This window comes from Podarcis cretensis (assembly GCF_951804945.1).
Source record: "Podarcis cretensis genome assembly, chromosome: 13".
Lineage (NCBI taxonomy): Eukaryota > Metazoa > Chordata > Lepidosauria > Squamata > Lacertidae > Podarcis > Podarcis cretensis.
The window spans coordinates 4,059,160-4,347,517 of record NC_137182.1 but is presented as its reverse complement, the minus strand read 5'-3'; the positions used below and the strand labels follow the sequence as shown (position 1 = coordinate 4,347,517).

At 43.5% G+C, this 288,358-nt stretch overlaps 5 protein-coding genes and 2 long non-coding RNA genes across 13 annotated transcripts in view; 3 read left to right on the top strand and 4 right to left on the bottom strand.

The window, feature by feature from the left end:
• The window catches only part of GLIPR2 (GLI pathogenesis related 2), a 23,662-nt gene extending 5,111 nt beyond the window's left edge, over positions 1-18,551 (bottom strand). The window contains exons 1-3 of the mRNA XM_079950161.1: positions 18,168-18,551; positions 6,997-7,105; positions 633-736 (exon numbers count right to left, since the gene is read on the bottom strand). Of these exons, the coding sequence (XP_079806287.1) occupies positions 633-736; positions 6,997-7,105; positions 18,168-18,180 (226 nt within the window). The 5' untranslated portion in view covers positions 18,181-18,551. The remainder of the gene's footprint in view (positions 1-632; positions 737-6,996; positions 7,106-18,167) is intronic.
• On the top strand, positions 18,062-43,763 carry LOC307200766 (zona pellucida-binding protein 2-like). Of its 6 annotated transcripts, none has more exons than XM_079949665.1 (10): positions 18,062-18,095; positions 21,311-21,487; positions 23,309-23,434; positions 25,615-25,758; positions 29,038-29,256; positions 31,399-31,475; positions 32,266-32,440; positions 33,484-33,645; positions 40,550-40,622; positions 42,809-43,763. In XM_079949665.1, the coding sequence occupies exons 1-10, from the start codon at positions 18,077-18,079 to the stop codon at positions 43,200-43,202; spliced, it is 1,566 nt and encodes a 521-aa protein (XP_079805791.1). In that variant the 5' UTR covers positions 18,062-18,076; the 3' UTR covers positions 43,203-43,763. The 6 variants fall into 6 exon arrangements, 4 of the variants coding, with proteins under 4 accessions (XP_079805791.1, XP_079805790.1, XP_079805792.1 ...); XM_079949664.1 differs by lacking the exon at positions 18,062-18,095 and adding an exon at positions 20,457-20,568; XR_013832421.1 differs by lacking the exons at positions 18,062-18,095; positions 31,399-31,475 and adding exons at positions 20,575-20,804; positions 31,710-31,786.
• Positions 43,764-44,954: 1,191 nt separating this feature from the next.
• On the bottom strand, positions 44,955-92,152 carry RECK (reversion inducing cysteine rich protein with kazal motifs). Its single transcript, XM_079949373.1, is given in 23 exon segments — positions 44,955-47,564; positions 48,922-49,077; positions 49,745-49,818; positions 51,755-51,965; positions 53,944-54,139; positions 54,720-54,891; positions 55,300-55,419; positions 55,887-56,075; positions 58,419-58,559; positions 60,758-60,894; positions 61,276-61,488; positions 63,491-63,670; positions 65,348-65,615; positions 66,719-66,916; positions 68,446-68,479; positions 75,592-75,599; positions 75,602-75,629; positions 77,974-78,021; positions 79,995-80,080; positions 81,075-81,111; positions 82,555-82,629; positions 84,453-84,511; positions 92,021-92,152. Coding segments are annotated over 23 exon segments (2,961 nt in total). The 5' UTR covers positions 92,136-92,152; the 3' UTR covers positions 44,955-47,348.
• LOC307201192 lies at positions 85,900-89,839 on the top strand. Its single transcript, XR_013832633.1, has 3 exons — positions 85,900-86,669; positions 88,063-89,227; positions 89,682-89,839. It is a non-coding gene; the product is annotated as an uncharacterized lncRNA (long non-coding RNA).
• Positions 92,153-96,614: 4,462 nt separating the features above from the next.
• TGFBR1 (transforming growth factor beta receptor 1) lies at positions 96,615-119,008 on the bottom strand. Its single transcript, XM_079949682.1, has 9 exons — positions 118,851-119,008; positions 110,870-111,121; positions 110,304-110,549; positions 107,393-107,623; positions 106,185-106,352; positions 104,045-104,201; positions 101,997-102,121; positions 101,781-101,911; positions 96,615-100,906 (listed from the first exon to the last, which is right to left on the bottom strand). The coding sequence occupies exons 1-9, from the start codon at positions 119,005-119,007 to the stop codon at positions 100,781-100,783; spliced, it is 1,593 nt and encodes a 530-aa protein (XP_079805808.1). The 5' UTR covers position 119,008; the 3' UTR covers positions 96,615-100,780.
• Positions 119,009-124,444: 5,436 nt separating this feature from the next.
• On the bottom strand, positions 124,445-268,635 carry COL15A1 (collagen type XV alpha 1 chain). 2 transcript variants are annotated; one of them, XM_079949277.1, is made up of 43 exons: positions 268,398-268,635; positions 268,211-268,293; positions 210,058-210,605; positions 205,164-205,238; positions 204,191-204,280; positions 200,972-201,116; positions 200,549-200,667; positions 199,901-200,038; positions 194,651-194,677; positions 185,755-185,817; positions 184,415-184,492; positions 182,080-182,142; positions 180,874-181,008; positions 177,926-177,988; positions 176,376-176,411; positions 174,613-174,747; positions 172,186-172,254; positions 169,326-169,370; positions 167,263-167,307; positions 162,930-162,992; positions 161,499-161,534; positions 159,973-160,056; positions 157,132-157,194; positions 154,625-154,660; positions 152,943-153,005; positions 152,268-152,345; positions 152,035-152,070; positions 150,231-150,284; positions 150,081-150,140; positions 148,631-148,699; positions 146,871-146,912; positions 144,401-144,440; positions 142,779-142,856; positions 140,372-140,418; positions 138,624-138,734; positions 136,657-136,801; positions 133,958-134,022; positions 129,109-129,237; positions 128,873-128,932; positions 128,444-128,503; positions 127,853-128,038; positions 127,238-127,353; positions 124,445-126,404 (listed from the first exon to the last, which is right to left on the bottom strand). In XM_079949277.1, the coding sequence occupies exons 1-43, from the start codon at positions 268,406-268,408 to the stop codon at positions 126,197-126,199; spliced, it is 3,897 nt and encodes a 1,298-aa protein (XP_079805403.1). In that variant the 5' UTR covers positions 268,409-268,635; the 3' UTR covers positions 124,445-126,196. The 2 variants fall into 2 exon arrangements, with proteins under 2 accessions (XP_079805403.1, XP_079805404.1); XM_079949278.1 differs by having other exon boundaries at positions 133,958-134,019; positions 268,398-268,633.
• LOC307201108 lies at positions 258,687-265,407 on the top strand. Its single transcript, XR_013832547.1, has 3 exons — positions 258,687-259,903; positions 262,287-262,722; positions 265,310-265,407. It is a non-coding gene; the product is annotated as an uncharacterized lncRNA (long non-coding RNA).
• Positions 268,636-288,358: the final 19,723 nt, after the last annotated feature.

Below are 288,358 nucleotides of genomic sequence, written 5' to 3'. Positions count from 1 at the left end.
TCTAGACACATGAAAGAAGAAGCGTTTCAGTTAAACGCATTGTAAACTTCGTATGAGAAATCAGGTTGGCAAAAACGGAACTCTACAGCGCCACCTGGTGTCACAGTATTATAATGCATATACAAAGCATATAAAGCACTTTTTCTCTGCCAATGTGGCTGAGTACCTGGATATGGAGATGCAAGCTTTTTAGAGGAAAGGTGGGATACAAATGTAATAAAAAACTGAAAAAAATATAAGCTGGCTCACATCCAACTTTATCGACACAATACCACACCAGCTCTCTGCCTACGTTCAATGAGCCTCGAACAAGAGTACCAAAGGTGGCACTGGGATACCTACACAAAGCATACAACCGATTCCAACCATTGAAAATTAATAATGTTTATCTTAAACTTCTTGCTGCAATCCTATGCTCATTTAGGAGCAAGTCCCACTGAATCAAGAGGGATATTTCCCACCTGAACATGCATAAGTATGGCACTGTGCCACTGTTAGACTGACAAATATAAAAATGCTTTCTATGGTATTTTATCACATATGTGTTGCGTAGATTGCAGTCCTTACAGTTTTGGGAGGAAAATGTTTGAGCACTGCAATGCTAACAAGTCTTTCCTATGTACTTATCTTACCTGACTGATCATACGAAGCCCATGCCAGGTTTTCCCCACATTTCCCACTACTGGATTCAGGACTGTGTTTGAGGATTCTGGTGCTAGCAAGTGCTTCTGAATACCTAGATATAAAAAAAAGGAAAGATCTTTACATAAGCATAAACAGACTGCATCATGCTGAAGCAAAATGGGTGCCAATGGCGAAGGTTGTTCTAAATCAGGGGTCTCCAAGCTTTCCTTGCCTCGGGCCGGGGTCTCCAGTGACAACTGCATGACGGGCCAGAGGGTGGGGGAGCGTGCACCCGTATGCACACACACACATGCTATTTACAGTGCACATCCGGATCAGAGGAGGCCCGTGCACATGTGCACAAGCTATTTCTGGTGCTCCTCTGCACGGGAAGTGGGTCCCTGTGCTGTGCCGCACAGCGCCGGTAAGAGTGGGCGGAGGCAGTGGCTGCCGCTGTGGACCAGATAAACAAGTTCCTTGGGCCTTATCCGGCCCCCGGGCTGTAGGTTGGTGACCCCTGTTCTAAATGAAGAGTATGCACAATGTTCCGTATAAGAGCAGCATAGTGCCCCAGAGCTACTCATGCAAGTGTGGAAAACTTTTCAGGAAGTTTTTTTTTATGTTTCATGCTTTGCTGTGCTTTTATTATGCTATAAGCCATGTCAATGTGCAAGTAGATAAATAGGTACCACTCAGGCGGGAAGGTAAACGGCGTTTCCATGCGCTGCTCTGGTTCGCCAGAAGTGGCTTAGTCATGCTGGCCACATGACCCGGAAGCTGTACGCCAGCTCCACTGGCCAATAAAGCGAGATGAGCGTCACAACCCCAGAGTTGGTCACGACTGGACCTAACAGTCAGGGGTGCCTTTACCTTTTTAAGCCACCTAGTCAGATGGGCAGGATGTAAGTAATTTTTTTATCTTTATCATCATCATCATCTGTGATGGCCTGGGAATCCGATTCAGAGGCTGAACCAGAGGAATCCCAGCCTGCACAGGAGTCCCCGCCTCCAGGGCCGGCTGAGCTGGGGCAGGGCCTTGATTCTGAAGCACCTGTGCCTGTGCCGGATCCTCAGGAGCAGGTACCAGGTGAATCCACTCTGGCTCCGGAGGTGGTTGAGGACTCAGTGCCTGCAGGTGAGTCTCCCCCTGGGCCCAGTAACCCTTCAGCCTCTCCTGAACTGCAGAGGCGAAGGGCAGAGAGGCGAAGGCAACTGGTTTCTCCCAGGCGGAGTGCTCGCCTTAAGGCCAAGAGAGGCGGGTCTCCTGGGGGCCGGGACCGCCCCTGGCCTCAGAGAAGATAAAGGCCAGTCAGCCCGGTCCCAGTTTGCGGGAGCAACGTCATTGAAGAGCTGTTTCGGCCAGCATCCAGTCCTGTTCCCCCAGAGTTCCTGTCCTTGCCCGGCTTCTCGCTGTGGACCCCGCTTCGCCCGTGGAGGACTGTCTGCCGACCCTCAACTCAGGTCCTGGACCTCACCCCACGGTAACCTCCCATCCCTGGACCAGCACATCATCATAAAAAGGTAAAGGTAAAGGTACGGGCCAGTCTTGACAGACTCTGGGGTTGTGCGCCCATCTCACTTAAGAGGCCAGGGGCCAGCGCTGTCCGGAGACACTTCCGGGTCACGTGGCCAGCGTGACATCGCTGCTCTGGCGAGCCAGAGCCGCACACGGAAACGCCGTTTACCTTCCCGCTGGTAAGCGGTCCCTATTTATCTACTTGCACCCGGAGGTGCTTTCGAACTGCTAGGTTGGCAGGCGCTGGGACCGAGCAGCGGGAGCGCACCCCGCCGCAGGGATTCGAACCGCCGACCCAAGGGAGGAGCTTGGGCAGAGGCCATATTTGATGATGGCTATGATGATGTCCCTTGCACATCATCATAAAGGTAAAGGTAAAGGTACCCCTGCCCGTACGGGCCAGTCTTGACAGACTCTGGGGTTGTGCGCCCATCTCACTTAAGAGGCCAGGGGCCAGCGCTGTCCGGAGACACTTCCGGGTCACGTGGCCAGCGTGACATCGCTGCTCTGGCGAGCCAGAGCCGCACACGGAAACGCCGTTTACCTTCCCGCTGGTAAGCGGTCCCTATTTATCTACTTGCACCCGGAGGTGCTTTCGAACTGCTAGGTTGGCAGGCGCTGGGACCAAGCAGCGGGAGCGCACCCCGCCGCAGGGATTCGAACCGCCGACCTTTCGATCGGCAAGCCCTAGGCGCTGAGGCTTTAACCCACAGCGCCACCTGCGTCCCCCGCACATCATCATAGCCATCATCAAATATGGCCTCTGCCCAAGCTCCTCCCTTGGGTCTTCCTAGACCAGGCTTCCTCAACCTCGGCCCTCCAGATGTTTTGAGACTACAATTCCCATCATCCCTGACCACTGGTCCTGCTAGCTAGGGATCATGGGAGTTGTAGGCCAAGAACATCTGGAGGGCCGAGGTTGAGGAAGCCTGTCCTAGATAATTCCTTCCTTTGGCCTTAGAAATGGGGTGGGGGGCTGGCAAGCTCCTATGTCCTCCTCCTGTCTCAGCGGTGGAGCCAAGGGACCCCCCCCCCAATGCTAATACTAATAATGCCAACAGCAACACCAATGCTAACCCTAACCCAATGGATGTGGAGGGTGAGCCAGCTGAATCGCATTCTGCCACTGTAATGAGAAATCGGGGGGTGAAGTAGGTTCCAGAGTTTATAGACAGAAAATGGTCCCACAGATTGACCTGAAACTGGGTTGTGCAAAAGAGGTAAATTTGAGGGTGGGCCATGCCATATTCGTAGTAGAAAGGGTAAGAGATTGTTATTCGAAATGAGTCAACATTTGATGAGGGACTCTGGTACGTTGACGGTGCTGTGTGCTTCTCTCCATGCTGAGGTGATTCTCCCATAAAAATTTCTATGCTTCCGTTGTTGCTGAGTAGGTTCTGGCCCACCACACTAAAGGCAGACATGGCTGCACAGTAAACTTCAAACGGGATCGTTCACTTAAGATCCACACACGTCAGAAACAAGCAAGCAGGAAGAGAAACGAGAACGGAAAGCTCAGGAAGGCCACTTAGCTTTTCGTTCCTATAGACATTAACTCTCTAGCGGCTTCTTCCTCTCAGGACAGTATTAATTAATTATGCACCATTGCCTTTTCGAACACTTCTTCTCAACAGACACATTAATTAACCCACAAAGCTGATTTTTCTTAATAGCTTGTGACAACGCTCCCCTGATAAAGGTTTTGCAGAACATCTGCTGTGGTATCTTCTGCAGGACAGTATAGTAGGTCTAGTTCCTCTGAATCTCTTTTTTAAAAGTTGTAGTTTGCATCAGTGTTTACCTCGCATCCCTTTTCTGGCTGCAACACTGAACAACATTCTGACAGTTGTGTGCCTGATTCCATGTAGTTCTCCCCATACTTTCGTGAACAGCCTTTCGCAATGAATCGGACCATATGCCATTAATTTTACCCTATTGCACTTTACTTTATTTTCAACTCCCACTTACATCCTATTGGGTTTTCTGTCTGAAGGCTGGCGTGAGTATCTACGTTTGCTTGTCATGCATGGATTTTATATCTTCCTTTGGCTACCCTTTTCTATCGATGGGCTTCTCTTTCTGGCATGTGTGCAGCATTCTCTCAGAATAGCCTAGTAGTGCTAACTTTGTAGGACAAATGACCAGAAGGATTGTCTTTTGTTTTCCCCATCTGATCTCAACATCTGCACGGGATTGCCTTTGATCCTCTTCTGATACTGCTTTTTGCAAAGTCATTTGCTGTATTCAACCAGTGAGTCTTGCTAGCTTGACTAAGCTTTCCCCCTCCCTCCAAGTCTCCTAAAGCAGCTCAGGGGATCGAGAGAATCCCCAGAAAAGCATTTAGGAGAGGAAAGGAGAGGTTGTTTGGTCCAGAAAGCACAAATACTTGTTCTGATATAATGATCACCTTATTATGATGCCAAATCCCACCCACCTTACTGACGGTCACTTTGTGTGTGAATTCAGGATTGTGGGTCCAGACACAGTGAGGCCGTGGGCAGCTGGGGACTAATCAAGGAAGATGAAATAATAACAAGATAATTGCTTTGGGATAAAAGAAGGGTTAGGGTAATCTCAGGTTAAGGATCACTCCGGGATATACATCAAAATGGGATGATCTCTAAGATCACCATTTTGGGGGGTATCCTGGCCCATCAGCCCCCATCTGAGTGTCAGGATGGAAGCACCTCCCCCAGACACCTTTAAGGGAGCACCCCAACCCCTTGGAGTGGGGGGTGAAAGTCCCAATTGCCTCCCCATCTGCACTGACTAGGAATTCAACCCAATGCCTTATCTGCCACCTCAGTTGACCCCACCCTCAGGCAGCTCACCCCCAAGCTACTTACATCTACAACCACTCTCAAAGGTCTTTGTAAACATCCAGCAGCCACATCTTGGTGCCCATTGGCAACAGATGTGCCCCATCAGGTCTGGACAGGCCTCTGTTATGAACTACAATGCCAGGGTGCTGAATCACCCACACCCAACCTGCCCTATCACTGCTGCAGCACCAACAGTTCAGACCAAAATATAGATATTAAGGAGGTGTTTCAAGAGCAGACTCTCCAGATTGGTAGGCTGGTGAGGCTGATGATGCCTTTTCTGTTTCTCAGATTATTCTTGCCTAGCTAATGACAAGGGCATCTGGCAGGGCCTTCACCACAATCAGCGATGTAAGCCAGGGCATAAGGTTGTCTCCCATCTCATCCTCCTCCGGCCCCTTTTCCACACTGGTCTGTCTTAGAAACCTGTACCTGAACCCTTAAGGAAGACTGGGACAGGCACATATCACCCAGCACACTGACCCACAGCTCCCCAAAGAAAGCTTTGTACTTTGACCAGTCCATGGGGCCCAACACAGTCTATATGTCCCTTAGGGCAGTGTATGCAATTGGTTTTTTAGTGTCCTGGGCTGGGGGGGGTAGCTTCTGCACCAGCCTTCCAGCAGCTTCCATACATGGAAGTAGTCACAGAGGTTCTGGAAGCTGCAGGATTTTGCTGAATGATGTGAACACAGCTACATGCAAAGCCGTGGTATTTTGCAGCTAATCCCCGTTCCTTAAGGGATATGATCGTCCGCCTGAGGAGGAGGAAAGTGTGAGGCAGCCCTGCCGTGAGACCTAAAGACTTCCAAAGATTACCAAACCCTATAATACGCTTGGAATGTTGATAGCGCAACAGAATGCAATGCTCCCGGCTTCACAGTGTGTCTCTAAGCACCCACAGGTCCCCATGAAGGAGTTCTGGCAGTGGCCAAGCTATGGGTGTCAACACCATGAAGTGATCCTCCTCAAACCAGCCAGTTAATATCTTTTCCTCAACAGGAACATGATAGCAACTGTTTAGTTTTTAGAGACAGGGTGAGCATCAGAATGCTTGAAAGATTATATAAATTTAATACATCCAGAAAACTAGCACATGAGGGATAAGCGAGGCAAGGCCCCTTCTCTCAGACATGCTAGGAGCTACTGTGTCTATTCTGGGTGGTCTTTTTGTAGAGAGAAGCATCCCATTCTATGAGACCTACCAACTGTGTGAACTGGTCCAAGAAATAGTGGTGTGAATCGCTGGCAATACCAAAGAACATTAGAGCTTAGCTACATGCACCATGAGTTTGACCAAACTGCGGGAGACAGTGGAAGACAGGAGTGCCTGGCATGCTCTGGTCCAGGGGGTCACAAAGAGTCGGACACGACTGAACAACAACAACATGCACCATGTAATTTTGCTTGTGTTCCTTAGCTCTAATATTCTTTGGTAGTGCCAGCCATTGGCATTAACAACATTTAAGTTTTCTTCTTCCTTTCGACCAATGCTTATAGAAATTACTAGAGATTTTGCTGTGTGCTAGCTTGCTCTTCCAAAATATGGCACCACTGGAGAAGACAATTATGCTGATCCTGGCAGTGGGAAAAAATGTCTTTTTTATTGTTCAAGGAAATAAATCCATGAGGATTTGAGTACCAACAAACCGCAAGACGAATGCCTCGCAAGACGGAAAACCCGCTAGACGAAAGGGTTTTCCGTTTTGGAAGTGCTTCGCAAAACGAATTTCCTATGGGCTTGCTTTGCAAGACGAAAATGTCTTGCGAGTTCCTGCGGGTTTTTTTCCCTTTCCCCCCCTTTTTCTAAGCCGCTAAGCCGCTTATCTGCTTATCCACTAAGCCGCACTAAGCCGCTAATAGCGCTAATCCGCTAAGCCGTCAATGGGCTTGCTTCGCAAGACGAAAAAACCGCTAGATGAAGAGAATCGTGGAACGGATTCTTTTCGTCTTGCGAGGCACCACTGTAAATCAAAAGTACTGCAATACCGATAAACTCTTCAATTAACAAAACAAAGAAGTAGTTGTACTCACTGCTGTGCTTCCCTGTTTAACTTCTTGCAGAGTTTTAGTGAGGGAACTCCATGCTTCTTCCTGTAGTCATTGTGGGCTTTTAAGACCTCTTCCGCAAATTGCTTGGAAGCTAAAAAGGCATAAAGCATTAGAAATTCAAAACAATTCCAGTCTCTGCTTCAGGCCCTAAGCAAGGGTCAAAATCTTACATTGCTCTTACATTTCAAAGCCTACGAAATAAGAAGAAAATCAGTTTAACCAACTCATCAGATGGCTTGTATTAAAACAGCTGCACCTGAGATCACTTAGTTGCACAAGCCCTGGCGAGAGGGGATGCATTATGATATATACGGCATTGCAGAGAAAGACAAGAAGAAAGGAACTATAATATGCATGTAATCTGTGGCATTCAAAGCTTTTGACCTGGTATCAGAGTTTCTGTCTTATAACCATAACCTCCTTAGCTCATCTTCAACAACCAACGCAAAAAAGTAACAAAGCCAATTTGTTAGCATAAAATATTATTTTTTTCATATCTAAGATTTAGATAATTTATTACGATCAAAGTCCAGCTTGCATAACACAATAAAAACAGCATTTATAAAGATAAAATATACAATCAGAGCAGATTGCAGCAATAGCTCATGAGCTAAAATTGAGATATATACATACACCCGTGCAACTGAGATTTGGGCTACCATAAAAATTGACCCTGAGGCACCCCAAAAGGCGTCTTCAGCATTTCCCTGGTAAACTATTTTATTCTAGAGGATGATCTGTGCCTACAGATCTAAAATTAACAATATACAGTAAGAACTTAGGGTGCACATCTATCTTTCTTCACACTCATCTTTTACTTTTGTATGCCACATTTCCAGCAAGCAAACTGAGCACAAAACAGCCCACAATAGCAAAGAATAAATACATAAAAGCGTCACCTCCCTGTCCCAGTGCTTCTTCCTTTGATATATTGGCTGTTCTGAGCAGTTTTGCATGAAACCTCAGCTAATCTCCAAGAAGCAGGAAAGTTTGGAACTATTCCACTTAGTAGTGCAACGACTTTCTTTGGAATGTGCATCACTCATTCATGTTGGGAAGATGCCAAGTGATGTCTCTGCCAAACGATTGTATTCCAATGTGTTCCACTTTGTACTCTCGTCTTTTTCAATAAAGTTTGTGGTGATTTTTCCTACTTTCAGTGCAACTGCAGCACCAGCCTGGTGGGTGTAGACTTGCAAAGCACTATTAATGCACCTAGCAATAGAAGTCTTCAGTAAGAAAGTTGGTAATGTTCTGCCTGCCTGTCCCTACAGCATGTGGCCCCTTCCCCCATTTGTTTCCACAGCAACTATTGCCCCCACTCTTTTTAATTTTCAATTTGTTTTGTACTAAAGTGCATGTGTACTAATAAAATTATCATTTTAAAAATGAAGAAGCAAATGCTGCAATTGCTAGAATCATAGGAGCCAACTCCGAGGGGCCGTAGGGGCTTCACCCCCCCCCCCAAATATTTGAGAGGCCTGGGTCCCCACAAAGTTGATGGGCACTCGCATTCAAACAGTGTGTGTGCACTGCACCATGTGATTGATTATGCAGGGTGGGCCTTATCTGGGCCCCCACAGTATTTTATTCAAGTTGGCACCCCTGGCTATGATTGTAAAAAGCAAATCAGTAAATGAAGTACCAACTTAAATAACGCCAGTGTCCGGAAGAAGCATGAATCACTTCACACCATGTGATCGGAGGTTGCATTCCTAAGTGTGCATTCTAGGGGGTAAATCAGAAGGTTAATTCTGACTTAAACATACCTAGGATTGCAGCCTTAGAGCAAGAGCGTAGGTCAGTAATGCACAAACCACTTTTGTTTCTGCTGTGGGAACAAGAACTGAGGGGTTCCCTATAGGGAATATAGTACTATATTACACGCTATGTAGAACCACAGTTTTAATGCCTCTTCTAGCAGATAACAGTGCTGAAGAATCCTTGTGTAGAAATGACCCATATTTATGTATAAAAAGAAAGAACAGTGCACAAGCTTGGGTCAAATTAGCACAGGCACTTCCAATATTTAACAGAAGAGGACGGATAGCATAATTTCCATCCCATTACCAATGTGTTCACTGTGCAACACCCTACACATCTGAGTACCAAATATGCAAAGGTGCAAATGAGGCCATTCGTCCCATTATTGTCGGATCCAAATCGAAGGTCCCAGACCTGGGACCTTCCACGTGTAAATTACTATTGAGCTATGACTCTCCCAATCGTTGCTGAGGTAACTATTAATTTGGTAATCTTAAAATGCCCTGCAATACAGAATGCCGGATTTAGATACCACATTTAGTACTGTATTAAGATTTAGGACATATTTTTTGCATAATGTAATGTACATTGTGCGCCTCTCATTAAACTTTCCATAACCGATAATTAATATGCAGATCTGCCAAACAGCTACATTTTATTAACTCAATGAAGATGTACAGGGACATAAAATTCTATGTTTACAGAGTTATAAAAATATGCAATTCTAATATCGCTTTCTCTCTCTCTTTCTCCCACACACACACAAAGACATGGAGCCTCCTAGCATACGGTAACAACTGAAATAAAGCCGAAATCATCCAGTCAGGAATGTTATTTCTTAAAGATGCATCTGTGCTAGTGCTGAGAAACAAGAACAATAAATGACCAATTTGCTTCCCATTTCTGTCCTCTGGAGCCTGAAAGATACAGAGCTTGCTTTGTCAGTTTGGTAATCTCAGCACGATGGGCTCATGGAAAAGAAGCGAGCAGCTGGACTTTCCAACAAACTTGGAAGCAGAAGCTGCTTTAAAAAAACAAGCTTTATAGAACAAGATTAAGTGAATTTGAGTTATATTCCCTGATCTAATCCATGATCTGTCAGTATAGACATGACTCCTAAGCATGTGATCCTAACACACGTTTAAATGGAGACAACGTACTCCTGAAGAACTTTCAAATAATTGCAAGCCCAAAGTATTCCCTTAATGTTTATAAAGTGTTCTGAGCACTTTGCAATGCTGTATAAATACAAGATGCATACTGTCTTGAAATCCTTTGGGAAGAAGGAAGAGATATAAAGTTAATACATAAATGCCCACAAATCTACCCCAATTAATTCTGGAAAGAAGTCTACTCTATTTACTAGCATAGCTCACGTGTCTTTTAGCAGTGCTTGGGCAAGTTCTCTCAGAACAGGGAGGGAGTTCCAGCTCTTTTGGGACAGGCAAGAGATACTAACAGGAATGTCCCAGTTCTGAAATATTGCTTAGACACAGAGGTTGATCAGGAAGGTTTATTCTAGGTGTGAGTTTGGGATTTAGAATCATAGAATCATAGTTGGAAGGTACCCTGAGGGCTATCAAGGTCAACCCCATGAAATGCAGGAATCTCAACTAAAGTATCCAAGGCAGATGTCCCTCCAATCTCTGCTTAAAAACCTCAAAGGAAGGAGAGACCACAGCCTCCCAGAGGAGACCATTCCACTGTCAAACAGCTCTTACTGTCAGAAATCTCTTCCTGATGTTTAGTCTGAATCTTGTAACTTGAAGCCATTGGTTTGGGTCCTACCATCCAGAGCAGGAGAAAACAAGTTGGCTCCCTCTTCCATTCCTTCAGATATTTGAAGATGGCTCTCATATCTCCTCTCAGTCTCCTCTTTGGAAGCCAATGTGGGTTTCTTGCGGGTGTGGGTGCTGCACTAATGGGGATTTCAGGATATGTAGAATGCTTGGAGGCAGACACAGGCATGCCTGGCACATCCTGATTCTTATAATCCATTATCTGCTGATAAACTGCTGCAGTTGAAAAGCCCAAGGCATTTGTTGTGTGATTCAGGCTTTGAAAGCTGCCTGGTTCATATAGTCCCACTGACTGCCTGCTTTGGTTTAGATCCTGCATATTTCAGGTGGGGCCCTGGACTTTAGCAATGCTAGTTTGATGGTTATGAGATGGCACTGCTGGTTAGTGGCTAGAAGACCACTGGTACAGCTGGGTTTAGTTAAGGCTGCCTCTCTCTAGGGGTGCCAAATTGAATAAAATATTGGAGGGGGGGGGCGAGACAGGCCCACATCACCAATCACAAGATGCAGCACCCAACTACCATTTGAATGGCAATGCCCATCAACTTGGGGGACCCGGCTCCCTCAAATATATTACTGTGGGGGTGAAGGTAGCTCCACTCCTAGAAGTTGGCTCCTATGTTCTCTCCTTTGGCAGGGTTTTGCTCATGCATAGTGTTAAGGAAAATTCTGGGTTGAGAGACTATTCAACAGCCCAGCTCATCAGAGTACAAGTCCCCTGTGGGTCCATGCAGTCAGTAAAAGAAGGAAATTCCAGCCAAGTAATTTGGAACAAAACAGAAGTCAGTAGACTTAGATCCTTTACTGTTGCGCAACAGGTTGAAACAGCAGTAAGTGAACCCAGAGCATGGGGCGACATTGACTTTTAAAACATTCCCACCATATCCCAGAATACAGTTTGCACAGCATCACTGCTACATCACTAACATGTCACAAAAAGGGGGGGGGTTACACAAGGTTAGCATAGGCAGATATGTCAGGGTATAAGATTAGCATAGTACCCACCACCCAAAAGTACAACAGAACTTCCTTTGCATGTCTGGAGCCTGAGACAGGTCTGGTGATGAGATTTGGCATCAATTGTCACCTCTGGGCATTTCCTGGGGTAGGAGGTGTGTATACATGTCTTCAAGCCTGGAGAGGTGGCAGGGGAAAGAGTCTTTTTTCCAAGGGCAAAATGGCGTTGGAATGGAGGAACTTGGCAAAGGGGTTGATTTGAGCTGTCAAGTCGAAAGGATACATTCAGGCATAATATTTGTAACATTTAACAACTTTAAAGATGTGTGCCCCACCCCGCTCCGTTGTAATTTCTGTAACAATCGTTTTTTTGGCAGCTGCTGTCTTGCACTGCATCATGACTGCTGATCTGCTCTTGTTAAATTCGTAAATGTGGCCCTAGTTCACCAACTTCTGTGTTTCCTATCATCTCCTGGTTTGGTTGCAATTTAATCTATCCATTTTCAAGCCCACTCTTAGCAGGCAGGAGAACATACAACTTCTGGAAAACAGTACAGCTTCCCTTCCTTTTAACTGTGATTCATATATACAGAAATCTATTACACAGCCTGCAATGAGTCATTATCTTGGGGGTTTTTCCACTCAAGTCTTCAAAAAATGCTAATGACTAAGGTTCCTGAAAGCAGCTTGTTTATATATCTGCAAAGCTAACAAATCTGTAAAAAGGATGTATAGAGTGGTGGGAAGACCTTCAGAAGTCATGGAGAGAGGGATCTTCCAACCCTGAGAGTGGGGAGGGTGTTGGGCTCCACAAGCTAATATTTTACTAGAAGCCAAACATTGCTTCAGTTACTAGCATGGACTAGAACTACTCCAGAGCAGACCCAATATTGCGTAAAGGTAAAGGTAAAGGCGACCCCTGACCATTAGGTCCAGTCGTGGATGACTCTGGGGTTGCACGCTCATCTCGCTTTATTGGCCGAGGGAGCCAGCGTACAGCTTCCGGGTCATGTGGCCAGCATGACTAAGCCGCTTCTGGCGAACCAGAGCAGCGCATGGAAACGCCGTTTACCTTCCCGCCAGAACGGTACCTATTTATCTACTTGCACTTTGACGTGCTTTTGAACTGCTAGGTTGGCAGGAGCTAGGACCGAAAAACAGGAGTTCACCCCATCGTGGAGAATCAAACCGCCGACCTTCCGATTGGCAAGCCCAAGAGGCTCTGTGGTTTAGACTGTTAACAAGGGGGGGGGGGTAGGTTCTCCTTGCAACAAGACCACAGCACCACCCGTGTCCCTTTAATATTGCATACCCTCCAACATTTTGTAAGAAAAATTCAGGGCACTCCTCAGCCACCCCATCTATGTCACTTGCCCCCTCCCTGCCGCTGACCCCTTCCTCGCCCGCCTGATCACCCCCTCCTTGCCTCCCCTCTCTTACCATTGCTGTCTTCAGCCTTCTGCTCAGCAACCTCAAGCCGCCTCAGGAAGGTTACCCTAGGCCCTGTGATGCTGGCAGACGCTGTGATGCCTAGAGTGGCCTCCGAGAAAATCAGGGCATCCCAGATTGGGATCAGAAGCCGGGGCAGCCTCCGTAAATTCAGAATGTCCCGATTAAATCGGGATACTTGAGGGGTCTGATATTCCCCTAATGGAGATGAGAAGATTGGGAGCATGATGCGGCAGTCACACAACCCCCCTCCCCATCATTATTTACCGTATTTTTCGCCCTATAGGATGCACTTTTTCCCCTCCAACAATGAAGGGGAAATCTGTGTGCATCCTATGGGGCGAATGCAGACTTTTGCTGAAGCTTGGAGAGCAAGAGGGGTCGGTGCGCACCGAACCCTCTCGCTCTCCAGGCTTCAGGAAGCTATCAGCAAGCCTGGGGAGCCTGCAGGAGTTCCCGCAGGCAGGGCTCCCTAGGCTGCGGATAGCAGCCTGCTGCCCGGAGCGTGGGGCGTGCTGAAGCCGCAGCTGGGGGGGGGGAAATAAAAGTTATTTTCTTTATTTCCCCCTAAAAAAACTAGGTGCGTCCTATGGGCCGGTGCGTCCTATAGGGCAAAAAATACAGTACTTTAACCATGGGATAGGATTGCTAAATGCACCAGCACAAGTCATGATCTGCAGCAGCTAGAATTCAAACCACCATTTGAAACAAATGAGTTTGCATATTCTGGTTAACAAGGAAACTTAATAGCATGCTTAGCACCAATGCAAGAACAGCTAAAAATCCCACAGATTAAATAAAATGTTTCATGTTTTGGATATATGGAGGACTCAGATTTTTGTTTTTGGAAGATTAAAAAGAAGATTCATTATAACAAATTATTTTGGTCAGTAGGATATAACAGCATGTCCTTTTCTATTAGACACACAGTGTCTCAATCCTTAGTTAGACATATCCCAGGATTTCAAGACTTGCCTCAAAGGATATCATAGCTCATTTAACACAAAGAATGTACATTAGTACATTCTCTTAGTACAGTCTCTTTGTAAACTGCTTTGGAGGTTTGAGCTGCATATACATTTTATAAAAGAAATACATGACAGAATTAGACTCCTAATCCTTTGGGTGAAGAAAGTGTTCTTGAAGTGCAGAACTGTAATAGCGAAAAACAATGTACCAGTCCCATAAAGGTTTTTACAGCAATAATGTAATACTGTATATGTAAGTAATATTGTGTCCTTGTTCACGAATGAGTGGAGTCCTGAGATTGCAGATTAGTGAGCACAGAAGTAAGATTGTAACAAAACCATTTGTGGCTCCATTAACATTTCACTTCCTGGAAGGTAAGAATACACCTGAGGATTTAAGGTTCATTGCTGTTGAACAGATTCACATATACAGGGCTAAATCCCCACCTCCTACTTCAAGCTATTAAATGTTCACCTTGCAAACAGTCATTCCTTATCAGCGGAATGAAAAAAATTGATATGCCAGCATATTTATAAGGATGTTTTCAATATTGTAGCAGCCTGTTTACCATTCTAAACAGGAAATGCTTTCAGGAAATGCTCTCTTGTTGCTCAAGGGTTGTTATAGCTCAGTGGTCTTAGGACACTGATATTTGTGTTTCTTATGGTTTTCTTCTATTGTATGCATGGTATATTGCTAAAATGATAACCTGACAGATGCATACTTAGATATTCTACATTCTAGTCCCTGAAATCTGGGTGGCCTAAACTGCATATGCAGATTGTTTCCTAATTATACAAATCAGGTGGTGGGTTAAAAAAGGTTGAAGCAACTCCCTCTCCTCCTGACCTCCCACTGCAAACCACCCCTTTCCAAGTTTCTTTTATAGCAGGAGTGGAGAACAACATGGATTTTCCAAATGTTCCTGGACTCCCCCAGCCATCAGGCCAAGCCAGCGTGGGCAACAGAAAGGGAGCTGGAGTTGATGAGAGTCCAGCAATATCTGGCTCCCAGAGAGGTTTCCTGCTCTGTTGTAGAGGAATGAGCACGATGGCTGGGTTTTCTTAGATATTTTTGCATGTATTGACTGTCTGAACCCTCAATGGGTACTTATCAGATATTAAGAGAATTTCGCATATTGGAAGAAGTCTAAAATTCTTTCCTGAGGGAGATGAGAGGGCAGGGAATACAGGATGTTCCTTTACTGTTATTATGCCTTATTGTTTTTAGCTTTCTAAAATTGTATAAAATTCAATAAAATAATAAAATCTCTTCCCGATAATAAACTCCATTGAACAAAACAGGACTTACTTGTGTGGAGAAATGTGCTGTTTGTCTAACAAGGTACTGTAACCCTCAATCATCAAAAGCCTGTTTGATTCTGTGTTTTGCTCATGACCCATTACCCCCTGGCTGCCACCTCAAAGGGGGATTGGTCCAGAGTGCATCAGTTTTTAATACTGTATACCAAAGGTCGGCGGTTCGAATCCCTGCGGCGGGGTGCGCTCCCGCTGCTCGGTCCCAGCGCCTGCCAACCTAGCAGTTCGAAAGCACCTCCGGGTGCAAGTAGATAAATAGGGATCGCTTACCAGCGGGAAGGTAAACGGCGTTTCCGTGTGTGGCTCTGGCTTGCCAGAGCAGCGATGTCACGCTGGCCACGTGACCCGGAAGTGTCTCCGGACAGCGCTGGCCCCTGGCCTCTTAAGTGAGATGGGCGCACAACCCCAGAGTCTGTCAAGACTGGCCCGTACGGGCAGGGGTACCTTTACCTTTTACCACAGGAAGCACCAGTTTGCCTTAATTAGCTCTTAACACATGCTAATTTCAGAGGCTTTAGAAACTGTCTAATACAAATGCACACATGGGTCTATCATCCAATTTTAACACACAAGCTCTGCTCTACATCCTATTTCAGGCAGGCTTCCAGATCCTCCACTCCAACGCTTAAGCACCAATTTCACGTTTGCCCATTTCAAATATTTAATACTTAAATCAATTTTTTAGTTCAAACTACTGTCAAAGGTGGCTTGCAAGTTATATTAAACCTCTTTTAATCAAGAGAAAAATAACAGATTTTTTTAACAGAAGCATCACACCATAACACAGACCAGAGGTGTCAATCAGCTGTGTTTTACTCAGAGGAGACCTATTGAAAATAATGGGCATACTGTAGGTCCATAATGATCATTTGTTTCAATACTACCCATAATTTCCAAATTAAAACTATTGAGGGGCTTGTGCCTGGCTCAGAAAAAACAAAAGACTCTCTGCACCTGATAAGCACCAGCCAGGGAAAAAGCATTCTATAACAGAGTACCCTTTTCTGATTAAATGTTTTGATTGCACCTTTAAAAAAAACAAATCCGCTTTTTCTCACTGCAAAACTGTTCCATGGAACAGCGACAATAAGATTGTGACATCAAAGCCACCCATGTATTCAACACTCTGCACATCAATTTCACAAAGAACATTGACACTTGGTTTTTAGGTACATCTGTGTGCACCCTGAAATTATCAGGCTTGGGGAAACTCATAGCATTAAACACAGAAATCTGTTGGCTGGATGCTGCAGTTAAAAGCAGGCTGCATGACTTCTAGCCTTGCCTACATCTGGGTAAAACCAGATGGACTTCTCCGATAGTGCAGTTTAAATACACCCACACCCAGGCCTTGTACACAATCAGAAGTTACAACATGCAGCTAGTGATTACCACCCCTGTTGCTATTTATGGCAGACCGAGAGAGAATGAAAACACACCCACCCTTTCTCCACGTCTTCCACCCACAAGTAAAAACAATGGGAGAAAGAGGTATTCTCAGGAGGACTCAGAGGAGCCTTGGTGATTTGGTCGCCTGAATGATGGCATTCAGGGATTCAGTCTGTTTGACTCCAAACTTCGTGGCAAATGGCTAAGGGCCCCTCCTTGCAACGGCTGAGAAAGTCAAGCTGTGTTCCTTCAGCCACTGTCCTGGACTCCAGTCCAAAGTGTTACTCCTAACAGGTAAACAGATGTCACCTCTGGCACGGAAGACCAAGGAAAGCTATCTGCTTAAAACAGACATGCGGAAGGCTCCTGAGGCAGTTCCACTGTAGCTCCAAATTGTTTGTGACTACTGACCCTTGCTGGCTGGGACTGATGGTAGTGGTGAGTCCAACATCTGGAGGGCCACAGGTTGCATACTCCTGGTGTGTGTGTGTGTGTGTGTGTGTGCGCGCACACACACACACACACACACAGTGTATATCCTTCTCCATTCTGGACTTTCCCACCGACTTGCAGAGCTGCAAGGCTGCTGTGTTGTGAACAAAGAGCTGCCTCCTAAGGGGGCCTAGTTCTTTGGTGCTGCCAGACATAACAGTTGCAGAGTTTTGCATTTAAAAGCTGCAAGGCTAGTAGACATGTAAAAGATACAGCTTTTGCCATCACAGCATCTGTTGGCCAAAGAAAAGCAGCAGCTGTTACATTCCTGCTTGTTTTACAGCTTTTGAAGTTGTCAGGAATGAGAAGGGGCCCCGTGGGACCTGCATCACCATCTCCTCCCTCCGCCTTGCACAGACCCCCTTGCTTCTGATGCCCAATGATGCTGCTGCTCCAGAAAATAATGTTCCTTGCTCCAGAGCAGCTTCTAGAACAGCAGTCGGATTCCAGAGCCTCCTTCCTTGCGGAAACTTGAGTATATGGGTTCCAAATGGGAACCCTAGAACACAGAAGCGCCACAGCTGGTTAGGATGCCAAAATCCTCTTGCATAAGCAGCAGGAAAGGAAAGTTGCTCCCTCTCACCTTAGGCAGTGCAGCTGTGCAGGCTAAGGGCCAACATATATGGGGAGCTATTTGGAATTCTTGCCAAATAGGTTTGCGCTGCTCGCGGCTTACTTCCTGCCCCCTCTTCATCACATCCTCCGAGGAAACGCAAAAAAGCTAACGGACTCTCCCCGTGGCTCTGTCTGCAAGCGACGGCTGCCTAACAGTTCCTAGCAAGCATATTAGACCGAAATTCACGCAACGGCAAACCCCGTGCATAAAAGTCGCGCATCCTCTGCAGCGAGTTCCGGGTTTCTTCTGCACAGAGAAAACCCTTCCGGGCTACTGGATGAAGCTCGGCTAAAGAGCCATTAAGATCTATGCACATCGAAGCAAGGGGTAAGGTTTTTTGGGGGGTGCAAGTTCACAGGCAAGGAAAGCTCCGAGCTTCGTCCAGACTCGTTCACCCACCTGACTTGCCCATAGTCCCGTCCTGGATGCTGAGCCGCAGAAGCTGCTGCTGCTCTCAAGGCTCCGGCTGCTCTCGGTTTTTCTGCCCGCCGCCTGCAGCTTCCTGGCGCTGCTCTGAGCCGCTGCGTGAAGCAAGAGGCTGCGAACAATCCGAGAGCAATTGCCCATTCACAGGGCTCAAGCTGCCGGGTGATGCCTTATAAGGAATAAGGCCATTTGTTCCTTTCTCGAGGAGATGCTTCTCTGTAGTCAGGGAGGGATTATTTATCATCTAGAATACTCAGCAACGCAGGAAAACACTACTGGATATGATTTTGCATACCAGTTTCGTCAAGTAACAGGAAAGTTAGGCTTCACTAATTTTGGGTGGGTGGGGAGTGTGAAAAGTAATTGAAAACATGCTACCTACTTTGAGAAGCAGCTGTTGAAGATTGCAGCAAGATGCACAGATTGTGGGGCCGCTATGTAATTTTAGATTTAATCCTTTTATGCCCCCTCCCCAACTTTGGGTAGTGGTGTGTGGTGCTTCAGATGCAAAGCACACAATAGTTGTTTGTCTTCTCCCCATCCATACTTTACAGCAGTTTCCAGATTTCCCATACGCTAGAGCAAAAGCAGACAAAAGGCAGTGTGACAATGCAAATTTAAAGAAGAAAATATTCTGAGCATGTGCAGCATCGCATTTTCAATTCACTTAAATCATTGCAACCATCGTGACTACGGGAATGAAACTGACGCAAAATAAAACAATTGTCCTGATGCTAAATGCATTTACTTGGGAATAAGCACTGTTTTATTGTAGAAAAGGGGAACACGTTTTAAAAGTGAAAGTAATAGAATAAGAATCCAGCCACCAACATTCAGTCTTGGTTAACCCTGGCATTCCCATGTACCAGCCTGGATTCTGACACAAGGCCTGATGCACCTGGAGTATGTCTGGAAACAAGTTCTGAGGGACAGTTAGAAGAACTGAGTATGTACCACCAGGGAAAGATTAAGGAAAGACATGATAGCAGCCTTCAAGTACCTGAAGGCAGTCATGCAGAAGATGGAGCAGACTTGCTTCCAGGTGGTTATCAATTGTAGAGTCACTACTCCTCACGAATGCATGGTTTTTGTAGTGGACAAATTGCATTATTAGCATCAAAAGTGCCTGCCCACCCACAGCCCCCTTACTTTTCTGGAGAAAATCCACTATTGGGGGAAAAAATGTTTTTCCTAGTTTAAGAGCTGAGACAGATATAGTTTTGGAGGCTAGGCTATACTTAAAAAATGTCAACTGCCAAGACAGAGGCTGAGCTATCCCAATCATTTTGACAAGTGGAGGTGACTGTCCACCTTTCCATCAGCTGGCGCCAATCACATGAGATCTGGTCAATCAACTTCAAAGGAAAGAATTGGGAGCACACTCCGGAGTCTTACTTTCAGGGGAGGAAGTGCCATAACTTGAATCCCATTATGAAGTATTTCCTGAAGAGGAGAGAAAGAAATGAAAATGCCCAAAACCAACCTCAAAACTGTGGGAGTTTTTGCAGCAAACCTAACAATGTATAGTTTAATGCATGAAGTCCATAGAGCTGAATTTGCTAGAAAAGGCTCAACTAAGTCATGCCTCGTGGGCCAAATTGGAGCTTGTGTCAGGCCTGAAGGCCAGAGATTCCCCAAGATCCCTGCTCTCGAGGCAGGACCTACACCAGTAGACGTGGTGAAAACATGGCTCTCTATGCTTTGCACCTGATAGGTGGAGACAGACAGAAACCCTTGGAAGCTTCATCCTGTTGTTGTTGTTTAGTCATTTAGTCGTGTCCGACACTTCGTGACCCCCTGGACCAGAGCACGCCAGGCATTCCTGTCTTCCACTGCCTCCCACAGTTTGGTCAAACTCATGCTGGTAGCTTCAAGAACACTGTCCCACCATCTCGTCCTCTGTCGTCCCCTTCTCCTTGTGCCCTCCATCTTTCCCAACATCAGGGTCTTTTCCAGGGAGTCTTCTCGATTCATGAGGTGGCCAAAGCACTGGAGCCTCAGCTTCAGGATCTGTCCTTCCAGTGAGCACTCAGGGCTGATTTCCTTCAGAATGGAGAGGTTTGATCTTCTTGCAGTCCATGGGTCTCTCAAGAGTCTCCCCCAGCACCATAATTCAAAAGCATCAATTCTTCGGCGATCAGCCTTCTTTATGGTCCAGCTCTCACTTCCATACATCACTACTGGGAAAACCAGAGCTTTAACTATATGGACCTTTGTTGGCAAGGTGATGTCTCTGCTTTTTAAGGGTCATCCTGTTTGTAATGCAGTTTGGAGGGCATGAAGAAAGGAAGACCTGTGGTCTCACTTCCACAGTGCCCAACTGCCGTTTCCCAACTGTCGCTGTGCCCAGCCTGGAATGTTCTGGCCCACACAGGTGACTCCGAGGACCGTGAACATCCTGCATGTCTGAGTCTCTCATCTCAGTGCTTCGCTTGCTTCACCTTGCCTGAGCTGCTTGTTTGGGTGGAGGGTTGCCTCCCATGTGTGAAAAGGAGAGAACGAAGGCCATGGCGGCAAAAAGAAGCCTTCCATGGCGTTGGCTTCACTTGCTGAAGCTTGCTTTCGTGTTTCTGTTGTTGTTGCTCCCCCTCCTTTTCTCAGGGGCTGCCTGTAAGTGACAGAAGACCGGAGGAAGAGTGAGAGGGTTGAATCTCTTGCCATCTGCTGGGGATCCTCACCTTGCTTCATGGGTAGATCTACATCAGGATCTGCTTCCCCTGTGGATCCTGCTGCCTGAGGAGGTTGCCTCACTGCAACTAGGATTTGAAACCATGGTTTGAAGCTGGATCCAAATACTGGTGAACCATGCTTATGGTTGGTGCAGGAAGGATTGTGAAAACTGCATTAAATAAGGAAGAGCTTGGCTGGGGAGCAAAAGTGATTCAACAGCCTTAAGGAGAATGGCAATGGTGTTATGCTGGGAATAGGCATTTATGGTTGTTGCAAACTGCACACTTGCAAAACTCCATGTAGCCAGATAAGCATAAAATTAAATAGATGCAAATCACTAATTAATTTAATATAAATTGTTGAATATTCTCTAGGTTTTGTTTTGATGGGCTTTTTTTCCCTTTCTTTTTTTCTTTTTCTTTTTTTTTTTGTCAATGTTGCTCTAGCTGGAAATCCATGTTTTGTGAATAAAATGTGTCTGTTAAGAAAAAGGACGGTGCACTTGAAGAGGGAAACCAGAGATACACCAGCAGAGTCAGAGACTGAGTATGATAACACTTCATATGTCCCAGAAGACCTCTCAGCTTCAGATAACCAGATAACTGGAGCAGAAGAAAGAACTGGTAACTGAAATCACTGCTTACACCTGTTGATTTCAGACAGTGGATTAAGCACTTTGAGCCTACTGCAATTTTGTTCTATTGCATGTCTCTCGTTACTTCCAACTCAATAGCTGTAACTGTAAAGATCACTGTTTAAAAACCCCAAGTTAGGAACTTTTTGGGTGTTCTAGAGTAGCTGTTTGTATCAGTGTATGTGGCACCAAGTACAAGGATTAGGACAGCAGTCAGGGAGTGAAACTTAGTGGCACAGTTACCAGGAAGTGACTCAGTACAAACAGATAGAGCAGGAAGGAGATAGAGAGTTTGGAGTTGGAGGCCAAAGCTTGTTTTGGTAAAGTTCTTTGTTTTAAGGTACTTCTGCTTGATCATTTGATTATATCTTATAGGTCATTGTTAAGTTTGAACTGCATCTTGCACTGTTTTTATTTTGGTTTTTGGCATTGCATTGGCTTTTATTTTCTTATGCACTGCTTCCAGATTTTTGGATGTTAAGTGGTTTACACATATTGTTAATAAATCATCTGCAGTCTAACAATAGGCACATCAGGATCTAAGGTAACTGAAATGACTGCACTTACTTTTCTGTGTAGGACTGCACTGCCAGTATTCTGCAGGAGGAATTCAGTGACATAGTAGAACTTCAGATTTGCACAGTTAAAGAGCACTAAATCCCTCTGTTGCACCTGCACAATAAACCCACTTCTTAAAAAATGGACTGTTTGCAATCTGGCAAGAGATGGGGAAAATGCATTGGAAAGTGAGGGATTAACAGGAAGACGTGTGAACATCTCACAGACAAATCGGGATGAATGCAAAACTAATCCTTGTTCTACCCAATAAATTGGAACAAAGACTGGACGTAGCCCAGACACTGTGTGAGCAAGGCAGGATGAATGCTGAATAAGCCCGTCATCTAGATGGCTCTGATGTATCCATGCTAATTGTGACTTTTACTTACTGGTTTTCAAACTGCAGGCCCAGTTGTTGTCACGTCATATAATTTTTGTGGTTTTAACACAACAGTTTAAAAAGCCTTTTTTTTAAAATGCTCAAGGGCTACAATTTGAGAAGGTCAGCAAAAAGACCATTAACTACATACAGTGGTACCTCGGGTTAAGTACTTAATTCGTTCCGGACGTCCGTTCTTAACCTGAAACTGTTCTTAACCTGAAGCACCACTTTAGCTAATGGGGCCTCAAGTTGCTGCCGCGCCGCCAGAGCACGATTTCTGTTCTCATCCTGAAGCAAAGTTCTTAACCCAAGGTACTATTTCTGGGTTAGCAGAGTCTGTAACCTGAAGCGTATGTAACCTGAGGTACCACTGTATTGATGCAAAACAGTAGCAAACCAGACTTTTTAGAACCTAGACAATGATTCAGGAGGGGGTGATTGAGACTGCAGAAGGGGGAGAGGGGGGCTTAACACTTTCCCAACACTTTCCCATTCTGAGCATATTTTCCTCAGTTGGGCTTCAGACGCAGGCCTGTAAATTTATGGGCAGAAAAATTGGTGCTGCAAAATGGAAGATAAGGAAAATGTTGTGCCTCTATTTCTGTTTCTCTGTTTACAGCTGCCCTCTCCCAAGTGAATGCTGCCATACATGTATTTGCATATAACATGTAATGTGTCCATTCACCAGTCATTCAGTATTTTTAAATTCAGTGTTCTCATTGACTTCTTAGGGAACAGTCAAGCACTTTTATTGCAGTAGGCTAAGTAGGTATTACGCATCAAGGCTGTGTGGAATGCAATGTATTTTTAATATTAAGTTTTATGTATTACTATATTTCATTCTAACTCGATTTTTCCCCCCTACTTCAGTTCCAGCGTACATTCTTATTTATTCAAACAGTTTAATTCTAAATTGTTTGACTGAAAAGCTGTTAGTTGAAGGAATCATTGATCCCAAATACGTATGGTCTGGTCCCCGAGGACAAATTACTAGAGGTAACTACAGTATAGTTTAATTGTGCATAAGTTAAGACTACAGCCCTTAGCACAGTTTCTAAAGAGTAAGCCCACTTCAATTCTGAGGCTCATTTCGGAGTAAACGTGCTTAGGATTATGCTGCATATTTTTTTTAAAAAAATATTTAACTCTGATATATGTATTTCTCTGCCGCTCTGATAAGCACAGACAGTCCTAAGAGCACTTCACTGGGGAAACGGTGGTGAGCTGTGACCCTGTATTGGCACCACAGCTGGAAGTCTGAGCGGCCACTGCGTGTTCCTTGAGGGGTCTCCCCTCATGCAGTTCCTTCCTTCGAAGAGAAAGCCTAGGCAGGGCTTTGGGACCCTTTGCCCTTCCATTCCATCTTGGGGCAGCCCGTCCTGTTTTGCCACCTGAGGCAGAAGAGGAGAGTGCCACCCTGTGCACCTGCCGCCCCTTGCAATCCCCGCCATAGCCTCATTAGGGGGCGTTGCGTGGCTTCTCCTCCCTTCTCTGGCAGCAGAGGGTGCACCCACGGAGGGCCCTCCTTGGATTACGCCACCTCAGGCGCCTGCCTCGATTTGCCTCATGGTCCTGCCCACCCAGTGGCGTTGCAATGGGGGGGCAGGGAACGGTGTGCCCCGGGTGCCGTGTCTGGGGGTGGTGGTTACAAGAAGGTACCTCACGGGGGCTTGCAGTGGCATGAACAGCCATTGCGCCACCACAGCCGCATGTGGAGGGTTCTCCGTTCATGGCTGCAGCCGCGGCAAACCACTATGTACAGCACATGTGCACATGCACTGTACGTAATAACACCGCACGTGTGCTTTACATAGCGGTTTGCCACCTGCGCTGCTCGAGTGCAGTGGGATCCCTCTGTCGCTGCTACAGACGCATGCAGAGGATCCTCTGTTCTCTGCTGTAGTGGCGATGGAGGGATCCCGGAACCATCCATACGGTGGATGCTGGAGCGATGGTGCCAGCAAAGCACTATGTACAGCGCATGTACAGCAGCGCTACATACGGCACATGCGTCGTACGTAGAGACACCACACATGCGCCCTACATAGCGACGCCCCTCCCCGGGTGTCACGACGCCTTCGTTCACCCCTGTGCCCGCCCCGGGTTAATATTCAGGAGCCCTTCCAGAAACAGCACTTTAGGATAGAGTTCAGGAGGCCCTAATCAGTTCCGCCAAGAAATGCAATTATGGCTTTGTCCATTTTTTGTCTTTTGTCTCTTCTGAGAGCAAAACATCCATGATGAGAGTGAGTAGCAAGAAGAAGCTTGCATTTATTTTTATATGGCCTGGCCATATAAGAGAGGGTGTTTGTCATGTGACTTGCTCCCAGATAGGTGGGTGGCCTTAGCTGGTTTTAACATGACTTTTATGTGTTTATGGGGTTGTTTATAGGATGGCTGCCTACATTCTAAAGAAAGATAGTTGTTGAGTTACATGTCCACTTAGCTGGTACTCATCTGGGGGGGGGGCAGCGGTGGAGCAAGCCAATCCGCCTGGGGTGGCACACATGCCCTGCGCCTAGGGGCAGTGCTAGCCGCCCTCATGGCGGGGTGAACTGGGGCAGGATTCTCCGTGGGGCCTCTGAGGAGTCTGCCTGCCTCCTCCCACTCAGCCACCCTACAGCTGGGGGGGGGGCAGTGGGCGGACCATTTGGGGCAGCATGGAGCCTGGGTGCCCAATCCACTGTGTCACTCCCAGGAGAGACGCGTGGCTCGGGTGTGCTGTAGACCCCACAGTGAGTGCCGCCCAGCATTTTGTCACCCTCCTCAGAGGTGACACCCAGGGTGACCCACCCTCACCACACACCCCTTCCTCTGCCCCGGGGGGGGGGGTCTCCTTTTGCTCTTTGTTTTGTTTTCTGCCTGGCTCTGGAGGCCTTTGGAGCTCCATTGGTCAGGTGCTCCTGCTAGGGGGGCTGGGGGCTCTGAGCGGCTTCCCTGGCTGTTGCACCAAGTGCCCCCTGGATCCCCCCAGTTGCGGCGGTGGTGGTTTTGGTGGCTCAGGGACCAGCCAGGCAGCACAGTTGGTGCTGGCAGTCTTCAAAAGCTCCACGCAGCCGTGGCGCCCACCATCTTGCCTTGACAGAAGTCCATCGTTATGATTTATGATTAGTTAATTGACATTGGCATTGAGCATCCCATTGCTGATATTTTGGGTGATGTGTTGTTATTTGTAGAATCACAGAGGTTTCTTTTAACGGATGATGGTAGCTTGCAGATTTATAATATTAAAGGCAGTGACTCTGGAGGTTACACTTGCAAAGTGAATTATATATACAATGCTGAGCCAATGACTACCGAAATCCATTTCATGGTTTATGGTAAGTAAGGTTTTAGTAATTTTAATTTTGTTGTTTTGCATCCATGGTATTAATTTGTAAAATACTCAGGAAAGCATGGAAATCTAGAACCTTTAAATACTATTGAAAAGAGTGATTTGAAAAGAGTGATTTGAAAATAGTATCTTGAAAACCACAAACTTGTATTGGGCCTTACTAATTTCTTGGTTAAGTGTCAGCTAGCACCATCAGCTTGAGAAATAGTCAGGAAATATTTGGACTCTGCCCAGGCATTCTGGAAGTTTCTTTAGTGTACACGCATGCAGTTCAGGTACCTGGGGCAGGGCAACGGGTGGGCAAACAATGAAGGAGGACAATAAAATTAAGCTAGGGTGCCACCTGGTGGAAATGCATTGTCTTACTCTGTGACTGCATTGTGTCTTATTGGTTGAGTGCAATGATGGTGCAAAACTACATACCAAAACAATTGCAAATGAGTACATTTGCACTGCCGTGCTTAGAAAACAAGATACAACATCTCCAAGGGCAGATGAGCTCCATCTTGGAGCCTCTATCTACATACAGTTTTAGAAATAATTGAGAACTAGTGACATATTGGGAACAGGAGATGGGCAAATTCTTCTTGTTGTTGTTATTAGAAATAATTTAATTTATAACCCGTCCTTCACCCTAAAGCCCCAGGATTTGTGTCTGTTCAGTGGCCAAGCAGACTTCCTTGAAAAGTAATGGACTTTTCTTTGTTAGAGGTTTGTAAGCTGCAGGTGACCGGTCACTTATCAGGGATGCTATAGCAGAGGCTGCCTTTACGGGTAGGGAGTTGGGTACGGTTGGGGGAAAACTTATTCTGAGGGGTCATTTCCTAAGAGTAGAACAGAAGTTCTAGATTAAAACTGAGTAGAGGGAGAATTATTATTTAATATACTAACTGTTCTGAAAAGCACAACAGCCTTAACATTTAGCAACTCCTACTCTGCAGCTGTGTGTAATTTCAGCAAATTAATTTTGACTAATAAACTTGGGAGGAACTAAAATCATTGACGCACAACAGGGGGGTCCCTGTCCTCAGTTTTCTAGAAGTGACTGAAACCTGGTGGAGTAATAGCCACGGCTGGAATACCTGTACTGATAGGGAAGCAGCAAGCAAGAAGGCTTTCACAGATCTCTGGCTATGTTATTCATTCATTTAGGACAGGTCATACCAGCAAGTTTATTACGTGTCTTCACTTGCAATAATATCAAGAGATGTTTCTAACATCAGCACTTTCCCCCATAAAGACCAAGAAATATATTTTAAAAATTAAAATAATTGTATTATTTGTATGCCGCCCATCTGGCTGGGTTGCCTTCGTTTGTGCAAAGTCTAAGCGCTGCAAAGAACTATGGTGCATTCTCAGTAGGGGCAGAGCCTTGAGAATGGATGCTAAACGGAATGGGGATGGGGGAAGATTCAAGGGCATTTTGGCTGCATGTGAAAATAATGTGCATGCACACACCCCCCCCCCCCTAGCATATTTTCAGCTCTTGGTATCTTCTGCTATCTTCAGAACCAGCGTTTCTTGTTTAGACACCTGTTGGACACGTGCCTCTTCTCTTTAGTACTATACTGCATACAGATGCTCTCTTTATGTGGTGGCTGCACCACCAAGTGCATAAGTGAAGAACAAAGGAATATTGGCTTGTCCATTCACTGTTCATTCTTTTCAGTGAATGGAGATTACCCAGTTCCACCCTTACAACAACAAGGATATTCGTAAGGATGAAGGACATCTGAAAAATATTTTAATAAATAGGCAATGCAACACAAAAATACATTTGGAAACAATTAGAAACAAGCAAGGAATGAAACAGTAAAAAGGAACATTCAGCCACATTATAGCCTCTTCTGCCAAGGTCATAATAGTGAGGCCAGAAGGAGCCTGGATTTCACTCTCTGTCTCTTTTCCTTCTTGTGTGGTGTTCTGTACATAGTATGCTTAGTGTTAGCATTTAGTCTTATTATAAGTTATTGTAAGTTTAAGTTGAGTCTGCTGCAGCTGGATTTCTTATGGGCAGTGCCAATCCTGAATCTTTTGGATTTGTGACCATTATGCTCATTTGCCTTCAGTAGCAGTAAAGCAGTAAAGCTCTGCTGGTCTTATTTTTGGGAGGAATCCTGCAACGTGTTTGAGTTTTTGCTCTGCTAACTATGCACTGGAGTTCTGCGCTGGATCAATATGAGTAGAATACATGACAGTTATTGCATAATTGTGCCTCTAAAGCAATGGAAAGGCATAATCCACTGTGAGATAATCTGAATCTATGGAAGAAACTGAACTTACACTATAAGCACTGGGGCAACAAGAACAAGAGAACCTTGTGGCACCATAAGAAATAATAGCTGTGTTTTATGGCTACAGTTTTTGTGGACTTGAGGTCACACTTCGTCAGATGCATGAAGTATCTTCAGTTGACAGAAGATGACTTGCTTCTTATACCCATAAGTGCTCCAACTAGGAATGTGTTAATGATTGAAATGGAGCCCATGCAGTCAATGGCAATTATAGGCAAAGTTTGGACAGGGGTTTCTAGAACTGGATCTGAATGGAGGAAGAAGCACAGGGCTCTTTTTCATGCCATTATAAAAAAAAATATGTCCATAGGCATTAGGTCATGAGGGTCATTAATATCCCAGAAAATAAATATTGCAACCAAATTGTCAGAAGCTAGACACAGTAAAATATACACCATGTCTGGGATTCATCTTGCACAGTCATAATACAGTCATACCTCGGGTTAAATATGCTTCAGGTTGAGCGTTTTCAAGTTATGCTCCGCAACAACCCAGAAGTAACGGAGCGCGTTACTTCCGGGTTTCGCCACTCATGCATGTGCAGACACTCAAAATGACATCACGTGCATGTGCAGAAGTGGCAAAATGCGACCTGCGCACACGCAGACACACAGACACGTGTTACATTTACTTCAGAATGCAAATGGGGCTCCAGAACGGATCCCATTCGTATCCAGAGGTACCACTGTATACTTCGCAATGATTGTTCAGGACACAACCTTTTTATATCTTTGGCTTTTCTCCTGTATTGCAGTTCAGTGCTAGTGTTTTAATTTTGCTTAGTTTTTGGTTTTATGATTTTTATGTGCATTGCACCTGTTTTAATTGCAATATTTTGTGTCCATTTGGTAAGGGCAGGCTGTAGGTATGTCTAAAAAGAAACAAATAAAATATTATGCTTAGGAATGCATTAGTCCTGGTGTTGGGTAATTCCTGTACCATGTTAAGAGAGAATATTTTCCTTTTCTTAGTGTATCATATGCCAGAGAAGAGTCTCCGCCTGTCCTCTGAATTCACGGTTCAAACCTGTGAAACCAATGCGGTTGCTTCATTTGAAAAGCATTTCTTAAAGAAATTGGAGAGCTTAGTCTACAACCTGGGGTGTGAGATCAAGCAGTGGAGTACACAGTGTCATGCTTCTACAGACACACTGGAGAAGATAACACACAAGCTTACCTTTCAGTTTGTAGGTAAGGTGAAATCTTACTACTTCTGCATTATTTTATTTTTGACCATTGTGTGCAAGAAAATACTGTAGGCAAGAGGCCTGGAGGGTGGCAACATGAGAACAGGGCCTTTTCTGTGGTGGCTCCCCACATGTGGAATGCTCTCCCCAGGGAGGCTCGCTTGGCGCCACCATTACATACAGTGTCTTTAGGCGCCAGGTGAAAATATTCCTCTTCTCACAGGCCTTTGGCTGATTAAACAGTATATGACCTTTTAAACTGGGGTGGCGGTATTGTTTTTGCTTGTTACTATGATAAGTATTTTTGTATTTTTATACGCTAAACCACCCTGCTATCCTCAGATGAAATGCAGTATTTAATAATGATAGAAACAGAAATAATAGAAATAGAATAAAAGGAAAGCCCTAAGAGCCATACATTATGTGACAATGAAGGTCAGGGCCAGCTATGGCACATTTTCCCTTTGTGAGACAACTGGCCACCAACCCAATTGGTTTGGGTACCAGGAGATCATCCATTTGGGTGCCCAACTGTGTGCTGCCACCTTCTTCACCTTCTTCTTCTTCTTCTTCTTCTTCTTCTTCTTCTTCTTCTTCTTCTCCTCCTCCTCCTCCTTCTCCTCCTCCTTCTCCTTCTCCTTCTCCTTCTCCTTCTCCTTCTCCTTCTCCTTCTCCTTCTCCTTCTCCTTCTCCTTCTCCTTCTCCTTCTCCTTCTCCTTCTATAAATGGTGTTGTGGTTAGAGTGCTGGACTAGGACTTTGGTGGGGTTCAAATTCCCACTTCGGCCACAAAAATCACATGGGTGACCTTGGGCCATGGTCTCTCAGCCTAACCTACCTAACCAGGTTTGTTGTGAGGATAAAATGGGGATGAGGAGAACATCAAGCCCCACCTTGAGCTCCTTGGAGGAAGGTGGGATATAAATGAAAGTATACACTGCTCCACTTTCCCTGATAAGGACACAGGGCAGCTTACAGATAAATATAAGAACAGCTAAAACTGGGGTGGGGGTGGGGTGTCATTAAAAAAATTAAAATTTAGAATATATATAACACATTAAAATCTATTAAAACCACACAAATCATTACTTTAAAAGCAACACGGCACAGTCCTTTCGTTAAAAGCAGTCAGCTCCCAAAAGCCCATTGGAATAGCAACAAGGAGGCAGCCAGTCTAGCTTCTCTAGGGAGGGAGTTTCAGAGTTGTCTGGAGCAACCACCACCAAGAAGGCCCTGTCCTGCGTCCCCACCAAGTGTGTCTGTGAGGGTGCTGGGACCGAGAGATGGGCCTTCCCTCAGAGACCTCAAAATCCAAGCAGGTTTGTGTGAGGGAATACAGTCTGATACAGGGCTGTAATTTGCTTGTTGTTTTAAGATTGCTGCTGGTTGTTTATTGTTTAAGGAGCATTATGTTATGCCATGTATTGTTTTAAATGAGTTATGTATCCTGCCCTGAGGCAAAGTGGTATAAGATGAGTTGTAAAATTTTGGAATAGATATATACAAGATCTATATACAGTGATACCTCGGGTTAAGTACTCGTTCCCAATCTATCTGAAATTTGGCAGTCTTGCTTTTCTTTGAAGTAGCTACCATGGCCTGCTTCACATTTAAAAAGTGACAACTACAGTGGTACCTCAGGTTAAGTACTTAATTCGTTCTGGAGGTCCATACTTAACCTGAAACTGTTCTTAACCTGAAGCACCACTTTAGCTAACGGGGCCTCCCGCTGCTGCCGCACCGCCGGAGCACGATTTCTGTTCTCATCCTGAAGCAAAGTTCTTAACCTGAAGCACTATTTCTGGGTTAGCGGAGTCTGTAACCTGAAGCGTATGTAACCTGAGGTACCACTGTACAATGAACCTAAAGCACTGGGGTCATATTATGCGATGATAGTTTTAAAATTTTAGTGTGCAAGAAGGGGGTTGGACTCGATGGCCCTTGTGGTCTCTTCCAACTCTATGATTCTATGAAGGTTGCTGCTATATAAAATATTGGCATTGCAGACAGATTCTTACATGTGGTGAAGTCACCGTGTTGTTAGACATGGGTTTTATCATATAGGGATACTATTGGAAGAACACTTGCATCACACAAAAGTTTTATTAAAGTAGAAAAATTGCTGCTTACCTTCTCTTAATTTGCAGTTTTTCCTTTAGCACTGACCACAGCAGACCTCTGTAGAAGTTCTCAATGTGGAAATTCCACCAGCAACATGAAGGAGGTGAAGTAAAATTATACCAAAGGTTCACAGTGCAATAACGGCCATGATATTTTGCAGAACTTATGGCAAAAATAATAACTTATAAGTGTGCAAAATCAGGGGTGCCAACAATATTTTGGGGACCTGGTATACTGTGAGTAGATTGAGCTCTGCTGCAGACGCCAAAGAAGGCACAAATTTGCATAATATTTGCGTAATATTATCTCACATGCAAACCTGCACCCTCTTTTGCAGGTGGTGGTGGAGCTTACAAAAATAAATCAGGGGTCACATACAAATAATAAGATGTCCAACAGACAGAATATTAACAGGTGAAGCTTTCCCCATAACTGTCATTCCATACTGTTTAATATCTGCCTGCCACATAGCTGTTAAAGTCACAAAAGTCCTCCAGTGCTAACCCCAAACCATGTAAAGAACTCATGTTTTGTGAGGTGTATATGAATTGTGTTATTGTGGGTCTTTCATCTGTTGATCATAGGCTGGCAGTACAGGTGGCAACCATTTTGCACACATCCAGTTGACGCCTGACTGCCGATGCGCAGGTCCTTTTGGACCCGGAAGAGGGCGGAATGGAGGGCAGGACAGGCTTACACGCACTCTGTCTGACAATGTGCCATCACGCGCATGGCGCACGGGTGTGACATCACACGCCGGGCCCCCTCAGTCTTGGGCACAAGATGGCACTTCTGGCTTGTGTTGTGTTTTATCCACAACCCACCGTGATTCTAGCTAGGTCACAGTTTGGTCTCTGTTAATGTGCAGCTCTTGTTAACTGTCACACTCCTAGGCCTATACCAAGATTAGTGAGTTCTTTGAAGTCGAAAACGCGAACTCCTCTCACAGTGATTATTCAAGTTACCTTCATGGTACACTGAATGCAGTTAAAGTAGACCACTGCAAGCCAGGATTTGGGAAGATCATAAATGCCCTCAGCAATAACACAGAGTGCCCAGGGTGTTGTGGTGAGTTTCCAGAGTCTGTATGTTAAAAAAAAAAAAAAAAAAAATACTGCTGACTAATTTTCATGAAATGTAGTTTCTTGCTGATTTTTTCCTTCACTGATTTTCCTTCTTTTAATTTTTAAAATTGGAAACAAATTTCTCGGGGTACAGAGATCATTATGACAAAAACACATTATTGCAATAAGGGGGAAAGAATGAACATTAGTGCCCGCCTGTCAATCACTAACCTAACAGTGACATCAGGTAATGGCCACCAGGACTTCAAGGCACCATGCAGGGCCTCTGAGAAGCAGGCTGGACGTCACTGCCTGTTGATGGGCAGTGAATTCAAGGCTGCTTTCTGCAGGGATCAGCTGTGTGACCAAGTTTCCTGATCCAGCCGTATCTCTACCTGCCTCACACCTGGCATGGTTTTGGGAAAACTGCTTCATGGGCAAAATTGGGAGCTATGCTCTCAGTGTTTTGCTTACTTATAACAAATGAGTGCTGATTTTGTTTATGTAACTCACCTACAATCGTATCTTGTTTTGCAACCAGGATCCGTTCCGGAGCCCTGGCCACTAGCCAAAAAGGATGCAGGGCAAAGCACTGCGTCTTGTGCACGCGTGCAGAGCAGTTTGCGCTTCTGAGCATGTGCGAAGCATGATTTGGTGCTTCTGCGCATGTGCGAGCGGCAAACCCAGAAGTAACCTGTTCCGGTACTTCTGGGTTTGCCATGGACGTTCACTGGAATGGATACTAGACGTTCGCAGAGGTATTAGCGTACTTGGTCTCTACAGGATTGTCTCTGTGGGCAGATACATGTGGCTAAATTCCCCAGTGAGGCTGTACATTTCCCTATGTAGAGGGAGATGCAAAGGACCCATTTCTGAAATTACTGTGACATGGAGCACCAGGCGGCATGTCTAGTCACATCAGTGTAACGTCCGAAGCCTGCCATGAATGGAAGTCAAAAGCAGGCTAATAATTTCTCATAAATTTAAGTGAATGAGAGCCGTAGTAATTTTGTGTGTGTTGCCCCCATGTCTTTTATTTTTGGATAGTCACCTGCCCGCCAGGTAGATTCAGTGCAGAATATGGTACCATCTGCACTCTGTGTCCTGCTGGATCCTACAATGAAAAGTATGGTCAAGCAGCATGTGAAAATTGTCCCAAAACACAAAGCAGTGATGGAGAGGGTGCAAAGACAGGAAGAAGTTGTCATAGTAAGTAGCTTATCTTCACGGGCATGAATTGATCTTTTGGTTTTCCGTATCTGGTGGGGTGTTTTCACATGAGGTTAAAGGAGTTCTTGCTCCAGTCAGTTTGTAATGCTGATACAACACCCATATTTAGAAGGCAGTTCTGCAGTACTCTATGATTTTGACTGACTTTAGTTCCCCACTTTCGCTGTGTATTCTCTGGGTATACTCTGCCAGGTTGAAATCAAATTGTTGTCTAGGTGTGAAATACATTTTTCATGTAATGAATGAATGACACTTTATTTGCGTCAGCCATAGGCCATAGCAACAAAAGAACATTGTGATGTACACAGAACAAAATAAAAAGTTGATTATATAAAACACGGTTTAGGGTTCTGAATCAGCAGTCAAATAGTGGACCTTATTCTGATTGCCCCAGCTAAAAACCTTGCAACCTTTGCTGTCATTGGCTCCTCTTGATCTTCCAGGAGAAAAGACACTGTGGCAGTGGTTGGGCGCCCCGGAATGGACAATAGAAGAGGGGTGATAATGTCATTCCTCTGGTCTTTGTAAAGAGTGCAAGCCAGGAGGACATGTGCCACTGATTTGGTGCTGCCATCTCCGCAGGGACATAAGTGTTTTTCATATGGAATCTGTTGGAATCGTCCCTCAAGTACAGCCGAGGGCCAGAAATTCAGTCTTGCAAGGGTAAAAGTGTGTCTGTATTTTGGAATTGCTAGGTTATACAGATAGGGTGCCAGAGAATCAAAATGGAAGGATGGGAAATGGTCATGCCATGGGCAAAATTTCCTTATTGTGGCCAAGTTGTTCTGACGCTCAGTATCATTTAAAGGTAAAGGGACTCCTGGCCATTAGGTCCAGTCACGGATGACTCTGGGGTTGCGGTGCTCATCTCGCTTTACTGGCCGAGGGAGCCAGCGTACAGCTTCCAGTTACCTTCCCGCTGGAGCGGTACCTACTTATCTACTTGCACTTTGAAGTGCTTTCGAACTGCTAAATTGGCAGGAATATCATTTAGGCATTGGCAAATTAGACTGTTTGCTTTACTATAACCCATGGTGAGTAGCTGTTGTGGGGATAAACCACAAGAGTGAAGTTTTTGATTGACAATTTTAGACCAGGTACTCTTGTGACAGTCTTGTTGCACTAGGAATATTAGACCGGGGAGATTTGAGTTTAGGCCAGAAGTTAAATGACCTGTGCCAGATCCATAATTCTACCAAGGGGAGATGGGCTTCTAGGCGCAATGATGCGTTTGGGACACAGGGTGGTACAGAAAAAAAATGCCTTAAGAACTTTGATTGGACAGCTTCTGTGGATCCATGGTAAGTGCCAGCCATGAATTACAAGAAAACCAAAGTCATGGTTTTCTCAAGAAACTATAGAGCCCATAAATGGCATATGGACAACCAGCCAATTGAACAGGTCAAAGTTTTCAAATATCTTGCCCTTATTTTCCAGTCCAAGGGGTCATGGGGAGCACACCAGAAATGTGCAAAAGAAAAAGTGTCTCAAAGCGCCAAAATTCTGACAAGCTTTTTCCACACAAAAGGCGGCAAATATATACCCTCAGTCCTGGAAGTGTTCCAAGCTAAACCCCTAGCACAGCTATTATATGGGGCTCAGATTTTTTCATGTAATTTCTCTTGGTGCACACAAAATCAGGCACTTCTTGTATGGAAATATGTGGACAGTTCACCCCTGGAGAGATATTGACTGGCTGTAGCAGACTGCCCCCACACAGGTGGGGGAACCTATTAGAATGTCTGGTCCCCAGAGGCCTATGGAATCTCAAGGATTTCTGAATGCTCTAGGGTATTCTACCCCAGTGATTCCTAGGTGTCAGCAAACTAGGTGTGTATATATATACACACACACATATATATAATATAAAATACAATAATAAAAGCAACAACAATTATAATGCTTCTCCCTTGCCCCCGCTGCCTCCTGCATCCAAAGTCACAGCAGCTCCCTGGCTCCACCCACGCAGTCCTTCACGGTTCCTGCAATGCTCTCCTCAGTTCCCTCCATCATTCTTGCCTCTGTCAGATCAGAGTGCCTGCTCCCTCTCTGCTTAGTTGCCGGGCAGAGACTCAGACCTGAGACATGGCTTCACTGGTGTTGGCCTGACTCTCAGTTGACTTCAGCTGGTGATGAGTCATGTGCTCTCAATCTTGCACGCCTTCATAGCCACTGCCCCAACTGTTCTGCCCTCCTGATCCTCCTCCTGGCTCGGGGGTGGGGGAGTCAGGTTCTTCCAGGGTCCTAGCCTCTTCTGTGTGATTTCTTCTTCCCTGGGCTCCTAGTATTCCATGCTGTCTTCCTGCTCTGATGTTGGCCAGCCCCTCTGGCGCCTCTTTGTGTTCCACAGGACTGCTGAGGTCTCCTGACCCAAGTCCCAAGGACTTTCTAGTCCTGCCAGCCTTGGTGCCCCCCCACCCCATGGCACTATGGAATGGTTGCCCCAGAAAATGCCCTGTGGCCAAGGGGAGCTCAGAAAGCCCCTTCTTTTCCCAAGAAGCTTGGAGCAATAGAGTGCACTAGAGTGCAAGTCTTGTAGCAAATAGGATCAAACACAGGATAGAGTGCATGGTTATGGCTACCATCTGACAGTAATGGTGGCAAAGGAAGCATATTTTGCTGCCACTGTTGTGCCCCATAGTGAGTGCTGCTTAAGGTTGATCCAGTGGGGTGGGAAGTGTAACTGATGAATTGGTAGCCTGCTGTGATAGATTTGCAATACACTTTGAGGACAAAGTTGCTTTGTGACAGCTCTGAACTTGGGGTCACAGTTATAGCAGCCCACAGAGGCTGTTGGAGCACCAGCTAGTCTGATTTGTGAGGATCAGCTTCACTTGTTGCATCCTGAGGAAGTGGAAGTGCAGGGATTTGGTCCAAGATGAGCTCTGCAGCCTTGCCCATTGTGTGAAAGATGATCTAGCACAAAGAAAGAGGAGTCTAGGAAGTGGTTGATGTGTCATTATAGTACAGAATCATAGAATCATAGAGTTGGAAGAGACCACAAGGGCCATCGAGTCCAACCCCCTGCCAAGCAGGAAACACCATCAGAGCACTCCTGACATATGGTTGTCAAGCCTCTGCTTAAAGACCTCCAAAGAAGGAGACTCCACCACACTCCTTGGCAGCAAATTCCACTGTCGAACAGCTCTTACTGTCAGGAAGTTCTTCCTAATGTTTAGGTGGAATCTTCTTTCTTGTAGTTTGGATCCATTGCTCCATGTCCGCTTCTCTGGAGCAGCAGAAAACAACCTTTCTCCCTCCTCTATGTGACATCCTTTTATATATTTGAACATGGCTATCATATCACCCCTTAACCTCCTCTTCTCCAGGCTAAACATGCCCAGCTCCCTTAGCCGTTCCTCATAAGGCATCGTTTCCAGGCCTTTGACCATTTTGGTTGCCCTCCTCTGGACAGAATGATACTAAAGAGGCACCCCCTGAACCCTGAGGTATTCAACAACTATCACCCAGTTGATGAGACCTTTTGGAGAGCAAAGTAGACTGAGTGAAGGAAACAAATTATTTAGACCCATTTCAATCTGGCTTCAGACTTCAGGTTTGATCATGGCATCAAGACAGCTACAGCTTTGGTTGCCCTGGTTGATGACTTCTTTCAGGAGAGAGAGAGAGAGAGAGAGAGAGACTCTGAGGGTATACTAACCTTGTTGATTTTCCTTGATCTCTCTGTGGCTTTTGGCACCATAACCATGGTCTCCTTCTGGAGCAACCAGGTGGGTTAAGGCTTCAAGGCAATGTGGTGCAGTGGTTCTGCTCCCACCTGCAGCGTTGCTATCACAGAGTGGAATTGGGTGTTTCCTGCTTGCCCTCATAGCTTTTGGGGTGTGGGGACCTGCATGATTTTATTCTGCTTCCCACACTATTCAACATCTGTATGGAGCCATTGGGAGCTGATGACATGCAGGTCTACTTTTCCTTCCCATCTGAATTGGGAGAGGTTGTGCAGGTGCTGGACTGGTGTTTGGAAGCAGTGGAGGAGAGGGAAGAGAGACTCTGTTTTCTATCAGGGGATGGATGTTTCCACATGCCTTGTCCCACCGTCCAGCCCTGGAAGCCTGCAAAATGGAGCCAGAAGAACTCTGAGGGGGAATTTCTGCCCTTTCGGATTGAGGTATAAAAGATTGGGGGAGGGGTTGCTAGATACCAATGTCATCAGCTTTGGGGCTGCTTTTGAATGGAGTTTGAATGAAGTTACTGGATAGAATGTTAACCTATTTGTGAGCTGGTTCAAGAGCAGCCCAGATCTGGCTTGTCCCAAAACATTCCCTAGTGCCTAACAAATTCAGCCCCCTTCTCCGGCCGTCACCCTCTCATTCACTCATTGAAACAGCACAGCCATACCTGTGTATGGAACTGACTCCATGTGTGGAACTGATAGCATTTCAGAGAAAGCCCAGCAGCCTCCAGAATCTCTCAGCTACATTCCCCCCACATATTGGTGCCAGGAGTGACCCCTGACCCACAACCCTCTTGCTGGGCAGGCAAGTCACCCTGTGGTCTGCATACCCACCACACACCCAGCTATCCAATGAGCAAATCGCCCACTACCAGGATCCTCCCACCAGAAGGGGTATTGTTGGCATGAGAGTTGACCTGCTTGATCTCTAAGGAAAGGGTTCCTTCGAAGGAATCCTTTCTGTCTTCCTCAGAGTGATGCCTTCCTTCCCCGACACCCTGTTTCTCCATGGCAGCAGAGGAGCTGCACTCTCGGAAGTGGGACACAGCTACTACCACCCCCAACGCCCTCATCCAACAGTCTCTCTGCCTCTCCGCTTCCCCAGGCCAGTCACCTGTGCCTCAAGGGAACTCATTCCTTGGGGACCAGGAGTTCATTTCAATAACAATTTCTACCCAGTTAGATCAATAGGTGGTGTACAGATGACATTACGCAGGACAGCCCCCTCACCCATACAGGGGTACTGGCTTCAATCTACATTTCTTTTTTCTTTACCGTTTGTTGAGTTAGTTGATTTAGGAGCTTGGGATTTGTTAGGATTACGAGTGGAGAAACTGAGTGGTTTGCCCTTGCTTCCTAGCCCTGCTGCTGAACTTGCTTAGCTGCCTAAATCACTTCCTGTCTTGATGCTTTGGCAGGTGAAGTTTAACGTCAGGGCTCTTCTTACTGACATCTAAAGTGCTGAGACAGACAAGCTGGCCCTCCTCTTCTAGGGTATGATTACCCTTTCCCAACGTTTTCTGAAAACTTTTTGAAAGGGGGCCATTGGCTTTTATAACAGCATGTTCATCAACCCTATTGGCCATTGCAGAAATGAAAGAAGAGTTTCTTGCCCAAATACTTCATTTAGCTTTAGTTGTCACATTAACCAAAAAGCATTTCTCTGTGTCTTAATGTGCATATTGAACTACACACACAGACTTCAACTTTGCACTTCTCTTGGCATAGGTTGCTAGTTTATCAAACATACTGAAATTTAAAGTGGTGTGCACTGGCTAGTTCTGGAGTCTTCATAATCATTATGGCATCGTCTAGTTACTAGAAGAATGCTTCACTGATTTTCATTGGATGCGTCTTCTGATTTCTGTCCAGAAACAGCCAAACACACAATCATTGATGCCACCAAAGCAGGCTTTCTTCCTTGGCGTCAGTGACTGTGCTTCTGGCTGGTTTTGGGGAAGTGTTCATATCTAGCAAAAGTCCAAGTCTTGTTTTTAGGGGGCAGCACAAAACTCTTCCTTTGGGGGGAAAAAGCATGGTTAGAGGATTGGTGGGTTAGGTTCTTGTACATGGCTTGCTCAGTGGCTGTATTGTGTGATTTTGTTTCTTGTTTTTGAAATTCTAAATAATCCAGAATGTTGACCCTGCTATAGCACAGGCATGCCCAACTCCCATGAGACTGCAATCTACTCCCAGTATAAAAGAACTGGCAGTGATCTACCCATTGTCCCATTATCAGTGGAGGAAGGAGGAGCGTGCGTCGGGTGGGGGGGGGTGGATTGCCCAGAGTTGTTGAGCTTTTTTAGGAGGGAAGTGTACAGAGTTGTTGCACTTTATCTTTTTGTACACAATAAGGATCCCACAATCTACCAGGATCAGCCGGGGATCTACCGTTAAATCACGATAATACTGGTTGGACATCCCTGCTATAGCCTATTTGCAGGATATGTAATGTATTGGTTATTACTAAGCAGACTTTCAGAATTCCATACCTGCTGCCTAATTCACGATGTTTCTGCTAGTCATATGGAGGAAGAAAGAACTATAAATTCCATTCAGGGGGAAAAGCAGGCTAGATAGCTAGATGGACAGCACTGAACAACAGGAATCCCTGCTCAACTCTCCCTCTAGCTTAGCCTGTTCCAGCATGGTGCTCTTCAGATGCTCCCATCATCTCTGAACCTTCCTGGAGATGATGGGGATTGTGGTCCCTAACATCTGGATGGGACTGTGTTGGGGAAGTCTGCTCTAGCTCCTCACCACACACACTTTCCTGCCTGCCTTCACAGCTGTGGTGTTATGTGCTGAGAGAATTTGCAATACAAATCCACTTAAATTGTACAGCGGCAAGGCCCTGCCAAGGCTGATAGCCATCCTATGTCCCCTGTAGTAAGAGAGAGCAGCACAACCCAACAGGGAGGAGGAAGGGTGAGGCTGCTGCCATGGGACCTGCTGTTGTATTCCAAAGAGGAGCGGTCTGAGGCATGAAGAAAAGAGGACAATGTGTGTGATGCTACCTCCCTGCCCTACCTTGTGCTCTGAGGATCGGAATGAAGGTTAGAAGAGCATCCTTGTTGAGGCCCACTAGCAGGGGGCAGAGGTGGGCTGGCAAGCCCTTTTCAAGGGCTTGTGTGTGTGGTGTTTGTGTATAGTTGCCATGCTAAATAGATCTCTGTTCATGTTTTTCAGAAATTCTACCAATGTGGATGGTTTTTTTAATATCTTCCGCAGGAACCAGTCTTATTCTTGTGACAATTTGGCTGTAAGTACCCTACCCTTTTACACTGAACTTATACTTTACATCTGTTTATCACCTCTAACCCCTGTGCCCTCCTGCAGTGCAGGAGCTGACGCCTCTTGCTGCTGGACACTTTAGGAAAATATGGCTTCCATAGCAAGTTCTATAGGTGTCATATATGTGATGCTACACATGTGTATGAAGGCAGCTAGCAGTTGCCCAGAATTTCTTACAAAAGATTTGAATTAACTTCTGCTTTTTCTTTAAAAGCCACTTACATTCCACGCAGTTGTACAAAACTGCAGGACAAGCCACAAAGCAGTTGCTGCATTGACTTTGAAGATGAGAAGTCCAAGTTTGAATCCTTATGCTAGAAGTGGGGAAGGGGGTTCCTTTTCAGCCACGGGGCCACACTGCCACTTGAGCAATCTTCTGGAGGGCCAGAGGCAAAAGGGAACAGAACAACGAATGGAAACATTGCCTTGCCACAGTAGGCTGCTTTCTGCAGACGCTCACACAGCCTTCCTCACCCTCAGTCCAAACAAGCAGGAGGCCTGGCCAGAGTTCAAGGATGTATTTGAGCCAGGCAAAAGCACTCAAGCACGGTCGTGTGGCCCAGGGAGAGTTGCAAAGGCTAGATAGAGACCTGGAGGGCCACATTTGGCCCCTGAGTCTGAAGACCCCCAGCCTGTGCTTAAGAGATCATATCAGTTCTCCCAACATTTTGATTTTAACTTTAAAGCAGCCAAAGCTTGAACTGAGCAGCAGTACTGATAATGGGCGTTAGTTCTTCCCCTGCCCTGTTCTGTTCAAGCAAAGAGGATTTGGAAAATGGAATGGGGCAGACTTCTCCAAGCCCCTCCAGCTGTTTTGAATTACCACTCCCATCAGCCTTGACCCTTGCCTAGGGTTGCCATATTCCAGTTAGGCAACTCCACTCTGGTTTCTGTCCTTCAAATCAGCAGCTCCCAGTGTTGCTTTGTAACAAGGAAATGAGCCATAGGGTTTTCCCTACACTTTTGTGTAGACCTTTCAGCTTATGTCCAGGGTCACATTTAAAGCAGATGGCCTCCCCTGAAGAAACCTGGGAACTGTAGTTTGATAAGGGTGCTGGGAGTTATAGATCTGTGAGGAGTAAACTAGTTTCCAGAATTCTTTGGGGGAGAAGCCATGGGCCTGAAATGTATGGTGTGTATATGACCCTAGTTCACTATGACGGCCAAGGGTGGGGTGGGGAAAGGGTGGTGAACTATCAAAAAGTAAATGAAGAAAATCAACTGCCCTGAATTTCCTTTTCCTTGGTAGAGATGTATGTGCTGGTGTCTGGCATGACTCCCATCTGTTTCAGGGGGAATAATGTCAATATCATGCTGATTCAGTTACAGATAGGTAGCCGTGTTGGTCTGCCATAGTCAAAACAAAATAAAAAAATTCCTTCCAGTAGCACCTTAAAGACCAACTAAGTTAGTTCTTGGTATGAGCTTTCGTGTGCATGCACACGTCTTCAGATACACTGAAACAGAAGTCACCAGACCCTTCTGAGTCAACAGGCTCATCACAGCTATCTGCCAATCACCCAATCCCACCACCCTTCTGAGTAATACCCCTCCCCATCTTCTCACTATATAGAAGGGTCTGGTGACTTCTGTTTCAGTGTATCTGAAGAAGTGTGCATGCACACGAAAGCTCATACCAAGAACTAACTTAGTTGGTCTTTTAAGGTGCTACTGGAAGGAATTTTTTTATTTTATGCTGATTCAGAATTCTTCATCATTCATGAAAGGGCTGTGCTATAATAGTGGAATTTGGATGCTGCACTTAACTTTCTGTGCTGTTGATGTGTCTATTTGTTTTTACATGATTACGCTTTATGTAATTCATTAAACTGTGTATGAACAATTTGTGAGCTTTCGCCGCAGCAGGGTAAGCTTATCTTACAGGAGAGGTGGGAAATCTGTGGTCTTACTGGATGTTACTGGACTCCCATTAGCCCCAGCCAGAATGGTCAGTGTTTGGAGATGTGGTCCAGTAACATTTGGAAGGCCACAAATCTCCCTCCCCATCATACAGCTTGACCCCAAACCCCTTTATACTTAAGTCCCTTTCATTCCAGTGCCGCCTAGACCCAAATGAATTACTTAGCAGTGGATAGGAAGTATGTTCACCTGTAATACCAGCCCTGACTAATTTTTTCCACATCTCTCACACAGCATCATAAGTAGGTGCTGCAAAAAAACAATAGCTGCTCAATACATCAGAGAAGCAGAATCTGGACTTAAGAGGCGGCTGCAGGCATTTGCGAATATTGCAAGTGATGCAGAAGTACAAGAGCAAAGAAGCAAATTAAGCCCCATCAAAATGCACAGAAACAAAGTTGATTTTCTAGAAGATGAATCGGTGGGATTGTTAAGCAACGATGAAGCGACAGAACCACCCACCACTGCTGGCACAAGTCCATCTCCTGTCCAAACAGGACTAAGCGATTTAGAAAGTAGCTTTGAAGACAAGTCAATACCCACACTAGACAATGACAATTTTATTCCAAAGGACCTGCCACCCAATCAGCAGAGATTAGTTGACATAATGAAGCACAATCTGCCCTAGCTGCTGTAAGGTTCTTCACAGATTTGCATAAACCTACAATTAGGAAACAGAGGAATAACTTCCTAAACAATATTCGCAAGAAAGCTGAAAAATGAGCTTGCTTAGTGCTTGCAATTGGGAAGCAATTTTCAGTCACTCTATTTCTGGAGAGCACTTCAACAGGATAATATAGCTTCAAGAGGGCAGTGCATTGAAGTACACTCATTTTTCCCCCTCAAACTGGCCAACTGTCCAGTTTAGCAGATAATGGAAATTGTTGAAGAAGCTTACTTTACAAAGAACTTGCTACAGAGCCAAAGAAGAATCTAGACCAAAAGCAATGCTGAGTTTAGAACTATTGTATTCTGTAAGCCAAGTGGAAAATGTAAGGATATACCATATACAATACTATAATCTCTGTGTATTCTATGTGATTTGCATTGTGTATTGCTAGTAGTAGTTAGAAGAATCTGTTCAAAATGGTTAATCTGAAGCAACGTGACTTGGGCCCATATCATAATACTGAAAAGTCTAAGAACCTGTTAGAGAAAAGAACCCCTTGAATAAATTGTCTAATATTGCTGTCTGCTTTGCTGCTTGTAATGCATACAAGTCTAAACCAAATAATACCAGTATTAGCAGCCACTAGCATAGTGGGACCATAGACTTGCTCAGCAAATGACAGAGCAACCCCCACTTCACCCTATACAAACTTGAAACCTTGTTTGCCTTTGACCCAGTGTTCTGCTAAAAGAAGGGCAAAACGTACAATGGAACCCACAATCCCTTCATGTCCTAGAGGGGGAAACGAGCTACTGCTAACAGGTGTTTTTTTGTCAGAATATTTCATAAATTATCTTGAAATCTCGTAACGTACTGAATTCCAAATCACATTTACACATGCAACCTAAGCCCTTAAACTCATACATGGAAACATTCCCACATTTCACTTCAGCTCCTCATGCTCTGGGGCTGCTCCCAAGAGCCGAATTTCAGAACCAGCATTTGGGCTGAAGTGCTACGTATTATGGGTGATAGGAAGATGCTAAAGGAGCAGAACAGCACCTAAAATCCATTCAGAGAATGTTTGAGCTCTCGGGCATCAGCTGACACAGAGCTTTTTAGCATTTTCTTCAGTTCCACCCTGGCCTGTGGAATGAACTGGTTTTTTTCTGCATACTGGGCAATGTGAGTTAATGCAGAAAAGGACAGGGCTCTTTACTGTTAATAACTGGGATTTTGTGGGAAAGAAAAAGGATTTTGAAGGGGCAACATGTAAGCATGAGAAAGTGTATCTGCTGAAATTTCTCTTAACACGTGTATTAGTTACAGGGTCCAAGTTTTCCTATGCTGCATGTCTAAGGTAGTAGCTCTTTTCTGATGCCAGATTTTCTACAATACTGTTTCCCCCTTCCATGTAAAACCATGTAAAAGGTAAAACCAGCCAACCCATAGCAGTAGGAATGCAGTTCAGATCACACCGTTTAAGGGCGCATGTGCATAATAGATTTTTCCTTTAGTATGGTGCTCACTTTTGCACTAGTCCCTATTTGGTGAAACAGCGCATCTCACATAGTGGACTGGGGTGCTGTTGCTTTGATGCAGAATAATACGTGATGGTCCTTTCCCCGCTTTGGGTCTCCTCCAGCAGCATAAGAGAAGATGCTGGTTATCCAACAGCTGCCTATTGTTTTATAGAAATGAAAGCGCCAATATTCAAGTATGCCATTTTATACCTTTTATGAAGTTGCCGTATTTTTAAAGGACACGTGAGAAAATAAAAAATATTTTTATTAAAATAAAGGTTTTCATATTGCATTGCAAAGACTTTTTTTTTTTTGTAAGAATACAAAACACTTCCCACGACATTTGACGACACAGAAACGTTGAAATTAATTTTCAGTTCCTCCTTTTAAAGTTCAACAATTTGGCAAAGACGATGCAACCTGTATACACTTCAAAAGTTGGCTATCATAATACTGATACAAAATACTTCATGTAGATAAAGTTCAGGTGCACAAGAACAGGGCACAACCCAGCAGATGGGTCTCCCGGGAATGTCCTGAAGTGAACAGGAGCTGTGCAAGAGCTCCGATTTACTTCAAATAGGCTTCTGCCAAAGATCTTCCCACTGGATTGAGCCCCAAGAATTAAAACATATGCTTTGTATAAAATATGAACACACTAAAGTTTAAATTTAGCTAGTATGCAAATACTGTAATATTTAGAATGGCATATAAATAGCTTGAATTCTTCATAACTTTGCTTCTATAAAAAAAAAGGTCAAGAGTAAACTGCATTTGCATCTGTATATTGCATACATTTTTATGTAAGAAAGATGCTAGCTTAAAACATGATTGACATTGCGGGAGGGACACTCTGCAAAACCCTTCTTTGCATGTAGAATTTTACACAAACATGCTACTCTTTGCAGAATTAGGCTCATGGCTATATTCTTCATAATAAAATATAGAATGTATTTACAGTTGAGTTATTCAGTTCATTTTTGGGTAAGTTAAGTAGCAGCAATCTGTTTCCACTTAGAAATTTTTGCTTTAAAATATTCTGAATGATATACCTCTAAGTCAGGGGTTGCTCATCTGTTTTGGCTTGAGGGTCCCATTCACTTCTGGCCAACCCACCCGGGGCTGCATGGCAATAGTGGGTGTGGCCACCCTACACTCACACATGCGCACACAAACATGCATAGACAGAGAGCCGCCCTTCTCCTTGGCTGATCTGTGTAGACCAGCTGACAGGGAAGGGCTATTCCCTGCTTATTGATCTGATGACTGGGGAGGGGTGATCTCCTTCCACATCAAGGCCAGATGGGGAAGTTTAAACCTCTGCCCACCTCAGCTCCACGTCTGCATTATCCCCACCCCCTGCTTCCTGGATTTTGCCGCCAGCATAATTGGCAGGGTGTTGGGGAGCACAGATAAATTTGCTTGGGGACTGCATCCGGCCCCCCCAGGGTTGGTCGTTAGCCACCCCTCCTCTTAGTAATAGACAAATATTGTATAAAATTATTGCAAAGTTTCGGTTGGGGGGGGGGGGCTTGCATAACGATTTCCTCTTACATGGAAATCAAAATAGCTTCCTTGATCCAACAGTTACTTTGCCTTCACAACAGGTGTTCTGTCCCTGGGAACTGGACAGAGCAAGAGACCAATCTAGCAGGCCCATAAGTAAGCTTAGGGTGCTGGTTTGTGTGTGTAGTTTATCTATGTGGCTGTGGAGGAACATTGGCAGAGACATGTGCTCCCAAACCACCCCTGCATAGATAAAAGTGCACACTGTCAACCAACTTTTGATATAGGGAGGAATGCATAGCCCTGTATGCTGCATGAGACCTATATTGTCTTGTTTTCCACCCCTCCAAAGATAGGGAGCCAGCTAGTGTAGGAAGGTTGCAGTTCCCCAAGGCTGAGCCTCCCAGTCACTAGCTGGCCTCCTCCACTCAAAAGGAACAGGAGGTCACAGGAAGTGAAAAACTTCTGTTTCCACTGCAGTGATAGTTCTGCTCACCATCTTCTTATACATGTTGTTGATTCCAACTTCCATCAACCCCAGCCAGCATGGTCAATGGCCAGGGGTGACAGGAAATGTAGTTTGACAAATTCTGGAGGGCCATAGGTTCCCTATCCCTGTTTTAGCAAATGCAAGGGTAAGGCAAGGCTCCTAAATGTGAAACCTGACTTGTACCGCATTGTAAGCACCATGCAACTTAGTGTGACTTACTTCCAAATAACCGTGCATAGTTAAGCTTCTTCAATCCCTACTGGCTTGAGTGCTGGATTGCAGCTTAAGGCTTGAGACAGAGGATGTTTTTTCCTCCATATAGTTGAAAGCGGTATGCTAACTGTCCACACAGTTCACTCAACACGTTTTCCTGATTTTTGAAGCATTGCAAAATTCTCCAAAACTGTTTGACCAAAAATGACAAGAGGATCAAAAGAAACGAATGTACACACTAGAGGCAGAGCCTTCAACTCAGGACAGGGGGAATCGGTCTCCCAGGTAAATTGTACATTATTGCTGGTGCTGGGTGGAGTAATCACTTTGGTCATATAGTTTCCTCTCGGAAACATTATTAATGTTACATTATTAATACACCGTTAAGTTCTGAATGTCTTTCGCAAATCAAATTACAAACCTCACTTGCCACTACGTATTAAATATTGTGGCTGTGAAAGTGAGCACAAGGCTCCAGAAGAAAGTACACTGTGCTTGCATAACCAGGCTGCAAGAAGAAGACATCTTGCGTGAAACTTCCGCCTGGGCCGCGATAAGTGCTGAAAGTGGCACATGGGATGCTAGAGCAGGACTGTCAGAGTTGATCAGCGATTCTATCTTCTCTGCTTCTTTATTGCAGGCTTCAATCTAGGGAAAAGCAAGGGTGAGCTTCCAAAGTATCTTTCTACTGCATAAAACATCTAGTAGCATTTTCCTCCTTTACTTATCCCCTCTCCCCCAATTTCAGATGGCATCCTTAAATGCTCTGGTCCAGGTGTAGAGAACATGTTGCCCTCCAGGCCTTGTTGGGCTACAACTCCCATCATCTCTGATGGTCATGCTGGCTGGGGATGATGGGAGTTGGAGTCCAACAATGCCTGCAGACTACCACATTAGGTATCCCAGGATAAATTACCTTATCCTGACAGAAGACTGGGTATAGAAGTCAGTTTCTTGTGTATATACTTTGGAGTTTGCAAAACATCCTCAGAACACATCTGCTGCAATCCCAATAAGCATCAGCTAGTCATAAACGTGGTTCAAAATTTGCTAGTTATGGAAACCATAAAACCAGTCTGTTTGTTTGTTTGACCAGAGGCACTCTGCGTTTTATTCATTTCTTACTTCCTAAAAAGAACTGGGATTCTGCACCTGCACCAAGCCTGATGAGGAATGGCTGAAGGAGTTGGGTATGTTTAGCCTGAAAAAGAGGAGACTGAGAGGAGATATGGTAGCCATCCTCAAATACCTCAAGGGCTGCCACATGGGAAAGGGAACAAACAGGCTTCTTTTCTCCTGCTTTGGAGGGGAGGACTCAAGCCAGTGGCTTCAAGTTACAAGAAAGAAGATTCCTTCTGACAGTACGAGCTGTTTGACAGGGGAATGGACTCCCTTGGGAGGTAATGGACTCTCCTTCCTTGGAGGTTTCTAAGCAGAGGTTGGATGGCCATCAGTCATGGATGCTTTAGTTGAGATTCCTGCCTTGCAGGGGGTTGGACTAGATGACCCTTGGGGTCCCCCCCAACTCTACTATTCTCTGGTTCTGTGATCCTCAGTACAGACATTGGATAAAGTGGATTTCTTTATCCTAGCCCAACTCTACAATTCTCTGATTCTCAATACAGACATTGGAAAAAAGTGGATTTCTTGATCCTAGCCCAGATTTTGATGGAATGGATATGATTTCATCTCTCTCTAGGACCCAGATTCTGTTCCAGTCAGTGATGGGCAGTCAGCATCACTTCCCGGTGGTGTTCTCCCAGTCTTTTGATTAGTAGTTAGCTCCACGGCATCTGCCAAGTTTCAGCTTCAGGAAGCAGGTGTGAGACAGAGTTGCTCTGGTGCATGATCTCCACAGGAGTCTAATTAACTCACTGGAGCAAATGGTTGGAGCTCTAAGCTGTTTTGTTCTTATTTATTTGCAGCGTTTCATTATTAACATTTATGCCTAACAAGATAGATAAAGCCCCATGCAATCCTCCGCCCCCCCCCAGGTGAATTATACCTGAAGAGGCTTAGGGTTTTGATCAACAGGTGTGATGAGGATCACGATTTCAGATTCTATGCTGAAGTATCCAAAAACATCACACTGTGGCACAGACACATGGAGGCGGATCTTCTGAAGTATTTCAAGTACAGTGATTGGCCTTTTGTTGGCTATCTGGAAGAAGAATGAAATTTCTGTACCATTAATGACATTTTACAAAATTGTGTTAATCTGCTAGAGATATAAGAAGCTGGAATCATTAGGAAAAAAGATGCATTTCCCATCAACAGAGATTTGCCAAGTGAGTACAAATATCTTTTCAGATGCAAAAGGCATCGTTTTTCCTAACTCTACTAACTTTTCTTCAATTATAGAAAGTACACGTTTCTGACAACTCCACACTCAATAATATATAAACAAATCTGGTGATCTGGGGACTGGGAAAAGCCCTCCTTTTCACTACAAGAATGTTGGGTGTCCGGCATACCAAGTGGTTATAAACACACTACGGGAGGCAATCACTTGGCAGGCAGCCTTCAATATCCACCCCCAATTCAGATATAGGCTGCACAGTGCACATGCAAGACTAACATCATAACATCCACTAGTAAAGCCTTGTTTGAACTCAATTGTAAATTCCATTGAATGCCTTTTCAGACAGAACTGGGTGCTGGACTACAGCCATAATACCAGTGCCATTTTTCAAGAAAAAGAGGTGCCAGAACTCACTGTGAAGGTTTCCTTCATTCTCTTAGCAGTGGTGCTCACCTGAGAGTTTCTGGCTGAAAAAAAGCCCTGTATAATACTATAAAGTTGTCATAAGAAAACTTGAGGTACTTACCTTGGCGAAGGTATCCAGCTTTTCTTTATCATACAAGACCCTGAGTATTGCAGCATACAAAGAACAGCAAGCTCCTGAATAACAAGCAGAACCCCAGAGAGAGAGAGAGAGAGAGTAGAGTGACTTGTAAAAGGAATGTACAGCTTATGGGTTCATCTTGAGTTCTCTAAAAATGCCAGAGGACTGTAAGGATCCTGGTGGGTGATACTGAAGGGCCATCTATCCAACATCCTGCTTCACACAGTGATCAACCAGATGCAAAACGTGAAGGCAACAGCCCTTTCATGGACACAGCTGCATACATGTCATCAAGCTGGAATGTGTGCAGGAAGAGGAGAGTGACCAAGGGGATAAAGTATCTGGAAACCAAGCCTTATGAGGAACAGTGGAGGAGAGAAGACTTGAGAGGTGGCATGATAGCGCCTTCAAATATCTGAAAGGCTGTCACATGGGAGACAGAGCCAGAGGGTAGGAAGAAGCTAAGGGATTCAAATTACGAGAAAGGAGATTCCAACTAAACATTAGAAAGAACATTTCGACCAAGTTTTGCTTTGTTTTCTCAGTTGTATTTATCATGTTGCTGTTAAAAAAAACAATAACATAATAATAATAAATATGCATTTTTTAAAAAAAGAAAAAGAAAGACCATTCTAACAGTAAGTGCTGTTTGATAGTGGAACGGACCCCCTCAGAAGGCGATGGACTCTCCTTCATTGGAATTTTTTAAACAGATGTTGGATGACCATCCGTCTCGGGTTCTTCAGCTGTGATTCCTGCATTGAAGGGGGTTGGACTGGATGGCCCTTGGGGCCCCAACTCTACAATTCTTTGATTTTATGGCTAACAAAAGAATTGGAGGCAGGGATGCTCTCATAGTTCCTTAAAGGTAAAGGGACCCCTGACCGTTAGGTCCAGCCGTGGACGACTCTGGGGTTGCGGCGTTCATCTTGCTTTACTGGCCAAGGGAGCCGGCATACAGCTTCCGGGTCATGTGGCCAGCATGACTAAGCCGCTTGTGGCGAAACCAGAGCAGCGCACAGAAATGCTGTTTACCTTCCCGCCGGAGTGGTACCTATTTATCTACTTGCACTTTGACATGCTTTCGAACTGCTAGAAGAAGAGTTTGGATTTGATATCCCGCCTTTCACTCCCCTTCAGGAGTCTCAAAGCGGCTAACATTCTCCTTTCCCTTCCTCCCCCACAACAAACACTCTGTGAGGTAAGTGGGACTGAGAGACTTCAAAGAAGTGTGACTAGCCCAAGGTCACCCAGCAGCTGCATGTGGAGGAGCGGAGACTCGAACCCGGTTCCCCAGATTACAAGACTATCGCTCTTAACCACTACACCACACGCGGGGATCTGAACCGCCGACCTTCTGATCTCAAGCCCAAGAGGCTTAGTGGTTTAGACCACAGCGCCACCCGTGTCCCATAGTTCCTTAGCAGGTCTAATTCTCTAAGCTTATACCATATAAGCTAATACCTATAAACATGTCTTATGGCAGCATATTCTAGTAAGTTAAAAATATGTTGAAAGAAGAATGAAAATGAACAGTTCATGGATTCTATGACTACTTCTGTTCTAAACATTTGTAACTCAAGCACAAGCCAGGGCTTGAGTGCACATCAGTTTTACACAGGGCAAATTTGTATGCTCTTGGTTTGCAGGATGGGCACCTTTCTGTACATGACTTGTGCGGAACTGCTCTTGAATCCTCAAATTTACACAGCAATGTGAGAACTATCTCCGGATTTGTCAGATTGCTTTTCTTCCACAGAAGAGGGGAGAAAGACTGCACTGGAGAGCAGGCCACTCTGTGCACATACCTCCCCAAGGTGAAAACAGAAAACGTATGATTATGGGTTCACCCAAGAGCTGCTCCCACTAGACTGTCTATCAGGAAATCTAATACAGGTAAGCAAGGCATCCAAAACTATGCTCCTTCTAATAGGTCCCACTCCACTACTTTTCTATGGCTGCCTTTCAGAATAGCAATATCCGTTTTCTGACCTGGTGGGGTAACTGACTTGTATCCAGTTGCTGCAAGACGAGGACATGTAACAGACGCACATTCTCCTTGATAACTGTAGTCAGAAAGGACTCCTACAGCTTGACAAGGTCCCTTGTAGTCTATAGCCACACGATCAGAATACGCAGCGCACACATTGTTGTAGGTTTCACCATTATGGCCACATACCAAATCAACTGATTTGCAAAATGACTGGAAAATGGAACAAAGTGGAAAATGGAAACAGTATAGATCTACAGTCCATAGCAAATTAAATGCATAATGTAATCTCTGAAACTACTCAGCAAACTATACAATTACCAGAAACCAGATAAAAATATATTGAAGTTCTGCTCCACCTTTCTCCCAAAATAACCTAAGCTAGCAAACACCAAAGTGATAAATCAATACTATTAAAAATAAAATGAACATGTATTTGAAACCTCTAAAAACATGAACATTTGAAAATGCCTAAAACAGTCACATGCCCTCACAGTTAACAATGTCAAGGTTGCCAGAAACAGTATCTTTCAGCCAGCAAATGCCCGGGGGACCAGGAATGTTTTAAAGTTCTTCCTAAAAGTTAGTAATTAGAGAAACAGCTGTATCTCAGGGAGGGCATTTCCCAAAGTGGGAACTGCCCTGTGTCAAGGCCAACCAGGCACCTCCCAGTGGCAGTGCCATCAATGGTTCCATGCCAATTGTGGGGCCTGAAACTGTTGATACTGGGGGAAGTGACTTGAATAAGCCACTTCAGGGTGGAAAAAAGCAGTTCTGTGAAAACTTCTCTAAGCCGACTGAGAAAGTGAAAAGCTATGGACTTCATTAGTAAGAACAAAATAAAAGAAAAAAAATTCCTTCCAGTAGCACCTTAAAGACCAACTAAGTTAGTTCTAGGTATGAGCTTTCGTGTGCATGCACACTTCTTCAGATACACTGAAACAGAAGTCACCAGACCCTTCTATATAGTGAGAAGGTGGGGAGGGGTATTACTCAGAAGGGTGGTGGGAATGGGTGATTGGCAGATAGCTGTGATGAGCCTGTTGACGACTCTTAACGACTGCAATAGGTCTTACAGGAAAAAGCAAGGGGTTCATTAGTAAAATCATTGTTTTACACTGTCATTGACCCTTCTTTAGGCTTTGTGAATGCCTGCAGGTCGCAGTAGTTCAAATTTAAAAGAATTGTGGAAAAAAGCTCTGACTGAATTTAAAATAGTGAATGATGCCAGAAACAAAGGAAAGCTGAAGAACCTTCCTCCAATACTGTGCTGAATTGCTTTCAACTGTAGACTGCAAACTATCTTTTTCCTAGCTAGTACGATCTCTTACAATCCCCAGGACACCATAAAAATACCTATGTTTTTGACAGGGAGCCCCAAAGGGCTGTTTGACATGGCTACACGATGGCTCAAGAGTAATAACTTTAAAAGCCACAGAGTGAAAGCAGACAAAATGCCCAAGATGATGCTCAGCTATACTATTTGAGTGCAGGTGGAGAATCAAATGAATGAACACTCCCCTAAATAGAACACTCCTTACATGTATAAAACTTGCAAGAAGGCTGGAAGTTAGACATGCACTTCTGCACGTCTGAGAAACATTTTTATGGAGGTGGATTCAAACACCTGACTCAGTCTGAAATTGTATAATCAACTAACAGATGGTATTAATTAGGTGGTATTAATACACCCAATACTTGGGTTTCTACCATCATAGTAGTACTATAAAGATCAAAATTAAGATGGAGTTTGAGGAGTAACAGAAGTTCCAAATCAGTAATTTGACACCGCAAAGCCCCAGAAGGACTGTGCCATTATCCATAGTGACTAGCAGTTTCAGCTCAGGTGGCACAGTGCAAATAAATGCCTTTTTAATAATATATTGTGCATTCAAATTCTCTCACCTGGTTAAATATAACACAGAGGAAGCACAAAGCAGGAAAAATGACCCAGAGACAGTGGCGTAGCGTGGGTTGTCAGTACCTAGGGAAAGGCAAGTAATTTGCGCCCCCTAACCCGTGGATTTGCGTCCCCTAACCCTAATCCCCAGATGTTGCGCCCGGTGCGGCCGGCCCCCCCTGCACCCCCCACGCTACGCCACTGCCCAGAGAGGAACAAGTTTGGTTGGGTCCACCTTAACAGTGGAACAATAAAAACCATATTTAAGTAATATGAAATATTATTCCATACCTGACATGGACCTTTGTATGATACACTTTTCCCTTTTTGGTGCAGAACACATGGACTGCTATATTCTATATTGTCTGTATCACAAACAGGATCTCGCAACTGGTCACCACAACTCAATTGTCTGGGCACACATTCGTACTGGTTACATCCAAACTTCTCAAAACTCGTTAAGCAAACCTGTGGCTTTGGTATACATCTGGATTAAATAATATTTTCATGTTATTTGTTATTTTTCCCAAAAAAACCAGCAACAACAGATTGAGATAATTTTGAAAAAAGCAGAGGTTAACACTGGCCCCAAAAGAGTGGCAGAAAAGTAATGTGCCAAAAATATTTAAGTACCCAGTTGCATTACAAACACAAAAAGAATTCCAGCCCTCTATAAACCTAAGAATTTATGTTGTTCTTGTAGACTGAAGGGCACTGCAAATGTAGTTGTATGCTTCACTTCCAGGGTGCAGGAAGACGGGGTGAAAGATCACATCCTCTGAGGCGGAACCTCTCACGACTCTCCCAATAGCAAATCTATGCCAACCAATTACTTACAAAAAATAACACAATAGGAAGGAAACTGCAAGAAAAAACAAATGGGCAAAATCGAAATCTCCTCTTGAAAATTATCCATGTACAAGTTAGGCAGAACACCTACTGACTGATATGGTGACTAGTTTGAATTCATCCTTGTCTGTACGTAAGCCAAATTATGTTATGGCACAACTGAATTTTTATAAGCAAGCTAACTTCCTAGAGTGCTACAGATTTTCTTAAATATTTACCTCTGATTTTTAAAGCAGGGATTAGGGTTGCAAGGATCCTTGGAGATGCAGGATCCAAATTCAAACTGATTGTCCTGAAGCCCAACACAACGTGCTATACATACGCTTGGATAGGTACGACCGTTCTGTCCACACACTGGGACAAACTGATCAGCACAGTTACATGGCAGACCTGAAAGAGTTAAAACTTTTGTTAGGAACTTGCAGATTCCCAAAGAGGCTGGAATTCTGAGGTCTGTACTCCTAATATCTATAGCAAAAGCGCAGACTAGCAAGCCTGATTTGAACGGCCATGATCCAACAGAGAGTTTAACCACACTTAAGCCCACTGAAATAAAAGAATTTAATCACACAGCTGTGTTGGGAGCATGGCTCTTCTTTTTTAAATCTGTTACAGGAAGATATGAACATTCGTTTATTATTAGAATTATGGGATTTGCTTTGCATTTAACTGCTGGATTCTGAATACTGGACAAGCTACTGAACTGTCTTCAATAGCAGCCTCAAAGAGTTGCTACAGGGAATATCTTGGCAAAGTACAGCCAGGAAATAAAACACACCACACACACACAAATCCTACCTGTAATGTCATGCTCATCATCTGAGTTGTATTCATTTAGACACTGGCGAGTGGAGCAGATCAGATTCCCAGCAAAACAAGAACAGACATTGCAACCTATTTTGAAAGGTTTTCCATGGCCTTAAAATAAAACAAATGCATTAATAAAGAGCCGCTTCAGGGAGAAGCAGAAACAACAGTCTGCACCCATACTGGGAGCAAAACTCTCCACCTGGATGGTCCCGGGCGGGGGGGGGGGGGGGGGAGAGAGGAATAGCCGGACAAAGATGAAAGGTGGTGGGCAAGAGAACTATTGCCACTGCTCTGTCCCCCTGCACCTCCTCAGATAAAGCAAGGTGGGGGAAAGGCCCCAAGGTGAGTTACTCTGGACCCCTTGCTCTCCCCCATGTATATAACTTCACCTACCTAGGGAAGCTGGCCAGGAACAAAACTTTTAACAACCACCAAGTCTAAGACGCTGAAGATCCCAACATAAACTTTGCTTCCTGAGGCTGAGCCAGTTTGGGAGTTGCACTCTCAAATGCCCTTCCTTATGCTACCATAGAACAGGAAATTTTCAGAGCTTAATAATCTGCAACAGTACATACCTTTTCTTTCCCCTCCAACAATGCATGATTTTTGGAGGTCAACACAGTGCAGTTCCATACAGTTTTCCAGCAGCCCACTCTGGCCACACGTGCAGATCTTATAGCAACCCACATCTCCTGCAGAGGACGGAACCTGGATGAGGGTTCCTTGGCGGACAATAAAATCGGAAGCTTCGCCCAACTTGCAGCCTGGGCAAAGATGGCAAAGTGTTACTGAACTACAGGCGAAATATTTAAAGGCTTTTACATAGCAAGAAAGACTACACATGTAAAAAATTATTTGGGGAAAAGGTGTAGCATACTACTTTACATTTGAAGGTACAGAAGACATTGGAAGATAGAACCGTTTCATCTCCAGAAATGTGTCTTCAAGAGCAAGAACCATCAATGTTTGTTTGTTTGTTTGTTTGTTTGTTTGTTTATTCATTAATTTCTATCCTGCTCTTACAATGTACATTAGAAAATAAAGATGTCTCACCTCAAGCCTACCATGCTTATGAAGACAATACATGTAAATCTCTCTGAATTCATTGGAATTTACTATAAAGTTCAAAATGTTAGCCTTTCAGTCTAACACCTCAGTCTTAAACACATTTACATGGGAAAGGCCTCACTGGAGGTTTATTTTATTTTATTTTATTATGTTACATTTCTAAACAAAAAATCTGTCACTTTGTATTTCTTAGTACAGAAAGTATTGATCTGATGTGTAGAGATCTTTCCTATTCTAATTAATTCAAGAGGGTTCTTTCTGGAAGCTTCTCTGTGTGAAAGAAACAGTGTGCATGCACACGAAAGCTGATACCCAGAACAAACTTAGTTGGTCTCTAAGGTGCTACTGGACAATTTTTTAATTTAAAGAATTCATGATGTTTGAGTTATTCCTTCAGAGACGCTGGCTTGAACTGGTCCTGTTATCTTTTCTGTCAAGGCCATGCTGATTGCAACAGTAAGGCCAGGAGGAGCCTGGGTTTCACTCTTTTCTGTCTCTCTTTCCTTCTCGTGTGTTGTTCTGTATAAGTGTTAAGTGTCGTATTATAAATTATTTGCTTAAACTTACAAGTTAAGTCTGCTGCAACTGGATTTCTTATGGACAGTGCCAATTGTGAATGTATTGGATTTGTGACCATTATTGTCAGGGGTTCAGGAGCAGAGACACAGGGGAGAGAGGAAACGGAGAGCGAAGGGGAAGAATCTGAGGGCAGCGTAGGGGAGTATGACAGTGGCCCGAGAGATTCCATGAGCTTCTCCAGCGATTCAGAAGATTCCCAGATGGGGGCGCCGAGGGCCAGGGCAAGGGGGGTCCCAGGAGGGACGCACCAGAAGCAAGGGGCCAGCGGGGACTCCCAAAGCAGCAGCTGGAAATCAGGACCAGTTCCCCCACCAGAGCGGAGTGGGGGGGAAGAGTCCCATGAATCAGGGCCAGCGTCTCCTCCAGCAGGGAGAGAAGATGAGTCAGAGCTGGCCACGCCTCCATCGCAGAGTGAGGGAACGGAGGGGAGGTCAGGTCCAGCTAGCCCCCCCGAGGGGGGAAGCAGTGACAGGAGCAGTGTAACGGTCAGGAGAAAGGTTGCTGGCTGGGCGCGCGCGCCAAGTTCAAATGTACAGGCGTGCGGGACAGCAGGAAGCACGGATTGGGAGCCAGGTCCTAAAGCACGCCGGAGGCAGGGGGAAGAATCCGGGGACTCAGCATCAGAAGAGTCCAGAAAGGGCAACACCCCAGCGGACAGGCGGACCCAGAGGAGGAAAGAGCAGAGGAGGAGGTGGAGCAAGGCTAGAGTCTTAAACTGGTGTCTGGGGGGTGGAGATTCAGACGGAGCTTCAGCGGTCTAGGGTTTAAGACGTAGGGCTGCACGCCGCGGCTTTGAAATCGAAACTGCCTTTCAATAAAGAGTTTTGTATATAACAGCGGACTGGCGTTGGTCCTTTGTGAGCTGGGACCTAGGGCAGCCCTGACAATTATGCTCATTTGCCTTCAGTAGCAATAAAGCTCTGCTGGGTGAACTACAATTGCCTTTGGTCTATTTTTTGGAATCCCGCAACATGTTTAAGTTTTTACTCTGCTAACTATGCGCTGGAGTTCTGCTCTGTATCAATATTGAGTAGAATACATGACTAAATCATCAAAGGCAGTTGACTTGTTAAAGTAAGAGTATGTTAACTGTAATCAAATAAAATAGCTCCCTCTCATAACTCCCAAAGAACAATTCAAACAACAAATTATATAAAATATTCATTAAAAAAAACAGCTGTAAAAGATCTCCACACGTGAATAACATTGCCTAGCTAAAAGCCACCTGAAAAAGAAACTATTGGTGGCGGATGCCAAAGGACACTACAGGAAAAGGCCTCCCTCTTCTGCCCCCCGTTCTCAGTTAATTAGGCACTGGGCAAACCAGAAGAGCCTTAATATCAATTCTGAAAATTCTAATGTTGTTCTTGGATTATCAGAATCCTACATACAGCTAACAGAGTTCTTTCTAAAAACAAACCTGCGAATATAGCTGGGAGTGCAACTATTGCATTACTTACCCTGTATACAAAAGTAAGGGAGACATGGTTCCCCAGTCTGACATCCTTTTCTATTGACTTCACATAACTGATTGGCAGCACAAGGATTTGGGTTACAGGGGTGCGTAACATCATCCACAATGTTCCCTAAAGTGCTTGGGCCTGAAAAGACAAGAGAGTTAAATAGAGGTCATCTACAGAGCGGAAAACAAAGTGGTGACATGGTAGCCTAGTTCACGTATACAGTGGTACCTTGGTTCAAGAACAGCTTGGTTTATGAACAACTTGGATTAAGAATACTGCAAACCTGGAAGTAGGTGTTTTGGTTTGTGAACTTTGCCATGAAAGTTTCCTGTTCAGTGTAAATTGAGTCCCCTGCTGCTATGGGAAAGCATGTCTTGGTTTAAGAACGCTTTGGTTTAAGAACGGACTTCTGCAACGGATTAAGTTCGTAAACCAAGGTACCAGTGTAATGCTAAACCGTAAGTGAGCACTATGTGCATATAAGCCTCTGCAAACCTGAGCAAAGCCTCAAGGCTCAAGCACTCCAGCACATATGCGCAGCACATGGAGCCTTACAAAAGGACAGTACAGTGGTGCCCCGCAAGACGGAAAACTCGCTAGACGAAAGAGTTTTCCGTTTTGGAGGTGCTTCGCAAAACCAATTTCCTATGGGCTTGCTTCGCAAGACGAAAATGTCTTGCGAGTTCCTGCGGTTTTTTTCCTCCCCCCCCCCCTTTTCTAAGCCGCTAAGCCGCTTATCCGCTAAGCTGATAAGCCGCTAAAAGCCGCTAATAGCGCTAATCTGCTAAGACGTCAATGGGCTTGCTTCACAAAACGAAAAAACTGCTAGACGAAGAAACTCGCGGAACGGATTCTTTTCGTCTTGCAAGGCACCACTGTATGTGTGGACTCTCCGCTCCCTTACCAGGGCAAAAAGACTGATACTGATGAATTGGAAAAATAAAAATGCGGCTCCCTTCTACGGTTGGATCGAAGACCTATACAAACTCACAACATACAAACAACTTGCAAATAAACACAGACTTGCCAAGGACAAATTCAATGATATTTGGAATCCCTTCTTACAAACAATGTAATGGGTTAAGATCTGGTGAATTACAGTAACAACTTTGTAAAGTATAGAGTTTTGGTTTTCTTCCCTTTCCCTCTTTACTTTGCCTTCTACACGGGTGCTGTCTCTCTTCTATTTATGTCTCACCATCTTGAGTGCACACATAATTATGTATTTTTCTAACTTTCAATAAAGAAGAAAAAAAGATTGCTGAGTGCATGTAAAGTGCCTGGCAGCTCCTTCCGAGATTTCCTCGGGCAGGTATCTTGGCATCAGGCTGCTCGGTGCTTCACTTTACAGGCTACCTGTGCATATGCATATTCCCTGTTCAGGGAAGTTTTTAATCTGTGATATTTTAGTGTATTTTTGGTTTTTATGGAAGCCGCTCAGAGTACAAATAATATATTATTATTGTTATTGTTATTGTTATTGTTATTGTTATTGTTATTGTTATTGTTATTGTTATTGTTATTGTTATTGTTATTGTTATTGTTAGGACGAGTTAAGCCAGTTAAGGGAGATCAAAATGTGAAGCTGCACATGCTCAGAGTATTTTCTTTTTCTTTATCAGCATCAATAAAATGCTTGTGTGTTGTTTTTTTAAAAAAGCTCAATTACTCCCCCTCATCTTCCTGTGTTGTTGGAGGGGGGGGGACATGTAGGGGGTTGGACTAGATGACTCTCTAGGATGCTTCCAACCTTACAATCCCCTCCAATTCTAGTTCTATGATTCTGCTTTTTAACAATTCTGTAGACGTGTTTGTGAATTCTAACTTCAACACATAAGGTTAGTTCTTCAGTACAGGCGTCCCCCCACTTACATGGGGGTTATGTTTTGGGGCCCCACGCACATAAGTGAAAATTGCATTAAGTGGGGAGCACCCTCTAAAAAGCCCATTTTTTCCTGCTCTCCTGTTCTCAGTCCCGCTCTCTCTCCACACAACTAGTTGAAGAGAGTTGAAGCCCTGGGGCTGCTGGGAGGCTGGAGGGCACTTGGGAACACAGCTGCTGCTGCTGTGCTACCACATGTATCAGCTGCTAGGCAGGGAGGCCAAGCAGCCTAAACAAAGCCCTGCTGTGCCTCTGGTCTCTTTAGGGCTTTGTCCACCCTCAGTGAAATCTGCTTCAGGCTCCAGGGAGGGTATCTTCATGAGCCAGAAGGACGCACCAGCTCTCCTACCATTTCCTGGTTTGAATCTATTCATCTACTAACTTCCCACCACCGCGCATATACGTGGTTGCGTGCAAGTTGATCACGCATAAGCGAGGGGATGCCTGTACTTACGAACATATGTATCTAAAGGTATGCAAGTCTCCAAGTCATCGGTTGGAGACAGAAGTTCACAGATGCTTTCGGCCATGTGTCCCTCAGGAAATTTGCTTAAATCTCCACATTTCTTGAGAATTTCCACGCAATCCGACCTTCAGAAACAACAAAGTATTTACACATTACGCACATGTACACTGCTCAGATTGCATAGGCCAAGTTAATCCAATAAACTCTCTCTACCCCTAATACACATCCTGGTCTAATTCTAATAACTTCTTCTAAATACCCCCAATACCTTGGCCTTAGTTTAAGATTATATTTCCATATTCTCAAAATTAAGTTGTTCTGCTTCAGTTTTTATTATTGTTAAACCAGATTTATGTCGCTTCTGCTCGACTGTAAATTCTGGATACTTTTTTATTATTATCATCAACTAGTGCCCATCTAATCCTGCTCTCACTGCGGCCATCTAGATTCAGGGTTCTCCTCTCCTGCAGTTCCCAGCAACTGGAAGAACCCTGCCACCCACTTACTTGCAGATTATGCTCCCTCTAGATTTACTGTGACACGGCTTTATCTGCAGTGAACAAGCAATCGCCTTCCACATTTCCGGCTGGCATTTTTTAATATCAAGAACAGGAATATTGATAAATGGCATCTTAATTGTTCCTTTCTCCCAAAGTTTCATGTCATTCATGGCTCCTTGGTCTGATTGGGCATTGCAGCTCCTGAAGAGTTCAGTTGGCCTTCAAGGAAAGATACAGTATGGAGTCATACAGAAAATGCTTTTGAACTCAATATGAATGTTTATCCAGGCCAGGGACTGAATGCCACCATCTCCTAACAAATCAATGGTCAGAGAGTTGTTGGTGCTAAGTCCCTCCCCGGAGGATACTTTAGACTTGTGTGCAGGGCCGTCCTATCCCGGGTGCCAGATTCTAAGGCTTCCCCCCTCAACCGCCACTGGAGAAGTGAAAAGTGGTTGCACCAGATTCTGGCAAGATCTCATGCAAGCCCGGTGAGATTGTGTGGAGGCTTCTGCATGTTCTCATGGGGCTGCCACAAGATCTCACAGGGCTTGCATGAGATCTCGCTGCAATCCAGTAGCCGCAGCCACACAACACTGGTAAATGAGGTTTCAGTGGCGGGTGGCAAAGGGGGTCAGATGGTACACACAGAGGGCAGGATCTTCCCACTTTGGCTTGGGCGGTGAAACGGGGTGGGGCCACATCTGCTTGTGTGCTGAGGGAAGGTGAACGTGAGGAAGCCCAAGCCAGGAAGCTTGTGACATCAGCTCCTGAAGAAATGGTCTTCAGTCAGCTTGAAAGGATTCTGTACTTCTCTATAGCTTATGCCATTTATTTATTTTAGTATTTTAAAATTGAAAAACCACCTTGGGTGCCTTGTCAGGAAGGTGCTGTACATAAACACAAGTGATCAATAATAGATTATTAATATTATGGAAGTCAGAGCCCAGCATTCTGAAGGCAAATAAGTTAAGAATCAATTCTTAATATGTCTCAAATCAAGGGGCACAAAGCAATACATTATTAAGCATGTTAAACCCATAATATGTATTATTATTAATTATTAAAATACACATAATCAAACACAACTTGACATAGAAATCATTCTATCTTTAAATCAAAATATAGTATTATAACAAGAACTTATAATCACAGTGATACAGCTGAGACATGTATCAATCAGAATAATATAAGAAGTTGAATAGTATATTGACATTTCATATCCTACCGATTATAAGTGAACTCTTTTCAGTAAAGTTGTCTGGAGAACCTCCTTCCTTAAAGTGCTTATAATATGAATGTTTTGCTAGAAATGCTACAGTTTAAACTCACTCATCCTAGGGCAGTGCTGAAGTTCTTGAGTTCGAAAATGCTGTTGTTACTTGCCTTGCAACAGTAGGTGACCTATTCACCATTGCTAAAGCTTCCTGAAAGGTATGTTCCTTTACATACCTGAGAAGCAATATTTTCATGTGACGAGAAAGAGAGAAATGCTCAGAATCAGCCTTTTTAAAAGACTGTTTCTCATTTGACAAAATGAAACGGAAAACCCTGGGCTAGTAACCAATACAGTCGTATCTTGGAAGTAAAACAGAATCCATTCCAGAAGTCCGTTTGACTTCCCAAACATTCCAACTTCTAAAGCGTGGCTTCAAATTAGCTGCAGGAAGTTCCTGCAGCCAATCAGAAGCTGTGGAAGCCGCAGCAGACGTTTGGCTTCCGAAAGAACGTTCAAAAACTGGAACACTCACTTCTGGTTTTTGATCGTTCAGGAGCCAAAATGTTTGACTCCCAAGGCGTTCGAGAGCCAAGGTACGACTATACATGTAAACCAGCTCCTATAAATCTAGAAGTAAATGCAAAATCAAAAACGATGAATTTGTAATCTATTGGCATAATATATAATTTGTAATCTATTGGCATAATATATAATTTGTAATCTATTGGCATAATATATAATCATGGTTATCTAAATTTTCAATCACAGTAAAATCACAGAGAGTTAGCAGGCTCAGCGGTTGGAGGAAAGATCGAACTCTCTTCTTCCAGCACCCAATAACATCTTTCAACAATCTTTATAAACCAACCATGTTCAAAATGGGGAGGGGGGGAATTCTCCAAATCCCACATTACCAAGTAAACTATACCAGCTCTACCTAATTATACATTTCATCCAAAAACAATATATTCTGAAGAAAATACTCAAGTGTACCTTTCCTACCTGTTATTAAAATTAGTGCAGTAAGTAAGATTTCTACAGCCCAGCTGACAAGGTTCACGTACATCTGCTAAACAGGTCAACATGGAAACTTCGACTGGGTTATACTCACAAAAGCGATCAAATTCTTGCCAGCTCTGTGTATTGCCCCAGCTGCTGCTATAAAGTTTAGTGCATAAATCTCTGTGGAAAAAGAAACACAAGGGAATAAAATGAAGACAAAAGCTTGGATTATAATGCTTATGATTTAACTCACAAGATGTATTGCTCAAAATATGGTGTTCCTATACCATGGAAAACATATGCAATTCTCTCTAGGTTACAGGATGTAGTTGATCTAGTAATTAAGGGTAAGAAATTGGGTCTGGCCAGATCGTTATTTCCTCCATTCCCTATGGGCCAAGTTTGGCTGGTGGCGCTGGCAGGGTGTGTGTGTGTGTGCTGCTGCTGCTACTGCAGTTTGCCTGCAGCATTTGAAATCAAACCACGTGGGCAAAAAGCACAGCCTGCAGCTCAGCTGCCACCATAGAATCATAGAATCATAGAGTTGGAAGAGACCACAAGGACCATCGAGTCCAACCCCCTGCCAAGCAGGAAACACCATCAGAGCACTCCTGACATATGGTTGTCAAGCCTCTGCTTAAAGACCTCCAAAGAAGGAGACTCCACCACACTCCTTGGCAGAAAATTCCACTGTCAAACAGCTCTTACTGTCAGGAAGTTCTTCCTAATGTTTAGGTGGAATCTTCTTTCTTGTAGTTTGGATCCATTGCTCCGTGTCCGCTTCTCTGGAGCAGCAGAAAACAACCTTTCTCCCTCCTCTATGTGACATCCTTTTATATATTTGAACATGGCTATCATATCACCCCTTAACCTCCTCTTCTCCAGGCTAAACATGCCCAGCTCCCTTAGCCATTCCTCATAAGGCATCGTTTCCAGGCCTTTGACCATTTTGGTTGCCCTCCTCTGGACACGTTCCAGTTTGTCAGTGTCCTTCTTGAACTGTGGTGCCCAGAACTGGACACAGTACTCCAGGTGAGGTCTGACCAGAGCAGAATACAGTGGCACTATTACTTCCCTTGATCTAGATGCTATACTCCTATTGATGCAGCCCAGAATTGCATTGGCTTTTTTAGCTGCCGCATCACACTGTTGGCTTATGTCAAGTTTGTGGTCAACCAAGACTCCTAGATCCTTTTCACATGTACTGCTCTCAAGCCAGGTGTCACCCATCTTGTATTTGTGCCTCTCATTTTTTTTGCCCAAGTGCAATACTTTAGATTTGTCCCTGTTAAAATTCATCTTGTTTGTTTTCGCCCAGTTCTCTAATCTGTCAAGGTCGTTTTGAAGTGTGATCCTGTCCTCTGGGGTGTTAGCCACCCCTCCCAGTTTGGTGTCATCTGCATATTTGATCAGGATGCCCTTGAGTCCATCATCCAAGTCGTTGATAAAGATGTTGAATAAGACTGGGCCCAAGACAGAACCCTGTGGCACCCCACTAGTCACTCTTCTCCAGGATGAAGAGGAACCATCAGCTGATTGCTGAGTTCTATAAAATGTTTGACATGGGGCTTTGCAAGCACTGGTAATTTGCAAGTCCTGTTGTATATAAGCGCTCTGCAAGCATGGACAATCAGACGATTGTTGGGTCTTATGGGGAACCATCCACAGGGCTTTGCAAGACAGAATGGTCAGATCATTTTCTAGGCTCCAACACAAGGAGAGGGCTCACAACATCCTTTGAAATCACAAGGTTCCCAGCCTTCCCAAGCCATAGGAGGAGCTGAATCCCATTTTGAAACATCAAGCACCCAAAGGAGAGCCTATAAAAGACGGAAAGAAAATGCAAAATGTACTCACCTACATATGGAAGTATTTGCTTTAGAACAGCAGTGTAATTTAGCACCATCCAGACCTGTTGAAGGTGGAGGGTGCAGAGTGACTCCAGGGTGAACAGATCTTGAGCTCTCAAGGAAACATTGCCATAGAGGATCCTGTGGCAGAGGCATCGTTTTACAGCTTTCAATAAGTCCATCCACAATTTCAAGCTCTGTTTTCATTGACTTCAGGATCTTTTTACAAGCTGTTTGGCAGGCATAATCTTCTGCTCTATCACAGCAGTATAAACCTAAATAGCAGAGAAGAAATAAATACTGCTACCTGTCACATAGTTGTGTTTACATCACAGTGTCAAAACATCAGCACGTTAAAATTTAATATAATGCAATTAAAAATTGCTTTATATATAAAAATGCTGCATTGTATCTATTCTTTAAAGAGCAGGCAGAAAGATTGTTTTTTCCCCTTCAGATTAGCGACTGCACCCTGCTTGTTCCACTTGCCGACCCTTCCCCCAACCTCCCACCAATCTCCCCCCCCCTCCCAACAGTAACTAGTTAGACCGGGCATCCCCAACCTTCGGCCCTCCAGATGTTTTGGACTACAATTCCCATCATCCCTGACCACTGGTCCTGTTAGCTAGGGATCATGGGAGTTGTAGGCCAAAACACCTGGAGGGCCGCAGGTTGGGGGTGCCTGAGTTAGATCTTCCCTGTTCCACCTCATGCCACTATTGCTGGTACAGATCCGAAGGCTGCATTGAGCGGGAGAGCCCCCAAAGCAGGTGCCTTTGAGCAGAATGCTCTTACACAGAAGGAGGGAAAAGGCTTGAAAGGCATGAGAGATGGATGCCTCCCTCCCCACTCAGACCACACCAAGCCTCCCTCCCCTTAGAACTTCTCCTGCCACAATTACTGCCTCAGTCTATAGGGACTGTTCCTCCACTGCTTGCCTGGGTCTGCAGATACTCTCTGATGCTGCTATAAGGGCCCAGCAGCTCCCTGAAGACTGTCATCTTGCTGTTGTTCTCAGTGCCACCTGTCTGTGGCCAAGCAAACTGCAGCATGATGGCCCTCTTACATGTTTATTATACAGAAATAAAACAGATCACTCTCTAAAGAGCAACCACAGATCAGGAGAAGAAGGTGTGGGTGCCTGAGGGACACTTCCCTCAGTTTGGCAGGTCCTGTGGGTTACCACCTCTACTCCAGGAGAATGTCTTCATTTCTTTTACTTTTGAAAGCAAATACAGAGAAAAATATAGATGAAAAAGAAATTTGCAGTCCAAAACATGAACAGAAAACCATGCTTACACTATAGATACCATTGCGTACTTCCATGCATCAAGGTGCTAAAATTTTGCATGCCAAACTTGTATTTTCTCATACTTACTATCTGTTGAATTTCTCATTGGATAGGACTGTGTGTAGTTGTTCACACAATGAATTAATTGTGGGCTAACGGAGGCGCAGTAACTTTCAACAGCTTTGAACTGAGAAGGACCTGGAGAAGAGTCGGTTCGAAAGATTGCCTGGCAATATTCCCGGCAGTTTGTGTGATGACCAGCATAACTGCAACAAACTGATCCCACTAGAGGAGGGAAACACAAGCAAAACAATGCATCACAAATAACTCTTTATTATTAGTGATGAAAATACAGAAATATGTTTATACTCTATCGTGGGGAAGGGGCATAATCTAGTCAGTGTTCTGGATAGGCCAAATTTGACAGGTGAGTGGGGCTACCCACCTGCCAATCACCCACTGTCACAAAGACACCGTGCTCACACATGCACAACGTCCTGCCAGATGGGAAAAGCAGCTGATTGCCAAGGCTTGTGAAGCCAGGTACAGAGCAATTTGCTGTGTTATTTCTGTGCAAGCCGCTGGCAGTGTTGTGCTAGATTTTTTTGCCTACTATGTGAGAACGTGGCATTCTGAAGGGTGATAAAATTAGAAAGTAGAGAACAACAGCCATGAAGCCAAACCAAAACTATTAAAATATTAAATGTTTTGGTAGTCCAGTGCTGCAGTGTGCTAACCAATAATAAAGCAAGGGATCAAGTTACTCTAACTGCTCCCACCCAGATAGATTACGATGTATGTTTTAGTGTGTCCACCCATAGGAATATATTAATGCAAATGATGGAAAACTCCATCCCCTCATCCACTTCCTAATTGTTATAAAATGTGTAAAGCAAACTTTTCTTTTCCCTTTTTGATTAGTTACTTCTTTTAGTTCAGGGGCAGGCACTGGGTTTTTTATTCTTCTTTCCTACTCCCTTCTACTTACTCTGCTCATACTTTTACCCACATGAAAGCCACAAGGCCTGGTCTACTGTCTTGGACTGGTAACTATGAATTTTACTATAACCTCTAATATGCTATGGATACTATAACAAGATGAGCTGGAGGAAGTCAGGAGGAGACTGTGTTAACAACTGACTGACTGGTTGCTTTGTCAGTGCTATTACAAGTACATGCAATTAGTTCATATTATTAATAAACCTTTACTTTATATGCAATTTATATTATACTACTTGAAGTTGCTTGAACAATCATACGTAACTTGTTTTATTTTCATAAATGTTGTATTATGCAATTTGCTTTATTCTCTGTAAGTACATTTTTTCCCTTACTTTTTATAATGCCATGAAGCTTTGTATACCAGTGAACCAACTGATTCGTTTCAGTCACAATCCTGACTCAGCAGGTATGACTTTAAAGGTATACTTTACTTGCTATCCCACTGAATCAATGCTGGGCAAATCCAAACCCTGACTGAAGGATCCAGTTAATATTGCTGCACAGGTCAGGCCTTGGTATGTTATGCACTAATCCAGACAGGATTCCAGAATTATCAGAATATGAATACAACTGGCTGCAAACTTGCAGTTGGTGGGAAAAGTTCCAAGCCTCAAACTAAGATGTTTACAGGAAACGCACTACATTTTCCCTTGGCAAACTGTCAACCAGCTCAAGCAGTTGTGAAATGCAACATATGTTATGCTATCATCTGATATTAAAAAATGAACATACATCTCAAAAAGCAGGCAATGAAACGGGAGAAAATGATAAACTAATATTTAGGAAGGATTTTTTTAAAAACGTATACTTACTTTCATTTCTGTTGATGCAGCTAAAAAGTGCATTCTAAAAACAAAAGCAAAAAGTATCACTTTTAAATAGCTACTGGTAAAAAAAATTAAATGGCAAATGCACTACATCTTTTGTTGGTGAGCAAAAGAATATAACTGAATCATATGCACACACATATATAATTATATGAAGAGTTAAAGTTCAGTACAATTAATAAACATGAAAATCTCCTATTTGCCTTGATTTGCACATCCTATGGCTAATTAAATACTGAAGACCCTTGAGAACTTCCAGGAATGACAGTAGCTATAGTGGGACAGATCAAAGGAATAGCAAACCATTTTCCAGAAGAATGTCACAAAGATTCTGTCAGAAAGGCTTCATTCATACACCACGACGGATAGCACACCAAGCAGAAGTAGGAAGAGGCTGCAGGGAACCTCAGGAGAAGGCACAGGCAAACTCAGCCCTCCAGATGTTTTTGGGACTACAACTCCCATCATCCTTGACCACTGGTCCTTTTACTAGGGATGATGGGAGTTGTAGTCCCAAAACTTCTGGAGGGCCAAGTTTGCCTATGCCTGTTCAGGAGTCTATGCAGACCGCTCTCCTGCGCAGCTGGGAGGATTAGAAGCTTTTGTGATTTGTTGTATCTCCTGTACCAATAACCTGTGGCTTGAAGATGGTCCTTGAAGTGCACCCCACAGATTGCATCTCAGACGGCATTTCAAAATGGTATCCTCTAAATGCAGGGATTTGATTCATGCATCTGACAATCTGTTCACTACAGAGAGACATATTTGCAGCAATTCCCAATTGTTTCACTGTTCAGGTTTATTAATCCAAAAAGGAAAAGTTAATAGAGAAACTGCTGCTGCTGCTGCTTTTTGCGTACCAGGTAGTAGCCCCCGGATGCCTCCCTGTTCAGCTGTGGGTTCCCTTCCACCAGGCAAATATGGCTTAAGTGTGCAGAATACTAGCCAGAAAGGTTGCCAAAAACATTGTGCTCTATTGTTTTTGTGATGACTAAGCTTTGGAAACTGAAATTTCCTCAATATCAGTGGAGGCTGGTCCATTAGAGGATATTGCATTTCAAGCTGTGGTAGAGGGCAATGGTTTGTTTTCTGGTCTTGACTGGGGTGTTGGTGGCACAGGGCTCCCAGTCTCCTCCTTCCATAATGCTTTTAAGACCAGAACAGGACCAGGGCATCTGTAATTTTTATCTGTAAACCGCCCTGAGTCCCTGTCAGGTAAAAAGGCCCGGTATACATGATCATCATCATCATCTATGCCTGCCTCACCAACCTCTATCTGCCCTCAGCCAGTCACCATCTGCTTTTCTTAATTACAACCAGTCAGCAGGTGGCTTGGGGCTCCCCCTACTGTTGGCCTCCTTGCCTCCACCCTACCAGCCCCACCTGCACAACATCCTCCTCTGATGGTTCCAGATGTGATCAAGACGAGAGGGAAGAACTGTGTGGCAGCTGCATCCCTGCCCTTGTGGTCCAGACACTGGCATCCACTCTGCTCTCACAAGTGACTGGGGAGGGTTGCTCCCCTGGGGAGGGTATGCTGTCTAAGACAGACAGAATTTGCACAGAATATTATATATCATCTATATTATATATAACAATAACTTTTAAGAACCAGCATCTGAGCTTTCTTTTTCCTCCCGGTGTGCCACATATTTTCAACTGTAAGCTGGAAAGCTGTAACCATCTTATTGCTGAGTTGCTGTGGAAACCTTTTAGACTAAAAGAGTGAGGCATAAATGCCATAAATAAGTATGTAAATAAAAGTTATAGCCTGGTAATCTGCAGGTTATGAATAAATAGTCTCAATTTCAACACTGTTTTTCTAAGTAGTTTTATTTCATTTTCTTTTCCATTCAAACAATTTCCTTCTGTCAGTGAAAAAACTTTCAGAGCTTAAAAGAAGATCTTTTAACATTCTTTTAAAATGTTAATCTGTCACATATCACAAAGTTTAGTGGTTTTGCCATGAAACAAAGCTATACATATTCTTGCATATGAAAATAATCATCCTAGGGTGTCTATAGTAAAGGTCTGAAGCTGCCATCAGAATAGTCTTGCTGAGGACAAACTATTGTCCCCAAGAGACAACTGCCCACCAAAACAACATTAGTTTTACCAATTATTCTTTTTAATGGTTATACAATGATCTGAAATGCACCCTTCAATAATAATAATAATAATAATAAGCATTCATATACCACCTTTCTCTTCCAAGGATCTCAAGGGGCTGTACATGCTTCTGCTCTGCCCCATTTAATGCCCACAACCACCCTGTGAGGAAGGTTAGGCTAAGAGATGGTGACGGGCCCAAGCTCACTCAAGGAGCTTCATGGCTGAGTGGGAATTCAAACTCTGCTCTCCTAAGCCCTAGTTCAATACTTACACCAATATATTTCATCTCTCTAGAATGCAGAATCTTTTAACACTCAAGATTTTACTGCTAGGATCTAAAGAGCCTGAGTATATCCTGCGGGATTTTTGGACGTTCAATAGCTGCCCTTGCAAAAAACTATTCTACAAACTGTATTTGAAAGTCTTCTCAGTTTAAAGAATGGTTTAGCGCACACAATGACATGGGGTAGAAAATTTTCTAATAGTGTGATACTCTGGATCCTGCCTGAAAAATCAATCCAGCCTGTTTTATGATACCTTTCCAAACATATGCCTTATTCTCTAAATAGCACTTATCACAAATTATGTTCTTTTATCTTCGATTTATTTTAAATTTTGTATTATACATGCTTTTGCAAGTGTGAACTGCTTTGATATATTTTTAGTGCCAAATAAATGCAATAAATAATAAAATAATAAACCAATTAATATAGCCATTCTAAAACACTTTCCACAATTCCCCTTGTTTTTTTATAAGGCTTTAAATTCTTAAGCCTTTAGCCTTTTCCAAATATACTGCCTGTTCCACAGTTGCTCAATTCAGTCTCTACCTGATACACCTTCACTACTCTCACAAATTACTTCATATCCCTGGAGAAAGATACTGACTACTCATAGTACTATTTGATATATGCTGTAAGGTGCCCAGAGTGGCTGGGGGAACCCAGCCAGATGGGCGGGGTATAAATAATAATATTATTATTATTCATAATTTTTTTTTGCACAAATGAAGTGTCATCAGAATGCTGGTGACACATAGCTCTTTCTCCCTTTCCCCCATGAATCAGGCAAGATGAGGTTCAGGTTCAGGAGCCAAAGCTGAAGCTGCATCCTGGCAAGATGCAGGCATTGTGGACGCAGCTCTACTCCACTGAAAGAACCTGGAGTGTCCTGAGATCCACAGCAGCTCCTAGTGGTGCATGGTCCTTGGTGCCCTTGTTGTTGTTGTTTAGTCGTGTCCGACTCTTTGTGACCCCATGGACCAGAGCACGCCAGGCACTCCTGTCTTCCACTGCCTCCCGCACTTTGGTCAAACTCATGCTGGTAGCTTCGAGAACATTGTCCAACCATTTCATCCTCTGTTGTCCCCTTCTCCTTGTGCCCTCCATCTTTCCCAGCATCAGGGACTTTTCCAGGGAGTCTTCTCTTCTCATGAGGTGGCCAAAGTCTTGGAGCCTCAGCTTCAGGATCTGTCCTTCCAGTGAGCACTCAGGGCTGATTTCCTTAAGAATGGATAGGTTTGATCTTCTTGCAGTCCATGGGACTCTCAAGCGTTTCCTCCAGCACCATAATTCAAAAGCATCAATTCTTCGGCAATCAGCCTTCTTTATGGTCCAGCTCTCACTTCCATACATCACTACTGGGAAAACCAGAGCTTTAACTATACGGACCTTTGTTGGCAAGGTGATGTCTCTGCTTTTTTTAAGAATGTGCTTCCTTTCCGCTCCACAGTGTCAGGACAAGCAGAGGCCATTAAACCAGCAATTGCCAGCCAAGGAAGAGTCCTTCCAGCAGGGCCAAGCAAGATTTAGCCACACAATCTTGGTCTCAGAGGATTTTGGTGGGTCAAGGGCCACCTGAAAAATCTACCTGAAAAACCCTAGTTACATATGGACATCACATTATTTCAGTATTTTCACAATCTTTTGGAAGCTGCTTTTGAGAGCCCCTCGCATAGGTGGCTTTAGGGCAGCATGAGCAGTGCAGGGGCACAGGGCATGCAGCCGAGGATGGGGCCTTCTCAAAACCTGATAAGCACATGCCCACCTTCAGGAAGGAGGTGTGAGGGCTCTGACAGGGTCCTATAGTCCTCCTATAGAGAGTCCTCCTAGAGAGCCAGTGTGGTGTAGTGGTTAAGAGCGGTAGTCTCGTAATCTGGGGAACCGGGTTCCCATCTCCGCTCCTCCACATGCAGCTGCTGGGTGACCTTGGGCCAGTCACACTTCTCTGAAGTCTCTCAGCCCCACTCACCTCACAGAGTGTTTGTTGTGGGGAGGAAGGGAAAGGAGAATGTTAGCCGCTTTGAGACTCCTTAAAGGGAGTGAAAGGTGGGATATCAAATCCAAACTCTTCTTCTTCCTCTTCTCCTGCCTACTTCACAAAGCCAGGCAAACAAACTTTGGGAAGGAGACGGGAGGGCTCTAGGACCCTGCCAGACCCACGTGCCTCCTTCCCAAAGCCCCAGCATCTTGTTTACCTAGCTTAAGCTAGCACTGCAAGGGTTGTGGGGAGAGCCAAATGTTGGCCTCACACAGGGCAGCATATTACCAAGGTTCATCGCTGCCTCTCGGGGCTATAAGGAGGATAGAAAATTCCAAATCAACAAATAGTACATTTCAGGTTGCAGGACAGCAGGATCGGGTGATCTAAAGCAGGGGTCAGCAAGGCTTACCGGGCATAGGCCAGATCACTTCCGCAGAGATCCTCTATGGGCCGGGCCATGCGTCTGCGCTTATCTGCGGTGCCGGAAATCACTTCTGCGCATGCCCAGATGCCAAAAATTGTGCCTGTGCAGAAGCAATTTCCGGAGCCACAGAAGAGAGTCCCTGCACTGTGCTGGTTTAGCGCAATGGGCGGGGACTCGCCAAGCGGGCGGCTCGGTTCAGGGGTGGCTCATGGGCCAGTTAAGTGATCCTCATGGGCCACTTCCAGCCCATGGGCCTTAGGTTGCCGACCTCTGATCCAAAGACTATATAGGATCTCAACAGGCCTTCCATAAGTGCTATCAATGGCTTGGTTCCTCAGTCGGGACAATTCATTACCCGTTGCAAGCTGAGCTGAGACAGATTGCCCGGAAGGCCAGCTTCAAACAGCAGAATCTTCAACCTGTCTACCAACTGCTCTGCCTCACAGTAAACCCAGCTTTGTCAGCCATTTAAACTTCATATAATTTGTTTCCTTTTGTGAATTTACCATATTTTTCACTCCATAAGACACACTTTTTTCTTCCTAAAAAGTAAGGGAAAATGTCTGTGCGTCTTATGGAGCGAATGCATGGTCCCTGGAGCCAAACTGCCCAGGGGCAAAAAGCAGATCGTGCTTTTTTTTATTTTTGAAAGAGGGAAGGGGGCGTTGAAACAAACCCACTGAGCAGCTGATCAGCAAACGATCAGGGAGGGAGATAAAGGACTCTAGCGATAAAGAAGGCTGCCTGGGAGGGGGAGGTAAACGCCCATGGATCCTCAGGATTTTTACATTGGGTCACCCCAAATTCACCATCAGATCACATAGCATGTCCATGGCTACAGCCGGCACCAAAAAAATCACGCACCCACTGTTTCCTGGAGCCACAATGGCACAAAAACGTGGTTACAAAGCACGGATCCACATGGATTCTCAGGATTTTTGCATTGGACTACCCCAAACTCACTGTCAAATCACATGTCTGTGGCTACAGCATGAACCAAAAAAATCATACATCCACTGTTTCATTCAGAGTATTTTTTTCTTGTTTTCCTCCTCTAAAAACTAGGTGCGTCTTATGGTCAGGTGTGTCTTATGGAGCGAAAAATACATATTTTCAATAAATATCTCTGAGACATGGCTCAAGAGCTGTGTCTGGTACATGAAACAACAGCAAAACAAATAAGTGCAACCATGTTTACTTAGAAGTAAGCTTCACTGAATTTAAAGATGCTTATTTCCAATAAGTAGGGTTAGGACTGCAGCCCAAGGCTGTGTTTGGACATGCACGTGTAGTTGGGGGAGGTGCTTGCCAAATTAGTAGCCTTCAGGCTGATCCCTAAATGGCATGTTAAGTTTTCACTTGTTAGTGGAAATCACCAGAAGTAAACCTGTCAAGAGACAGGAAGACAGACAATCAAGCACACAAACAAAAATGGTAATTACATGTCTGAATCTGTAAGTGTGGAAGGATATAACCCACTTTTAAAAAAATACTATTACCACCTATTATTTTATTCAACAGAGTTCAGCAAATATCTTTATTGACACATTTTCTAGAACTGAAATGTATTCATTCCAAAACAACTTCTAAGAAAAGTATTGCCTCTTGCAAGTATCTGGTGACTTATTCATCGATGCAGATCAAGAAGATATTGTGGGCTACTTTAGTAACCTGACTCCAGAGGATATATTTCACTCCTGTTCTTTGAAAACTAATGAGTTGGACCCAGTCTTGCCCTCCTACAAAATGGAGCATTCCTTTCATTAACAGAAGGGACCAAGAACCTTAGGAGGCTTGTGCTGGAAGAAAGGGGGAACGGTTTAAACTGATCCCCTTTTCAGCCACAGCACCATCTCTCCTAATCCCATGGGACAGTTTTTTGGGATGCAGGAGGAAGGGAAATAACTGAAATAGCAGAGTGTCCCATTGGGACAGATGGTCTGGATCCAATCCTGCTATCTGGAGAGATGCTGAAAATATATTCTGGGAGATTCATCACCTCATCCTCAAACCCCAATCTACAAATGAGTGTTATGTTTCCCATGACTTTTATCATAGACAGTATCAAAGCTGCGAAGTATGGTTCACCCATATATGAGGAAGAAAAGTATGGAAGTACAAGAACGTATTTCTCTTATAAATGTTTGAAAAACACTAGACAGTAGTTTTATGTAATCATTTGTAATCATTCTTGAAATAAGTCCACTTATTTATATAAAATAAATATTACAAAATGATTCCAACAAGAAAGAGAAAAGAAGAATTAGGAAGAGAAACTACTCTGTCATGATCAGTGATCACTTTTTCATTCCCATTTTTAAAAACTCTCTTACCTGTCCTTTCCGTTCTCCAACAAACATTGGTCAACCTCCTACAGCAATGCAGAAATCCAGAAAAGAGAAGGAAACTAGCATAACAGAGGAAAGGTTACAGATACGGGCAGTGAAGTATAATACAGAAGAGATAAAGCTATTTAATGTAGGGGATATCAGTTTAGAAGAACACAAGCTTTGAAAATCTCAGCAGCTAAAGAGATTAGGAAAAAGAAAAAAAAAGCTTTCTAAGGCATATTTGCAATAAGATAAAAAGCTAAGTAGTATTTAATCTAAATCCCTTGCTGGGGAGTGAGCAGGCCACTGCATTTATTTCTTAATCTAAAGAATAAAGACATAAAGAAGAATCAATATGGAGATTTTTAATTTACCAAGTAGTCTAATCAATTATGGGACTTGGTCTCCTTTACTTTTGAACCTAAGGACAACAGCCACTGTGGCTTTGGGTTGGAGATATCTACTTTCAATTGCAAGGTCTTCCCTTCTTTTTTCCAATGTCTTATTGATTGCCTACTCTGATCTGAGTGAATCTAAAAACACAATCCTAAAGTGAATGCTCTTCTTTCAGGCAGAAGTAGATAAGAAAAAACAGCATGTGAAGAGATTTATATTCTGAAGAGAAGGTGTGCTGGAGAAAGTTTCCTGAAAATACCATTGCTTTTTATACATTATTGAATGCAATCACATACTTGGAGATAACTGATTTAAAAGATTATTCAAAACATTTTCAGTTGCACACAAACAGAAAATTAATTATTATTGATTACCTACAAAAATTGTATGCTAAGAAGGCTACTATTTTTTATATAAAACTTATTCTTTTCAATGATTGCTTTTACCAATTAAGCATGTTCCCACTTAAGAGAATAAAATTACTCCAGCTAAGTTAGCTTGTATTCAAATAAAAAACAGGACATTTCAGAACACAGACATATAGACAGGATCCGTAGTTCAGAAACATGTTTTCTGCGCACTGTTTATAGTGTAAGATTTGAACTAACCACATCCCAAGCACCTGACTAATTGGCCTACAGCTGATGTAATTCTGGATCCCAGCAAACCATAATTTGCAGACATGAAGCCAGCTCTCCAAATGCAGTACCCCCTCCCTATCCCCCAGACTCTTGGAAGAAGAGTACTGGATTGGGCAGACCTTTACTGTGATCTGTCAGGACTTTTGTTATAAGCCTCTCTCTCCAGAGCAATTCTTGCCCTCGTTTCTGTGGGGGTGCACCAACAGAAACCATGGCTTTCACAAAAAAGACCCATTTTAATCATGGACTGTACCAAACTTGTGAATACAAACTCTGATCTACAAAGTTAACCGTTTGCTTTAACCATGGTTTGTGGGTCTACATGCAATCTTCCAGAAAATTTGGCAAATTAGAATAATTTGAATGGCATCAGAATTTTTCTGATATCTCTTTTGTATCCTGTCTGTGGGAGCTGTATACAGTGGTGTCCCGCAAGACGAACGCCTCGCAAGACGGAAAACCCGCTAGACGAAAGGGTTTTCCGTTTTGGAGGCGCTTCGCAAAACGAATTTCCCTATGGGCTTGTTTCGCAAGACGAAAATGTCTTGCGAGTTCCTGCGGGTTTTTTCCCCCTTTCCCTAAGCAGCTAAGCCGCTTACCAGCTGATCTGCTAAGCTGATAAGCCGCTAAAAGCCACTAAAAGCCGCTAAACCGCTAATAGCGCTAATCCGCTAATCCGTCAATGGGCTTGCTTCGCAAGACGAAAAAACCGCTAGACGAAGAGACTCGCGGAACGGATTCTTTTCGTCTTGCGAGGCACCACTGTATAAGCATGTTTACTTCACTTGAATTTAGTAAGAGCCGTTTGACAGTGGAACAATCTCCCTCAGGAGGTTCTGGACTCTCCTTCCTTGGAGGCTTTTAAGCAGAGGTGGGATGGCTTTAATGGATGCTTTAATCTGAGATGCCTCATGGGTCCCTTCCAACTCTATGTGAAATTAAACATTTTGAAACTGCCAATCTTGTCCAATTTTGTATTTGCAATTGACATCTATTCATTGTTACTAATGACCTTATGAAAAATATCAATGGGAAAATAAAGCACTTGGAAAGAATAAAAAAAATTTTGCCCCACATCAATGATGAATTAGGAATGGGAAATTCCAAGGAAGGGAGGATCAGGAGGGAGTGACTGTTTACTTTGCTGGCTTTCAGTTTGCAAAGCCCAGTTTGCCATGAACCAGTATCTTATCTGCAGTGGAGGAAAGAGGTCAACTTGGTCTGTTTCACCTCCAGAAAAGTTTATGACTTGGAAACTGTTATGAGCCTTCAAAGTGCGCCAGCATCAGGAAAGCTTAAGCATATTGATTGACAGGGAGGGGTAGCCCACTGTCTGTAATGCACTTACCTCATATTCTTTCCTGCAAACTTTCATAATATCATTTTTTGAAGATGCCTGAAAGACATTAGTTTCATTACCAGCACATATTTCATATTATTCAAGAGCAAAATTATACAACAATAAATTATATAGAAGATATTTATATTGTGATAATTTTGAGATGCCACACCAATATATCTAATTTCTTCTATAGAAGCAGTTTCGAATCACTTAGATGTTCTCAATTCTGGCATATGAACATATTCAAAAGCAACCCTTTTTAAAGTATCAATCTGCTACTGGGGTCAAATGGACCTCTAAAGTCTAAATGACTGGGATTTAACATAAAGAACAACAAAGTATTTCAATATTTCTTCCTGTCATCTGGGTCATGTGAGGCTGTGCAGACACAGCACCACTGACTAGAGTCTGTAATACGGGCTAATAAATTGAATCAGAATCCTGGTAAGATGGAGGCTCTGTGGGTTGATGCTTTCCAGGTACAGGAATAAGGTAAGCAACCAGGTTTGCAGTCTGGGAGCAGTACTCCTAGGTTCAACCACAACGGCTAGATTCAAGGAGCCTCCACGGCTCAGACAGTTTTTTCCAACTTCAGTTGGTTTGCCAGTTATGACTATTCTTGGCCATAGTTGTTGATGCCTGCTGAGATTTCCTCAATTCACTCTGCACAGGGCTTACACAAATGCAGCAGTTAGATTATTCGTGTGATCACTGTATACAGCGGTGGCGCATCTCACTTCACTGCTTGAGATGAAAGAGGAACATACCACCCCACCCCAGCTTGTGCTGGACTGCCCCACTCCCCTGCCATCACTGATGCCTCCCTTATGTGTTGCACAGGGGCACCCACAAAGTCCAGACCATAGTGCCACTTCCATCAAGATCTCACAAGATTTTGGTGAGATCTTGCCGGAATCTGCCACTGGCAGTGGAGGGGTGCCCATGGGGGTGCTGCCGTGTGGGTTTCTGCTGCTTGAGGAAGGTGCCTCACCATAGCTCTTGGGTGGGCTGGCCCTGGTTCTATAGGAACCATGTAAAGGAGCTGAACTGGCTACCAATACATTTCCAGCCCAATTCAGTGTGTCAGTGAGGATGTTTAATTTCTGTACATGGCTTGGGACCTCAATATTTGAGGGAGCACCTCCCCTGGAATTTAAAATCTTGTGGAAGGAAAACTCTCCTCTGTATCTCACCCGTGTGAGATGAATATTATATGGAGATGCCAAGAGAAAGCCTCTTCCACTATAGGCATTCCAACTATAGAAGACCCTTCCCTTGGAGTCTCAGTTGACACTGTCATTGGTTGGTCTCGCCATGGGGCGCACTTAATATAAAGATGTTTACTCAAACATTTGGGAAGCATTAGCTGCAGTTGTGTCTGAGTTGCTTGTTGATTTTGCTGCTAATTATTAGCTTTTATGTGGCGTACTATCAGAGTGTTAACTTCGGAGTCAAGTGAGACCATCTTGGCTGCGAGACCTGGAAGAGCTGCTCCCTGCCTTGTAGGCCTTTTCATTCCCAGGGGCCAAAGGACCCCAGCTGTGTTTCATAGAGGGTTTTAATTTGGGGGTTTTTTAAAGTGGGGTATACACACAGGATTGTATGGGGGGGATACATAAAAAGCAGCTCTACTCCACTGCTCCCTAGCAGACAGCAAACATAGGAGACTAATACAAGTATTATAGGAAAAGAAAGGGGGGAACATATATTTTAGTTATCTGAGACTTCATATTTCATCATCAATTAAAATAACACAATCTCATTATAAAATAAAAATTTAAAATTGAGATAGCTTCAGCAAATAAAAACAAAGTTCACCACAGAAAACATTATCCGCTCAGCAAGACAAAGGCTTGCTGCGAAGTCTTCAGCTAACAGCAGAAGACAGCAATCAACATCCTGTGGAAAAATATTGCACATTCTGGATGTGGCCACTGTGAAGACCTTTCTCTTCCAGCCAATCATACTTTCAACCATAAAAACGTATGTCTTACTTTATTCATGCTGCATCAAAAATTAATTCTTACCTGTTTACATGCTTGGCGACATTCTACAACAATGGCTAACTCACAGCAACCTAAGCCAACCCAGCCATCAGATTTCTTCAAAACACCTTTAAAGAAAAATAAAATTACTGAACACATTACAGTATCACTGCACGGTGTATTGGAGGGCTATATCCTATGCTTAGAAGACAACACAAAGGGAAGTGCTGCTCAACGGCAGAAGTTTGTTCACATTTCCTGCTGGGGGGGCTGTGTGCGAAGGTCTGAATGATCAGTTAAGAAACATCTTATTCAACCTGAAGCTCCGTATTTGTGCAAACAGATATGTAAAAGTATAAACTTGACTTCGTTTCTTTTTGCAACAATGCATGTACAGTATGCCAGTACTTCTTGGAGGGTGTGGTAGATTGTTTTAGTCATGCATGACTGTTCAGATAAATCTTTTTTAAAACATATTTTATTTTAAATTCTTTTACAGTTAAAAGAACATAATTACGTCTAAATAAGTTAGGATCATACGATCTGATCATTTCCCCCCTGAGTCCTATACTGATCCCACCCTGCATGTGGATCATATACTCTTAAAAAGGCAAAGGGACCCCTGCCAGTTAGGTCCAGTTGCGGACGACTCTGGGGTTGCGGCGCTTATCTCGCTTTACTGGCCAAGGGAGCCAGTGTACAGCTTCCGGGTCATGTGGGCAGCATGACTAAGCCGCTTCTGGCAAACCAGAGCAGTGCACGGAAACACCGTTTACCTTCCCACCGGAGCAGTACCTATTTATCTACTCGCATTATGACGTGCTTTCGAACTGCTAGGTTGGCAGGAGCAGGGACCGAGCAATGGGAGCTCACCCCATCACAGGGATTCGAACCGCCAACCTTCTGATCGGCAAGCCCTAGGCTCTGTGGTTTAAGCCACGGTGCCACCTGCATCCCTGATATTCATATACTCTTAGTACATTATAATAAATTATCAGAGCATATCTACCCAGAAGTATCTATGCATATCTACCCAGATGTAAGCCCTGAATTAGTTCAATGGTATTTACTCCCAGGTAAGTGTGTATAGGATTGCAGCCTAAATATAGTATTGCCTCTTACCTGGCAAAGAGGAATTAATACAGTCCCAAACTTCTCCCTGAAAAAAAGAATAATTGTATTTTATAAGAATGAGTATGATTACTAAGTTGACCATGTGGGATGGCAGGCATTTAATAAATAAGTAAGATCAAAATAAATATTTGTATGTAGCAGATTAGCACTTTTAAATGCAACAAGAGGATCTAGCACAAATAACCAATTATCAGGTGACCTCATCTAGAGTATTCAGTTTTGGATATCATAGTGCTTGGGACCAGGACTTTGGCAAACTTGTATCATTTGTTACTATTTCCTGAGCAGTACATGCAAAAGGACAAGTGGCTGAGCACCTGACTGAGGCAGCGGGACACAGCAGCAGTACAACAGAATTAGTTTCTGTCTTCGATCTACAGAAAGTGGAGGCGTTTAGCCATCCTAAGGACAAGATGAGGAAGAGCAGAGCCAAACCACACTTTCTGTTGCCAAGTCTATTAACGCCCCTGATCACACATTGCCCTTTAATGTGTGTAAAGTATCATCCTGAAGGCAGTGGCGTAGCGTGGGTTGTCAGCACCCGGGGCAAGGCAAGTAATTTGCGCCCCCTAACGCGTGGATTTTAGTAGGGGCAGAGAGCTGCGAGTGTGAGCGCCCCCCCATGTTGGGCCCGGTGCGGCCGCCCCCCCCCCGCATCCTCCACGCTACGCCACTGCCTGAAGGCATGTGTTTTGAGGAACCTCTGAAATTCATTTTCAAATGTGCCCCAACCTCTGAAATTCATTTTCAAATGTGCCGAGTTGGGAGATAATACCATTTACCGAAGTTTCAAATGTTGTACTAGAGCACTGGATGGTTTTTTTTAAAAAAAATCAGCAGCCATCTTTTTAAGAACAACTTCCTCTGATTCTCCCTTGGAACCCGAGGGTGGAAACACAAGTGACTTGTGTATTCTGGGAGGACGCAGGATGCTTTTTAGTAGCTTTGGACTACCTTGTGATATGATTTCTCTCTCCCTAGGAAAGCAGAACCAACAGCTTACCATTTTCAAGGTAAGGCAATTCTGCCATTAGAGCTCACGGCAGGCTAGAACAGGAGGGTGAAAGTAGCAAGCACAAGTTTATTTATATGCATCTGCTCAGGCTGTCTCTTAGCTGGAACCAGCAATTAGCCTTTTAGAAAACTTCCATTGAAGCCAAGGGGAGCTTTTTAAAAACCTTAGTGCTGTGAAGGGAGACAAGTGTGGAGGGACAGGGAAGAGAAAAGAGAGGAGAAAGAAAGAGAAGGGGAAGGGGGAAGGGGGAAGAGGAAGGGCAAGGAAAGGAAAGGAGGGAGAAAAGGGGGGAGAGAGAGGCTGTGGCTCTATCCAGCTTTTCTAATGGTCTGCCACCTTTTGGATCCAGTCCCATTTCCTACTGGCACGTGGCTCCCAGAAGGCTTCCCATGAGGAAGCTGAACCCTCAGGCCAAAAATGGTCTTATGTTTTACCAAACACAATTATACAAACCATTGATTCTGGACAATATTCAGGTGCACGTTGTAATAGGTGTTTCAAATGAGAATCACTCTTTGATGTCAAAATCTGTCAAAAGCATTTTTAAAAGAAAGCATAATTAGAAAAATCACTTTTGTACCGCAAAACTTAATTATCTTTACTTAGGAAACCCATGAAGCTAAGCGGAATTTGATTTTGAGCAACAGAATACTCCTTTTTGGAGTTGTCCTTAGTTTCTATAATGATGAAATAGTCATGCACTATGGGAATCTAATGTCTGAACCTACCAGATTGCAACCCTCTTTTATTTCTTAAACCACTTTAAGTGTTTTTTATTTAAAAAACACACAAACCAGGGCTCTGGGACCCGGGAGAGTTAAGCACCATCATCAAACTACAACTTCCAAGGTTCTTCGGAAAAGGCATGGCAGTTAAACTAGCACCAAAATGATGTTTATCTTATGATATTTGCACTACTTATTATTGGTTTGTATATAAAAACACCCTTAGGGTGGCATCCAACTAAACAGGCATCCAACTAAACAGATCTGATATCACAATAATTTTTACTTTTGCAACTTCAGTTCCCCTCTCCCAGCCCTCCCTCCCCAAATCTGCTCTGGTAGGTTGGGGGAACTCCAGAACAGACACACAGGGAGAGGAGAGGGAGTTCCCTTCTGCAGTCAAAAATCCTTGCACTAGTGGTTCTATTTTATTTAGTTGAATACCGTCCTTACAGATGTATCTCCTTAGGGCTTCCAAGTTTCAGCTTATCAAACCTAAACATATTACGATGAGATGTGGCTGACTTTCAAAGATCAGGCAGGGTGTGCATCTAAATCTAAATTGAAAATAGAATTTTCTCAGTCATAAATCACTTGGCCCTATAAATTAGGCTCATAAGTAAGATGGAAACAAATGTGACTCCGCATATATTGATATGCTAGGAAGACTATCACAGCCTTACAGGTCAAAATGTATTCATGACAGCACATTCTTACAACACTAAAGGAACTGCTTCAAGGTCAGGATGAAAGTGGCATACATAATTTTAATATACTTCTCTCACATGGCTATAGACCAGGGATGGGGAACCTTTTCAGCCTAAGGTTTCCCTCTGGGAACCTTCTGGGGGCCACATGTCAGTGGAGGGCAGGGTCAGAGGCAAATGCGGGAAGAGCAATTAATGTAAAATTTACCTTTCTACAGTAGGCTACTATCTGCACACGCTCACACACCCTTCTATTCTCTGCCCAGGCAAGAAAAGGGCATTGTCAATGTAATGGTTCTAGGGGTTGCTCGTGCGTAAGCCGGTGTTTATCTCCCCGGCTGGGTGCAAACACCTGGCTGGGTTGCCAAAGTGAACCTTTTCTGTCCGGACAGCCACTCACCCGTGGTTGACTCAATCGCTGGCAGAATCCGTCAGTGGGCGTTTCTTAAACTTCTTCCAGCAAAGAAGCTCTTTGACGCCTAGTCTCCTCCTACTCTCTCTGCGCGAAAGCCTTCTGCGCAAGGAGGGCGTGGGCAACGGAGGACCCCTACTCTCCCCGCTGGTCCCAGGCAAGGAGTCATGGGACCGCCTCGCCGCTTCCCCCATCTGCCCCCCTTCTCCACTGGTGCTACGCTGATTCTCTTCCCCAGAAGATGGGCTGCTTCTCCCGATCCCTGGATGCTCTCTGGAATCCCTCTGGCTTTTGCTCTCTCCCTCCGGCACTGATGGCAGTTTCCTGACAGTCAATGACATATTCCAGTCAGCACTCAGGGTGAGGGGTGCAGGCTTGCGACCTGGGGTGTGTACCTGGGGCTAGATAGACAGCTGCTTTCTGCCCTGGTCCCAAGGTTCCCTATCCCTGATACAGGCCCTATGGATATACAGGTTCAAATGTGGTGCAGGTTCAAAACCAACATACCTGTTCACAAACATCGCGACACATTAAGTTACCCTTTGCAAGGTAACAACACGATGCACCTATAAAGAAAAATAAATCTGTCAACATCAACAAAATACTGGTGCTCTCAAAGTACTTTGATGAAGTGTAACTATTTTTTGCCATTCAAATATGTAGTTTGCTCCTAAAACCGCCTACTGTACCTTAGGATTGGCAAGTGAGCTACATAACCTCCTTTTTAAAAGATCTGGCTAGGTTGACACCTGTTCTGGGAAATCTGGTGGAAAGCATTATTGAAGATAAAATTACCAAGCATACAGAAGAACATGTTTGCCGAAGAACCAGCATGGCTTCTGCAAAGACCAGTCCGGCTACTTTTTAGTGTCAATAAGCAGCAACATGGGGCTGCCCTTGTAAACTGCTCAGCAACTTCAACGGGTTCAAAATGCAGTGGCCAGAGTACCAGTTGGGGTTCCCTTTAGAACTCATATCACTCATTCTAAATGAGCTGCACTGCTTGCCAGTTTCCAGGCCCAATTCAAGGTGCTCACACTAGTGCTAACATTTCTAAAAGACATAGGCACCAGAAATCTGAGACCACCTCCTTCTCTATTGACCTCTCAGGTGTTACAAGTCAAGGGGGGCACTCTTGGTAATTCCTCTGCCCACATTAGTGAAGAAGGAGCCAGCATTCTCTCTGGCAGTCCTGAATATGTGGAATTCCCTCCCTACAAAGGTGTGTCCGGCATCTTCACTAGATAGCTGTGACTGTTGAAGACCCTGCCACGTGGCACATCATACATGTGTTTTCAGGACCCACTCTATTCCTGTGTCTGCTGTTTTAACTGTTTTTAATACTATGGACCTGCTGGTGAAGAGCAGGTAATAAATTTAATAATAAAGGTAAAGGGACCCCTGACATGGTGGAGTCTCCTTCTTTGGAGGTCTTTAAGCAGAGGCTTGACAACCATATGTCAGGAGTGCTCTGATGGTGTTTCCTGCTTGGCAGGGGGTTGGACTCAATGGCCCTTGTGGTCTCTTCCAACTCTATGATTCTATGATTCATTAGGTCCAGTCGTGGCCGACTCTGGGGTTGCGGTGCTCATTTCCCTTTACTGGCCGAGGGACCCGGCATACAGCTTCCGGGTCATGTAGCCGGCACGACTAAGCCGCTTCTGGTGAACCAGAGCAGTGCACGGAAACGCTGTTTACCTTCCCGCCGGAGCGGCACCTATTTATCTACTTGCACTTTGACGTGCTTTCGAACTGCTAGGTTGGCAGGAGCAGGGACCGAGCAACGGGAGCTCACCCCATCGCAGGGATTAAAACGGCTGACCTTCTAATTGGCAAGTCCTAGGATCTGTGGTTTAACCCACAGCGCCACCCGCATCCCAATTTAATAATAGTACTAAGTAAAAATTCATAACCATTAAAAACAGGTATTTAATTTGCTACAGGATTTTTTTTGTTTTGTTTTGTTTATCTTATAGCACAATTGAAAACCATTTATGATTGGTATTATATTAAGTTATCCTTTAAGGTGATTACCAAATGTGGGAGATCACACACCAAAGGAATGCTCAGCTCAAGCAGGCAACCAAGTGGCTTCCAACGCTATAGACTCAAAAACACTTAACTGGTGGGCCTGTCAATACTTGGAACCGCATGAACTTGAATCTCAACTCCCACCTAAAAGTATATAACACTGAACCATACAGTAGTGAATCCACAAATGTCAAGTGGCAGTGTCTTTGAAGACAAAGATAGGGAAACTGACAATATTTCTGGGACAAACAAACTAAATTATGTGGCAGGCTGTGTGCATTTAAGGCTGTGAGCTTGGAGCGTTGCTTACTTTCACACACACACACACACACACACACACACACAAATACTATGTTCTTGAATTGGTATGCTGCTTTCTCTGTACCAGGTGTCCTGTACAAAATGAAAGACAGAACTTCCAGCCTGTGAGACACTATTGTTTGCATTGGTGTTGAGACTTAGAGCTTTAGAACTGTCCCAAATTTTGCACAATGTGCAAGTGGTAATTGCCAGTGGTAATTTACCTATCACCTGCTGTCATCCTCATGGACCTTCAAATAATATGATCTGAATCAGAGGGCTGCTTTCTGGAACAAACAGCCAAGTTAACCATCAGCATTTTCAATTCACCTGAATGTCTGGACTGACAATCAAGACCCCACAAAAGTCCTAAATGTTGCACTAAGTCAACAGGTTCGGATGGCACGCCTACCTGTGGTCAAATAAAGAGAAGGCTCACAAAGGGTTCTCAAGTCACATCATTAGGGGTCCACTATATGAAGTTTGGGGGAAAAATAAAAAATTGCTAGAATGGAGAACACCTTGGTGGCTGTCCCCCACAAATATCCTAACAATCAAAAAAATAAATATGGAGGAGCAGAAATTGACATATGAAGATTTATTGACAAGATCGGAAGACAGCTGGAAACTAAAGCCATATGAGGAGCTGAAGGGAAAGCTGACAAGTTGGTTACAGTACCATCAAATCAATGCAATTTGGTTAAAAGATAAAAAAATTGGAATGAACGAAAAGAAATCGAAATTTCAGATTGGAATAATAGAAAGTAAATCTAGATTATTATCTAAAATGTACAATTTATTATTGGAATGGGACACAAAAGATGAAGAAATTAAGGAAGTCATGGTTAAATGGGCGATAGATCTGGGGCATAATATAGAATATGAAAAGTGGTCAAAATTGTGGAATGAGGGAATAAAATTTACGGCGAGTGTTGCAATTAGAGAAAATTTAGAGAAGATGATATATAGATGGTATATCACGCCAGAAAAACTAAGTAGGATGTATAAGACTGGAAATAAGGCCTGCTGGAAATGCAAAACAAAAGAAGGCAATTTTATACACATGTGGTGGACATGTGAAGAAATAAAAAAATTTTGGGACACGATATATAATGAATTAAAAAAAATATTTAGATACACATTCCCTAAAAAGCCAGAGGCCTTCTTATTAGGTATCATCGGAGAAGAAATTAAGAAAGAAGATAGAGTCCTATTTCAATACTCAACAGCAGCGGCCAGAATGTTAATTGCCCAAAACTGGAAAAATATAAATATACCAACGGTGAGGGAATGGCAAACGAAACTATATAACTTCGTCGAATTAGCTAAAATGACGCAGAGAATTAGAAACCAAAAGAATACAAAGTTAAACAACGATTGGATTAAATTTATGACATATATTGAAGGTAACTATAGTAACCTACCAAATATAGCAGGTCTGTTATGAAACTTCCGATGTATAGATCAATTAACCAATATCAGCTGTAAAAATGAAACTCTTAAAATTAAGAACCCGAAATCAGGAGGGAGGGAAGTCAGCTAGTATATGTTATGTATTAGCTTATTTTTATTTCATTTCTTATCTTACACCCTTTCCCCCCCACTTCTTTGGTGCTTTTTTCGTCACTTTTTTCTGGTATTTGATTTAAGAAGTACTGGATTTAATGAGTACTTGTAATTCTTTCTTTTTTCTTTCTTAGTTGTTGCTTTAAATGGTTCTGTTTTTCCTTTGTGTGTGTGTGATAAATGAAATTTAATAAAAAGAATATTAAAAAAAAAAAAACAGTAAAGGAGAACTAGCTGAGTATTGTCCACAGTCCAAAGGTAATTGAGATAGAAAAGCAAACTCACAGCAACCACTTGTCCTTCAAGAGGACCATGGTCTTACCAAAGGAATCAAACTTAAATTCACATCTGAATTTACCCTCTTAGTGCTTAGTGTCAGAGAGGGTAATAAAATAATTAGGTGATCTAATGCAACAGAGGCTACTTTTCTCAGAATCACTGAGTCTCCCCAAACAATGGAATTGTATAGACAAATAGTAGCAGACCTTCACCAGAGAGTGGCCAATATATGTTGAAATTTGGCTGCTGGGACTTGCTATGGACTGGTTTGACAGACTGTGAGCTAATCATATGAGCAAACTACACTGCCTACATGTCCATTATTGTATGAATAAGCTGTAAAGAAGTATAAGATGTAAAAAAAACCAACCTTGAGGCTGCCAGGAATTTGTGGCAGCAACCGGTACCTGCCTCCCACTCCTGGAACCCAGTCATCTATTGCCAGAGGGCTCCAGGTTTCTGAGAACCATTTTGGTCAATTTTTAATTATTTTCAAAATCTTCCTACAACCCATACCTCTTATTAGCCTCATGACTCTCTTGAAAAGCTTCCCATTACATGGGAAATGAAGTTAAGCAATTGATCCATCAGTCAAAAACCTGCAAAAGCTCCAGGGCCAGGTGGCATGCTTTGGAGTTAGAACAGAACAGTAATTGGTGGGCCTGTTTGTTGGCTACTCTCCTTTCATTTTTTAATAAACCTGATAAAGCCATGTTAATGCCAATCCATAAGGAAGGGTGTGGGGTTTTGTCCTAAAAGTTTGCTTCATGATAACAGGTAGGGGTGAAACAAAAAATGAACAAGCGTAATGCACTTTTGTCCAACAGAAAGCAGGTTTTGAGGGTGCCTTTTGTGAAACTCCTAAGCTACATTTGGACAAGAGTGCAATGTATGTTACTGCAGGTAGGTCAATGGAGCATGAGATTATCCTGTCTGCTCATGATTATCCTAAAGATGATCCCTTAGCCTTTCTATTGACTGCTGCTCGTCTGGAGATAGCTAGATGCTGGAAAACTGGTGATGGGCTGAACATTGATTCTTGGTATAACAGAGTATGGTTAATGGCATTGGTTGAGAAACTAACATGCCATGTGAGAGCAGCAAAGGTAAACACAATCCATATTCCTTTTATAACATATGGCAAATGTTTATTGAATACATAAATTGTTCTGACTGTGGCAGGAATCTACCCTGCACTCATGGGAAATGTGGCATGATCTAGAGTAATCAAATGAGACTTTAACACGTGGCATGAGTCTGTAATTTTATCAGGACAAATTACTTGTTGTTTACTGTTGTAACAATTGTTTTCTCAAAATTTATCTTCTGTACCATGAAAATAAAGAAAGAAAAAAAATGGAGCATGAGATTTCTGGATGCCACTGGGCACTGGATTTGGGCTGAGAGGGAGCAACTGAACTAAGCAAACTTCTGTCAAGACCTCTGGTTTGTACTTGGGGGCGGGGACAGTATGGCTGGAGACCAGATGAAATGGAGTAGAAAATTTAAACAACACATAAGCTCAAACTGCCCACTGTTGTTTTGCCTTTTTGTTTTCAGGAGAAATGCAGGTGAGGGCTGGAGAATTGACTACGTAAGTTAGAAGCACTGGGGGATGAGGGATTAAGAATTCCCCCCATGGCTGTTTTGGCAAACACATTCCATGCACCTGCCCACTCACAAGTCTTCCTAATTTTCCCCATGGATGGAGAAGCAATTAATCACCTGTTTTACCACCACCCCAGGATGACTGCTACATGCTTCTCAACTGCATTTTCCTGGGGAGGAAAGCAAAATGCCAGGAGCTAAGCACTGGACTACACTGCAGGGTTGTGACACACAAGTATCTCAGTTCTCTTTCCTAGCAATATGGATATAAAAAAGTAGAGTTACTTGGGAAGGATTACATGAGCCTTGTATCACAGGCACAGCATGCCCCACAGCAATATGGGTACCATAATGGTGCAATTAATATGCATTAGGAGAGTAATTCCCCCCCCATGTAAAAAAATAATAAATCTACAAACACACAAACACAAATATGAAATAAAATCTGAGTTCTTCATTGAGGTGGAACACCTACCGCCTAATAAGTTACAGTCGTACCTTGGATCTCAAACGCCTTGGCTCCCAAACAAATCAGTTCCCAAACAATCAAAATCCGGAAGTGTTCTGGTTTCCGAACGATTTTCATAAGCCAAATGTCCAGCGTGGCTTCTGCAGCTTCCAATTGGCTACAGGACGCTCCTGCAGCCAATTGGAAGCCACGCTTGGTTTTCGAACAGTTTCAGGGGACGCCTTCTGTTCGAGAAGCAAGGTACACTGAAATTCTGGATTTTCTCAACTGCTTTCTAAGAGCATTGAAGTAAAAGAAAACAGATTCAAAATGAGCCAGGAGAATATGTGTGCTACATCATAAGATAACATTTCAACCTCCAAGAACATTTCCAAGAACACTCTGTATCTGACTCTAAGGTTCCCTAACTGGAACAAAGGAACTTCAAAGGAAGGCTGCAATATAAAAGTGAACGGCGAGACACCAGAAAGTTCGATGGCTTTGCATCACACAACATGTGTTAAATGCCAAAGGATGTCTGCATGATCAACACCAGAGTGGGAGAAGCTCGCCCTTTCTTCCCGGGCCTGTCAGTGTCCCAATGGGGGATTTGTTCCCTGACTGCACCCTTAAGGAGAGCAAAAAGGCCCTTTGTTCAAACTGGAGGCTCAGCTGCGCCCTGCCCTGCTTAAATGGTCACATATGTTTAGAGAAAAGGCGAGCAAGAGGAGACATGAGAGAAGTTCATGAAATTATGCATGGCACGGACCAAGAGGACAGAGGAAAGTTTTCTCCAGTCTCTCATGACAGGAGAACTCAGGGGGATGCCAGGAAGCTGAATGCTGGGAGGAGAGATAAAAGAAAGGGCTTCTTCATGCAGCGCAAGAACTGTGGAACTCACTCCCACAGGAGGCGGCGACGGCCAGCCGCCTGGATGCTTTTAATGCAATATTAGACAAAATCAGGGAGATGGAGGAGGCTGTCAGGGATGGCAGCGAGGGGGCTCTTGGGCTCCGCTCCCGCTTGCAGGCTTCCCAGAGGCATCTGGCTGTGGGAACAAGACAGTGGCGTAGCGTGGGTTGTCAGCACCCGGGGCAAGGCAAGTAATTTGCGCCCTCTAACCCGTGGATTTGCACCCCCTAACCCTAACCCCCAGATGTTGCGCCCGGTGCGGCCGGCCCCCCCTGCACCCCCCATGCTACGCCACTGGCCTGAAGCTCCGAAGAGACAGAGAGCTGGGCTGCCTTCCAGTGGCGTAGCGTGGGTTGTCAGCACCCGGGGCAAGGCAAGTAATTTGCGCCCTCTAACCCGTGGATTTGCACCCCCTAACCCTAACCCCCAGATGTTGCGCCCGGTGCGGCCGGCCCCCCCTGCACCCCCCATGCTACGCCACTGGCCTGAAGCTCCGAAGAGACAGAGAGCTGGGCTGCCTTCCAGTGGCGTAGCGTGGGTTGTCAGCACCCGGGGCAAGGCAAGTAAATTGCGCCCTCTAACCCGTGGATTTGTGCCCCCTAACCCTAACCCCCAGATGTTGCGCCCGGTGCGGCCGGCCCCCCCCTGCACCCCCCCCACGCTACGCCACTGGAACAGGATGCTGGCGCAGAAGGGCCAGTGGCCTGACCCTGCAGATGCTCTTCTCACGTTACATTCTTCTGACACGTGTCCTATGTGACTGTGACAAAGAGATCTGCCCGCTCTTCCTTTCTCTCCACAGTGCAGCGCTGAGATTTCTAATTCTTGTTTTTCAAAGGAGCCCGCACGGCCCCCGCTGCTCCTCCCTCCCCCGCGAGGGCCCCCCGGCCGCGCTCCGGCCTCCCTCCGCCCCGCCAAGACCGCTACTCACCCGCCACGCCCGGCGGCAGCGGCAGCAGCAGCAGCGCGAGGGCCGCGACGAGGGTCCCGCGGGCCCCGCCATCGCCCGGCCGCGGCGGCCGCCCAGGGCCAGTCAGCGCCGCCATCGCCGCCCGGTCCCCGCCCGCCCAGCGCGGCTCCCCATTGGCTGCCGGCCGCCGCCCTCGCTCGCTCGCTCGCTCGTCGGGGGGGGGGGGGCATGGCGCCGGGAGGGGGCGGGGCGGGGCGGGGCGGGCGAGGGAGACCCCCCCGGACGGAGCCCCGGCCGACCGAGGCGGCAGGAGGGGCCCTGGCAGGAGGGTCGGCGGCTGAGAGGAGCCCGGAACTGAGTCCTGAGCCGCCTTTTTCTCTGACGGGGGCTCAAGGCGGGTTACGGATAGAAATAAGAAGAGCTGGAAACATGGGAAATAAAACAATCGCTGGAAAAAACAATTAAGCGTTGATAGACATCAAACCGCGTGTAATCCTGGCACTTTAGCTCATTAGTGTTAGATATTTATTTATACTCCGCCTTTATCTCTTGACAGGGAATCAAAACAGATAACAGACAAAATAAGAACACCTAAAAACCAGGGGGCGTGTTTGTCATTAAAAAGCAATTAAACATTGACAGAATTAAATCTGTCTGTCTATCTATCTATCTAATCTATCTATCTATCTATCTATCTATCTGTCATCTATCTTTCTATCTATCATCATCTATCTTTCTATCTTTCTATCTATCATCTATCTTTCTATCTATCTCTATCTATCTATCTCTCTATCTATCATCTATCTTTCTATATCTATCTATCTCTCTATCATCTATCTTTCTATCTATCTATCATCTATCTTTCTATCTATCTATCTCTATCTATCTATCTATCTATCATCATCTATCTTTCTATCTTTCTATCTATCATCTATCTTTCTATATCTATCTCTCTATCTATTATCTATCTTTCTATCTTTCTATATTTCTATCTTTCTATCTATCATCTATCTATCTATCTATCTATCTATCTATCTATCTATGGGATCTATTAAAAGCTTGCAGACAATGGCAACCAAAACAGCAGCTCCTCATTCAAAGCAGTCCGTTCCCAAAAGCCGTCTGGAACAAGAAGGTCTTTCTTCACCATGAAAAATCAGTTCCGCCGCCTGGGTGCTTGGGCATAAATATGGTTTGCCTCCTGCCAGGAGAGTTCATCACTGGGTTGTTGCTGCCTCTGCCATGTCCTGTGTTCCTTACAGAGGCTTCTTGGGTTGATGGTAACATCCAGCTGTTTGCATATGTTCTTTTAAAATGGATGTATGTGTGCCTCTGTGCAAGGATTTGTAACCCAGATGGAGAGAGCAACACTGAGCATATGAAAGAGGCAATCCAATTCCTCCAGATGATTTCCCCCCTTACTCCTATTGCAATGCTGCATTCTTACCAGTATGGTGTAAAAAAGGCAGATAAATTTTTTTATGATAAATAAAACTGATGCCAAAATGGCAGGATGCCTCAGAGGCACTTGGAAACAGTATTTTCGACCAGAAACCATTCCAATATATTGTACTTTTTAAACCCCTTTCTAATCAGGACCCATACAGAACAGAATGGGATGGCCCAGAACATCAGCTTCTGAACAGATTGCCATGAATGCCATCTTCCAAACTAGTAAAACCAACCAAAGTCACCAATTGTCAATACAACTGTTGCTTACAAATAGCCATTGTTATGATGGGGAACAGAATTAAAATGGTTCCCCTAGCAGCGCCATGCATGCAGAAGTGCTGCTCTCACCACTGCTGGGACTGCTGCTACTACATGCAGACACGTTGGCAATGGTGCCAACCAAGGACAGCATGCCTAGACCTGCTGGCACCACCTCTTTCACTGCACGGATATGTAGGGCAGTTTCAATGCTCTTTAAATGCTAGAAATGCATATCAGGGATGGGGCTAGCATAAATAAAAGAATGGAGCGGGTAAATTCAGGTGTGCATTCCCATTATTCCAGTAAGCAATGCCTTTAGGCTAAGACAGACTCTTGCCTGCAGTAGTTGTGGCCCATTAGCAGCAATGGTGAAGCCTGCTGCTGCTCCACATTGTGTCCCCACACCCTAGGAACAAAAACGGCCTTGGTCCAGTATACCTGAAGGAGCTTCTCCTTGCCCGGACACTGAGGTCCAGCGCCAAGGCCCTTCTGGCAGTTCCCTCGCTGCGAGAAGCCAAGTTACAGGGAAGCAGGCAGAGGGCCTTCTCAGTAGTGGCACCCGCCCTGTGGAACGCCCTCCCACCAGATGTCAAAGAGAACAACTACCAGACTTTTAGAAGACATCTGAAGGCAGCCCTGTTTAGGAAAGCTTTTAATGTTTGATAGACTATTGTATATTTTGTCGGAAGCTGCCCAGAGTGGCTGGGGAAGCCCAGCCAGGTGGGTGGGGTATGTATGTATGTATGTATGTATGCATGTATGTATAAATAAATAAATAAATAAATATTATTATTATTATTATTATTATTATTATTATTATTATTTCAACTAGCCAGCTAAACCAGGTGAGGGTAGCCAATGGGCCTCAAACTCTCAGTGAGTTAGGGACTTCCCCTGCGTGCAAAGACAGGCTCTAGAAGATTGAGCAGACAAAGTGAGAGCAGATGGGGCCTGTCAACCTGAGAAGGTAGCCCATCTAGGAGGAGAAAAACTCCTAAATCTCCTCTGCTTTGCAGGATATCTTCGGTAGAAGAAACGGTTAAGGAGTAAACCCTAAGAAATCTGGAGTGGAGCCCCCAAGACAGTTGGGTGGAGCCTTGTATGCCTACCTTCCAGCAACTCCGGCAGCCAAGCTGGTGCCAAACATATTGCTTGGCTTTCCTTTGGACCACATCTTGCAGTTTGAGCAGCCCAGAACCTCCATACACACTGCCCAGGCTTGCACACCATAGAAGGCCACTTCAGTACCACTAACACAGCGGTTTGACTTTATCTCTCAAGATAGACAGATGCCAACAATAACTAAGCATGTATACCCAGTGCTTTTTTTCTTTAAAAAAAATTCTTTAAAAAATCTTATTTTGACTCAAGAAAATCACCATTTTATAGTTCAGATCAGGAAAAATAAATAAAGTAAATGGACAAAAGTACAAAGATTCACAAAATGTTTAGGGGTATGTGTTCCCCTACATCCCCCCAACCAGAAAAAACACAGGGTATACCTACACACCAAGAGATAGGAACCAGGTGTACTTTGATGGGAGTGGAAATCAAAGAACCAGACACAAACACTGGCACGGCATTATGCCGTAAACCTAGAAAAATTCAGCATTGTTCTGGATCTCTTTCTACCCTACAATTATGCAATATGCATGTTATCAGGAAGTTACTAGCAAATCCTTTAGTCAGGAAACCTTTTCCAGTGGACACTACAATGGTTATGTTTCCCTGTAGGGCTGGCAGAGGTAGCAAAGTCCATAGGATTCAATCTCAGCTTAGTGGCCCTTATCTAGCCCACTGCTGCGTCCATGTCAAGAACCTGGGCAGCCTTTCTCACCTCAGATGAGACAGAGCTGAGTTTCACCACCACTCTGGCACATAGCAGGGCATCCATGATTAAGCCATGGATGTATGCTCTTTGCTTGAGATTTTTATGAGATATTAAAGACTAGTACATTACAATTCATTTCACAAGGTCCCTTCTTGTGTTTAAGTCCCAACTCATAAAACCTCTTCCACTATTAAGTTTCTGAAAGCTGTGCAGTTATGTTTGAGCCAATTAGAACAGCAATCAAGGCTGGGTAGAAATAAGAGAAGAGCCTTATCTAGGAAAATAAGGCATGTGCCATTAAGCTACATGGGGTAGAGCAATGCTTGAAGTTCAGCCTATCAGTCTTATACCCAAGACATGTGGCCAATGTGATGCAGGAAATAATGAGAGGATACAGCATATCCAAGATTGCCTAGAATGCACAATGGATAGGATGCAACAAGGCAAATCATTCTGTTTAGCATAACTTAGGATTGCTGTGGGAAGTGGCAACTGTATAGCTCCCTAAAAATGAATATATTGAAGTAGTAATATTAAAATTTTGATGTTCCCCAGGTAATGCAATTATTTCAAAACTTTTCTGTCAGCTCTAGCAGGTTATCTATTTTTAGACTCAGGATATTTTACGAAATATACCTGTTTGGACAGATGTTAATTAGTTCAAGACACCATGAACAACTAAATTCTATTCCCAACCAGCACCTCCATTTTTGACGAATCAAAGTGCTTATAAAAGTCAACAGATCCAAGCTCAGAATTCAAATAATGGTCACTGAGAACAGGAGGACTATAGATATTTTCTCCTTGAGCAGAACCCCCACCCTGCAGGGCAATCCGTTTTTTAAACTGTAGGGGAATTTAAATAGATGTTTGTGATACTACATGCTGGGGACTGCTGTTCAAAGGGCCGTGGTGTGAGCCTAAGCAGTTCTGTTTAATTTTCACAGATTTACTATGCCTTAAAAAAGTGGGGGCAGGGGGCAGGGAGAGAACAGGCATCAAAACAAATCAATGTACAGGAACAGCAAGCAGCTTCATTTCCCAAAAAGAAAGCACAAGTATGTTATCTACTAAGAAGAAAGAAAATCTATAATTGCTTTTATTATTTTCTACTGTAGTGTTAGCACTTAACAATAATAATCATTCTTAGACTATTTACAATCCTCTGTCGTAGACTCTACTGCACATACATTATCAAGCATAAATGGGGCAATGAACAATTCTGTAAGGCTTAAAAGTAACACATTTGTACAGATGCTCAAAATTTATCATCCAAAATGTAAAAATGTATGTGTCATTACCCATATAACTCTGAAAGAGTTGGTGCTATTTCAACAAAACAGAACATATTTGCAAAAAAAAATACAAAAGAAAAAAGAAATGCACAATCTGGGCACAAGACAAAATATACAATCAGCTTGATCCAGGGCTGGTTTAAACATGAAGATGCTTCATTGTGCACATGTAGCTCCTACAAAACCAGCATCAGAGCCTTGAGAGTACACCCATCTCTGAAGCCAACAGGAAAGCTCACATTAGCAGATCTTCAAGAGCACACACAGAGCTTTGTATCAGAACCAGCAAGGTTTTAGGTTTATGCATATAATACTCATATTTTAAAGAGAAAAGTAATTGCCAACCTTGAGAATGTTCTGAAAAAATATTAAACCTTATATACAGAATGAGGTAAATGTACCTTGGTCTTTTTAAGAGGTAATTTAAGTTTAAAGCAAGTTTTTACATGTTAAAAAAAAATCAAGTACCATTCAAACCATTTTAATGGCACAGTATGAACAAGGAGCTAGCTTAAAAAGTGGATCCATGGCACTCAGTTGACAGATGGTTATTTTGCTAGAATAGCCTCTTACTAGGTATGAATCTGCAAAACTATGCCACTCATATATACAGATATTTTTAGGTTTACAAGACATGAAGGTGTGAAAGGCTATAAAAATCTGAAAAGGCAAATAAAAATGTTATGATAAAACTCCAGCTCTTAAGGATTAAGAGTACCTAAAGTTACAGCACTCAAGACATCTGAGTAACAAGGTTTGCTACTGTTCCTTTGATGTGTATTGCAAGCAAGATCTGAACAGCAACTGTAATGCTATTTTTAAAAAACTTTATAAAAACCCTTATTAAACAAATGTGTACTGTGCAGTACACATTACACAACAGCTTTCATCAAAATTTTACCAGATTTTTAAAGGTATAACATTCAAATGTTTTGAGTGCCAAAATATTTTGGTCCCCGTGGACTCTCAAGAACAAAACAAAAACTGAAAAAAAAAATATGAATACTTGTCTAGCTGCTTAAAGATGCATATCAGAGCTGTTGTGATGGTGAATCTGAGTCTAAATTGGAAACCATTTTTTTAATTCTTAAAAAATTACCTCCAAAGAGAAGCAAGCTTTTAAGACTTCCATCCCTGATTTCTAAGATTATTATCCAGGTTAGCAAATGACTCCCAGCTTCCTTCCCCACTGTTCCTCTAGCCCCTAAAGCACATTCCCCACCTATCATTTTGCTTTACCTTAAAATGGGAAATGAAGGTGATGGTTTGTACATCTCTTAACAGATGCACTCTGATGTGCTTTGCAGGGCATAAGGACCGAAAGTGGTGGCTGTTAACTGGCAACCTCTAGCCCTTTAGGACCTTAATTACCAAGGGACGCTGCTTTCAGTCCTAAACCAGGTAAGTGAATCAGGAGGATAGAAAAGTGCCATTCCCACTCCATACTTGAAGGTAAAGAAAAGAAAGTGCTTTGCAAGTTGGAACGGATGGTAGTGGCAGTGGGGAGGGGGATGGCAATAGGATAGCAGAGTCAAAGGAAGGGAACAGATGAACCATCTGAGCCACTCAGACTGGCTCTGTACAAGTTTTTCTGTTAGGGGCAGAATTGGGGAAATCCAGAACCAATGTGAGGGAAGCCTTAGAGGATATGCCCATCCCTAATCTACATGTGACTTTACAAGCAACAGATTAAAAAAGTTCTATGTAATATATACATGCACTCATTCGAAAGATATTGACAAATTATCAATGGAAAACATGACTAAAATTATATCATCACAGCTGAAGCCACAAATAACAAAGGACAATTTTCATGATATACAATTTTCCTGCTGCAACGTCTATTTTAAGAACTGCTAAAAAATTAACCTCATAATTTTCTCTAGACTAAAATAGAAAAATCATTTTGGCATGAGTGAATCATGGGAAGTTAAGGATTGATAACTGATATGCAGGCAGCCCCCCATTTATGCACATTCAGTATTTGTGCGACTGCGTAGACATGCACCACACTGAACCTGAAAGTGACTTGGAAATGTAATACTGTAAAGACATCACTGAAATATCACTAAAGGGCGGAATGGGGAGGATGGGGGAGGAATGGGGTGGCTGCAGGCTTTCTCAATGGGTTTCAATTATACGCAATTTCACAAATGTGCACAAAACGGGGGGCTGCCAGTACAGCTAACCAATATTATTTTCATTCTACATCACTGTAAAAAATTGCAGGTGGGCAAAGTCTTCACCTTTTCATTTATGTCTGCGTTGAAGAAAGACAAACTTAAATAGGTAGTTTTTTCTTGCTAGCTTATTTTAACTTTTATGGAAATCAAAAGTATTTTTTTAAAAAAGATTTTAGTTTTTCATGGTTCTTCATAAATGTAACTAGCTTGAAGATACATTAATAGAAATTTGATTTGTGCACCAGATATAAGATTTACATAAATGAAACCCAAAATACACCTTAAAACGCAAGCACAGTTTTTCAGTATTGTAGATGTAACAGTATTTTACATCCAGCAGCAAATTTTACAGCTACCTGTATGCACCAGAAAACAAATGGTATATTACTATCCAACTGTGATTTAGTAATAATAATAGATGGAGGTTTCAAAGCAGTGACTTTCAAGGTGAGCCACAAGCTGTGCAAATACTTCCACATGTGAAGCTCTTGCCACCAAACAGGAGTTGGCCTGCATGGAGAAGTCCAGTGGCACCACATTTTAGGAGCGTGGGGACCTAGATTCAGTCCTTACACATCTCCAGATATATACAATTGGTGAGGTCAGAGCCAATAGTGCCAACCATCTGTTAAGAAAGCACATACTGACCTGACCATCAAGATCACACAACAGCTACAGATGTTAGGGAAAGTCTACTGCTTTGCACACAAGGACTGCATACAATAAGGTTACCCAAATGCAATGTTTTTACACATGGATTACCTTTCGAGAAGCAGGGAAACAGGTGACACTTTAGTAAAGAGCGCTGTTCTTTGAATGGGTAAGGGTCTGTGCAGAACACCCCCCCCGGCCCAGATAACATTAGAGTGCTAAAATTTATTTTCTTGGATTAAGCCCTCATATCAAATTTTAAAAGAATCTTGAAGTACTCTTTACGGGTCATTAAAAGTTAAGTGCCACTTTTGACACCACAATTCATAGTGATGCACAACTTTAATAAGAGCACAGAATTAATTTATATACTTAAAATTCCTAGTCTTCAGAATTAAGAGGTTTTGGTAAAAAGAATTCCAAATGTAGTATAAAATTCCCTTTTAGTTAAGATATATTTTATCATTCTACAAGCACCAAAGGCTTTGCATATACCTACTGAAGTGCATTACAAAAATTGAAAAGTGGCACTTCCTGGTACAGTACAATCTATTTTGAAGGCATGTAATGTTCTGAAGCAAAATAACAGAAATACAAAATATAACTGCATATGTTGTATATGTTCTTCCAGAGTGGATGAGGTAATGTCTTCAAATCCTGATAAATACGTCCAACAGTAAGTGTCCTGGTAGCCAAAAAACTACACAATCTGATAAGAAGCCAAGAGTGGTTCAGAATATAGAGTGTGCCATCATGAACAAAGCAAATAGCTTTAAAAACTTTCAAGATATCCTTCAGTGCGATAGTGTGCACGAGCATCATCTTCATGTTCTCAACAAAACAGGGACCAGCGTTAATCCTTGGAAAACCAATTTTTGTTTTACTGAAGTGTCCTGGGAAAGAGGAGTCCGTAGTGCAAGGTAGGGAGCTGTACAAAGTTTTACTGCATCTATAGAAATCCTGGGCTAATAACTGATCTTCCTATTTTGTACAAAAGGCAGGAATATCCTTCTGTTCCCCCAGTGAGGTAGAACAATTAGCCTTCTTAATGCACAAATTAGGTGCAGATATGGTCCTTTAAAAGTATCCTTCGGTAACACCTCCAAGATTACATTTTTATGCCTTCTTGCTGACTGAGCTGTGACAGTGTTTTCTTTATGCGTAAAGCTGTTAGCCTTGCTGCACCATTGGCATACCAACATTCCCGCATAATTTTGGCCATTACTCGCAAGGCCTGTAAAGAAGTGAAACAGAAGTTTAGTTTTCATACCGTAACTTCCCATCTTTTTGTATCTCAGTGCTATGAATTTCCTGCTGACATAAAATTGGTATTTAATTTAGCATATTTGATTGGCATATTAGTAAGCAGAGCTGTGGCATTAATGTTTTAACATGTGGCATTAATTAATTAATGTGGCATTAACATGTGGAATTAATTTCATTAGCCAGTTGAGCAGAAATATCTGACTGCGGAAGATTCTATAAAGTACACTTAGCGTGGTTGAAATGTTATTTTCAAACAAACTCTAAGCTTTACTTGGAAAAAAATTCAAACATTGTGAAGTTTTAGAATCTAAAAGACAATTTGAATTGGAGTACTAGCCATTATTTTAAGATGTAAAAATTCATTAACATAATTATTATTCCACAGGTTAAATTTTAAGAAAGAACACTGAAAAACTATATTAACATGCTTGTGTGCGTAGGTATGTACAGTTCCTATGGATAACTACATGAAAAGTTAAATATTTTCAATCCAATACAATTTCCTTCTAGCTGTGCAATATGATTTGTATTATCAATTCTCTTACTAATTACCATAATTTTATAAAATCATGCATTTCTAAAAATTGAAAATTTCCTATAGAAAAGCATTTCACTGGGAAATTTTCTGCACCCCACACCACTATTCTTGTTAATATATTTCATATCTGTGTGATTAGGTATGTCCCATAGTTAAAGGCATAAGGTGAACGGGTATCCTTCAAGGTACAATCAATTTCATTTTTGAGTATGTAACTCAATGTTTTTATTTTTAAAAATTCAAACTAAGCTGCTTTAATACATTTTAAAATATTCTCATTTTGATACAGCTTGAAAAACCTCACCTCACAGCTCTGCCATCGGTTTGGAATATTGGGTCGAAGTTTCTGTTCACAAACAACTTTCCTCATTTCTTCAACTGAAGGATCAGAAGGAACCAGGTCATAATATGGTAGTTGGTAATCTTCATGAATTCCTAAAATGTGTAAACCAAGTTGAAAGTTAACTGTTGCCATGACAGAATCTGAAGTCAATTCTGTTTCATTTCTGTTTGTACCTACCACCAATTGAACATCGCCGAGCTATTTCCCAGAACACTAATCCCATTGCATAAATATCTGCTCTTTTGAAAGACTCAAAATGCTTCATGTTTATGGAATCATCAAGTACTTCAGGAGCCATGTACCTATCAAAATGAAAACCAGTATGTTTTATTTATCAAGCAGTGGTCCCTAAACACAGTTATCTCTATTTCTCTTTAATTAGGCACTAGAAACAGTTGAGCCACTCTGCCAGTTAGAAATAAACTGGCAGAGTAATGACATTCTCAAGATACTCACTATTGACCTGGCTCTACATGTCAACCAAGACTTTAAAGAAGTAACTATAGTAGGAGCTTCTGCATAACTGAGAGGCATGCAGAAGCTCCAATCATTTCAGGACAGGGACACCCTGTTATGTGACTTAATATGTGGGCTATGCACGTGTGACTCTTCCTGCTCCATGACCATTTCCTTGCTCTCTAAACTGGACTTACGCAAAGAGGGCACAGACACTTGTTTTTCTGCAACTGAACCTGACAGGATTCAAAATGCCATGGTGCAGATTGTGTGCAGAGAGAAGAAAGCAGGATGTTCTGAACACCCCACCGTAGGCAGAAAAGGAAAAAGTGGTGTATACATACACAACAGTGCTATATCTGCTGAAGGAGGTTGTGTGGTAAATGAAAGTTCCCCCCCCTCCCAGTTTTACTGAGGACTCTAACACCTCTCCTCATCTCCCTGCTTCTCAGTAGTGTTTGCACAAGCCTTCTGTCATCCCAAAAGGAAGCTTTGTATATTTTCAAACTTTTTATTAGAAGAGTATTTAGAAATCCAGAGTGGAAGCAGATGTGGCTAGTCTAAGTCATATCAGGGTAAAGGAATCTCCAAGAAAGGGAGCCATTGCATGTCACCCCCTCTCACTTTCTACTTCTCTTATTTCATGGATCTTGCTCACCTATAGATCTCAAGATCTGAACTTTTTTGGTCTATTTAAGTTTCCCTGCAGTTCCTCTGGGTTTCACACCATAAAAAGCCATTTCCCTGCCTAGTTCTACTTCTACAATAGGATCTATTCAAGATTATAAACCAAGCAATGTGAAACTTGTAACAAGTAACCATTGCACTGGTTTGTTTGTTTTTTAATCCCTGCACCTGTGTGTCAAACTACAAAGCCATTTTACATACTATCTTGCCATTTTGGTAACTAAACCTTTAGATCAATTTGAGCAGGCTTTTATTCGAGTTTTGTAATCTCTCAAAAATAAGCAAAGCGATACTGCTATTTAAAGAGTAATCAGGTCCACTGTAATAATATCTGCAGTGTGTAATTGTGTTCCGGAATGATCCCACAGTAATAGTTCAGTGAAGACACATGTGAGATACAGGTTCGAGTACATAGGCATACATAAAATGGTCCATATAGATGTTTATCTCTTTACCAGTTGTTGAAAGAACAAGGTTCATGCCAGGTTAAAGCAGCCTAGCCGTTAGCTGCCCTTAAGTAGCAACTATGTTTAAAAATACAAATCTATATTATAATTTACAATGATTTTCAAAGCACTAATTATTCTGCAAAAGGCAGGTAGGTATGGGTGACTGAAAAATAAATGTTCTGAGAAATTGGGCACACTCTTCTCCTTCTCAGTAATTTTGTTTTTATTATATCAACAAGAAGACTATGGGAGAAAGGAACAAAGCACCTTCCGATCACCTATTTAAGAGAAGGCACTACCCAGAAGTTCTAGATCATTCACCAATGAGGCGGCATGGAGGCCGGAAGTGAGGAGAAGAGGCACTACTGCAACCACCAGCAATATTTCAACACCACCAGTTACACTGTCAGGTAAGTTATGGTAACAAACAGCAATTATCTGTGTAGCTTCACAGTTGTGTGGGAAACTGATCCTTAAGACCCAAACAGAACAATACTGCACTACGCTGGTTTCCATTATTAGAATGCCTGCTCTCCAAGAGACCCTGGGGGAGTCGTACATTTAAGTTTAGGGCTATGTTTATCAGTCTCCTTAATATAATATATTCTGTTTTTAAAAGAGTGTTAATTTTACCTTTTTGTTCCCACCCTGTGGTTTGGTGCAATATCTATTGTGTCTGTAGCTGAATCATGTCTTACTGCCAGGCCTAAATCTGCAATACAACAGGTACCATTTTTCTTTACTAATATGTTCTTTGATTTCAGGTCTCTATGAGCTATAGCTGGTTTTCCTGCATTAAAAAAACACACAGAGAGAAAATTATTAATCAACTAGTGCATCTTCGTAGAAATTTCTTAATTATGCATTTAAATTGAAATTCAAAGCTGATCTTTGGCAATGGTTCAAGTCAAATAAAGCAACTTTCATACATGGTACCAAAGTATAAGAGTTTGTAGAGGGAAAGGCGGGTGGACATAAATTTTGTTAACCACTTGACAAATATGAACAAGGTTACTGATACAACATGAAGCTCTCTGAGTGCATAGGAAAGATGCAACGAAAGTAATACTGATGCTGCTGTAGTAATTACTTATCCTATTAATTTGAGTACCTTAAATAAATTTGGGTACTAGTCATTCAGACCATAACTCAACATTTCCCTGGATACCAGGATAAGAAAACCACCTTTCCATCTGTTCTGAACAAAGGCAAGGTGCAAAAAAAACCTTTTGTCTGTGAGTGCAGCAGTGGCTGATAAGGATCCTCTCCCCAATGGGGTGGCTAAGAAGAGGAGCGTGCTAATATCATTTTGTGGCATTTCCCCTTGCCCCTTTGGATGTGGCAGCTATTTTGTGTTATACTATGTTCTCACACCAGCCCATTGCACTTTCTCAAAATTCCGCTGGCCCACAAAGGTTGGCAACCCTGGCACAGGCAATAATGAGCAAGCTGGTCCTATGGCCTGACCCGGTAAAAAAGAAGCTTTATTTATTTAACTGAAGTTACATAGCTGCTCCATAACATAAGTGCTCCGGGCATCTCACAAAATAAAATATTTTAATTTGATGAAATAATAAAAGCAATTAAAATAAAATTAAAAATACAATTAAAATGCAGATTTTTCTAACATAATATAGAATCCCATATTGAAATACACCTCATTAATAAAATGTTTTAAGAGCTTCCAGATGCATAAAGTACACAGTATTGGCATTCTTTTAGTCCATCTTTACCTCTGAGTCTTGCTTGGGCAAGCAGGATTTTAGTTGCAACATATGAGAGGAGGGCAGATGAACTGATTACTGAACACTGGGAAAAGTAGTTTGTATTGCATACTTTGTTATTTTTTTAATTTATTTGTTGCAATTTATATACCACCCTAAACCCTCAGGTCTCAGGGCAGTTCACAGAATAAAATCAAAACGTAAAACCACAAAATACATAATCAAAATAAAAGTAAAAACACCCAATAACAGCCCCCATTATTCCACTATGACAATCCTAATTTCAATTAAATCAACATACACTTGTTAATGTGCTAAGTTGCATCTCAGTGTTTCACATTTGCCCATATAACATGATAGAGAGGAATTTATTAAATGACTAATTCCTCTGTTGGGGGCGGAGGGAAGTACTACACTGACAGAACACGTGGATGTGTTTTCTACTATTGCTATTAAAAATGCAAACTAATAAAAAAAACATATTTTTAAAATCTGAACCTAAAATTAGCAGGAAACTAACCAAAGTATGTTTTATATAGAATTAAGACTAGAAGAGAAATAGGGATATATAAAGACATATTTTGTCTGAAACTAAACTGCCATGAGAGTTTATGAGGCATCTCAAATGTAAGTAAATGCTGTTATAAATTGCTCAAAAAGGCTGCTATGTGTTGTCTAATGTGCTTTACAGAGAGATTATACAGTGGTACCTCGGGTTACATATGCTTCAGGTTACATACGCTTCAGGTTACAGAACTTTGCTTCAGGATGAGAACAGAAATCGTGCTCCAGCGGCATGGCAGCAGCGGGAGGCCCCATTACCTAAAGTGGTGCTTCAGGTTAAGAACAGTTTCAGGTTAAGAATGGACCTCCGGAACAAATTAAGTACTTTACCCGAGGTACCACTGTATATGTTTAATATATAAGAAATCACCAATAAGGAGGCCTGGAGCTCCTTATTACACAAGCATAACCATGTGATTTCCCCCCCCTTTCCCCCCCTATTAGGTCCATATTAATAATGCTACATATTTAATTTAGTAAATTACCTTGAGTGCCAACAATTTCCATGTGAAGATGTGCAAGTCCACTGGCAGTAGACAAAGCTAGTTTTATCATTCCTTCCACAGTAATGGTATATCTGTTTAGGTAATCGAAGAGAGAGCCATGCTCATGATAATCTGACACCAGCCACAGCTGTGTCCATGTACCATTATCTGGGGTGGAAAAACCAGAAGAAATAAAATGAAGCATTTCCAAAAGCAAAACATAAAAATTATCTTGTATGTGGTAAGCATTTCATTTAACTATGGTCTCTTTCTACTAAGTTATTTAGCATTTACTGATGCTAAAACGTAAGAAATGGTGAAAGCTGTAATCCTGCATACACCATCTGTTTCAATCCCAATGAAGTCACAGAATCATAGAGATGAAAGGGACTCCAAGGATCATCTAGTCAATGGTATTTAAGCAGTTTGTGTAATTGCAAACAACTGAATAATTATTATTTTTTGTTTTTGAAAATACAAAGATCACCAGAACATTTGAAATCTGGTGATTTATTTCTTCTTCATTCATTAAAATAAATTATATGCCCTTTTCCAAGACTAAAGTATTCCTAGAAACTCACAATCTTAACAGTTTTTTGAAAGTACTGTATAATCAATACCTAAAAAAATTAACTAACGCAAAATAGTTACTAGCAGATTCTTATTCAGATTAGTAATCCTATGAAACAAATTAAAACAATTTTGTCATTTAAAACAGGGTAATGACTTGGCATTTAACTAGCCATCTGAAAGCTAACATGGAAAGAACCAACCTTGAGGAAATTCTACAACATGCGAATACCAAGGTGAAGGCTGTTTTGTGCCTGTCAGCTTACTTGACCTTACTGGCAGGCCTACAAACTATAACTGATCTTAGTGCCCATGCAGATTCATAAATGTGCATTGCAATTCTAAATCAATTATATGAGCAGCATTTCATTCAAAAGAGAGAAGACATTTTTTCCTCACTGAAAGTTTCTGGGTATTTCCAGGAGATGAAGAATGGTAGCAATTTATTCATCACCTTTGAACTTTACAACTCTATGATTCACAGAATAGAAATCAATATGGGGCATATACATGAAACACAAACATTAACGTGAAGCCAATGTAGAAATTACTTCAAATTGACACAAAGTGCAACAGACAGCATTATGAAATTTCAACAAGCAAAAAGGGACCAGAAGCAATTAAAAAAAAAACTTAACCTTTATTGTCTGCAGCTATGAACCCCAGAATATTTTCATGACGTAACATAACGGTTTGGTAGATTTCTGCTTCACGAAACCATGAACGTTCTTCTCTTGAGGAGAAAATTTTCACTGCAACTTCTTCTCCTCTCCATTTTCCACGCCAAACTTCTCCAAATCGACCCTTTCCAATACTTTCCTGAAGTACAATTGTTCTTGCAATTGTTCTTTGAACAAGTAAAGGTAAACCTAAAAAAAAAAAAAATAGTTTATTTTGAAAACAGTGACCAAGTTTGTTATTTTTAAAGCTACTTGACTGGATAAAAAAATCACTATTCATGGCTGAGATCCAAGATAACTAATTTCTTCCCGTTTTTCTTCAATATTATAAATAACACAATAGAGCACCACAACCTTTTCCTGATACATGGATCAGTTTTATAGCTTTGATCTCCAAAAAGTGCTATATTGCTTTTGAGATGTGTCAATGTTTCAGTTAGTTCCTGAATAAGGAGACCAGGAAGATGTTGCTTGGTATTCAGTACAGTTGCATTTTCTGCAGGGGTTGAGCTCCAAGGGTTCCGTATATACATAAAAATGCATATACTCAAACCATTGGAGCCACTCTCATGTGAGCTCAACCTGCTGGCTCCAGGGGCCCTGGGATGCTTTTGCAAGGTCTTACAGGGCTGTCCAATTTCCTGTAATTCTTTGAATCTTGTGGGAGCATCTTGAGGCTTCTGAAGTCAGTGCGCAGTGAGGGCCTTGCCTGCATTTAACTTGCAGGATTTCAACCAAAGGTCTTCAACTGTATACAGTTAAAATCATGCAAGTTAAATGTGACTAAGATGCAATCGTACAAATTACAGGGCATAGTTTCTGGGAACAGATTCCAATCACTCACTCCTCAAGTTGTTCCACAGTTCCACAAATTTCCTCAGATAGCTCCCAAATATGTTTTTAGTAAACATGGCAAAATATGTATGTAGTGTTGAGCTCCCCGCTCTGAAATGCTGGCCTAAGGACCCAGGTTTTGATCTAGGCTTCAGATGGTAGCAACAGTGGGACATGGAAGGAGCAAAGTTCATGGTAGGAACAAAAAGGACCATATGGAAGTAGTCTTTTCTCCTTCTTTGCTCTAGGAAGAGCTTTTTTACTTTTAAAAACTGAGAAGCAAGAAATACTTTGCAACTATCCTCTCTAGTTCTTTCTTGGTTTTAAATACAGGAACTCTCTATTTTAAGTAATGGACTGTGGAAAGTGAGAGAAGACTGTCTTTGGTGGCTGAAACAGTAAGTGCATCCTTTGGAAACTAAAGGCATGAAACTACACCTTCTCAGCTGTTGTTCAATTAAATATTGATGTGGGTTTTCTAGTCAGTAACTGGTATCTCTAACTTCTCTATTCAGCAGAATATTATTGAGCAAACAGTTACTACACAACATGCCAAAAGGTTACTCTGTGCACGGTTTCACCTCATTTGTAAAAAAACACCAAACCGTGGTTTAGAGCAGAGCTGGCTAATCTGTGGTCCTTCAGGTACTGTTTGACTCTAACCCCCATCAGCCTCAGTCAGCAGGGCCAGTGGTTAAGAATGATCATTGTCTGTAGTCCAGCAACATCTGGAAAACCACATGTCAGTCACCCATGGTTGATGGGTCACACCAAGACATGGGTCCCACTCTCTCCCTTTTCCTCTAGCAAGGCTGCAAGATGTTAGTCCAACAAATTGCAGGAAGGTGGTAAGTTCTCCACCCATGTTCTGCTTGGGTGCATGTAGCTTGTTGTGCAGTTTGTTGTGATCTCCAAACCCAGGCAAACTTTGGTTAATCATAACTATGGATTTTGGAAAAATAGGGCTGGCCCAAAATAACAAGGGGCAGTTGGTTACTGTTTCACCCATCTCAAAACTTGCAGAGTAGATTCACCTTTCACCCCCCCCCATTAAAGTTAATGAAATCTTTTCATGAGACTGTAGAAGCAGAACTCCAGAAATAAAATAAATAGCTGCTGCAATGAAAAATGCCACTGTCACTCACTGCCTGGCCAGGTTTTATCCAGATTCTAGTCTTGCTAGCCTGCAGCCCCAACTTTCATTTAACATGGGGGGATGGGACATGCAAGTTCTAGCCTTCATAGAACTAGCAATAGGAGGCAAAATGCACAGGCACTTGTATTACCCAACCTGCCTGTACCTGCCTTGCAGCACTGGAAAATAATCTGCCACTTTAGCTCTCCTGCAAAGGAAGCAGTAGTGAGATTACAGATAAGACATTTTCCTGTGACATTGAGACCTTTTCTTTTTGCCTATAGCTCAAACTATTTCCTATTGATATTAAGAAATCTTTCTACAGGTTTTAATACCATGTGCCTCCAATTGTTGTAATGACTATGGGACTAGGCTGGTATCCATAGCATTAATCAATGAGGTCTAATCTTCCTTGATAGATCAAAAAAGATGGTAATACATACACAGATCCTGCCATACTGTTTATCCCCCCGTGTGTATTGCAAGCATTTTGGTGAGATTGTGCAGATATTAGAAATAATAAATGTTGTATATTTCAACAACATTTTACCTTAATCTCAAGATCTATACTTTTTAGGTAGGGTTTGTCTGCAACAGAAGAAAGCATTTGAGCATGGCACTGAAACGAAACTTCAAACAAGCTTTACTTTTGGTTTGAAATCTGATTAAAATCTGAATTTCTCGCAAGTTGCTGGCAATATGATAAACTAATTATGATTTCTGCCTAGCTATATCCTCACAACCCCAGTAAAATACAATCGCAAAATCATTATTCCCGTAACATTTAGCAAGTAACTATGCTTGTGTTGCACAATACTACCCCCTTTAAAAGATTATGTACTAGTATATGGGGGGGGGGGGAGAAGAGGGCAGCAGGAAGAGGGAAGAGACTCTTATTACCTGAACCTGAGCCTGAAGTCGTCATGTCATAAATTAAATCTTTTAAAGTTGTTCCCTCAGATATAAATGGAGGACGATCCATAGAAGGATCTTCTTCACTTGGAACACGATGGTGTATGACGGCACGATTATGGCAGATATACAAAATCAACATAAGTGAAATGCAAACAAAACAAACAGGTCCAGCAATGACAGCAGCCAATTCTACTGGTCCTAAATTAGAAGGCAACTTTCTTGGGAGGGGACCTAGAAGTGGAATGGGGAGACACAGAAGACAAATAAAAATAACCTATCAATTATATATTCAATGCCTGTATATGTTTGTGCACTTGAATAAAACAGAAATATCTCTCTATGGACATATATCTACACAAGATTCCCCCTTCCCCCAGTTTTCAGGTAAACTTACTTGGTACATCAAAAGTGCAACACAAGAGTAGGAGATGCTACCATCTGAATAAGTCATTGGATGCTTAGATTGTTCCACTATCTTTTTTGATTTTAACTAAATTATTTTATATTGTTTCTCATATTACGCTTTCAAAATTGGGAGTGGGGAAAATTACCTGGGGTTGGAATCGGTAGCTCTATTTTATTGCAGAGGTCTCTATCACAGCAATGTGGCACAGTAATAACTCCTTCACTTGTTGAGGGGGCACAAATAAATGGCCTGTCTCTGGGAATCAGATCAACTTGTGCCACACACATGCTATTGCGTGTTATTTTCTCTCCGTTCCGTGTTACAGAAGTAAAGCAAAGTCCATCTGTTGTGCATGTAAAGTTGTCTTTTGTACAAACAAGACAGTAACACTGTAGAGCTGGGGGGGAAAGAGAGATGTTCATATTAGTTATGTTAAACACTGTTGGAGTTTCAAAATCCAAGGGCCCCCAAATTTGCTTCTACTCCTAATTGCTAATTTATAACAGCATAAATTTCTTAATGCGTATTTGGTGCAATAGCTGCCAAACAGCTTTCAAGTAAATCCAGGGATAAAGCAGCTAGTGTATGTAACAATAAGACAAGTTTCTACATGAATTCCTTCTATCAGTTTGGGTAAGTTGACAGCCAACATCTGGGAAAAAGAATAGCATTCCAGACGGTTTTTTTTTTGTAACGTTAACATGAAATAAGTTCACAATAATCCAAAGAACTGTGAAATGAATTGAGTTTCTCAAACAGGATCCCTTTATATAATATTGTAAATCATTTCTGAAACTGGTGGGAAATTTCAAAACAATGTGTGATATAGCCTGACAGTCAACTGTTCATAGTGAATATTTTGTAAAACTGCATTGAGTGCATGCCAGGCCTGGGGTCCATTGATAGTATGTTTTTTGACAGAACAACTAACATGTGGTGGTACTAATACAACACATCAAAAAGAACAAAGGGTTGTGTTGCACTCTGAAGAACAACAAATTTATTATGGCATAATCTTTCATGGACCATTGTTCACTTCATCAGATGCAAGTAGTGCTATCCTGAGTTGCAGGTATATATTTTGGCTAGGGCAGAGATTTCGAAGTCAGAGGGAAATAAAATGCATAAAAAACCACTGATAATTATGTACTGACCAGTGGTAATTTACAATGCAGATTTTGAAAGCAGGCTTTCTGACATTGGTAAGCCAATTAACACGTATGTGTTAAGGATCCTTCATCTCAGTTCAGTTCACAAGTGATAGCACTGAGCCTCTTGATTGTAATTCATGGTTCCACACTACAGTCTCTTTGAGATTTCCTGAATTTGTGAGTAGGGTGAAATATTTCCTCACTGGCTTTTGAATATTACAATTTCTGTGGTCACATTTGTGGTCATTTATTATTTTTTATAGAGCAGAGATGGCTTAGCTGTGGCCCATATACAGCCCCATACCATGTGAAAGCATGCCACCTAGATCTGTCAGGAGCAGTGACCCCTTTTAGGGAGTCTTTTTTTTTTCTTTGACAACCTCCCCCCTTTTGAATTGCCATGGTGCTCTCAGTGTTGACTGCCCTGCAAGTACAGTCAAATGTTTTTGTCCTCAACTTCTCTTCCAATCTTCCAAAGCTTAGAGAACACTTGCTTGCTTGTCTTCAGCGTTTTCCTCTAGAACCATGAGTAGTGCTTTGAGTAGCTGGCGATGATGTTTACACTGTCCAAGAGAGATAATCTTGCATGATCAGTCCTGATAGCCAGCAGTGGGACAAACTGAAGCACTGAAGTAGCTGACTGTGCCTGCAGCAATTTCTTAAAAACTTACCAGTGAGCAATCTGAAATGGAGAGGGAATCAATGTGGAAGAAAGGGGGTATAGATGGAAAGCAATGCAATTAATGTTGTGGTGAAACCAATTTAACTTAGGAAACTGAAATCAATCAATGAAGAGGAAAAAATTGGGAGGTCTTAATGGGGCACAATGAAATGAAGCCAATGTTCACTGGAAATCAATGCTGAGGAAAGAGGGGGTTAATAATATATTAATGCAGAATAAATTGATTGGTTAAGTTTCAAGGCAATTAAAGTAATTGGGGGTAGAGGGGAAGTTCATTTATTAATGGAGCATAAAATTTTGGAACCCTCCTACAACAGCAGTGCCCTGGAAAGCAGAAGTGCTGCTGAATATATGTCTATCTGCTGCTGAGTCTGTTCCTCTGCCAAGCTATCTGTGTGTGCACAGCTACGTGTAAGCTGCTCTGCTGTGTGTGTAAGTGTGTACATGTACAGGCTCTTTCTGTGTAACCACACTTCCTAGTGTGTGTGCACATTGGCATGCAGCCCTTGGACAGGTAGTAAAACCCTCAATATGGTCTCCAAGCAAAACAAAAAACAAAACCCATTAACTATGCCAGCCATAGAGCTGGGTTTGTCCTATGTAGAATACAGAAGGGCATTGCTGACCTTTAACAGAATATATCATATTGGAAGATGAACAGGTAAATGAACCACTGAGGCTGTAGATTAGGTCCAGTACCAGTGTTGCCAGAGCAGACATGAGGACAGCTTTGGGGACTGGGTATGCCAAAGGGGCTGATTCCATTCTCTGTAGCTCTGTTACCTGGCCTGTTGTTGCAACATATCAGATTTACTCACTTGTTACATTTTAACCCTAAACTTCCTCCTAATGGAGCTCAGAGCAGCTATAATCCAATTTACCATCAGAAATAGTTTTTAAACCATTATGTAAAACTTGGGAAAACATAAAAACTGCTCACTGGAAAATCACCTGAAGGCTTGAACAAACATTTTTAGCTGTCAGTGGGATAGCAGCAATACAGGGAACACACACAATTCTGCGGGGAAAGAGTTCCACAATTGGTGTGCCACCACAGAGAAAACCTTAGCTTACGTGACTGCCAAGCCAAACAGGCTGTGTTCATTGGCAAGACTGCAGCAGATCTTAAAGTTCAAGCTGGTTGGTACTGGAAAAGGTATGCCCACAAATCCCACCTTTCTACAGAACTTCCAACTTATCAGGATTCAATTCAGCTCACTGCCCCCACATCTAGCCAGCCATTGCCTATAGACACTGGTCCAGCACCTTAACTGCCTCTCCTGATTCAGATGGAATGGAGAACTGGGTATCATCAACACTCCAAACCCCTGGTTGACTTGTCCCAGTAAAGTCATATAGATATTGAACAGAACTCTGCAGGACTCTACAGCACAAGCACCAAGGGGCCCAGCCAAAGTTCTGCAGTGCTACTCTCCAGTGGAGTGGTGGTGGTTCTGGAGATAGCAGCAAAGCCACCACACCACACATGTTCCCAACTCTCTATCTATTGAGCAGTGCCAGCAAGATACCATGGTCAATGGCATCAAAAGCCACAATATATGAAAATAATTAGGGTAGCACTCTGTCTCTCTTCCAAACAAACAAAAAAACAGAACACAAAACCATCAGTCAAGGTGAAGCTAGACTGAAACAGGGCTAGATAATCCACTTCATCCAGGCACTCCTACAGCAGACCATCACCAGCCATCACCTTCTCAATCACCTTGCCCAAGAAGGGGATATTTGCAACAATGCAGCAGTTGTCTTAATGTCTCTGAGTCCAGGGAGGACTTTTTGAGATAAAGCATTAAAACTGCTTGAGACTTCTATAAAGCAGCTTTCCAATAAATTGACAGATGTATCAGAGACTTCCAATGAACACCTAGACCAGGGGTCTGCAACCCGCGGCTCCGGAGCCGCATGTGGCTCTTTTACACCTTTGCCGCAGCTCCGGGGTGGATACTAGCGAGGGGAGGAGGCGCATTGTGCGCCCCGACACTCCCCACTGTGGCGGGCGCTGTACTGGCTGTGACGTCGCATGGGGGCGGTGCGTGCGTTAGTCATGCACCTTCCCGACGTCACCTTCCCGCCCGCCTGCCTGCCCGCTACATTGCAAGGGGCATGTACGCTGGTCACTGCATTGAAAGGGGGCATGTACGCTGGTCACTGTTTTGAAGGGGAGTGAAGAACACACACACAAAAAGGTAACTTGTTAATTTAACGTTTATTTCTATGAGGAGGAGTAATTCTGAGGGGTCAAACAAAGAAATAATTAAAAAGTGACAAAAAAGTTATTTTTATAATGACGAGTTTTGCGGCTCCCAGTTTTTTTTTCTTCGGAAACGGGTCCAAGTGGCTCTTTTTGTCTTAAAGGTTGCAGACCCCTGACCTAGACCATAGGTCTAGGTCCCACCTATGCCTGTAGGGCCTCATAGATATGCCTGCAGTAAGGGAGTCATAGAATAACAACACTGTTCACTTTCTATTTTGTTTCTATGGCTTTCTAGACTTCTCCCAGAATGGAAGTGTGATGGGAACTAAAATGCAGAAGTGTCTACTGTGGTGAGTAAAACAAAGAAGTGTCTACTGTCGTGAGAAAACAAAGAACACTGCAGTGGGCAACTTGGTTGCCCAGGGGTTGTCATCATGGGGCCCCAGGAAGTGACAGCTGTAGTCTGGCTGCAGGAAGTGAGAGCTGTAATTATTATTTATTAAATTTCATAGTGTTGCCATATGTCCGGGAATTCCCGGACATGTCCTCTTTTGGGGGTCCTACATGCCCACCCAGGGGGAATTTTACATTTTAAATCAAATGTCCTGTATTTTTTTTTTTTAGAAAAAATTAGTTGTGTGCGTGCTGCTCTGGTTCAGGCTCTGGTGTGGGTGGCGGCAGAGGGAGCATCAGGCGACTGCCCTAAAAAAGCTCAACTTTTTATGTCCAGATTTTTACCTCTTGAAATATGTCAACCCTAAATTTCTATACCACCCTTCAGGCAGTTTACAATATAAAAACTCAAAAATACATACCATAGTAACACACATTAACAATGACACCCACAGGGTTAGAAGGAACAGGGACGCCACATCATCCTCACTCCACTCCCTGCAAGGCTGTGCCACAGGAGAATTTTCTTGCTAGGCAAATTTTACCATTTACCAAAACAGCATCCATGTTATCCAAAAAAGATTCACATCTAGCTCATCGGTCTCTTCTCTCATTTTCTATTACAGTACTTTCATCTCTTTCTTTCTTTCTGTCACTTAGTGGTGCCTTTCTGTATCACTGCCTTCTTGTTACATTTTAACCCTAAACTTCTACCTAAACAGATAGGTCTATTTCTTCTCTCTTCTCATTAGGACTGTGCATGGACTCCCAATCTGCCCTGTGACCTTGATCTGCTGCTCCCAAATCAGGCCAATTCAGCCTGTGCTGCCCCAGTGGCCGTCCAGCTCACCCCAGATTCAGTCTTGCAGTGGGGCCAATGTCTTTTTAAAGGGGTTTATACTCCTGTTTTAATATGTTTTAAAAAAAATTTTTTTATTAAGGTTAAAGGGCAGGCACACCAAGACAGCATAGGATTGAATCCCCCTGTTGATCAGCTGTTAAACAGGAGGATTCAATCCTGCACAGCAGTGTTTTTCAACCTTTTTGAGTCCATGGCTCCCTTGACCAACTACATTATTTCTGTGGCTCCCCTGTGGGGCTCAGGAGCCCAGTTATGTCACCCCTTGCTTGTGGAGCAGGCAGCCCCTCACCCTTTTTCGAATAGCCTCCCTTGTGGAGTGTTTCCTCAGCCTCCTCTCCTTGAGAATCCTCCGGGCGGCCACTGCTGCCGCCCCTGGTCTCTGAGCTGCCCTCCCGCCTGCCCCACAGGGGCCTGGGACTTGTCTGTCCATTCCCAACAGCAAAGGCTGGCTGGGCTTTCTCACCCGCTTGCTTGTTTAGTCTGAGGTTACCTTGGCTACTGGTAACCAGCACCCCCTAACCAGCCCCATAGGCGCCATTCACCCGGGGAACTTATAGCCAGGGCTGCTGCAACCAACAGCACGCAAGCCTTTGGGAGGCAGACACGTGAAAAGGCATCAGAGGAGAGAGGAAAGAAAAGGACATAGGCTAGTGTTGCTCATGGTAACCATGACCATCATTCAGGGCACCCCATGGCACACTGGTTGAAAACCACTGCCATAGAGTACCAGTCACTGCTCCTTTGCAAGTGGCTGTCCTTGCACTCAAGAGAAGCAGGCCACTCACAAAGGAGCAACAACTGGTAGTTTTGGGTGTCTCCATGCAACCCTTCACCAGTGTGCCACAGGTGGCCACAGCAATGCAGTGAGGTACTGGATGAACCATTTGTACAGTATTATCTATGGCAGGCACCCCCAACCTGTGGCCTTCCAGATGTTTTGGCCTACAACTCCCATGATCCCTAGCTAACAGGACCAGTTGTCAGGGATGATGGGAATTATAGTCAAAAACATCTGGAGGGCCAAAGGTTGGGGATGCCTGATCTATGGGCACAAATGTAAACTGCATTTTTATGGCTGATGTATGGAATCTACTGATAAAATATGAATCCAAGGATGTCTGCAACTGAAATCTAATTTTTTGAACCAGAGGTGCCACAATGCATTTAAATGTATTTACAGTGATACCTCGGGTTAAGTACTTAATTCGTTCCAGAGGTCCGTTCTTAACATGGAACTGTTCTTAACCTGAAGCACCACTAGCTAATGGGGCCTCCTGCTGCCGCCGTGCTGCTGCTGCCTGATTTCTGGCAGCAAAGTTCTTAACCCAAGGTATTATTTCTGGGTTAGCAGAGTCTGTAACCTGAAGCGTATGTAACCCGAGGTACCACTGTATTTATCTAAGTTTCTATGCTACTCTTCAGTTAAAATTCTCAGTGATGTCAGATCTGTTTTTTACTCTGCATTTTCTGACCACACAAATATGCACTGCAAAATTGGGTCATGTCTGTCCATGAAAGTCATGCCTGAGATCATGTATTTTGTATCATTGCTGCTTGCAGTGAAATCTCAAGTGGTGGATGCAATGCCCCAAACTCAGGTTTTTGCACTAAGATGTTACACTGAAGTGCTGCGTCTTCAATATGTACATACAGATATGTCTTTGCATACAGATCAGCTGTGATCATAGCAGGTTAGAAGTGCTTTGTGGACTGCTTACAAAAATAGTGTAACATCAGTAGCTGTAGATGCAACTTCTACAACCACCCACACACCCATTAAAGCAACAGGCACAACGGCTTTTGAGCTCCCATGATTTTTGCCATCCTTTTTACGATTCAATGCGGTTCTTGGCATCGGTGCAGTTTTGGCCTCAGCCGCAAGCACACCGAGTTGGGATGAATGCGGACATCAGTTAAATCTCAAGGCTTAAAAACTTCTTCAAAACACAGGCATGCCCTTTTCTGCGAGCAGCACGAGGATACCGGTAGTTGCACCCTGCAAGCTTTCCGCAGCGCCTCGCCGTCACGGTGCGGGAACAATGCCGGGTTTCCTCCGCTGTCTCGATCACAAGAAGTGTGATCTGAAGAAGTGTGCATGCACACGAAAGAAAGCTCATACCAAGAACTAACTTAGCTGGTCTTTAAGGTGCTACTGGAAGGAATTTTTTTTATTTTGTTCTGACTATGGCAGACCAACACGGCTACCTACCTGTAACTCGATCACAAAGTTTCAGCCAAGTGCTGAGATAACGTGAATCATCCCAAGGGGCGCCACCCTCACCTTCCTGCTGCACCTCCGACACGCACGGCCGGATCGGTGCCACAGCGCCAGCCCCACGGGGCCGCCGCCACCCTCCTGCTCGAGGGGGCAGCCCGACTGCGTCCCGCCCCTTCCTCACCGCAGCGAAGCCCCCACAAAGCCCAAGAGACCCCCCTCCCCGCGCCTCGGGAGGCGGGAGCAGAGCAAGGGGGCGGCTTCTGGGGCGCGCCCTAGAGTGCAATACTACACAAAAACAAGGCGCAATCCCCCTCCCCCCCGGCGCGCAAGAAACACGCGCAGACGGGACTCTATAGGCGCCTTCTCTCTTTCTTTCTCTCTTTCTTTCTTTCTTTCTTTCTTTCCCCAAGGAGGCGAATGGCGGGGGGGGGGGAGGCAGCAGCCTTTGTGAGGGCGGCCTGGGCGACTCGGCCCGCGTCCCCTCCTCCATCCATCCCCGGGCGCTTTCTTCTCCTTCCCCCCCCCGCCGCCCGGGACGCCGCCTCGGGGAGCGGCGCCATGTTGCCGAGGGGGAGAGCCGGAGGCCGGTGGGCGGCGAGGCAACTCACCCGTCGTCGCCTCAGGGAGCAGCAGCAGGAGCAGCAGCTGCCCGGCCGCCGCCGCCGCCGAAGTCGCCCAGCGGAGCAGAGTAGGAGCGCAGGGGCCCCGACGCCGCCGCCGCCGCCGCCGCGGGCTCGGAGACGCCGCCGCCGCCGCCGCCGCCATTGTCCCGGTCCCCTCAGCCCCTCTCGCGCCCCCTCGCAGGGAGGGAGGGAGCCAGCCAGCGAGCGAGAGAGAGACGCCTCTGGCCCAGTCGCGCCCCGCACGCCCCGCCCCCAGGCCCAGGCGCGCTCCCCTCCCCCACCCCCGCTCGCGACGCCTCAGCCGCGAAAAAGGCTGCCTCCAGTCAATCGGGAGAGGGGAGCTCCTGATTGGCCGGGGTCGTCTTTCGGCCCCGCCTCCCCCTGCTGCTGCTGCTGCAGACGCAGCAGCCCGAACCACAAGCGGCTCGGGCGCCGCGGAGGGAGGGAGGGAGGGAGGGAGGGAGGGAGGGGGGGCGCCTGGTCTCCGCGACCCCCCGATTAGACTGAGGGAGCGGGCGAGGGGATAAATAAGCGAGAAGGCGGCACCCGTGGCGGGGACTTGGCGGCGCTTTCGAAGCTTCTTCGCTTTGCCCCAAGAACCGCCAGCCCAAATGAACGCTCTTGGCTGGCCGATGCCGAGATCTGAGGCGAGGCGGGCGAGGCAGCGCCCCCTTTCCCGCTGGGTCTCCGGCAGACCCGGCTGGCGAGGAGAGGCGAGGCCGCCCCCTCCTCCGTCGCCCGGGCTCCTCTCCCGGAGCAGCCTCCGCCCCGCTCCTTCCTCCGCGCCCCGCTGCCAAATTCCCCTTTTTGGACTCTCCCCTCGCCCAGCGCAGCCTTTCTCAGCCTCGGGCCCTCGGGGGTTGCTGCCCTACACCTCCCATCATCCGTGGCCGCCCACCCTCCTGCTTAGGAATGATGGGAGTTGTAGTCCAAGAGCAGCTGGGGACCCAAGCTTAGGAACAGCGGCTGCTCTGTCTGCCAGTCCGTTTCTGGACGGAACTGGAAGCGATGCTGCTGCTGCTCCTTGCTTAAATTCTGCTGGGACCAGGTACCTGCTCAGGACCCCCTTGGTGAGCCTGCTCAGGTCATCCTCCAGGTGTCCCAAGGAAGCAAGTGAGCAGGAAAGGGGCTTTTTCTGCCCCTGACACACATTCTTCCTTGTCCTTATGGTATTTTAGTTTTGTTTCTAGGTTGATAGCATCGTTACCGTATTTTTCGCTCTATTGGACGCAGTTTTCCCCCTCCAAAAATTGAGGGGAAATGTGTGTGTGTCCTATGGAGCGAATGCAGGCTTCTGCCATAGCCGCGCGCAACCCCTCCGGCAGGGAGAGGCTGCACGGGCTATGGCTTCTTTAGCCCTGCGCAGCATCTCCCGGCAAGGAGAGGCTGCATGGGGCTAAAGGAGAAGCCAAAGCAGCGAGCGGGATCCATCCCGCTCGCTGCCTTGCCTTCTTCCATAGCTGCGCACAACCCCTCTGGCAGGGAGAGGTTGTGTGCAGCCTGTACGCTGCTCTTTGGGGCTGGCAGGGGAATATTTTTTTCCTTGATTTTCCCCCCCCCCTAAAAACTGGGTGCGCCCTATGGTCCGGTGCGCCCTATGGTGCGAAAAATACGGTAATTTTTTGAAAGTCTTGTCGAGGTTCTTCTGTCCCCATAGATAGAGCCATTCCTGTCCAAGCGGCGTCTCCACTGGTGAGAGCCTTCCTGACTTGTGCCCTGGAACCTCCATGTACTAGAATATCATCAGTGATTCAGCCTGTCTGAATCAGCTAAGTTTTATAATGAATTCAAGTCTGAGCATCCATAGAGCATTTTAGGGTGTTCAAAGAGCTACATATATATTATCTCCGTGATCCCCCAAATTACTCTGCCAGGTAGATAAAGTCTATTATACTTCAGACAGAAGAGTGGACAGCGGTAGCTTGCCTAACGTCTCTCAGAGAATAAATGAATAAAGGGAGATTTGAACCAGAGACTTCCCAGTTAATTGCTTACACTTTCATACCCTACACAAAACCATCTCTCAATGAACTCAGAAACAGCCTTATTTTTCTCTGTATAAGACAATGTTTTTTTGAGATCACCCCCAGAAAGCTTAACAACCCCAAAATACTGATTTATTAAATTGGGGTTCAAAAATAGGGGTTGTTTTATAATGGGGGTGTCTTATACACAGAAAAAATACAGTAATTTCCTCCATGGAGTTTCTTCAGGGTACACAGGAAATGCAGAGCATTCCATTCTTACTAGGTTCTCACTAGCTGCCCTATTGTCATACAGTCTGAGCTGAAACACATTTACCAAGATGTAAATTCTTTTGATTTAAATGAGAGCTACAATTTTAGCCATAGTTACATATACACATTTTATTCTAAAATCAATGGAGATGGAATACTTGTTTATTCTATGTAGTGCATACACAATCTAGATCTATTGCATGTTTTTTGCCCCTGGAAAGACTGGTTTCATTGAGAAGCTGGTTTTATTCCAAAAATAAAAGCTCATTGCAGATTGATTCTGCATTACCCTGCAGTGTGTCCATATGGAAACAGATGTAAGTAGCCCCAAAAATAGGAGGTGTATCCATACCTGCCCTATGAAGTGTCACCACTACCTTATTCAAGGGATGTTGGTGGGGCTGTGGTCTAAACCACTGAGCCTCTTGGGTTTGCTGATCAGAAGGTCGGCAGCTCAAATCCTCACGATGGAGTGAGCTCCCGTTGCTCTGTCTCAGCTTCCTGCCAACCTAGCAGTTTGAAAGCACACCAGCGCAAGTAGATAAATAGGTACCACTGTGGCTGAAAGGTAAATGGTGTTTCCATGTGCCCTAGCACTCGTCACAGTGTCCCGTTGTGCCAGAAGCAGTTTAGTCATGCTGGCCACATGACCTGGAAAACTGTCTGTGGACAAACGTCGGCTCCCTCGGCCTGAAAGCAAGATGAGCGCCGCAACCCCAGTCACCTTTGACTGGACTTGCCTGTCCAAGGGTCCTTTACCGTCACCTTTTACCTATTCAAAGGTAACCTAACCAAGGGTCTCAAGTATCCTTGCATCTATCCTTGCAGACAGCAGAGTCTAATTCTGGATTGAAAGCAGCATGTTGAAGGGAAGCATGAATGACTCCAGATTGAAAAAAACTACATCAGTCTTCTACAAATGGTGTGTACATAGCCCATATCTGCTCAGAAATAAGTCCTACTGAAATCCTAAATGGGGTTATGATTGCAGCATTAAGATTATGTGTCTGAATTCTTCCCCCACCCATGACCTTTTCTGCACTGCAACCCTCTGATCTGTGCTTTTAATAACTGTCTGGCCCTGACAGGCAGAGGTTTCGGAAGTCCAGACTTTCCCGTCACAGTGCTGGAGATGTGTCTGACCAACTTCTCTGCTGTGTAGTTCTTAAGAATAGGAGTTCCAGTTCCATTTGAGCCTTGAACTCAAATGAACTCCTGCTGGGGAGGATGAGATTGGACAATATACTTCCCTGACTCTACTTGTTGGTCATGGTGTGTCATATAAACAATTTACTATAGGAAATAGTAGCAGTATGCTTTTAGTCTGTAAAATTTTCAACGCCATTTTTGTCACTTCTTTGAAAATGTTTCTCAGTTTCATTTGAGTCAACACCCAAATTCATCCAGGAATCTGTTTTCAATGTCGGAAGTCAGTCCCGGCACATAACATGAAGGAGAGGCTTGTTTTCCCCCCATGAAGTCACCATACCATTCCCGGCAACTGTGGGATTGAGAAGGCCAGCCAAGGAGATTCCACTGCTGCTTGTTTTACTGGAAATGTTTAAAATATGTCTGTTTCCATATCAGAGAGCAATTCAGATGCTTGGATGAGTCCCTGTTATTGCATCTTGCAGATGTTGACAGGGTGGTTGGGGAGTGTATCCTACCATCCATTTGTCCATGTGTTGCCCATTTTGGCTACTAGTATCTAACCAAGAAGGAGTACCAGTAACAAGCTGGGTTTGGGAAGTGGTGAAGGCCACTGTCGTCTCCGTTGGGAGGTGGCAGACTCTCCTTCCTTGAAGGTTTTTAAGCAGAGGTTGGATGGCCCTCTTGTCATGTATCCTTTAACTTAGATTCCTGCATTGTATGGGGCTGGACTGAAATCTCCCTAGCCCATCAGAGATCATTGACCAGCGCGATCAAGGCAGTTTCAGTCCCATGATGGGGCCTGAATCCTGATTGGAAGGGATAATATTTTATTCTCTTGTTCATTATACTGTTTTAAATGTGCATTTTATATTTGACTTCCTTTAGTAATGTTGTCTTCTGAAATGTTAAGGATAATATTTTAGTTTCCTGTTAATTGTGTTGCTTTGAATGTATACTTTATATTTTGATGTGTTGTAAACTGCTTTGATATTTTTTCTTTAAAATATAACTGGTAAATAAATTACTGTTGTTGTTGAAACACTCCAAACCTTATTTGACATAGTTTTTAAGTTTATAGCACTGGAGATAAGATAGTGAACTACAGGGCCCCATAACATAGCTACCAGGGGGCTGAAAAGCATTCTCCCAATGCTACTCTCTGGACACTGTCCCAAAGGTAGGATCAGAACTACTGTATTACAGTGCTCCCTATTTCCAGAGCTGGTAGGGGAGGATAACATGGCAAATGGTACAAAAACGCTGAAGAGAGATCAAGATGCAAAAGAAAGTTCACATTCCCGCCGTCCCTCTCTCTGTAAAGGTTATCCATTAGGGCAGCCAAGGCTGACTTCATCCCATGGCCAGGCCTGAACCCAGACTGTAATGAATCAAAATTGTGTGTATGTGTGTGTATGGGGGGTATGGTTTCTGTTTGTTATTATGGTATGTATTTTTGTGTTTTTACATTGTAAACCACCCTGTAATCTTCAGATGAAGGGTAATATAGAAAATTTAATAATAATCCAACAATGTTTGCTGCTGCCCCACCACAACCCATTCACCACCTGCCCCTCAAAGGGGGTACAGTATTTGCAACGGGTCAATAGTTGTAGTCTAAGAGGTCTAGAGCAGGTTTCTTAAGGAGCAGCTGTACCACTGCTTCTACACATTAACTGCCCCTATACATTATTTGTGGCCAGGATGTTGTTTTATGCATCAAAATGTACATATTAATATGCTCTACAAGTTTTGTTAGGACATTTAGTAACTCTGTTATGCAGGGGGGTTGGTCTAAATGACCCCTGGGGTCCTTTCCAAGTCAACAATTCTATGCTTCTGTGCTCAAACCCATATGAGGCACTGGCCCTGCTTCCTGGACTTCTTCCATATCAACAAACCATAGCTGGCAGCAGCTCCTCAACTCGTAGACTCTTGATGCAGACAGTCTACATCAGTGAGTGGTGGAGCCAGTTAGCAGTGTGACCAACACCAGGAGATACACACTTCATTCAATTCACATATGAAGAGGTCTAAAATCTTTTCCCATTATATACAAGACTGTGAAATTATCTGGTATTAAACACGATTGTGGAATAACTTGGTATTATTTTTGTCCACTTTTCTTTCTCAAATATTCCTTAACCAATATGATGAAGATATTTATACAGGGAAACACAAGTACTCAGCCCAGACAGTGGGAAATATGCTTTTATATTACTTAAAATGGAAAAATAGAACTGGATTTCACATTTTTACATCATATAAAAACAACATTGGTTACAATGATAAGGACTCTGGAAGAAAACAGCTTTTGACTTACAGCTAGCTATTAAATAACTGATTTGATGTCAAACGAGTCATAGAGATCACTAAAGAGTAGAGCTACTAGCTTATGTTTCAAAACAGTAATTATTGCCTGCCGTTATAGTGTTACATTATGACAATTTTAAGTGCATAGCTTCTTATACAATATACTGTGAGACCATATAGAACCAAAATGTTTACAGCATGATTGGAATACTGGTTTTTGTGAGGGTCATCATGTAGTTCATTAACAATTCCTAAAAGCTACAATTTAGTTCCAACGGAAAACTGAACAAATGAAGGGGAAGAGGTGAGGAGAGGAAAAGCAGCAAGTCTGCATTTCACTTAACATGGAATAATGATCCAATATCTATCTGAAAGAAAACATGACACCTGCCTGTCGTTGCTTTTGACAATTCCTGTAGCAATAAGAAGGCAACTTTCTCCAAACTGAAATGAGAGATGTAAACACATTATGCTGCCTTTCAATCAAATTAGCTACGGACAGTTTTGCCAGTACTATACACAGTAACGGTTGGGATCCCACGTGATTCCACAGACACTTCATGTTTTTCTGTTTTCTCTTTCCAAACTCTAGTTCTTTGTATTGCATTGGATGCTTCTGCTGAAGTTCTTCCTGCTTTGGGAGAGGCGCTTTGAATGGGGCAAGGTTCCAAACAGAAGCTTTCTACGTGCCCTTTGGGGAATCAGCTATTTAGCACTATTATAATGACCTTTCAGCACAGTTCAGGGGTTTTTTCAAGACCGCAGTAGCACCAAAATATGCATCAAATTACATTTCCATAGGGGTGAAATTCATATTCCTTGTGCTGCCCTCATGCAACGATGGGGGAGGGAGAGATGGCTTAATCCAAGGTCAGTTACATTCAAACTTGTTTCCTACCCAAAGGAAGATGTTAGGCAAACTGCTTTGTAGGGTTCCAGTCTTCCAAACCATGGCCTTCTGTGTGCCAAGTTTCTTAGAACTATGCAGTTTGTTCCATAAAAGAGGGGTGTGAACGCGTGCTTCTCAAACAGCTGTTTCCTAAGATGTGTAGCAACCTACTTTTGAAACTGAGAGGGATGTTTGAGAATCAGTTTTCAGCCTAGTATTGTGGTAGGCAGCCTAGGGAAGATGGAACGTGAAGCTAACGAGACAGTGATGTTCAATGGCTTTTTACCCAGCAGAAAGGTTTATGGAACTTTACATCTGCAATAGTAATTCTGCCCCTTCCGTACTAGAGACAATTGTTCTAGCCACACTGGAACAACATACAATGGTCCCTCTTGTTTGCATACTATACCTGGTATCTCCAACCAAACTTTTCAGTAACTGCCCCAAGCAGGCTTATAATAGGGACCAGTCCCATATTGCCCAGGCACTTCTGTGTGGTTGTTCAGCCCAGCTGATCTACACAGTTTCTGCATGGGTTGAAATGTTTCAGAAGAATGAATTTCACCATCTTGGAATATGATTCTGCATTGAGGTATGCTTTCTTTGGTTAGGTTTTTCTTTTTTTAAAAAAAGTATGCAATTACAGTACAATATTTACATAATTAAAAAATTATATGTCAGTGGCAACATTTCTTTAATAAACTTTAAATTTATATTGGGAGTGGGAAGGGGACTTGTTTCCTTCATATGTCTGAGACATAACTGTTTTCAATGCAAAGAGTGATGAACCTGTTGCTACAGCTATATGCCTTTTGATCCAATAACTTCCCAGACTTCAAGGGTGAGGCTTGTCCCATGACGGCCAGATCCGCTGTCCTCCAGGCTTCGCAGTAGTTGCTAATGAGTCGTATTCCATTTGAACTTGAACCATGCCAGACAACTTTCTGAGGCCTGAAGTTAGAGGAATGATTTAGTAATATTTCTTGGAAAAATAATTCCATGTGTATGGCTAGTTCCACGTTTGACATAAATTAACTTAATTTTATTCAGTAAAGTGCAGGGGACTTTAAAAGAGTTCACTTTCTGTAGGGATGATCGCAGAGTGGGGAGTGGGGTCCGGAGGGAGCACACTTCCCTACCTGCAGGCAGCCTCAGCCTGCGTGACCTTGGGGTGCGGAGCACACACACCCCTCACAGACAAAGCCACGGCTGCTTGAACATCGTTGCCTCTGTCTAACCTTTTGCAGTCTCAGTAGTCTGCAGTGTCCTGTCTGTAGCCTTTGTCTCTGAGACTTTTTGTCTCCTTTGTCATACACTGTGCAAGGGAGAAATGACGCGGTGGAAACAGGTGCCAAAATAACTTTGTACCACCCCACGATCTCGGGACCGGAAGATGTGTAAAGGTCACAGCCCAAAATGTATCTGCCTGGTTTGCATATTTGTCTCAATAAAAGGAGGCTCCACAGGGCTGGCCGGCAGCTTGCATACAGCTCACCTGTGCGCAGCTCACCTGCATTATCAACTCCTGCCTCATGTCCATCACTTCAAATTTGCCTTCTGTTTTTACTGTTCAATTTAGGCCTAGTTTTTGCACCTTGCTCAGATGCATAGTTTTGGCCCTGAAGAAGGAAGTTATTAATTCTCCCCTGGCTGCTCCTAGAGTTCAGGGGAATTTTAAATATGTCCAAAAGCATACTTGCAGAGTGATCTTGTTAAAACATTGGGCTAATATTTCACATAACACATGGTAACACCCGAAACTGTGTAAATGACTGTGAACTTACCAAGCTGGATCTGTCATGACATCCCTACCATCAAAGGAGTATATTGGAATCCGGAGGTCAAACTGTCCCCCATTGCCAGAGAATATTGACTCCCAGTTACTGAACAATGTTTCTCCCTACAGGAAAGAAAGGAAGCCAGCTTTCAGAAGTGAAATTGCCCCTGCCCTGACCAAGTTGTTTCCCCCTCAGTTGTTTCACATTCGTCTTGCCTGCCTCTGTTTTTTAACTCTTTGAAATTCTACCACCATGCAGGGTACAGAGAGACCAAAGAGTTGCCAGATCACCACCTGAAAAACACCCGTTTCCTTATCAGCCCACAGCTATGGAGGAAAAACCAGGTATTCAGTTCCCTTGGTGTGTGGTGACAGTGGCTCAGCTGTGAAAATGCTCTGTACAAGCAGATATTCTTCCTTCATTAATGAATGAATGGGCGCAACCAAAGGTGGAGGAAAGTGGTGCTAAATGGGCATAGTTAAAGGAAACGTGGGCTACAAGTCTAGGATCAGCATGATGGTTTTTTCTGCTTACACCAGATCTATCAGTGTATTTCCAGTGCATGGCACATTCTTATAGGGACGAGTTTTATAAAGCAAAGCAGGCAAAATAAAATCTTACCTTAAGATTAACTATAGGCACATGATACCGGTCAGCTTTCCTGACCACCGTCAAGAGATCTTGCAGATGGGAAGACAAGAAAGCTCTGTATGTTGAGAGCAAACCAGCAGCCCGAGCTTGTTGAAAGCACTGGTAGTCAGCTCGCATGTCACCAGAAAACGGGGTGTTCAAGGCCACCAGATGAAGCTGCGGAATAAAGGATGGAGGAGCTTGGGGTTGTAGTGGCAATTAAGCCTCTAGCAGTGATTAGTTATGGCTGTGCTGCATTAATGTCACAGCAGGGCACGTCAGGTGGACTGTATTGACCATTTCACTGTATGTTTTTATATTCTTTGCCAACCTCTTTGAGGATTTACTTATAGTTAAAAGGTATACAAATTAAAATTAAAATCATGTGGAAGTGAACTTTTAAGAGGAATTGACTTTCCTGCAGCCAAGCCAGAAAGCCAAAGGCCAACTAGAGACTGCACCTATGCGCCACAGCAACGTTTCGTAGGATGTACCATGGGAAGAGAAATGGGGCAAACACACCCTTTATCTACAAACGCAGCTAAACCACCCAAAACAGCACAAAACAAGCCTCCTACTTACACTTGGCCTTCGGCCGTCAGTATTTGAAGCTGGGATTGGTGCTGGAAGGGGTTGAAATCCCTATTAGTTTAACACAGAACAAAATAAAGCATTAAAACGAGAGAAAACAAGGGTAGAGACAGACGTAAGGTTTTAAGAGCACTCAGTGTGAGTTAATGAGCCATAACCTGAGCTTGGCTTTGCAGCTCTTATGACAGACATATATATTATGATTTGCCCAACAACTACCATCATTACTTCTTCACAGGGGATAGAAGGTAAGTGAAATGTTTCATAAACTCCTCATTCAGCTGACTAGCATATTACATATTACCACGAACAAGGAGAGACTGGAGCTCTTAGAGGTCCCTTACTCATGTCCCATTATATATGGTCTCTGTCAGCATTTGATACAGCACTTCTCAATCAGAAAGGTGTTTTAATACTTACTGGACTTGAAATTGCTGGAGGTGGGGGGCTGTCAGCAGGAATAGGAATCAGTTCACCAAGCTGGAGTAAAACATAAAATGAAATTGAAAGGAGGACATAAGCAGTGATGAACTTTAAATGAAATATTTTTCCCACTCAGGGGGTAATCTCAGTTCTGAAACATTCCTTTCAACAAACAAAGCAGGTGACAAATCTTGAACAGAAGATGAGTTGCCTATCCCCAAACCAACTGTTACCTGCAATTTTTTCCAGCCTCCTTGAGTACGAATAAACACCTCACTGGTTTCGCTGAGGTAGATCAATGTGCCTTCGGACACTAAGTGGACCTTTTGTAGCATAGTGTCAACATTTCTAAACCTTGTGACCTGTCAAGATAAAAGCATTAATTGCTCAAATAAAAACAATAGCCTATGAGAATGTACTTTTTATCTGGACAAGAAATGACCAAGAGTTCATGAAAGGATTTTTTTTTTTAAAGAAAGCAGAACCTAAGGGTTATGAATAATTAGTCACAGAGGCTATTTGTAACAGCAGAGGCAGTAGCTCAGTGAAGAAGTGCTTGCTCTATGTGTATAAGGTTGCAGGGTCAATCCAGTTTCTGTAAATGGTGTCAGAGACAAGCACTGTGAAAATCCCTGGAGAGCCACGGCAAGTCAGAAAAGTCTGTCTGTCTGTCTATCTATCTATCATCTATCTATCTATCTATGGGAAACAATAATCTTTCTCAGTTTCCTAGACCCAGCCTGCTGCTGTTGAATGACATGAGCTGTGTATGTGTTTATGATACGATACGATAATCTTTATTGTCATTGTCCCATACAGAACAATGAAACTGAAGGGGAAAAAATCTACATAAGACATTCAAAACCAACAAGCATGCTATCCCAGCTATCCCAACCTGGTTAGCCCCCTAAAAACTCTGATACCCCATTTTTAAAATACAATACACTCCCATAGAGACTCCTTAAAGGTAAAGGGACCCCTGACCATTAGGTCCAGTCGTGACTGACTCTGGGGTTGCGGCGCTCATCTCGCTTTATTGGCCGAGGGAGCCGGCATACAGCTTCCAGGTCATGTGGCCAGCATGACTAAGCCGCTTCTGGCAAACCAGAGCAGCGCATGGAAACGCCGTTTACCTTCCCGCTGGAGCGGTACCTATTTATCTACTTGCACTTTGACATGCTTTCGAACTGCTAGGTTGGTAGGAGCAGGGACCAAGCAATGGGAGCTCACCCCGTCGCGGGGATTCAAACCGCCAACCTTCTGAATGGCAAGTCCTAGGCTCTGTGGTTTAACCCACAGCGCCACCCGTGTCTTTACACTGCCTTTAAAACCAAAATTGCATTTGGATATAAACTGTTTCTCAGGCAGCTAGTCCTAGTCTTTATAACCCTGTACCTTCTTCCAGAAGGCAGAAGCTGAAAGAGATCATTTCCAGGGTGCGCACTATCCTGCGCTATCTCTGCAGCTTTCTTACGGCACCTGGAAGCGTAGATTTGATCCAAGGTGGGAAGAGTGCACCCAATTATTCTCTCCGCAGTCTTTACAACCCTGGACAGCATTGTTTTTACCCTGACCGTGCAGCTCCCAAACCACACACACAGACCATAAGTTAATACACTCTCCACAGTACAATGGTATCAACACAGGTCCTTTGAGAGATTGTTTTTCCGGAGTATTCTCTGAAAATATTTGTGTGTGTTTACGTGCACACCATGCTACTGGAACACAAAGGGAAGGAAGAATAGGGGCAAAGTAGTTGAGCACCTCCTTTGCATGCGTAAGCTCCTAGGTTCAAGCTCTAGTTAAAAGGAAATATGTAGGCCTGCTTGAGAACTGCTGGCAATATTGAGAGAATCAACAGTCAGCCCCAGGAATATGGCAGCATCATATATTCATATACAATGATATGTCTCCTTTGTCCTCTTCCTAGCTTTTGAAACAAGGTTAGAGAATATATTAAAGCACCGTCACAAGGCTGTGGATGTGTTACAGCTACACTAAAATCAAAGGTCACCCTTAAAGATTGCAAGTAATGGGACTGAACTGACAACAAGAATAATGCTGTCCTTCAGCTTAGCTTAGTTTTTGTTTTATCTGTAATGCTGGAAGTTCACAGCCTTTCCAAATGAAGAGGGGAATGTTTGGCAGGAAGACTAAAAAGTAGCTACCCTGGATTTTAAAGATCAAAATACTTTAACCTTACTGCTGTAAGGTTAACCAACAGAAATACATTTCTTTTTACTGTTTAGTTCATGACACATACATGAACATAAGGCACGAACAGCCTTAGGCTTGAGGGTATTTTAAAGAAAAGTTACAAATCCAGTTCATAAAATTACACAAGCAGCAAAGCAGGAGGTTGATTAAAATATAAGATTTTATAATAGTTCATGTAATAGTTCATGAAAAAAACCAAGATCTGTTTATTATGAAGGCTAAGAATTAATATTTACACAATTCATGCAGATTTCTTTTGAACGAACAACTGGCATATTTTATTGTATCTGCGTATATTTCTTGGAAACTGAAATCTGTGACCATCACGGAGGAAATGCAACATTAATTATCACAAGATACTGCAGTTTAATAGAGCAGAAAAATTATTATTTACCGAATGAGTCAGGGAATATTTGCTCTTACAAGAACATATCTAAAAGTTATTTTTTAAAGGGCCAATGGGACTTCAAAACTGCCTACATTATACATCTATTCTCATTGGAGAGTGGTATGAATGTCTGAGCCTTTTATACCTGAAGGAGAACAATTATGCTCATTTATGTTATGGAGCTCAGCCTCCCCTGAAAATACCAACCCAGTTTAGAGGAATTCAGATCGACAGTTTCCTTAGGAAGAAACCCCAGACTCAATATTACATAATTGGTTAATATAATAAATTTCTATCTATCTTTTCATAATTCTCTGAAGGTGGACAAAAACTTCTGCAAAATCACAGAAACAGTTTACTGAGCAATCATCTGAATTATATGTGCAACAGCAAATAAACTCAAGAACCAGCACATCAATCAAGGTGTTCAAGGTCATTAACGGAGGCAAATAATATCTGACTGTGGAGGAATTTCAAAGATGTGGATCACCACCAAAAACACCTGGTTTCTGGTACCTCCTAATCTAACAGATCACAATGGTGGGCCAAAGACCTTTGAAGATCATCTTGAAACCTGACAGGTTTTTATGCTGTTGAATAAAATATTACCATATTTTTTGCTCTATAAGACTCACTTTTTCCCTCCTAAAAAGTAAGGGGAAATGTGTGTGCGTCTTATGGAGCGAATGCAGGCTGCACAGCTATCCCAGAAGTCAGAACAGCAAGAGGGATTGCTGCTTTCACTGCACAGCGATCCCTCTTGCTGTTCTGGCTTCTGAGATTCAGAATATTTTTTTTCTTGTTTTCCTCCTCCAAAAACTAGGTGCGTCTTGTGGTCTGGTGCGTCTTATAGAGCGAAAAATACAGTAAATCATTTACTTTGTCATTTCTTGAAAAATAGGATGTTTCACTGTTTGTAGATATTTGAGTAATATGCTTCTTTAAAGAACAAAAAAGTCACCCAACTTATATTTTCCTTTGATTCTTCTTAGATGGAAAATTACGTATTTCCAGATCAGATGTTTAGCAGTCCCAATGTGATTGAGGAAGCATACAGGGCAGCCTGTGGACTTGCAACATGGAGGGACTGGTTGTATGAACTGGCAGAACCTCAGTACACACAGCTGCCACAATCTGCACGATTGCAGCATGTATTTCTTGAACCATTACATTAGCAGAGATTGCAACTGAAATGTATAAGCCGCTCTTCACTGACAGTGCTTCATGCAACAATGTTGTTGTGTAATCACTGTTGGCGTAATGTGAACAATGAGTCGTGTTTTGAGGAGCATATCCCTCATGTCTGTAAGTGTGTCAGGTGCACTGGGCTAGCATAGCAACAGCAGCAGGGTCGAGTGTAGGACTTGCTGAATAATTCACTCTCCCATTGGTTCAGGAAATGTGCCCACATGTAGAGATGGGTCTCTCTCTCCCCCCCCCCCCACCTTTGGTGATCACTCATAGCAGAGTAAGATTGTCTTCCATTAATATGGTCTTAACAGTCTGTCCATAAGTGGAGGTCAGTTGTGGATCCACACATCTTTCCACAGTGGGGACATAGGTTTCCGGGTGGGAGTTGATCACGGTGAGGGTTTGCCAAATGTGCCTTCCTCTTAGCTCATTTCTCCTTTTTGCCCTGAGTTTGTGCTTCTTCAAAGTCCATGACACCTTTGGCAAAGGCTGTTCTCCAATTGGAGTGCTCGCAGGCCAGTGTTCCCCAGTTATCAATGCCTATACTACATTTTTAAAGATTTGCCTTGAGAACATCTTTAAACCTTTTTTGTTTAAAGAGAGATGGGTATAATACTCTCTAGGGCATTGCTTTCATTATGGTTCTGTCCTGTCCTGTTTGCTGTCAAAGTCTGACTCTGAATCTGTGAGAATCAGGGGTAGAGATTGGCTTTTACATTGCAGCATTAGCTAGCATGGGGATAGTGTTAGTGAATCTCTCTGTAATATGTATCTTTACTTCAAAGACCTTTATAGAGCAGGTAGCAGCATAGCTGCCAACGCTTCCCTTTTTTAAAGAGAAATTCCCTTATTCCAAATAGGATTCCTTGCAAGAAAAGGGAAAAGTTGACAGCTATGGGTAGTAGTGATTAGTAGTATTGCGTTGGGAGACAATAAACACTTTGTTACTTTGAACCGTGCAGGGGAGGAGTTTTTCCCTCAACTGGGGACTCTGAATGAAGATGTTCTGCTGTGAGCAGGAAATCTCTGAAGACTCCTCTGCTGATACATCACATGCGTTGAGGTGTGGTGAACTACAGACTGACTTCCACAAATCACCAACAATCCCTGCTGAGTTGCAAGCCTACTATCAGTCCTTGTGTCCTTGCAGAGTATCATGTTGGAACCACCAAGCAACACAAGTGTCTCATACCCACGGTCAGTCTAACTTGTTTTTGTCTGGATTAATATTTCTATTGCACTGAAAGTTTTAGGAAGCTCTTAAAGAGGCAGATACATGTTCTTACCAAGTTCCTGGTCCCAGGTAATCCAGGTTCTCCAGGAGGTCCTGGTGGGCCTGGAACAGCTGCTGCTTAAATAAAAGAAAACCATGGTTTGTATTATTATCTCCTTTAAAGACACTGACTATATTACTGCCTGTCTGGAAGATGCCGGCAGCAGCAGTACCTACAAGTTAACACTGCCTACAAGTTAAGAATTATTGGTTTACAACATACAAGCCCTTTGCGTTGCCTCGAATATTTTCATCAGGAGATTTTAGCTCTAGGCCTGGTCCAGGTTGCTTTGGATTAAGCTATAAAACAGGTGGTGGTCAGTGATTGGAGTTTTGGCATCAGCAGTCTCTGGGAAAGAGCAGATATGAACTGACAAATAGAGCCAGACTAGACGTTTGGTGAAACACCTTGGTTTTTAGAACTTAGTTCTTTAAAAAGTGGTGGAGGAAGGTGCAATTTGGAAATGAATTCCACCCTTTGCCCGCCTTCTGCTTCTCCCTTGTACTCTTTTCCTTTGGCCCAACTGTGGCTGGCAGGGCTGAGGGGGGACAGCTTTGGATCGGAGTGCAGAGACAAAGCTGCAGATGTGAAGAAGGGTTAAGCTTCCCTCAAATGTCTGTTGCGTCTCAGCTCCAAATCGTTCCATTCTGCCATTTTGCAAAGACATTCAGCAGAGTCCTAGGTTCCCAGAGTTTGAGCTCTCTAGTTTGGCCTTTATTCAGCAGGAATACAACAAATGAAATGAGTAGGATGGAGAAAATGGCTCTAAAGTAATAAAGAAGTGATGAGCAGACTTCCAATTCACAACACCACCAACCTACTTAATCAAATTCTGATTAGTAGCAGCATTCCAAGGTTTCAGGGACAAATCTTTACCAGCCCCATTCCTCAAGTTTGTTGAATCTATTTCTATCATTTATGAGTTCAAATTTCTGAATATGAGAGCATAAGTTACAGGAAAGCTAGTACCTGAAAATATACTGTTGGTTAATCCCCCTTTGCCAAACTTTTTTGAAATAATAATAATAATAATACCCCACCCATCAGACTGGGTTGCCCCAGCCACTCTGGGCAGCTTCCAACATATAGAAAAACATAATAAAACATTACACATTTAAAAAGCTTCCATATACAGGGCTGCCTTCAGATGTCTTCTAAAGGTTATATAGTTACTCATCTCCTTGACATCTGATGGGAGGGTGTTCCACAGGGTGGGTGCCACTACCAAGAAGGCCCTCTGCCTGATTCCCTGTAGCTTCACTCTTTGCTGTGAGGGAACTGCCAGAAGGCCCTTGGTACTGGACCTTTGTGTCCGGGCTGGACGGTGGAGCTGGAGACGCTTCTTCAGGCATACAGGGCAGAGGCCATTTAGAGCACCAACACTTTGAATTGTGCTTGAAAACATACTGGGAGCCAGTATAGTTCTTTTAGGACTGGCCTTATGTGGTCCCGGCGGCTGCTCCCAGTCCCCAGTCTAACTGCCACATTCTGGATTAGTTGTAGTTTCTCAGTCACCTTCAAAGGTAGCCCCATGCAGAGTGCAAGAGGAATCCTCTAAGGCTTGTATTGGTTTCCAAATTTATATTTTGTGCAATATGGCAATGTCAGTGGAACATTCAGGCTGCAGTCCTGTACCCATTTACATAGGAATAAGCCCTATTGAACTCGATGGGACTTACTGCTGAATAGACTTGGTTAAGACTGCACTATAAGTAGGACATTTTTAAATCAAACATGCTTTAAGGTATATTTTCATTTATTTATTAACTGATATATAGTATACCACCTTTGAAGTTACCTTCTCAAGGTAATGTATTTATTCACAATAATAAAACATAATATATAAAACATCCAGTTTAAAAATGTAGTGCCCTCTAAAAATTGAGCAACAGCTATTACTACACAGTGGTAAATAATGAAGCAATTAATAAAAGCATATACTGCAACACATCTAAGTAAAGGATAAGATCATTGGTGCCTCAATTTTGAGTTTTATTTTTCTCTTCCTCCTTTCCCCTTGTGTGTTGTATATTTGTTTATTTATTTATTAGAATGCAAGCCTGAGGATGAGGGACACAGGTGGCGCTGTGGGTTAAACCACTGAGCCAAAGATCTTATAATAAATAAAATAATAAATAATAATAAAATCTTGTCCGATGCAAGCCTTGATGATTTTTAAAAGTCTTTAATTTTTTAAGAATGTGTGTTTAGTTTGAACTTTAGGTAGAAATTCCATATTGACAAAGGATGAACTATGCATCACCCAGCAAAATAGGCTTTTGCCTATAAAAGCTCAAATTGCAATTTATCACTCTTTAAGTGCTACAACAATCCTGGAATAAACAGCTACCTATCCAGGGCTTGGGTATGCCCAGTGGGATTTTTAAAATAACCTATTTTTTCCTCTGACAAACCTTTCCGGAGAATAACACAAAATGTCCTCTCAGCTGCAAAACCATAGAGCATATGGCAGGTAAAGAAGGAGAGAGATGTTTTAAAAATGCAGATCAAATTCCAGAGTCCACTTAAGTACATAGAACTAGCTGTATCATTCTTGGATCCAGGCCCTTTTCCCCCTCCAAAATTCAGTGCAGAGGTAAAATATGCATAAGCAAAGAAAGCTGTCTGCTTGGGAGGCAAATATTTATGCCAATTCATGTTCATGTCCACACAGGTGCACCAGGCAGAAAGGAGACATCCATGTGACTTACCTGAGCCATATAATGATGGAGGCCCTGGTGGGCCAGGAGGTCCTGGTGGGCCAGGAGGTCCAACTGGTCCAAACCCCGGAGGGCCAGGTAGCCCAGGTACCCCAGGGGGGCCTCTAGGCCCAACCACTGTGTCTCCTTTTGGTCCCTAGTAAAGAAGAAGAAGAAGAAGAGTTTGGATCTGATATCCCGCCTTTCACTCCCCTTCAGGAGTCTCAAAGCGGCTAACATTCTCCTTTCCCTTCCTCCCCCACAACAAACACTCTGTGAGGTGAGTGGGGCTGAGAGACTTCAGAGAAGTGTGACTAGCCCAAGGTCACCCAGCAGCTGCATGTGGAGGAGTGGAGACTCGAACCCGGTTCCCCAGATTACAAGACTACCGCTCTTAACCACTACACCACACTTCAGTAAAACCAATCTCCTCAAGGGATTATTACAGTAAATGCTGCAGCTGCAACAGCCTGAGGAATAGCGCTGACACCTGCAGTAGGCACCTATGTCCATAAAAGTCGGAACATTTTGGGGGCATTTATGTGTCAAACCTCATTCTATAGCATTACAGAAGTACGTTCCATCACATCCATTTGGAGTCTGAAGTCGTGCAGCCCATGCAAAGTTTCACCATTTTAATGACAACTACGCCAGAGTGGCGCTGTGGTCTAAACCACTGAGCCTCTTGGGCTTGCCAATCGGAAGGTCAGTAGTTCGAATCCTCATAATGGGGTGAGCTCCCATTGTTCGGTCCCAGCTCCTGCCAACCTAGCAATTCGAAAGCATGTCAACGTGAAAGTAGATAAACAGGTACCGCTCTGGCGGGAAGGTAAACAGCGTTTCCGTGCGCTGGTCTGGTTCACCAGAAGTGGCTTAGTCATGCTGGCCACATGACCCAGAAGCTGTACGCCGGCTCCCTCGGCCAGTAAAGCGAGATGAGCGTCGTAACCCCAGAGTCGTTCACAGTTGGACTTAACTGTCAGGGGTCCATTACCTTTACTTTTTACGCCACAGTTGCAAAAATGAGATTTTATGGAGGGTGGCATCTTATTCATTATCACTGAAGAGGATGCCTATTTGCACGCGTTGATTTGTATGGGTAGATGCAGATTTAGAAATAATTATTATCATTTAAATACATATTAATGTGATACCTCTCGCCATAGTGTGGAAGACTGTGAGCAAGCTCAGGGCCTGCCCATACTTCCACTTGTTCCATGCCTAGGAAGCACAGATCCAAGGGGTTTGTCCCCTGGCCCTGCTCCTTTCCCAGGGAAAACCCACTCTTTAGTTCTAAGTCAGAGCAAACAGTAATCTGGGGAAAACCTGACCCAAATTGCCATTTGCTCCGATTGGGTGCTAAAGAGCTGTAAGCAGCAGGACAAGATGATTAGCCCTCAGTCTGCTGTCCAGGTGCTAAATGTCAATGGCAAATTTAAATTCTCTTCAGAGGACATCTTCTGGTAGCAGACAGTCCTTTGTAAAGTAGGACACACAGCCATAAGTAGGGCAGATACAGAGCTTATGTTTCGTTAAATTAGATAAACTCTACACTGAGAGGCAGTGGAATTATGTGCTACTTGCTCTCAGTGCAATTTACATTTGCCGTAATGTCTAAATGATGTGCACAAACATAGATTCTTGTGCACCTATTTCTGGTAACGTTCCTTATCACTCAGAATTAAAAGTTGCTGGGGGGCAGAGGGTGATGAGCATCAGGCATGTAGGATTCCACATACATAGGGTGGTTTCCAACTGGGTTTTACTCAGAATAGGCAAATTGAAATGAATTCACTTAAGTTAGTCATGTCTATTAATCTCAATGGGACTACTCTGAGTTGAATAATAGCCACACAAGGAATGTGGGCTGTAAGGCAAATACATGTAATTCCGGGATGGGTCAGATAGTCCCATTTTTTTAAAAAAATACATTAATAAATAAATGATGGGACCATTTATTATACAGAAGGACGCCTTACCACTGGTCCTGGTCTTCCTGGGAGTCCTGGAGGTCCTGACATAAAAAAGCCTCCATTTGGTTCTCCTTTTTCTCCTTTAAGGCCAACTTCTCCATTGACTCCTTTCTCACCCTAAAAAGAGAAGGCAAACAAAGTAACGTCACAGCAATACTATGTGACCTAACATTTGTACAAACCTAAGAGATTACTTTATTGACTTGATACAAAGCTTGAGTGATCTTTGCAGTATATTTTTGTATGGGCTGATATAAAGGAAGGAAGCAATGGTCAGTTATACTGTAGATCTAGCACTCTGAAAGCTTGCTCATGTACCAAAACATTATGGTCACATCCCCACCATATATTTAAAGCATATTTCCTTCTCCCTTTAGATAATACCTGTTCAACCATGTATGTGTAAATAAGGGAAAGGGAAAGGGAAAGGGAAAGGGAAAGGAAGGAAGGAAGGAAGGAAGGAAGGAAGGAAGGAAGGAAGGAAGAAGGAAAGAAAGAAAGAGACATTTTATTGGGATATCGTTATATAAAATATGTATAGGGAGGGACACTGTGCAGTTTAAAGATCTTAAATTGTGGCCGTGGGTTATTGTTTTTGTTTGTTATTACAGTAGGTATTTTAATGTTTTTATATTGTAAACCTTCCTGTGATCTTTGGAGGAAGGGTGGTATAGAAATTTAATAAATAATAATAAACTGTAATTTAGAGCAGAGGCTTAGTTCCATCAGAGAAAATTTATGTACTACTATATCTTACTGAATAGTAATATATAATAATACATACAATGTATTTATTGTGAAATACAAATATTTCCTGCTGGTGATATAAAACAGTATTATGGACAGCAAGTACTACTTGGACTTTGGCGTGCTTTCGAACTGCTAGGTTGGCAGGAGCAGGGACCGAGCAACGGGAGCTCACTCTGTCATGGGGATTTGAACCGCCGACCTTCTGATCGGCAAACCCTAGGCTCTGTGGTTTAGACCACAGCGCCACCCACGTCCCATAAGTGTGGATAGGTATAGACATTTTCATTCTTTGAATGACAGAGGTCTGGGCCTTTGGAATCCATTTGAAGATTTAGATTATGATTCAGGCTCAAGACAACGCATAGAGGAGCATCTTATTTAATCCTCACAATGAACCTGTTTAGGCAGGTTAGCCCAAGAGTCGATACTGTACCCACAACCTATAAGTGAGTGGGGATTTGAATGTAGATATTGCCTACCCAAATCCACTGCTCTACACCACATCTGAAAAGGAAAGCAAAAATGTGGTATCTATGTCTGTTAAATCATCTGAGAAGCAATGGTGTGTTTGGGGAAGAGGACTACAAATGAAGAAGAGTTAGAGGAGCAATCTCTGTACCTTGGCAGAGACATCTCACAGCAAACACCATCAATGTCAAGGTGCATATAATGTTATCGGTACCAAGGTAGGCCGCCAAGGAGCTCCACACATCTATAGCATTTGAATAAGTGCTAGCCAGGCTATACCTTCCCTTCAAATCCTTCCACTGATATGTCACTATGTTTCTGCCAAGGGGAAGGTGCAGGCTGTCACAGCACTGCATAGTCTCTGAGAGAAACAGGCACCCTCATTGGAATGGACAAGGGAAACTCTATGAAAAACACGGCCAGCATGCACGTAGCAACTATTATGCTGAAAATTTACAAATAATTGCCTCTAAAAATCAGACAATGTGCTGGTACTTTATTAAGGAAGAATTCAGCTGTCAATGGAAAAGAATTACCTTCATGATGTTTAACTGGCTAAAATAAGTTGATGGCAGAGGAGGACCTGGAAAGTAAAGGAAATAATTTTATGGATTTTCTGTTTCTGTTAAGTCCACACAGATCTATGAAGCAGAGTGAGGCAGCAGCCTCAGGTGGTGGAGTCCAAGGGGCAGGCCCCCACTTCCAGACAAGCACTTGTGGCTGTAGCTTCCAGGTTCTGGGAAGATCTCACGAGAGTCCTGCGAGATCTTGCCACAAGCCACTGCTGCACCCTCCCCTGCCACTGCCAGAGAAGCAAGTAGCCGTGTGAAAGTGGATCCCACTCTTCCCATCAATATGTAGCAGATCCAACTGCTCTGGCTACCAATTGCGGCGGATCCCACCTATGTATACTCTAAATATAATCACCACATGTTATCGTATGCTTTTTGTGTGAAGGTAAACTTAGGCAGAAGTTAAACAAATAAGAAAAGATTTATTTTGCAGAACAAAGCTGATAAAAGAAAGGATGTGTCAGAGATAATGTTCTTTCAGGAAACAGTCAACCTATTCATAATTATACTAAATTTAGTGGATGTTACAAGCTTCTAAACAGGGCAGTAAACACACAACTTCTTTTAAATGTCAGTTGCTTAATTCAGTTATAACTCCTCAGTTAGGTGTTACTGGTTTCTAGGCTAGGTGGTAAATGTTTAGCTTATTTCCAGTTATTTCACTTCAGTTCCTTAGCCTAGTTGCTGCATAGGTATTACAGATTAATACTTTGGTTCTTAAAGAAGGTGGTGCTTTCTGTCAGTTACCCAACCTTCTATCAAAGACACTCCTGAGGTACTTTGAATAGTATTACAGACACAGGCGATCTTCACACCCACTGGCGGAGGAAGAGGGGGTTGGAGGAAGAGCCATCCTGGCGGGGTGCCATCGTGGCTGCCCCCCCCACCTGCACTGGGCACCATGCCCCCACAGGCTGGGCACCACACACCCGGGATACGTGCTACCCATCCTCCCACCTGCTCTCCACCCCCTGGTGCCGGAGCATGAAGCTCCGCCACTGCCCACACCCCTTTTAACTGGTCTGCTAATCTTCTCTTTCTAGAAGATGTCTCCCCTCCTGACTGGGATGAGACCCAAGTAGACGGTATCCTCACAGCTCCTACTTCTCCTGCTCAAACTCAGCCCTTAAGTTAACTCCTGTCTGAACGTTCTCACAAGACACTAAACATTATCTTCCAATCTAAGCTCAGTCTCCTTTCTCTAGCTGCAGCTATTTTCCTCCAGCTCTCTCTTAAAAATATCTGAACCCACTGTCAGAAACGGATCCTTTTATTCTCCCTTCCAAAGTGCTGGCTCCACCCCTCTTTGACCAGCAGTCTTGGTAGCCAATCAGAGAGAGGCTCCAGCCTTCTAGTGGAATTCAGAGGCCCTGCACCCCCAGACTCTGTTCTGGTTCAGCTGTCCGTCACACAGTGGCTTCTGAGTTCCAGTGAGATCTTGCTGGAACTTGGAAGCTGCAGGGCTTGGGGAGAAGAGGGGCAGCTGGTATAAGATAGTTCTCTTTCTCCTTTCCACTCACTTCTGATTTCTTACACTGAGATCTAACTCCTTCCCCTGGAGACTAAAGCCATAGTAGTAATCCCAAGTCCTCAAGGAAAGAGTTAAACAGCAGCAACCTTGACAAACAACCAGCAAAATTCCCTGTTTCATATCATTCAGATGTTCTGAGGGTTTTCTTTTTCATAAATCAAGATATTGTTTATTGTTAAAGACAACTAGCAACCGTAGTCAGATGTGTGTGTGTGTGTGTGTGTGTGTAAGTGTGTAAAATGCATTGTTACAGGTACTTTACATCCACCTCTGCACATTCCCAAAGTTAACAATGATGTTTAGAACTAATCATTTGTTCCAATTTTTTTAAAAAAGCTTAGGATTTATGAAAAGGAAGTATCTCTGGTTTGTTGAAGGTAACATGGCGAAATACTTGAATTTTGTATTCTCCATTCCCCTGACTCTTCTCTCTCTCCATGTTTGCTTGGTTATTTTAAAGAAAACTGTATAAAACTAAATCAAAAGCAGTAATCACCTTTAAAAGCAAACACATGCACACACACGTTAAATTCCCTAATCAGCTTGGGGCAAAATTATTCTCAGTGGAGAGGGAAATTGCAATCAGAAGTTTCAGGTTTGACTGAAGTTGTTTGTGTTTTTATGGAAGGAAAAACGGAAAATAAAACGTGTTACTTTACTTTGTCTGCCTTGCCAGCTTCTTGGGGATTCCGACTGACCCTGGAATCATTGATTTGTTTTTGTTCTTATTATGTATTTTGCATTTTTTTAATATTGTAATTTTATGTTATGAACCACCCTGTGATCTATGGATGAAGGGTGGTATACAAATATAATAAATAATAAAAAAAAATAAAATACCTGGTGGTCCTGGTGCGCCTCTGTCTCCTTTTTCACCTTTGATGACTGGTGGAACACTTACACTCCAGGAACCTGCTTCTAGAAAATATTTACATGCGGGGGGGTGGGCAGGTCAGAAATGCACAGCAGGTGGCATCCGCAGTATGAGAAACAGAAAGCAGACTTCCACAAAGTTTTGCTTGCTATCCAGATTTTAACTCTCCAGTATTTCTAGAGTGGTGTCCTTAAAATGCATCACCCTGGTTGCTTCCAAGGCTGGCCCAAATCAAAAGGCAGCGAAGAGGGTAGCCTGCTACAAAGTACAGTGATACCGCCGGTTATGAACAGGATCCGTTCCGGAGGCCCGGCCGCATCCTGAAAACTTCATAACTGGAGACGCTCTTCTGCGCATGCACACAGTGCAATCGAGCGCTTCTGCACATGCGCACGCAGTGAAATTCTTTTTCACCTTTGATGACTGGTGGACCGCTTACACTCCAGGAACCTGCTTCTAGAAAATATTTACATGGGGGTGGGGTCACTTCCGGGTTTGCCGCATTCGCAACCTGAATTTTACATATCCAGAGGGATACGTAAGCAGAGGTATGACTGCATAACTGCTGCAAATGTCTCTCGCCTCTCCCTACTCCTCCCTGTCTTTCTTGAATTGTATTGCTGTCTTTCCTCCTCCAACTGCGGAGAGAAGTGTCCTCCACAGATATAGGAAGCAATATATATATATATGAATATTTATACCCCACCTACCAACCAAAGTTATTGAGGCAGCTTAAGACACAATGAATTAGTGCCCCCACATGATGGCAGGGTCTAAGTGGTCCATGCCAGTTATTTCAACTGCTGGCTAAGCACTCATGAGCACTTTTGCCTTGCATGGAGCAAAACATACTGTCACAAACAAAAACTTCCATCATTCTTCTGAAGCCAGTTTCATGTGCAAGCGCCTATTCCACACTAACCTCAAGAATGATTGTGAGAACAGCAGGTCTTCCTCTGAGAAAACTGAGCCATCTTAAACCCCATGAGAATAAGCTCAGGGGAAAAGCCACAGTAATACTGATTGCAGAAGGGCACAAAGTGATTGTTTGAAGTCATTTTTGAAGGGCAGTCAATCAAAGTACTCAGGCTTGATCCCTGCATTCATGAGCCCTTCACTTTGAGACCTTGGCTTTCTTGTTCACTACACTATAATGCAGTGTCCTAATTTACATGAAGTTTTGATGCATGGAGGTTTAGGAAACTGGAACACTGTTGTTAGTATGGGATTGGGACCATGTCATATGAACTTCATTGTGATTCAGACTGTTAGCTGAAGTCGTTGGCTTCGGAGTCACTAACCAGCGCTGAAATCTTCTGAAGTGGTGATGGATGAATGGATATCTTCCTCATTTCCAATCCTTGTCTGGAAATAATCATGCCTCTGGGACCTGATCAAAATCCATTTTTGACTAGACTCAAGCCAGGATGGTCTGGAGTCTGGTCTTAAATGGATTCATGGGATGAGGAGAAAGAGACCTCTCTAATCCTTCATCCACCACCATCCCACTCCATTTTGGACTTTGAAAATAACCCTATCATTGCATCACTAGAACTTACAACTAGGGCCCCATTACCAACAAACTTACCATCGGCCACTTTTGGGTTTCCAGGGTGAGGGGTGTCTGCCTGCACAGATAGAGAGCAAATATATTCAAAATGCAAGTAACGTAAGTGCCTTACAGACTTCTCTGTGCTGCATCTTTGACGAAACTCCTAGTCCTAGTACACAAGCAGCTCACACTGTTAGTAGCAGCCTTGCTTTATGTAAAATGTATTGGAATATCAAAGCACTAATGCCCTGAACATCAGCTGGTCAGGGTCTGTTTAGTGTCCGGTTCTTTGACATGTAGCATATATTCTTGCCATTCCAAGAAAATTCTACATGCCAGGTTAGAACATGAGTTGCCAGCCTTTTTGTGATCATGGTATTTCCCCTGCCAGCCTTTTTGAGTCAGTGGGCACTTCTGGAATTCTGAGAAAGTGCAGTGGGTGCTGGTCACAAACTAGCTTCTGTGGGGACATGGTAAAACACATAAATGAGCAGGAAAAGAGACAGGATCACAAAACGGTGCAAACATACTCCATGTGAATGGAAAAAAGGGAGCAACATCAGCCACCACCGCACTTGTTGAGAGAGGTAAGTTTGTTGCCCTTTTCTTGGTTCATATTGGAAGAGAGGGTGCATCTCTATTCCTGACATCCAGTGAAATATGGGCAACGTAGGAGAGGCTGAGGCAGTGCAAACAGCACCTGAGCAGGATGAGCAAAGAGTCGCTTGTGAATTGTGGATTTCTGAATGGATATTTACTGAGATCTGTTGCAGGTACCAAAGGAGGTGGAGGCTGACATTGTTGGCAACCCAATGATGTTAGAGAAGTCCAGTTGAGCCACTATGATTACTCTGGTTTAGCATCACAGTTCAATTGAGATCAGAATGTGGATTTTAAAACAAGAGGTTGTGTCTGCACTTCTATCGCTAATTATATCAAATTGATAGATGCTTCTCTTCAAAACACACCACCGGGCATACTTTCTCCAGTGGTGCTAGTTTCCCAATCTGAACCACTTTGGAAGATGCTATTGGCCCCAAAGGGGGAAAGATATAGGGCAGGTACCATATGGCTCCCTGAAATCCATCTTTAACTGGAGATTTCAGGGACAGAAGCAGGACATTCCATTTTCTTACAGCTCTTTCCTGAGATGTGACTAAGCCCCACGAACCTACAGCAAATGATATCAACAGAACTTTGATGGGCAACATAATACAGATGAGGCAGTGCATGGATTTGTTTTGCTGTACCGGGTTGCATATGTTAACATTAATGTTTCCTTTTGACAGAGTGTTTTTAAACAGACAAGTATTTAAAAGTAAAAGTAAATTATATTTTAAAATGAAGTTTGACAACAGACAACTAAAACACAAAGTATCTCCTAAATCACTGTCCTTACTCCACTGCTTTCAAGGACAATGTGCTGCCAAGACAGTGGCAAGCAACCTTTTTGGCTGTCAGGTCTGCTTACGGTAGTGGGTGGTGGGTTGGTGGCTACACAGTCACATACATGAGCACCTACATGTACTCTTCCAGCTCTCACTCACATGCACACTTTAAACATTCCCACTTCACTCCCAGTGAAGGCACACATCTAATCTGTATGTCCTTGATGCAGCTAAGATCATTGTCTGCAGCAGCCTGGGCTACATGGGGAGTACTGTACTGAGAACGCAGCTTAAACCTTAAAAAGGTTTGTTGCCATGCTGCTATTCTCTTCTTCCCCTGCCCTGCCCCCAAGGGCTCCTAGGTAAAGGTAAAGGGACCCCTGATCATTAGGACCAGTTGTGGCCGACTCTGGGGTTGCGGCGCTCATCTCGCTTTATTGGCCGAGGGAGCCGGCATCCAGCTTCCAGGTCATGTGGCCAGCATGACTAAGCCGCTTCTGGAGAACCAGAGCAGCACACAGAAACGCCATTTACCTTCCCGCTGGAGCGGTACCTATTTATCTACTTGCACTTTGACGTGCTTTCGAACTGCTAGGTTGGCAGGAGCAGGGACCGAGCAACGGGAGCTCACCCCGTTGCGGGGATTCAAACCGCCGACCTTCTGATCAGCAAGTCCTAGGCTCTGTGGTTTAACCCACAGCGCCACCCACGTCCCCCAAGGGCTCCTGCTGCAGCCTAAATCACAGCACAGAAACAGGTGTCCTTTCCCCACTGTGCAGCTGATGGGGGAATCAACAGGGGAAAGGGGGTGGGGCTTCCTGGGGGCCTCACAGGCCACACCTAGAGTGGCCAAGGGTGGCTTGGCGGCTGCCGACATGTGTTTTAAGACAAGGGTATGCAGTACCGGCACCCTTTCTTTCCCTAGAAGAAAAGCACTGCACATAATTACTTCATCACCGCTATCTGTGACCTTAACCATTTGGTCCTGCCTTGAAAGCACTCATGCAGCATGCGGTGTTATTAGGGCAGGTGCTGACGAGGCAACAGACAAGAACAAAAAACATATAAAGCACATATGTTTATCCAGGGAAAATGGATAGATACTGTAAATAACTCACTGTTGTCTTGCACTGAGGCCTGGGAGAAATTGGAAAAACTGTCTGTTCAGAAATTGGAGGAAAATAAATACAGTAACTATTTAGTTATTTCTAAAAGCAATATATTAATAAAAGTGTAAGACCACGCTCCTCACCAAAGCCCTTTTTTTTGGGGGGGGGTATTTTTCTCTAAATAATTTTGGGATGGTTTTTCAGTCTGTATGTTGAAAATGTATATGCTAGGGTACTTCTCGTAATTTTTTTAAGACCAAGCTACACATCAGAGGCCAAGAGAAATCCACGTGGGGAGCATTTTGGAGCAGAGAAACTGCCAATTCCCTGCTCCTGATGCTGATTCTTTGCTTATCAGTTGTTCCCTCCTGATGTGGCTTTTAATATTAAATAAACAAATCCAGTCCTTTAAAATTACACTTACTTATCCCCTATCTTATTTTCATGGAATTCAAGATGGCTACAGTTACACACATTCACCTTACATTGATCAGATGGGCAAAACTGCTAAAAACTGTCAGCATTTTAGTGTACATTTTTCCTATCCAAGTTTGCTTAATATACACATTTTTTCATGTAGTTCCCCTCCTTTTCACTAATGTATTATTATTTGTTTAAAGATGCATTTCCTGCTAATACACACATTATGTGGTTGGAAAACTGCACCGCAAAGTTCTTTTGAGAAGTGAAAATTTTGAAGGAAAGCTGTGTCTCATTCTTTGTTTGTTTGGGGAGCTGAATCAGGTGGGTTCACATTCAAATGCAAACCGAATCAATTTTCCCCCCGATCTTCAGTAGTGAGCATTCTGTTGGAAATGTCAGGATGCAGCTCAGCTTGTGTTAAAGGCAGGCAAGTCTCCATGGGGATAGAATAGACAGTGGAGCCCCAAGCTTCCTTTACTGAGCTCACCTTTGCTAACCTTTCCTCAGGTGCAAGTCTGATACTCTCAAGGTTGCTGACCTCCTTTCCTCCTCCTCCTCTCTCCACCTTTTCATAATACCTATGGATTAACTCCTATCTGACACAACTGTGTTTAAGAGGAAGTATCCAGTTGATAACCGTGGAACAGACTCTCTCAGAAGATAGTGGACTCTCCATTGGAGGCTTTTCAGCAGACACTGGATGGCCACCTGTCATGGATGTTTTACTTGATATTCCTGCCTTGCAGGGGGTTGGACTAGATGACCCTAAGGATCCCTTCCAACTCTACAATTCTATTATTCCATGATTCTATGCTTCTTTGTCTCTTTCTCTCCTGTAGAGGTGAAGGAGCGAGTATGGCTCTTTGCATCTCCACCTTAGTTAACTGGAACTGTGATCTTTCCTACACAACATGTATTATTTCCTGTAATAAACTTAGCTTTCTTATTTTCCATACTCGGATTGCGTCCGGGGCAAAGTGTACTCCTCCAAGAGAGGATTCATTTCAAGCTTCTGCTGATGCATTTAAACTGCAAATGCCACCGCTTTCCACAACAACCTCGAAAAGATCCTCGCTTGGCTGTCTAGCAGCATTTTCAAAACAACGTTCTAGCTCTGAAAACTATCACACCAATAATTTATCACGTTGGAGTTCTTTGTGTCCAGCAGTAGCAAGCCCTTGGGAAGTTCACAACTAGAGCAAAATAAAGACAAATAACCGATGCCCCTAGCATCTGACAACCGGAGCCTCTGAAGATGGCAGCTGGATTGAAGTTTCTATAAAATTCCCTTAGTTTTTTTCAATTTGGATAGAGCCAAATGAGATGACAAATGTGGATGTACTTACTCCTTTAATGAAAACTACACGGCCTGGGGGTCCTGGGGGCCCAGGTAATCCACGCAAACCAGGAGGCCCCTAGAAAGATAAAAGCAGGAAAAGCATCAGGGATTGTTTTCCAGCAAAGGCTAGGGCCGGCCTCACCACTGTGTGATGTATTTTAATATAGCATGTCAACATGTTTCCTGATCTTAGTGCTAACTTTTTCTTGTCTGGTGGTGCTTCTGAACATACAAGTGTTCACAGTAGGTCTTAATCTTGTGAGAAATCCCTTTAGATGTTGTCATTAAAAAGTAGGGCTGCAGATTCTGATATGTGCTCGTGATCTGATCTGGGTCATGATACACCTGGATTGAACCAGGTGGTTTTGAATGCGAATTATATGGATTCCTCCCCCATCTCTACCCAGAGGTGGAGGTAGCTGTGCACCCGGGGGCAGGGCTAGCTGTCTGCAGGGGCAGGGTGAGAGTCCCAGGGGGGCGGGGGGGCGATGTCACCCCCCTCAGGGATGACACCTGGGCGGATCACACCCACCACACTCCCTTCCTCCACCAGTGTCTCTACCAGCACCAGTTGAATCCCACTCATCTGGGTGGCAGAATAACCTGCTAAAAGCGGCTCTGTTCTGGTGCTAAAGCGAGTACCCAGGAGGACACAACTCAGACCAACTCCTCCCAGCTTTCCCACCCAAGACTCAGTTGTGCACAGACTGGTCTCCTCGTCCACTAACAAGCAATAAATGAGGAAGATTTTATTGCAACCCAACCTGACTCTAAGATATAGAGCCAGCACGCCCAAGAACTGCCTGCTAAGGCAACCACAAACACTGGCTGGGGAGGACCAAAGCAGGGGATATATGGCAGCTGTCTAACTGAGGCTCACCCTTTCTCCAACACCAAACCAGCTCCTTACCTTTAATCACATTACTCAGGGCATCCCACGTGCTCCTACACAGTTCATAAACCTCTCCCCCCTCCCCCACTCATAACTAAAGACCCTGCTAATCTGGCAGTGTTTGAAAAACCCAATCGACTTTGTGATTGCTACAAGACAGGCCACACTAAAAGCAAAACAAAACAAAAAACACAGCACAACCTCACCCTTTAGGGATTTGGCCTCACCATACACGTCAGAGAGCATTTCCAAACAAATCATCCCTTCATCTCTATTGTGTCTCTTGTATAACCCCTGGCAATTGGTTTCAGAAGTAAACAGAAGTATCCTCTGAACATGAATATCTGAACATTGGCGACTATATCTTCCGAGAATGGGTTATCATATCCCTTTCGACTAACTTGACTAATCCCCTTTTAAAGCCACCCATGCCAGTGCCTATATAAAAAAGAATTTCCTCTTAATTAATTCATTCATGCATGGAATAGAGCTTCCCTTTGCTTGTTATGAGTATAGTTGCATCTTCTTAAACTGTTAATAAGAACTTCATTTCTGTAGAACTTACATATAATGTTACACCCCGTTCACCTTTTATGCCTTTTTTCCCATTCAGGCCAGGACGCCCCTGAAAGGCAGATAACAGCACATAAATGCTTTATGCCATAATAAAAAGAATTTTAAAATACCCCTCTTCCCAAAAAAGAAATGTACACACTGGCCGACCGGGGAAACCAAGTTCTCCTTTAAGTCCTGAAGGTCCAGGTGGCCCCTAAAGACAAAAAGAAGTATTACAAACAGAAAGAAAAACAGAACAAATGCCTAGATATGTGCAGTGCGCTTTATTGGAAATAAAGCCATATTTTAGTGCCTCTGCCACACATTTGTAGCTAATAATGAATTCGTATGTTCAATGTACATTAATACATTTGTACTGGTATGTTCCAATATTGTTTCTATTTTATCTTTATTTTAAAGTTTCTTTTAAATATGTGTGATATATGGGTAATATATGTGTGAAATATGGGTGATATGATAGCCATGTTCAAATATATAAAAATATATAAAAAATATATAAAAGGATGTCACATAGAGGAGGGAGAAAGGTTGTTTTCTGCTGCTCCAGAGAAGCGGACACGGAGCAATGGATCCAAACTACAAGAAAGAAGATTCCACCTAAACATTAGGAAGAACTTCCTGACAGTAAGAGCTGTTTGACAGTGGAATTTGCTGCCAAGGAGTGTGGTGGAGTCTCCTTCTTTGGAGGTCTTTAAGCAGAGGCTTGACAACCATATGTCAGGAGTGCTCTGATGGTGTTTCCTGCTTGGCAGGGGGTTGGACTCGATGGCCCTTGTGGTCTCTTCCAACTCTATGATTCTATGATTCTATGATTCTAAAAAGCTGAGAATCAGAGGCAATCCAGGGAAAGCTCTTCAAATACACTATAGGAATTACTGGGGCATTCTGCTTACATTTTTTTGTAGGGTTGCTTGAATATGTTTGCTTTTAAAAGTCCAGCCTACCACATTTGCACTTTCTGACTCAATATGTGAACTGAAACACAACCATCCTTTGAAATCTGTCCTTTTCAAAAAAAGAACCATTTGTATTATTTTCATTAACATTGCAAACAACGAACATGACCACACAAGGTTATTTCAAGTTATAACTACAGCAAGAAGAGCACCCACCAGTGTACTGTTGTGAGCACTCTGCGCTCATGCATGTGAAGAGTCATCTTATCGTAGAGATCCTGTGTCTCACGCATTACTCTACTTTCAGGGAGCTCTCACGTGAAGACTGGGGATGTAGAGTATATCCCAAAAATTCTGGGAAAAGATTTTTGACACCATCTCTTCCATCATGGGCCAGAAATGGAAGCCCCATTATCCCTGGACACAAACCATGGGATTGAGGCCAGTGACCTAGTGTTCTTCTTGTTGACAGCAGTGTGACTTGCTGTTGCTTGTCACTTTGAAGCCGAATCAGCGCCACTAATGGAGACATAACCATCTCTTGTATTTTAATATTTTGTTGGAAGCTGCCCAGACTGGCTGGGGAAACTCAGCCAGATGGGAGGGGTATAAATAATAAATTATTATTATTACTGATAGAATTTTGGAATGCAGTTCTCCAGCCAATTTGTGTGTACAAAAATGCATATACGAGGATAAAGGGTGCATAAATGTGTGACATTTGGTGAAAGAATGCACTATATATGGGGAAATTTCTTTGCAAAATTTGTATATTGGGGAAGATTGCATAGAAAAATATGTTTATTAGTTGAAAGTGCTGACCAAAAACAGGCTGGTTTCAGAAAACTAACAAGGGAACAATTCACATATGTACAAATGTATTTTTAATGGATCTAGGTTTCTAATAGAACTTTGCTTTTTACCATTATAATTCCTTCCACATAGTTCATTCCTTTCTTCACTTTTCTACCGTCACTTTGAAATATTTCTCCCTCTCTCCAATAGCAAAAGGTGCATGAACTGATTTTTAAAAATTAATAAGCTTACCATTGGTCCAACTGGTCCTGTTACTCCAGGTTCACCCTATGAGAAAAAGGGTTCTATTAGCCGTTATTGTTATTATTATTATTATTATTATTATTATTATTATTATTATCAATACCACCCTATACCCACAGGTCTCAGGGCAGTTCCTTAAAGAGCACACATTCTCTTCTATGGGACAGAGAGAGCAGAAGAATGCAAAAAAAAAACAAAAAAAAAAAAACCAACAAAGTTACCTTCTCTCCTGGTCTTCTTATCACTTCTGTTAATGATTCAGCTGAAGCAAAGATTGCTCCTGGCTCACCCTTTTCACCCTAGAAAAACCACATTATTCATTGCCATGATATTTCATTTTTCCTCCAAGGTTCGATGTTTACATTTATCTGGCGTACATAAATCTATCAGATGAATTTGCTGCTTTATTGACTTATACCAAGAGCTGACATGAATCTGACTTCAAACAGTCTCTTCCAAATGAGAAAAGAAACCAATGATTGGATGCACAGGGATCAGCCCACAGATATGGGTCCCAGATCTGGAAAAGTTGAAAACTAACAAGGGAACAATCACAACGCCCCATGTTATCCTTGGATCCTGGAATGTACTGCTAGATCCATGGGCACCTAAACTTGAACATAGCCCCGAATTACAATTGTGTGGTTCCACCTTTTTTCAACTTCCCAGAAGAAATTGCTTATTGGATTACCGTTTTGTAAAGGGAAGCTTCATCTCCACCACATTTAAAGGAAATATGACAAACCATGCAAACCAAATTCTTGAGGTCTCAGGTTGCCAAGATGTTTTGTGCTCATCTTTGAATATACAAGAGGAAATCATCCCTAACAGTTCCAAAATATGCTGGTAACCACCTCACATTTCTAAACTGGTCTACTGCCTGCTTTCCTTTTTACCTGCTTTCCTTTCTCTCCTGGTGAACCAGGAAGTCCAATGTCTCCTTTTGGTCCCCTGGGGCCCTAGAAAAAAAACAAAGTAGACTTTCTATAAACAGGCCTATTATGATTAGGTAACTTCCGCATGTTGCCAAATATGATTAACATCTTATTGTTTTTAGGACAACAGCCGACCTGTATGCAAAACTGGGTCTGCTGACAAATCTCTATGGAGCCATGGTCATGGCTGGGGAGGGGACATGGGCATCTGCTGGGACTGGGAGAGATGAAGGGAGCCAGGGAAGGAACTGAGTGGGTCTGGTTGCTGTGTCCACCCACAGAGGGACAGTCAGCCAGCCTATCCAATGAGATCCAAGGGAAGGGTAGACCTTGAATGCAGGTTTCTCAGAGGCTACATCTACCCAGGTGTCGTCATCATTCACAAGGTCTACCAGAAATAGTAGGTATGTTTGTAGTATTTACTTTGCCCTCCCCCTAGAAAAATTCCTGTAGATGTCCATGGGAGGGGGGTGATGTCTGCAATTAGCATGGAAGCCTGAAATGGGTTTAAATGTGTGTGAATGAGCATACCCAGAAACTCTCCCTGTGATTCGGCTAATTGCAGAAAAGTCTGAAGAGCAAAGCCTGAGAGGTTTCGAGTGGGGCTTGCCTATATCTCTCTGCTCCCATCCCTGATTTTATGCATTGTGTGTTTGGGACATTACTACAAAGAGTGGGGGAATTACATAACTCCCACACAAATTATGAATCAGCCTACATAAAAAGACCAAATAGGTTAACGGAAACAGATAGGCCCAGAGGTGTCGGCTTGTGAGGACATCACACTCTGAAATTGCATGTGTGAGCATATTGACTCCCTCCATAAGTCAGGCAGAAGATTCCCAGGTTTTGGGAAGGAGGCACCAGGGGAACATTTAGGGGACTAGCCTAGTCCCACCTTGTTGGATCAGGCCTTCTCCTAGCAGCAAATACATGTCCTGCTGGAGCCAACATACCCACTGGCCATGCCAGCTGCCGGGGACACCTTTAGTAAGTGAAGGAGGGCTGTGCTTGCATAGCTGTACACAGGGAGGTCTCATCTGTGTGAGTGGTGGACCTGCTTGAGCAAGGTTTCCACCTGTCTGTGCATCTTCGTGTGGGGAGGCCTTCTTCACACACTTCTTCACACTTCTTGACAAGTGCTCATCCACCTGTGGCCAGCAGGTGTGTCCATGTTGGGGCCTGGGGATTGCAACATGGTCCCCATCCCTCAGCCACGTTTGCTACATCTATGGAGCAGAAGGCCTGAAGAGAGCTCAACACTTAATCTGAGCCTCTGGAAACGTTACAAAAGGAGCATGATGGCAATAGACACCATCCCAGTTTCATTTCCCCAATGATTTATGTGAAATGCTCTTATCTGATGACTGCAAGCACCTGACTGGAACTTGCTGAAGTCGTCATATAGAAGAATCAAAGCAGTATCACTTGGTCAGAACTGAAACTTATTCTCAAAGCCGCCACTGGAATCCTGCAGTATAATGCCTGGTTTTACTCAGATTTATGTTATTTTCTCATTTTATTATTAGGACCTTAGAGTTTGTTGGGCATTATACACTTTGTGCACCATGACAAGTGCTAAAACATTAATAGCAATTACATTACATGTTTTCTGTTTCAGAAACTGGGTATATGGTACTTACAGGAAATCCTGGGAGGCCAGGCTTACCGTCTGGACCCTGTAAAATGCAATGACAAAGCAGGTGAAGATGTTTCACTGTGATTAGGATCCCTGCTGTTTGTGAATGCCATTTCATTTTGAACTGCATTTAAAACATTGGACAACTTTCTAAATACAGCTGTCTGAGTAACAGAATCCAAGGCTTAAGTTTCAGAAGCTAACACTCACTGTTAATTACTTGAAAAATATTTCTGGTCTACAGAGACACACATCCTTTAGGAAACATGGCAGATTTAATTTGTCTGCATGAGAACCAGCAAGTTTGCATTCATTGTTTTGATTTGTGGGAACTGTAAGCAGTGTGGAAATACTTCTCCATATGATAGAAACATATCATACAGGCCTGCAATGCTTAGTTGATGTGTAAAATAAATCAAAATCCTTTTCCTGATTTTAAAAAGTGATTCCAATTAGAGAGCAGATACAAATTTAATACCTGTAAATATATATGGTTAGATCCAGACTGAGGCTTCAGTGCTATTACACACTTACCTGGGGAGAAAGCCTCATTTAAATCAGTGAGAGTTACTTCTAAGTAGTGATATACAAGTTATTTGTACTCTGAAGTTGGTTGCACATTGTTGCCACTGAATCAGTGGGACGTAGCTTGAGGAATGACTAACTTTTCCCATTGATTTCAGTGGGACCGAAGTTCAGCTAAGTCCATCCCATAAACTACAGGGGAATGGCACCACCTTTGAAGTGACATTTTGTCTTCCCTCATACACAAAAAGAATGTCTCTCTTTAAGAAGATGCTTCCTTTAACTCCTGCATGCATTATCTAAAAAGGGAAGTTGGTTTTCCTCTCCAGAACTATCGCTTTACTACTGTGCAAACATATACATAGACAAGGACTCAGCTGATCTGGAGAGACTGCCACCTCCCTGAGTGGGACAAGGTGTTTTTAATCTCCACTGTGGTGCTGGGATGAACAGAGAGCTCTAAACCTATCTGCCCAGTACAGTGACAGGATGGTGATGAAAACCACCCATCAGGTCAAGGCTTGGCAAGCCACTGGGGAAGGTTTGGTAGTCCAGATCAGGCCCACGTGCCCACTCCTGCTTTATAAACTTAAACCTAAAAAGAGTGATATTTTGTGTGTGCGCACACAAGTGCATGTGAAGCACGCCGTGCATCTGCTACCGCCTCCCCATTCCCATGCTCAACAAACTTTGCCAGGTCAGTAAAAGAGGTAAAGGTAAAGGTAAAGGTACCCCTGCCCGTACGGGCCAGTCTTGACAGACTCTGGGGTTGTGCGCCCATCTCACTTAAGAGGCCAGGGGCCAGCGCTGTCCGGAGACACTTCCGGGTCACGTGGCCAGCGTGACATCGCTGCTCTGGCCAGAGCCAGAGCCGCACATGGAAACGCCGTTTACCTTCCCGCTGGTAAGCGGTCCCTATTTATCTACTTGCACCCGGAGGTGCTTTCGAACTGCTAGGTTGGCAGGCGCTGGGACCGAGCAGCAGGAGCGCACCCCGCCGCAGGGATTCGAACCACCGACCTTTCGATCGGCAAGCCCTAGGCGCTGAGGCTTTAACCCACAGCGCCACCTGCGTCCCGTCCAAGTAAAAGAGGTGGTAGCAAGTAAATCAGCACTGAAAATCAGAGCATCCATCTCTTACATAGGGGTGGGACCTAACATCCTAACATCCCCTTTGGAAAAATGATGCTTATCACAACGTTTATGCCTCTCACCTGAATAAAATCACGGGGTGGGGAGTAGCGGAAACTGAGATGTGAGTCCCAATCCCTTCCCCGCAGGAGAGATGGATGCAATGAACATCCAGCCTGTCGATGCTTATGCAGGCTCTGACGGATTCCTCAAAAGCAGGGTGAGATCAAGCAGGGGTGCTATCTATTGCAAGCACACCAGCTCAGTTCCTTGAAACGGCCCTAAATTGGGAACAGTTTTCCTATTCCAGGTTTATGTTTTGTTTTTGCAGTTGATTATATAGACTAAACCATCCCCAATCATCATCATCACCATCATATAGTACTATATTCTACATGTTCAGCTAGAAACGTATTGGAGATTACTATGATTATATTCTGTTATATTGGATGGATCAAGATCTGTACTCAGAGCTGTTGTCATATAACACAGTGAAGTCCAAAGAGGTTGGTAGAAGAAGCATATTTCTATGTGAGACAGTGGCGTAGCGTGGGTTGTCAGCACCCGGGGCAAGGCAAGTAATTTGCGCCCCCTAACCCGTGGATTTGCGCCCCCTAACCCCCAGATGTTGCGCCCGGTGTGGCCGGCCCCCCCTGCACCCCCCACGCTACTCCACTGATGTGAGAATCAGAGAAAAATGCTTTAGGAGTTTACTTAAACCAAGGCATGGTTTTATCTAGCACAGCAGAATAGAACGAATTTTTGAAGGAATTTATTGAAGGAATTTTTTTATTTTGTTTTGACTATGGCAGACCAACACGGCTACCTATCTGTAGCAGAATAGAACATACTCACTGGAGGCCCAACAAGTCCTTTGATTCTCGTAATGTTAAAACTTTCATCTGAAGCATTTAGTGACTAAAAGAGAGAGAGAGAGAGAGGGAGGGAGGGAGAGAGAAGCAGGCAAAATGCCAAACATTAATAGTTTTTCTAGATCATCCACTAATTTCTAGAAATACTGGAGAAAAATGAAATGCTCTACTAATTTTATCTAAAATGGAGAAAGGTAAGCAGGTCATCAAAAGCATACACTGTTTTTCTACCCCTCTCCTTCAAGCATTATTTATTTTCTTGCACTCCAGCAAGAAGTATCAGACACAGGAGAATAAGGAAGGGGAGGGGACTTTGGAGATTTGCACTAGATAGCCAGACAGAGGAAGCCACTGCAAGGCCTGTTCCTTCTGCTTATATTGCTAAACCCCTATAATATGATGTCACTCTCTTTTTTTACTAGAGCTGGGCTGAACAAACTCCCCAAGCAGCTGGACAGACATGGGTGTGGCAAAAAACCCCAAAAACCTCCTGTGTGCTGGCAGCCTGTCATAATCTCCTATGGGGGATCCCTCATTAAAAAGGGGGGGGGGGATTGGCCATTAGAACTCTGATCCATCACAAGAGTAAAGATTGCTTCCTGCTATCCACTACATGCCTCTGCTGTGAGCAGCCACCATAATGGAAGGAGTGAAAGTGCATTTAAAAATACGCGATAAGCACCTACCAGAGAGACACATTTGACCAAGGCTCTCTGGTGTGTGTTCATTGTGCTTTTTTCACCCACACATCTCCTTTCCAAATGCTGCATATAGCAAAATGGAATGTCCAAAGTCTGTTTTGGGGGCCTAATCCAGCCCCTGTGGCAGTTTATTTCTATGGGGCAAAATCAGCAACTTCAATCCTTTCAACTGATCCTACCATAATAAAAAAGCTCAACAACTTCAATCCCATCAACTTTGGTTGGCCTTTGGTCGGCCCTCACAGCCCTTTACTTCATCAAATCTGGCCCTCTTTGAAAAAAGTTTGGATACCACTGCTTGAAAAGTGAAGTAACATCATGGGCTGGTGCAGAGAGAATGCTCCTAAAGCTCTTTAACCATTGTTCATAAGTTCCTTCCTCTACCCGCTTCCCTTTCCCAAACATCTACAGGATTTACCAAATACACTTTGCTATCCATTTTGTGTTTTGAAACCTGCTTCATTAGCATTAACCACAGTAATAGGGGAATCTGTGTGTGAGATGAGGGACTGGAACATGCAATATGGCAGGGTAATTTTCCATCAATATTGGTTAATTTCATCAGAGAAAGGCCCACTTGAACTCCATTATGGCAATGAAAAAGCTACATGGTTTTGCTTATACAGTATTTGCTGCCAAGGCAACACGCCACATTCTCTGCATTGAGCATAACAGTCACCGGTGAAGTCAAGAGATTTGGCTTTGTATTATTTATAATATTTATGAGATGTCTCAAAGTAATTTCTCTAGGTGTCTTACTTATAAAATAATAAAACATACCAATAAAACCATATTATTATATGTTATTGCTTGGCTTCCCTCTACTTCTATGCCTCAATGGAATATAAACTCTCAATATCTGACTTCATCTCTAGATGTTGAAGCAATTTGCTTTTCATATAAGAACAAATTCCCATGGGTAATTTCAAAAAACTTTCAGGTTTCAAACTAGCTCACATGGGCTCACTGGAGAATTGAAACATAGTTCAGTCAAATGTTAGACATCTTTATTTCTGCATAGATTGGTAACAAACATGCTTTCCAGAATGCTTGGGCAGGAAAGCTTGAAGAAGTAGTTTGTTCTGTATTTTAGATTATGTAGCAGAACAGAAGGTAGTTAAAAAACAGTGTTCTTGTTGTTTCTAATTTGGGGATGCAGTTTTGCTTACTTAGAGGATTGTGGTCTGAGGGCGACCCCTTAGAGTCTGGAGCTGCTGCTTTTTTTACAGTTAAAACATTTCCTTCCCTCACAGATATTAGCTTTTTCAAGAAACTAGAAAGCCTGGCTGGTCAATGACAACCGAGCAGCAACTAACTGGGAGAGATGGTGCTTTTTGGAAAGGTGCTTTTGTTCTTCACAAAATGTCCTACTGAATGTCCTACTGAATGTCCAAATAGAGGTATGTGCCTATGGAGAAGGTGTACGAGTCTGGTGCGATGTAAGGCATATATGCAGAGTCCTTAAACCTCACAAACAATTAGGGTAAGCAAAAGAAAAGGACACCACTTTTGCTTCCTCTGTTGTGCGACGTAAGTCTTGTTCTTCGGCTCACTCACAAGTAAACCAAATCTTTTTGAGTCAAGCCAGTAAGGCAGCCTCCCCAACCTCTGCTGGGCTGGCCATGATGGGTGAGGATAATGGGAGCTGTAGTCCAACAACAACATCTGGCGATCCACGGTTGGAGCAGAGCCGGGCCATCTCTGAAGGTCTTACACAATCTTGCAGGTCTCTCGAGATCTGGCTGACCTGGAAGCTGCAGCCATGGGACCCATGGGGTTTGATGGAGACAGCAAGGGTGTGTGTCCAGGGTGGCATCTTTCTGCTTTGCCTCAGGCGGTCAAACAGCACGGTTCGCTCCTGCTACGAAGTCTAGCTGTGATGACAGTGAAGCAGAGCCTAGCTCTCACATCCCACTCCCTCTCTCTTTTCACCTATCAATGTACTCCATTGCCTGGTATGGAACAGATGTGGCAAAGAACATCAGGATTTCTGGAATGATTTCAAGATTTTTGTGAAGGCCTCACCTCCAAACTTCCACAATTGGCAGACATTAGCAGCAGCACTACGCAAATGTAGAAAAGGCGGTTATAATGGTGCAGCAGAATAGCAATAAGATACCTACCCTGGGAATGGCTATGATGGGACCAGGTGGTCCAGGTGGCCCAGGTGGCCCCACAACACTGGCACCATCTTGTCCTGGTTCGCCCTATTGCAACAGAATATGGTGGTTAGGAGCATAGGGAATGACCTTAGGTAATGAGACAAAACCAAACCATGTTAATCTTCTGATTTATATACACACACGTTCCAATTTCCGAACTCAATGCATTCTCAGAAAATTGTTTATCAGGTGAGTGTTTGCATAACCACATAACCGACCTGGCCACAGTGATCCATGCGACGTCACCTCCAGGCTTGACTACTGTAATTTGCTCTATGCGGGGCTGCCCTTGAAGCTGTCCCAGAAACTCCAACGGGTGCAGAATGCTGCAGCGAGGCTCCTCACGGGGTGTCTGCCATGGAAGTATATTCACCCAGTGCTTTTCCAGCTGCACTGGCTCCCGGTGGAGTACAGGGTCAGGTTTAAGGTGCTGGTTTTGACCTTTAAACCCTTCATGGCCTAGAACCCACGTACCTACGGGACCGCCTCTCCCAGTATGCCCCACAGAGAGCCTCAAGGTCCATAAATAGTAACACCCTAGTGGTCCCAGGCCCTAAGGAAGTTAGATTAGCCTCAACCAGAGCCAGGGGCTTTTCAACACTGGCTCCAGTCTGGTGGAACGCTCTGCCTCATGAGACCAGGGCCCTGCAGGATCTGATTTCTTTCCGCAGGGCCTGTAAGACAGAGTTTTTCCTCCTGGCCTTTGGCTTGGAGCCAATTTGATTTCCTCCCTCTCTTTCTTTTTTCTTTTCCTTTCTCCTCCTGCGATGAGGCTACATTTTAATATTTTAATGTTTCAATATTTTAATGTTGTATTTTAATTTTGTTTTTGAGTTGTAATCATTCAACTTGTTTTTATTATTGCTTGTTAGCCGCCCTGAGCCCAGCCTTGGCTGGGGAGGGCGGGGTATAAATAAAAATTATTATTATTATTATTATTATTATTATTATTATTATTACAAGCTGATGATTTCCATTATTTCCTATGGGAACATTTCTAATCCATTCTCTTTCTCCCACCATGTTTTCTTCCTAAAATGCCCAGAGCCAACCAAAAGAAGAAAGACAAAGCAAAACTGGTGGGTCCGATCTCTCCTTCTCCCTGATTGGCCCATTCCTTTTCTCCACCCCCCCCTTGCATGGTTTTTGCCTGAAAAATAGCTGCAGCCAACCAGCAAAGCACAAACAAATAAGGAAGTGGGCAAACTCCAGCTGTCTGGATATCTGAATCACCCACACATATGTGCTGGAAGCTGCCCAGAGTGGGCTGGGGAAACCCAGCCAGATGGGCAGGGTATTATTATTATTAATTTTTATGAAGGTTTGGGCAAAATTATTTGCGTTTGGAGAAGTGTATCTGCAGATAACAAGCTGGTGGATAGGGGGACCTGCATGTAGAAAGCTTCAGCCCTTGTAAAAAGATGTTGAATGCATCACTGAGGTCCAAGTGGATATTGAATTAAATTAAAATAAATGCCACTTCTTACCTTGGGTCCTGGGTCACCCTTATCTCCTTTTGAGCCCTGCATTTAATTTAAAAGCCAGCATTAATTGCATGAAAGGAAGATGGTAACACTGTCGCTCATAATCTAGATTGTATATATTGAAACACGGCTGTCCATGAGAGAAACAATGGACAAAACAATAGACAAAAGGTCAGAATTGCTTTTATTTATTTAATAAAATTTATACACCGCATGATTTAAAAACAAAACAAAACTCAAAGCGGTTTACAGAAGACTTAGCAGTAAAAATGTACAACCCAGCGTACAAAACTTAAAATACTAAAACAGATTAAAATTACTTCAACTTTCTAAGCAGCTAGATAGGCCTGTCTAAACAGGAATGTTTTTAGCAGGTGTTGAAAAGGGTTCGGTGAAGGCCTCTATCAAGAGGCAGAGAGTTCCAAAGTGCAGATGCCACCACATTAAAAGATCAAGGACTTACAAATGCAAAACAGGTATTATGTGACACCTGTAATAGTGCCGGTTCTGCCGACAGAAGCGGTTGAGTGGGCACATGTGGGGTAGGGTGATCTCGTGGGTGAACTGATCCCATTTCCCCACTGGTAGAATTCAGTGGCACCCCCCCAACCTTCTGAGTTTCAGACCACAAATGGCTCTGCTTCAGGGGCATCTAGATGACAGGCCAACTCACTGACTTTTCTTGTTGAGTGACAACTGTTAAGTAGGCCTAGTCATTCTGGCCAAGGGCACAAATCTCCTTCTCTGAGGAAAAAGCAGGTACCTGCTACGTACGGGTTCACATTGTTGTCATTATGAGACATAAAACAAAAAACACAATAACTGCAAACACTTGAAAAATACAAAATTACAAAACAGTTACAGTGTACCATGTGCTTTGACCTTTAAGAAGGGCTGGTAGAATGTGGGAGCATATAAATATGCAATTTAATCTTAATAAACACCCATCAGTGGGTCTTGGGATCTTGCCTTCAGTGTTGTTTGCTGCCTGTTGAAATTTACAGTGGTGCCTCGCAAGACGAAATTAATCCATTCCGCGAGTCTCTTCGTCTAGCGGTTTTTTCGTCTTGCGAAGCAAGCCCATTGACGGCTTAGCGGATTAGAGCTATTAGCGCTATTAGCGGCTTTTAGCGGCTTATCGGCTTAGCAGATAAGCGGCTTAGAAAAATGGGGGAGGGGGAGAAAAAAAACCCGCAGGAACTCGCAAGACATTTTCATCTTGCGAAGCAAGCCCATAGGAAATTCGTTTTGCAAAGCACCTCCAAAACGGAAAACCCTTTCGTCTAGCGGGTTTTCCGTCTTGCGAGGCGTTCGTCTTGCGGGGCACCACTGTATTTGTCCGGCTCCCGCACCTAAACCTGAAACGAAGCCTCTACACATCTCAGGCTGCAATTTCAAGCGATGCATAGAGAAGGAAGTTCACAGCCTACTCACTGTGTCTCCAGGTCTTCCAGCAACACCAGGAAATCCCGGCCTTCCTTCTGGGCCTTGCTCTCCCTAATGGAACACAAAAATATCCCACATTCACTTCACAGATTCATCAGCTGCTTTTAACTGAGGCCACGATCCAGAGAATTCATTCCAATGCCCCCAAAGGCTTACTACAAATGTAAAGATCACAGGGAAAGAAAAAGTAACACAGGGCTGGGCACTCCAAGTAACAAAGCCAGACAGACATGAAGGGGCACTCATCTCAAAGAGGCCCCCCAGAAAGAGTCCTGGCATCTCAGCAGCCATGGTCTGTCTACTGATTATACATAGTATGGTTTTCAAAAGCTTCATTGAGGTAAAAAGGTAAAGGACCGGACGGTTAAGTCCCATCAAAGGTGACTATGGGGTGCGGCGCTCATCTCGCTTTCAGGCCGAGGGAGCCGGCATTTGTTCACAGACAGCTTTCTGAGTCATGTGGCCAGCATGATTTAACCACTTCTGGTGCAACGGGACACTATGATGAATGCCAGAGTGCACAGAAACGCCGTTTACCTTCCTGCCACAGCAGTACCTATTTATCTACTTGCACTGGTGTGCTCTTGAACTGCTAGGTTGGCAGAACCTGGGATGGAGTGACAGGAGCTCACCCCGTCACAGGAATTCAAACTGCCGACCTTCCGATTGGCAAGCTGAAGAGGCTCAGTGGTTTAGACCACAGCACCACCCGCGTCCCTGTCAAATTCACCCCAGATGGGACATTGAACAAATAGCAAACAACCAAAGCAAGACAAATAATAGTGTGCTAAACTACAAATATAAGTAGTCTGAGCCTTCAGCAATCTGTTATTGCCCATGCAAGGCCAATGTCGTTCATAAAGTCTTTATTTCAGCTGCTTCCTACAGGTCATATCCTCTAGTTTGAAGATGGAAGCATCCCAAAGCTGGAGTCCCATAGTATCACTTACGAGGACAATCCAGGGCTGGCCTGAGACGTTTTGCCAATATAGGCAAAATGTCCTTATGCCACCAGCATGATGCCACTTCTTCACAGATCCTGGCCCCCCTCCCTCCCCCGACCATTATGTCCATGTTGCCGCCGGCTCCGACACTGCAACTGCCACCATGACAAGGGCACAGTGGCAATGGTGAGGACAACAGCACTGTGGCAGTGGCGCAGGCAAAGCCCCAGTGGGACTAGCAGTGGTGCCATGGTAGAGGTGGGAGGCAGGCCTGCAAATGGCTTCACCAAAATTTGCTCCTGTGTTTCTGAAGAAGCTTTATAGAGATTTTCCCAGTAAAAACTGGGCTGCCTACCCTCTGCAACTGGGCCTAGAATTGCTCAATTCTGGTGTATTCCATCTTCCACTTGGAGGATGGAAGGTGGCTAACAGACTGAGGTTGAATCCTGATAAAACAGAAGTACTGTTTTGGGGGGACAGGAGGCAGGCTGGTGTGGGGGACTCCCTGGTCCTGAATGGGGCAACTGTGCCCCTGAAGGACCAGGTGCGCAGCCTGGTCGTCATTTTGGACTCACAGCTGTCCATGGAGGCGCAGGTCAATTCTGTGTCCAGGGCAGCTGTTTACCAGCTCCATCTGGTATGCAGGCTAAGACCCTACCTGCCAGTGGACTGTCTTGCCAGAGTGGTGCATGCTCTAGTTATCTCTCACTTGGACTACTCCAGTGCGCTCTGTGTGGGGCTACCTTTGAAGGTGACCCAGAAACTACAACTAATCCAGAATGCGGTAGCTGGACTGGTGACTGGGAGTGGCTGCCGAGACCATATAACACCAGTCTTGAAAGACCTACATTGGCTCACAGTATGTTTCTGGGCACAATTCAAAGTGTTGGTGCTGACCTTTAAAACCTTCAACACCCTCAGTCCAGTATACTTGAAGGAGCGTCTCTACCCCCCATCGTTCTGCCTGGACACTGAGGTCCAGCGCCGAGGGCCTTCTGGAGGTTCCCTCGCTGCGAGAAGCCAAGTTACGGGGAACCAGGCAGAGGGCTTCTCAGTAGTGGCACCTGCCCTGTGGAACGCCCTCCCACCAGATGTCAAAGAGAAAAACAACTACCAGACTTTTAGAAGACATCTGAAGGCAGCCCTGTTTAGGGAAGCTTTTAATGTTTGATGCACTATTGTATTTTAATATTTTGTTGGAAGCTGCCCAGAGTGGCTGGGGAAGCCCACCCAGATGGGCGGGGTATAAATAAATAAATAAATAAATAAATAAATAAATAAATAAATAAATAATTTAACACAAATAGCTGGACCACCACAGGTTTCAAAGCTGCTTTCCTTGGCCGATACCAGACTGATTCATGATTATGTTGACAACATTCTAGGCAAAATGCTTTTAAAGGTTGACTGGTATTGCTTTTCACAGATTCAAAATATGTTCAACAGATGGAATTCCTGGAGCAAGTCTCCACATTCTGTTGTTTTATAAATTACAGTAAGCAAAAACTGTTTCATGATAGAACCTTTCAGTAATTAAGTGATTCACTGTGGCACCATTTTCATGTTTATACTGGCATGGCTCCAGTAAATCAGTTGAGAATACTTCTAGGAAACGAAAAAATATAGTTCACTTCTACCCCAAGGAAATCCAGTGGGCTCAATGGTATTACATGTATAGAGAGGAAACGTAGAGACTTGCCTGGCCCCATGACTGTGTATACCACTAAAAAAGGTTGTGATGCCATGGGAGGTGAATATCATCATCATCATCATCAATATTTTTAAAGTACTAAAAGCCAAGGCCAGGAGGGAAATGCTCACTGAGTAGCAGCGATGGCCCTGATAAGTCCAGCCACTCTCAGGCCTCCCTGCAGGGCAAGGATACACCCCCCCCCAACTGCCAGCCATTGTCAGGAGAAAGGGGAAGACATGGAGCCAACATCTCATTGGACCACATGATATCCCTACAGCCAATGAGCAATGGATGGCTCCGAACAGCCTCTTCTGCTGCTATCTTGGTGTGGCAAACCATCTAGTCAGAAACTAGCCAGGCACCTTTGGGACTTCTTCATTGCTTCTTCGGCCAAAATTAGTCTACTTCAGTGGTTTTCAACCAGTGTGCTGTGGCACCCTGGGGTGCCGCAAGCAACACTGGCCTTCGTCCTTCTTTCCTCCTCTCCCTCCTCTGATTCCCTCTTGCATCTCTGCCTCCCAAAGGCTTGCGCAGCTCTTTGTTGCAGCAACCCTGGCTACAACCCCCCCCCCGGGTGAATGGTGCCTCTGGGGCTGGTCAGGGGGTGCTTCCCAGGCCCCTGTGTGAGGAGGCACCTCTCTTTAGGGCAAGGGGGAGCAGCTCAGAGACCAGGGGTGGCAGTTGCGTCTGCCCAGAGGACTCCAAAGGAGAGGGGAAAGGAGAGGAGGCTGAGGAAACACTCCACAAGGGAGGGTGTTTGAAAAAGGGTGAGAGGCTGCAAGCTCTGCAAGGAAGGGGTGACATAACTGGGCTCCTGAGCCCTATAGGGGTGCCACAGAAAGAATGTAGTTGGTCAAGGAAGCCATGGACTCAAAAAATTAAAAATTTCTGGTCTACTTACTTTACTTTGCCTCATCTCATTGCAATTCCATACATGCACCTAAATGTATGTTGTACATGAAGATGCATATTTTATAATGTGAGAAAAGAATGTCTTTGCTTCAGTCCAATGCACAAATCTGGAAATGGGACTACGGATTAGCTTCTGGGTGTTATCTACCAGGGAGAAAGCAAGACATTTTCTTGACATTTCTCACATGCCAAAATACATAGGTAAAGGTAAAGGACCCCCGGATGGTTAAGTCCAGTCAAAGGCGACTGTGGGGTGTGGCGCTCATCTTGCTTCAGGCCAAGGGAACTGGCATTTGTCTACAGACAGCTTTCCAGGTCATGTGACCAGCAGGACTAAACTGCTTCCAGCGCAATGGGACACCATGACAGAAGCCAGAGTGCACGGAAAAGCTGTTTACCTTCCCGCCACAGTGGTACCTATTTATCTACTTGCACTGGGGTGCTTTCAAACTGCTAGGTTGGCAGAAGATGAGACAGAGCTCACCCCGTTGCAGGGATTTGAACCCCCAACCTTCTGATCAGCAAGCCCAAGAGGCTCAGTGGTTTAGACCACAGTGCCACCCGCTCCCTGCCAAAATATATACATCTTCAGACAGAAGGGTAGATCAGCATGCCTGACATTAAAACACAAGAGCAAGCTCTATACTGGAATACTTGGGAATTCTAAAGTATGTGGTCACTTCAGCTAAATCTTTAATTTGTGTTAGATACAAAGTATTTGCCTTTATTTCTATGAAGTCAGTTTATAAATCATGTTTAGTTAATGTCTCACCTTTAAGCCAGGTGTACCTGGTAGTCCATTGTCACCTTTTTCTCCCTAAAACAAAAACAAAATAGTCATTTTAAAAATGGAGAACTAAAATAATTTTTTAAACAAGAAGCTTCCTTGTATACTTTGAAAGGTATAATTAATCCATGATCCTTCCTACTTTAGCCTAAAAATTATTTGTGGCATCACAGTGCATTTGAAGTTATTAGCAAAATCTCAGAAATACATTGATTTCACTGACATTTCCCTTCTGTAGAAAGAATGGATGCATGAAGGTATCAGACAAGCAAAGTTTTTTTGTGCATAAAGACTAGTTTTAAGGAAACCTTTGGTCTTGAAAACATAATCATTATTAACTCCACTGGCATTTGACATAAACATAGTCATAACAAGAGGTTATGCTATAATCAAAATATACAGATTTGCTGTTTGTCTGTAGGAAAGATAGGACAATTGCGTGGACAGGCGGAGTCCCCAGATCCCGAGTGGTCCCCCCCGTCATGTGGAATAACGACTCTAGACAACGTGCTATGGGATTAAATTGGCCACAACTTTATTAAATTTCAAATGTGGGTAGACCTTGGCTCAGGCATTGGGCGTTCTCCCTCCCTAGTCCCCAGCCGGGGACCTAGGGAGCATCAGGGTTATCCAGCGTGTGTGGGGGGGATGGGCCGGCTCTGGAGAACATATGTTCAAGCAGAGATAGCCGCCCCCATTACGCCGCCGCCACAGGGGAGAGCAATGACGACCTTTCGGCGTACGGCCAAAGCCTCCCTTCAAAAACCCCTTTAACGGGGAACCCTGGTATCGCCGCCGCAAGGAGGAAGATGGACTAAAGGATTCCGCCCAAGGCCTGATACCGCTAAAGTTGTGACGTTTTGCTACGGGAAAGGCGAAACCTGCCAATGCAGGGAAATTCCTTTCCGGCCCTTTAACAGCGACCTTATCGTAGCAGCGCCCGCATACCTGTGGAGAAAGGTTAACCTGCAAAACCTATGAAGAAAAGTTAACCTGCGAAAGAAGACATTAACTGAGGGTGGGTAGGGTGGGAGAAGCTCTGGAGCCAAGTGAGGATTAACAAGTAAGATCCACCCTCTATTGTGTGGGCAGGTAATCCCTCCCCCTACCTGGCCTGGTTTCCCTGGCAACGCTTCCCCCAGGTGGGATTGGACAACTCACTGGGGTAGGCGGGGACCTCCAGGTATCCCACCTGAGGGAAGGCAAAGCCTATGCTGATGGGGCCACTCCAGATCCAAGGCTGCACGCGTCCACGCAAAAGGGGCCCCCGTTTTAAGTGGGGAGCGGTCACTGGCGACCTGTGTGGATTTTAAAAGGGAAATGCTGATGCCTAAACTCCTCCCAGTCTTCCTCCAGCTTTCCTCTCCTTTCTTCCCCTTTTCTCTCCCTCATCTTCCATGGCCCTTTCTGCTTCAGTCTCCCATCTTCCACCTGGTCATACCTTTAGCATCTTGCTCCTTCCACCACATGCTGCCAGCAAGGCCAAATGATCAAAAGGACAGTTTCCTCCTTCTGTTTTGGGCTTTTCCCACACATACCTCCCCCCCCCCACAAAGTACCGGTACTTGTGGGTGGGTACCTTGGATTTCCCCAGCCCAGCTGATACCTCCCAGTGTTGTGCTTGGGTGCTGCCATTTTCACTACATAAGCACAAATGCTGTTCATCTGAAGATTGCAGATAGGTAGCCGTGTTGGTCTGCCATAGTCAAAACAAAATAAAAAAATTCCTTCCAGTAGCACCTTAAAGACCAACTAAGTTAGTTCTTGGTATGAGCTTTCGTGTGCATGCACACTTGGTATCTGAAGAAGTGTGCATGCACACGAAAGCTCATACCAAGAACTAACTTAGTTGGTCTTTAAGGTGCTACTGGAAGGAATTTTTTTATTTTGTTTTGACATCTGAAGATTGAAAATAAGGGGAATATTGTAGCTGATCAAATAATGAAATCACAAATTAGTTGGGAGTACTGCTAACATGGCAAACTGAATTCTTGCTATAACAAGTACACAAACGCTCTAGATTTTTGATAGTGTGCTGCATTGATTACCTTTGGCCCCATTGGTCCTTGCAGACCGACCTCCCCGGCTGGACCCTATAACAAAATATAGTACTGTTTTATTTGTTAAATTTGTACACCATTGTGTGCTACAGGTTTTGAAAAAGGTTGCCTAAAAGATGCAGTAATAACCAACTTAGGTAAAGGTAAAGATACCCCTGCCCGTACGGGCCAGTCTTGACAGACTCTGGGGTTGTGCGCCCATCTCACTTAAGAGGCCAGGGGCCAGCGCTGTCCGGAGACACTTCCGGGTCACGTGGCCAGCGTGACATCACTGCTCTGGCCAGAGCCAGAGCCACACACGGAAACGCCATTTACCTTCCCGCTGGTAAGCGGTCCCTATTTATCTACTTGCACCCGGAGATGCTTTTGAACTGCTAGGTTGGCAGGCGCTGGGACCGAGCAGCGGGAGCGCACCCCGCCGCAGGGATTCGAACCGCCGACCTTTCGATCGGCAAGCCCTAGGCGCTGAGGCTTTAACCCACAGCGCCACCTGCGTCCCGTGCAATAACCAACTTATTTGTGTATAAATGCGCAAATATTAATCCCAACTGGACCGAGTCGCAGAGCATCAATGATAAGCATATTGTGTGCAAATCTCCCCTGCTAGTCCTTCTTATGCACTAATACGTGAAATGTCACTTTGAATTATGCCTCTTTAGGGCAAAACTAGACATTACACACCATAGCATTTCCCCTTAAAATTCACACAACTGGCGACCTTCCTATGTGTCTTTCATAACTAATACAAAGTGTATGTATTGGGACCAGAGAACAAACTGTCACACCAGAAGCAATTCTTGAGCAGAATATGTCTCTAGGGTGTGCTGTCACCAATCTCAAATTCCTCTCTCAATGGTCACCTTGGGAGGTTGAGGGAAGTTAAGCCTTCCTGCCCCTGCTGAAACAACTTGTGGGGTTGGGCAGGGAGGAATAAGAACTGGCTTCAGAAACAGTGCAGCCTTTTACACAACATGTTTCAAAACTTGGATCGAGAAGATCTCATTGGATTGCTTCCTTTCCGGCTGAGGGAATAAGCAGCAGAGTAGCACCAACAGCAACAACAAGACAGCTCTTCCCATAACAGCAGGTTTTAATTAAATCCTCCTCAAAACATACAATCTTCTTTTCAGCACTGTGACTTGAAAATACTGAGCTGAGTCACTTGAATGGGCTTGCATGAGAAAAACTATAACAATTTGCATGAGTCTGGGGGAGAGTGATGTCATTCCTAATTCTGGTCTAGAACATTTGCCTAATCCTTTCCTTTCGCCCCACCCTGCTTTCCCAGTGACTGTACTCTCTCCTGTGTGCTCAGAGAAGCCCCAAGCCACTGCATGGTGGTTTTCTCTTGGAACTACATGAACACAGGATGCAGCTATGACTACATGGTAAAACATTTCGGGTGCTTTCAGACAGGAGTCTATTGTGAAACTGGAACTGCTCAGGCACACAAGTTTTTCACAGTGTCCACACAATGCTGTTCGTATTAAAGTGCCAACCAATCCTTTCCCCCACTCATTTTAGATTTAATCTGGCTCTTCCCTTACTGAAAAATCAAAACAAGGGGTTGGCAACCCAAGGCCCATTAACCGGCCCATGGACCCCCCTCCCCTGCCTGCTCGGTTGACTCCTGTGCGCTGCACTAAATCGGCACAGAGCAGAGTGGAGACCGCCTTCCGCAATGCTGGCCGGCTTCCCATTGGCTGCAGCCAATGGGAAGCTGCACGTGCATCCTCTGCGCTGGAAATAGTGTTTTTGCATGTGCGCAAACACACTCCGTCCCACCGCGGCGTCTGCAAGGCCGGTTCACGGCCCAAGCCACAAAAACATTGCCGCCCCCTGGTCAAAACAACCCATTGTACTTTCCAATCACCACTGATGTGGATGATTGTTAGCACATCTTCTTCCCCTTCAGTGGGTGGTTTGTCACATGTGTGGTGATGTTTAGGTGGGAGATCTCTGTCGCCACACTCCAACTTCTATTTGCTCTTCTCCTGAGCGCAGTCTAGCCACTTTGTTTCCTGCAGCCCCCAATACAAGATAAAAGATGAATATTTCTTCCACGTGCTGCATGCTGAATAAATGCTGGAATTTCCAGCAACCCGATTTAGAGAAGTTATTTTTGTAAGGTCTCCACACTGAAGCTGTGGGGGATTGCGTTGGAGACTGTAATCGCAGCACATACGTTGGACTTTAAAATAATAGTAATATGGAGGTCCTGCAGGAGACTGCTATCCTAATTTTGGGTCTTCCATTGATGCTGTGTATTTTTAAGGTAGGGGATAATGCCTGGTTGCAATGTTAATGGTTATGGGGGCCTATAGGGCACTACTAAGGAGGGAGGGGATGCTGCCACCCACCCTCATCAAATCAAACAGCATGGTAATATAGTTAAATATTGCTCTTTTGCAAAACCTCAGCAAACAAACAGAAATGGATTTGCTTACCAAAGCACAAGCTTCTATTTCATCCCTTGTGAAGCATCACAACTGAATGCTGGTAATATTTGATCTTGTGCACTTCCGGTTATTTTTTTACTGCACACACAAAGGTAAAGAAATACACATGTGCATGCCCTGCAGAGGGGGCCACACTAATTGAGGGACCCATTTGCAGACCACTCCTGCACATGGTGGAACAGCAACTAATGACCAAAGAAAGCAGAACATGGGGAAGTTCATGTGCCAGCCACACATGTAGAAAATTCAGATTTGACTCCGACTGAAAGCCTATATTTGGAAGCAATCTTAATCAGTAATGGGAAAACACAAATAGCTGATTACGGTAAATAAAATGAGATATCCTGAGAGATTATGGCCACAAGGATTTAGAACTGTGGCTTACTTACATTTCGCCCACTTAGTCTTGAGGTTCCAGGTTCACGTGACAAACCAACGATGCCTGAGCCTTCCATATCCTAATGTGTTCATTTTAAAAATGGAAAGTTGGAGTTATTTTCCCTGTATACTTATTGTAGGGCAAAGGTTTTCTGAAGTAGGTTATTAGACATTTAAAAACACAATTTAATATCTTTCTTTAAAACTTTCTGTCTACAATATCACACTGTTGGGTACAGCAGATATTCAGTAATCTGAATTTTTGATGTGGGAAGCCGGTAATATCAATGAAGTATAACCACAGTCCCCGAAGCACAAAAGGCTAGGAGCGGCTGGTAAACTGGCAGTTCTTGAAGGATGGTCATCCTTTCCACTACCATGAGGAAAGTGGAGGCCACTCGCCTTCTGATGGTATCATGTTGAAGATCACCCAAATTCTTGCTAATCCTTGATCTTTTTACGGTCAAAGGCCCTGGCCAGAACTAGAAGAGTTTCCGCAAGTTCATTCAGATCCACCCACAACACCATCCATTTGCATGTATATTTAGTTAAAATGACAACAGCCTTTTTTGTACGTAACAAATTTAGGAGGCATTTCCTCAATTATTCATTTAAAACAAGGGGGGCTTTACCTCACTATCCCTCCAAAATGTGTTATACAAATTGACCTAAGGTCTAAATATCTGAGACCTCTCTCTTTCAAACCCCCCCCCCCCACTATAATAGCCACCAGAAAAGCTTGGACAGCAACACAACTACAGAGCAGCTGATTATAAACCTCTCATACACTCCAGGAGGAGTTCAACAGCCACTTGCAATCTTTGCAACTTTAACACAGTATTTTGCACAGGCAAAATTCAGGCCAGATGCACTAAGGGCATACAAGACCTGTTCTGCGTGGCACATTCCTTGGCATTCCCCAGAAACTGAACCAATGGCTCTGTTCTACAGCATGCAACACACTAAGCGCAGTCTTCAACTCAACCAGACAAAAGGGGAACTCAAAGCTGGAGACTTGCCTAATGCTTGCACAATGGAGAAAAGCCCTACACAGTACAACATTAATCCAGCCACCTGCAAGATTAGATTGAGACTAATTCAACAACAACAACAACAACACATCAGCCCCTGTTGGATACCAGCACACATCTGTGGGGAAACTTATTCCAGAGGTGCAATAGGCCACAAGCTGGCCTGTCACACCTTCTCCTGCGGGAATGTCAATTATCAAACCTTTCTGGAAGAAAAATCAAACTAGAATTAATTCGTCTTAGATAAATCCCTGGAGATAGGAAATGTCAATGATTTAATTGGCTAAGTGCCTACCCACGGGTGCTTTCTGAATGGCAGAAAAGAACAGAACAGTTCCATCGGGCTACGCTGGCAGCCAAACAAGTAATCCTACTGCACTGCAAATCCCAACTCACACTAAGCATGGAAGTTTTCATGCAGGACCTTTTGAAATTAGCAGCTCATGAGAGCATCCGGTTTAGCAAGCTACATAAAAAAAACCAAACTTTCAAGAGATTTGGAGTGATTTCTTCACAAAGTAACTTCCACAGCCACGCAGAGTGAGAGGCACAGCACATAAGCAGAAACCTTACTGGGTCTCCTTCGCTCAGCTGATCACACAACACCATGTTGCTGCCTATTCACTCTGATCCCTGGTCCCTGGCACACAATGAATCAATCCATTACACAAGCAGACCATGACTGAATACTAGGAAGAAAATACAGCTATATTTTCCACGCCTTGGTTTGCCCTGCCGCTTTCCAACGAGGAAACCCAATCTTCAGAGCTGATTTGGAACAAACAGGGTTTTCTGAGGATTGCCATTTGCTCCGATTTAGCACTAAAGAGTGGATTTTCTAGGGGAAAGCGACAGAACAAAAGCAAAACTGCTCAGAGTCATGACTAAAAAGCACAGGACAAGTGGAAAACCACTCAGACCTGTCTGGGTGAGCCCCTAAAAGAGGTTAAGGGGGAGGAACTAATGTCTGTGGAGGAGCCAAGCCATCACTATAGAAATGCAAAAAGCTAATAAATTATCAGTAAGAAGGATTACCATTGGTCGTGTGTGGTGGCTAGACAGAGAGAGATCTCTGGGTCAGAGATGTGCCTTTATCCAGGCCCCTTACTATTCAGATCCTGCCCAATTGCCACTTCCACACAAAATTGTGACAGAGGATTGTGAACACCTAACATGAGAAAGTATTCACTGAGGGAAATTTAAAAACCTGAGAGTCCAGAGCCAACTGAGATTGGGAGGAAAATTTCATTTCCGGTTCTGTTGACCAGCTAAGCAAGTAGCCAAGTAGGCCCTAACCCTAAAGGGGGTGGCTGGGTGGGGCATTTTGTGGGGCAAAATGACCCCTGATTTTCTCAAGGCCAAGACTTTTATGTACTCAGCCCCTCCCACCCCTTTTAAAGAGATTACCTCAAATCCAAATCCATAGCCTGAGCCAGGGGGTCCTGGAGGTCCTGGGGGTCCTGGAGGTCCTGGGGTCCCTGGTTTCCCAGGCTCCCCATCAGCTCCTTTGGTGCCTGGTAATCCAATATCTCCAGGGTCTCCCTGAGGGAAAAGAGCAGATTATTTTGTAACGTAAAGGAGCAAATCTGTAGAGTGAAGTGGATAGTGGAGAGGAAACGTTTAGGAAGTGGGACTGAGGGAAATTTATTGTCAGTACCATATATCTTAATCCTGTTAAACCAAACTGTTAAGTTGTGGGTGAACATATCAGACGACACAGCGATTCTCCAAACAGCTCTTGTTTATTCACAGGTGAGAACAGAACTGAACTGTAGGGTTCAGCCAGCCTGCTTATATAGAGCTTCACTACAACGCAACTGTAACAAATTTCTGTAACTATCCAATCACTGAAAGTCACTTTCAATCCCTTATTTGCATATGTGGACCTGAGTGAAAACTATCTACAGTATCCCCCTGCTGGCCCAGGGTGAGAACTTCAGTACATAACACCAACAATTCACTCCCACAAGGCGGAAGTCCACCAACTTGAATGGCTTTTTAAAAGAATTAGGCGAATTCATGCAGAGCAAGGCTATCTGCGGCTACTAACCCTGATGCCTGCATTCTGCCTCTACTGTGGGAGGCAGCGTGCCTCTGAAAACCAGTTTCTGGAAACCACAAGTAGGGAGAGTGCCAGGGCCAGCCCACCCATGAGGCAGATTAAGGCAGCCATCTTTGGTGGCAGAATCACACCCAAGCCTGCTGCTGCCCCTGGAGAAGCGAGGAGGAAAGCTGCCACACGACCCCGGTAAAGGGAGCTTGGTGGAGAGGGGGAGTCTGAGGCGGCACCTTCCTGTTTCACAGTCCTGTTGCTCTCAGGACCTGCTTCCAGGCTTCCCATAGGCATCTGCTTGGCCCTTGTGAGAACAGGAAGTTGGAGGAGCCGGCCCTTTGGCTTAATCCTGCAAGGCTCCTGTTAAGTTCTTATATTCTTTTTTTATGTACCGTATTTTTCGCTCTATAGGATGCACCCGACCATAGGACGCACCTTGTTTTAGAGGGGGAGAACAAGAAAAAAAAATTCTCTCCCTCTCTGCGCAGCCCCTTCCATTTCTCCTCCCGCTTCGCTGAAGGGGCGCTGCACAGAGAGGGAAAGCTGTGCAGCGCCTCTCCAGCGAAGCAAAGCCAGGAGAGCAAGAGGGATCGGTGCGCACTGACCCCTCTCGCTCTCCAAGCTTCAGCAAAAGCAATGTGAAGCCTCCGGAGCGCAGTGGGAGCGCTTCCACTGTGCTTCAGAGGCTTCATGTTGCTATCGCTGAAGCCATGGAACCTGCATTTGCTCCATAAGAAGCACACACATTTCCCCTTAATTATTGCAGGGGGGAAGGTGTGTCTTATAGAGCGAAAAATACGGTACTTATATTCTTAAAACACTTCTTACATTCTGTTTTCCATGGAAACATTGCTAAATATTGCATCGCTTTTGCTGGCTCTGGTGAACTGGAGATAAAACTGAGCTGCCGGTATTAAAGTTGCATTAAATTACTCCCCCAAAAAAGTGAATGGTAGTTGTGCAGTGGAAACAAATCCAGAATTAGTTCTTAAGTGTTAGACCACAGGCAGAGTTCTATGCAAAATCCTGGTACTGTTGATTCCAGTGGAGCCAAACTTTATCAATGAGATACAAGAACTATTATTAAATATTATTAAAGGTGGACCTGTTCAGTTACCTTTGCTCCAGGTGACCCCCAAATACCTTGATCACCCTGTAAGATAAGACATATTACTTACTCTATGCAGGCAAGCTGCCTACACACCCTCACATTGCTTGTTATTGATGCAAGTTATTGAATCAAATCCCATAATTATTGTCATAGTAACCATCTCGGCTCCTCCAACTCAAATTAAGCACAGCCTTAATTTGTTAATTTGTTAGCCTTCAGTGAAAAACAAACACTTGTATTCCCCTTTTAAATACATACATTACCTTAGAGATGGGCTTGTATGTACACTGTCATGTATTAGAAACCAAACCTTATCATGCACTCCGGGGGAAAGCAAGCAAAGGATTCACATTTTTAGATAACCTTTTCAAAGTCTTTATGTGGGTACTATAAACAGAACACTATTTAAACTCGGAGATAATTCAGTTTTATGTATGCGTGGAGTACTTAATCTATAATATATGTCTGCATTGAGCACTTGATTTATAATTTAACCACTCATTAAACATACAGTTCATGGCAGGATTGTGAAAAAGAAATGTTCTTTGTCTCCATGCTTCTGGTTTAGATGTGCATGCCTTTCATGCGGACTACCTACTTAGATCAGTGGCTCTCAAAGGGTGTGATGCGACACACCGCTGTGGCAGAAAGGGGTTGCAAGTGTGGCAGAAGATTCAAGGACTACCAAAGAAGTAAACACTTCAGTATAGTATAGTATAATATAGTATAGTATAGAATGTAGCTGCATTGTTTTATACCCCCCCCCAAAGAATTTTGAAAACTGTAGTTTGCTGAGGGTACTGGGAATTGTAGGTCTGGGGGAACTACAGTTCCCAAGATTCTTTGGGGGGACATCATATGCTTTAAATGTATGTTGAATGCACTTGAATTATATGGTGTGCATCTGCCTCCTATGGGACAGAGCTGTGAATCAGAAAGTCTCTCATTTGACAATCACCCTTGTCCTGCGTCATGAAGTCACGAGGGGGGTTGAAGCAAGTTGCTCATAAAATCAAAGTCACTTATATATGGTAGTTGTAAGGATGACAACAAAATATAATGTGAGAAGAATTTTCAACGATCAAAACTTTGAGCAATCAAAACCTATTATTATTATTATTATTATTATTATTACAGTATTATTATTATTATTATTATTATTATTATTATTATTATTCACACTGGAATGGTGCTACTGACAGCAGGCATATTATCAAGTATCTGTGTCTGCAAAGCAAATTATTAAATACTGAGCTTCCACCCCAAATGGAGGATGGCCTAGGTCAGTGGTTCCCCATTAGCTAAGCATAGTGGACCCCCTATTTTTTCAAAAGCCAAGCCATGGACCCCCTACTTTTTAAAATGTTCATATCTCTATGCTAGTTTTTCTTTTGTGAAAGGTGCCACGGACCCCCTGGGTGGGTTTGTGCAGTCCCCCCTGGGATCCGCGGACCACCAACTGGGAACCACTGACCCAGGCCATCCCTCCCAAACCTGCTGCTTCCCCCGGGTGTTTGTAAGCATCTCTAAAACAAACTCCTGCGTTTGCAACTTACTTTTTCTCCCTTTGCTCCTGCAGAACCAGCCAATCCATCTTGACCGGGACGACCAGGGGGACCCTGAAAAATCACAGATGTGAGATATTTGTAATGACACAAATTATAAGGCTGCTTTTTAACTTACAGTATAATGCTTTTTTTAAAAAAGGACTACCCCTCATATGTTCAGTATGATCTTTATAATCTCTTCATTAGTTAACAGGAGTCTGGAATGTCTAGATGATTAACAACTTCTTGGCAGTCAGATGAATGCATTCAGGATAGAACTAATTACAGTGGCAGACCCATGTCTTAGAATAGAGGTCGCAGCAACCAGCTGTAAAAGCAACAGTAGGGAGGTGTTTCAGCAAAGAACTGGCAGAAGAGGAGGCGACTGTGTCTCTCACTTACAACTCCCCCCTTACATCTCCTCACTTTCAGGTGTACTCCCCACTAAGTCAGATTATGCTGAAGGATGGCTACGTGAAATTCAGTCGTGGGGAAAGGAAGGTATCCACCACTCTTCTCCCACCTGCAATTTCTCCATTTTATGTTTTGCTTTTAAGCTGTTTGGTGCAACACACGGTTCAAGATATAGGTTGCTCCCATAATGCATAGCTCAGATCTTAGATTCACTTGAAAGCATCTGGCTGGACACCTGTCCTTCATACAAAGGCTGCCTCTTCTGTGTGATATTGGTCAGCCTTAAGTTCCTTGAAGAGATTCTTATCACTGCAGGTGATAACCCTGTTGAACAACTTATGTTCTGGAAATGGGGAAACAAAATGTGCAGAGCAGACAGTCTCATTTCACGCAAATTTTCAGAAACAGCAGTCATAAGATGTGTTGTGTTTGTATGAGGGAAGAGAGCTGTTTCTTGTGGCAAAGAGAGAATGCTACTTTCTTCCTGCTCCTGTGAGCATGTTGGCAGTGTAAGTAGGTGGTTAAAAACAAAACATATTGTGCCATACTTCAAACACTACTGTGTACTTGTGACAATATATGGGAGGCAACTGATTATTAAAGGGCTGGAGTTGTCAGTGTTAAGCACGCATCCTGCTAGTCAAATTCCACCCACAAACTTTTGCAATCAGACAAAACACCTGTAACTTTCAAGTTCTCAGTAAGATGAAAATTTCCAGTTGCTAAAGGCAGTTTTTACCCATGCATTTTCAGACACGCTTCCTATTAAAAAGTTGTCCAGCCAACAAGGCTGAGATCACCACAGGGGCTACGTTGGCAAATCTGTTCTTAGAATTATTTCCCAATTCCATGCCTCAACATCTAATTCGGTACTTAAGTGCTTAAGAAGACAGGTTTGGGGTCAAAGCGAATGCTACTTGGCAGTCCTGTGTAATGAAGCCCCACCTTATACATACTTTAACCTGTGGCCCTTTAGTGCACTTTATTAAATACCATTGAGATAACTGGAATTAAATCCAAATACACAGTTTAGAAGAGAGGGAGCTTCTGAAAAGCCTTCTTTTCAATAAGGCAATAAATCATCTCACTCAAATTACCCAACTATGCTCCAGTAATCACAGATTGTGTCTGTGATAAATTCTGATTTTACAGACAAATTGTTTGCAGAAAAGAAAGTTTTGAAGGCTAATATGGTGTGCTGATTTAAAAAATGGGAATGGACAGCAGTCATAAAAAGCAGCAGCAGCAAAGGGCATGTGGAAAAGCCCAAAGGCATGAATCACGCATTGTGCTGAGCACTGGCACACAGCCTTCTTCCCCCCTGCCTTCTTGTGTGACATCCTATGGGCCTTCTTTGGTTCAAAGCTTTTGGGGAACAGTCCTGGCGGAGGAAGTAGCAAGGCTTTTAGAAGCAGCTGTAGGATTTCCCCAAAAGCCCTGTCAGAACAGGGGCTCTAGCCCCTGATGGAGAGACTCCACCACGCCTGATCCCGAGATGCCCAACTCTGGCTGGGCAAGGAGCCATGGCCTTTTGCAGTGAGACAACCCACCTGGACCAAGCTGGCATGATGTTTCAACTCACTTCCAGCTTCCCTGGCCATCTCATCTTTCCTTAAAGGCATCTGCAGGCATGGCGATGGAGAAGCTCTTGACCAGGGCTGGGTGATATCTGGTTTTCAATATATCACCAGCTAAATATTGCAATACTTCAATATATCACGATGTTTGACAAAAGGCTGAAATATGTAGAGGTGAATGTGGCAATGCCCTGGCAACTGCTACTACTTATGGGTCTGACAAAATTTAGATTTTTAGTGCCAGTTGTATTTTAGTGCCAGGGGAATTTGCATTTTTTTTTATAAAGCAGGCCAAACCAGTAATAATGGATAAAATTTTACAGAGTAAAAAATGATTAAAGAATATAAATATTTTTGCAAGGAAAACTTGATGCATTTAATTATATGAAAATGTTTTCAGTGATAGCATGCTTCCACTATAACATTACAGATATAAGGAGAATATATTAATGTTAATATATTAATTTGTTATTAATAATAACAAATGTGTGAGAAAGAAAGGGGAGAATTGAGAAGAGTTCTAGGTGAGGCAGAGGGTCTGGAGGAGAAAATGAGGAGCACAGAGACAACTGCACACACACAAACACACCAAGTAAGAAGCACATGCAGATGGGGAAAAGAGGGAAGGGGCCAGAGCAGTCTTTTCTTTTCTTTTCATTTGAAGCAACTATGGGGCATGTTTCTCTGCAGTTTCCTTGAGACAAAGGGGGGGGGGCTACTTTAAAGTTAAGAAGAGGAGCTGCCACCTGCCAGCAGAGAGAGGCTGGGTTAATTTAAAACTGAAATGTCACCCAGCCCTACTCTTTACCTGGTGAAAGACAGCACTGCCATGGTCACACCTGTGCCATCCTTTGCATGGCAAGTAGAGAAAGGTGGATTAAGTGCTGCCGTGCTGCTAATCAATATTTGATCTTGAGCAGCGTTGCTAATATATGAAGCTAAAGTTCTCGCACAGCAAATACTCACACGAGGACCCGGATGCCCAGCGGCTCCACCTTTCCCGTTTTCTCTTGGCAACCCAGGAATCCCAGCATTTGAATCTGGTGCTGGCAGTCCTGGAGCCCCCGGTAGACCTGGAGGACCTGGAGGTCCAGGGGCACCCTAGATAAATTAGATATATTGAGATTAAGATTTTGCTCCTGTTCCCTCAGCAGTGGACTTGCTGGGACACCCTGAGAAGCTGATGTCTCTCAGCTTCACACAGCACAGCACAAGAACAATAATACTTGTTTACTTCAGAGAGTTCCTACAATGACAATGGATGTGAAATGCCTTATTGAAGTGCTATAAGTAATGAGAATGTGTTGGATGTTCTTAATCCAGGCCATTGAATTTGGTTAAACTTTCAGAAAAAGCCAGAATCCCCAGAGTATAATTTTCAGGTTAAGAATCCACAGGACTTTGTAAAATTGTGCACCTCAGAACACCTGATCTTGGTGGGACAGTGAACCAGTTAGTTCTCAGGCTCCTCTGTCATTTCAAGTGTCATTTAAAGGGAGGTTTAGACTAAGGTTACCAGACGTCCCCGTTTCCCAGGGACAGATTTACAAATCAGTCCCCTGACAAAATCCATCTATTTAGTAGGAAGTTGAAAAGTGTCCCCAGATTCATTGAAAAAAATCTGGTAACCTTAGTTTAGACCACAGTTTAGTCCACTGGGTAGGGTTTATTTCATAGCCTATGTCGTGCTTCCATTGTTTTTTGACTGAGGTGAGGGGATTTATGGGATTCTGGAGCAGTGTTTTGGAGCAGTATATTGCAGATACCATCCCCTTGCCGTTCCCTCTGCTGTCAGGAAAAGGTTTTCGAAGGAGGACGCCTTCACTCTGGTGTGGTTCCCCTTTATTACACAAACAGCCCAATGACAAAACCCCACCGACAGCATACGAATCAATATGGCTATCTTGACCCAACAGAGAAGAAGAAGAAGAAGAGTTTGGATTTGATATCCCGCTTTATCACTACCCTAAAGAGTCTCAGCTGCATGTGGAGGAGCAGGGACGTGAACCCGGTTCACCAGATTACGAGTCTACCACTCTTAACCACTACACCACGCTGGCTCTACCATACAGGTTTTTCTCTTATTGTGATGTTAGTGTCTTATATCTTTAAAGGTACTTTGTGATTTGGAAAGCCTTTACAAGTTAGCAGTAGCCATCAGAACCTACGTACCCTTGGAAATTCCATGTCTCTGTCAGAGTCACCAGAGCCAGAGGCTTCCATTTCCACTCTTCTCTGAAACAAACAACATTAATTTTAGAATATTGTTGGTGGGATGTGAATTCCACATCCCAGTAATTCTCTTCAACAGTCCTTAAAATTCCTCAGACATTTTCCCTGAGCGGGGATGTTCTAATTTGCCTCAAATTATAGTTCAGGTGAAACTAGGAGGCAGCCTAACTCTTACTCCATGCCAGAGAATTTTTTCCAGACTCACTGGAATTCCTTTGCCCTTTCTCTTTTTTTATATATAATATTTATTAATAGGGTTTTTTTTAAATTATAACATAATAAACAAAACATACAAAAAATATCACATTTCATAACATATTTTCTTATCCTTTTTGGACTTCCTCACATCTCCCTCTCCTACGTTCCAAAATATAAAAATTAATTCAGCAATTTATCACCTTGTCCCCACCTTATCTAATTTTCCAATGTTATATCTTAAATTTTAGATATATTCATTTGACTTTTTAAAACTTTTTAGTTTAGCCTAATCATTATCTAAAAGTTGATTTTTTCCTAAATTTAGCTTATCTTCATAGTTCAGTTTATCTAATTCAATGGTGCCAAGTTGTTTGTGATCAAGCATCCTCCTTAACATTCATACAGTTTACAATATTTTTGCAAATAGTCCTTAAATTTCTTCCAATCTTCTTTCACCGTCTCCTCTCCCAGGTCTCGAATTCTGCCAGTCATCTCAGCCAGTTCCATATAGTCTATCAGTTGCATCTGCCATTCTTCCAGTGTGGGTAGATCTTGGGTTTTCCAATGCTTAGCAACGAGTATCCTTGCTGCTATTGTTGCATACATAAAAAATGTTCGGTCATTCCTTAGCACCCTCTGGTCAACGATGCCCAAAAGGAAGGCCTCTGGTTTCTTAGGGAAGGTATACTTAAATACCTTTTTCAGCTCATTGTATATCATTTCCCAGAAGGCCTTAACCCTAGGGCAAGTCCACCAGAGGTGAAAGAACGTTCCTTCACTTTCCCTGCATTTCCAACACTTATTATCAGACAAGTGGTATATTTTTGAAAGTTTGACTGGGGTCATGTACCATCTATATATCATTTTCATTACATTTTCTTTCAAAGTCCTTTGCCCTTTCTCAATAGTCATCAGATGATTATGCCCAAGCAGGATTTTTGGGTGAAATTCAGTGATGATAACTCTAATATTACCCTGTGGAGAGACGACACTGGCAGAAAAGGATGGATAAATCTGTTGATGGACATAGAGCTGTGATTCAACTTCATAAAGGGCCAAAAACGTAAAACCAGGAGCTCTGTAAGCCACACCTGAGCACCTTGCTCTCTGCCTCACTGTGACAACTTGCAGCTCTGTCATTGCCTTAATAAAATCTTATTAAAAAGGAAAACCAAAACCAAATTAGATAAACACAAAGAACAGACCAAAAATCAACTTGCTTGAAGTGCCAACTGCCTGGGGGAACAAAAATATATTTGCGCTGACAATGCAGGCGCTCGGCAAACTTCCCTGGAGAGAGCATTTCACAGCCGAGGGGCAGCCACTGAAAAGGCCTGTTCTCTCACAGCCACTTTCCATGTCTGTCTTGGGGGGTGAACCACAGAGAAGGACCTCCCTTGTAGGAGGCACATGGAGCATGAAGGCTAAGATGACACCAGACTACATTTGCTCCTCGATCTGTGGACTAATGTTCCTGTCTGCTGTCCCTGCCACTCCCTGCCTTGCTTCACCTTCAGGCATTTTTCTTCCCAGAGAAAAACAGGTGTGCCGAAGAGGAAGAATGGAGGGCCATGGTGACTGGGGTGTGGGTGTGGGTGTGTGCAGAGGGGGAAGAATCATTCATGAATCTGCCCCACTCACATACAATTCCAAGTGCTGCATGTCTTATATTGACATGAAAATTCTCCCCCCGCCATGCTCTCTCACTTTGGGTACTTTTCTGCCTCCCTGGCTGGCTGGGGACAAGAGTGCCTGAATTGAGGGTAAGGAGATAAGGTTTGGGGTGGCATTTATGTGCATCCGGCATTTGATGTTGGACTTAGGCATGCTCTTGCACTCTGCTTTACATGAGAATGAGGCAGGCAAATGAATAACCAAACCAAACTTCCACTATCACGTTTACTTTGAGCCAGGTTTCTCTGCCCGCTCAGCTTGGCCATGCCTATTCCCTCCAGACTCCTCTCTGAGACGTGGGCTGTTTTGTGTGATGTTTCACCACCAGAAGCTCAATGCAACATAAGGCTGGAGAGACAAACAAACAGAGGAGCTGTTCCACATAACAAGCGCTCAAACTCACAAATCCCCTGGATGGAGCAGGTGGCCCAGGAGGCCCTGGAAGCCCAGGGGGGCCTGGTAGTCCTATGCCAGAATCTCCCTAGAACAAGAATAAATATGGTGAAGTTGTGAGGGGTTTGGAACACACACGTTAAGTTAGGAGATGGTCTGTTTAATGCACAACCGCCTCATGAGCCTTGCTGAGAACTGGGTGGATGAGCTGAGGGGAGCCGACCCATCTCAGCTTTGTACACCTGGGGATGATGTATGCAGCACCAACATAGATGAGACTTAGCAGACCTACTAGATTTTTTTGTCTAGTCTGAACTGCATTTTTATGGTATGTTTATTGTTATTTTAATTCAACAGTTATGGAACTTTGGTGAATAGTGGTATATAAATATTTTAACTACGCAAATAAAGTAAACTCTTGAAGGCCCACTATGAAAAGTATGTGATACGTTTTCATAGAATTGTAGTAGAGTTGAAGGAGCTCCTAAGGGTCATCTAGTCCAACCCCCTGTAATTCAGGAATCCCAACTAAAGAATTCTTGAGAGATGACTATCCAACCTCTGCTTAGGGAGTCCATTCCACTGTCCAAAGAGCTCTTACTGTCAGAAAGCTCAGTTTTATTCTGACTAAAATTGGCTGGACCACAGTTGCCTTAGCTTCCATGAAGGTATGCAGAATAGGGTGTAGTCCAATAACATGGGACCCGTTTCAGAAGTTGTGGTCTCAGAATGTAGACAAGGTACTTGGAGTTCAGCTGACTGCCTGTGTTATATGTCTTGCTGGTGTTAAAGACCATGTAGATATTTAAGCCCATTGCTACATACTGAATTTGCTTCTGTAACGCTGCTAAAGGTAAAGGTAAAGGTACCCCTGCCCGTACGGGCCAGTCTTGACAGACTCTGGGGTTGTGCGCCCATCTCACTTAAGAGGCCAGGGGCCAGCGCTGTCCGGAGACACTTCCGGGTCACGTGGCCAGCGTGACATCGCTGCTCTGGCGAGCCAGAGCCGCACACGGAAACGCCGTTTACCTTCCCGCTGGTAAGCGGTCCCTATTTATCTACTTGCACCCGGAGGTGCTTTCGAACTGCTAGGTTGGCTAACGCTGCTACAAGCCTTTTAAAATGCACTCACAACATTGGCATGTCATGTGGCTTCCTAGGAGATGTGCAGTCATGTGTAGGACCATCACTCCCTCATGGAAGAAACATGGGAGTGCCTTCTGCCAAAAGATTCTGTCATAGGTGAAGCCACCTTAGTTCACAGGATGCATCAGTTCACATGACCCATGATTCTCATGGCAATGAAACACCACTGGTTGTTTTTTTAAAAAAAATCAAAACAGTGCCTACCTTTTCTCCTTTAAGGCCAGGTTCCCCCTTTAGCCCTGGAGAGCCCTGAAGTCCTGGTTTACCCTAAAAGAGAAGGTATATTAACATCCCTTTTCCATTAGCATTTTTCTGTACTGAAAGGCTGTAATTAAAGCAAGTGTAGTGCGCCAGCAATCCTCTTCCTCTTGCTTCACCATTCAGTGTGCCAGGGAATGGAATCATATTTGGTTCCTGAAGCATCCCACCTAACCTGGCCTATGGTGGAATCATATGGACCAGCAGCCAATAGCTCGCTGACTGGCTCCAGTTCATGGGCCACCATCATGAATAGCACTGATCCCAGTTCAGAACAGCTGAAGGAGGTTCTGTCTAATGAGGACATTTCCTGGAACTCATAAAGGTAAAGGTAAGGGTACCCCTGCCCGTACGGGCCAGTCTTGACAGACTCTGGGGTTGTGCGCCCATCTCACTTAAGAGGCCAGGGGCCAGCGCTGTCCGGAGACACTTCCGGGTCACGTGGCCAGCGTGACATCGCTGCTCTGGCGAGCCAGAGCCGCACACAGAAACGCCGTTTACCTTCCCGCTGGTAAGCGGTCCCTATTTATCTACGTGCACCCGGAGGTGCTTTCGAACTGCTAGGTTGGCAGGCGCTGGGACCGAGCAGCGGGAGCGCACCCCGCCGCAGGGATTCGAACCGCCGACCTTTCGATCGGCAAGCCCTAGGCGCTGAGGCTTTAACCCACAGCGCCACCTGCGTCCCCCTGGAACTCATATGCCTGGGAATAATATGCTGGTGAATACAAGGCAATGTGCTGAGTACAGAAACTGACTTTTTGAATCATGGCAACAACCTGCAGGTCAATGATATTTTTTATGCAGAACTGAGCATGTTGAAGTGGTCTTGTAAACATATGTCCAGATCATTTCCTAAAAACATCTTGCAAAGATGGGTTGAATGGAGGCTTGAAAAGTTACCAAAACATGTGGAAGGATTCAGAACATCTGTTGTTTGATATACCCACATCAATTAATAGTAATACTGCTTTATCTTGTACTTCAGTATGTAAAAATGGTTGTGCTGATTGGCCTGTATTCAGAACCTCCATATATTATTAATTTATTTGATTTTCTTTCTTTTTTTTTATAATGATTTTTATTAATTTTCCACACATAAAATAAAGAACAATGTAACACAGTATAACTTCATAATCATCGGTTCATAACCTTTTTTCTCTGACTTCCCCATACCTCCCTATCCCTGCATCCTTGTTTAAAATTCTTTAGCAACCCTTAAGTCCATTGTCTTAGTTCTTTTTCATAAATATTTCTTAAGTTTTTTTTTTTGTTTACTGCTGCAATTCTTTACTTCTTACCCCCTGACATCTTAACATTCCTCAATTTTACAGTTATTTTTAAGATATATCTTGAAATTCTTCCAGTCCTCTTCCACTGTCTCTTTCCCCTGGTCCCGGATTCTGCCCGTCATCTCAGCCAGTCCCATAAAGTCAATCACCTTTGTTTGCCATTCTTCCAGAGTAGGTAGTTCTTGCGTCTTCCAATACTTTGCCAGTAGAATTCTTGCTGCTGTAGTGGCATACATAAAGAATGTCCTATCCTTCCTTAACACCACTTGGCCCACCATACCCAAGAGGAAAGCCTCTGGTTTCTTAGGAAAAGTCCACTTAAGGACCTTCTTAATTTCATTATAGATCATTTCCCAGAAAGCTTTAACCTTTGGGCAGGTCCACCAAAGGTGGTAGAAAGTGCCTTCAGTCTCATTACATTTCCAACACTTATTATTAGGCAAATGATAAATTTTTGCAAGCTTGACTGGGGTCATGTACCACCGGTAGATCATTTTCATAATATTTTCTTTTAAAGCATTACATGCAGTAAATTTGATACCGGTGGTCCATAACTGTTCCCAGTCAGCAAACATAATATCATGACCTATGTCTTGTGCCCATTTAATCATAGCTGATTTCACCGTTTCATCCTGTGTATTCCATTTTAACAGCAAGTTATACATTCTTGATAAATTCTTAGTATTGGGTTCCAACAATTCTGTTTCTAATTTTGACTTCTCTTTCTGAAATCCTATTTTCCTGTCCTGTTTAAACGTCTCATTTATCTGGTAGTAATGCAACCAATCTCGAACCTTAGGTTTTAGTTTCTCATAACTCTGAAGTTTCACCCTTTCACCATCGTATTCTATAATCTCATGATATTTTGGCCATTTAGAATCCATATTAAGCTTTTTTACTTCCCTAGCTTCCATTGGTGACACCCACCTAGGGGTTTTGCTTTCCAACAGATCTTTGTATCTAATCCAAACATTATACAATGCTTTCCTTACAATATGGTTTTTAAAACTTTTGTACACCTTTACCTTGTCGTACCATAAATATGCATGCCAACCAAAGCTATTGTCATACCCTTCCAGATCTAAAATATCAGTATTCTCAAGAAGTAGCCAGTGTTTCAACCAGCAGAAAGCTGCCGATTCATAGTAGAGTCTTAAGTCCGGCAGGGCAAACCCCCCTCTATCCTTTGCATCAGTTAAAATCTTAAATTTAATTCTGGGCTTTTTGCCCTGCCAGACAAATTTTGATATATCTTTCTGCCACTTCTTGAAACAATCCATCTTGTCCACAATCTGTAACGTCTGGAATAAAAACAGCATTCTAGGCAATACATTCATCTTAATAGTAGCGATTCGGCCTAACAAGGAAAGTTTCAGCCTTGACCAAATTTCCAGATCCTTTTTGACTTCTGACCAACATTTTTCATAATTATCCTTAAATAAATTCACATTCTTAGATGTTAAGTTTACCCCTAGGTATTTTACCCTTTTTGTTATTTCCAAGCCTGTTTCATTCTGAAAACTCTCTCTTTCTTCCATTGTTAAATTTTTTTCCAACACTTTCGTTTTTTGTCTGTTCAATTTAAAACCTGCTACTCGACCAAATATTTCAATTAATTCTAAAACTCTTTTAGTACTAGTGTCTGGCTGTTGCAAGGTCAATACTAGATCATCTGCAAATGCTCTTAATTTATAATGTCTAACTCCGACCTGAACTCCTTTAACCAACTGGTCCTTTCTGATCATGTTTAACAAAACCTCCAGGACTGATATAAAAAGTAAAGGGGATATTGGGCAACCTTGTCGTGTACCTTTTTCTATAGGTATTTCTTCTGTTACCACGTTATTTACAATTAATTTGGCTTTTTGTTGAGAATATATTGCACCTATACCGTTTTCAAAACCTTGACCTACCCCCATCCCTTGGAGATTCTTTTTCATAAAAGTCCAACAAATGTTGTCAAAGGCTTTCTCCGCATCCACAAAAATCAAAACTGCTTTCCTATTAATGTCAACGTCCAGCAGCTCCAAAATGTCTATAATGTTCCTCACATTGTCTGACATATATCTACCTGGGAGAAAGCCTGTTTGGTCCTTATGAATCTCTTCTACCAACACTCTTTTCAATCTTTTTGCCAAAATGTCTGCAAAAATTTTGTAATCCACATTGAGTAAAGATATAGGGCGGTAGTTTTTAACTTGGTTCTTCTCAGTCTCTGTTTTCGGTATAAGTGAGATGAAAGCCTCTTTCCACGATTCAGGTGCCTTTTTCCCCTTCAAAATTTCATTGCAAACTTCCTTCAATGGTTGTATCAGCCATTCTTTCAGCATTTTGTAATATTTGGCCGTCAGGCCATCTGGTCCTGGTGATTTTCCCAGTTTCATATTTTGAATGGTACCCTCTATTTCTTGTTCTGTTATTTCCTCGTTTAAGATCCTTTTACTTTGTTCTGAGATTTTTGGTAAACCGTATTTTCTGATGAATTCTTCTATTTCTTGCTCGTTGGTTGGCCCTTGTGCATACAATTTCTTAAAAAAGCTTTGAAAACAATTGTTGATCTCGTTGGGTTTGTGGATAATCTTTCCATCCATTTCTAAACTTGTTACCGTATTCATTTTCTGCCTTTTTTTCAATTGCCATGACAGAAGTTTCCCACATTTATCCGCTGATTCAAAAGTTTTTTGTCTCATTTGCTTTATCTTCCATTCTATTTGTTGGTTCATGAGTTCCATATATTGCATCTGATGAAACTTTATTTCTCTCAAAATCTCATGAGACTTTGGTTTGGACCTCAACTTCTTCTCTCCTTCTTTTATTTTTTCTAAAATTTTTTCCTTCTTTTCATTTTGTTGCTTCCTCTTAATAGAATTTTGTTGAATTAGGAAACCTCGCATCACGGCTTTGCTTGCGTCCCAAATTATTCTTTTTTCCACATCTGTTTTCCTGTTGATCTCAAAATAATCTTTTAATGTTTTAAGGGCCTTCTTGTGGATCTCTTCGTCCTTAAATAGGGTGTCATTCATTCTCCATCTAAAGGAACCAGTAGTTGTTAGTTTCATCTCCATCTTAACCGCGTTGTGGTCGGAGCACGTTTTTGGGCAGATTTCTACTTTTTTTGTTCTTGACGCCAGACTGCTAGAAATCCAAATTTGGTCTATTCTTGTCCATGTCATTTTTGCTTCTGAGAAGAAAGTTCCCTCTCTCTCTAAAGGATTCTTTGTTCTCCAAATGTCAATCAAGTCCATTGTTTCAGTCATTTCAAAAAAGATCCTTGGTAGTCTCCCTTCTTTCGAGATCACTTGTCTCTGTGCTTTATCCATGTTTGTTGAGACGACTCCATTCATATCTCCCATCATTAGGATTTTATAATCTAAAAAGTCAACTAATGTCTCATGCAACTTCCTAAAGAATTCAGCCTTCCCTTCATTTGGGGCATAAACTCCCACAATTAATATCTTTTCTCCTTGAATTTGTATTTCAATTGCCAGGTATCTTCCTTGTTCATCTTTAAATATCAATTTTGGAACCAACTTTTCCTTTGCATAGATCACCACACCTCTTTTCTTTACTTTATCTGATGAAATGAATTCTTGACCGAGTCTCTTATTTATTAATAATTTCCTGTGTATCCTGGCAATATGGGTTTCTTGCAAACATATTATGTCTAATTGTTCTTTCTTCAAAATGTGAAAAACCTGTCTTCTTTTCCGAGGAAGGTTCAAACCATTACAGTTCCAACTAAGGAGTTGCAGAGACATTTTGTATTTAGGTAGCTGTTCCTCCAACTGCTCCAAGCTTCTGCTCTTCCTCCGATGGTGGTAATGAAAGTCCAAATGACAAATTTGCTATATCGGGTGGTTCCCTCTCCTCCACGGTTCCTTTCTGCAAATCCTCCAGATACTTCTCTAGAAATAGTTCTTTGTCCTGAATTGTTTTTATTTTAATCTTCCTTCCATTGAAGTTAAAGGACAATCCTTGTGGAAATTCCCATCTGAATGGTATAGTATTTTTCTTCAGCAGGTCTACTAAACTCTTGTAATATGTTCTCACCTCTAAAATGTATTTAGGAATGTCCTTAAAAATCTGTATCTGACAATTTTGAATCACCAGTGCCTTTTGGTAATGCAAATTCAATATTCTATCTCTTTCTTCTTTTGATCTCAATGTAATTAGGCAGTCCCTTGGTTTTTTGTCCTGCCTTCTACCCAGTCGAAAGGCTGATATTATCTCAAGTTCCTCATCTTCCTCCCATTCCTCCCGCCAAAAAGTTATGATGTTCTCTGTGAGAAATTTCACAAGGTTGTCCCCTTCCACTTCAGGCACCAATCTAAATTTTAAATTCTTCTCTTTACGTTGAAGTTCCAGTAAGGAGAGGGCTGCATCATGCTCATTCACTTTTTTAATAATAGGCCCAAATTTTTCCCTTGTCTCTTCAGCTGTTATTTTTGCACTTTCTGCAATCTTTCGTGTTTCTGAATTTTCCTGAATTAATCTATTTATAGAATCTGTGTTCGATGCGACACTAGCCGTATTCACATCCAACCTTGTTGTCAACTCTGTTAATTTTTTAGAATTCTCTGTCGAAAGTTTTGTCAATGCTTCCAGGGATTGATTTATTTTAAGTAGAGCCTGAGTCATAGGATCCATAGAAGCTGGTGTTTTTTCCTGCACAGCTGCAGTTCCTGATATAGAGGCCCTTTTCTTGTGAGATTGTTTTGCCTTCTGCCTTGTTACTATCTCTTCTGTAGGGGCACTCATATCCTCAAGGTCGTTTTCACAGAGTTGATTCCCAAGTGGAAAATCCCACTGTTACTTTTTCAAGTGCAACAGTTTCAGATAGAGCCCTCTAGAGGGAGCATTCAATTGTATCCAAATGGCAAAGATGGAAAAAAACAAAGAAGCAAGGGAGTATAACAGTAGCCAAAAGTTTCGAATGTCCAAATTATAAAGTCTCTATTTTTCTATGTGGCCAAAATGCAGCAAAGTACATCTAAGGTCCGATAACTTTTTTGCAAACAAGTCCCCGCTTCTCAAAGTTTGACAGTCCACGTCCCAGGTGTCTTGTTTGGGCAGCCCGACCCCAGGGGATTTGGCAATGGAAGGTCTTAATTTCCATTAATTTTCCAGCAGATTAAAAACATTCCAATCCCTTCCCCCCTTCTCCTGCCAGTCTGGGGGGAGATTTTAAGTCCGATGTCAGTTTGACAGCTTAAAAAAATTAGAAAGGTTCCCTTTAAGTGCAGCTTGATTTTCGTTGCTTTATTCCTTCTGCAGTTCCGGGGAGGCAGACTTCCTTAATTTTTGCCTTTCCCGTTTTCAGCCAAATTTATTTTTTAAAAGTCCCGTTGCTTTTCCAATCTTACTCACGGGTGTTGTGGTCAAATTCCAATTGCAGGAAGGAATCGGCGCTCTCCGCTCATGGCGACGCGGCTTCACTCCGCTAGCTGGGTAACGACTCTCAGCACCGCGCTTACCCCGATGCCGCTCAGAAGCCTTTAAAAAGGCTCCCTCACAGTACCGGGGGGCGCAAAGGGTGCCCACCGAATCTCCTTTGTTCACAGGCTCCGCGCCTGTGATTTTAGGGGTCCCCCGCTTGCCGTAGCGGGTGAGACCCGAACTAACGGAGCAGTCCTGCCTCGGAGCTCGAGGCTCGGACCGCCATTAAGCGCTGGCGCCGACCGGAAGTCCCAATTTATTTGATTTTCATAACTATCTTCCTTTCTTTGAGGAGGAGGGAACCTCTCTACAAGGCAACTGTAGTGTAACTTCCAAAATTACAATTGCCTCCTCCTCTTGCGGCCAACTCACTTCTGGGAGAGGATGGGTCAAGTGGCAATTATGCCAGCAGGAGGAATAAATGCAAGAACTAAGTTCCCTCCCACTACAAAGTGTGTCAGCAGAAGTGGCACCAGCTTCCGAAAAAGATTGAGGGGGGCCCAATATGGCGTCCTTATGCCTGACATCATGTGTGTAGCATTGCAAGGAGTCAGAGGGTGGAGTTGAACATGGTGGCAGCATAGCCCCAGAGGCTGGTGGCCCCCTCCCCCTGCTCCACAAGGGAAAGATAGGCTTTCCAGTGAGTAAGGGATAGGACATCAGTGGTCTGCATAGCCCATGAGTAGCAGACACAAAGTAAGTTATACAAAACTGGAAGCATGAGCACATTTGCTTAGTTTGTATAATCTATAGAGGGCAAAATCTGGATTTCCAAGCTACAGACTTCTGATTAAAAAACAAGATACAACATATACACTCTTGCCCATTCAACACCATACCAATAGTATATGTCATTTGCATAATCTATATAGGAAATCTTGAATTACAGTATTGTTTTAAAAATTTTCAGTGAAGTTCATAATATTAAGAAAAATATAGTATCAGAATAAAAGCAAGGATTTCCAGAGCAGTTATATCCACAATTGCTATTTATAAAAGGAAGGGCACGATCCAGATAAAGCTAAACACCTCTACGTTCAAATTTACAAGGCCCTTAACGGCTTGGATCCAGGGCTGCCTCCTGCATTTATTTCTGCCCACTCACTAAGGTCTTTGTGCCCCCCCCCACTTGACTCAGATACATGGCCCACATCTCCACCAGGAGCATTTTCTGATCTTATAGCTTTAAGTGGTTTCATATTTACTGTATCTGTTTCATCTTTCTGTATATTGCTTGGAAGCTGCTGTGTTAAGTGGTATACATTGTTGAAATAAGTAACTAACTGAATGCTTGACATTGTACTCATATGGGGAAAAGCAGAATGCTTTGTTGGCAAGAAAGAGAGAGAAAATACCTAGCTTCCACTCAAATAATTTGCTGTCACAATGTGTTGTGGCTCTAAAAGGGGATTTGTTAAATTTCATGGAGGAGATGTCTTATCGATGCCTGCTATACATGAACAATAGCAACTCCCTGCTCAGTGAAAGCCTCTCTCTGGATTTTTTCTGTTCCTGGGGCGTGAACAGGGGGAAGGCTTGTTTTCTTTGTCCTGTTCACTGGATTCCTGGGGGCATCTGGACAGAAGGACTTGGAAACCAATCATAGAATCATAGAGTTGGAAGAGACCACAAGGGCCATCAAGTCCAACCCCCTGCCAAGCAGGAAACACCATCAGAGCACTCCTGACATATGGTTGTCAAGCCTCTGCTTAAAGACCGCCAAAGAAGGAGACTCCACCACACTCCTTGGCAGCAAATTCCACTGTCAAACAGCTCTTACTGTCACGAAGTTCTTCCTAATGTTTAGGTGGAATCTTCTTTCTTGTAGTTTGGATCCATTGCTCCGTGTCCGCTTCTCTGGAGCAGCAGAAAACAACCTTTCTCCCTCCTCTATGTGACATCCTTTTATATATTTGAACATGGCTATCATATCACCCCTTAACCTCCTCTTCTCCAGGCTAAACATGCCTAGCTCCCTTAGCCGTTCCTCATAAGGCATCGTTTCCAGGCCTTTGACCTTTGACCAAATGCTGGACTAAACTGAAACACTACGTTTTATATACACAAATGCTGGGCACTTGGATAGTGTCATCCATACGTATATCTAGGTTACTTACCGGTAACCCATCTTTGCCAGAAATGCCCTGAAACAGAAAGAGAAACAAACTTTACAAAACCTGTGTGAAGAGATTAAAATCAACCGATCAATACTGGCTAGCATTTTATGTTGTATTAATGATAACCTCTTCCTTGTTGCGCTGATAAAATAATTTTTTATCTTTGTCTCCTGCCTACTCTCTCTGCACCAATCCCCACTTTGGGTACCTATAAAACCTACATAACTACCACCAATTGCTGGTTCTCCCTTAAAATGGACTACTGCTTTGACAGAATTTGTCTCCAGCTTACAGCCCAGCAAGAGGTGATGAATTGACATGTGTTACCTCTAAGTCTAGTGAGGCATCTAATCATAAGCCTGCATTTTTATTAAAGCTTATATGTTTAATCAGGGCTTGTATTTTAAAATGAGCTTAAAGATTTTCAAATGTTTTATGCCAGGCAGAAGACCAGCTGCCTAAGAACCTTGGCAAAATGTTTTTCTCCTAGACAAGGGGGCCCCCTGATTTATAGCAGAAAACAATTCTCAAAGTCGTAAAAAGGGAATTACAGGCTGAGAGCCAAGGTTACACTGACCCTACAAATTAAGGGTGGATAAATAGTAAAATGAGCCATATCTTCTTCCTAAGGTTAAAAAGGTCAAGAGCAGTGAAAAAGCAACTGGTCTGGCTGGCAGAAAGAGAACATTTTTGGGAAGTCTTTTCTAAAGCTGTTTCTTTCTTAAACTAAGATCCTTTTAAGATTTCTTTTCCTTTTAAAAGGTTATTTATGTATTAAATATATTAGCTTAAATATAATTATGCAAAGGATTTAAGAAATGCTAGATTCTTATTTCATATAGTTGTAAGAGTTGTAACTATCCTGAAATTAAGTCAGCCACCAGCCCAACCTCCTGCCAGACAGGAGACGCCATCGAGCACTCCTGATATATGGTTGTCAGGCCTTTTGTTTAGAAACCTTCAAATGAAGGAGATCTCTCAATGTTGATGTGAACTCAAAATCCTTGACATATGTTTAAGATAAAAATTCAAGATTAACCATCTGTTTTGGAAGGCAATAGGGCAAGGAGGGCAAGAGGTGAGCTGGTAATTAAGATTCCTTGTTGAGACACATGTAAGATATATTACTACTTATTTGTCATTTATAGATAGAAGAATATATAGCTTTTTGATTCCCATAAAAGGACAGAAGGAAATGGGTGTATCTTTTGTGATTGGTTCTAGCAAACAGCCAATAGGAATTTTAACCAGGCTGATTGGACAGAGGCAGCCACAGGAGGAGCAAGGGGGCTGGATTAAGGAAATATAAGTGCTGGCCAGAATGGCAGGAGGCCAGGCCAGAGCTTGGTAACCATATACCACTGTGCCTCATATTTATTTGTCTGACAAATAAATTACTATTTTAATTTCTCTATTGCTGCATTGAATATTTCATTCCAGCTAAGCGTTAACCACAAGCAGGGTGCTACACTAGAGCATGCCCAGTCCTTTATTCAAGCAGCTCAACAAAGCAAGACATAACAACTGTATCTGATTTTAGTCAAATGCAGACAGAAGTTTATTATTATTATTATTATTATTATTATTATTATTTATTTGTACCCCGCCCATCTGGCTGGGTTTCCCCAGCCACTCTGGGCGGCTTCCATAGAAACCAAAAATACACTAAATTATCACACATTAAAAACTTCCCTGAACAGGGCTGCCTTAAAATGTCTTCTGAATGTCAGGTAGTTATTTATCGCTTTGACATCTGCTGGAAGGGCGTTCCACAGGGTGGGTGCCACTACCGAGAAGGCCCTCTGCCTGGTTCCCTGTAGCTTTGCTTCTCGCAATGAGGGAACCGCCAGAAGGCCCTCGGCGCTGGACCTCAGCGTCCGGGCAGAATGATGGGGGTGGAGACACTCCTTCAGGTATACTAATTCCATATTAACTAATTCCATATTAACTAATTCCATATTACAAATCCCAATAGCTAACTCTGTGTTCTGTCAGTAGGCACCTGAACCGAACCACAAACTGGCGCTTCCATCCTCACCAGGGAAGAAGAGGTGAGTGCAGATCTACACAGGAACAAGGGAGTATTAAAGATCTGTACCATGGGCAGGCAAAGTAAGGCCCGGGGGCCGTATGCGGCCCAATCACCTTCTCAATCCGGCCCATGGACGGTCTAGGAATCAGTGTGTTTTTACATGAGTAGAATGTGTCCCTTTTATTTAAAATGCATCTCTGGGTTATTTGTGGGGCATAGGAATTTGTTCATTTACCCCCCCCCAAAAAAAAAATATAGTCCAACTCCCTACAAGGTAGAGGGACAGAGGACCAGCCCCCTGCTGAAAAAGTTTGCTGACCCCTGATGTACATCAAGATCTGCTGTCCCTCTGGATCCTGCCCCTGAGGCAGTCGCCTCCCCATGCCCCGTGGGTGAGCCTGTCCTGGACAAACAAGATAATCCACTGACAGATTTGCCACACATTTAGAGTGGTGTGCTTAGTGTTGCGGCTGAAGAAATAAATGGGGTCTGGCAACAGGCCTAGTAACAAACAGGCTGAGATGTGTTTGCCTCAGGCCGCCTGAGAAAATGCATCAGGTTTGCTCGGACTGCGTTGACATGTGGGCAGAAGGTGGAGCTGTTCCAGCCCCAAGAATTCTGAAGCAGGAGCCAATATCAAAGGTGGCCTTCACTCGCTCCACTGGCAGCAGCCAGTGACAAAACATGATGCTGGCCACTCGGACTTCCTCAGAACAAATTAAGATGCTGCTCCCAGCAGTGGCTTTAGCTGCTGTTGGCACAGGTCAGGGTAAGTTTTATAGCTACTTTTCCTTCCTGCTTACACATACCAGGAATAGGTCTAAAGTGCTGCTTTGATGGTATATTTGCTAAACGTGCTCAAGAGAAGCCAGATGTGTGCAAGAAGGCAATCTGTGTTATGTTGTTGCTGGTTGAAGGGCTTCAAGAGAGGAAATGGCTGAATAGAACAACCCCTTGTGTGCATACCTTTGGACATGGCCCTACTTGTCTAACTGCAAACCTCAAAAAAGTATCCAATTTAAGCAACACCACTTTGATTGCCAGTTCGGCTTTTTGACTGCCACTCTTAACAACCTATTATTTAAGCTGTTTTTGTCCCATCTGGTGGGAGGAAGATGTGTTAAAGAAGGTAGGGCTGCCATATTTCAAAAAGTAAAAACTGAAAGTTGTTGATGCCAAAAACCCCATGATTTTTTGATTGACTTGTCTAAGGTCCAAGACAAAGCGCCGCCTTTTGGAAATTCCCACCAAATGTCAATTCCCCTTTTGAAATCCCGGTAATGTCCAGGAAAATCTGGATGTATGGCAGCTTTAAAAGAAGGGGCTTTAAGGGGCGGGTTTGGCTTTCCCTCCCGATGGTTCATGCTGGACTTTAAATCATATGTATCCTGCTTTGTAGTGGACCAGGAAGGCCTGGGCTGGGACCTGCCATCATCAGGGATATTTGCAGCTTGAGAAGTGCCACTGAATTTTAGGAAACATTTTAAGCTCACTTCTGAAAACCATAGTCTCAGAAAGTAACAGCTGATTTATATCATACGTGTGCTGAATGAGTTTAGACAAGAGAGGGCAGACAACAATATTTAAAGGAAGCCAGTAGCAGTGGAAGGAGACCGAGGCAGCAGTGCCAAGAAGAGTCAGCACCTGGGAGAAATGGTGCTGATGCCAGCTAGCCAGGAGCAGCCCAGTTTACAGCCAGTTTACAGGCCTGGGGCTTGCCCTTAAAACCCTGGGCTTCAAGTAAGTGCTGGGAGGCTGGCTGGTCATCATCTAGAAGATCTCTGGGGTCTGTTCACTAGGGGATCACAGTATGGTTTCTTTATTTCTCCTGAAGCATGACCATGAGAAACTGGGTCCATGTTTGTTTAACTGAGCTGTCAATTAAATGAAAATGCATAATGCCAAACAAAAACATTTCAGACTGAACCTTCAGGTTCTACAGGTCTCGGACTATGAGCCCTAGAGGTCAGTACCAGCTCCCTGACCACTGTGTCACCAAAAGAACTCTACTGCTTCCTTCAAATTACTGTACTCAATTTGCTCCTCAGCACCAACCTTTCCCATTTGCCCTCAGCTCCTTTGGGATGAAGGGTAGGATATAAAATAATAATAACAATATTAATAATGGAGTTAGAATCAAGAGTTTAGCTATAACTAATGCATGAAGATTAAAACGCCTCATTGCTTGGTAGGGTTCAGTTAAAATCAGTTATCTCACATTGTGTCCATTTTAATTTATGTCCAAAACACTTCCCATTTCTGCAATTTTTTCACATCCACATTCATTTAATACAGTGGAACCTTGGTTGTCGAACACAATCTGTTCTGGAAGACCGTTGGACTTCTGAAACGCTTGACAACCGAGGCACAATTGCTGGTTGGCAAAATCCATTGAAAAATGAAGAAACACGCCTCGGAAGCTATTCGACTTCTGGGTTGTCGGCATTCGAAAACCAAAATGTTCAACTTCTGAAGCATCAGCAACCAAAGTACCACTGTACTGTTCTTCTTCCTCTTAGAAGCATTTCACTCCTGACCTGTCCTCACTACCCTCAGCCCCTCAATGCCCTCACTGCCCTCACTGCCCTTTAATTCCACTAGTTGTGGCAATCTGCATAGTGCTCTTCACAACATCACAATGTTCTGCCTGATGTAGTGACATCACAGATGCACAAAGACAAAAAATACTTTTATGTGTTTATTATTTAATGACATGGGTTGCCGCAGCCAACGGAATTTAACAACATTGTGTGGACAAATGAGACCAAAGCAAATTAGGACCAAGTATAAAAGAAAAGAAAAATGTGCTAAAAAGAAGTAGAAGAGTTTGGATTTGATATCCCACTTTATCACTACCCGAAGGAGTCTCAAAGCAGCTAACATTTTCCTTTCCCTTCCTCCCCCACAACAAACACTCTGTGAGGTGAGTGGGGCTAAGAGACTTCAAAGAAGTGTGACTAGCCCAAGGTCACCCAGCAGCTGCATGTGGAGGAGCGGAGACGCGAACCCGGTTCACCAGACTACCGCTCTTAACCACTACACCACACTGGCTCACCCAGGGGAGGAGAAAAGAGTGTTGAATAACTTTGAAACAGTGCAAATGCACATCAAGGTGAGTATTTTTGTTAGTTTTCTATGGCTGTATCCAATTATGCTGCCTCACAAAAGCAGAAAACACTTTGCACAGATCTAGTGTTCAGTGAGAGTGCAATACTTACAGGTTTACCATCCAGTCCAGGCTTTCCAGGAAGCCCAGGTTGTCCAACAGTCCCAGGTTCTGCTTCATCCAGGCCTGCTTTTCCTGGTGGCCCTGGTGGTCCTTCCTCTCCCCTTTCACCTTTTTCACCTTTTTGGCCCTTCAGGTAGAAAATATACAGTTATGGCTATGAGCCTAAACTGATTTATTTGGAACTCATCCCCATTTGGAACAAATGGGTTTGCTTCTGAATAAACATGGCCAGAACTGGACAGTGAACTTTATTTTCGTACTTTAAGGCATAACTGAAATTAAAGAGACTGTGCAACCTAGGTAAGGGATGCTTTGGCGAGGGTGGGTGCAGCAGGTGCAGGGCAGGGCTTCCCTATTTGCCAAAAGCAGTGAAACAGGAGAAGCCACCCCTGATTTGGAGTTACGTATATTCATGCACAATTGTGTCGAAGAAACATCCCTGGCATATGCTGCATTCTGTGGGAAGGGCAGCTGATTCCCCACACCAGCCCCTCCAAGGAAGGAATCCAAGGACAACTTTAGACCACAATCCGAAACATGTTTACTCAGAGGTAAGCCCCACTGAGCCCAGAAGGTCTGATTCCCAAGTAAGTGGATGACGGTTTGCAGCCTTACTCCTGCATGAGACCATACTTGCCTTTTCTCTGCCTGTAACTTGCAGAAAACCATCACGAGGCTCAGCTGTTGTTTTTAATATTTCCTGAGCCATAGTGGTAAGTTCACTTTCCTGTTTTCTAATTTCTGTAGTGGTTAAACCTAAAGGGGGGTGGGAGGCAGAAATTGCATGCGTCATAAAAATATGCAAGAGACTGCATAATAAAACATCATCTGTCAGGAATGACATAATGGTGTTAATTTGGTTCATCGGGGGGGCGGGGGGCGGGGAGCACTGAAAAAAATGACAGTAAATGACAATACCAAAAAATAAAGCAAAAGACAAATTCTAAGCTGAAAACAACTGTGGGTTGTTGTTTTTTAAAGGTAGTGTTTAACTAAAATGATCATAATACTCTAAGCTACAATTAAACCAACACAAGCAAAGAGTTTAAAATTACAGTGCCTTGTTCTTCGACTTTAGTTGGTCCCAAAGTTGCTTCTAAGAGATGGTGGCCTGAAAACTCCATCTCTTCAGAATGAGGTGCTGTCGTTGGTGGAGCTCCAACAGGTCCAGCTGTTGTTTCTTCAGATACATTCTGAGTCAGGTGCTAGACAAGAATGCAAGGCAAATGTTATCTGGATATTATTACTGGGAAAACACATTGTTGTGCGAGGCAGAGCATAAATCTGTGTGCTTTGTTCTTTTTCAAGGTACTTTTGGATCCATGACAATGCTATTTCCCCCCCTAAACATCACTTACTTTCTAGATAATAATCGAATAAATGATCAAAAGTGTGTGAAATAGAGGGTGTGGTTGGCCCATGGAAGTAACTCTGCTGAGCTAACACACCTAGTAAGTTAGAAGTAATACCAGCAGAGGCTGGTTCATTAGGGCAATTACCAGTGGGAATTGTAAGCAAAAAGTGCAAAAGTTTCCTCCAAATTCACAAAACTCTTAAAGCCGCAGACTTTTCTGTTTCCCACACACTCCTGAGCCCTCCATTCAAACTTAGAGAGGTACGTATTTCATTCAATCTCCTGTTCAATCAGCTCTTTGCCCTGTTCAGCCAGTCCCAATCCAAAACATTGCTATGGCCAGCAGGTCCCTTCCATCGATTTCCAAGCAGAACACTTCCTTCTAGATGGATATTTCCCTTGCCTGAAAAAGCAGACATTTTTATGAGCTAAAAACACCTGCGTATGAAAAACTTAGTGCAATTGTGTTTGTTACAGGAGCGTTTGCAATGTGCTCTAGGCAACAGTGGCACCAATAAGCAGCTTTAACTGACTGGCAGCTGGGTTGTGTAAAAGTATGGGCCTTCATTTGCTTCACTCTATGCTTCCAGCTTTGGACAGCTTGCTTGGTTTTTGCAATGCTCCTGTGTGAACATCTGTTGGGTGACTCTGCTGGCTATTATATACAGTCTTGAGCTCTGCTTTGGCATTTGGCAAAGAAGAACGCACTGAGATCCAGTGAGCATTCTCTGCAGCCAGGGACTTGTTGGCATGTAGACACTTCACAGCTGGCAAAAACGTTTTAAGTTTTGTTAGCGGCAGCATAAATCTTGGGAAATTCAACGCACTGAAGTTCTCTCTAGCATGCCCTTTTAAGTCCATGGGTATTTAACATACCATTTTTTTAAAAAAATGAAGCTATGAATCCTCCTCAAAGTGAAAAAAGGCTTTCCCATTAAATTCTTATGGCTTTAAAAAACGGATCACTTCACGAGGCTTTCTGGCTTATGATTGTTTGGCTTCAAAATCCACACGATGTAAAACATGGGGTGATTATTGCACACAAAGAGCCTTAGTGTAGCTGTAACAAGGGCTTCACACAAACTGCTCTTTGTCTGGAGGCAGAATAAGGGGCAGAAGACAGTTGCCAAAGGAGCGAGTGAAGAGGCTACATATAGGATAGTACTTGTCTTTAAGCCATGAAATCACCTCCCCTCTCAGCTTCATTCCTTGGTATTGCATTAGTTCAGTGTCTGCATCTGCTGGGAAAGTATTTTATCCCTCTGAAGTATCTTAAGGGAGACCCATCAAGATTCAGCTTGATTCCCTGATGCAATATACAAAAAACACCTGAAGCCTAGAATCTACATGCTAGCACATTAGAGCACATTATAGTTCCTATTAATATTACTCCCTACTTTAAATAACTAGTATAAATAAGTTAGGCAGAGGACACAAGGAATCCATCTTTATGGAATCATTCACATTACTGGATAGGAAAAGCACAGTGTACAAAATGCATTTCTGTATATATAAACGTTTAGACTAACATAGTCTATCTTTATTTTTGCCTAACAAATAATTCTGATGCAATTCTGGAGCTCCCTGCTCTACGAAAAACAACTGACGAATTTTAAGGGAAGCAAAAATGGCTTGGTAAGAGTAGTAAAACTTGCCAGTGGGGGGTGGAGGTGGGATTCCACATATTCTATTCCATTTCAAGGTGATTGGGGCAGATTGTAGTAATGGTATAACATGGAAAGAAGTCATCACCCACCATTAATTAGGGTATGTTTCCAGGTGCCATTCCAATTAGCAACAATAGTGTCCAAACAGAAATTGCAACCAAAATATCTGATAGAAGAACTTCCTGCTGTAGGTTTTGAGTGTCCCTATTGCTGTGATTCTGTCTCTCATACCATTACAAGGTGATTGGAACGAGAACATCACCCACTAGAACACTTGGATGGTGGGTCGGTGGCTGTCGGTCAGTAGCAAACCATTGTAAGTGGAAACATCCTAACTATCCCAAACTTTTACTTGTAGGTACAGAGGACCGACTTTCTGGGAATGAGAAATAACCCTTTTAATGTCATTTACTTATTTATCTATTGAATTTATATACTGCCCTATGCCCAGAGGTCTCAGGGCGGTCATGAACCGTATTTACAACACAAACAACAGAAATGATATTTTGAATTAAAGTTAAATTGGTATAATCATAAGCATATCATTTTGGCTTTGCCAGCTATGACTTTCAGTGCATAGAACATTATTTTGCACATTAATAGGAAGCCACTACAATAAAGCCAGGGGTGCCTACTTGAATAAAATATTGGGGGAGCCCAGGTAAGTCCCGCCCTGCATAATCGTTCACATGACATGGTGCATGCACACCAATTGAACAGCAATGCTCATCAACTTTGCCCCACCCCCGGCCCCCTCAAATATTTTGTTGGGAGAGCAGGTGAAGACCCCTTGGCCCATAGGAGTTGGCTCCAATGGATAAAGCTGAACAAGATCTAAATCATTCCTCTTCTCCCAGGCCATTGGCTAATTAAAAATCTATGGCCCTTTAAATGGCGGTATTGCTTTTGGTTGTTGTTATCCACAGGAGGAGGAATGACTGCTGGGGGCAGCGCAGAAAAAAGAAACTCCATGGTGCATCTGCAGCAGCACTGCTGGATGCCTTCCTCTGCCCCAGCTGCAGCAAAACATGTCTCTCCCTTATCAGTCTCTGCAACCACAGCAAGTGCTGTACCTCACCAATGGTTTGACTTCACCCCCAAAGGCGCAATTCTCATTGTCTCCTGAGACAGACAGACGCCAACAACAAAAAGTTATGATGCCATGTATTTTTGTGGTTTTATACTGTAAATTGTCCTATGATCCTTGGATGAATGGCAGTGTAGAAATTTAATAAATAAACACTATCATAATACTTACTGGAGCTTGTGAGGGCCGAATGATTTCTTGTGTCTCAGGGACACCCTCCTGTTCCTGAATGCTGTTGTAGCCACTGCTTTCTCCTGAAGCCTATCAGAAACAGGAAGGCCACAATGAAGAATTTAGGTCATGCCCACATGAGAAATTCCATAAGTAATGAGTGTGTGCAAGCCTTAGCAATTTGCACAGACACATGTACAGTGGTGCCCCGCAAGACGAATGCCTCGCAAGACGAAAAACCCGCTAGACGAAAGCGTTTTCCGTTTTTCAAGGCGCTTCGCAAGACGAATTTCTCTATGGGCTTGCTTCGCAAGACGAAAACGTCTTGCGAGTCTTGCGATTTTTTTCGCTCCCCCCCCTTTTTCTAAGTCGCTAAGCCGCTAATAGCCGCTTAGCCGCTAATAGCCACTAAGCTGCTAATAGCGCTAATCCGCTAAGCCGCTAATAGGGTTGCTTCGCAAGACGAAAAAACCGCAAGACGAAGAGACTCGCGGAACGGATTATTTTCGTCTTGCGAGGCACCACTGTATGTTCAAAGCATTAATTACTTCTTTAAGTAAGATAGAAGAATAAATCCTAGACTATCCATCTCTGGTGCAGCCAGCTGTTGCTGCATGTAGTTCCAGGTTCATACTCAGTGAACACAACCCTTGTAAAGAATCATTAAACCAAACATGCATCAAACAATTTAGCCTGTTGCAGCAAAAAGTGAGTGTGTAAGATCTTGCACAATTTCATCTCACCCATAACTGGTGAAGCGAAAACAGGCACCTCCCCCAAGCTGCTTTCCTACCCAGGAGGAGTGGAATTCAAGGTTTGTGACCCACAGCTGAAGAGCTGGGCACACTGGGAGGTGTAAGCAACTTTTAATAAAAAGCGAGGACTCCTGCTTTTGTTGTGGAAACAGCTGTATCAAAACCAAGCTTCCAATCCTTGTTGTAACTGCAGAAAGCGTGTGCAGGGAAGTACTCACATATGGGTCATCATCCTCACACTGGTCCTCAGTAGCTCTTGGATCCGGTTTGATTGTGAGCTGCTGGATGGAGCCCTGAAAGGAAGCAGAAGAGCCAATCAAGGGGACATTCTGTATAACGAATCCCACCAAGAGCATGGGACTGGACACTTTGGGTGGTGGCTGCTGTCTTTGAAAAGAACGGATGTAGGTTCTTTGTAGGCCCGTTAGGTCCAGTTGTGACCGACTCTGGGGTTGTGGCGCTCATCTCGCTTTATTGGCCGAGGGAGCCGGTGTACAGCTTCCGGGTCATGTGGCCAGCATGATTAAGCCGCTTCTGGTGAACCAGAGCAGTGCACGGAAACGCCATTTACCTTCCCGCTGGAGTGGTACCTATTTATCTATTTGCACTTTGACGTGCTTTCAAACTGCTAGGTTGGCAGGAGCAGGGACCACTGAGTCCAGACAGAGGTTAAAAGTGAACAAAAAAAAAAAGTTTATTTTACAAACATTAACAAGTTTATGGTTTCTCAGATAATATTCTGGTCAGTTTCTTAACTTTAGTTTCTTTACCGGCCTATACCTTCCTAGTACCTTCTGACTATCTCAACTGTTTGACTGACACCTCTTAACAAAGTCTCTCCCTCTCTCACACCAGACTAGCCCAACCCACAGACTTATCTTCTCTGTCTCTTCTAACTCCAGACTGTCTTCTCAACCACCCTAACGCTAACTCCTGCCAAAAACCCTCTGTGCTTAAAACCTTATACACAGTTAACTCTGCCCATTGGGTTCCCATTAGTTAGTCATTTTACAATTAGTTAACCCTTTCCCCATGAACCCGGTATGATGTCACACACCTAGGAGGACAAACGCCACACTGCCTTTCCTTCAAAGAATGCAGGGCAGCGTATTAAAATAGCATGGCAGTCCAGAGCACCTTTGGTGCACATGTGCTTTTGGAAGTAACAAGTCTGCGGAGCTTTTACAACTGAGAATCTGTCAAAGGGAGGTAAGGAAGGCAAAGGAGAGAACAAAGTGCACTAACATGCACCTAAATGCACTTACATGTAGGGGCGTAGGAAGGGGGGGTTCGCCCCAGGTTCCATCATGGAGGGGGGTGTCAAAAAGGAACAATTTTTTTATATTAAATTTTTATTGAAATTTCCACAAATTTTTATCACGACAAACAAGACATTAGCAAACAAAACATAACAATAAAAACAAACAACACATATAATTTCAACTCTTAATTTCTTATAACTTGCTTTCCCGACTTCCTCGTACCTCCCCTTTCTGTATTCTCATGTCTAATTAATTTGTCAACAAATCCTTCCCTTACTTTCAACTTAATTTTAATAACACTCATTTTCTTTTAATTTAACCATTACCACTGTTAACCCCTAATTTTCTCATCCAGCATCAATCTAGCATTCATTAATTTTTGAACATTTCTTTAGATAGTCCTTAAATTTTTTCCAATCTTCTTCCGCCGTTTCTCTTCCCTGGTTTCGGATTCTGCTCGTCATCTCTGCCAAACCCATATAGTCTATCACCTTCATCTGCCATTCTTCCACAGTGGGTAGATCTTGTGTCTTCCAATACTTTGCGATGAGTATTCTTGCTGCTGTTGTAGCATACATAAAAAATGTTCTATCCTTCTTTAACACCAATTGGCCGACTATCCCCAGGAGAAAGGCCTCTGGTTTCTTAGGGAAAGTGTACTTAAGTACCTTTTTCAGTTCATTATAGATCATTTCCCAGAAAGCCTTAATCCAAAAAGGAACAATTACTGCCCTACTAGGGCGGTTCATTAAAAACTTTTTTTTGAAAGGTCTTATCTTACTACACTAGGGATTATATAGCTGTATCTGAAATTTCATAGTTAATATCTTGACCCTCCTCCATGAAAACAACTGTTTACTTGGCCGTTTTTCTACGTCGTGAAGGCTGAAATTTCAATTCAGTGGAGCCAAAACACAATCCATCCTGTAGATTTAAGTATCTGTCCACAGTCGCCTCCTTGTTATCAGAGGCCCATAATCCACATTCCTTTGTAAGAAAATATGAAATAACATAAAACTATTTTTGCAGGCAAAATAAAAAAAATAAAAAATCAATGGGGGGGGGTGACAAGAAATTTTCTGCACCGGATACCACCTGACCATCCTACGCCTCCACTTCCACGTACCTTTTCACATGTATTCAAATGATTCAAATGATTGACTGATTTGTATCCCAACGTTTTTAGGGAGCTTGGAGTGGTCAGTATAGTTCCCCTCTATCCCCTCTTTCCATTTTATCCTCACAACAACTCTATGAGTCATCTTACGCTGTATGTTGAATGCCCCCCTGCACATTTTTTAAAAAGGCAGGGGGGAAGGTTAGTTCAACTTTGAGTATACAGGGAAGTATTTTGTGAATGGGCAATCAACAAACACACCCTACAAATAAATAATAATAATAATAATAATAATAATAATAATAATAAAAATTTCACCTGTGGTTTAAAATTCTAGAAATGTACCTGTGAGTACTGTCACACATAAAAAGCACTGTAACATAACCTACAGTTCTGGAAAGGTTGGCTGTTTGGGAGCTTCAAAAGCTTTCTTCAGCCCGAACATCACAGCGACTGATACCAAAAGGCATAAGCATGCTTATGAACCGGCAGAGTATTGGCAGTTCGTGTAACATCTGACATCTTTCCGCAGGGCCTGCAAGACAGAGCTGTTCCACCAGGCCTTTGGTCAGGGCGCAGCCTGACTCCCTCCTCTGGCAATCTGCACAGAATTTTGCTTAACAGTTGCCATCAATTTGATTTTAATTAATTTTTATAATGAAATGTTTTTAGAATGTTGGATTATTTGATTGTTCGTAGCCGCCCTGAGCCTGGCTTCAGCTGGGGAGGGCGGGATATAAATAATTTTATTATTATTATTATTATTATTAACATAACTCAGTAGCACAGCGTTTTGACTAATCTACATATAATACACTCGGAGCATTCTGACTTAGCTCCTTCCTCTTTCTCATCAGACAGCAAAGAGAAAGAGAAAAAGGGACAATCATCCCACTTCACAGAACACAGTAACACAAAACATCCTGTCTCCGTAACTTCCCCCACTGTGAAATGAAAAAATACACCGTCATATGATAGACAACAATCTCATGACTGCAAACACGGAGCAAGAATCCTAACACAGGTTTGGATGTGGGTTGGGCCAGGGGGTGCAGCTGATGGAGCAGGAAGGCTTCCCTCATTTAAGCAGCCCGTATTTGGGGTCCTCACCTGGGTTTTTTCCCTAATCATGGACACAAAATTGCATATGAGTATATGCAAATTCATGTCCTCTTTTTTGAGTGGAACAGAAGACTCAATCTAGACATACATGCATTGAGCCTAGAAAATCCTGTTGGCATCTTTGTATTCTGTTCTGGTCACCACACTTCAAAAAGGATATTGCAGAGCTGGGAAAGGTGCAGAAAAAGACAAGCAACCTTGTCAAGGAACTGGAGCAAATCTTAATATTTTGGACGCTATTGGGGGGGGAGTAAAAGGGAACATGACAGAGGTCCATAAAACTATGCACAGTGTGGAGAAAATAGAGAAGTTTTTCTCTTCTCACACAACACTCAGAGTCACCCAATAAAGCTGAATCCTGGAAGATTTGGGACAGACAAAAGGGAGTATTTCTTCACACAGCACATAGTTAAACAATGGAATTTGATACCACAAGATGTAGTGAGGGCTGCCAACTTGGGGATTAGATACAATTGTGGAGGATAAAGCTGTCAGTGACTACTAGTCATGAAGGCTATGCACTGCTATGGATAGGAATAACCTATTTCCAGTGCATGTCATAATTAAGTTCCATCTCATTTCTTCACTAATGTGCAAGTGGCGCTGTGGGTTAAAGCCTCAGCGCCTAGGGCTTGCTGATCGAAAGGTCGGCGGTTTGAATCCCTGCGGCGGGGTGCGCTCCCGCTGCTCGGTCCCAGCGCCTGCCAACCTAGCAGTTCGAAAGCACCTCCGGGTGCAAGTAGATAAATAGGGACCGCTTACCAGCGGGAAGGTAAACGGCGTTTCCGTGTGCGGCTCTGGCTCGCCAGAGCAGCGATGTCACGCTGGCCACGTGACCCGGAAGTGTCTCCGGACAGCGCTGGCCCCTGGCCTCTTGAGTGAGATGGGCGCACAACCCCAGAGTCTGTCAAGACTGGCCCGTATGGGCAGGGGTACCTTTACCTTTACCTTTACCTTTACCTAAAAGTCCATATGAAAATTTGAAAATACCTATTTTATCATAAAATATTTAAATCTCAGTATATGCCTTTCTAAACATATTTTACTAAAAAAACCAACCATTTTAAAATGCATTTGGGTGTGTTTTTGAGCAATGTTCAGGGAAGTGTGAAACAGAATGGATAATTGCCTTCTGATCCATCTATCAGACTGGTACGTGGAGATTGGATCAGTTCACTTAAAAATGCAGACCCTCCATCCCCTGCTAGGATTCTCTCCCCCACATAATCACTCTTAGTAACTAAGAGTTTGCCTTCCAGGTGCCAGTATCAATTCTTCTTGTCTCAAGAACCATCAGGACCAGCCCTACCATTAGGCGGAATGAGACAACTGGCCGAGGCAGCGGATGCTGAAGGTCAGGGAGCAGGCAGAACTTTGTGTGCCAAGCTGGCTTGCTGCCTATTGGTGCAGCGGATGAAGCTGTCCCAATACCAGTGCCAGCACAGTCAGCTTCTGTACGTGGAATGGGGTGGTGGTGCCACCATCTTGCCCTTTTCCTTGGGCATGTCTTGGGTTGGCCCTGAGAGCCATGGACCAAACCTCTTTCCTGGAGAACCGCTGTGATAGACTAGCTGCAGAATAATCCACACATTTACTACATGGTGTACTTACGGTGAATCTTTCCAGTCCTGTCACTCCAGCGTTGCCAACAAATATTCCTGAGCTCGATTCAAAGAGCAAGGGCTGATCTGATCTCTGAAACTGCACCCTGTGATATTCCTCGCAGTCCATAAACAGTGCAATGTCATTGCCCTGGACAGCTATTGTAAAGCGATTCCATTTGTTGGTCATCACTGGGACTTTAAACGAAGCAGCTTCTCGAGATATGTGGGAACCTGGTTCAGTGTAGTACATAATTATTCTCTGGGTGCTGTCCTCCACAGGCGATAGTCTGGCTCCCAAATAAATTGTCTTCTGAAAGGCATCCATTACAGCGAACAAGACACCTCCACGGTCACTGTTTGGTTTGACGGTGACGGCGATAGCAAAATCTCTGTAGAACGGTTGAGGTATCAGAGTCCTTGTCAGACGGCCAATGTTAGCCTCTGGCCCAAAACTGTATGCGGGGAACCCTCCATAACCGGTAATGAAGGAGACAGAAGGTGGCAGTGGGACTCCTATTAGTTCTGTGAGATCAAGGTGCTCCTTTGACCCTCTTTCTGTAACACAAAACAAAAAGTATTATTAGTAAGAGCATGCAGTCAGGATTCTATCCAACTTTTCAGGAAGAGCCATAAGCTTGTTCCAACCTCGCCAAATTCTCCGGACCAGTGAGAGACGGTTAAGCAGTAGACACTTCCATTTTCTTATACCGTTAAATGTCACATAACTTTAAACGTAGACCATCAGTACTGAGCTTCTGTTGCCTTTTGTTTCTGCATTGGTTTTCATACTTCCCTGGGACCTGGGCACCCACAGCTCCCCTTGCAAAATTGCAGGAGGGGGTAATGAGTAGCAGAGAACCAGCAAGTGTGTGTGCTTAACCCATTCTTTCTCTTCTCTGGGCATCAAGAGATGGTGGGACAGCTGATCTACAGAGCAGATCAGTCACAGAAGCACACCACCCAACTGCCATTTCTTTGCTGCACATTCCCTCTGACACATACAGTGGTACCTCGGTTTTTGAACAGCTTAGTTCACGAACCACTTGGAACCCGAACACTGCAAACCCGGAAGTAAGTGTTCCGGTTTTCAAACTTTTCAGAAGCCAAAAGTGCTCCATTTTGAGTCCCCCTGTGTTTCCTGTTGTGCTGCTAATTTGCGTCCCCCCATGGTAATTCAAGCCTTCCATTTCCGATTGCAGTGCTCTAAGGTGATATTTGGAGCTTATATTTGGTACATAGCTGTCAACTTTTCCCTTTGCGAGGAATCCTATTCGGAATAAGGGAATTTCCCTTAAAAAAAGGGAAACGTTGCCAGCAATGATTTGGTGCTTTTGTTTTTACTATTTATTTTGCGTTTTTTGTTTTGAGGCTTTTTCAGCTAATTTGTTTTTGAGACTGTGTGGATCCCAGTTTAGCTACTGATTGATTGATTGATTGATTGATTGATTGTGTGACTGCAGAAATGGATAAAAAAAGCCCCCCATCCAAACAATGACTATCATCAGCGCAGGTAAGAAAAAAAGTAATTTTAATTTTTATCATCTACAATACTGTTTTATTTATTTTATAGTACAGTACATTGTTCATTGCTTTCATTTTATGGATCAATGGTCTCGTTAGATAGTGAAATTAATGTTAAATTGCTGTTTTAGGGGTTGTTTTTAAAAGTCTGGAACGGATTAATCCATTATGCATTACTTTCTATGGGAAAGCGCGCCTTGGTTTTGGAACGCTTTGGTTTTGGAACAGACTTCCAGAACGGATTAAGTTTGAGAACCAAGGGACGACTGTAGTTCCACTCTTGCTGAATTGCACTGTGCACCAAGCATCTGAAAACCGTGCTCCAAGGCACGTTCTGCTGTGAAGCTACAACATTTCTGGCACATAGCTTGGTGCACTGATCTCTTCCCACAGACCGCAGGCTCTCCCCCTTCCTTAGAAAGACCCTCATTTCCCTTCATTCAACAGAGAGGTGGTAGAACCGCTGACTCCTAATGCTCTCAGGCTGTCCCTTCCAAAAATTGGGGAAACCTGATTGCATGTTGCATTTGTGTTTTTCAAAGAACTCTTTGGCACTGACACATCTAGTACAAAATCAGGGCGACCAGGAGATTTGGGGTTATCTGGAATGACTCAAAGAGTAGAAATGAAACACAGGCTCAACTGGTGTGAGGGAAGGGCCTGCCAAAATCTGTTGCTAAAACGTTTGAATGTATGGCTGGCAGCGCAATCATTACAAGGTTTCCTTTTGTTTAAATTACACAGAGCAGAGTACAGGAAAGTGCAGTCTAATCCCCTCCATTATAGAACAGCTTTATATTAATCCTTTGGAACACATAATCCAGCTTGTCTACATAGTTTGAAATGAAGCAAGAAAAAAAAATGCAAGTATAGACTGTAAGGGAAAAAGACAAAATGGAAAGATTTCATCCTCGGAGAGTATTAAGTTTCTGGAATTCTCTTCATAAATCCCACTAATAGACAGACAGGTTTATTTCATGCATTTTGAACTGTTTTATTTAGCTGGTAGTACTTTGCCCACTGTCTTATATTGTGATTTGATTTAAAAATAATTGAATGCCTGTATGGAGTAACTTAGCTGCAGTTTTTTGAAGGTTTCCTAGTGATACCAATAACATGTCATCATAATGCCATAAATTAATAAATATGAATCTGATAAGGTCATGGAGAATATCAGCATTTCTCTCAAATAAATTAATACAACAATGAAAGAGAAGGCACAGAAGGTAGTAAAGGTAAAGGTAAAGGTACCCCTGCCCGTACGGGCCAGTCTTGACAGACTCTGGGGTTGTGCGCCCATCTCACTTAAGAGGCCAGGGGCCAGCGCTGTCCGGAGACACTTCCGGGTCACGTGGCCAGCGTGACATCGCTGCTCTGGCCAGAGCCAGAGCCAGAGCCAGAGCCGCACACGGAAACGCCGTTTACCTTCCCGCTGGTAAGCGGTCCCTATTTATCTACTTGCACCCGGAGGTGCTTTCGAACTGTTAGGTTGGCAGGCTCTGGGACCGAGCAGCGGGAGCGCACCCCGCCGCAGGGATTCGAACCGCCGACCTTTCGATCGGCAAGCCCTAGGCGCTGAGGCTTTAACCCACAGCGCCACCTGCGCCACAGAAGGTACTGTACTTTAATAGGTGCCTCCCCAGCAGAACGTAAGATTAGGGCAGGTTGCTATATGGAAAGACTTCCCATCAAGTATTCTGGTCCCAAGCTGAATTATTGACATATGCTGCTGTGGTACTGCAATCCCCATAATTAAATAATGTGGAATTTTTCATTAGTGTGTCATTTTTCCTGAATGAGAAGATGGTGGTGATTGTTTTAATGTACCGTATTTTTCGCTCTATAAGACGAACCAGACCACAAGACGCACCCAGTTTTTGGAGGAGGAAAACAAGAAAAAAAATATTCTGAATCTCAGAAGCCAGAACAGCAAGAGGGATCACTGTGCAGTGAAAGCAGCAATCCCTCTTGCTGTTCTGGCTTCTGTGAGAGCCGCTCAGCCTGCATTCACTCCATAAGACGCACACACATTTCCCCTTACTTTTTAGGAGGGAAAAAATGAGTCTTATAGAGCAAAAAATACGGTATTTGATACACTGACAACCAGGGCCTTATTGTGGTTCGCTCATTGTAAGAGGCAAGGTTACAGGGAACCAGGCAGAGGGCCTTCTCGGTAGTAGCACCCTCCCTGCGGAATGCCATCCTGTCAGATGTCAAGGAAATGAACGACTATTTGACTTTTAGAAGACACCAGAAGGCAGCCCTGTATCGGGACGCTTTCACCGTTCGATGTTCTACTGTGCTTAATGTTTTTAATTTGTTGGAAGCCACCCAGAACAGCTGGGGCAGCCCTGGCAAATGGGTGGCATATAAATAATAACTTATTATTATCAAAATTTATATACTGCTCACTCAACAGAAAACCTCTAAGAGGTTTATAAACAAAATGCTCTAAACAGGATCATTATAGCCATCACACAAATTATGCAGAGAAACCAATAATTAATCTTCCAACTTTTAAACAAACGAAATGAAGCCATAGGAACATGAAGACATACTAAATTTAATTGTGGGAGTGGTGAGGCTCCCCCCCCCCCATGAAGTTAGAGGTTATCCACCTTTTCCTCTGTGCCATCATGCAATTTTTCATCATTTAAATCAATCCTTCAAAGCTGCTGACTGCTCTATAGTAGAAAAATTAAGTCTTCTGAGAGGAGAGCTTTTGAATTTGGGTGTAGGGAAAATGTCATCTGAAACTACCTCCCTTGGCCCCCAGAGCTTTATTTCAAGGGAAAAAATGTGCTGGCACTCACCATGAAGTTGTTACAGTAAGTGCCACACTTTTAACGTTGAGGGGGGAGGTGCCAGTACTGAGTACCCTTGAGTACCCCCAGACAGAAATAAAAAAGCACTGCCATTTTCCCTCCAGAAGTCTCTTGGGAACTGTGCTACATGGTGTCACTGCACCAGGCACACATGGCAGATACCAAGAGCAAGGCCACCACTGGTAAATTAGTCTCCCCACCTCCGAAAAGTTAACCGCCTTAAAAGCTCTGCTAAAATAGCTTCCCAAATTTTGCCACTTACAAATGACTGGCAAAATTGCAAGTACGTTTTGCCTCATTTCTAAGCTAAACCCCAATCAAATTAGCATCATCCACCACAGCTGCGTTTGTGTGGGGAGGAGGGAATGAAGACCAACTGTGGACCTCTCGGCATAATACATAGTTTGGCCTACTGCGCCAGTCTTTTCTGAGCCGTGAGTGGTCCTAGCCAGCCTCGTCCACAATTGCACCCATGCTTTGTATAGGGAAACACATATGGACCCTGTAGCCTGCCAATATGGCTGGCAACAATTTCTATGACCAGAGCTGTTTCCCATGCCTGGGCAGTCTTTGCTGAGCACTAATGCAACATCAGTGAGGGATGGGGCACATGGCCTGTGGTTTCAGCACACCAAGCATTACTGGAGAGAGGGATGCTACAATGGCTTCCACTATACTGAGGTTACAGCCCTTTGATGTGTGTGTAGGGGGGAGAAACAGAGACAGAGTGGGGTGCGTGTGTCTTTTGATACAACCCTATCCCCACAGCTTAAGGTAGGCAATAACATTCATTGCAATTCATTTGCATAATAAACCTGCTGAATAGAAAGGCAATTTATTATTCCAGTCTTACAAAAGAGCAACGGAGGGTGAGGGCTTGCCCATAATTCCATTTCTCCTGTCCCTAGAAAGCATGGGTCTGAGTGGTTTTCTGTTTGTCCTGCCACTCCCCCCCCCAGGAAAAACTGCTCTTTAGTGCTGAATCGGAACAAACGTCAACCTGCAGAAAAAACCAATGGATGTTTATTTTGATTTAGTGATAAATAAGCAGTGTGTTTCTCTGGGAGGGGGAGATCAGTGGGGCAAGCAGAGGTGTGGACTTCTGAGAAATAATGACCTACACAAGACCACCCAACAACTGATCAGAAATTAGAATCAAGGTCTCTCTCCGCTGATCACAAGAAAACCAGCAGTCCACTTTGCTGGAGCAATCTCTTATTTTACAGCTAATGTACCTGCTTTCTTCTGTTTCCACATATTTATTTTCTCCGCTGTTCTGTACTCCAGATCCAATTCCATAGGTGTTTTCCTAGGAAAATGCACGGCTATTTTTCCAGGAGCTAAGGTAGGTTTGGAAGGTACACCAGCAACACGTGGCACCATGCCAGGGGTATCCCATGCTGCTGGAACTGCTGAGCGGGCCCCAGTCTCCCTCAATGCCCAGCCACTGGTTGAATATATCCTTGGCGTGGGAGAAGTAACAGGACTGGCGGTCACTGGCAAAGGTGAAATAGCCATCCCAGGAGAGCCCCACAGCCGTTGCCACCACCATTGTCCTTGTACCAGGCCAGATGGCATTAGGAGAAACAGCCAGGCAAGTTTAGCAAGCATCTTCTGTTTCAAAGCCGGCACACAAAGGGTCAAAATTCCTTTCTGCTTCAACATCTACAACTGGCCTGTCAGAGTGAAAAGAAGCAACTTCATCCTTCTGCCTGTTTTAAAAGAACCTCCATCTCCACATTATTCTCCGTGTATCAGCTTTTCATGGAAGGACGGTGGGTGGCGGGGGCTTGCCCTTCTCAAAATCCAACTGGTCCTCTTAAATGGTTCTAACAAACCTTCATCCTTCTGCAAAGCCTGTTAGTTAGCAATTTCCTTTCTCATGGAAATGAAGGGTTTGCCAGCCAGTGTTAGGAGGAGTCTTTTGTGTTTACCAATCGCAGTGAAGGGGGCCAGTCTGCCTCCCTCCCTGATCCCAAATCTTTGCCTCCTAAGCAGTTTCAGAGAATTCCATCACGTGTTAAGTTTCCCCATGGTGGGTTTCAGGCACACACAGGGAATTAGGAAGTAATGTTCTCATTAAACTCAGAAGAACCAGGGGTGTAATCTTTATCAGGTGCATTTGATAAGGGCTTCTGTGAGACATGGATATGGATATGGATTTATTTTTGTGACTCCTATCACAGCAGTGTTAAGGCGTGAGTGAGATTTGCCCCTAAACATTCTGCACCAACCCTGCTATGCATTCTTCTTTCTTCCCACCCGTAATAATTCATAGTTTTGGGAAAAGCAGGAAAAGGTATCCGAAAGAGCATGCTATTTGTTTCATGGTTACATATCTTTTTTCAAATATATATCGAGAGAGAGAGTTATTTATTGATACTTATTCAAAGATATACAGAAATACATGCCGATTACAAAGTATATTTTTATAATATACTGAAATAAAACAGCTGCTTAATATAGAAACGAGCAGGGACAGAAAGAAAACAAGAAAAGAAAAAGAAAGGCCTAAGGAGAGTGAAAGCCAAAGAACAAAGGGGGGGGGGGACCTGAAGAAAAATAAATGAAGATTAAAGGCATCAGCTCATTAAGATCCAACCATTCTATCTTCTATAAAACAGTATTTTATTCATTCTTCAAATCCAGATACTACAAGTTCATTTTCTCTTTCACACAAAAAGTCCGTAAGAAATTTCCAGTGCTTAATAAATGCCAGTAATGTTAACTTTGCTATCTCAGTCAAGTCCAATAGTTTAATCAGCTGTATCTTTCCATCTTTGTGCCTATAGCAGTCTCACCACTGCGATTATATATTGGGGTAATCTCCCGTAATCCTTTTTCAATTGTGTATCCATTAACCCTAAAAGAAAGCATTCCGGCTTCAATTGAATATTAACCTTTAAAATCTGCTGTATCAGTGTATGTATTTGTATCCAATATTTAATTATTTTTAGTCTTTTTACATGTCCACCAAGCACAATAAAATGTTTTATGGTTGCAGATCAAGACACTCCCAAAAATCTCTCCCTCCCCCAAAGCCCTGAAAGCTTCAGTTTTGAAATCTGTGCAGGACAAGATTTGGAGCCCAATGGCACACAATAGCAGTGGACCCAAGTTGAAGCACTATGAGGGTTTAAACACCTGGACCTGCCCCAATCGCATAGAAAACGGGGGGGGGGGGGGGGTATGGAAATTCCTAAAGAGCAACTAGTGGAAGCACCTTTGGCTTACTCTCCCCTCCCAAGTTCACTTTCCCCTCAGAAAAAAGTACTAGGGGAGAGATGGTGGCCACGTTGCTCTTATTTTATTTATTTGTTTCATAACATTTATAAGCCGCTTGAATGTAAAAAACCTCAAAGCACTTTACAAAAGATAGAACAGTAAAAATCAAGAGAAAACCACAACCCTACTTTAAGACATAGGAAAGTTAAAATACTAAAAACGGGTTACAATTACTTCCGCTTTCAAAGGATCCGGATAGGCTTGTCTTAAACAAGAATGTTTTAAGCAGGTGCCAAAAGGAGCACATACAGGGAAGCCAGCTGCTTGATCTCAATAGGCAAGGAATTCCATAGTGTAGCCGCTGCCACACGAAACGATGGAGTCTGTACAAAGGCAGAACGGGCATTATGTGGCACCTGTAGTAGTGCCAATTCCACCGAATGAAGCAATCAAGTGGGTACCTGTGGAGCAATGCGATCTTGTAGGCAAACTGGTCCCCAGTTGTTAAGGGCTTTATATACTAATAGCAACACCTTGAACCAATTGCAAGTCGGCAACCGGTGCATATTTCTGAGCACAGGTGCTATAAGCTGACAAGGGCTGGATCTACACACACCTTTTAAACATTATTATGTCAAGGTGTTTGGTTTCCTTTTAGTTTCCTTTTTCACAATGTCTATCTGGGTTTTGGATGGGGGTAGCTCTGCAGCGCCCTCTGGTGTCACATTTTATCAATGCACAATTAACGTTTAAAAAGAACTCATTTTTAGCGTTAAAAACCATGAGTGTAGATTCGCCGAAGGCCTCCCTCCTGTCTGCAATCGTGCTGCCACATTCTGCACTGTCTGCAGCTTCTGGTCAAGCACAAAGGATGCCCCACATAGAGAGCACATTGCAGTAATCCAGTCTTGCAGCAAGCAGTGCATGAACTGCAGTGGAACTCTTAGTCACCCTTACCCCTTCCCCTCTTGTGTGATCAGGGCAGCTGCTTTCACCTAAATTAGGTGGCTGGTGAGGCTGCAACTTGCCGCTATAGGATTATGACTTGAAGAAAAAGAGGTGTAAGAGAAAGCACGGCTTATTTATTTTTATTACCTTCTCTTCACCATAAGGTTCCAGGATAGGTTACAATAGTTAAAAATACCATATTAAAAACAATTTCAAGCAAACAGTTGGAGGAAATGTTAATAGAACAAGTAGTTGTTGCCTTTCCAGCTTCCAAGGGAGCTGCCTAATGTTTATTTACTTACTTGTTTATTATATGTATATGCCGCTTTTTCTACAAATGTGACTCAAAACAACGCACAGTGGTACCTCAGGTTAAGTACTTAATTCATTCCGGAGGTCCGTACTTAACCTGAAACTGTTCTTAACCTGAAGCACCACTTTAGCTAATGGGGCCTCTTGCTGCTGCCGCGCCGCCGGAGCACGATTTCTGTTCTCATCCTGAAGCAAAGTTCTTAACCCGAGGTAATATTTCTGGGTTAGTGGAGTAACCTGAAGCGTATGTAACCCGAGGTACCACTGTACAATGAAATAAACAATCATTGGAACCAAATATAAGAACAAGAACTCACAAGGGAATATTTTAAAGGTCTAACAGCTTTGCTGCATGTTTTATGATTTAAAATTTCTTATTGGGTTCTCTCATCAAAGAATACTTGCCCCAACCTGGATCTTGGATCATTTTATAGCTATTCCCCCCCCCCCCACCTTGAACCAACACCTGCCACCTGCAGCAGGCTGATGACATGTTGGGACAGCTCCATATCTGTCATGGTGGTGGCTGTGAAGTCCTGAGCTGCCCCAGGTGTGGTGGAAATCTCCCCCAGAAGCAGGAGTCTTCAACAGCACCTCCAAGCCCACCTTTGCCAGCTCAGACAGGGAGGCTCCTGGGCAGTGAACCAGCAGAATTCCTCACCTGCTCTGATTACCCAATGCCAGTTATGGGGACAGGAAGCCTCGTGTGAGAGAGGGAAAGCCTAGGGAGAGCAACACACACAGTCTGACTCTCAATTCTGCTCGGATGCTAGACCGCCTACCCAGGACACCAAGTGGACGACTGACTACTGCTGATTCAGACCAGCCCTACCTTGCTTGCCTACCAGGTCTCAGTAATCCAAACCATGTCACCTCCTCATCCACAATCAGGTCATGGATGAGGGAGGTCTTACTTGAAGCTGGCTTGGGCAACCCCAATTCTTCTGCTCATGCACTGCACAGCCACCTACTGTCTGCACCATGGGCCCTTCACCAGGCTTGCCCCCACCCACACTAAACCTCCTCTTACCCATAATGCTCTCCCAAGGACAGCACGGCAGAAGTCTGCTTACTTTTTCTGGTGGGCAGCGTTGCAGCTGGGCAACCAGGACCCAACAGTGATCCGGCTTGGGGGGCAGAGAGTTGACACCCCCTTCTGTGTCATCCTGGCCACATCAGGCCACACCGACCAGTCAGCACTGAGAGAGGGCATGGCCATGGATGATTCAACCGCAGTGTGGCCGGCCAGGACCCTCTCTCTCACTCTCCCAACCCACCTACCCTCTTTTCTTGCTTTGCTCTGATATGACCTTGCTATGGACACTTGTCGGCCACCATATTGTTGGGGCCGGGTAGGAATTTTTCCACTTGGCAAATTGGCACCAGCCTTTTGGTTTTCGGCTACCTGGTAGCAATCGTCATAACTTTGAGTGAGGCCTTGGCACACAGACACTAGGTTATGAATTCCTAATCGGGCAAGAGCCATCCCTCAAAGAGAGAAAGAAAAAATGGTTCTTTTGGTAGAGTTGTTCATTTCAGGGGCACAAGACCTTTAAAATTACTAGGAAGTGTGCGAGAACATGGTGTGGGAGAATGCAAGTAAAGATCATTCACATCTCTTTCTACAAATTACTCTGCAGGCTGCCAAGTTCCTCATCTATGGCTTCAATGCTCTCGTCAGAGCACTCCTTCAGATTGCAGATGTGACCTACTTTTTAAAAAGTGAAGTTTTCCCATAATCTGTGGAAGTAATTCCACGCCAAGTGTCCTGAAACGTTCCAAGTAGAGGAAGGGCTGATTTACAGAGCTTTCTGGAATGACTTTGCTAACCAATGACTGTTAGCAAACTGTACAAATCAGGAACATTAGGTTAATAATAAAAGTCAAGCTGCTAGCCAGAATTTTCAGGGCTTCTGTACATTTTCAGCACAGCATGATATGAAGTAGATGTTCCCTCAGATATAGGCCAGGGCAACCAGTTCAGTCACTCGGGGCACAGAGCTTCGGGGGCACCTCAGGGGGTGCCACAACTATGATTTAGAATGGAGCATGAGAACCTGGGGTGCCAAATTTTGGTGTTGCACAGGGTGCCACTGAAAATTTAGACCCCAAGGTCTATCACTGACCCCCTGTAGGAAAGAACTGAGTTCTGCAAAGACAAGAGAAACGTCTTCCAATAGTAAGGTCACAATTCAGGAACCATAAAATTTCTGGCTGCAGGTGTACCTAGAACCGCTTTTGAATGCTGAGGTGCAAACCTTGAACACGTGGTGTAATAATAAAGAAGATAATGCTTAGGGATATCAGCAGTTAATTCTAAAAATCTGGTATCTGGCAGAGCCTAGAAATAGAGGGCTGAGGGCTGAGCCAGAGGGGAGACCCCAGTGATTTGTAGCAGGTGTGCAGGCAGAGACCAGCATGATATAACTGGGGTGGGAGAATATGTCAATCTTGGTTTCTCTCATTTCTTCCCATCTTAACATCAGTTCTCCACATTTCCACACCAATTTGCAACTTATTAAAAAGAGTTCTCATGAAAATTTATTAGCATTGTAGTGCAATTTTCTTCAAATATACACTTTTTATATGCAATTTTCCTTCCAAACATTTCTTTTGCAAAGCATTTCCCCCTAAAATAATGCTTTTTTGATGGTTAGTTGCACTAATATAAGCATTTTATGGGACACTTTACCTCGTTATATGATTTTTTTTGTACCCAATACTTGGCTGGAGAACTCTACTGCTAAATTTGGAGAAGTGCAAGTTTGGGAATATTGCTGTGCTTTGGTTCTCAGAAGTGTGAATTTGGGAAGTTCACATTTAAAATGCAAATTCAATTGACATCCTAGATAACTGATTACAAAGAATTAGTTGGACATAGAGGACTTTTCTGGCAACTGACCCAAACCAAACCAAAAGCCAGTTATTTTGTTCTTTTTCTGGTCCGCTGCTTACCGTAAGAGTGGCTCAGCAGAGGCTTCAGCCGCAAAGGGCCTTCACAGCGGTTGGGAATGGCTTATGTATAGTCAAAGCTTTAACTGATGTTGCTACCTGGCTTGTTTTAAATTTAGCCTGACCTTTTCTAACACCCACACAGGTTAATCTTTTAGTTCTGCTTCAGAGCTAGGTCATCTATATTTCAAATATGTGTGTATTTCAGTGAATTTACATATGCAACCATTCCCCTTCACAGACAACCACAGCTTTTACTCATATCAATCATACATTAATCATACATATAACCCATATATTCTGCAAAAAAAAAACAAACCCAACACCTGGTTTTTCTGCTACTAGTTCCTGTGATGCTCTAGTATCACAATGCAATGGAAATCTCAAGAAGCACTGTAAAAATGACCTAGTATAGCAAAATATGGGACATTGTCCCTGCAGAACACCTTTTGAAGCAGCATCGGGTGAGCAGGGGAGAAACTAAGACTTATAATTTGCTTTATGGTTTATGATCTTAATGAAGGGTGTGGCTTCAGTTGTACTCCTACATCTCATTCCTCTCTATGGCTTAGTTATCTAAATATAATTTGATATGTATTGTGGTTTGGTCCTGTTTTCTAGACAGGATACGTGCTGTCTATCTACTCCTGCAGGTCTGTATTGTTACTTTCATTATTCAGTTGTTTTGATTCTATGCCACATCAGGTTTTTAAAAAAAATGGAAACAACAATATAATAATATTAATAATTTTATTATTTATTCCTCCCCAAAATCTATAGTCTTTACTTTGCCACCCCCTCCTCACACCTCTCAGAGATTTAATTTCTGGAAATCCCAGGGAACAGAAATTGAAATCTGATGAATGGGAATTCCAGTAACTCACTGCACCAAACCGCTTAAAAGAGGAAGCTGCATCACTAAAAAAAAAAAAAAGAGGTCAAAAGATCACATGGATTTGCATAAAATTTGTGTGTGTCAATTCATAGGCATAGATGCAAGTTTTAAAACAAATACCGTAATTTGAATGGAAAAAGTGGCCAGGTGACCTTCTGCGGTATGTACCTGCTGAGACTGTTGCACAGGTGCTCTCCACTGATGGCCAACACCAGGGGCCCCTTTCCCATCTCAGGGCTATCTTTAAACTGGGCTTGGCTAGCTCGATAAAGAGAGGATTCCTTCAAGTGTGTCCTCTGGCCTCCCTCCCAATATAGGTCTGCCCTCTTTAAAGTAGAGCACGCAGCCACTCTAAGGGACAAAGAGGCTTTTCTAGCCTGCGGAAATGGATATTGCTGAAGGATTTCAATAGCACAAAACCCTTTTAATGATTAAGTAGCAGACTGCAGGGTGAGATCATCTTTGGGTCAACCTTTCCTTGAGTATCTACTGTACTTCCTAACATTTGTTGCTTAAGGCATCTCTCATTCTTCTTCTGTCCTCTGCTGGACAGAAAAATAGTTTACACAGCAAAATTGCAGCTCTTTTAACTACATTGTTCAAAACCTCCTTCCTTATTTGAAAGTCTCGTGGTGACGGACCAAATGCATACCCTCCAACATTCCTCAGATGAAAATAGGAACATTTCTCACGTCCCCTCCTGGGACACCCCCTCCCCCATTTTTTGTCCCTCCTCCGTAGAGAAGGCTACACCAATGGGACACAGCACACACATCTTCTGCCATCCTGAGAAAACATCTTAATCCTGATTTAATTAAGATGCTTAATTTTTATATCAATCTCATTCCAGAAGTATCAGCAGCAACCATTTTGTTTTGTTTTTTTAAAATAATCTTTATTACTTTTCAAACTTACGGCAGAAAAGAAAAAAAAGAACAAAAGAAAAAACAATACAATAAACAATACAAAACACAACCTTAACACTAAATTAAACAAAACAACAACAACAATTTAAAAAACATATAGCATACCATTTCATTAGTCTATCTTTCATTCCCTTATTTCATCGACTTCCTCTCACCTCCCTTTTTGTATTCCACTTCTGTTACTTGTTTCAGCAAATCCTTTCCATCTTTCTCTATTTTTATCATTATGAATGTCTTAACATATTTTTAACCTTATTTTCCATTAATACTAAAATACTTATTTATACTTAACTCCTTATAGCATTTCTGCTAAAGCCATAAAGTTTCATTCCAACAATTTTCAAACACTCATTAATTTTACAATATTTCTATGTACAAACTTTAGACTTTCCCAATCTTCTACCACCATCTCTTCTCCCTGGTCTCGGATTCTGCCAATCATTTCCGTCCATTCCATATAGTTCATCAACCTGGAGATCTTCTGTCCGAGGCTCTTAAATCTTTTCCAAGTCCCTTCTGCAATTCTTCTTCATATTCTTTGATGCTGAAAATGCTGAAGAGCAAGTCTCGGGGAGGCCCCAGCCCAGCCATGCCCCCATTCCCTCTTGACAGGCCAGCCAACTCTCCACAGCTAGAACCAAGGTCCATACAATATCTCAAATCATGTTTCAAGACTCCTCCAGATCCAAAGACCCCCACAACTCCAGTCACCTCCTGACCCAGATTCAGAACCCAAAGGTCAAGAAATCCCTGCATGAAAGAGTCTATCCAACCTTCCTTCTCCAGTGCAGGCAGGGCTCCAATCTTCAAATTCTGACTTTTTCTATATTCATTCATAAGAGGCCTCCACTTATAGTCCTCAATTTGCCTCTGAAAGGCTGGGGCTTCCACTCAGCAGCAACCATTTTGAAGTAAATGCTTTTTCAAGAGATCATCTGATTCTCTGACACCCATTATAAAAAGGTATGGGACAAAAATCAGGAAAGAGTCTTTAGAAAAAAAATAAGTAGTTTTGAAAACGTGCATCTGGAAACTATTCTATTAGCTATATAAACAGATCAATGAAACAAAATTTATTGGAAAATTAATTTTGCAAAGCAGGAGACAGTGGAATAGGGAAAATAAATTCAGAAAGCTATTAGCCTAACCATTAAACAAAGAGCAAAAATATAAATTCCTTTCATAAAGAATGGAACAGATTTAGCCAAGTCCCCAGAAGAGCTATCTCAAGTATTTTTAAATTGCTGATTAAAAGTATATAAACTAGACAACCCCAGTACAGACAAGTACTTTCCCATCCAGGATACCAGACTCTAAAATTATCTCTTGACGTTCATGTTGCATTAGCTGAACTGGTTTTGTTAGAAGACACAGCTGACGGGGAGCTAGCTAACCCCAATGGAAGCTGTTTTGCTCTCTGGATCCCCCACAGCAAAGACGCCATTGTCCTTGGAATAGAGGAGATGGATCTGAGGTTTAGCTGCAGGGCAACTTTAGGGCAGACTGGGACCCAGTGAGCTGCCTGAGTAAAACCAGTGAGTCACTGGGGGAAAGCTGAGAGTGGGAGCTAGCTGGAGGAAGCTTGGGTCCACACTGCCAGTCCGCCGTGGAAGCTGTGAAGCCCTTTGGACCCTCTGCAACAAGGATGTGCCTAGAATAAGCTGCTTCCCCCACTAGAAGGACAAGGAAAAAGAGGAGGGGGCCAGAGCTATAATGCTTGGGACTTTCCAAGCAGCCCCACTGATCACCCCAGTTCTAATAGCAGTGGCAGTCTAGGTCAGATGCCCCCCCACAATACAATAGAGAAGATTTTTATTTTTTTAAAGAGAAGCACGAGAACTTAAGGTGAAGGGCTGTAGCTCAGGTGTAGAGCACCTGAGTGTGTCAGGCCCTCTGGTCACCTAACTGGCCAATTTGAAATTCTAGGGGATGGTGGACTATCCTGTTTTCCTTTGTGGCCAGCTGAGGGAATTCCCCAACTGCTGGCCACACAATGGGGAGGCCTTTGCTCTGTGGAGCTGTGGGCCTGCGATGACGGGCCACAACTGCCACCCACCCAGGCACTAGGTAAATGGCCATTTTCGCCCACCCTGGGTGATTACAGGCAAAATATTCATGCCAAAAAGCTGCTCTGTAAATGCCCTTCTCTGGGACCTTTTCCATAGTTCCTTGTGTTTAGGATGTTGGGCAGAGGATAAAACCTGGCTGTGATTCAGCCCAGGAAAGTCCACATATTTATCTCGAGATCCTTGGAGAAGGGATGGGATAAAAGCAAAGTACAGAAGGCAGCCACAAGAAAAAGAAATAACCCATCCCGTGAAGTCAAACCCCATTTCCTTCCCAAGGGACTTCTCTTCTCATTGGCCTCCGTCTGTCATGCTATGAAAAGTCAGTTCCTCCTTGATGGGTATGCTCACGGATTAAAAACTCTGGGTTACAGATATTTCAGGAAATGGAACAAATTACATCTCAGTCAATTACTTTAGATCCCAAAATGACACTACTTTCAATATTTACAGATGAAGCACAAGATTTTAGGGACAGAGTCTTAATTATGCATCTTATAGTTGCAGCCCCCCTTCGTGCTGTTACGCACTGGAGGGCATTGAATACAAACTTATATGGCGTTTGTTATGTATGAGAAAGACAATGTAAGCATCTACAAAACTTTTACAAAACACGGCCCACTTTTATTTCATTTGCAGCAAAGAAAGAACATGTCGTTTTAAACCACCCAGACACACAGGAACCTGTGGAACGACACTTTTTAAATTGGCAGCTATTGAATTAATGTTTTATTTTATACAGCAGGATATATTTGGAGTTGCTGGGGGGGGGGGGGACTGCAACTGATTGTATGTTTGTTCCTATATGCAAAATTAAAAAAGAAAGAAAGAAAAGACTCGCCTCCTTCCCCAGCTTGCCGACATCACAGATTTAACTGCTAGTTGGCTTTGGCATGGGATTTTTCATCTTGTTTCCCTGAATGTGTGTTCTGAGCAGCCGCTCTGACTTCTTCAAGAAGCTGGCTTCGCTCCAAACAGACCGAGCTGTGAGCTTCCCTGCCCCCCCTTCCACTGCCTCACTTAGCTGACAGATGCGGCCAGGCAGTCCACAGCTGTGCATCATGTGCTATCTCTCGTCTGCAGAATGAGCAATAGCCAGCAGGAGCCCCAGTGCCAACAGCAGGAGATTGCCAGATGATTAAGTTATAGGAACGTTTCTGTTAGCCAGAGCTACATCTTGTGACAGCCGTGTTCAAAGATAAAGCTTGCAAATAAGATTTCCTACTGCAAAGAAAACATTTTATCAGTATATCTGCTATTCAGTGCAGCTATTTTTATAATGTCATCTAATAAAAGTAATCCCCAGGTGATTTACATAAGAAAGAAAGAAATACAAAAATACACACACACAAAATGAAGTACAGATGCAAACAATCTCAACCAAAACAAGAACCCAGGTTCACCTCCACCCTGGTCTGATCTGACTTTAGCTGACCTCAGGTGGACAACCATAAGTGAGGGCTGCCTGGAGCTTGGTGGGCTTAGCCATTTGAAAAGTCTATTGAGTGAGTGGGAGAAGAGAAACAGGGTGCTTAACCCTTTCCCAACTGCTGCCCTCCACTCCAAATCCCCACTCACAGAGCCCCAATCCATGGAAATGTCATATGGGGGGAATTTGGGGGTGGTGACACATTCTCCTCACCCTAAATCTGCTTTTAAAATATAGGGAGCATCAGCCTAGAGATACATGGTGCATAGTTTGGCCCTAACAAATGTTACAGTCTAACCCTCCCAACTGGCAGCAATAGTAATCTTGTTGCAGAATGCCTGGTGGAAAATGCATCGCTGGGATGGAATCCTAGCTTGAAAGAGGAGGATGCCACCACTGTTACCGTGACAACAGACATAGGACTAAAGTACCATGGAAATGGACAAAGTGATCACTGAGATGATGCAACCAAATTGGATAATGTCTGCTGGAACAAACTTGTATTCATGTGTGTGTGTGTGTGTGTGTGTGTGTGTGTTTCTTCTGAGTTAGAAAATACGTGGTGAGCAACTTTTCTTGCTGATTCAAGGTAGGTAGCCATGTTGGTCTGACGCAGTCGAAATATATAAAAAAATAAAAAAATTGTCCAGTAGCACCTTAGAGACCAACTAAGCTTGTTCTTGGTATAAGCTTTCGTGTGCATGCACACTTCAAACCTTCTTGCTGATTTTAGTTATAGCTTGCTTAATTAAAATATTGCAAAACTGGCTTTTAATAAACAAAGCATGATTTGGGACATGTGGTGTACAAGTTTTGTACTGACCGTTCAGTATCTGGCCAGGCTGATTCTTCTTTTGTGACTTTCAGGCTATGCGTCACAGTGGACTTGCAAGATGATATCTATTCACACAAATTTCCACCCACACTGTTCCCACTCATGCCTTTTCTAGCTGACAGCTGGGAAAGGAGGATACACTGAAGTCCAACAAACACATCAGCTAAGATAGCCTCCGGCACAAGCCAGAGATCTGACAAGAGCACAGATACGCTCCTCTGTTGACTGCGCCAGGTTTGGTGGGACAGGGACACAAGAAAGGAAGTCATGCAGTTATGAGAGTGTAACAAAGCAGAATGAAAATGTAATTAAAGGCAATAACTAAATAAGAAGCAGACAGGATACAGTTTTCTGTAATTGAAAAGAAGGTACCATTGAATCGGGGTGTTTACACTTTTCAGAGCTGCTGCTGGTTCTGCAGTCATGCATCTTTACAGACAGATTTTTATGGTGCTATAAGCATCTAACCTGTGTGGTCATGAAGTGCTTTTTCCAAGACAGGAGCATTATGAGGGAGATCTCATGTGGCATTATAATACAGTTATCATCAGCTACTATCTAGGGTTGCCATATTTCAAACAGTGAAAATCCGGACAGAAAAATTGTTGCGCGGACATGGGTTGCCATACATCCAGATTTTCCCAGACATTTTAAGAGATTTTTGCCTGGAAACTGCTTCCGACTGTAGTACAGTAGTACCTTGGTTTGCATACATCTTGGATGACAAACACATTAAACCTGTGTCCCGGTTTGCAACCTTTTTTGGATTACAACCCTTTTTTCTTTTCTTTCTTTCTTTTTTTTTTTTTTTTTGGATTACGAACACATTTCTCTTGGAGGCCCCATTGGCGAAAGCGCACCTTGGGTTACAACCTGTTTTGGTTTACAAACGGACCTCCGGAACGGATTATGGTTGTAAACCAAGGTACCACTGTATTCCATATGTCTGGGAAATTCCGGGCGTATGGTCTTTAAAGTGTTATTTTGCTTCCATCTCTCTGTCTGAACAAACCAACCACAGACGATAGAGGAGCTGCGGTTTCCAATATACCCCAAAACATCAATTTTCGTTGAATCAATCTTAATTTTAAATGTGAATAAGCCCTTCGTATGGATGCTAAAGCAACTTTCCATGGACTGAACAGAATGGACCCCTCTGGGAGCATTTGGTTCTGGGTGTTCTGTCGCCATTACATGCTCTCAATTTTTCAGCAGCTGGAGTTTTGCACAAAACCACATAGCAGGAATTTACACAAACAGCAGGAGGGAGGAAAAGCCAAAAATGAAAATGCAACCATGACAAAAATGATTTTATTTATTGCATTTACAGTATATCCCATACCTTATCTAAGCAGCTAAAGGCACACCCACACTTATGCCCTCACAAAAATCCTGTGAGGAAGGTCAGGTTGAGAAATAGTGAATGACCCAAAGTCAGCCAGCCAGCTTCATGGTGGAGTGTGGATTGGAACTCTAGCCACTGCCTTCATGTATCAAAAATCCAGTCTTCCTTCTCTCTGTCCCTTTCATAGAATTTAACTGCCCCATAAACGTTTTACACCATTAACTAGGAGATAGGAGGGACGCAGGTGGCGCTGTGGGTTAAAGCCTCAGCGCCTAGGGCTTGCCGATCGAAAGGTCGGCGGTTCGAATCCCCGCGGCGGGGTGCGCTCCCGCTGCTCGGTCCCAGTGCCTGCCAACCTAGCAGTTCGAAAGCACCTCCGGGTGCAAGTAGATAAATAGGGACCGCTTACCAGCGGGAAGGTAAACGGCGTTTCCGTGTGCGGCTCTGGCTCGCCAGAGCAGCGATGTCACGCTGGCCACGTGACCCGGAAGTGTCTCCGGACAGCGCTGGCCCCTGGCCTCTTAAGTGAGATGGGCGCACAACCCCAGAGTCTGTCAAGACTGGCCCGTACGGGCAGGGGTACCTTTACCTTTACTAGCAAGTCATGGCCAAAGTATCTCCCAAACAGGAATGCTCTCAGCTTACAGGAAATGCCAGGAGGAGATTGGCTCCACTCCCATCTCTTGTCGCAGCTTTGCTGGGTTGTTGGCAAATGTGGCTGGTCAAATCCCCCTCTGTGTAGATGATAAATCTCAAGGATGTGATGACCAAGGGATATGGCCAGCTCTTGCCTGGCCAGCCCCCCCACCTTTCACTTCACAGAGATGAAAAAAGATTTACGTTTTCTGGGTTCTGGCTCTTTCCCTTGAATCGCCTTGGATGACCCAGGATGCTTTGGATATCCGCTGAAGATAATTTGTAAATTGCTTAGATGGGAAACATGTGTTTTCTTTCTTTTCAAGCCACTTCCACTTTCTTCTACTCTTATGCAAATTTAAATAAATACGTTCTTGTAATTTGGACTCTGGAATTGGTTACGTGCTGCCTAGCAACAAGAACTAGTCTGTTTACATGGCCCAGTCCACTTGCTCGTGCTCTGAGATTTCAAAGAGAGGTTCCAGGAAATGCAGTTTGGACTCTGCCTGCCTGGAAAATCATCCTGCCCCCTCTCAGATCACTTTAAGGACTGCAGGTCTAGACAGTGGAACGGTCGCCCTTGGGAGGAAGTAGGAACCAATTGGTGGTTTTGCAGCAGAGGTTGGATGGCCATCCGTCTGGGTTTCTTTAGCTGAGATTCCTGCATTGCAGGGGTTTGGACTAGATGACTCTCGGGGTCCCAACTCTACAATTCTATGATTCTACGATCTCGTTCGCATCCAGACCTAGGGAGGTTACAGTGGCAGGTGGTGACCACTGGACCTGGTGGGTGTCCTGAACGCACCTGGACCAACAAGAACAAGCTGCTAGATCTTTAATTCTTTATTGGCAAAGCACTCAGTTACATTGGTTCCTAAAGTGCAGGTGATATACAATGACATTCCCTACTAGTTCTCTAGGCAGCCTATGCCCCCCTTTCAGACAGCTGGAGCAACAGCATAGAGCCCCACCCCCTGCCTTTTTAACCCCTCCCCCTTGTCTGATGCATCCAGGCACCCAAGTCCTCCTCAGCCCCTCCTTGAGTGTGGAAAGAATTGAGGGGGGGGACATGACCCAGGGGATTCCAAAGGAGGGTACGGGTGGGTGGGTGGGTTCCTAGCCAGAGTGGAGAGGCATGATATTGTGCCCCCCCATACATTATGAAAAGCTATATTCCCATACATAATGGCACATCTATAAAGCACGTTCTAATTCAGTGATCTGCAGGTTATTCTAAACCTTTGGAACTTGCGTTTTTGTGAATGAAATAAAGTTCCACTTTCCTCCATGAAAGGTGTCTTTGCACTTTGCTTCGCTTGTCAGTCTCAATTACTGCATCAATTTTGGGTATTCCTAGACAACGCTTAAACAAGACTGCCCACTTAGCCTGTCTCACAGGGTAGTAGTAAATATGGAAAGTGATTTAATTAACAATTTTTTTGCGGGGGGGGGAGGGGGACTTGTGGAGACATACAATATTGTTTAGTAGCCAGCATGAGAAATCTACTATGGGAAGGAGGTGGACTGTGGCAATATAGTCATTGGCCAATCGGCACTGAGCCCCTCCAGCTTCTGCTGTGAAAATCCATGGAAACAGATTAACTGTAAAAAGGAAGAGTCTGATCAGAAGGCAGTGAGCGATGTTCCAGCATGGAACAACTGTTGTATTTTTGTCTGTATTATGTCTGCACAAGGATTAAATAAAAATAAATTCTCATTGAAGTAATTCCTTTACCCTTTGGAATAAACAGCATGTTTATTATGCTTTACACTTTGCTTCAGAATACAGTAAAGGTTTTGTTAGTGTCCGTTTGTGACAACTATTGATTTATCTCGCATACACACGAGTGCTTGGTTATAACCATCAATGCAAAGGGCTGAAAGTTGAACATCCTTATACAGTAACATAGTTTTTAGGATTCTGGAGCTTTTAGTATTGGTTCAGCAGGCAGAAGTTCAGTGGCTGCATTTCCCCCCACCATAAAGGTATGGTGATGGGAGAACGTAACACCTTCTGAATCCCTGCATGTTAGGCAATTGTTAGAGGAACAAAACCGGAACCCCTGTAACACTCTCCTCTCCATTCCCATCCCAGAGAGCCAGGCAAGGAGGATACCACATCGTTGAAGAAGAAGAAAAGTTTGGATTTGATATCCGACTTTATCACTTCCCAAAGGAGTCTCAAAGCAGCTAACATTCTCCTTTCCCTTCCTCCCCCACAACAAACACTCTGTGAGGTGAGTGGGGCTGAGAGACTTCAGAGAAGTGTGACTGGCCCAAGGTCACCCAGCAGCTGCAGGTGGAGGAGCGGAGACGTGAACCCGGTTCACCAGATTAGGAGACTACTGCTCTTAACCACTACACCACACTGGCTCTCACACTGGTATCAAAAGCTGCCCAAAGGTCAAGAAGTAGGCAGAAGGGGACTTCTAGGGGAGGGCAGACCAGCGGCAGAACTAGCTGCTCAGGCACCCGGAGTGGCACACATGCTGTGTGATCTGCCAGGGGGACGGGCAATCTGCCCGGGGGGCTGATCGGTGATCCAACGGGGGGGGGGGACAGCACGCATGGCAGCGATCTGCCCAAGGGGACCTTTGTCACTCACCTTCAGGGATGACACCCGGGGCAGACTGCTCCCACTGCCCCGCCTTCCTACACCCCTGGGACAGACTGCCTTGGTGGGGGTTATTAATGGTAGTCAGACAGAAGGTTTGGCTATCAAATCACTCTGGGATGAAGAGTGATCAAGGAAATAACCTCAAATGCTCTGATCAAAGCTGTTTTCTGCCGCCTGCGCCTGGGGCCAATTAAAACAAGGAACTGAGACTGTGCCCAGGGCTGAGTCCAGATGGGAATGTGACTAGATGTCATCTAAGAATGCCGGCAGCTACACCACCACCACCCTCTCCGGGACCTTCCCTATGAAGGAAGTTTATTTGGTTGAGAGGTATTCTCAACCAAAGGGTTCAAGGCCAGTTTCTTTAGAAGTTGTGGTACCACAGGGACACCCCCCCCTCACACGATGAAGCATATCGTTGTAAGCACCTTGTCCACAGCTGCATAAATTGAAACCGAGTCCGCAGCATGTCCCAGGCTGTGGCAATGGGTGCTTGGACTCCAACAAATGTGGAGTAGAGCTCCCTCCGAAGTCAAGCATCTTTATTTTCAAAATGTGCAGCCAGCTGGTCACATCAGGTTCTCCCACAATGGGAATCCATAACCTTTGGACCATCCAAATTACCTCTGCTAGCAGGCTTCTAGAGGATGCAATGCCTACTGCAAAATGACCTTCCTTTGCTGTTGGTTCTGCCACTAGGTCAGCATGATTACGTACACTAGCGAGCACCTAGTCAGCTTGTGTAACTTAAGCTCTAGCTCTCAGCTGGCAGGCTTCCTGGCACACAGCTCTCCAGAATAACAAGAAGCTACTCAGACTCTGCAACCCTGGAGAGGACGCTTGGCAGTAGTCATGTCAACCACCCATGTCCTCTCTGATGACACTGAGCGCTGTTTCTCTATCACATCTGAATCAGGTGTGCAGTGAAAGACCTAAAACTGTTTCTTGGATTGGGAGAAGGATGGAACAATAAGCTGAAGCTAGATTCCAACAAGGCCCTAGCCCTGTGAGTGAGTGAGTGAGTGAGTGAGTGAGTGAGTCCAGGAATTGGAACGGTGAAATGTCCCTGCTTTTAAGGGAGATGCCTCACTCAGTTTAAATTATTCAAGGAAGCAAAGGGCTGTTTCTTTTTGTACTAGCTGTGACCTCCTTTTAAATAGTACTTGAAAATAATATCAAATTACACCTTTATAATGCTAAGATAATAAAAGCTTTCCTGAAAGGCTTCCTAACAAAAGCCTTGAAAGTCTGCAAAGGAAGCCAGCAAGCCAGCTTCCTAAATGGTTATTTGTTAAATAGACAGACAAAGAATCTTTGTATAAAGGGTTACTGGGTGAAAGACCCTTCTTGAAGACTGGTCTGTCTAGTCCTGCAATAATAATCAGAACAGCTAACAATTTCTTACAGACATTTTTTTGTCTGGAGTCATTGTGCTTAAACACAGAGTCCACTATATCCGCTCTAAACGCTGCACATGCATTGTTGCCGGAGCTCATCCATTACAGAATGCTACATTATCATCGCCAGTGTTGTGATATCATGTCCAACAAGCAAAAGGTTTAAGGTTTTGGATTTGACTCACAAGGCTGTAAACAACTCGGGTCTAAGCCACCTGAGGGAATATCCGCTCAATCACGAGGGTACTCCAAGGAGGCTCTACTGGTTGTGTTGCCCATAATCTGTGGAGACCTGTTTGGCAGCAACTGGGGGGGAGACCCTTTTGACAGTGGGAATCCCCTTTCCTCTGACTCAGTCTTTTGCTGAAGAATGATACCATTTTACTGTAATAAGTTGATATTTCTATTGTGACCCCCTGTTGGGTGCTACTTTAATGTAGTCTTTAATGTGGTGCCTTCATGAAAACTTTTTTTATGGAATGCAAGGAATATTTGGAAAGGAAACTCTCCTCTTTGTACACATGTTCCTGCAGCCTGGAGAGTGACTCTTGTACATGCAGTTTCAGAGCCAGAAATGGGAAAGAAAGAAAGAAAGAAAGAAAGAAAGAAAGAAAGAAAGAAAGAAAAAGACTGCAAGGTCTGTGCATTTCTGACACAGAGGTGATGGCGTGGTTGAGCCTGATGAGAATTTGGGAATTTATTTATTTATATCTTCCATAACTCCAAGCAACAGAGAATCTCCTCCTGCCTTTGAAAAAGAGTTGCAGTGTTGAATCGTGTATCTTGGAAGAACATATGTCTTCAAAATAAGATGGTGGCCTCCTTGAACTTGAACTTCCGACTAGAAGAACTTACTGCACTTATGCTTACAAAGCAGTTTCATTTTTTCTTATCGGATTTTCCTTGCGCATGTGTATCTAGAGTGATGAAAGCCAGGGCATGATCTTCTGGGAAGTTTGCCTGTGCAAGCCCCAAGTGGAGCATGGGGCTCTTGTGTAGCTGCCACTCAAATTAATGGGCTGTGCGTGTGGAGAAGAACCTCCCAGAGGGTTGTCCTCTGTCCTCATCTCTTCAGTGAGTTTAAACAAATAATTCAATTTTTCCACAAAGCGTGTTCTCCTTCAGGGAGAGCACGTGTTGCGGTGGGGTCTACTGAGCCACCCCTTTGTTGCTGGGTAAGTTCTCCAAGATGGCCGGGGGGCATTGATTGGATTGCCGAGTTGCTGGGGCAAAAGTTATGTTGCAATTTTGGTGGGAGGGGTAAAAGGTTTAAATACTCTGCACACAGCCTTGTACTTTCTCTTTTGCTGCGTGCAACGGATCACCCGCCCACCCGCCCTAGAATAAGGGGTTTGTTGCATTGACCTTGCTATGCCTGTCATGGGGTCGTCTGCCTTTGAGCAGGGGCCTGGTAGGAATTTTTCCACCTGGCAAATTGGCTGGCTGGGTGGTTTTTGCCTACTGCGTAGCAAATCGTCACAACTTGTAAGGTTGTGGTTAGGCATTGGTTATAAATCTGGTGGAGGAGGGGTTAGGATAGGCTGGGCCTACCCCTCCATGGAGGGGTTCAGGATAGGCTGGGCCTGCCCCTCCATGGTTGCTGCGGAAAGGGAATTCCGTTAAAGGAATCCTGGGGCTTGCCATCTTTTCGTCCAATCCCTGGAATGGGACTAGGGCCGGCAAGCCTTCGGGGAGCAGGCGGGTGAGAGTTGAGGGTCTGTGTCTCAGCTCCAATTCTTCCCCGACTTGCTTTCCCCCGCACTGTCTTTCGGTGGTGCCCGGAAGTCAGTTCTGTCCCCAGGCGGGGGGACAGATAGTCTTAACCAATGCCTAAACAACCACTCACAGTTTGTATTTTAATAAAGTTGTGGCCAAAATCATGCCAAAAATCTTAAACAAAAATTACGTGTCCGTTGTGAGTTATTTTGGGGGGTGGATTGGGGACCTCAACACGCAATGATTTTAGCCTTCTTACTGACACCTCTAAATATCTTGCTGACATTTCCTTAATGTCCTCAAGGAACTGTAGAATCATCCTGTATCTTCCTTTCCACAAGACAGACTTGCAGTTCAAGACAAGAGGCAAAAGCAAGTGGTTTATCAAACCACCATACATGAATGGCAGGAGGCACTGGGCATGTTGAGTTCACAAACTGTGCAGGGTGTCATTTTGGTTATAGGCTTCTGAGCTCAATTCGAAATGCCAGTTATTAGTTTAACTGGAAGTAATAGCACTAAGGGAGGTAGGTGGCGCTGTGGGTTAAACCACAGAGCCTAGGACTTGCCGATCAGAAGGTCGGCAGTTCGAATCTCCGCGACGGGGTGAGCTTCCGTTGCTCAGTCCCTGCTCCTGCCAACCTAGCAGTTCAAAAGCACAAAGTGCAAGTAGATAAATAGCAGGAAGGTAAACAGCATTTCCGTGCGCTGCTCTGGTTCGCCAGAAGCGGCTTAGTCATGCTGGCCACATGACCAAGCCGGAAGCTGTACGCCAGCTCCCTCGGCCAGTAAAGCGAGATGAGCACCTCAACCCCAGAGTCATTCGCGACTGGACTTAACTGTCAGGGGCCCTTTTACCTTTACCCTAATAGGGCTAAATAATTTGGTTCTGGGCTGTTAGAAGGAACAACTTCTCCCCTGTGAGCCTGCCCATGCACCATGTTCCATGTCCTGCTCTCACTGGTGTGTTTGTTTGTTTGTTTGTTTGTTTGTTTGTTTGTTTGTTTGTGGTGCTAGATGAGTTTCCTAGATGACTTTTCAGTATATTGTAAAGTTTTTATTTTGCCAGGTCCTTGCCTTGATTTGACCTGTTAATTTCTTTTCAATAAGTGGTTTTAGATAGCAACACTGCCAGCTCTCTTTTACTACTTTATTATGTTTTTAGAGCTAGAGTTTTGTTTTTATGTTTCAAGTAAAATATGTTGCCCTGAAGTCTAAAAGGCAGGCTAAAAATTTTTGGATAAATAATAAATTGGTAAGCTCCCAAACTTGCAATGCTTCAAAACTTTCCCTCCTGCCAATACACAATTCAAAATTTAGAAGCTGAGTTCAGAAGAAATCTCAGTTTTAATTATTTGTAACCATCTCACCTGCACTGACATAGCTCAAAAAGATAGAATGAGAAGTCAATAACATGAGAAATTAGTTTGCATAATGGTTGCACTGAAGGGTGGGAGTTGAAATATCATTTTTTGCTGCCTGGATCTGCAGAAATGAGAGCATTTCAACACTTACCCAGCAGTTCCCAGGCATCAGTGGGGCTTTGTGAAGGCCTAGTAACATTGCTGCAATAAAATGAAATAAATTCCAGGCTTGGAAACTGCAAGTATGGTTAGGTTTTGTCAAGATAGTTATTTTCTCCTGCTGTGCCAATCTCTTATGCAACAAAAATAGGATGAAAAAGAAGCCATTTGTTAAACTACATTTACAAAACTAGAAAGCAGAATCCCTGAAATAATTTTGGACTTCACTAAAAGTTGCCAAAAGTCCTTCTTAAAACACACACACACACACATACTTTTCCATATATCTCTTTTGTGTTTGTTTGTTTTTTTAAATCAGGACTTCCAGCTGTGAGCAGAGGGACTGTGATCCAGTGAGGAAAGTTGATGCAATGGAATTCCTTGCCCTAATTAGATTCAAACTGTACGCTGAAAATCTCACAAGAAAAGCCTCTTTTGGAAAGTGCCCCCCCCCCCCCCCCCGCTCAGTCTTATGACACAGAAAACAGCTAGCTGGGGCGATGTGAACAGAAATTAGTTCCATATTTCTTGGGAAGGGTTCATGCATCAAAGGGGAAACTATTCCTCTGGGAGAGGCAGGGGAAAGCGCTCGAAACGACAAATCCTTAGTTCAGCATTGCCCCAACTTATTTGTCATTTGGCAGTTTGGGAAGAACTGTGTTGTTTGGAAGACACAGAAATATGGCTCATTTCTTGCAGATGTGGATTTTCTAATCTGAGCCTTGACAACCTTCTCAGGGGCCTTTTATGAACTAGATATTTATATATGTGACACCAGTTAATTTTGCATTTCAGTGTTTGCCTTCACCATGATGTTTCCAATTCCACATGCCAAGCAATCCAAGTAAATATTGTATCTTCTTCTTGAATCCCATGCAGAAGACAAGGGAATCAATTCTACCAAATGTATATTACAGTGGTACCTCGGGTTACAGACGCTTCAGGTTACAGACTCTGCTAACCCAGAAATAGTACCTCGAGTTAAGAACTTTGCTTCAGGATGAGAACAGAAATTGCGCAGCGGTGGTGCGGTAGCAGCGGGAGGCCCTATTAGCTAAAGTGGTACCTCAGGTTAAGAACAGTTTCAGGTTAAGAACAGACTTCCGGAACGAATTAAGTTCTTAACCTGAGGTACCACTGTATGTGCAATACTGATGCATACATAGTGGACGCACAACTAGAGGGGAGGTGTAGCTCATCCATTATATATTTTGGAAAGTTGTTTGTCTGCTATGCATTTTGATACCAGATCCAAATTCTACCTGATGGTTCCTGAGATCAAGGAGCAGATTTTCATGTATGTTGGGATACAACTGGACACCATTTTATAATAATAATAATAATAATAGTAATAATAATAATAATTTATTATTTGTACCCCACCCATCTGGCTGGGTTTCCCCAGCCACTCTGGGCGGCTTCCAACAAGGATGAAAAATACACTAAAATGTCACATATTAAAAACTTCCCTGAACAGGGCTGCCTTCAGATGTCTTCTGAATGTCAGGTAGTTGTTTATTGCTTTGACATCTGATGGGAGGGCATTCCACAGGGTGGGCGCCACTACCGAGAAGGCCCTCTGCCTGGTTCCCTGTAACTTGACCTCTCGCAGTGAGGGAACCGCCAGAAGGCCCTCGGAGCTGGACCTCAGTGTCCGGGCAGAACGATGGGGGAGGAGACGCTCCTTCAGGTATACTGAACCGAGGCCATTTAGGGCTTTAAAGGTCAGCACCAACACTTTGAATTGTGCTCGGAAACGTACTGGGAGCCAATGTAGGTCTTTCAAGACCGGTGTTATATGGTCTCGGCTGCCGCTCCCAGTCACCAGTCTAGCTGCCGCATTCTGGATTAGTTGTAGTTTCCGGGTCACCTACAAAGGTAGCCCCACGTAGAGCGCATTGCAGTAGTCCAAGCGGGAGATAACCAGAGCATGTACCACTCTGGCGAGACAGTCTGCAGGCAGATAGGGTCTCAGCCTACGTACCAGATGGAGCTGGTAAACAGCTGCCCTGGATACAGATTTGACCTGTGCCTCCATGGACAGCTGTGAGTCCAAAATGACTCCCAGGCTGCGCACCTGGTCCTTCAGGGGCACAGTTACCCCATTCAGGACCAGGGAATCCTCCACACCTGCCTGCCTCCTGTCCCCCAAAAACAGTACTTCTGTCTTGTCAGGATTCAACCTCAATCTGTTAGCCGCCATCCATCCTCCAACCGCTTCCAGACACTCACACAGGACCTTCACCGCCTTCACTGGTTCTGATTTAAAAGAGAGGTAGAGCTGGGTATCATCTGCATACTGATGAACACCCAGCCCAAACCTCCTGATGATCTCTCCCAGTGGCTGCATGTAAATGTTGAAAAGCATGGGGGAGAGGACAGAACCCTGAGGCACCCCACAAGTGAGAGCCCAGGGGTCTGAACACTCATCCCCCACCAACACTTTCTGAACACGGCCCAGGAGGAAGGAGCGGAACCACTGTATAACAGTGCCCCCAGCTCCCAGCCCCTCAAGACGGTCCAGAAGGATGTTATGGTCGATGGTATCAAACGCCACTGAGAGATCCAGCAGAACTAGGAAACAGCTCTCACCTTTGTCCCTAGCCCGCCGGAGATCATCAACCAGTGCGACCAAGGCAGTTTCAGTCCCATGATGAGGCCCGAATCCCGACTGGAAGGGATCCAAATGGTCCGCTTCTTCCAGGCGTGCCTGGAGTTGTTCAGCAACCACTCGCTCAATCACCTTGCCCAAGAATGGAAGGTTTGAGACTGGGCGATAATTGGCCATCGTGGCCGCATCTAAAGATGGTTTTTTAAGAACCATGTAGTAATGTTCACCCCCAACCGCTTGCCCCTCCCTTCTCCTGTCTCTGCTCTCCGGCCAGACTAGGACGCCCAGGGCAAGGTTGGCGGGCTAATTACTTTTCCCAAAACAGAACAAACACGACCCGGTAGGGCTGCCACCACTCCCTATGTCCAGGGGACCCAGAACCACAACCCAGGGAGAAGGCTGTGACCCGTTTAACCTGGCTGTCCCCCTGTTCCGCAAGCTGCATTCACAGACTTGCAGGCAGAAGTTCTACGGTAGAGCGTAACCAAGCGTAAGGCTAGGACTTAGCTATTCCCTCCGGAAAGGCACACAAACTAAAACAGTTTCATTCTTAAAAGGTTTATTTTAAAAATAACATAAAAACATGCTAGAATAGCAGGCACTCTTTTGAACGTTACAGATAAGAAAATAAGAACATTGCATAGTATAACTAGCTATACATACTCACAAGCTCTAACACACAATAGGATAGGTGAAACCTTTAGGACTCTGCAAGTTGAAGGCTTTTGAAGATCTCCATTTCAAAAGGCAAAACAACGGCTGTTAAGATGGGACATCAGAGCCGGGCCTCTATGCGGATTTTGAATCAAGATGGCAAACTGCACTGATTTTTTTGTTTTCTTAGAATTTCTGAGCAACGCAGGGCACAGGGTGGCTGGCAATTCTCAGATGGATATCCTCTGAAAACAGGACAGCTTTTTCATTGTTTTGGTATGCCACAAGCTTCAGGAACATGATTGTGAAAATGCTGATTCAGTATTATTTAGAAGCACAGAATAAAGGAAACATAATACTGAAAATGTAATCTGGAAGAACATAAGATATCTAGAAATCTTATGGTGCAGAGGTAAATGCTTACATGCTACAAGCACTTTTGAATCCCAGCAATTTTTGTATAGGTATATTGACGGCAAGATGTTGTCTTGTAAGCCTCCTTCCAGCACCTCCTGCAGCCAAACTGGTGCCAAATGTATTGCTCCGCTTTCCTTTGGACAACATCAGCAAGACTGAGAGGTGGGTCTTGTTGCCTGGACAGCCCAGAACCTCCAGACACGCTGCTGAGGCCTGTGCTCCAGAGAGGTCATTTCAGTGCTGCTAACATAGCAAAAGCAACGTGGGAGTCAGCAGTTATGAGTTACTATTCTCTGCAGCTGCAGTAGGTGCTGGGATTCTCCAGCGGTTTCAATTCACCTCTCGAGGTGAACTCCATTGTCTCTTGAGACAGATGAATGTCAACAACAAATGTGTATAGCAGAGAAAAGTTTAGCCCTACATTTACTGGCTGAAGATTCTGTTATTTCTTTGGTGCTGATATTTAGAAAAGGCTCCAGAGATGCTACAGTTTGTTTACAGATGTCTATTCCAGTATTTACCAGACTTGGGAAGAAACTACAAGCTTGTGATTAATCACCTTATATATTAAAACAATCCAAAGAGAGGAACAAAAGAGATTTCAAGATAAAAGCTCAAAAGAGCTTTTATCATTGGAAATGTTTAAAATGTTGTACAAGCAAGACAACTAACTGGCAAACAATCTTCATCTCTAAGTGTCTGCTTTGCTTGTTTGTCTCCTTCCTCTGTTAATTCAGTTCCCGACATTCAATCATATGTCAAAATACAGATAATCTAGTTGCAATGCAGCAAGGCAATGGTGATGAAACCTCTGGCACTGAATTGTTCAATTGTCAATCTCTTGTGGAGGCGCTGGGTTGTCAGAAAGACCTCTGCCTGCCCCTGGCAGATCTGTTCCTTTTCCAAGAGAGAGTAGTCTCTTGAAGCTAAGCAAATCTGGCCCTGGAAGCTGCCTGAATGGATACCATTTGTGCTTGGGTACCATATGCAGGAGGGACGCGGGTGGCGCTGTGGGTTAAACCACTGAGCCCAGGGCTTGCCGATCAGAAGGTTGGCGGTTCAAATCCCTGCGACGGGGTGAGCTCCCGTTGCTCGGTCCCAGCTCCTGCCAACCTAGTAGTTCGAAAGCACGTCAAAGTGCAAGTAGATAAATAGGTACCGCTCCGGCAGGAAGGTAAATGTCGTTTCCGTGCGCTGCTCTGGTTCACCAGAAGCGGCTTAGTCCTGCTGGCCACATGACCCGGAAGCTGTACGCTGGCTCCCTTGGCCAATAAAGTGAGATGAGCGCCGCAACCCCAGAGTCGGTCACGACTGGACCTAATGGTCAGGGGTCCCTTACCATATGCAGGGCCGGATTTAGGCTAAGTAGGCTGAAGCCTCGGGCCTCTAGATCTAGGGGGCCTCACCAGCCTGCCTGCTCTCTAGCACTGCAGACAGTCTTCCCTCTCCCAAAATTGCAAACCACAGACTTCAGGGCACCTAGGGCCTCTAAATCTAGGGGGCTCACCAGACTGCCTGCGCCCCAGCACTGCAGTCTCCCCTCTCCCAAAATTGCAAAGACTTCATGCGAGGCATTTCTCCCCCATTTCAATGACATTTTGCTTCAAAAGGAAAGGTGGACTTGGACATCGTCTTCCTTCATAATCCTGTAAGGGAGAGGTCACGTACTCAACTTGGATACCACCTTCCCCCATGATCCTTGGGATATACAGTCAAGTACACAGCACCCCTCCCTTGAGGGGAACAATGAACATCCATTGATGGGTTTCCTGAGGCCAGGTGTTCCCACAGCCCATCCTCGGGAAGGCCAGAAGGCAAGGATATGTGATCCACTCTGAGGTTCTTAGAGGAAGGGTGATTTACCAGTATGAAAGACAGAGAGAAACAGACAAGGTCAACAGGAAAAAAAAGGGACGGGGTCCTGCTTTACATTGGCTAAGCTGCTGTCATCCTAAATCCCACCTACCATTGCTAGAGCTCAACAGATCCTGAAAGGGATGGGATGGGAGGAAGCTATGCAAGGAGGACTGGAACAAGGTCAGAAAGAAAGAGCAGGGGGCAGGAAGGACAGATGAAGGCCGAAGCTAACATGTTGATAAGAAAAAAGCAGGCAGACCAAGGCTGTAGGCCTTTAGTCTCAGTATCAATCAATATTCTTGATATCACCAGAGGTATTCTTATTCTGAGACAGCCAAGGATCCATGCCAGGTTTCCTCATGGTGCACATATTATTTACCCATTAAGGGGTTTAGCTTGGTAAGTCAAGCTTCTCTGAAGTGAAAGCGTTGCAAACTAATGAAGTTACCTGACCTACCATCATCCTTCTCTTGCAACTAACTTGAGAACTTGAAACCAGCTATCTGCATAATTGAGGGCAGGGCTGGCTAACGTGTGGCCCTCCAGGTGTTGTTGGCTGCAACTCCCATCAGCCCCAGTCCCCATGGACCCTGGTCATGGAGGAGGAGAGCTCTGGTCCAGCAACATCTCAAGGGGGTTGACCTCGCTTGTCTTAGGGGAACACGTCCCTAAGGTCACACGTCCATTGGAATATAATGAATCTCACTAAATCTGCTAAGCAGAGAGCAAAGCCATGCATGACTCATTGTATTAAGTCCAAAGGATTGCTGACTAATGGGATATTTTTCAACTCAAATGCCTGGAAACTAAGTAGAACTCATCCTACGCTTTAGGACAGGAGTAAGCAACCTAAGGCCCCGTGGCCAGATGTGGCCCAATCGCCTTCTAAATCCGGCCTGCGGACGGTCCAGGAATCAGCGTGTCTTTACATGAGTAGAATGTGTGCTTTTATTTAAAATGCATCTCTGGGTTAATTGTGGGGCATAGGAATTTGTTCATTTTTTTTCTTTTCAAAATATAGTCCGGCCCTCCACATGGATGAAGGGTCAGTGGACCAGCCCCCTGCTGAAAGTTTGCTGACCCCTGCTTTAGGAGAGCTGAAACTGAGCTTTTCGATACTCCCCAGCCTGGCAGTCAACAATTACACCTGTGCTTGTGTATATATCAAGCTAGTCAAAACTAGAAGAGCACTGCCACGAACAGTGTGTAAAAAGCATATGCAGTGTGTTTCTACCTCATACATTCAGAGGTAGCAATCTTAAACTGTTGCAAGAAAGACAACTGAGCCCCCCTAGGGACAATATTATTATGAGTTGTTGTTGTTGTTTACCCACCCTTGACCCTAAGCTTCCATTGTGGATTGCAACTTAAAAAACAATGTTAGAAACAGTTGAAAACCAGTTGGCCAAGTGGTGTTAAGGAAGGATAGGATTTTTTTTATGTACGCCACTACAGCAGCAAGAATTCTACTGGCAAAGTATTGGAAGACGCAAGAACTACCTACTCTGGAAGAATGGCAAACAAAGGTGATTGACTTTATGGGACTGGCTGAGATGACGGGCAGAATCCGTGACCAGGGGAAAGAGACAGTGGAAGAGGACTGGAAGAAATTTAAAATATATCTCAAGAACAATTGTAAAATTGACGAATGTTAAGATGTCAGGGGGTAAGAGGTAAAGAAATTGCAGCAGTAATCAAAAAAACTAAAGGAACTTTTATGAAAGGGAATTAAGATAATGGACCTAAGGGTTGCTAAAGAATCACTAAACAAGGATGCAGGGATGGGGAGGTATGGGGAAGTCAAAAGAAAGAAGGGTATGAAACGATCAGTTGGAAATTATGTTGTTTTGTGGTACTTTTGTTATCTGTTTGAAAAACGAATAAAAATTATTATATAAAAAAAAAAGATGTGTAGCTGTTCCAAAAACCTGTTTCCTGGAAAATTATACTTTGCAATTTAACGCTGTGATTTTGCTCTATTTTCCTGTCTATTTTGACTATTTATGGAACAGTGGTTCCTTTAAACAAAAAATAAACGCTTACAATTCTTCTTTGGAAAAAAAAATAAAATAAAACCATTTACAATCACAAAAATAAGATGAGTCATAAAAATATATAGGATTGCAACCTAACAGATGCATTGTAGCATAAGCTTTTGAGGGTGAGAGTCTACTTTGTCAAATGAATGAAATGGTAACCTCAGTAGTTTATGCGCTTGAGCCTGCAGATAAGAAAGAGTTTTACTTATTTTTTTTAAAGTGAGGCCACAAGGCAAGCAATGCAAAAAACAACTATGCAGAAAAGGAATAGAAAACGACAGCACCAGTTCCAATAAAATTGGATGTGACTATGATCCACCACCAGCAGATGATGAGTTGGCAAAGCAATATTAGTTATTTAGTTAGTTAGTTAGTTAGTTAGCTTGTAGCCTGCCTTCCCATCAAGTGAAGCAATACAGCGGTACCTCAGGTTACATACGCTTCAAGTTACAGACGCTTCAGGTTACATATGCTTCAGGTTACAGACTCCGCAAACCCAGAAATAGTGCTTCAGGTTAAGAACTTTGCTTCAGGATAAGAACAGAAATCGTGCTCTGGCGGCATGGCGGCAGCAGGAGGCCCCATTAGCTAAAGTGGTGCTTCAAGTTAAGAACAGTTTCAGGTTAAGAACGGACCTCTGGAACAAATTAAGTACTTAACCCGAGGTACTACTGCAATGGAAATGCAGTTGATAGAGGTGAAGATCACTTTCAGCCAAGGACTAGATTTGAACATTGCCGACCTTTTGAGGCTGCATTCCAGTGTTGGGTGTTACCAAATGTAAAAGTACGTTGGGCCAATGATAATGAAATGAAATGAAATGCTTATGAGTGGGGGGTCCTCCTCCAAAAACATCCACCATGAGTGGGGGGGGGAGCGCACTGCCCCTGGCAACACGATCCCGGTAGCGCAATCCCATTGTGGCTGCCTGCGCTGGGTGCCACACCCCCAGGATGTGTGCCAGCCCGCCCCCGCCTGCTCTCCGCCCCCCGGTGCTGGAGCATGAAGCTCCGCCACTGAGTGAGGTGACTTCAACTTCAACTATCAGCTCCAATCAGTATGGCCTGTGGTCAAGGATTATAAGAAATGGACTCCAGCAGCATATTGGAGAGGTGTGCATACTCTGCACTGCTGAGAAACGATTTTCAAATGTTCTAGCCTCATGGAACCATTTCAACATGTTCTTCTCTGCAAGAGACCCCAGCTCACAGCTTATGATCCTGAAGCATGTACATGGGTGCACCCTGCATGAATGGAGAGCTCACGCTGTAGAATGCACTTGCATCTGCAAATTACAAGGAAAGGTCAGCAGTGGTGGGCAGGGTGGCGCTGTGAGTTAAACCACAGAGCCTAGGACTTGCCGATCAGAAGGTTGGCTGTTCGAATCCCCACGACAGGGTGAGCTCCCATTGCTCAGTCCCTGCTCCTGCCAACCTAGCAGTTCAAAAGCACGTCAAAGTGCAAGTAGATCACTTCCGGATGCGGCGCGAACGGCAATGGCGGTCCTCTTCCTTCGGTGAAGGGGAAGCTCCGTGGGAAACGGGTCGTCCGCTACGGCGAAGCGGAGACCCACTTCGGAAACCCACAGGCAGTAAAAGCCTGTGGTCTCGGGACCCGGCGGGCGCTGGAAGCAACCCCTGAAACGTTGAAGGAACCCCGTAAGGGGCTCCGGAACGGGGAGGGGGGTAGCGGCGCTGTGGGTCGTTTCGCAAGCTACGGAGTGAAGCCACGCTGCTGCTGCCGGTGAGCGCTGACCTTTTTTCCTGAAACTTTCTGATGTGGAAAAGCAACAACCCGTGAGTAAAGAAGGACTTTATTAAATTGGAGACTAAAATCTATTGAATTTGGCTGAAAGCGGAGCGACGAAAAACAGGAAGTCCGTCTTCCGCTGTCATTGAACTTCAAAGCAAAGAGCTGGAGGAGTGGAGGTAAAGAAAGAACTTTTAACCTAATTGATCTGAGCAACCACTGAACTTTTTCTGTAAGTGAATAAGGATTCTAAGCATTTGATCTTATGTTCTATACTTGCATCGTGATACCTTTCTTCTATTTGGAAATATAATTTGAGTAAGAAACCCAGGTGCTGGAGCTGCCTGAGTAACTGAGCTGTCAGTTTGCAGATTTGGTTACTTTGAATTGAAAATTGCAACAATCTGAGGGAGTTTGGACTTGCTACTTTGAAGCATCATCTGAAATACCAGTATGCTCTGTTTGAAACAATGTGGCGCTAATACTAACTCTGCTTAAAACCTGTTATTGAAGGTTCCTGGACTTAAAACTTGACTTTAACAATTTTACTAGAATTGATCTCTTCCCTAAAGACATTTTAAGCTCCCCCTAGAGGATTTTGGATTTACAGCAGTGACATTATTTTACTTTCCTTTTCCTGGCCTCCTGCTTGACTGTTACCATCTGGGCTGTTGTTTTCTCATGGGAACAACTCAGCTTGACCTTGACTCTTAGATAACTCTGGAATGAGTGGCGCTAGAAAAAAGGGACCAAGAACTAGACAAACAACTTTAACAACTTTAACCGCAGCTTCCCAGGCACGTAGATCATCTGTACCTACTTTGCCTTCAGAGGAAAAAGCTGCTTCTCTGCCAAAAGCAGGGGAGGAAGAAATTGAGCAATTACAATTGGAAGATATGGCCTCCGGAGCAACTGCTTCTATTTTAGAGAAAATTTATGAAAAATTGGAATCTCTGGATAAGAGAGTGGAATCTTTGGATAAGAAAGCTGATGAGCAAACAGCTAAAATTGATCAAAACACAGAATGTTTAAATAGACTAACTGGACAAGTATCACAGAACGCACAAGCAATTGGAGAATTGACGGGGGCCATAGCAGAAAATCGGAAATTGGCTGAGGATACTAGTCAAAGACTTGGAATTTTGGAACAAGAGGTAAGACCACTCCGTAAACAAGTAGATGAACATCAGACTTATCTTTCTATGACAGAACTGCGGAATCGGGAGAGTAACTTAAGGATAAGGTCGATACCAGAAGTGGAAGAAGGCAACTTAGCTGAGTTTTTGACTAAAGAACTTTCCAAGTTTTGGAACTTAGAGGAAAAGGACTTTAAAATCGTATCAGCTTTTAGGCTTGGAAGACTTATAAAGAAAGAGAAACCCAGAGACTGTTTGATAATATTGAGATCAAAGGAGGAAAGGGATAAGATTTTGGGCGTACACTACGGAAAGTCACTGGACATTTTGGACAAAAGAATTGAAATTTACAAGGATATTCCTAAACAACTGCTGGACCTTAGATCTGGCTACCTCGAATTGGTTAGATTGTTGAGGAGCAATTCAATTATCTTCAGGTGGGAGTTCCCCCAAGGATTATCCTTCACTTTTAGAGGGAAGAAGGTCAAAATCAGAATATTGGAAGATAGAGATAAATTTTTGACTGCATACGGAGAGGACCTTCAAAAAGGAATTGAATCACCCTCTGGGCCTGGAGCACCAGCGGTACCTGCACCCTTGGAACCGGAAGATCCAGCGAATAAGACACCACCCCCAGGAAAATAACCAGATTTATTCAGGATGTCTCTGCAACTTTTGAGTTGGAATATAAATGGCTGTAATATTCCGGAAAAAAGGAGGAAAATTTTCCACATATTAAAAAAGGAACAATTGGATATTATTTGCCTACAAGAAACTCACGTGATTAGGCTCCACAGAAAAGTGTTAATAAATAAAAGACTTGGCCAGGAATTTATATCTTCGGATAGAGTAAAGAAGAGAGGGGTGGTGATATATGCAAAAGAGAGCCTGTCACCTAAACTTTTATTTAAAGATGAATATGGAAGAATTTTAGCAATTGAGATACAACATCAAGGAGAGAAGATCTTGATATTAGGAATTTATGCACCAAACGAGGGGAAATCGGAATTTTACAAGAAGCTGCATGAGACTATGCTGGATTATCTGGACTATGATAACATCATTATGATGGGAGATATGAATGGGGTCGTATCAACTAACATGGATAAGTCACAAAGCCAAAACGTTACAAAAGATGGCAGACTACCAAAGACTTTTTTTGAAATGACTGACAATATGGACTTGATTGACATTTGGAGAACGAAGAACCCCTTGGGAAGAGAGGGAACATTCCTCTCTGAAGCCCAGCTGACTTGGACAAGAATCGACCAAATATGGATATCTAGAGGTCTGGTACCTAAGGTTAGAAAGGTGGAAATCTGCCCAAAGACCTGCTCCGACCATAATGCACTAAAGATGGACATGACACTACTATCAACCGGCTCCTTTAGATGGAAGATGAATGACAATTTGTTTAGAGATCAGGAGATTATTAAGAAGGCCCAAAAAGTTTTGAAAGATTATTTTGAGATAAATTTGAACACTACGGTGGAAAAAAGAATCATCTGGGATGCAAGTAAGGCTGTGATGAGGGGGTTCCTGATTCAACAGAATGCTGTAAAGAAAAGGATACAAAATGAGAGGAAAGACAAAATCTTGGAGAAAATTAAAGAATTAGAGAAGAAGTTAAGATCAAATCCGAAGTCACAGCCGACTCTGAAAGAAATTAAACTTCATCAAGCCCAATATTCTAAATTGATAAATCAGGAAATAGAGTGGAAGATTAAATTAATGAAACAAAAAACTTTTGAATCAGTGAATAAATGTGGAAAACTGCTAGCTTGGCAGCTGAAGAGGAGACAAAAACTAAATACAGTTACAAATTTAGAGATTGAAGGAAGAAATATTCAGAACCCTGTGGATATTAGAAAGTGCTTCCAGAGATACTTCAAAAAATTATACACTCAAGGGCCGCAAGACGAGGTCGAGATTAAACAATTTCTGGAAAAAAATGGGCTACCAAAATTGTCACAAGAAAATAGATCAATCCTGAACTGCAAAATAACACGACAAGAGATTGAACAAGCCATTCAGAATATGCAAATGGGCAAATCCCCAGGGCCAGATGGGCTGACCTCCAAGTATTATAAGACATTAAAAGACTATTTGATACAACCACTGATGGAGGTTAGCAATGAAATTATGGAGGGGAAGAGGGCGCCGGAATCGTGGAAGGAAGCCTTTATCACATTGATACCAAAATCGGAAGCTGAAAAGACACAACTTAAGAACTATCGTCCCATCTCTCTTTTAAATGTGGATTACAAAATATTTGCAGACATTTTGGCAAGTAGATTTAAAAAAGTTTTAAATGAAGTAATTCACAAGGACCAGGCAGGCTTTCTCCCAGGTAGACACTTGTTTGCTAATACAAGGAACATTATTGACGTCTTGGAACTTTTGCAAACAGATATAAATACAAAAGCAGTGTTAATTTTTATAGATGCGGAGAAGGCCTTTGACAATATTTCCTGGAAATTTATGAAGGGAAATTTAAAAGAAATGGGAGTGGGACGAGGTTTTGAGAATGGGATTGATGCAATATATTCAGAGCAAAAGGCTAAATTGATAGTCAACAATGTGGTTACAGAAGAGTTTAAAATCGAAAAAGGAACACGACAAGGCTGCCCTATTTCCCCTTTGCTATTTATTTCGGTTCTGGAGGTGCTCTTGAATATGATTAGAGGGGACCGGTTGGTGGAAGGAATTCAGGTCGGAGAGAAACAATATAAACTTAAAGCTTTCGCAGATGACCTAGTTTTGACCCTGCAGGAGCCAGAATCTAGTACGAAAAGAGTATTACAATTGATTCAAGATTTTGGTCGGGTGGCGGGATTTAAATTAAACAAACAGAAAACTAAGGTATTGGGGAAAAACTGGACAGATACAGAGTCAGAACGGTTTCAGAAAGAGACAGAACTAAATGTGGTTAAAAAAGTAAAGTACCTAGGGGTAAACATAACAGCAAAAAATCTGAGTCTTTTTAAGGATAATTATGAAAAATGTTGGTCAGAAATTAAGAGAGACTTAGATAGTTGGACAAAATTGAAACTTTCTTTGCTAGGCCGAATTGCTGCTATCAAGATGAATGTATTGCCAAAAATGTTGTTTTTGTTCCAAACATTACAGATTGTGGACAAGACGGAGTGCTTCCGGAAGTGGCAAAGAGATATTTCTAAGTTTGTCTGGCAGGGCAAAAAGCCCAGAATTAAGTTTAAGATATTAACTGATGCGAAAGAAAGAGGGGGCTTTGCCCTGCCAGACCTAAAGTTGTACTATGAGGCCGCAGCTTTCTGCTGGCTAAAAGATTGGCTACTTCTCGAAGACACTGATGTATTGGATCTGGAAGGTTTTAACAATGCTTTTGGTTGGCATGCATATTTATGGTATGACAAGGTTAAGATCAATAAGGCCTTTAAGAACCATATTGTCAGAAAAGCAGTGTTTAATGTCTGGACAAAATATAAAGACTTATTGGAAAATAAAACTCCAAGGTGGCTTTCACCGCTGGAAGCTAAGGCCCGAAAAAGACCCAATATGGAGGCCAAATGGCCAAAATATTGGGAAATATTAGAAAAAGATGCAGACAATTGGAAATTGCAGAGTTTGGAGAAAATTAAGGACAAAGTGTGAGACTGGTTACATTACGCTCAGATTAATGAAGTTTTTAAAAATGACAAAAAGTTAGGGTTCCAGGTGGAGAAATCGAAATTGGAAACAGAACTGTTAGAACCTAAGACTAAGATACTTTCAAGAATGTACAACTTGCTGTTAAAATGGAATACACAAGATGAAATGGTTAAATCGGCCATGATAAAGTGGGCACAGGATATAGGGCATAATATCATGTTTGAGGACTGGGAAAGGTTGTGGACCAACGGGCTGAACTTCACTGCATGTAATGCTTTGAAGGAAAATGTAAAGAAAATGATATATAGATGGTACATGACCCCAGTTAAACTTGCCAAAATATACCATTTGTCTGATAACAAATGTTGGAAATGTAAAGAAAATGATGGAACATTCTTTCACCTCTGGTGGACTTGCCCGAGAGTGAAGGCCTTTTGGGAAATGATATATAATGAGTTGAAAAAGGTATTTAAGTATACCTTTACTAAGAAACCAGAGGCCTTCCTTTTGGGTATTGTCGACCAGAAGGTGTTAAAGAAGGACCGAACATTTTTTATGTATGCAACAACGGCAGCAAGGATACTCATCGCTAAGCACTGGAAAACTCAAGATCTACCCACACTGGAAGAGTGGCAGATGCAACTGATAGACTATATGGAACTAGCCGAGATGACCGGCAGAATCAGAGACCTGGGAGAAGAGAAGGTTGAAGAAGATTGGAAGAAATTTAAGATTTACTTAAAAAAGCACTGTAATTTGGTTGAATGTTAAGATGGAGGCTAGATCATAAATAATTGACCACCACTAAATTAGATGCAATTAGGATGATAAGTGAGATTGAGGGAAAACCTTAAACCTTTGGGAGAACTATTAGATTATATTCTAAATGAACGGGACATAAGAATGTAAACAAGATGATAAATTGCGGGCAAGAATTGACAAAGATGCAAGTGGGAGCGGAAGACGTGAGGGAGTCCAAAGAAGTTAAGAAATTATGTTATGATATATGTTACATTGTTTATTATATTTGCATTTATGTTTAAAAATCTTAATAAAAATTGATTTAAAAAAACAAAACAAAGTGCAAGTAGATCAATAGGTACCGCTCTGGTGGGAAGGTAAACGGCGTTCGCTGCTCTGGTTCGCCAGAAGCGGCTCAGTCATGCTAGCCACATGACCCGGAAGCTGTACGCCGGCTCCCTCAGCCAATAAAGTGAGATGAGCGCCGCAACCCCAGCGTCAGTCATGACTGGACCTAACGGTCAGGGGTCCCTTCACCTTTAATTACTGATCTTCTCACTGAGGAGCCCCTGATAAGACATCCGCAGGCCCCAGAGTTCCCTGGAATACAGTTTCCGCTCATACAGTGCACCCACCAAATCCGTGGAGACTATTGAAAAAATAATACACTCCAGATCTTTTAAATTATTTGTGCTACACTTTTCTCCTTCTGGCAGATATCGTTCTCAACTGTGATAGCATTTTTAATACTGTACACATACTCTCACACACATTGCTTTTAAAATATTTCCTTTGGAGAAGCTTCAAAAAAGGTCCCAAGAGTCATTTGCAGTTCAGCTGAGGAACTTAGCAAATACATTTTGTTTGTGTGCTTCAAGAACTGCTACACAAAGGCCAGCACGCAAACATAATCGATTTTGAAAATAGTATGTAATACGTTGAGTCTGCTTTACTAAATTTGTTCCACAGGTGTTATCATGAACCTTCTGTTACCCCGATGCAGATTACACTTAGACCCTTTTCACCCCCAGATAATTGGCTCTCCTTTGATTAAGGGAAAGCATTTTAACGGCTATAAAACCAGGACAGGCTGTACAAGAACAAGCAGCCAGCACAGCTGGGAACACCCTTGAAGATGTTCTGTAAAGATACAAAGGCCCTTGTTTTAATGTGGATGGCTGGGCACAAGTACAATATTCTATATGGAAAGGCAGCGGAATTAAAGGGCTTATCCCGTGCTTTTTAGTGTCAAAACATAATTGTACTCATTGTTTACTTTCTTGGAGCAGAACTGGAGATACTGGGCCCTTCCTTTCCACATCTGCTTCAACATATTTATGGATGGATGCCTGTTCACATTTAGAAAACGACTGCCTGAGTGCATTCTTATTTACACCCACAGCATTGGCACTTTGAAGCAAAAAAATAAATAAAACGGCTCCACAATCAATCTGCTGCTCACCCACAGAATTCCATGAAGGTGACCAACAGATGTCAAGGCGCAGAGATGCAGGCTCCCTTTGGAGCAACTGCTGCTTCTGTCAGATAACTGAAGGAATGAGGCTATAAAGATAATGTGCGATTGGCGGAGCAAGCCATGATCCAACTGGGGGAAGAAAGGGAGTCTGGAAGAGCAAGTGGGTGAGTGGTCAGAGCGTTCTGCGGGGGGGGGGGGGATAGCTTTGAGGAACTCTTAGGACAGAGACAATTCTAATGCCATTCTGGTTCCTTCCCTTCAAGTGCAGGCCTCAGCAGTGCAAAGTTTAAGTCAACACTCTACTGACCATTGCTGCATGTGCACTTAGAAAAGACAAATATTTACTCTCCAAGACCGTTGCTGAGCTCTTTATTTACAGCAGGCTGCACAGGTTTGCTAATAATACAGCACAGATGTTAATGGGAAAGGATTTAAGGTCTTTGAAGAGAAAAGGGATTCATCTTATGGTGTGACACATCCTACAAATTAATACTTAACCATCTTTTATTCTGAGCTGTGGAAGTGTATTAGCTTTGCAAGTGTGACTGTTTAGCATTGTTAAAGGAAATTCTGGGTTGAGAGACCACTCAACAGCCCAGCTCATCAGGTACAAGTCCCCTGTGGGTCCATGCAATCAGAAAAAGAAGGAAATTCCAGCCAAGTAATTTGGAACAAAACAGCAGTCAGTAGACTTAGATCCTTTATTGTTGTGCAACAGGTTCAAACAGCAGTAAGTGAACCCAGAGCATGGGGCGACATTGACTTTTAAAACTTCTCATAATATCCCAGAATACAGTTCGTACAGCATCATTGTTGCATCATTTTTACATCACTGACATGTCACAGAAGGGGAGGAGTAGACAGGAGTTACACTAGTTCAACCTTGGACAACATGTCCAGACAAGTCCTTGGTACAAGATTAAGCGGTAAAGGTAAAGGGAACCTTACCATTAAGTCCCGACATGGACGACTCTGGGGTTGCGGCACTTATCTCACTTTACTAGCTGAGGGAGCCAGCATTTGTCCGGACAGTTTTTCTGGGTCATGTGGCCAGCATGATTAAGCCGCTTCTGGTGAACCAGAGCAGCGCATGAAAACGCCATTGACCTTCCCGCCGGAGTGGTACCTATTTATCTACTTGCCCTTTGACGTGCTTTCAAACTGCTAGGTTGGCAGGAGCAGGGACCGAGCAATGGGAGCTCAACCTGTCGCGGGGATTCGAACCGCTGACCTTCTGATCGGCAAGCCCCAAAGGCTCAGTGGTTTGGACTACAGCGCCACCCACATCCCTTTTTGGTACAAGATTAGCATAGGCAAAACATGTCCAGGCACCTCTCAAGTACCCACCATAGAGCTCCCTTTGCACACCCATAACCTGGGGCAAGTTCAGTGATGGGCTTTTGGAAACTAACTGCTCAGCAATTGTCACCCCTGGGCACTTCCCTGGGTGGGGTGGATGTACATGTGGCAGGGAAGAGTCCTTTTTCCATGGGCAAAATGGCGTTGGAATGGAGGAACTTGGCAAAGGGGCTGATTTTATATGATTTATAAAGCTAGGTATCTTCCCTGAGGTGTCAAGTCAAAAGGATACCGTATTTTTCGCCCTATAGGACGCACTTTTTCCCCTCCAAAAATGAAGGGGAAATGTGTGTGCGTCCTATGGGGCGAATGCAGGCTTTCGGTGAAGCCTGGAGAGCGAGAGGGGTCGGTGCACACCGACCCCTCTCACTCTCCAGGCTTCGCGGACCTCTCCGCAAGCAGCGGGAGCCAGCGCTGGGCTCCCACAGATTGCAGAGAGCTGCCTGTTTGGGGGCTGGGGTCGGGGGAAGCTCGGGCGGGCCTCCCCCGCCCCAGCCCTGCGCCTGGGGAGGGAATAATTTTTTTCCCTTTATTTCCCCCCCCCAAAAAAAAAACTAGGTGCGCCTTATGGGACGGTGCGTCCTATAGGGCGAAAAATACGGTACATTCAGGCATAATATTTGTAGCATTTAACAACTTTAAAGATGTGTCACACCCCCGTAATTTCCGTAACAGCATGTACTTGGTTTTTTGATGGAGACTGAGGCCAAAAAAACTGTCTTTCCCATTTACTCATGTTCACAGTCCAATGTTTCAGATTCGACTGTGAGGCCAAGTAATAGATCTGTCCAACATTATGTTCTCTGTTTTTATTTTATTTTAAGCTATGAGAAACTGCACTTCTTACAGTTTACTTACTATTTCAGCACTAATTAAAACACAAAATACAACAAGCCTATTGAAAAGTGGGCTTCATTTATAAAAACTTAGAATGATAAGATTCAATATAATATACAATTGTATATTCTTTAAAAAAAAATCCCATTATGAATTCACCTTCCTTCATCTATTAAACCCCACCCTTAACAGATAATCAACCATAAATAACCATAAATAAACATAATGTTATGATTATATCAGATAGACCAAGGAAATGACCCTTATTTTGTATTATTTGAATTTCGTTCAATATACTGAAGCTATCACTCTACATATGCTTTATGCTTTTAGGCTTTATACATTGTTTTAAACTTACTGTTGTGCTTATATTTTATAAATTTATATTTTAAAGAAGGCAATTAAAAGACATCCCAAAAGAGAACTGGAAGAAAACATGTTTTCACTGACCCCCCGAAAGGCAAACAGAAGTGGAGCCTGGTGGACCTCTTTCAAGAGAGCAGTACAATTCTGCTCTGGTCAGACCTCACCTGGAGTACTGTGTCCAGTTCTGGGCACCACAGTTCAAGAAGGACACTGAGAAACTGGAACGTGTCCAGAGGAGGGCAACCAAAATGGTCAAAGGCCTGGAAACGATGCCTTATGAGGAATGGCTAAGGGAGCTGGGCATGTTTAGCCTGGAGAAGAGGAGGTTAAGGGGTGATATGATAGCCATGTTCAAATATATAAAAAGATGTCACATAGAGGAGGGAGAAAGGTTGTTTTCTGCTGCTCCAGAGAAGCGGACACGGAGCAATGGCTCCAAACTACAAGAAAGAAGATTCCACCTAAACATTAGGAAGAACAGTAAGAGCTGTTTGACAGTGGAATTTGCTGCCAAGGAGTGTGGTGGAGTCTCCTTCTTTGGAGGTCTTTAAGCAGAGGCTTGACAACCATATGTCAGGAGTACTCTGATGGTGTTTCCTGCTTGGCAGGGGGTTGGACCTTGTGGTCTCTTCCAACTCTATGATTCTATGATTCTATGATTCTAATTTTAGTGCCAAAGAAGAAAAGTATTTAATGTACAGTAGTTCTGTTGATGGAAGAACACAGAGCAGGGTCCTCAATGATTGCCTCAGCACTGAGCAGAGTCAAGGCAAACTATCCTGGCCCCAGGCTCTCTGAGGCGCAGGTAGGAAGCCTGAACCCTCCAGATGATGCTGGACTTCCAGCTGCCCCCAGCTCCAGCCAGCAGGATCAGTGATCAGAGGTGGAAGGAGTCCAGCAATGTATGGAGGTACTGATAGTCAAAGAAGGCAGTGTGTTTATTTATTGAAATATTTAGAATCATAGAATCATAGAGTTGGAAGAGACCACAAGGGCCATCGAGTCCAACCCCCTGCCAAGCAGGAAACACCATCAGAGCACTCCTGACATATGGTTGTCAAGCCTCTGCTTAAAGACCTCCAAAGAAGGAGACTCCACCACACTCCTTGGCAGCAAATTCCACTGTCAAACAGCTCTTACTGTCAGGAAGTTCTTCCTAATGTTTATAATGTTTATATTTTGCTTTTTCAGATGCTCAGAGTGGTTTACAAGTCAATAATAAAGAATACAATAAATATATGCACATAAAAACCAATATGAGTTAAATCCAATAATCAGCTGCCCGAGAAAGATTTAACCAAAAGGCAAACTAAATAAAAAAGCCTTCCATCCTTTCTGAAAAGGAAACAAAGAATATGCTTTGGATTTTGCTTGTGCCGTCCAAGATCTGTCAAAACGCTCATAGCAACACTCTGCACCAAGTGAATCTTCCAAGGCATCTTAGAAGGCAGCTCCACATAAAACATTTGCCATTTTACTGCCCATTCACTCAGTTTTAAGAGGTCCTTTTGGAGCTCTTTTCAGTCTATTTTTGTTTTAACGATCCTGAAAAAAAATGGTATCACAGACAAACTTGGCCACCTCACTGCTCCCGCCCAACTCTAGATAGTTTATGAACAAGTTAAACAGTGCAGGTCCCAATCCTGATCCTTAGGAGACTCCATTTATCTCTATTTGGAGAACTTCTGTTTCAGGGGTAGTCAACCTTTTTATACCTACCGCCCACTAATGCATCTTTCTTGATGGTAAAATTTCCTTACTGCCCACCAGTGCTCGATGGAAGGAGGATTCAGCTTGTGCTATAGAACCCCCTACCGCCCACCTAGAATCCTGAAACACCCACTAGTGGGTGGTAGGGACCAGGCTGACAAGCCCTGGTCTATTTAATCCTACTCTTTGCTTCCTGCAACCAATTCCTGATCCACAAGAGGACCTCTCCTCTTATTCCTTGATGGCGAAGCTTACTCAGGAGTCTTTGGTGATGTACTTTGTCACAAGTTTTTCAAAGTCCAAGTGCACTATGCCAATTACTCTGCCTGCTTCTTAAAAGGAGTGTAGGATCCAGGGTTGGCACTCACTACCAATAGAGCTCCTATCCGGCACAATTGCAATTTTAACCTATTCTCCCTCACCCACCTGACCATGACAACCAAATCCTAAAGAAGGACTGAGATAGCTGCTCCTGTATTGAAGATATGTAGAACTTATTTTCAAATGAAAAAAGTGATCTCCTTTGGTACCTGTGGGTTTCATCTGTGCTCCTCAGTTAAAGCCGTAGCATCTATGTTACAGTGAGGAGAAGCAGCTTTTGGGAAGACCTGGACTTAACTGTCAGGGGTCCTTTACCTTTTCTCTTTTTTTAAGAGAACTTGACCTCCAATGGCTCCTTAACTGTGTGGTAGGAAGTGGGGCACAGCCACTGAGGGTAGAAGGAATGGCTCTGAGTGAGAACCAAGGAACTGCTCCAGAGTTCAAGGATTCAACTCTGGAAGTCCTTCTGTTTTCTCAGAGCCTGAACATGTCAAAGATTGTGCACATTGCCTCTTATTGGTCTGGATCCATTCCTGGGAGAGTCAGTTTGGCATCTGACTGAAAAGGCCTGGTAGTCTGTAAAGAGGTGCTTGCAATTTCACCTAAACATTTTCACATAGGTTGAAAATTAACCCTTGATGAAGGTTAGCTACTCTGTAATGCTCTGGGGGATTTTGCAACAGTCATGAAGCCTCTCAACCAATAGGTTGAGCAATGCTGATGTCATAAAGTCAAAGCAGCAGTGATGTCACAGACAGACGGAACACCAGAGATGGTGAGGAAGGCCAGACTCAAGGTTGCTGATGGAAGAGAGCAGACTGGTGTATAGGCTGAGGATCAGGGCCTGGGTGAAAGAAGTGGGAGGAGGAAAGGAACAAAAGGGAGCATTTAGGGAGGGGGCAGGTGAAGCAAGAGGCCTACAAAAGTAGCGGAAGACAAAAAGAAGGGGCAGAGATAGGAAAGGAAGACTGGAGCAAGTTGAGAAGAAGAGAGCAAGATTGGAAATGCAAAGAAAAAGAAGGTACCTTTTATCATATGTGGTGGACCTGCCCCAAGGTGAAAGACTTCTGGAAGAAGATTTATAATGAATTGAAAAAAATGTTGAAATATACATTTATTAAGAAGCCAGAGGCCTTCCTTCTTGAAATAATAGGTCTGGAATTGCCCAAGAAATATGTTAGATTGTTTTCGTATGCCACAACAGCTGCTAGGATTTTGTTAGCTAAGAAATGGTAAACACAAGAAGTGCCAACAGTGGAGGAATGGCAGATGAAGGTGATGGACTTGGGAGCTAGCCGACCTGACTGGAAGAGTCCGCGACCAGAAGGAGGAGGAGTACCAGGAGGAATGGATGAAATTCAAAGACTATTTAGCTAAATATGTTAGGATAACTTAAATAGAAATACTTGCAAGTACCAGATTGGCTTAGGATTTAAATATGTGATGTTATAGAATAACATGTTTAAAGTTAATATGAAAAGAAAGAAAGATGTTACTCGACTAAGTAAATTTTATGAGAAATTAGTTTTGGAAATCTGTTACAATGATATACATTGAAACTCAGCCAGGGGGGTTTGAGGAAGTCACCTAACAATGTTAATAATAGTGGAGTAATTACAGTTAGGATTTGTGTGTGTTTGTTTGTTTTTAAATTTGGAAAATCAATAAAAAAAATTTGGGGGGAAAAAGAGAAGAAGAGAGCAAGGAAAAAGGCGGCTTCAGAAAGAAGGCTTTAGAACATGGTAAAGAAGATTTTCTGGATGCCAGGATCCAAGTTTGAGGCAAGTACTCTTTTGTGAGAGAACCCCAGCAGAGATTTAAAATCACAAAATGTGCAACAAAGTAAAACATGGAAATATAGGCTTTTAGACCTTTAAAATAGACCAAGTTCCTTCCAAAACTTCCCTATTCCCCTGGCATAGAAAAAGAACACATTCAGTAAATTTTAAAATGGATTACTTACAAACTCTCCAAAGGTCAGATTCATGTGTTTTCCATATAGCATTAATAAAAGTTGCACAGGCAGTAAAACTTAGTTACAGTGCTGAAAGTTCCTAAATCACTGGTACAGGAACTCAAAGAGTGACTTCTTAGAGCCATGCTGCTAAGCTGTAGCAACCAGCTTAACCTCTTCACACACTGAGCTCAGGTGGACTAAAGGGGAACAAAGACTTGATTACCTAGTTGCTCCCAAGGTGAGCTAAGCCTGGCAGGCAGCTTACTCTATGGTCTTAATCCTTCCATGCAGTAATTAGACTTAAGCATGTTGGTTATGAGAGGCTGATTATCCCACAGTAATTAAGGCAAGCAAAAGAGGAGGAAAGGGGAAATCAGTTTGAAAAGGTGTATTTAGATCTGCTTCCATAAAAAGGTAAAGGACCCCTGACAGTTAAGTCCAGTCACAGATGACTCTGGGGTTGCGGCGCTCATCTCGCTTTACAGTTTTCCATGTGCCTCACTAAATATAAAATGTTAGTTATTAGCCATGATTACTTAATCTGACTGTTAAATTGATAAGTTCAAGCTAGACTTTGAAAGGCAAGAGGTTTTCTTACCACCAGCTGCCGGGAGGAGGGCAGCATTTTTGGTGGTTTAACATATCCAGTTGCTTGAAAGTTTGTGGTATTGAAGCCTCTACAAGTTATTTTTATTTTGATGTTCAACCTTCCACAGACAACATCCTTAGCTACTGCTACTTAGCACCTTGCAAAACCTTGCTACTGTTTTACTGTATGGCTCTCACAAGTTATCCTCATTGCCAAAACCAACACAGAACTATTGGTTGAGCTTAGCGTTACAAACCCTCATAACCAACTCCACACCCCACCCCCCCTATTTGCCCCCACTCAGGCATCCTCATGATGGGTAGAGTTATTTTGAGCCAATAAACACCCAAGTTTTGTCTCCTTTCCAGTTAAGAGCTCTTCATTAACCTCCCTACACATCAAACCATTTTGTATTTATTATCTCAATAACCCTTACAGCAACATCATAAAGAAGGTCTGCATGAGAGTTCTGTCTATTTCAAATGTGGGAATGAGAGACTCCTGCATGCCCAAGGCCATCCACTGAGTTCACAACTTAAGTGGGGTTCACCTCACCTGATTCTCTTAACTACTATGTTCTAGTCCTATTTTGGGTGTGCAATTAAGCAAGCCAGGCTATCTCTATTAAGAGGCGGTTTCCAGAAACTCATAGCAAAACACGTTTAACAAAAGTGTTGATGATGAATAAAAATGCAACAAGTGTTTAGCACAAATTAAAAAGAACATATAACTAACATTTCTATTTTCTGAATCTGACTTGCTGAGGTGGCAAGATGGCCAAAGAGGTGAAAACCTAGAAGATGCTAAGAAAAAGTTTATTAGGAAGAACTGCATGTGACTTTAACATATGAGAGTGAAATAGTTAAACAAGTTACCCAATCAGGACCCAGGGGGGTGGAATCAGAGGGACTATAAAACCAGCTCTGGGAGGGGCAGAAGGAGTTCATTGGGAGTTGAGTGGTTGGTTGTAGTGGGAGTGAATTGGGATAGAGTCTGGGGGTAGGTTGAGTTAGTGTAGCGAAATAAGCTGAGCCAGGAATAGTTAGGGGCTAGGAAGACAAGGAAATATCTGAGAGGTGGTTTAGTGAGTGAGAGCAGGTAGCGGAAGTTATAGGTCTGGATGATTGTAACTGACCGATACCGTTTATGAAACCACATGCTTGTTAAACTGCAATAAATAAACAGAAGTTTATGTTCCAATTTAACCCTGACTGGACTCAATATTGTACCAGGTAGGGCCTGGGTGGTGGCAGCGAGAAATAAAGTGGTGGCACAGGGATCAATAGACGGTGAAACGTCCGGGGACCCTGTGTAATTGCCACACTGCATACAGTGGTACCTCTGGTTACGTACTTAATTCATTCCGGAGTTCCGTTCTTAACCTGAAACTGTTCTTAACCTGAAGCACCACTTTAGCTAATGGGGCCTCCCGCTGTCACTGCGCAATTTCTGTTCTCATCCTGAAGCAAAGTTCTTAACCCGAGGTACTATTTCTGGGTTAGCGGAGTGTGTAACTTGAAGCATCTGTAACCTGAAGCGTATTGAATCCGAGGTACCACTGTATGTAGAAGTTCAACACCTAATTTTTTTGTGTGGTGTTTTTTTTTGCCCCTCAAAGGCAATGTGGAGAAGAGGTGAATCTCTGACGACTGGTCATGGCAGCTAAATGGACCTTACATGATAACAGGCCATGTTCCTCTCTGAGCACCACTTGGTGATGAACAAACAGAAGGGCATGGCAAATGATTCTATGTTCTGCTTCCAGAAACGTCTGGCTCTGGCTCTTACTTGCACCAAAATAATGGACTACATGAACCCTTGGTCTGATCCAACAAATCAATTCTTAAGTCAATTCTTTATGCTTCTCATGTAAGTGACCCAATCTAGTCCCATATAAAATACTCAACTGCAGCCCATCACAAGGAATCATTTCATTTGTTTCATGCTTCCTATTTGTACTCTTTTGCAGCAGTCTGCCTTTTCTGTGGCATGCAACATGCACTGAAACATTCAGCTGCCAGGGAGGCCATCTCTGTTATGATGTAGCTGACAAGGTGAAGGATTGTCCTTCACAAAACACTTTCTCTTGGGCCTGCAACTCCTGGCTCAAGGAAACCATAGAACCACACCCTATCCATCACTCATCCACTTCAATAAATACAGAATTAGCAAGGTTGTCACCTGGAAAAAAATGAACTATGTGAAATAGAATTTATACGGGAGTGACTAATCCCATGCTTTGGCTGACAAAAGAAAATAAACTCTTATATTCTCGGCTGTTTTAAAAATAGTCTGTAGAATACTGGGAGCAGATACAGACCTTTAGGAAGGGTGTAGCATAAGAACATTCTTCTATAGCAATGCTGTACAGAGTTCCATGGATTCAAAATAAAAAGAATGTTGCATTACCCTGGGTGTAATGGGGTTTGGGGTTGCTTGTGCGTAAGGGGCAAACTGCTCTGAGCTGAGTAGTTTGGTTAAAACTTTCCCCTGACCGGACAGTCAGTATTCCGTGACTGTCTCAATCACTGGCAGAATCCATCAGTGGGCGTTTCCTGAATTTCCTCCAACATAAAAGTTCTTTGACACCAAGTCGCCGCCTAGCTTCCCTGTGCGGAAGCTTTCTGCGCAGAGTGGGCGTCCCAAGGGGAGGTCCCATGCTCTCCCCGCTGGTCTCGCTGGAAGAGTCCCGGAGCCTTCCCTCCGAAGCTCCCTCAGTCCCCTCTTTCTCCCTGGCGTCACGTCTATTTCCTTCCCCAGCGGAAGCTCTCCCTCTCTCCTTGCTGGTTCCCTCTCCAGCGTCATCGGGGAGCCTTACCACCACCCTTGGCTCCAATGGCAGTTCCCTGACACTGGGCATTCAGCACGTTCCTTTTCTTAGGCCATCATAATCTGCTAGCTAATGCATTTGAAGGATTTTAATTCCCAGTGCTTATGGCATGCCCTATAGCAGGGGTCAGCAAACTTTTTCAGCAGGGGGCTGGTCCACTGTCCCTCAGACCTTGTGGGAAGCTGGACTATATTTTTTTTTTGGGGGGGGGGATGAACAAATTCCTATGCCCCACAAATAACCCAGAGATGCATTTTAAATAAAAGAACACATTCTACTCATGTAAAAACACACTGATTCCTGGACTGGATTTAGAAGGTGATTGGGCCAGATCTGGACCCCAGGCCTTAGTTTGCCTACCCATGCCCTATAGGGTGTCTCCACCAACTGGCCAATGGGATTCTAATTTTGTTCTACAGCAGATTGGGGAAAAGGTCAAACAAATTATATGACCATGGCAGGAAAAGGAGGTGATGTTCAAGCACAAATCTACTCTAAAACCACCTTTGTCCTTTGCTTATTCCATAGACTTATTCTCCCTGTAAATTATCTGAACAGTTTAAGTGATGTGCATAATAGAATTGGCACAATTAAATCCCCCCCCCCCGCAAGGGTATCTAAAGATGGCATCGTTTACCCAATATACCAATGCTATGTGAAGCTTGGTGGACTAAAAAATACAAGAGTATCCATGTTTTTGCAGAAAATTGCACAAACATTATCTTGCAGCTCAATTAGCAGGATCAAGCAATACCATTACAATTTTTGTACCAGTTGTTGTGTTCATTGTGGACATTAATGTTTAGTATTTGTCTTGTGGTCGTAAGCAAATGTTTGATGCTACAGCCAGTCACAAACTCTGCCATTTGTAAAGCTAAAGGTAAAGGACCCCTGACAGTTAAGTCCAGTCGTGAACGACTCTGGGGTTGCGGTGCTCATCTCACTTTACTGACCAAGGGAGCCGACGTTTGTCCACAGACAGTTTTTCCGGGTCATGTGGCCAGCATGACTAAGCTGCTTCTGGTGAAACCAGAGCAGCGCAAGGAAACGCCGTTTACCTTCCCGCCGGAGCGGTACCTATTTATCTACTTGCACTTTGACGTGCTTTCAAACTGCTAGGTTGGCAGGGGCTGGGACTGAACAACGGGAGCTCACCCCGTCGTGAGGATTTGAACTGCCAACCTTCCGATTGGCAAGCCCAAGGCTCAGTGGTTTACACCACAGCGCCACCCACATCCCATATCTGTAAAGTTAAATGTAATGAAAAAGAAAGCACATAAACAAGAGTTCCTAGGAATTATGGAACCACACAGGGAAACTAGCGAGGAGACCTTTAGCACAATAACAGAGAAGTGCAAGAAATTGGCAGATGAAGGGGATGTAGAACTTAAAGCATGTAGAGAAACCATACAACAGAAATACCATGCCAATCATCACAACTAATCCACAAAAGAGTTCAATCAGTCGTCCATCTACAGTCCCCACCTGGATGTACTTATTACCTCACTGAATATAAAAACCAACCTGCTTACAGTTTGTTGAGACTACCATCCCACACTGAAGAAAAATGCTTTCAAGCCCCTGTCAGCTCCATTCAGGTATTTTTCAAATCTGAAAACTTTGTGGCTGAATCAGTTTAGTATGAGCTGTGAGCAAATAGATATACCAGATAAATAACCCCATCATTGTGTAACATTTACAACATGAGCCTTACTGAACTATTGGAAACTGCTATTAAAATGGTCATCCTTTTAGTACTTTCCCTCCCAGTCAACATGCACATCTGAATAACCCTTTAGCGCTTTGTGTAGTATGACGACTACTGCTGGAAGGGAGAGCGCTCTCTGCTGCAAGGCCCATTTCCACCTGGCCCAGGGGGCGGGGCCCAGACTCACCTTGCACAACTAAAAGAGGCCAGAGGGACATTGCTGGAACAACTCTTGGGTTGGGGCAAAAAAGTTTTAAAATGTTTTAAATGGGTCTAATTTTGGTTCCTCTCATTTTTGTCATGTTGGTGTTGGTTAAATGTTTAGCTGGGGTTGGCGGTTCTTTTAATTTGGGTATAACTGTAAACTGTTTGTTATTGTTATTATAGTTGTGGTGGCTATTGTTATTATTATTACTGGTTTCTATTGATTTATTGGTTTGTTTATTGCTTGTATAGGATATTTTGTTTTTTAACGTTTGATGTTTCATTGTGTTTTTATATATGTTGTAAGCCACCAAGAGGGGCTGGGGAAACCCAGCCAGATGGGCAGGATATAAATTTTAAAAAATATTATTATTACATTATGAAGACATGAGTGAAGTTCAACAATGAGTGAAGATAGTTGGTCTGACTTAGGTTTGTTTGGTCTCCCCCCCCCCCCCGCCAACCCTAAAGCTGACTTGTGTTTGTTGAGTGTCTATATAAAAAGTTCATATAGAAGTTACTGACCATTTTGGCCAGGGTTCATTTTTTTTTCAATGAATGATCCACTTTGCATTACAGTGGTACCTTGGTTCTCAAACACCTTGGTACTCAAACAATTTGGCACCCAAACACTTCAGGCCCGGAAGTGTTCCAGTTTGTGGACTTTTTTCGGAAGCCGAACATGCTCTGTTTTGAGTGTTACGCTTCCGTTTTTAGTGTTACACTGAGGTCTGTCTTTGCTATTTATTTTGCGTTTTGTTTTTGCAGCTCTTTTTTTGAGACTGTGTGGAACCCAGTTCAGCTACTGATTGATTGATTGATTGATTGATTGATTGATTGATTGTGTGACTGCAGTACATTGTTTATTGCTTTCATTTTATGGATCAATGGTCTCATTAAAATTCATGTTCAATTGATGTTTCAGGGGTTGTTTTTAAAAGTCTGGAACAGATTAATCCATTTTGCAGAACTTTCCTTGGGAAAGTGTGCCTTGCTTTTGGAATGCTTTGGTTTTAGAACGGACTTCTGGAACAGATTAAGTTTGACAACCAAGGTGTGTATGTTTCTTTATGGTATAGGCAGACCAACCAAAAAAAAGAGTATTGGACCTTATGTCTGGTATTCAGAACAGCAAAGGCAACTTCTGTGTAAAAGGTGTGAAATTCAGCCTTAGCAGGTATAGGTGTAGAGTCCTAGAGTATTGTTCAATGGAGAGATTGAAACTGTATATCTTTCGAGTGCCTTGCCCTGTTATTGTAAAATGGACAAAAAAAACCCACCATATAAAGACTGCAAATAGTAAAGTAAGCAATCTGTAGCCACAAGTTATAGACCTTTGCCTTCCGTGAATTATTTTTGTGGACACCCACGCTTGCCTCACTGAGAAGGCCCAAGTCCACAGATGACTCACATTTGCAGCTTAGTACACAACTTGTGTCGATTACTTTTGTGAAATACCTGGTTAATTAAACCTTGAATGTGACCTAATTTGGTTTGGGCTAGTCAGGGTGGCCAGGGGATGTGGGTGGCGCTGTGGGTTAAACCACAGAGCCTAGAACTTGCCGATCAGAAGGTCGGTGGTTTGAATCCCCGCAGCGGGGTGAGCTCCCGTTGCTCGGTCCCTGCTCCTGCCGATCTAGCAGTTCGAAAGCACGTCAAAGTGCAAGTAGATAAATAGGTACCGCTCCGGCGGGAAGGTAAACGGCGTTTCCGTGCGCTGCTCTGGTTCGCCAGAAGTGGCTTAGTCATGCTGGCCACATGACCCGGAAGCTGCACGCCGGCTCCCTTGGCCAATAATGCAAGATGTGCGCCGCAACCCCAGAGTTGGCCACTACTGGACCCAATGGTCAGGGGTCCCTTTACCTTTACTAGTCAGGGTGGTCAACCTGTGGTTCTCCAGATGTTGCTGGAGCCCAATGCCCTGCCAAGGGGTGGGGATGATGGGAGGTGCAGCCCACATCTGGAGGGCCAGGGGTTTCCTAGACTTGCTCTAAGACTTAGTTCACTGCCTGTGAAATGGGAACAGTGACTTCACTTAAAAAGTTGTTGCAAGAATGGATAAGAATTGTAAAGAGCCTGTGACAGGTAGCAGTTTAATGGGGACTGGGAATAGGGAGAGCCAGATTTAAATCTTTTATCAGCAGTGAAACAGCTGGCAATGCTGAGGCAGTTTCTCTTTCTTTTTGTCCAGCCTACCTTGATTACTGTGAGGATGAAGAGAAATAACCTTCCCTCTTCTCCATATGCTTCCCTAACTAGGGAAAAGTTGAAATGATATGCACAGTAATTTTTTTAAGGTGATTAGAGAGCAAATGCAGGGCACATTCTGCCTGCCTACCCTTATTTATTTATTAGGATGACAGCCTGCCCCGTCCTAAAATGCTGGGTTTGGCACACACACAGGAAATAAAATACCCATTAAGTATTTAAAACTCCACATCACCATGCCCCTAAAGGTCACTGACACTTTGAAAAATTCCTTACACCAAAGTGTTATACCATTTCAGGCATACTTTTGAGCCATGCAGAGCAATCCTTCCTGCTTTTCTGACACCAGAATGAAGGTTAAAAGAGTTTTTCTGTTTAGTGAGCAGTTCTGCTGTAATCCTTCAAGTGCCAGAATGAATGACAGCTGTAAGTTTCTGACATTCCAATCACTTGATAAAGTTATCTGGCAGAAGCCCTCAGCATCCCGTTTCCAAGCCTATGCATATTTCCTGCTCACATCGCTCATAAAAAGACAGATTTCAGAATGTCCCCTCTCCCCAGAACTAGGGAAGGGAAAAGAGGAGGTTCTTACCTTCTATGACCTGAGCTGGTAGACCGGCAGGGAGCAATGAACCCAAAAGCAGCAGGAGCAAATTCCAGGGCACCCGGGAATGACTGGAGAAAATTGGGAAAGAGGGAGAGGAAGGAAGCCAGAGGTGAGGTGAAACAATTCAGTGCCTCCATGTGAGGGTGGCGAGGGTGAAGGTGGTGGTTCTTACCTGGGAAGCATTTTGTAAAAGCCAGTCTTCAGCCAAAGACAGGTTCAGCTGCTTTCCTGGAGTTGGGGAAGAGAGAGGCGGCTGCTGAGCTGCTTTCTTCCCCACCAGCGCTCAGCCCAAGTGGAACAAAGGCAGCTCTCTCTCAGGCTGGCTCTCAGTGAGTCACTGCAAGCCTCCAAGCCGGGCTCCCAGCACTGAAATCCGACTCCTTCTGCTATGTTTTCCTTACAGAACCCACCATCTTCCAGCTCCTCTTCTTCTACCTCACAGCTAAGTCCAGGACCTCATGCTCCTCCTATATTTTTGTCTGTCCTCAGATTTCCCATCAAATGACAGCAATACAATCACCACCACCTGGGAATCTTCCTCTGAGGGCTGCATTCCCTTTGTGGTTAACGTCCTCTGATAAAAAGCAATGTTTCTTTTTAATGTTCACGGCTGTTTTGGGAAATTGCGGCAGCTCCTGTCTCAGCGGGGCTGACACAAGAGGAGCTTCCACAGGGCTGGTCCCAAAAGGAATAGCAGTTTCACAAAAGAGCATTAAATCAAGTGTTTAAGTTGGGCTGACATGAGGGAGAGCTTTCCCACAGGATCAGACTCTTCATTCTCACTTGTATTTCTTGGTTTTAAGGATGCCGTCTGGTTTACTGAACATTGTCTAAAGTTGGGTATATTAACAGGCAAATCATAAATGGTTTTCTAAAAATTAAGTAATGACCTCCAACAATTGTTCCTCATCACACCTCTGATATGTTCCACCTAGTTTGATGCAGCTAAACTGAAACAGAATAAATCAAACTTCCGATTGTTCTCAAAAAACCAAAGTCTCATTTGTTATTTTTTACACAGTATCATATTATTATACTTTGTTTCCTTAATTTCCTTCAGAGAAATATTCTTTAGTTTATTGTCTATACGTTACAAGAATCATTTAAGGTCTGCCAGGGGTTTTTTGCTATCATAATAGGTTTTCAAATATTCTTTAAATACTATCCATTCTTTATTCACCTTCTGCACTGAGTACCTTCTAACTCTCCCCATCATTATTGCCAATTGGATGTACAGTGGTACCTCGGGTTACATACGCTTCAGGTTACAGACTCCACTAACCCAGAAATAGTACCTTGGGTTAAGAGCTTTGCTTCAGGATGAGAACAGAAATTGCATGCCAGCGGGAGGCCCCATTAGCTAAAGTGGTGCTTCAGGTTAAGAACAGTTTCAGGTTAAGAACGGACCTCCGGAACGAATTAAGTTCTTAACCCGAGGTACCACTGTATTCTGTCATCTTTACCTGCCATTCTGACTTTGTAGGTGTAATTTCACTCTTCCACTTCATTGCAACCAGAATCCTGGCAGCAGATGTTGTATACATAAAAAGTGGTCTTACTTCTTTCTTGATTTCAGTTGACATTATCCCTAATAAAAAGGCCTCTGGTCACACTTTGGGGGCTCCTGCCTTCACCCACATTTGAATTTGAATTTCCCCCTCAGCGTGCTGCAAGGCTGTAGAATTCTTTCTAAGGTGCCCTTGTAGTTCCAATAGTGAAGAGAATATTTTCACAGATACTTTTTTCATCCCTTTGTGACAATCTGTACCCATCAAAACTCTCATTTTTATCTCTTACATTTATGTCCCATTCTTCCTCCAAGAAACTTCTCTTTCTCTTTTTTTTTTTATCCATGCAGCAATGCAGTGATGCAGGTAAGGCTGAGAGATAGTGACTACCCCAGCTACTGAACTGAATGGATAAATTGGGATTTGAACTCAGGATTCCCCAAGCCTAATCCAACCTTCTAAGCATTATACTATGCTGACTCTCAACACATTTAAAGTATCTTGTTCTGTTGCTCTAGTCTAGGGGGTAGAAATTCAGGGAAGTGGCATTCCTCTTTGGCTTTGGCAATATCCCATTCTCCAACAATTTTCTGCCTCCTATTCATTTCCAGTCACAATTAAATTGTTGCTTTGGTAGGATTGGGCAGCATTTGAGAGGTATTAAAACAGATAATGAACCTAATGCATGCATAAAAGGGTTAACCTAAGCCCTTGGATCATGCAAGCCTGCATCTTGGCTAACCCAAAGATTGCATGATCCAAGTTATTTCTTTTTAAGTTGTTAGGACCCTTTTTCTTCTTTGTCTTACTGCCGGCAGATTGGAGACTTGTTTGCTGTAATTTCGGGGGGGGGGCGGGGGCATTCATTCTCTCTCTCTCTCTCTCTCTCTCTCTCTCTCTTGGCAAACCTAAGTGTTGTGATTTATTCTAGCCTAAGTATTTTTGTGGGTCACACTTGTTAAAAGTGGATGAGGGCAGATGCAAAATCTAACCCAGGGGGTCTTTTGCTGTTGTATAAGGGGAAAGTATTCTAAGGGTGAAGCACCTCATGCTTCATCACTGTATCATACCACAAAAAGTTTCATCCACTAAATTTATAGTTGAATATTGAGATTATTACTCCCCTCCAAAGATGTCAACCCAAGTCGCTTCTGGATATCACACTGAAATTGCACTTGATGCTCAGAACAACCGCCCAACTTCAAATTCACAAACACGGCTAAGTGGTATTAGCAGAATTATACACTTGCTGCTGGCGAGTTCTCTCAGGCTACTTCTGCTTCTTCCCCTCCCTCAATGAATTGTCTTGATCTGGCTGAACTGTGTGCATATGTCAGAGTCTATGCATGTTTTAAATATCACTGCAACAGTGGCACCATTGATAAGCCTCAGAATTGTTTCCATGAGAAATATGGTTTTTTTTTACCCCACCCTAAAGCATTCTGAATAGAGCTTTTTCCTCCTCCCCCCCCCCCACACATATAGCTGATTGTGTGCAACCCCTTCTCAAAATAAGTTGTTTTTAAAGTCTGGACCTAATCTGACGTCTTTGCTGATCTACATGACTTTGTACGAAAGGTATGTACCCACCCCCATTTTTGGAAAGAGGAGGAGGAGGAGACACACTGAGCACGGAAGTGAGTGAAAGGGGCCTGGGGCAGAGAGGGGGGAAGAATGATGCTGTGGCCCTGCAGAGTGAAAATATGAGCTTTTCAATATATAAAAAGGTAAAGGGACCCCTGACCGTTAAGTCCAATCATGGACAAGTCTGGGGTTGCAGTGCTCATCTCGCTTTACTGGCCGAAGGAGCCGGGGTACAGCTTCTGGGTCATGTGGCCAGCATGACTAAGCCACTTCTGGCGAACCAGAGCAGCGCACAGAAACACCATTTAGGGATATGCATACCCCTGCGTACCTCCAGAAAAAAAGCACTAACTGAGTCCCTTCTGGTTCCTGGATCCAGCAAGGATTCAATTGCTGGACTAGCCAGAACAGCTTCTTGGTAAAGACCCTCAACAAGCTGGTAGATAGAAGGACAAAGACATGAGTTGAAGTGTGTGAGAGCTGGGCTAGACGCAGACTAGGGGGGGAAGACGTGCTTGATTTCTGTTGGAATTCAAGATGACTGTCAGGAATGAGCCAGCTCCAAGTGAAGGTTTGCAACCAACTGCAGAAAGCAGCCAGGAACAGAGAGGCTTAGGTGTTAGTCAGGCAGGGGAGAGCCAGCAGCTGCAGACTGCAGCTCTTCCCTACCTTAACGGGCAGGGTGATAAGACAGTAGCTGAGAGCAGGCTAGAACACAGCAAAAGCTTGCAGGAAGCACAAAAAGGAGCAAACAGTCTCAGAGACAGCCTCTCAGAACAGGAAGAGGTTAGAGCTGATCCACTAAGTCCGAAGAGTCGGCGAATGGGAGGGGTGCTAGATAGGAAGCAAAACAAGTGACGTAAGGGTCGTAAGTCCAATATCATCTGTCAACCCCGGAAGGAGTCTTCAGAAGGGTCATCTTGAGTAACGGTGCCAGAGGCTTTGTTGGAGCTGTTTGGAGCTATCTGTTTGTTTTTGCAACAAATCTTCCTTTTTAATTACCTATGCTTACTGTGTTATCAAGCTGGGAACCTGGACTCCTGACAGAACCTGACAATGCCGCCCCATGTAGTATGGATGGGACCTGAGAACGGAAGTTACATTCCTCTTTGGAAAGAGTGACTTAGGGCTAACCCAGACTTCCTTTTGCGCTGTGCTTTCCACCACAGATCTGTACTTTAAATCAGTCCTGGTTTTTTTTTTTTTTTTTTTTGTCACAGCGCTTTTCCCAGGAAAACCCATGTCTTACCATTGAATCAGAGCAAAAAGCACTCTGGGGAAAACAGTGGTAAAATGCGGGTTTTCCTGTGGAAAGCAGCAGGACAACATGCTTGGCCTGGACCTGTGCCTAGAAGCATGGCACAAAAGGAAGTTTGGGATTTATACTTGCCCTGTATACATTGTTGTAAAGAAAATAATTTATCCTGCAAAAGCATATTAAAGTAGGTTTAGAATTTTTTAGCAGAAATATTGGAATTTACATTGAACTCTATGGTTCTGTGATATGAAGTAATTTTTCCAGAGCAGAGCTTTGTGTTTAACAGCCCTACCCAGCTGCAATTCTTTAGCAACAGCCGCTCTACTTAGCTTCAAGAGAACTACTCTTTTGCTGGTCAATGTCTATATTCCCCCAGGCCAAAAAAACTCCGTGGTCAAGGCTATATGGGCTGAGCTAGAGGCGTTTTTAGAGCCTCTCGAATCTACTTACCCGTCTGCCCTGACTATTGTGTGTGGAGACTTTAATGCTCGCATAGGAACAGATGACAACAGTCTATACACTCACTTCAACCTATTTATGGACCCTGAAGAACTGACGGATATTGGTGCGACACGACTGTCCAAAGATAGCAGAAGTAATTTTTCAGGTCTCTGCTTAGTGCAGGCTGCCAGACGGAGGGAACTGCTGATATTAAACGGCAACATAGAGGGGGATCGCCCCGGGGAATATACCCATTTCTCCAAGGCTGGGGGAAGCGTTATAGACTATATTCTAATCTCAAGATTTGCTCACAGCTTTGTAAGGAAGTTCTTAGTGGGCCACAATACTCTGAGTGATCATCTACCTCTAATTCTAGAGCTTGCAGGTCGGCCTTTTGACTGTTCGATTGCCGAGCCACAATATATACCTTCTGTAAATTTGGGTATACCTGCTCCCAAAAGACTCAAATGGTCCCCAATACTGAATGAAAACCTAACCCTTCTTCTTCAGTCAGTGGAGTTAAAGCTTATTCGCTCCGCTATTGTGTCAGGCAATGCAGTAGATGTGATTATGGAACGCTTTAAATTACTTTTGGAAAGACTGAAATCCCATTTAACAACAGTGATACATAGCGCCGCTACAAAAAGGGCAAAGGACGGAGCTAGCTGGTTCGACCTGGAGTCCAGGCAAACAAGGAGACAAATGAGAACTGCCTACCAGAGATATAGGAAATCAGGGACTGCCCCCCTACTTAATGCTTATATTGATCTGAGACGGTCTTACAAACAATTACTAAGGAGGAAGAAACTGGAAGCTGAAAGAGCCGCATGGCACAGTTTGGTTAAGGCATCACACGAGAAAGATACCACTTGCTTTTGGCGAACCATATCTGGTCTACTGGACCAGGAGCGTACTAATTCCATCTGTACAGTGGAACCAATGGAGTGGTTGCGCCATTTTCAATCTTTGTTCTATGACCAGGAAGCCCAACATTACAAACTATGTATTCAATTGGAAGACCTACCTCACTGGCCACCAGTAACTGTTAAGGAAGTTGAGAACTTAATCGCACAATTAAAGAACAACAAGGCCCCAGGGATTGATTACATCCCTGCCGAACTTCTGAAGTCCAACATTGGCTGGTGGGCCCCCCTGCTGGCGTCTCTATTTTCTTGGATCGACTCAACGGGTTTACTTCCAGATGGTTGGACTGAGGCAATAGTTATTCCAATCTATAAAAAAGGACCTACGCCAGACCCGGCGAGCTATAGACCAATCAGCCTTCTGCCTATACCCAGCAAGCTATATGCCAAACATCTTTATATTAAGCTAACTAGCTGGCTGGAAACTGAAGCTATTCTAGCGGAAGAGCAAGCGGGTTTCAGGCAAGGCAGATCCACCATAGACCACTGCTTCACCCTAGCCTATTTAATTGATAAATATGCCAAAAAATCCCGCGGGGTGCTATATGCAGCCTTTATCGATCTAAAGGCTGCTTTCGATTCAATTCCACGTGCAAGACTCTGGGATAAATTGAGCACATCAAGTATAGACAAAAGACTATTATTCCTGATCAGCTGTCTATATAAAGACACGGTGCTGCATGTAAGAACTTCGTTAAATGGCCATCTTATAGGACCAGTTCCTGTCAGCAAGGGGGTCAAGCAAGGTTGCATCCTGGCCCCAGTTCTATTTAATTTTTACATCAATGATATGGTTAACTGTTTGTCATCTCCGGACTTCCACGCCCCCAAACTGGCTGACAAATCAATATCAGTACTTTTGTATGCTGATGATGCGATACTCCTATCTCGAACAAGAATAGGCTTAAATAGGCTCATAGGTGAATTTTCAGCATACTGTAGGAGAGAGCAACTGGCAATAAACTATCAGAAAACCAAAATTATGGTTTTTGCAAGGAAACACAGACAGTACAGCTGGAGGATGGATAACCAGACAATTGAACAGGTTAAAGCCTTCAAATATCTGGGTATCGTGTTCCAGTCGACCGGGTCCTGGGATGTCCATCAAAAATGGGCCAAAGAAAAAGCAGCTCAAAGTATTAAGATGCTGTCCCGCTTCTTTTACACAAAGGGGGGCAGATACATCCCAGCAGCCCTTGAAGTTTTTCAAGCAAAACCTTTGGCGCAGTTACTGTATGGGGCACAAATCTGGACGGGGAACCACTGCTCCAGTCTTGAAACTGTTCAGTCTAAATTTCTAAGGCAGATATTCGGCGTCCCCCCCTGTGTTCCAAACGCAGCATTACGACTCGAGGCCTGCCTTCCATCTGTAGAAACTCAGACTTGGCAAAGAACATTCAACTACTGGCTTCGTCTTAATCTAAACCCACCTGGTCTACTGCCTCTAGTAATGCAAGACTCTCACAAAAGCAAGTGGTTCAAAACTGTGCATCAAAAACTCCTTACATGCGGTTTGCATTCACAGTCCCTACTAGCAATGGGCCTCATTAAAGCAAAGAGTCTAATTGGCCAGCGCCTGAAAGACATTGAACGGCAAAACAACCTGACCATCTTAAAGAAACTGTGCCCATGGTATACCTACTTTCCCCCTTCTCATTTTGACTCCCCAGCTTCATATTTGTCTAAATTAACCATCCCAAAATACAGACGTGCCTTTACATTGGCTAGATGGGATGCTCTTCCTTCTGCCGTACTCGAAGGTCGTTACCAAAAGACTCCATTTGAAAAACGACTCTGCCCATGTGGAGATGGTAACACGGAAACAGTGTCCCATGCCCTTCTATCCTGCCCTATTTACAAAGACCTAAGGAATGAGATTATTACTCCACTTATTCTCTCCAACCCCGGCCGTTCACCAGACATTACACTGTTTTTTCTCTTATCTGATACGGATAGTCAGATAACAGAGAAGGTCGCGAGGTACATCGAGAGAGCTGTGAAATTGAGGGCCACCATCTGAGTGACAGACTTGTTCATCTGACGGACCCCCTTTTGCTTGTTCTTTTCTTCTTTTTATTCTTATTTTTATTTTTATTTTTAATTCTTGTCTAGCTGTGGCCTGTTGGCTTTGCTAATAAAGTTTTGAAATTCTCTCTCTTTGTGTTTAAGCTTAAAGCTGAAGTAACTATGAAGACTATAGACAAGAACCTGGGCTTACAGAATTTTGTGGCATAAATTTCAAATGCTTAAAAAGTTCTTGCAAATTATTTTATTGTGAAAGTGTTAAGATCATCTTTCTCTTCTCTTCTCTCTTTTTTTTTTTTTGCCATGTGGTATTATTACATAGGTTTGTTTAGTTGGAGAGTGAAAGACTAAACTAGGATAAAAACACATTTTTTAAAAACCTGCTGAAACACATTCTCATTTCATTGCCATGATTCTAACTGTAGCATTTGAAGATGTAGAATGTCATTGGGGGCTTTTTAACTGTTTACAAATAGAGTGTGATTGTTAAATGTACAGTTTCTCCAGATATTAATAAATCAAGACATTTTTGGGCTGCTTTCCATAAAAAGATTGTTATATGGTTTTTAACAAATTAAATGCATGTGCATGCACAAAATTTCCCATATTTATTTAGGGGAAGTCATGGCTGTTAAAGTGATCTTATTAACTAGCAACATTTAAAAATACCTTTGGCAATAGATGTTGACTATTATAAGGCCATATATTTCATTGAAAGGCTCCATTCAGATTAAATGTCACATATACATTCCAACAGACCAAATAAAATGGGAGAGGACTATGAACGCCAAACATTGTTCTGCATACTTGAAGAAATAAGGGATCTCCTTGTTTGCAAATGTGACACTGGCCACTTTTAGGAGTGGCTTTGCTATGGCTTTCCTCCTGAAAAAGCAAAGTCTATTGTCAGCCCAACAGCCTGGGCTGGACTTCCCTCTCCTACCCAGTCATTGAAGGTGCAACAGCCCTGCCCTCCTGCACAGCTGCACAGATGTTCATGGTGCAACTCACAAACTCTGAACGGGGTGCCTGAAAGCTGCCTCTGCCCAGCGCTGTGTCTCTTTTTCAGCCAGAGTGGCAAAAATAACTTTTCTTTTTTTATGTTCCAACATTTTTTTTTTTTTTAGTGCTCCTCCCTTCCTTTCCACTTGATGTTCTCCTGCCAAACTTCAGGCTCCCTCCCTAGTTTTTGTTCCATCCCCACCACTCAGTTTCCAGGTGAGGCTGGAATGCCTGTCCCTGTGGAATCTAGTGCAGGAAACTAAAGAAACGTACAGCAAAATACGGTTAACAAAGCAACCCCAGTAACTTTGGTCAATGGTTTCTCATATTCCATTGTTTTATTGTTTTCTTATTTATTAAATTTGTATACCTCCCATCATCCGTAGATCTCAGGGTGGTTCACAAAATTCACGAGAACAAACTATTTGCAAATCATCTTGAGTCTTACCTGCCGGCTACCAGACAAAATATCTGTTTTGTACAACCTTTCGCCAGCAGGAGAATGAAACGGCAATTAATATTAATAAGTGGACAGTGGCTCAGTCAAAACACAATAGGCAGTTTTGGAGCAATAGACCTCCTAAGGAGGTTTCTTCGGTCGTCACACTTAGATTCCACTGAGCCTGCAATACATTCTGTGGAAACTAGAAATCATTGCTTCCATTGCAGCAGGAGAGAAAAAAATAGTTGTGGAAAACCGAAGTGTCCAGCTCATAGGTGTCAGTCAGTCTCTAGTTCAAACTATTAAAATGCTCATCATCAGAATACAGAGCCGGCCCATCCATGAGGCAGATTGAGGCAGCAGCTGCCTTAGGCAATGGAGTCCAAGGGGCCCCTCTGCAGGCGCCCCCAACGCCACAGCCGCTGGAGAAGCAAAAAGTGGCTGTGGCTGCTTCTGGGTTTGGACAAGATCTTGAGAGAACCCTGTGAGCTCACGTGACAGCTCCATGAGATTGCATGGAGGGCTGTGCGCAAGTTCTTGTAGGGTTCTAGTGAGATCTCGCCAGGTCCTGGAAGCCACAGCTGCGCGATCCCAGTAAGTGAGGCTTCAGCAGGGATGACGAGCGTTGACGGACAGGGAGGCACTTTCCCATTTTGCCACCCCTATTAGAATGCATGCTTTGTGGTCAGGCTTGTGTGCTGCACAGACCACTTGGGTGCAAATCCAGCCTCAGGGACAACAGCAGGCTTTGCTCTCATCACTAAGTGCAGCGCTGATTTTTCATACGTAGGATACTTACTTCTTTGACTTGCTTCTTTGGAGGAAAGTCCAGACATGTTCTGGAGGACATCAACGGGGAAGTGGGATCAAGGAGCCCCCTGAGCCTGGGACCTCCAGTGGTGGAGACCCAGACATTACATACTCTTATCTCTGTGGCCTCATTCTGGAGGGATGTGCTCTCATTATTTTTTAGTTTTAATCTGGTGTAATTCTGGATATTTGTCTACTGTAGAGGAGGTCTCTGGTGCGTAGATGCAGCACTTTGTCCTGAAAGAAACTGGAATGTTTCCTTTGCTATGGCATTTGTGGTTAGACAACACACCCATCCCTGATCTCAGACTTCCCACAACAGCAACAGCTGATGAAAAAGCAAAAGCATAACTAGATATTGCATATTGGAACCACAGACATGGACAAATCCTAAACGACAATTTCTAACTACATGAGATAAATATATTCATGTACAGGCTATGATTTCTGAGGCACCAGTAGCAGATGAACAAACATGTTTTTTATGAGCTTGCAGGGAGTCGATCAAGTTTCCACTTCAGGCCTACCAGTTTTCTGAATTTCAGCTGGAACATATAAAACACTGGCTTCCGTTAATTTTACAGTCATTACTACCTGGTGAGGGATGCTGGAACCACTTCTTCTTGGCATTTTGGTTTAAAAAAATAACAGCGATTCCATGTAAAAAGTAAAGGTAAAAGACCCCTGGACAGTTAAGTCCAGTCACATGTGACCATGGTGTACAGCGCTCATCCCCCTTTTCAGGCCGAGGGAGCCGGCGTTTGCCCAGAGACAGATTTCTGGGTCATGTGGTCAGCATGAGCACATTTTTAGTGTATCATGTGGCTGTCTGGGAATGAAGAATTTATTTTTCAGGCTGGAGTTACTGTTGTGGAATCATCTAATTTCTGAAATTATTACCATTGTTGATAATGTAAGCTACCCTGAGACATTAGGGTATAAGTGCAGGTAATGAATAATAATAATAATAATAATAATATGCAAGTGGAGCCAGCTTTATGTTTCTTGTCTATATTTAAAGGGCCAACTTTGGTTGTTTTGAAGCCTCTTGTCGCTGCTCGACTTGCAATTGCCCAAAATTGGAAAGATATATTAAATGTCGCAGAGGACAGTTGGCTTAAGAAAGTTCTACCCTTTGCTATCCTGGAAAAACTCACCCGCCCCTTGAAAGCATTAAGTGAAAACACAGATCTGACCTAAGAACCGTTTAGATGACTATTATGACACATGTGAAACAAAATTTTAAAAAATCCTTCCTGTAGCACCTTAGAGACCAACTAAGTTTGTTATTGGTATGAGATTTCGTGTGCATGCACACTTCTTCAGATAACACATATGAACAATCGTTTCCATTTGAAGATTGTACCTGCTAAACATGACTTTATATGGAACTATTCATGACATCTACATATGTATTCACGTACAAATAGTTTGCAAAGTCCACAGTGTCTTTGCGTCTTCAGTCTTATCACATGCTGACCACTTGCCACCCATGTCCAGACGTTCCCTTTTCTTCCTTTCCTCCCCTTTCTTTTTCCACCCCTTCCTCACACGGCAATGGAAAAGCCAGTAGTTTGCTTCCCCTATTTAATTACTTATCTAGAATTTAAAAATGGTTATATATGGTATTTACAAATTGCTGCTGCACATTGTTAAACATCCCTGCAGAGACCATGCCCCCTTTTTACCAAGTACAGTGGTACATCTGGTTACGAATTCTTTCCAGAGGTCCATTCTTAACCTGAAACTGTTCTTAACCTGAGGTACCACTTTAGCTAATGGGACCTCCCACTGCCGCCGAACCGCCGCCGCACGATTTCTGTTCTCATCCTGAAGCAAAGTTCTTAACCCGAGGTACTATTTCTGGGTTAGCGGAGTCTGTAATCCAAAGTGTTTGTAACCTGAAGCATCTGTAACCCGAGGTACCACTGTACTTATATTCCATCCAAGTCAAGCAGTATTTTCTCAGTGATGGATTTACATTTTTTTTCATTTAAATGTCTGTGTTTTCTTTCTTGTTTTAAGATGCAAAACTATATTCTATGCATGTCAGTGAATTACTGTAAGGGAGCTCTCAGCCTTTGCACAGCATAAGACTTCTAAACTGAATAAAACTTAAAAACTGAAATAAATGAAGCTTTCTGCCAGTTCCCCTGGTTAGACGTTAAGCTAACCACTCTGTAATTTCCAGAATCTCTTTTTCAAAAAAACGATGTTATGTTGGCCACCTTCCGGCCCTCGGCTATGGAGACTGACCTTAGGGATATGTATTTTTGTTGGGAGACCAGCAGTTTCTCACTTCTTTATGAACTCTCAGGTGGAGGCTGGAGGCTACCTTATACCTGCTGTTTGACTCATTTGCCTCAGTTCCTCAGACCTACTTCCTGAGAAAGTTGGTTCAGGCACAGGGATTCATTCCCTACATTTTCTGCAATGAAGACAAATGCAAATACCGTATTTTTTGCCCTATAAGACACACCTAGTTTTTGGAGGAGGAAAACAAGAAAAAAAATATTCTGTATCCCAGAAGCCAGAACAGCAAGAGGGATTGCTGCGCAGCAAAAGCAGCGATCTCTCTTGCTGTTCTGGCTTCTAGGATAGCTGCGCAGCCTGCATTCGCTCCATAAGACGCACACACTTTCCCCCTTACTTTTTAGGAGGGGAAAAGTCAGTCTTATAGAGCAAAAAATACGGTAATTCATTCAGCTTCTCTGCAGTTAGTAAACTCTGCTAGTTTGAATAGTGTTCAACATCAGAATTATTTTAACCATTATTTTATCCAATTATTTTAACCATCACCTAGAGGGGGGAAATTTAGCTACATTTGAATGTTTGTTTTCAACCCAGAATCTTTATTCTACCACTCTAAAATTTCAGTCTTTTGAAAGGAATACAGTCAAGCGGAGAGATAATGAATGTCTGAGAAAATATTGTTGACAAAAGGAAGTGCTCAAAACAAAGTTGGAAAGAGCAGGAGGAAAATAATAAAGAGAAACATCTGTATAAGATTATGATACCACAGGGAAGAAGAAAGCACACGAACTGCTATGCCTCTAAAGCTCAATGCTTTGCTTCCTGCAAGAATCACGCCCTTCTCTGTCTCTCCTAATGACTGCTCCAGAAGCCAGTGAGATTGTCTAGGCCAACGGTTCCAACTGTGGTCACAGATCTGGTGAATTAGGATAGTACCTGCGACAAAAACCCAAAATAACACTCCTTTCCCCTGTATGGAGAGCCATTTTCTCTCTGGTTCGGTTTTGCTGCTGCAGTGCTTGGGCAATTGATTTGATTTGCCCCTCTTAAATCTGAGATTATTGCAGCCTATGGGAAGGCAAAACCTCGAATGCATTTTGGCATTTCTTTCCCATGAAGCCACCACAGCCTGCTTCCCTTCCCCATTATCCTCATGTAATAAGACTAAATAATAAGCACTCAGCTTTCCCTTTGCGCAGCACTACAAATTCCAAAATAATGTGGTCTGATTTACCCAAAATATGCATTGCTTCACGTCATCAACCAGCAAAGTAAAGCATGGATGATATAGGTTGTTAGATCTTTAAAATATGCCCTTCTAAGTTCCTTCCAAACTTTCCCTCATCCCATAGCATAGAAAAAGACCACATTTGGTAAGTTAAAAATGGTTTTCATACAAACTCTCCAAAGGTCAAATTCATGTGCTTTTCCATGCAGTTTCGGAAACAGTTGCACAGGCAGTAAAACTCGGCTGCATTACAAAGTAGTGAAAGTTCCGAAATTATTGGTAGAGGAAGTCAAGTGATGTTTGTGGGAGCTGTTATGTACTGAAGTTCTCACCCTGGGCCAGCAGGGGGATACTGTAGATAGTTTTCACTCAGGTCCACGTCAGTTATTTTAGGCGGGAAACCCTGGGTTGTTGTTGCTACAATGTTGACAGCCGGCTGCCTATAAAAGCAAACCGGCTGAGCTTTTTGCTGTTCAGTTCTGCCAGCGTACAAATAAAGAGCTGCTCTGGAGAAATTGCTGTGTCGTCTGCTATGTTCGCCCACAACTTAACAGGAGCCATGTGGCTAAGCTGCAGCAACCAGTAGAGCTTCTTCAAACGCTGAGCTTCTCAGGTAGACTGAAAGGGAGCAAAGGTTTCATTACCTAGTCCCTCCCAAGGTGAGCTGATCCTCTGGTAACTTCTTCCACCTTCGGGGAGATGAAATTGGAGGATTCCCACAGGCATCTGGTCGACCACTGTGAGAACAGAAGCTAGATTGTATGGGCTTGATCCAGCAGGCTCTTCTTGTGTTTTTATGAAATAGCAGGGCAAGAACATAAGAACATAAGGAGCATAAGAACAGCCTGTTGGATCAGGCCAATGGCCCATCTGGTCCAGCATTCTGTTCTCACAGTGGCCAACTAGATGCCTGTGGGAAACCAGCGAGCAGAACGCGAGCACAAAAGCACTCTCACCTCCCATCGTTTCCCACAACTGGTTTTTACTGCCTCCAGCTGCAGGCATCGCTACCCCTCTCCTCCTCTTTTAAATCCTCTTTTAAAGACATCCAAGTTGGTTACCATCATGGTGAAGAAGCACTTTTTAAAAATCTGTCTTGAATCTTCCAACATTCAGCTTCCTTGGCTGCCCGTGAGTTCAAGTGTTGCAACAGAGTTCTTATATTCTAGACTTGAATTTCTCCCCACCATGTTTCAGTTATGCCTCTTAAATCATGCTTGCCTTCTTGCATAAGTCAAGATATCATCTTCTTCCTGTTTATTTCCCATTCTCTGCACATTGGTGTAGAGACAATGGGATTTACATCCTGACTTCTCCTTTATTGGTTTTTCCATGCATATTGTAATGTTACGGTTGCCATATGACTTGCCTAAGATCCAGGACAAAGCGCCACCTTTCAAATGTTCTCCCCTGGACATCAATTCCGCCTTTGAAATCCTGGACATATGGCAGCCATAGTAGTGCACTCTCATAGTTCTCCTGGCTTCACTCAGTGGCCCCTGTATATATGGTATCATTCTCTCTTCTAGGATTTCATGGGTCTCCCCCTGCAGGATTTAATTTAAAGGCCTCCCATCCAGGTGTGCAAAACACCTGCCAAGCATATTCCTCCTAGTCCTTGTGAGATGCATCCAATCTCTTGCTGGATGCCCTGCATCACAGCAGTGCAGAACTTGCTTCAAGGAACATGCCGGCACATTTTGGCGATGAGAAAACTTACCTGTTCAACTGAAGTAAGCAGAGGAAAAATTACTCCAGCTGATGTATTAATGATTTTGTCAGCTTTCCTGGAATATACTGAAGTTCCCAATATGCCAGGTTTGGCATGCTTCTAATCTGCATTTCTGTACATATATATTTTTATCATGTTATTAGAAAGGGAATGGTTATTGTGTTAAAGTATATGTTTTGCCCTTTATAATATTTTATTACTGTGCAATATTGGGAGTTTGTTGTGAGATGAATTCTCCTCATGCAGGCATGGGTTTACTTGTTTTTGTACCATCCACATGATGTGTTAAAAAAACCTGTTGCCAATAGCCTGTTTGTGGCTTTTTAAAAAACCCTTTGCAATATTAAGCCCCATCTAGAAGCATCTTTATCAAATCCACACACCCAGATCCGAAAAGGCTAAATCCAGATTAAATTGGGGGGAGAGGGTGGAAGTAAGAGCTGGCATTTTGATGCCAACTTTGTTGTGTGGGCACCATGAGAAGCGTGCATGAGGAGCACACATCCCACAACAAATGGGTCTGGAAGCAGCCATTGTTATTTTGTATTTGAAAAATAAAAATAAAGTTTTAAAAATACACAACTGTTTCACAGAAGGAAAACGGATGCCTGGGTAATTGCAGCAGTCTCTAACCTTTAATTTGAGCACTGACCACTTTGGGAAATGCCACTCTCTGAAGCAACTAATTTAGAACCATTTAGAACCACCCTTTCCCTATCTCTGAGCAAGAACTAGCCACTTACCATGCTGCCAGCTGAAAATTTCCTGACTGCTGGTTGCAAGAGATTTCTAAGGGCATTCAACCAAACACAGGTAGAATAGATAAACAAGAAAGAAAGGGCAATATCCAATGTTAGATATACACAGATCCATTGACAGCAATGAACATACTTCCATTAATCCCAATGGCTGTTGTTGTGTGTAATATCTGGAAAAAATGTTTTCCAAAAATAAAATTTTTGTTTAGGAAATGTCTGCAGGGTTCTTCAATTCCAAGAATATCATTACTAAAAATGCAAGTACAAATTAAAGAAGGAGGATTTGGTATTTCGAATTTGGAACTACATTACCAAGTTTATTTAATGTCACATGCTAAATATTTGAAACCAAAATCTGGGGTAAACTTTCTGACCTGGGCAATCTTAAAATATACATATATAGCTCCCCTCCTCTCCAGGGAAGAAAGGGTAGGTGAGGATCTACATAAGGAACAAAGGGGGAATAAAGATCTACACTGGGATCTGCTGCCCCTGTAGATCTTGCCACCAGAGGCAGTCCCTCACCTTGCCTCACGGGTGGGCTGGCCCTGTATGAATCAAACTTTTATTCAGCTGAGCTTATTCAACTGTTCACAGTGGAATGATTCCTAACTAAGGAGTGATTCTATGCCTGTAGCCACTGGCATGGGGGACTGTGGAAAACGGAGTGAATTGCTTTCATTTTTAAAATTAATGATTATTTTTTACTTCTTTTACTTTCACAGGTCAAATAGTGAGGAAATGTTTGCAGTTAGCGTCTTTCCTAAGTGAAAAATAAAACCAACAGCAAAATCACAGGTAATTAACAGGGTTTTAAAATGTTATAGAATAATTTTATCCATAATAATTTTGTTGTGTTAAAATTGATTTTATAACCCTATTTCATTTTATAGAATAACCCATCTCCAGCTAATGTCCATATTTTATACCAAACTTAGGTTCCTCTGGCTGTAAGAAAACTCAAACAGCTGCATTAACTTCAAGCTCCCAAAAGTGAATTGTTTGTGCGTGTGAAAGCTTTGTTTAGTGAGTGTTAAATTTCAGAGGTATTAATGCATATCACACATAATTTGTGCATCTGCAAACAAAAACCCAGTAATAACTGGCAACAGGTTAAGGCTGCCGGCTGTCTTTTGGGGACATGGCTGCTGCCGTGGTTCTCATGGGCACTAACCCAACATTTCAAAGTTTTGCATCCCTGAGAGAGCAGAGGGAGGCAGAACAAATGTTACCACTCCTACACAAAGCCCCTTGGAGTAATAAACATCATCCCTCTATTAAGTCGCTACCCCTCTTGCCAGGCTAGATTTCCTAACACTTTTTTTTTTATCCAAAAAGTGTTCTCATCATCAAAGAATTAACTCATATTCTTGTTCATCAGACCAATTAACTGGATACTTGCTGCTCACCGAAAAAGCTTTTGGCATTTAAATTCCTGATGTGGAATCAGAAATTGCTATCTCTACTCTCAAAGAATATGCTTGCAGCCACAACAGTAGCATTTTGGGGTGCCATTCTCATACCCTCCAACATTTCTCTGATGGAAATGGGGGCATCCCATTCCACAATGATAATTTTACTATTTATACCCCACACATCTGACTGGGTTGCCTCAGCCACTCTGGGCAGCTTCCAACATATAAAAAAACATAATAAAACACTGAACATTAAAAAAAAAAACACCTTTCCTATACAGGATTGCCTTCAGATGGCTCAGGAATTGAATAACTCCATCCCCTCCAACATTTCTCCAATGAAAATAGGGACATCCTAAGGAAAAGTGGGCCATTCCGGGATCAAATCAGAAACTATAGGGACACTTGCATTCCAAGAGTGTTCAGAAAGTGTTTTGTGCTCATCCTCTTAGTCCATAAGCAGGACCCGGCTGGATCAGACTAAGGAACCTTCTTGCAAACCCTGACCAGACATTCAGAGGCATAATGCCCCAGGGTTCAAGGTCTATTGGGCTGTTGTGGCTAATAGCTATTGAGAGATCTACTCTGTGAAGTTTCTAATACATGAATACATCTATGTTGGTGGGCAATTAGGACATCCTATAGCAGAGAATTCCACAACCGCAGTTCAAAGAGGCTCCGTGGTGAATTTGCATTGACCCAGTTAGAGCTTCTTCGTATTTTCAGTTCTGCAACGTTAGATGGAAATATTTACTTTTATAGTTTCCACTTCTTACAGCTGAATCTTTTTTTTTTTTAATGCAGTACAAATGTAAGAAGCAAACAGTACTCCCTTTGTACCCCTACCCAAAGAAGAAAAAATTGTGTTAACTGGAAAGAAGCATTTTAAAACTAGGGGTGTGAGCCAACCCCAAGAATTGGTTCAGACCCCTCTTCAGAATTTCAGAAAAGTGCAAGATTCAGTCTGAGTTCAGTTCAGGGTTCAAATCTACACCCTGTTTTGGAAAAATGAAGAGTGATTTCAATTCATTTCACCTCAGACAAGCCCACAATCTCTCAAAGTGACCCACATTGGGGGTTTTCATTCCAGGATTTGTCCAAATCTGTGACACACCCCTAATTAAAATGTTCAGCGTTGCTTTACTTATAACCTTCATCCCCCTCCCAACCGCCAGAAAAAAAATCGCATATACAAATCTAAACAAAAATGTAGTGAGGGGAGAAGAACTTTGCTGACTAGGAATGGAAGAATCATGACTACAATACACAGGGGAGAAGGTTTTCAGGAAGTCCAGGGTCAAAGGTCAGGAAAAGGCATTAAAAAAATTACAGATCCTAACATATCTTCAATGCAGAGAAAGAGCCAACTTGATTTTTTATTTTCCTGTTTCAAGCACTGAATATTTTTTTTGGACAGGAGAGTTGCCAAGTTGCAACCCAGAAAGAGTTTCTTCATGTTTTAATCCTCCTAGTGGAAAAGGGAAATTTTACATTAGACAATTCCTTTAAACACTGAGAGGCATTTGACACGCTTGACGGTTATTTAACAAAATGCATCTGTTTTTAATTTGCTATTTAACAGAATTAATCTGGAGGTCTGATCAGAGCTTGGGTTGTTCAGCCCTCCTTGAAATGCACATTCACACACAATTACTTATTGCCTTTATATATCACTTTTTCCTTGAAGGAGCTCAAGATGGCATGTACATGGTCCCCCCCCCCTCCTCATTTAATCCCCACAACAACCCTGTGAGGTAGGTCAGGCTGAGAACCAAATTCCTGAGTTTCAGGGGGTTGGACTAGATGACCCTCAGGGTCCCTTCCAACTCTACAATTCCATGATTCAATGACTGGCCCAAGGTCACCCAGGCAGTGGCGTAGCGTGGGTTGTCAGCAGCCGGGGCAAGGCAAGTAATTTGCGCCCCCTAACCCGTGGATTTGCGCCCCCTAACCCTAACCCCCAGATGTTGCGCCCGGTGCGGCCGGCCCCCCCTGCACCCCCCCACGCTACGCCACTGCACCCAGGGAGCTTCATGGCAGCTGAGTGGGGATTTGAACCCTGGTCTCCCAGGTCCTAATCCAGCACTTTTAACCACTACACCACAGCGGCTCTCAACACACAGAACATGGTCCCAAGCAAATCTTCCTATAGATCATGGCCCCAAAAGAGGGTTCCCACAGTAGCCTCTCTCTTGGGACAAATATCTATCTTGGCATGTAAGGTGTGCGTGGGTGAGAGGTGGGGTGGAGTCCTGGGCGAGGAGACTGCAGGGTGCTGAATGGGGAAGTGTGTCAGAAGAAGGGATTCATATTAGCATTGATTAATAACGTGCATGAATGGCTGTATTGTATTTCTGCTCACATTTGTTGTTTTACTTTGCTAAGCAACACTCAAAGAGATATTTCTTTATCTTAAGCAGTATAGAAATTGCCTAAATAACAAGAGGCAGGAAAGGAGCAGAGAGGGTCAGCTCAGTGGAACTGAATTTTAACACTGGAATAATTGTGCCACCCACAATGCTAACCCAAATCACCAATTTGAGCAGAGCAGAAGATGTCTGGATGACGTCAATTTCAGCTGTTCCCTTCGGTTTTTATGATTGTCCTGAGTTGATATAATCCAAAGCATTTCTGCCCTCCCCACCCCCACCCCCCGCCTCCCCTTATCCTGCAGAGGCTCAAACTTTGCATAGGCCGACATTAATCAATTATTTTGTCTCAAGCAGCTGGTGGAGTTCACTTTCCAAAATTTCA

What these genes read in the sequence shown, in the direction of transcription:
- LOC307200766 (XM_079949663.1), top strand. Translation starts at nt 20,675, where the DNA reads ATGTGTGAAAAGGAGAGAACGAAGGCCATGGCGGCAAAAAGAAGCCTT. An exon ending in CCTTTTCTCAGGGGCTGCCT is followed by an intron (nt 20,805 to 21,310) that starts GTAAGTGACAGA and finishes ATGTTGCTCTAG; the next exon opens with CTGGAAATCCATGTTTTGTG. An exon ending in ATTCTTGTGACAATTTGGCT is followed by an intron (nt 40,623 to 42,808) that starts GTAAGTACCCTA and finishes TCTCTCACACAG; the next exon opens with CATCATAAGTAGGTGCTGCA.
- TGFBR1 (XM_079949682.1), bottom strand. Translation starts at nt 119,007, where the DNA reads ATGGCGGCGGCGGCGGCGGCGGCGTCTCCGAGCCCGCGGCGGCGGCGG. An exon ending in GCTCCCTGAGGCGACGACGG is followed by an intron (nt 111,122 to 118,850) that starts GTGAGTTGCCTC and finishes TTTCCCCCCCAG; the next exon opens with CTCTACAGTGTTACTGTCTT. An exon ending in GACTTCAGGCTCAGGTTCAG is followed by an intron (nt 107,624 to 110,303) that starts GTAATAAGAGTC and finishes TTTTTTTTTTAG; the next exon opens with GTTTACCTTTACTTGTTCAA.
- COL15A1 (XM_079949277.1), bottom strand. An exon ending in CTGCTCCATCCAGGGGATTT is followed by an intron (nt 182,143 to 184,414) that starts GTGAGTTTGAGC and finishes TGTTTGTTTCAG; the next exon opens with AGAAGAGTGGAAATGGAAGC. An exon ending in GAGACATGGAATTTCCAAGG is followed by an intron (nt 181,009 to 182,079) that starts GTACGTAGGTTC and finishes TAATTTATCTAG; the next exon opens with GGTGCCCCTGGACCTCCAGG.